The sequence below is a fragment of the Molossus molossus genome, unplaced genomic scaffold (genome assembly GCF_014108415.1).
Source record: "Molossus molossus isolate mMolMol1 unplaced genomic scaffold, mMolMol1.p scaffold_m16_p_8, whole genome shotgun sequence".
In the NCBI taxonomy this organism is placed as follows: Eukaryota; Metazoa; Chordata; class Mammalia; order Chiroptera; family Molossidae; genus Molossus; species Molossus molossus.
In genome coordinates this window covers 106,878,531-107,150,558 of record NW_023425402.1, presented here as the reverse complement: position 1 = coordinate 107,150,558, position 272,028 = coordinate 106,878,531, and the positions used below count along the sequence as shown (strand labels likewise).

The 272,028-nt window shown below is 48.3% G+C and overlaps 3 protein-coding genes and 1 long non-coding RNA gene across 5 annotated transcripts; 2 read left to right on the top strand and 2 right to left on the bottom strand.

Annotated features, from left to right (window-relative positions):
- Nucleotides 1-36,288: 36,288 nt before the first annotated feature.
- On the top strand, nucleotides 36,289-77,602 carry PLG (plasminogen). Its single transcript, XM_036249013.1, has 19 exons — nucleotides 36,289-36,337; nucleotides 41,042-41,177; nucleotides 43,077-43,183; nucleotides 46,542-46,656; nucleotides 48,144-48,283; nucleotides 50,187-50,307; nucleotides 52,389-52,507; nucleotides 54,600-54,762; nucleotides 55,412-55,557; nucleotides 57,513-57,672; nucleotides 60,731-60,912; nucleotides 62,413-62,561; nucleotides 63,381-63,474; nucleotides 66,710-66,830; nucleotides 68,263-68,337; nucleotides 68,788-68,928; nucleotides 70,635-70,741; nucleotides 76,716-76,861; nucleotides 77,441-77,602. Exons 1-19 carry the CDS (start codon nucleotides 36,289-36,291, stop codon nucleotides 77,600-77,602), a joined length of 2,433 nt encoding a protein of 810 aa, XP_036104906.1.
- Nucleotides 77,603-78,670: 1,068 nt separating this feature from the next.
- SLC22A3 (solute carrier family 22 member 3) lies at nucleotides 78,671-174,439 on the bottom strand. The gene is made up of 11 exons (XM_036248564.1): nucleotides 174,020-174,439; nucleotides 129,651-129,754; nucleotides 126,891-127,045; nucleotides 124,126-124,294; nucleotides 123,127-123,244; nucleotides 93,127-93,224; nucleotides 92,796-93,010; nucleotides 87,062-87,170; nucleotides 86,257-86,369; nucleotides 83,864-83,963; nucleotides 78,671-80,003 (listed from the first exon to the last, which is right to left on the bottom strand). The coding sequence occupies exons 1-11, from the start codon at nucleotides 174,422-174,424 to the stop codon at nucleotides 79,943-79,945; spliced, it is 1,647 nt and encodes a 548-aa protein (XP_036104457.1). The 5' UTR covers nucleotides 174,425-174,439; the 3' UTR covers nucleotides 78,671-79,942.
- Nucleotides 174,440-227,057: 52,618 nt separating this feature from the next.
- On the top strand, nucleotides 227,058-258,967 carry SLC22A2 (solute carrier family 22 member 2). Its single transcript, XM_036248815.1, has 11 exons — nucleotides 227,058-227,468; nucleotides 229,279-229,382; nucleotides 235,314-235,468; nucleotides 237,536-237,704; nucleotides 241,562-241,676; nucleotides 242,820-242,926; nucleotides 244,280-244,494; nucleotides 245,316-245,424; nucleotides 246,151-246,263; nucleotides 249,000-249,099; nucleotides 258,901-258,967. The coding sequence occupies exons 1-11, from the start codon at nucleotides 227,058-227,060 to the stop codon at nucleotides 258,965-258,967; spliced, it is 1,665 nt and encodes a 554-aa protein (XP_036104708.1).
- Nucleotides 229,203-231,225, bottom strand: LOC118621503. Of its 2 annotated transcripts, none has more exons than XR_004957708.1 (3): nucleotides 231,141-231,225; nucleotides 230,154-230,239; nucleotides 229,203-229,615 (listed from the first exon to the last, which is right to left on the bottom strand). It is a non-coding gene; the product is annotated as an uncharacterized LOC118621503 (long non-coding RNA). The 2 variants fall into 2 exon arrangements; XR_004957707.1 differs by having other exon boundaries at nucleotides 229,203-229,327.
- Nucleotides 258,968-272,028: the final 13,061 nt, after the last annotated feature.

Here is a 272,028-nt window from a genome sequence, read left to right as displayed (position 1 = left end):
TTTTAAGCAGCAGAGTGTTGCTGCTGTGACCAGCAGAACGCACATTCTGGTTTGCACTGGGGTGTGCACAGCCTGTGTCTTTCAAGCTATAGACCTAGTAATCCAACACAGCGTGCTCTTGTACCTCATCCACTGCGGAAAAGTGACCTTATGAGCATGTGGAACATGGCCTGGTCACAGGCACTAGCTAAGGGAAGGAATGATGAATTAGGATACAAACGTTGCAATTCAGAAAGCTTCGACTTCAAACGTATTCCTGCAAACTGTCGCACAGATCTGGGTCTATTGCAACCGAGGCCTTCTCTGAACCTCTATCACTTTCTCAAGGAGCGTTTTGGGAATGACTACACAAGAGATGAAGTGTCCTGATTTAAGAAAACTGTCATCTGACCGTGTGCTGCAGCTCCCTCCGTCCAGGGACGGCAGCTGTGTTAAAGACGATGCTCCAATCGGCAAACCCAGAGCCCCCACACTGTCACAGGGAACCAGGACATCAGCCTACCGAAGGACTTCGGAAAGAAAGGCTCCTAGCCTTCCCCTGCTGGAGAGCTGCGATTTTCAACCAGTGTGCTGAAAGAATTTTTTTTTTAAATTCCCCACCTGAGGATATTTTTCTACTTATTATCAGATAAAGTGGGAGGGAGGGAGAGAGAGAGACAGGGAGAAACATCGAGCCACGTCAACTGGCTGCCTCCTGCATGACCCGACCAGGGTCGGGGATGAACCACAACCAAGGCAGGTGCCCTTGACCACAGTCAAGCCCGTGACGCGTTGGTCTGCAGGCTGACGCTCTAACCGCTGAGCCAAACCAGCCAGCGCCTGAAAGAATTTTTAAAGCATGCAATACCTGACTATTTGGTCAGGGGCTCTGATCTCTTTTCCCTTAGACTGTCAAATAAAAAAATAACAACAGCCATCACAGCAATAGCCATCCAGTTCGAATGAATCAAAATTGTATCTATTTGGGTGTATTTTTGGGGTCAGATTGGCAGAAAACATATTTTTGGTGTGCTGCAGAATTTTACTAATCAGTTTATATGTGCCATGAGTTGAAAAAGGTTGAAAATTGCTGGTTGATAGCCCAGGCTGAATTCTTTTGGCTTTAAACTGAAATCCACACTTTCCACCCTGTTAAAACCATTCCCCTGCCCAGCGTCAATGCAGAAGGCACCCTCTGTGTCTTAGCACCTGGACAATAATGCATTCTGAGTCACTATGAACTTCCTCCCCTTTCCTCAGGAAGAATGACACCAGCTACCATATTCTTTGCTCATTAGACTATTTTCCAACCCTGTCGTCATCTGTCTCTGTTGAATGAGTTCCGAGTTTCCCCTCTCTCTGCAGGTTGTGTCACCCAAGGAGTGGCAGTCCCAGCCACTCGTAGTGCTGATCACATCAGTCAACTTTATAACTCACCTTCCGAAATGCCACCGTTTTTTTCTCTTGCTCTCTGGGCTGTAGAGGGTGGGGGCTAAAAGGTCAGATTCGCCCTGGCCGGGGAGCGCCGTTGCTTAGAGCATCGTCGCAATAAGCTAAGGTTTCGGGTTCGATCCCCAGTCAAGGCACGTATAAGAAACAACCAATGAATGCACAGATAAGTGGAACAACAAATCAATGTTTCCTCTCCCATTTCCCCTCTCGCTCACTCTCTCTCAAGTCAGTAAATTTAAAAAAACAACAACAATTGAAAGTCCTAAACACTTAAAGAAAGATCGGATTCATTTCCTCTTTCACCCTCCTTCCTACCTCCTATCTAACCATTTAATCTCTGAAACAGTGAGCGTTTTTACAAATGTACTCATACTCAGAACAAGCTGTCATAAGTTTCTTCAAAATACACAACCATTTCAAAAAATTTACAGGGGCTTTTTTACCAACAGGAAATAGCTCATTCTTCAGGTGTTGTGACTCAGTTTACCTCGACACCATCAGGCTCAGGCGAGAGCAGGTGTGAGCCTGAGGGGTCTCGCAGCAGACTCGTCTGTCCCGCTGCGGACTTCCTTCCGAATCTCATCGACTTTTATACGCACTGCTGTGGCTGAGGTTCAGAGAACTACATCTCGTGGAGGGGTTGCACGGCACAGGGAGAGGAGAGGCACCGTTCATTCATGCACGCACACACCTGTTCCCTGAGCTGCTTGCTGCCAACACCCGGCTGACGTGTGAGTGAAACCAAAGGAGGGAAAAGAGAACACAGGTATTTTCATATCGCATACCAGTTACTAAGGGTTTCTGGCATGGTGTAAGAAGAGCCAGGCCACTTACACATTTTTAAACAATTGATACAATAAATTAGGGTGTTAGCTCGTAAGCATTCAATAAATGGCAGCTGCTACAGTTATCATTACATGTCTTCTTCATCAAGATACCGATCAAATTTTCTTTAAAATTGTAGGTAAAGAGATTACGTATTCGGTTAGCAAAAGCCTCTTTAATAAATAATATAAAGTACATAATAATACATTAATATATAACTTTTTATTACTATTTTAGTATTAATTACACATAATGATATATTTTAAAATATGTTAATATATTTATTATTTATTATATATTTATGTGTTGATATTGTAATATATTATAATTATATAATAGCATGTTATGTAATTACAATATTTTATATTAATTTAAAGTATAAATAAATTCCACTTAGAATAGGGAGCGTTAAAAAAAAGTTCAGTGTTGTCCGAGAGAGATGATGCAGGTCACAAAGGTGAGTCAAATATGAAATTCGTAATTTTCTAGGAGCCACACTAAAAAGGTCGAAGTAAACAAATGGCATTCGTTTTAATGATATTACACCTGGGTGGTGGTAGAAATGGTTGACCTTTTTTTTCCAGTTTCAATAAATCGACTAAAAACTAAGAACTCAGAACAGATGTGTAGTCAGAAGCAGAACTTATGAGCTTTTTAGAATAAATGACCCTCGCCCTGGCCATTTTGGCTCAGCGGTTAGAGCGTCCGCCTGCGGTCCGGAGAGACCCGGGTTCGGTTCCCGCTAAGGGCACGTACCTCGGTTGCAGTTTGTCCCCGGCCCTGGTTGGTCGTGCGGGTGGCAGCCACTCGATGTGTCCCTTTCACATCGATGTTTCCCTCTCTCTCTCTTCCTCTCTCTCCCTCCCACTCTGTCTGTACAAAAAATGGAAAAATGTCCTTGAATGAGGATAAAAAAAAAAGAAAAAAAAAAAAAGAATAAATGACCCTTGTTGGGCCCAAGGTCTCAGTCCTCTCAGGCACCGATCCTGACAAATGCAGGTGTCCACGTCTCGAGGTACCTGTCAGGAGTAAACCTCTGCAAACAAAAATAATCTTTTAAATTTAGTCCAAATAACTGAAACAGCATCATTTCAACATATAATCAACATCAAACTTTATTCATGAGAAACTTTACTTTTTTCATGAAGTCTTCAAAGTCCCATGTACCTTACTCTCGTGGCACATGTCAGTCCGAGCCGGCCACGTTTCTGACTCAGGAATAGCCACATGACTACTGGTGACCACACTGGACAGCACGGCTCTAGGCAACTAGTTAGGGCTGATCGTAATAATTATGTAAACTGTTGGGTTTCTTTTTATCGCCCTGGTTGCCAGGAAACCCAAAGCTAAATTTGGTGCACAACTTGGAAATGTTCTCATCTCTACTCATCCTGTGTTCCTCCGAAATTTAATTATCTTCCTTCTCAATAGAGGTGAATATCTTTGTTTTGTCTTTCTAGAGAAGTGATTTATTAACAACCGTAATGGTAATTGCCTTTTGAATAGCAATGACAACAGTGACAATGATTTATCACTCACTCACTGAGTGCTAGGCGGAGTGCCATACGATTCACGGGCGTCACAGCAAGATGATGGTAGAACCAAGACGAGAGCTGAGGGCTGGTTCTAAAGCCCTCGCTCTCAGCCATTTATCACGTAGAATACTGGTCATGATGCACGAGTACCCTGTGCCCGGAACCTCATGCACACTGCACCCTGTGATCCTCAGAAGAAACGTACTGGGCAGTTACTTCATCCCCATTGTACAGGCTGGGACCGAGGTGCAGACCAGGCTCCCATTGGGGTACGGCAAGCAAAACAGCAGAGCCAGAAGATGAACTCTGGTTATAAGACCACGCACCTTCCCAATGTTCTCCTCTTCAATTACATAAAAACAACTTAAAAGGATCAACTCTCTTTGGAGATCACACCTCACAAGGTTACTAAGTCAATAGCTATATTTCCAGCTCGTTTTATGAGCCAGTCACAGTCCCCAGTTCCTCCCCACCACCCACCACGGCTGGGGATTCGCAAGTGGAAAGACAAAAGTCTCTGCCCTGGAAGAGATGCAGAGTCAAGGAAAATGTCACAAATCGTAACAGAAAATTCTAAACTGGATTTTGCATAGCAGGTGCAAAATAAACACTTGTAGCTAAGACTAACTGAATAAAATAAATGAGGGAAAAGAGGTCGGAGCACTTAGAACTCTGAGCGGACCCAAGAATGTGTCAACGTTGACTGCCACCTGCCCGGTTCTCCTAAAATGCCCTACGTGCCCTTTACAGTCATTGCGCGTGTTCCTGAGAGCCACGCAGGAGGCACCGTGCCCGGGAGAGGACCCAGGCCAGTCTCTCTGTCTCAGCACAAACCGACACTCAGCGCCACCAGCTGAACTGCTGTGGTGGCTTCCAGAGTTCACAGGATGAGGACTCACAGCTGCTGTGTTTAGTGTTTGGCAGGGGCTTCTCATTGCGTTTCATCAAGTTTGACACACCCGGGCTGTCAGCAAACATATGGGTCAAGGGTACTCTTGAGCTCGGTGCTGTTATTTTTACTTTCTCCCCAACATCTGGGCTTGACACAGACTTTGATGGCAAATTAACGGATGAGACTCACTGCCGTGTACTCATCATGCATCCCTCAGGCAGCATCTCCGCTGAAGATCACTGATCAGGAATCAGTGTCTGTGGGGGGAGAGGGGATGTGGGGGCGGGGGGGTGTTGGCATTCCAAATCCCTTTTCATTATTCGAGATTACATCTAATTCCATAAATATCACAGTTTTAAGCCTAACCTTTAAATGACATCTCATTTTTCGTGCGACAGTGTCCTTAATTACCCCTCCAAAGCCAGTGATTTTGAAGGTTTGCCTTCCCAGGAGACTGGAATGAGTCAGTCACAGTTTGCACTGGGGTATTACAGGTTTTCTGTGTACCTCGTGGAGACGGTTTTCTGGTCAGGCTGTTTCGCTGGGAGGAGGAGAGCATGATCCAATCAGCTCAGGGAAAGGGGGGGTGTGGCGAGGCCACGGAGAAATGGACGTGGAAGCCACAGAAGGACGTGGAAGCCACCAGTGCACAGCTTCCCGCAGGCGTTGCCTCTCCTTGCCCCCTGCACTTGTCCCCCTGGCCAGCCTCCTCGACTGAGCGTAGCTGTTCTCTCTTCTGCTCTCCAGGTTCACGGCCCCACCCTCCTTCTCAGCATCCTTCCAACTGCTGCCCGGCGCCCAGGATTCACATTCTCAGCAAAGATCACTGTTCTGGTCCAACTTCACTTTTCACACACTATCCACTGGCCACATGTGGATTTGCCTTTTTGTGCCACATGCCCAACTCTGGTGCCATCGGTTCTGGCTTCAGAAGATGGGGTGGGGTGACATGGCCCCGAGCCTGTCTCTTCGGCAGAGACCGGGAGTGGGTGGTTCCCCTGAGAGATGCTTAGATGACATTCAAAGGTTTGCCTTGCCCAGGAGAGACAAGTAGAATGACAGACTTTGCTAATCAACCGAGAAACATCTAGGTATCATGTCTGAAGTGGAAAAAGAAGATGAATAAAGAAAATAAACATTTATTAGATACTTGACGCTAAGTACACAGGTGGGGCAAAAGTAGGTTTACAGTTGTTTGTATGGAAAATAATGCAATAATTAATAAATAATAATACAAGAATAAACTGTGTTTCATGTACTCATAACTATAAACCTACTTTTGTCCAATACTGTATAGACATCTTATATGCATTATTTCATCTAAGCCTTCCAAATATCCTGAAAATAAGTGTCACTACCCATTTTCATTTATAGAAACTGAGTCTTGGGGACATTATCTATGTCTCTATGAGACTCATATTCACAGAGCCAGTAAGAGGTAGAGCCAGGATTTGAACCCATGTATATACTCGACTCCAAAATTCTTTCCACTATAAAACATACAAAGAGGTAACTATTAATATAATTCTCATCTACCTGTTAAAATTATAAAATCCAGCCCTGGCCAGTTTGGCTCAGCGGTTGGAGCGTCAGCCTGCGGTCCGGAGAGACTCGGGTTCGGTTCCCGCTAAGGGCATGTACCTCGGTTGCAGTTTGTCCCCGGCCCTGGTTGGTCGTGCGGGTGGCAGCCACTCGATGTGTCCCTTCACGTCGATGTTTCTCTCTCTCTCTCCCTTCCTCTCTCTCCCTCCCACTCTATCTGTACAAAAATGGAAAAATATCCTCGGGTGAGGATAAAAATAAAATAAAATAAAATAAAATTATAAAATCCAGCTGTCCCTTACAGACCTCGGCTCACGGCTGGACCGTAGCCGGATTCGCATGAATGAACAAAACTCAGACATGACTGGGCAATCTGATAAAATCACGAAAAATAAATCACTGGACTATAACAAGGTGAATACTTATTACTCAGAAAAGGACCAATCCTTAAAATAATTGGTTAGCATCTGCCATTTAAATGACTCCGATCAGCACCAACAAAACTGCACCTGCTAACTGGCCAAGCCAGTCCGCTGCTGGGCTTGCCCCCCTCAGGTCCGCTAAGCTGAGCTTCCGGAGGAGACAGATGGGCCCAGATGCACCTCGTTTCAAAACCATTCTCACAAGCTTCTCTCTGTATTTCTTTATGATGCACATAGCAGTTATTAAATCCTATCAATAGGACACTGTTGAGCTCTGAGAGAAATAAAGTGTTTTGAAGAGCCAATCCTTAAAGATTTCGAACGAGTGGGTCTGCAGTCCAGCGCATGCCCAGGGTCCACCTGAGGCCCTCTCACGGGCATGCGCACCTCTTCCTGGGTAGAGATGGGTGAAGAAGCGCTGCCGTCGGCAACGTTTTTGATCCTGTTACAAACAGCCATTGTCTGATCAGGGTAGAGGTGTATTGCTTTTGACCCAATACCTTTGCAAGATTAACAAAGCAGGAGCGGATACAAAGTGATCTTTAAACTAAACTTCAAAGGTTAAGCAGAAGAAGAGAGAACACTTTGGAGAGGTCCTCATAGTAAGAACCGTCACATCTAATGTCATGTTGTTCCACCTTCACTGTCCAAAGTGTTTTAAGTGTCAGCTTGGAAATGGCTGGGCATGTAACAACAACGAAAGCTCATTCTGACAGATTCAAGTAGAAAAGGAGTGGATTTATTTATTTATTTATCCTCACCCGAGGACATTTTTGCATGTATCTACAGATAGAGCCGGAGGGAGAGAGGGAGGAAGAGAGAGAGAGAAACATCGATGTGAGAGAAACACATCGAGTGGCTGCCACCCACATGACCCCAACCGGGGCCAGGGACAAACTGCAACTGGGACCAGGGACAAACTGCAACCGAGGTACGTGCCCTTAATGGGAACCGAACCCAGGACCGTCTGGTCTGCAGCCCGATGCTCTAACCACTGAGCCAAACCGGCCAGGGCTGGATGGACTTTTCTTTCAATATTGTCCCCAAAGGCTGTGTGCGGGAATGTCCCTGCGTGAGGAGCACTGTTCCTAAGAGCCACGCTGGACTGAAGCCGTGTCCACCGACAGTTGGGTGGACACAGTTCCTCTGTGGGGTGTGCATTCCTCTCGCAGAAGGGCCGAACCACGGTGAGAACAACGACACAGGGCACACAGGCCTCGTACTGCGACACAGGACCCCGGAGATGGAGGAGGCACGATCCGATTCCTCCTTAGAGTTCGAAGGGCGCGGAAAACTGGTGTGCAGCATGGGCAGTCAGGACGTGAGCTTCCTCCGGGGCAGGAGCGACGGACGGCACGAAGGGCCTCGAGGGCTTTGTTTCTTGAAGGGGGTCCTAGGAAGGACTGGTCACTTCATTAAGACATAACTAATGGGTCCCGTAGAAGTCAACTTTTGAGTTGCGTAGTCTCATGTGTGTATATGTTGATAAACAGTTTTATGCAAAGAATACGTGTGGCTTCAGTGTTGCTCGGAGGGCTGGAGAACCGGGTTCGAGCATCACAGCTGGGAAAGAGCCGGTGCAGAACCGCCTGGCCGGGCTGCTGCTGCCCCACTCTGCTGCGGGCAGGCCCTTCCACCAGCCGCGCCGCCCTCTGCGCCCCAGCACAGCACTGCCCCAGATGCAGGAATGGGGGGTGGCGAAAGGAGCGGGGGACACAGACTCCGGGCTGGTGTCAGGAACGTTCAGCTTCTGCAGGGAGAAACCGCACGGAGTCTCCTAAGGCAGGACAAGAGTCAGAGACGGGGCAGGTAACAAGAAGGTAAGTGGCTTCTCCCGCATCTGCACGGGCTCTGCTCGGGGGTACACGCTGATCAGATGGCTCCAGAAACTTCAGACCTGGTGCCACACACGTGGAACAACGTGGCAGGGCAGTCGGTTCTTTTTCAAAGATGTATCGGTTTGTAGTGTGTGCATCATCCACCTCCACTTCATTTATTTGAAATCTGGACCTATCGCTGTGCTACAAAAAATAACTATATGTAGGAGCCACTTCATTACAAAAATTCTGCCAGAATTTCTACATATTGTGAATTTGTATGCAAAAGCTTACTAACTTAGCACTCCTAAATAAATTTGTTTTTGTCCTTGAAACTATGCTCCTTTTATTTTCCTTTTTTTAAGTATGTTTTTGTTTATTTTTTTAGAGAGAGAGAGAGACAGAAACATTGATGTGAGAGAGAAACATCAATCGGTGGCCTCCTGCATGCCCCCTACTAGGGACCGAGCCCGCAACCCGGGCACATGCCCTGACTGAGAATCGAACCAGGATCTCTCAGTCCATGGGACGACGCTCAATCCACTGAGCCACACCTACTGGGCTATGCTCTTTTCTTGAAGTTTATTCAGATTGATTTAAATCATATCATAAGCATATTGTATCTGAGTTTTCTATGCAATGTTCTGAGTGATGAGAACAGACATTTTAAACCTGAGGAGTTCATCCTCAGAGCTGGGCAGACCCAGGGACAGAGTCCAGGGGCCTGAGGCTGGACAGAGGAGTCGGAGTTGGGGAACAGAGAAGCAAGGCTACAATTATTCGATTCTAACCTATAAATCTGAAATTTCAGTCAAGAAAAATTAGCTAAAAACCAAACCCTAGTAAAGATCAAACAATCAGGGGCTGAGCCCCAAATAGCAGATGTGTGGCCAGACTTCCTGCTTTCTGGGCCCCCTGTCGGCCCCTGCGAAGCCCTAAACTTGACTGTGATGCCAGGTGGAACTGATACCCTGTATTTTGGTTAAAAACTTGACTTTCAGCCCTTCAAACCCCTCCCCATTGCAGTTAACCCCACTGAGGCCAGTAGGCGTCCCCCGCGCACAGCAGAACAGTCATGGGTTCTCGGAGTGTCACCAGCACCCTGGAAATGAGAGAATTCTCGGGAAGGATTGAAAAGGTCAATGCAGTCGGCTGGCCTCGCTCCAGTCCTGAGACTGTCAGCGGAACACAGCTGAATTGGGGACAAGCACTCCCTTTCTTCCCCACACAGCCGTTGCTGAGGACTAACCTTTGATATTTCAGACTTGGGTGGGAATTAGGTAATTGCAAGGCCTACTCACATTACTTGGAACAAAAACATGTTTTAGGAGAACGTTTGAAAATACCGTTAGGGTAGCACACAGAACAGTCAGGTTTTTAAGGCGGGTTTGTCATGCACGCAGTGAGTGGCAGCTTGACATGAGTCTGACTTTGCTGGTTTCGAGAGGGGCTCACTGGTGTCCTCACTCTGGAATACAGATTCCTGCATCACGGCGTGGAGGAAGCCAGGGATGATGGAGCTAAGGGTGTTTTGGAAAACAAGCATGTACGTTGAAGGGTACATTTAAGCTGAAGCTTTAACATACTTAAGTGTCCCAATACAAGTCTGAATGTGGACTGACTGTTACAACAAACCATGTCTGTGGGAGAGACAGGGATTTAATGCAGTTGTAGGACCCGCTATCGCAGGGGTGCATGGCTCTCACAGGTACTGTGATCATCAGCTCTATGACCAGCGCTATCACATGCAATGACCAGTTGTCACACAGGTCTGTGAACAGCACCGGAGGCCGGTAAGATGCAGGTATTTCCACTCAGCATGTTCAGTGCGTTCTGGACACAAATAAAGCCTAGGTGAAGGGTGACACACAAGCCCACTTCATACTGCCCCGGAAACCTTCTCAAATGTCAGCATGGCCCATTTTCTTGGCCGGAGAGCAGATCGCACAGGCCCATGGTCACTATCTGCCTCCTCGGGACAATGAGGCACCCTGGGGGGAGGGTGGCAAAGAAGGAAATCTTTGTTTAAAGAATATAAGGCTCATCAAGGCCATTTTTCCCCTCTAGAAAGAGGATGGAGAACAGAGCTGTCCAAGGCCCCTTCCCCTTCCCATTCTGAGTCAGCAGAGGCCAGACTTCCACACCCAAGATCAGGTCAGTGACTCTGTGGACTTTATTTCCCTGTTCATCCTCGCCCGAGGGTATTTTTCCATTGATTTTTTAAAATAGAGTGGAAGGGAGGCAGGGAGAGAGAGAGAAACATTGATGTGAGAGAGACACACTGATTGGTTGCCTCCTCCATGACCCTGACCAGGGCCAGGAATCAATCCTGCAACCCCGGCATGTGCCCTTGAGCAGGAATCAAACCTAAGGCCCCCAGGCCCTCGGACCCATGCTCCAAACCAGCCAGGGCACGAGGCTGTCTACTTTCTCACCCCGAGCGGTTCACCCAGACCCACCAGGAAAACACACAGCAGCAGGATCAGCACCGAAGCACAGACCCTGGATGAGATGGTGCAGCTCGTGTGTTTATCTCATCACGGTTCTAGCACCTTCCGGAACCGATGGCTGGTCATGGCTCTAGGATATGGCTTCTCGAGTCGGTTAGCGCTGTGGCACCGAGTCGATGGAAACAGGGGTGAGCAATCCACTGGGGGGCCTGCCGGGCCTGGCTGGAGCTGCACAGTGTGCTGGCCGGAGGGAGTCATGCAAAGGGGATGTCAGACAAGAAGACAAGCCCACAAGACCGAGAGTGACCGGAACAGAAATAAATAGTATAAACATCTCTGCTTAACTCACAGACATTTGGGGTATGAAAAAGTGACACTAATTAGTGACAATGCAGCCAGAAAAGGGTCACCAGGGGCAAGGGGGTGAGAGACAAAGTCATGGGAAGAATGCTCCAAGGAGGAAGGATGGAAACCAGGTGTGCCAGGCGCAGGGTGCGCGCAGGTGGGTTGGTCGATGTGGGGAGTATAATGTGACGCCAGTGTCACGGGTCAGAGCAGGTGCGAAAGCCTCACGGGGGGCTGGGAGGCCAACCCCAGCCAGTGGCAACATCTGCGGCCCTAGGAGGGCCCGCCCTCAGCCTCCATTGGCTCCCCCGCCTTCCCCAGCCCCCTGCAGCTACCGGGATTACCGCCCACCTCAAACCCCACTTCTCATCATTCAGCAAACTCTGCAGCTGGACCTGCAGGACGCACCCAGAACGGAGCCCGCTCCACATTTCCGCCGCTCTGCTCTGCTCTTGGCTGCCCGCACGCCCGGCCGGGCCTGTTGCAAGACCTGCTCTCCCGACTTCCCTGGTCTCCCTCAGCCCACTCAACAGAGCAGCAGAATAATCACTCCTTTCCTCGAAAACACTCCCAGCTCATGTGCAGTCAAAGTCAGAGTCCTCAGACAGCCTGGAGAGTTAGTGGGGCCCAGGCCTCCACCGCTCTCTGACCATCCCTCCCACACCCCCCACCTGTTCTGTGCTCCAGCCACCCTGGCCTCCTTGTCATGCTTCCAATCACCCAACAGGGTCCTGCCCCAGGGCCTTTGCATTTGCTGTTACCTCTCTTGCAAAACCCTCCAGATGTCTGCAAGGCTTGCTTCAGTCTCTACCCAAATGTGACCTTCTTAGGGAGGCCTTCCCTGAGTCCCTGAGGTCAAATAGCAATGCCCGACACCCTCTGCCGCCTCTGCTTCATTTTCCCGGATATCGGGAATCTCTGCTGGGCATACAGCGTGTTCGCTTGCCACGCGTTCGTTGTCTTTCTTCCCCTCCACTAGAATGTATGCTCCATGAGGACAGAGATGTGGCTGTATTCCCAGTGCCTGGCACAGTGCCTGGCAGAGAATAGCAGCCGAATATCCCCTGCATAAGGAAATGAAGGTGATACACGGTGAAAAGAACACTTAGCCGCAGTGTTTACCTCGTGGCCACAGGGGAAGCTGGGGCAGAGTGGTTACTGCCGTATCTAGTTCACAGGGCGACCATGAGGCAACGCTGTGTGTGCAAGGCCCTGTACAAATGCCGGCGGCATACAGTGGGCGGAGGGATGCGCTGCTCCTCTGGCCAGGGAGGGCGCTGCCCCTGGACTGTCTCTGTTCTTAGGAGCCTGTGGCTGCACAGCTCTGGTGCTGTGTGCAGCTCCTGTCTCCGAAGGAGCCCCCAGGAGGGGTGGGGAAGGGCCTCCATCCTGGAACCAGCTGGCTTGTTTGCTTTCTTCATCGCTGGGACAAATCCTGCGTCACTGGGACAAGCCCTGCGTCACTGGGACAAGTCCTGCGTCACTGGGACAGCTGAGGCTACCTCCAGGACAGCCCCAAAGAATAACATGAAGCTCGTGATCATTCCATCGATGTAGTAATCACCAGTGTGGGTGGGGCACCCTGCACACATCATTTCTAACCCTACAACAACCGCAGGTATCCCTGTGCACTTTTTCCTGAGGCAAAGCCCGACAGCCCCGAATCCAAGCTCCCGTCCTACCCCTTCTCTGCCTCCCCAGGGTGAGGCCATGTCCTCCTCATAACTCTCCCTGCTACAAAGACTGTCCTTGTTAGCTGGTTACAAACAATTGTTTCAAACATGTACATGGACAGACTCTGCCCTTGCCATATAGGTTTCAAGTACATAGAAAAGAAACATTTGACTCCGTTTACATGACAAATGACGAACACCCAGTTAATACTCATTCACTCCTTCAACAAATATTTCATTCATCCCTTCGCTCATTCAGCAGAGCTCTTCCTGTGCGGTAGGCACCAGACACACAGCGGCTCACACAACAAAAAGGTTCTGCCTTCATTTAGCTACATGCTAGTGATGAGGACCATAAACATAATCAATATGCAATAAATAAGTAAGCAAATACGTATGTCAAGAAGGTAGGACACGCTGGGAGTAGATCAGGGGAGGAGGAGGAAGGGTGCAGGGGCGGCTGCACTGGTGGTTTAAATTGAGTGGTCATGGTCAGCCTCACTGAGCAGGTGAGAGCAGAGAAAACTCTCGAAGGAAAGAAGGTCACAGGCACGTGGTATGTAGCAGCAGGTCCCTGATGGGGCAAATGACCAACAGAGACCTGGGGAGGAGTGAACCTGGTATAGTAGAGAAGTGCGTGCAAGTGTAGGGACTTCACAGTCGAAGGATCATCGCAGGGCTGTTGTGATGGGAACAAGAGAACTGAGGGGCCAGTTAGAAAGTCAGAGCTGTAGTCCTGGTGGAGAAGGAGGGGGGCCTTGGGTCAGGGCGGGGTGAAGCAGTTACTCTGATGTAATGTCAGACAGGATTAGCAGTAGGTAAGCGAGGAGACTGCCCTCTACAGGAGACTTTCGCAGTGAAGACGAACCACCTCACCTAGCTGTTTCTGTTCACAGGAACGCCATCCGTGCGCATCACTCCACACGGGTCTGCGCAAAGTGTACCCATAGTTGTCTTAAGAAGGTTATCACCAATCAGTGTAAAACAAATGGATTTCTCAAGCCTGTTTAAAACCAGCAAGAGTAACGCATACTTCCCCTTCCAGTTAAATTTTCAACAGTGAAACGGCCGGCGGACGTCACAATACATGGAACTATGGAAAACTATGCCAAAGGTTCCTGCCTGGGTTAAACTCCTGCACCCTTGAGGAAAGGGGTCACTGTCCGGTGAGCATCCCCCAAGTTCAAGGAATGTGCCTTCCGAGTTTGTTCCGACAAAGACGCCTCTGAGCTCACATTCTTTTCGATGGAGCAGAATGTTGTTTTGCAAGAGGGAACCGGTTAGAAGCAGCGTCAGTGCAGGGCTTCTCAGCGACAGGGAGATGCTGGCCACCCAAGGGAGTGCAGCCCAGCTGCCCTGGGAGGGTGGCGCACGCTGGGCACACGGAACACTGACGTCTCCTTGAACCTGTTTCTTTTCCTGACCACCCACTGCAGCTGCGAGAGCTTAGGGCCATGCCTATGGCCGAGGGAAACACAGCCAGCAGCACCCTGGAGCGGACTGCTCCTTGACTCAGGACGCCCATGTGCGTCAAAAAGTTGGAAAACAAGACAATATGCTCAATTAATATTTGACAAAGGGGGCAAGAGCATACAGTGGGGTAAGGTCAGCCTCTTTAATAAATGGTGTTGGGAAAATTGGACAGCTACATGCAGAAAAATGAAACTAGACCATCAACTTACACCATACACAAGAATAAATTCAAAATGGATAAAAGACTTAAATGTGACTCATGAATCCCTAAAAACCCTAGAAGAAAATGTAGGCAACAAAATTTCAGACATCATACGCAGCAGAGTTTTCATTGGTACATCACCTAAGGCAACGGAAACAAAGGAGAAAATGAACACATGGGACTACATCAAACTCAAAAACTTCTGCACAGCAAAAGAAACAACCACCAAAGTGGAAATGCAACCCACTGTATGGGAGAGCATAACCGCCAATGATACATCAGATAAGGGGTTAATTTCCAAAATATATAGAGTGCTCATACAGCTCAACAAAAGGAAGACAAAGAAGCCAATTAAAAGATGGGCAGAGGAACTAAATAGACACCTCTCCAAAAAGAATATACAAATGGCCAAGAGACATATGAAGAAATGCTCAACATCACTAATCATCAGAGAAATGCAAATTAAAACAACAATGAGGTATCACCTCACACCTGTGAGAATGGCTGCCATCAACAAATCATCAAAGAACAAGTGTTGGCGAGGGTGTGGAGAAAAGGGGACTCTAGTGCACTGGTGGGAATGCAGACTGGTGCAGCCACTGTGGAATACACTGTGGTGTTACCTCAAAAAATTAAAAATTGAACTGCCATTTGACCCAGTGATCCCACTTCTAGTCTAGGAATATACCTTAAGAAGCCTGAAACACCAATCAGAAAGAATATATGTACCCCCATGTTTGTAGCAGCACTATTTACAATAGCTAAGATCTGGAAACAGCCCAAGTGTCCATCAGTAGACGAATGGATAAAAAGCTGTGGTACATATACACAATGGAGTTCTATGCAGCTGTTAGAAAGAAAGATCTCTTATCCTTTGAGATGACATGGAGGGACCTGGAGAGTATTATCCTAAGCGAAACAAGCCAAGCAGAGAAATACAAATATCACATGATCTCACTTATTTGTGGAATATAATGAACATAACAGTCTGAGGAATGGGGTAGTCCCAGAGACGTGGAAGTGGGGTACAGACTGACAATCCCCAGAAGGGGGGGAGATAAACCACAGAACTTATATGCATGTGTGCATGAACAATGGACATGGACAACAAAGCTGGGGACAGGGCGGGGAGGGAGGGAGAAGGGGGTATCAGTGGGGGGAAAAAGGAGAACATCTGTAACAAAAATAAATAAATTAATTAATTAACAAAAATGTAAAGAAACTTCTGGCAAATAAAACATGGGAAATGAAAAAAAAAAAGGTTGGAAAACAGCGGGCAGTTGAATGGCAAGGATACCGGGCGTGTGGACTTCCGTTTTCCTGAGCGCTTCTCTTCTGGCAACAAAGTATGTAATGTGTTACCACTTTTCTTTTTCTGACCAGTCCCATAAAATGCCCCCCTTGTAAATATCAGGGTTGGGCAGGACCTCAGCAATCATACCTGTCCAAATCCCTAATGACATTAGTGCCCAGGAGGGGGTGAGTCCCTTCCTTGCCCAGCATCAGAGATCTTCCACCGGCAGGGCTGAGTCTGGAGCCCAGGTCCACTGGCATGTACAGCTCTCGCTCATTATTAGATAACTTCAATAGGGCTCTCTTAAAAAAAATAACAAGAGAGAAAGACAGACCAACTATAGAAAACTAACTCACAGTGTATGGCTAATGTTTAATTATGATCTGAAAGCTGAACTCATTCCTTGTATACATAAGTGTTGAGGCCCACTATGCCAGGCAGCCTGCTAACTGTGGGAAGGAATAACAAAGAAAGCAAAGCTGACCTCTGTCCCCAAGGAGCTGACAGTCTAGCAAGGAAGACAGACAACCGAACATGCAACTAACATGAAGGCAATGATGCTGCACTATGAGCGCAGGACAGAGATTTAAATTGTGTGCGTGTGTGTGTGTATGTGTGTGTGTGTGTTGGGGTAGCAGATGGATGTGTGTGTGTCTGTGTGTGTGTGTGTGTGTGTTGGGGTGGCAGATGGATGTGTGTGTGTGTGTGTTGGGGTGGCAGATGGATGTGTGTGTGTGTCTATGTGTGCGCGTGTGTGTATTGGGGTGGCAGATGTGTGTGTGTGTGTGTGTCTGTGTGTGCGCGCGTGTGTATTGGGGTGGCAGATGGGTGTGTGTGTGTGTGTTGGGGTGGCAGATGGGTGTGTGCGCGTGTGTGTGTTGGGATGGCAGATGGATGTGTGTGTGTGTGTGTTGGGGTGGCAGATGGATGTGTGTGTGTGTGTGTTGGGGTAGCAGATGGATGTGTGTGTGTCTGTGTGTGTGTGTGTGTGTGTTGGGGTGGCAGATGGATGTGTGTGTGTGTGTGTGTTGGGGTGGCAGATGGATGTGTGTGTGTGTCTATGTGTGCGCGTGTGTGTATGGTGGGTGTGTGTGTGTGTGTGTGGGGGGCAGTGGCGTGTGTGTGTGTGTTGGGGTGGCAGATGGGTGTGTGCGCGTGTGTGTGTTGGGATGGCAGATGGATGTGTGTGTGTGTGTGTTGGGGTGGCAGATGGGGGTGTGTGTGTGTGTGTGTTGGGGTGGCAGATGGGTGTGTGTGTGTGTTGGGGTGGCAGATGGATGTGTGTGTGTGTGTGTGTGTGTGTGTTGGGGTGGCAGATGGGTGTGTGCGCGTGTGTGTGTTGGGATGGCAGATGGATGTGTGTGTGTGTGTGTGTTGGGGTGGCAGATGGGGTGTGTGTGTGTGTGTGTTGGGTGGCAGATGGGTGTGTGTGTGTGTTGGGGTGGCAGATGGATGTGTGTGTGTGTGTTGGGGTGGCAGATGGGGTGTGTGTGTGTGTTGGGTGGCAGATGGGTGTGTGTGTGTGTGTTGGGGTGGCAGATGGGTGTGTGTGTGTTGGGGTGGCAGATGGGTGTGTGTGTGTGTTGGGGTGGCAGATGGGTGTGTGCGCGTGTGTGTGTTGGGGTGGCAGATGGATGTGTGTGTGTGTCTGTGTGTTGGGGTGGCAGATGGATGTGTGTGTGTGTGTTGGGGTGGCAGATGGGTGTGTGTGTGTGTTGGGGTGGCAGATGGATGTGTGTGTGTGTCTGTGTGTGTGTGTTGGGGTGGCAGATGGATGTGTGTGTGTGTGTGTTGGGGTGGCAGATGGATGTGTGTGTGTGTGTTGGGGTGGCAGATGGATGTGTGTGTGTGTGTGTTGGGGTGGCAGATGGGTGTGTGTGTGTGTGTTGGGGTGGCAGATGGGTGTGTGCGCGTGTGTGTGTTGGGGTGGCAGATGGATGTGTGTGTGTGTTGGGGTGGCAGATGGGTGTGTGTGTGTGTTGGGGTGGCGGATGTAGGGAAAGCCTCGCTCATCCATCATCTGCCCTCCAAACAGACCCTACTTTCCTCCCTATCTTGCCGCCATCCAGTCCCTGGACCCAGAGTTCTGGCTGGGAGTCGCCTTGACCTCTCTTGCTCCTTCTCCCCTCATCTCCAACCAACCATCGCGTCCTGGTGATGTGAGGCTTCTCATCCTTGGGGCGGTCTCCCTCCCCATTTCTACTACCACCTCTTAGCTCTTCTCCAGGCTCAGGCTCACCGTCCTCACTTCTGGCCTCTATAAACTGCTCTGCCCCACGCGCAGCTCTGACCGTGTGACTCTCCTGCTTGAACTTCTCCTGCACCCCACTGACTCGGGATAAAGACCAGGTGACTGACGTGGCCCCAAAGCCTCCAGGAGTCAGTTCTGCCTGCTCCTCCAGCTTCCGCCCCTCCTGTCCCTGTCCCTGTCCCCTCGTGCCACACTGCGCACTCTTCCTGGGAGCTCAGGTCCTCCTTCCGCTATCACGGCCACCCTCCCTCACGTGCTTTTCCCTCCACTTGGGTTGACTCGACTCAGGCCCCGCTCTCAGCAGACTGCCCTGGCCTCCCCTCCCCCACACCGAGTTAGCAATGCGTCTGTTCTTGTAATACCCGGCACACACCAAGTTACGTGTCCACCTTGAATTATGATCCTTTGTCTATGGCTCCAATTCTCTCACCAGCTCTCAACTTCGGAGAGGTCGCGGATGGCCTCGCCCACCCCGCACAGCCCTGACCCCAGCAGGGCATCCCTACCTATGCTCACTGAAGACATGATCACTGCAGCTAGCACCTGTGGGTAGTGCGCAGCCCAACAATCGAAAGTGGTTATCACATGTGCAAGTAAGATAACGGGGTTCTGTTTTCCCAGCAGTGGGACAACTTGATTTCAGCTTCCTGCAAGGTACTGACCCGGGCTAGACAGATAATAATAACACCTAAAACGGCCTCGGCGTTCAAAATCCTATGGTTCCCACGGCTTCATTACTGAAGAGATGTAAAACCGATACATGCTCTGGCAAATTACGTTAAGTGCTGAACAACAGCACGGCACCCGTCCTGAGTCCGAGCCCAATTTGTCTTCAGAAGAGCTGGAGATAAAGACACTGGTAAGAGATGGGCCCCTGGCCAGGGTTCAAGGATGACACCCTGCCCGGTGAGGTCACCCTTCAAAATAGCCGATTACCAAAATGACACGCATTTATCTTCAAATATTGTAACAGTAAGCTCCTTTCTCTGAGGAGGTTTGCCTACCTTCAAAATTAGTTACTATTTTGTAAACACTGCTGGGAAATGTAAGGACAGCTTTGCAAGGAGAGAAACCTCAAGACAGGTTTGGATAGAGCACAGAGGCCAACCAGGTTCTAAAACGGTCACCCAGGCACGCAAACTACCTATGGATAACCTACAACATTTATAGATGAATGTTGTAACCACATGCTTCTCTAACCACACGCCAGCGGAACTTCAGATTACAAGCTATATGATCACTGTGTCGAGGGCTGTGAGGTCATTCGGGGCAGGAGGAGGAAAGCGAGCCTTTTGTCATGAAAACGACCCGCCAACCCGTCCAACGCAAACATATAGACCACGTCTCGTAATAGAGCACACGCGCCCCAGCTTCAGCACAGGAGCCTTCAGAAAGGTCTGCACGGTCCTCCAGTCCTGTTTGTTTACAGTGTGGGTGTGGAGTAGAATCCCACATCGAAGCACATTCTATACTTCTACGCCAGCCTTTCCTTTCTGCCCAGAGCTATTTCTACCTTCCTTCGTGACCCCAGATTTTACGAGTGTGTCTTGTCAAATTGTGACAGATTGTGGCCCGAACAGCAGAGCGCTTGCTAACTAGAAGTAGCCTCCGTCTTCTCTAAGTACCTCCTTTATGTAACAGATTGAATCTACACTTTGTGCGTCTGTACCCTTGAGAAAAAAATAGCCGGGAAGGGGGTCGGCGAAATGGTTGGCTCATTCCCAGGAAGGCTCAGACATATTTTAAAAAACATTTGTAAATGAAATATTGCTCTTACATCTAAAAGGTGAAATGGTATAGCCCGCCGCAGGGACTCATCTAAAAATAGGTCTTCAGTGAAAAGGCGTTTTGCTCACAACCCAAAGGCTGCGTGTTTGTGTGTTTGTGCCCACACGTGCCTTCATGTTGCACCACGTGGCTGGAAAATGGTCACTTTGGCTCAAATTTCTTTAAAAACAAATTGAACAAGAAGCCTTTGGGGAACTTCTTCAACAAAAACTAAAAGCTAACTGTGTGTGGAAATGCTTTTCAAAAACTGTACACAGAGTAGATGGTTTTGTTTCCTAAGTGCAAAACTTCAAAATGCATACAATATATAACTAAGCAAAAGGAACCTGACCTTATAAATCTAGAATGAAAGCATTTTAAAATGTTTTGTGGAACCTCAGTCCATTTTAAAGATCTTGGGCTCTGCTGAATCTCTCTCTCTGTTTCTACATCTTCCCTTACTGTTTGTTTCCATCCGACTGAGGATTCACTCCGTGGTGGGTGGTCTTTTTGTTTCAGGGAAAAGGAAGAAAACCCTTATGTATGTCTGTGTTCTAGTAGCGGTGAATGGGTGAATGGTATTTTCATGTACTTTTAGCTTTAATGAGCTTATTCATTCATTATTTTGGCTAAGATCATGAAATTACAAAACTAAATTTTTTATATATGTGTGATCTTTGTTAGCATGTTTCTTTCAAACAAAATACAAAGATAGCTGAAGGGCAAAAAAAACAAATCATCCATGGAGGGCTTATGCACGTGCCACTGTAGGGTTAATGACATCGTAAAGGGAAACTTGATGACATGCCTAATAGAATGAATAGACTGTGATGACCCAGTACTGTGCCTCTCCAGTTCAGTTAGCCCTGTACCTGTGAATCGACATTCTTCCTGAAGTTCAGATGCCACTTGGCGATGATGTAATGAGCCAGAAGACAATCCTCAAAAGCAGCTGTGAAAGTATCTCCGAGGGTTGACCAATCATTTCCCCCACTGGCAAACACACCCAAGTCAACACTGTGCTGTATGTATCCCGTAAACTGCTAGGCAACAACTAATTGGCTCATTACGGTAAAAACCGGATATTCTGAAATTGTACAATATCTCGGAACAATGAAGGTAAATGAACCTTGGGGGTGGATTCAACCTGTGATACTGAGCCCTCTTTCTTTTTGACTAGGAAAAAAATGGGGGGGGGAGTGCAAGAAGTACTTTTATGGAAGATGTAAATGAAAAGTAAAAATATCCTGTTATTTGATCTATGACATTCATGTATTAGAAATACTAATAAACACTTTCCCCTTTTCCGGGATACTGGCACATGGACACAGGTATAAGTAATCTCTGATCTGTAGGGTCGTAGAAGGTAAGACATGGCTGAGCACAGACTAGTCAAATAAAATTCTTCCTTTGCTTTGGGAAATGCATTTGTGAGAAATCTGACACGTTGCATATAGTTTTAATAGTCGCCCAAATGCATACTTAAGGTTGCAGGACATTCTGACCTTCAAAACACACTGATAGTTATAGGGACCTAAACAGGCAAAGAAGACAATAGCAACTACAGCAATTTATGGTAGCAGTACCTTGAACCTCTCTAATCAGTGCTAAGCAAACCTTTCTGACAGAATGAGAACAAGGGAACATGTAACTAACACACCCAGGTGTCAGTTTTCCACGTAGTCCTCAAACGAATGTCAAAATAAATGCATTGAAAATACAAAAACAAAACAATACATATATATATAATTCCCTAGTGGTATTTCCTAAACAGCTTCAGATAGTTTGCTGCCCTTAATTTTCTTATCGAAATAAGAGATTCCAAAATGGTGGCGGAGTGAATGGAAGCTACACAGACCATCTCCCAGGACCAAACTGCAATTACAACTAAAGTAAAGACAAATCATCTGGAAAAAGCAACAGAAAAGCAGCTTGCGAGGACCATATAACCAGGGACACTGACTTGATCCTGGTAGGATTGCAGAGGCGGAGAGGGGGGCTGGGAGCCCACAGACAGCAGGGGCCTTAGCCATGAGCAGTGCCCTCGGGTTACACTCCCAAGTGGCTCCACAGCGCAGAGCTGGGACGGACGCTAAAATGGCCACAGCCACTCACCTTGGGATCCAGCAGAGGGAGGGCAGACTGGACTGGAACTGTGTGGGGACACTGGGGATTTGGAGGGGGCTCAGAGCTTTTGCTGAGTTGCGGCCGCGCAGGACAGTGGTCATCTTACTCCTTCCCAGGGCTCTGGGGAGAGGTGGCGGCCCCTCCCTCAGAGATTCAACCCCACCCAGGTGGGCCACTGAAATGCAGAGTGAGGCCCATTAACAACCAGCATCTGCCCCGCCCTTGGGGAATCCTCTTATGCTGAGCACCTGAGGGAGTTTTTCATTCAACTGAGAACCCAAGGCTCTTCAAGTAACCATGACTAATAGCCTCCAGGCAAAAAGCTAGAGGATAACTGAACCATTCCTGGGCTAGCAACCATAACCAGGAGAGTAAGACTTGACAGTGGTATTTAACGTGGATCCTCCCTCGCTCATCCAAACCTAGTAGAGGGAGCCACAAACAGCAGAACACCAACACCCACAGGGACAATTTGGCAGGCTCCAAAGCTCACTGTGATAGCCAAAATGGTGAATAGACACCTCTCCAAACAGGACATACAAATGACCAAGAGACATATGAAGAAATGCTCAACATCACTAATCATCAGAGAGATGCAAATTAAGACAACAATGAGGTATCACCTCACACCTGTCACAATGGCCACCATCAACAAATCATACAAAAACAAGTGTTGGCAAGGGTGTGAAGAAAAGGGGACTCTAGTACACTGCTGGTGGGAATGCAGACTGGTGCAGCCACTGTGGAAAACAATATGGTGTTACCTCAAAAAACTAAAAATTGAACTGCCATTTGACCCAGTGATCTCACTTCTAGGAATATACCCTGATAAACCTGAAACACCAATCAGAAAGAATATATGTACCCCCATGTTTGTAGCAGCACTATTTACAATAGCTAAGATCTGGAAACAGCCCAAATGTCCATCAGTAGACGAATGGATCAAAAAGCAGTGGTACATAGACACAATGGAGTACTATGCAGCTGTAAGAAAGAAAGATCTCTTATCCTTTGAGACGACATGGAGGGACCTGGAAAGTATTATCCTAAGCAATATAAGCCAAGCAGAAAAAGACAAATACCACATGATTTCACTTATTTGTGGAATATAATGAACATAACAGTCTGAGGAATAGAGTAGACCCAGAGATGTGGAAGTAGGGTACAGACTGACAACCCTCAGAAGAGCCCCAGGGTGGTGGGGGGAGGGAAGAGATAAACCACAGAACTTATATGCATGTATGCCTAACCAATGGACATGGACAACAAAGCCGGGGTTGGGGAGGAGGGTGTCAATGGGGTAAAAAAGAAGAAACATCTGTAACAAAAATAAAATAAAATAAATAAATAAAATGTTAAATCCTTAAAAAAAAAAAAAAGAAAGAAACAGAGAAAGCCAACTTATTGTCGATTACATTTTAAAGATTTTCTTTATTTATTAGAAACACCTCCCCTTTAATATAGGGGAGAAAATGTGTCAAAATAGAGGCAGTAAAAAAAAGTCACCAAAGAAATAGGCGCCTATTTTGAGCAGGCATGGAAAGAAAATCTTGACAGAGACTGTCAAAAGCCACATGGAAAGAAGCATTGTAAGTAACATCTGAACAGGGACTCCACGTGAACAGCTCAAGGTATTTTGATAACAGAAAAAAAAGCAAACAAGCAAAAATGTTCCAGGGGAGTGAGAACAAAGCAATCACTCAGATAATTTTAAAGAAAACAAATGGCGAGATTTTCTAAAGAAGAAACAGGAAGAGGAGTAATAAACTGTTAGAATGTGTTACATCTAATTCTAAGGGGAATTTTCTTGTTATGCTGCCGAGAAGAGGCCTATCAGATGGGGAGGCAGAAGATAAAGAGGAAACAGAGTGGGGCCGGTGTGGCTCAGGGGCTGAGCGTCGACCCACGCACCAAGGGGTCGCCGGTTCGATTCCTGGTCAGGACACAGGCCCGGGTTATGGGCCCGATCCCCAGTGTGGGGCATGCAGGAGGCGACCAATCAATGTTCTCTCTCATCAATGTTTCTATCTCTCTCTCTCGAGTCAATAAAGAAAAAGAGGAGGCTGAGAGAAATAAGTTATAACCGGGAAAAGAAGGAGTTAGTAAGATCTGAGTCAGCTCCTCAGAATTCCTCTTTAAATGGTTAAGGGGCAGAGTGATGGTTACTACACACAATAAAAAAGATAATTTAAAAAACATATTCGATCCAAAATCAAAGAGAAACAAGCAAGAAAAGGGACATGAAAATTGTGGTTCATAGCCACTGACTATTTTTAGGTCTTTTTTTCAATTCTAAGAGCTGGTTATAAAGCAGTTAACTCAATAGTTTCATGGTTGGTCCAATTTGGACGATATAATTTCACAACTTTTCTAATAGAATTGCTACAAAAATGCTGGATGGCAGGCTTCAGACATTCAACCCAAAGTACTCAATCACTTTATCACGTGACCCGTTGCTACCGCTCTGCCGCCACCACCACACAGACCCCCAAGCTCGCTGCACACACACAAAAACCACCGCAACAAAGTGTGTCCCTCAAGAAAGAAAAAATAAACACTTAGAATTATATCAAACTAAAAAGCTTTCTACACAGCAAAACACAAACAAAATCAACAAAACAAAACAAAAAAACAACAGACTGAATAGAAGAAGATATTCACCAATGATACATCTGATAAGGGGTTAGTATCCAAAAAATATAAGAAACTCATATAATTTAACACCATAAAAACAAACAATCTGACTTAAAAAATGGGCAGAGGACCTAAATAGACACTTCTCCAAAGAAGACATACAGATGGCCAACAGACATATGAAAAGATGCTCAATGTCACTAATCATCATTGAAATGCAAATTCAAACCACAGTGAGATATCACCTCACACCTGTCAGAATGGCTATCATCAAGAAAACCATAAACAACCAGTGCTGGCGAGGGTGTGGAGAAAAGGGAACCCTGTGCACTGTTGGTGAGAATGCAGACTGGTACAGCCACTGTGGAAAAGAGTATAAAGCTTCTTTAAAATATTAAAAATAGAACTACAATATGACCCAGCAATTCCACTTCTAGGTATTTATTGGAAGATACTCAGAATAGTACTTCAAAAAGATATATGCACCCCTATGTTCATTGCAGCATTATTTACAATAGCCAAGATAGGGAAGCAAAAGTGTCCATTGACAGATAAATAAATAAAAAAGTGGTGCATATATAAAATGGAATATTACTTGGCCATAAAAAAGAATGAAATCTTGCCATTTGGGACAATATAGATGGACCTAGAGGGCATTATGCTAAGTGGCATAAGTCAGAGAAAAATACCATATAAGTTCACTTATATGTAGAACCTAAAAAACAAAATAAGTGAACAAACAAAATAGAAACAAACTCATAGCTACAGAAACAAATGGATGGTTACCAAATGGGAGGGTGTTGCGGGGCTGTGTGAAGAAGGTGAAGGGATTAAGAAGTACTATTTGGTGGTTACAAAATAGTGATGGGATGTGAAGTACAGCATAGGGAACATAGTCAATAATACTGTAATAACTGTGTATGGTGCCAGGTGGGTATTAGACTTATTGGGGGGATCACCTCATAAGTTATAGAAATGTCTAATCACTATGCTGTATACCGGAAACAAATATGATATTGTATGTCAATTTTAATTAAAAAATTAAAAAATTTACAAAATAAAAGTAATAAATTTTTAAAAAATGGCCCGTAAGGAACTCAGGTGGGGAGTTGCCCTTCTTCTTGGGTGAGCCCCCAGATGTCAGCATAGATGGTTACTTCCAGTATTTTTTATGTTTATGTAACCATAGAAACATGCACTAATCTTGTTCTTATTTATTTCACAGATTACATAATCCATTTTCAAATTAAAAAGGGTCTTAATGATGGGCAATAAAAGTATCAACTCACTACGATGTATACTCTACCTTTTCCTTTTAGAGACATCTATGTATCTGCGTGTGTGCATATACACGTTATCTAAGGTCAAATTACTGGATGGAATAACATTAAAAACTGAAATGCTTCCGTTATTAAGTATCTCTAGTATTAATTTTACTTTACTTATTATATTAATTACTGAAGCTTAACTTCAGAAGAGCGGAGGATAACTATTAACTGATCTAAGAAAGAGTTTCTCCTTTGTTTCTTTTTCTGTAAATAAGGGGGGAGAGATTTAAAAAGAAATTAGGAGGGCCTCCCCCATGTAACTATGAAGCAACCAGCTCACAATTCTCAAAAGCAGTGAAAAGACCCTCTCATCTGTATTTCTATGTAACGTGAAGCAGACAGAGCAGACGGATATCCACATTTGAGAATAGATAAATCCCGTAACCAGGCAGCAGTATTTCCTGTGCTAAGCTATGTTTTGTCTTTTAAATCAGATCCAGTAAACATGGTTTTGCACAGCTTTCTAGGAACATAACTACCACACAACACAAGGTGAGTCTGTGGACACCAGGTGGCAAAGCCAGACTGGGCATGTTGAGAGGGCAAAGTCTGCTATATTGGCGTCCCCGGTGTCTGATTTCGGTGGTAAAACTACAGGTCCTGACACCTGACCATCTCTTCTGGACTGACCCTGTCCCAGTCTGCACACACCTTCCTCAAAAAGGCATTAAAACAGAAGAAGGCAGAGCGCCCCCCTCCTCCAAACAGCTCCTACCCTGGCCAGTCTCTGAGCGCAACGTTCCGTGTCTGGAGAGCCAAGGCCACGCACCAGTGCACGTGGAAAGTGAACACTGCGTTCCCCCCTTGTCACAGATCGCCAACCCAGCACCCGATTGCAGTCAGACACGGAGCCGGCTGTGGGACCAAGTGGAGCTGCCCCTCTGAGGACCAGGCGGGTGGCGCAGAACACCCCAGCCCAGCAGCAAGGTGGAAGGTTCTCCTACCTTCCCTGTGGGCCGCACATCCTTCCCCCAGGACCAGGCTGCTGCCAGGCTGTGGGCAGCCCCCCCCCCCCCGCCCAGCATCTCCCAGAGTAGCTTCCCCTCCCTGCCAGGAGCATAAATTGTCCTCAGGAATTGGCCACGTGCCCACACCAACTCTCATTTTGCCTTTAAATTCTTATTTCCTTTCAGAGCCCCTCCACTTTGCCCCTCCACCCCACAGTCTGCAGCCTCAGAAGGGAATTAACCCATCTGCTGGTGAAGTCATTGCGGATGACTCTGGACAGGTTTGGTGACCTGCAGACTCCCACCCCACGGAGGCTCTGGGGCTCAGGCTCCGCTGCGGGAAAGGGTGGGGTCTGCTGCCCCCTGCCGACTCTTGTCGGTATACCCTGTTGTTGAACAGTTGCTCGGAAGTGTTCCAGAAAGAAGTGCACTTGAAAGATGCGGTGGAGAAAAGAGGTTGTTTGTGCCTCTTTGGCTTGGAGAGAAGTCTTGAATGCATCAGAGCTTTTGCCTGGAGGAGCTGGGGTCGTCCAAGGGGAGGCAGTTTCAGTACAGTCTCTGGAATCTCCAAGCTCTTGCATGAAGCCCGCTTTCCACACGAGGCGTGTAACATAATCTACTTCACCTCCCAGGGTGTACCCATCTCTCCAGAGAAGCAGCCTCTGCAAAATCAGGCCTGCACAGAAATCGTTCTAGGATTCCTTGCCCACTCTGCTGGCTGCGTAGCAGCCTGATGTCCTGAGAGGCATGTGTGGGTACGGCGATCAGGGAAAGAGACGGAAAAGGGGAGGTTTCATTCAGTTGAACAAGTAGTTACTTGAGCGCCAACACCCCTGCGGGTGTGGGACATAGAGTGCAAACAAGCGCAGTGTGTGTCCTCCAGGAGTTTAACGTCTGCTTGGCGGTGTTCATCCTAATAACAAGCAGCGAACAACTCTGCCCACTCCAACGGCAAGCTCAGCACAAGCCACTGGAATGTGCAGAGCCAGGCAGAGTCCCTGGGCAGTGCCCCACGGGTATGCTTCCCTCCCTGGGCTGCTCCAGGCAGCACACCTGAGGCCCTGGACTCCTGTTCGGATTCTGCACTTTCGTCCAGGGCTTGGTGCTGGCTCATTGTGGGGGCTTCCAGGACGATCACAGAGTTCGGCTGAAGCAGCAGGTGCTCAGTAAATGCTGACCTGGGTGCTGCCGCCGATGAGTGTGGCGGTGAACGGAAGCAGGGGTCTCTGCAGCAGTGAGGCACAGGGCTGCAGGGCCTGGTTCTGGTGTTCAGTGCTCCTGGCCCATCTGACCTCACTTGCTGTGACACTGGGCCAGCGACTGAGTCTCTTCTGGCTTCTTTATCAGTAAAATATGAAGGGGAATAGTAATACCTTCTTTTAGGGTGAGAACGAGGAGTAAATGGAATAACGTCTGCAAGGTTCTAGGGGGGCTTCGTACATGCCCTTCGCTCAGTCAAGAGCAGCTGTGGTCCCTGCTGTCACATCCTTCCCAGCAGCAGGTGGCAATGCAGCTGTTAGAAGCCAGCTCTGAGAGCCAGGTCCCTGGGTGGGAACCTGCTCTGCCACTGTCCGTTGGCATAAATTTGGGCAAGTGAATTTCAATGTCCTGATCTATAAAATGGGCATAACCCTAGAGGAAAATCTGGTGATTACAGATGATGTGGGTTATACGGTTCTTCATTCTTTGTGGTGTTGGTGTCATCGGAGTGGACAAGCCATCGATAAATGGTAGCTGGCAATAGAAAGACTTATTTATTTATTTATTTATTTATTTATTTATTTATTTATTTATTTATTTTTATCCTCACCCGAGGACATTTTTCCATTTTTTTTTGTTCAGATAGAGCGGGAGGGAGAGAAAGGAAGAGAGAGAGAGAAACATCGATGTGAAGGGACACATCGAGTGGCTGCCACCCGCACAACCAACCAGGGCCGGGGACAAACTGCAACCGAGGTACGTGCCCTTAGCGGGAACCGAACCCGGGTCTCTCTGGACCGCAGGTCGACGCTCCAACCGCTGAGCCGAACCGGCCAGGGCGAAAGACTTTTTTTTAAAGAGGAGGCTTAGACTAGACACTAGGCTTAATTGTCCCGAGGTAATTGTGTTTTGTCCTGATTCACATTGCCGCTTATTTGCGTATCAGAAGTCTCCTTCTCAGTGAGTAGCCCGTATCTGAACTGTGTGACTGATACCTTCCCTCTGAAGGTCAGTGAGGGCTCAGCACCTTCTTTGCTCCCGGAGGTTTCCACACTCTCCCACTGGCAGAAATTTCTGGAGACGGGCCTCAAGGGCTTTCGGGGCTGGTTACCACTGATTCCGGCCTGGGAGGTGGAAAACTCAGAGAAATCCAATGCAATAACCCTCCGCTCCTATGTTGTTTACGTCTTGGACCTTGGTTTTGTCGAGATAATAGTGAACAATGTTTGCAATAATCCATCATTTCCTGGGTGATGGGAGGTCTCTAGAAAGAACTGAGGTGGAGAACCCCAGCAAGGGCTTACAGTAAGATATCCTGGCTCAGCTCCCCTTTCAAAACAATATCCATCCAACTTAATGAGTTGGAGTGTCAACTTAGCAGATTTCTTTTTCTTTTTGGTTGTCCTCAGGAGACTCAGGAAACTAGATTGGAATGATTCAGAAAAGGGTTTTTTTCAATCCAGGGAAGTATTTTCTGTTACCACGCTGTAAGACTAAGAAAGAACCAGAGAAACTGTTCTCCCATGAAGTCAAATGACCCTAGGAAAGAAAGACCTCTGTTTCTCCGCAAACGGCAACCTGTTCTTTCCCCAGCAGCCCGAGCCCTCCGAGTCTGTGGCACACTCTGCTTCGGTGCGTGCCTTGGCTTTTAGGTTAAAGTCCGAAATATTTAGCGGGCAATCACCCCCCATCCCCATCCCCTGGCCCCAGTCTAAGCCTCCACTCTTGTTCCCCTCCCCGAATTGCTTCCCCTGTTCCAACCAGGGTTGCAAACTCAGATGCCTTCAAGGACCGGGCATGAATTCTTGATGAGAGAGCCAAATATAATTTTTTAAAGCACAATCAATAGCAAACTAAATCCCTGTCCACTCCTCATTGTCACTCCTACCAGCCACACGAAACCGTGTTCGCTGTCACTCTGTCCTTGGGGCACCTCCGCCCTCCCCCCCCCCCCCACACACACACACTCAGCACAGCAGCTCAGGTGCTCCCTCACAGTCAGGTGAGGCCAGCATCCCTCCAACCACCAGTTTCCAACCCCCAGGCAGTTTCCAGCAGGAAGGAGGTGCTGGAGGCCAAACATGGCCTGCTCCGTGGGACAGGCGCCCATGGAGACATGATCAAACTGGGTCACAAGGGGCCCTCCTGAGAGGCTAGAGGGGCTGCCAGGTTCCAGAGCCCAGAGCACATCTCCGGGAAGCCATCCCCTTGTGGCCCTCTCCTGCGCTCTGTGACCCTCCTCCTGGGCTGTTTGAGTATCAGGTCCCGGCTGATAACCGCTGTGACTCTTCATCCCCAGCCTACACCAGGAATTAGCAAACTTTGTTCGAAAACAGTCAGATAGTAAACAGGCTTGCTGACCTGCCACATCCTCTGGGCCCGGCCATTGTTGTGTAAATGCAGCCACAGCCCGTGGTCAGGAGGCTGTGTGACAACATAACTGTTTACAACACAGGAGGCTGCCAGATGGGCCGTCGCTACAGCTGCCTGCCGGCCACACAACTATCCAATCTCATTCTAGACAGTTCCACTCGGATGTGCCCCAGTTCCCAGACATAACATGTCTCTAACACACTGCTTCCCTCCTCTCTGTTGGCACTACCAGATGTCCAACACGGAAAAGTGGGTACCATCCTCAACTCCATTCCCCAAATGCAGTGGGTCCCACAGTCCTCTCTGCCCAGTCCAGCCCCGCTCCTTTCTCCGCTGCCTCCTTCAGACCCCGCTCCTCCGCACCCGTGCCCCCCACACTGCGCAGGAGGGGGGGCACCCTTCCCGTTTAGCACCCTTCAGTGCCCCCGCTCGCTTCGGGTAGAGGACCCCTCGATCCCGGGGGACTTCGCCCTCTGGGACTTGGGACATCGGTTCCTTCTGCTGGCCCGTCCTCTCCTTTCCCAGCCCGCCTGCTGGTCTTCTGGTCTCAGCTGGGATGTCGGCTCCCCGGGAGGCGTGTCCTCAGGGCCGAGCGCGGTGTCCCTCCGCACGCTGCCGCCACCTACCCTGTCCCACTGAGAGCGCGCTGGCCCACGCCCTGAGTGGGAAGTTCCCTGAGGGGAACGAGGGCGGGCTGGCCCTGCCTGCCCAGCGCTCAGCGCGGTGCTCATCAGAGCGCGGACCCTGCAGAGGCGCCGTGGGAAGGAGCTCACAGCCCTGCTCGCTCGCGTGGGAAGCCCTGCCCTCCCCCACTCGTCACTCGCAGCTCTTCGGACGCCTGGACCGGGGCAGGGAGAAGGGAGGAGCCAGTACTTGGGGTCCAGTCGAGATGCGGGGCCTCTGTTTGGCGGGTGTCTATCCGGGTGCAGAGAGGGGGGTCCCCCCTGAGCACCCAGGAGGCCGCACAGGCTGGGGCTCCTCCAGCCTCCCACCACGGGTCACGTGCAGGACCCCATGGGGGCCTCAGTCACTGCCAGCCCTGGGGTGCAGGCGGCGCCGGCCCTCCCTCGCTGCCCACCTTCCGGCTCCTGAACCCAGCGGAGGCTGAGTACCACTCCTGTTTGCAACGGGACAAGTTTCTGTACTTTGGGAGTTCTCTTTAATATTATGGAAACATTTACAGCATCCTGGGTCCTCCTAAATATGTGCACACATATTCAAGTACATAAATACATATCCAAGTGTGTACATATGTATCCATATACAAATATATTCCAGGCCCTGGCCGGTTTGGCTCAGCGGTTGGAGCGTCGGCCTGCGGTGCAGAGACCCGGGTTCGGTTCCCGCTAAGGGCACATACCTCGGTTGCAGTTTGTCCCCGGCCCTGGTTGGTCGTGCGGGTGGCAGCCACTCGATGTGTCCCTTCACGTCGATGTTTCTCTCTCCTCTCTCTTCCTCTCTCTCCCTCCCACTCTATCTGAACAAAAAATGGAAAAATGTCCTCGGGTGAGGATAAAAAAAAACAAAAAAAGAAACAAATATATTCCAGAATATACACACATATTCAAATAAATACATATACATCTAAATATATACCTATAGAGCCAAATATATATACATATCCAAACATATATTTAAAAATATACACACATATCCAAATATATACATATGTAGCCAAATATATACAGGGTGGGACAAAAGCAGGATTACAGTTGTTGGTATGGAAAGCAATGCAACAATTAATAGGTAATGATACGAGAATAAACTCTACTTTGTGTACTCACAGCTGTAAACCTACTTTTGCTTCCCCTGTACACATAGCTAAATATATAAATATATATCCAAATGCATACACATATCCAAATATAAACACATACATGCAAATATATACAGCTATAGACATATTTTTTTTTTTTACTTTTTATTTTGAAATAATTATAAACACAAAAAATAGCACTGAGAAGTCCCCATCACATGGCGAGTGTACCCATGAGCCAGTCACCAGCCTAAGGGAACATCTTAGTTAACTATAAAGTTTATTGTCAACACCAGAAAGTCGCTCTTGGTACCGTGTGCTCAACTAGTGCGCAGACTGCTGAAATTTCACCAGTTTTTACATGCACTCATTATTTTCTCTTAAAATATTTTAATGCTTTCTACATGTCTTGTCACTTCTAAGCACTGTGGGGAAAGATTTCTGTCTTAATTAGCTTAGAGAACAACACATTTAGAGGTGGGAAGGACGATTTGGTTTCTGTCTTTGATTTATGCACAGAGAGCCAGACCTCAGAGCAAAAGGATGCTTGTCCGGATCCTTGGGGAGTCCCAGGGCGGATTCAGGAACTTCACTTCTCTACCAATGTTTTTCTTAGGTTTATGACAAGTCTAATGAGAGATGTTCACTGAACACTGTTTTTCAGGAATGAATGAATATCTTCATGTCCGCAAGCAAAACTCAGTTAAGAAAATGACCACCGTGCTGAACACTGAATGAGTCCGTCGGGTCTCAGGGTGTCCTCCGGACAGGTTACACTTTAACCCCTGTGCTACTGAACACTGAACGTGTCCGTCGGGTCTCAGGGCGCCCTCCGGACAGGTTACACTTTAACCCCCGTGCTAGTTGCGCTAACTGAACACTGAAAGTGTCCGTCGGGTCTCAGGGCGTCCTCCAGACAGGTTACACTTTAACCCCCGTGCTAGCTGAGCGGCCCTGCTGTCTCCACGGGAGCAGAGGCTGATGAGCACTTCACTCCGTGGTCCCAGAGACTGCGGAACAAAGCTTGCAAACAGAAGAAAAAGGTTGAAAGAAGCAACGAAAGCCACTTTCAGAGTCATGAGAACACGTGTCCTGGGTGAGCCGCTCCTACAAGCGAACACAGTGAGAGCAGCCCGCCAATCGGCATCGAGGGCAAAGACACACTTGCCCAGAACCCTTGCAACAATGAAGACGTACTTTGTCTGAGCCCTCAATAGATAACTTTTCGCTATTGTTGTTTTGAAACGCCATGGTCCTGTCAGAGAGATTCAGAAATGTCCGTGGGAGAGAATGCGGGTTTCCGGGTGGCAGAGCCTGGGGCGGGAGGAAGGGGCTGAGTGGGTGGGGAGGGGAGATGGTGGCAGGTGCAAAGGTCAGGTCCGCACCGCAGGGTCCATGCAGTGTGAAAGCATGTCACCTGGAGAGTTGTGACCTGGCTGCAGCTCCCACTTCAGGGTGCAGGACCCTAAAGGGGCACTGTCCCTCACTCTCCTAGAGACGGTCACCTGTCCTCTGATGCCTGCAGGGGAGGGGCTGGTAGTTCTTCCCCTCCTCAGGAAATCTGAGTGGATCTTGGCTGTGGGCCCCATGCTGGGCAGAAGGAAGGGAACTTGGTCGTTCTCCCATCTTATGTTAACGTCCTTGCCTGGCCACAGCGCTGCAGCAGGCTCCACCCATCCTAGGCACAAGATTTCCTGGAGGCAGGAGGGCAGAGACTGTGAATTGTAACTTTTATGTAACCCTAAAACAATGTAGCACAAGGCTGTACCCAGAAGGTTGTCAGTAAATACTTAATGCATTGAACTCGGTATGAATTCGTATCTCAGAATGTATTCAGTCTGCTAACTGTATACAGAGATGTTCTCTCTGTATCTCTTTCTGTAGTTTCTGCCATTCTTTCAAATAGAAAACAACATGTTTTGAATTAATCACCTTTATAGCCTTGGGCAAAACCATGGCCCCACATCCCTGCAGGCGTGCCCATGGTGGGTTCCTATGCACAGTTCAGAGTGGTCCATTGCCCTGTGCCTACGAAGCTAAAGCGGGGAGGGCTGTGCCATAAGGGGAGTCCCCACGCATGCACCCCGCCTCTGCCTGAGCAATGCACCTGTCTTTGCTCCCCTCTCCACACCTGCAGAACTGGGAGGCTCCGTGGCCAAGCTCTGCTCGTGGGTAGCTGGGCTCTCACGACGCTGATCCCCGATGAAGATGATGAAGACTATATAGTGGCCATAGGAGGGCAACCTCATTTACAAAACAAACACTTGTAGAATCAAATGCTTTCTCGAAGCTTCCAGGAGAAAAGGGGGCAAAAGGCATACCACCACCACCCAAATTTTAAAAAAAAAACACAGAAAAGGAAATATTTGTGGATGGAGAGTTCCCACGACGTTGTTCCAGAGGTCCCTTCCCCACGAGGTGTGCTGAAATATCTCAAATGGAAATAAATGCATCGTGGAGTCTGTATGTACCCACAGAGCCTGTTTTCCCCCCAAAATACTTTCTCCAACATACCAATGTGATCCTCCTGAAAGACATTTCTGATATTTAAAAAATTATATTTATTATTGATTTTTTTAGAGAGAGGAAGGGAGAGAGAGATAGAAACATCATCGATCGGCTGCCTCCTGCACGCCCCACTGGGGATTGAGCTCAAAACCCGGGCATGTGCCCCGACCAGGAATCGAACCGGGGACTTCTCAGTCCATGGGACGACGCTCAATCCACTGAGCCACACCGGCCAGGCACATTTCTGATGTTGTAAGAAATAAGACCATTCGGTGCTGACTTCTCAACTCGCTTCCTCCTTGTGGCCCTTGGAAACGGGGCCACTAGGTGAGAGGGAGTTGGCTGAGTTTGAGGAGAGAAGAAAAGCTAGGATGGGATAAAGCAGAAAATCAGGAAACACCATCAGGTCACCCTGCCCCTCACAGTCATGTCACCTCCTTGCTCCTGAGATGTCTGCACAGTAGCTTCAATCCCAGGGACTGTGGGAAGGTCCCACCTGGACGCATCCCTGGTTAATTTACAGAGGGGATTTCATACCTGGAGAAAGGACTTTCTTGTTCTTATTTCACATTTTAAATAGAGTCCATTTAGCTATTCCTAAATATTTGGGGACACTGAAATAGGAGTCTTAAAGCATGTACTTCTTTATCCATTCTAGCCTGAAGCCAGGGAGAAGTACAGAATTCACAATGAGAATGTGTTAAACATGACTTTGCCACTGTAGCTTTACTTCAGGAGGATGAGCACCTAATGCACGCGAATTCCTTCAGAGAAAAGACCAACACTTTTCTAACATCACTTATAATCATGGAAACATGGGAGTCCCTGGGCATAAAGAGCTTTTAATAATAATAATAATAATAATAAAATACCTTACATAGTCATTCCTACACTGATAATGTGTGGATGCTAACGACGGTGCCCAAGCTCACGCCTGTGGTCTGAGGCCTAAATACTTGGTGTCTGTTAGCTTCACCCTTGTGAGCTCGTTCACCTTGGGAAAGTTCATGTCTATTATTAGCCCGATCCAAAGCGGGGGTGATAATAATCCGCTAGTTGGAAGGTTGAATGAAATGATGCGGATGCATCACTTAGCAGCGTGCCCAGCACAGGGGACATTCTCAGCAAACGTTAGCTATGACCGTGATTTCTTTCTTTTTCTTTTCTTTTTTACCCCAGAGAAAGAGAATGGACGACGAGGGAAGGAAGCAAGACTGAGGGGGAGAGCTGATGGGCGGCGGCAAGGAGAGAAAGGAGGGCCAGAGGCGGCCTGGGGCTGCGGGGGGCGGGCGGCTTGCGTCATTTCCCAGCATCTATTGCAGGTGGAAACATGTTGTAAGACCCTCCGCCAAGGTAATGTTTGACCCTCATCGACAGGGGCAACGGCCCGAGATAATGATTAACGCCCGGGGCCACCTCGTCCGCTTCCAGTCACGCCAGTCAGCAGCATCTTGGGACTGGGGCCCGTGGTCTGGCCTCTGCTGGCCAGTCCCAAAATGGAACACAAGAAGGTGCTGCTTCTGCTTCTCTTATTTCTGGAAGCAGGTAAGACGTCCAGGGTGTTGTTGTTGTTGTTGTTGTTCACTTTCATCACTATTTTTTTTTTTCTAGCAATGTATTGAAAACAGATACACTATGGTTTTATGAGCCACTAATTCCGTTTAGCTTTTGATTCCAGAGATTCCCAGTTCAACATCTAAACATAAGATTTGTCCAGAAACAAGTTTCATTTCCCTGGAAATACTGGAGATGAAGGGGCAGAGAAGAGTTAGCGATTTATTTATTTATTTATTTATTTTTTATCCTCACCCGAGGAAATTTTTCCATTTTTTGTTCAGGTAGAGTGGGAGGGAGAGAGAGGAAGAGAGACAGAGAAACATCGACGTGAAAGAGACACCTCAAGTGGCTGCCACCCGCACGACCAACCAGGACAAACTGCAACCGAGGTACATGCCCTTAGTGGGAACCAAACCCAGGTCTCTCTGGACCGCAGGCCAATGCTCTAACCACTGAGCCAAACCGGCCAGGGCAAAAATATTTTTATATATAAAAGATTGAGCTTTCCCTGGCTGGTTTGGCTCAGCGGTTAGAGCGTCGGCCCGCGGACCAGAGAGTCCCTGGTTCGGTTCCCGCTAAGGGCACGTACCTCGGTTGCAGGTTGTCCCTGGCCCCGGTTGGGGTCGTGTGGGTGGCAGCCAGTCGATGTGTCTCTCTCACATTGATGTTTCTCTCTCCCTCTTTCTTCCTCTCTCCTTCCCTCTCTATCTGGAGATAAATGCAAAAATGTCCTCAGGTGAGAATAATAATTTTAAAAAAAGATTAAGCTCAAATAATAGTTATTTTCGTGGGGGAAAAAAATAGCCCATAGAGCTAACAACTCAAAAAGTTGTCAGTCTCTCTCTCTCTCTCTCTCTCTCTCTCTCTCTCTCTCGTTAATCCTCACCCAAGGATATTTTTTCATTAATTCTTAGATAGAGTGGAAGGGGCAGGGGGAGAGAGAACCATCTATTGGAGAGAGACACATTGACCAGGGCCAGGATCGAACCTGCAACCCAGGTCCATGCCCTTGACTGGGAATCAAACCTGAGATCCTTCGGTCCTCGGGCCCACACTCTAACCTCTGAGGCAAACCGCCCAGGGAAGTTGTTAGTCTCTTTGCCTGTTTTCAGTTTGATTCATTTATATCATGTTCCTTAAGATGTCATATTCTCCTCACTTTCAAATGTCAGCAATGAAATGTCTCTGACTACAGCCTTGGGTCAGTCTGCAGTTTCTTTGCTAGTCTCCCATTTGCTGAGGGTTTAGTGAGGCTTTTCATGCGGACACATTTGCTTCTGTGCCTGGAGGAACCACGGGCATCGCTTTGCCAAGTGATGTTCACAGACAGCAGCCGAGTACGCACTCAGTGCTCGAGGGGGGCCAGGCACGTGATTGTACATACACACACGCGTGTGTCCTTTACTAACATCCATACACACGTGTGTGTCCTTTACGAACATCCATATACACGTGTGTGTCCTTTACGAACACCCATACACACGTGTGTCCTTTACGAACATCCATACACACGTGTGTGTCCTTTACTAACATGCACACACACGTGTGTCCTTTACTATTACCAGCTTATTTATCTGGTGCGATAAGTAGGGTGGCATATTCACCCCCATCTTATAGGCGACTTAATCCATACTTAGGAAAATCATGTTATTTGCCTATTGACCAAACTCCCAAGTCCTGCAAGGGGAAGACACCAGATTTAAACCAGGGCTTCCCAAGAAGGAATCTTGGTGCTCTCCTCACATGTTCAGCTTTGTTTAAACTTTCTTTAAAATACCCTAAGCATGTCCTTACAGTTCTTTTTTCCTTGACAGCTTTCTTGTGATGTCATTCACACACTATGCAACTCACCCATTTAAAGCCTACAATCCAGTAGTTTCCACTACATTCGGAGCGGTTACCTGTCGCCACAAAATTAGACCATTTTCATTATCCCCCGAAGCACTCCGTACCCTTAGTTGTTATCCCCTCCCCCACCCCCACCTCCAACTTCATCCACTTCTGGCAACTTTCTGTTTCTGATCTGCCTATTTTGGACATCTCCTATAAAGGGAATGATACAATATGCAAGCAGTTCTTCACAGACACAGTGTATAGGTACTTGAAATTAAAGTTATAAATTGCAAGATGAAATCTTACAAGTTGTACTTTAGAGTCAAATACGTTTGAACTTAGTGGAGCCCGTTGACGAAATAGCGAAGGGCACACAGAGCAGAAGACAGCACCAAGAGGTTTGGGGGGACCGGTTGAGTGGGAGGGTGCAGGTCTGCGCCTTGCTTCCCGCCAGTGGGAGGCAGGGCCTGGGACACCCACAGGGTAAAACAACTTCTCTGCAACAGGGTTAACATAGGTCCTCACCCACCTGGGTCGGGGAGGCTTCCTTACCCTCTGTTTGAAAGGAAGGCATGGTCTCTCTTTCTGAGAATCGTTTCATCTGTTCAATGCACTGAAACCACCCAGGAGAAGAAAATATTATTTTCAGCTGTTCCCAGTGGGAGGTGGGTAAGGAGTTTCATTTCACACACCACTGGGTCTTGTCTTTCAAATGCACAAATCTGGGTGCACACACCCCACAGTGATCGGAAAGCAGACAGGCCCATGTCATCAGTAAAATGCACTTGCCTTGGTAGCAACTGGCCTAGAAACATACTTTTCTTACTGAAAAGATTTGTTTACTATTTTTTGGTCAACAAATAAACTACATTACACCTTGTTGCCATATGAGCCCTAGAGTTGAGTAAAAGAAAATATTTGGGGCGGGGGGGATTTAAAAATTAAATCTCTTTTGGGATATCTCTGGGATGTTTGTTCCTAAGGTGTGTCTCAACCTAACATGATTAAAAGGCAACTTGAGTGAAGGGTGATAGAAATGGAAATGTTCTTGTTTGGACATCGTTTATACCCTGGCCTGCTCCACGTTGTAAGAACTCTTCCAAAGGTTTAGTTTAACGTTTCTAGAATATGCTTTATAGAGTTAATGGGTTTGTTTTCTATAAATCACACCCTGAGCTGTAGCGTTTACTAAAACCCAACTCTTCACGGAAGTAAAAGAAGATGCCGGAAGACAACCTCAATACTGGTCTAAAGTGTCTGTTTGTCCATAATCTTCTCAATGTTATCAAGTGTGTTTTGTGTGTTTTATACCTTTAAATGCACCAGCCACCTCCTTGTGCAGTGTCCCCGTGCCGCTCCAACTGTCCTAACCGGGGAAGGCCAAGGGGGAGGGGTGGTTCTCTCCCTGTCCCGCAGAGAGCTGGCCCCTGTGTTCTCAGGGGCTGGATGGCCTTTCGAAGAAAACTGACTCTTCTTTTAAAAAATATTTTCTCCTTATTGGTTTTAGGGAGAGAGGAAGGGAGAGGGAGAGACAGAGAGAAACATCGATGAGAGAGAACACTGACTGGCCGCCTCCTGCATGCCCCCACTGGGGATCGGGCCCACAACCTGGGCATGTGCCCTGACCGGGAATCGAACCGGCAACCTCTCGGTGCAGGGGTCGATGCTCAACCACTGAGCCACACTGGCCGGGCAAGACTGACTCTTAATAAGCCTTCCTACGAACGATTTTCATCAGCACCAAACATGTGTCCTCTCCACCAGTGTTCGAGACCGCACACGCCCCTCCAGAGTCTCCTTTCCCAGCCCTGCTCCTGCTCCCGGTCGCGCTTCAGCCCCTCCATCTGGCGTTGGTCCCCAGCACTCCCTTCAAAGTGGTCAAGGTTCCATGTTGCCCAATTCCATTTAGGCAAACTTTAGGAAACTTTGCTATCTTTATTTTATTAACCTCCCTGGCCTCTCACCCTGTGTAAATCACTGGTATTCCATTCCCAAAGGATGGAGACTGACATCTCCAGGCCTGGAATCGAGCTCCTAAGGCGAGGTCAGGTGCCCCTGGAGCCTGGGATCAGGGACACCCTGTGGCCTGGCATGGGAGCATGACTCAGGCCCCTCAAACTCAGGAACAAGGGCGCAGCAACCTTCAGACGGAGCCTTTGCCTTAGAGTTTTATCTCACAGAAAGCTCAAGACCAGCATTTGCCTGCTTTTTTTTTTTTTTACAATTTCCTCCAAAATGCCAGAACTTATCATGGAAGAACTTATTTCTCTTTAATTGATTGTGACATGTCCCTGTACTAAGCCCAGCCTAAAAATAACCTCTGCTTTAGGTCCTGTTTATTCTCAATATCATCAACTCACCAAAAGTTTTGTATCTCGAGTTGGAACCATTCAGAGAATGTTTATCACATCAGTTTAAGGGACAGTGTGACAACCCAAGTTTAGACTGTTGGAGATCAAGTAATGGCCCCAAGTTCTTCTGGGACCCAGGGATGAACAAGTCACCGAGTCACCGATACTGGTGACCCAATTGCCACCGGTGGTCTCTGGTGTTCTGTCACCACACAGAATCAACAGCAGACAGACCAAATTAACTCTTACTTAAGGCTTTGCACCCATTAACCTAGCAACACCGATGAAATAGTTCTAATCCACGAATCGATCAATCCAGTTGGTTTTAACAGAGTGCAGCCTGTTAAGGGACCGGTTTTCCAGACTAGCATTCTTCTTTGTGGCCATCATTTCGTCTGCAATAAAGCAGCGTGTTTTCTTCGGTGGGTGCAAAGCAAATAGATTACAGAGTCACCCTAAGCCAAACAACGGTGTGACCAGTTGCCCCACTCTGCCCATCCGCTTGCAGGTCACGGAGACCCTCTGGACAGCTATGTCAGTACGCAGGGGGCGTCGCTGCTAACGCGCACCAAGAAGAGTCTGGAAGCAAGGAGCACAGCCGAGTGCGTGGCAAAATGCGAGGGAGAGACGGACTTTGTCTGCAGGTACTTCTGTTGTTGTTGTGCCCGTGCAGGCACCTTGCTGTTTGAGACGCTGTTATTTCGTCATCAAGAAATGTGCTCAGGGACTTGACAAAGACAGGATCTAAGAGGAAAGAGGAATTTCCTGGGGACAGAGTTTAGAATCTGTGTTTGCTCCCTGTGTCTGAATCCATGCCAACAGTTCCTTGTTCAATGTATTAGTCCTCTTTAGAACAATGCCCCCAAAGGAACTTATTTATTTTTACATGTGACATCGGCAACTATCATTCTGAGTTCTAGTTTTTGACATCATTTCACATCACTCAGCATTTATTGAGGATCACGTGTGTGGAAATGTTCTAGACCCCAGGGAGCGAAGGAACAGAGACCCAGTGGTCCAGTATATGTGATATATAACACTACCCAGGTTAGGTCTCTGTGTAGATACAAGATCCAGACCTTGCCTTTTGTAGGTAATGCTGTGGTGCAGTTACAGAAATGGAATAAAGTGTAAATAAAAAAACAAAAAACAAAAACAGCCAATGTGAGGTATCAGTAAGTGACATAAGCGCTATGTGCTCTATCAAGATTCAGAGGAAAGAACAATTCCTAAGGGTTGATACAGCCAGGAAGACCTCGGGGAGGAGGTGGGAACTGAGCTGGGCTTTTAAAGGTAAGTGGGAGCCTGGTAAATATTGATAAGCTAGAGCCAGTATAGGCAGAGGGTGTGGCATGGCCTCAAGCCTGTGAGAGGGACCAAGAATGGACCGAGGATGGACTGAGGATGGACCGAAGCAGCTAACACGAAGGGTTCATGTAGGAGATGGGGCTGGAAAGGTCGCCGTGGATGGCCTCCAATGCCCGACTGCACATCCACGGCAGGACCACGTGGATCGGCAAGGAGGTGTGAGGTCCAGGGAGAGGGGGTTGGATGTAGAGGTGCAAGTCCAGGGGAAATTATCGAGGTCATGTAGACCATTTTGGAAATCAGGTCAAAGCAATCAGAATTGCTTCTTTCTGACACAGAAGCGAATGTTCTGGAACTTAATTAAGAACATGAATGAAGAAAGAGTAGAGTAGCTGAAAAAGAAAGAGTATATTTGGAGGACCAGAAGGGAGGAGGTAAAGGCGGAAGAAAACAAGAGTAACCACCATGTTAATGTATCGTTTTTGCAGCACCATCTTGATACTGGGCTACATTGAATTGAAAATAACAATTCTGAGCTCCTTGATCCATCAAGAGATACAACTATCTTAAGAGGCTCTTGCTTATCAATAAAAGTTTGTTTCCTTAACAATATGATGTTTCCTCAAAAAATTAAAAATTGAACTGTCATTTGACCCAGTGATCCCACTTCTAGGAATATATCCTAAGAAGCCTGAAACACCCATCAGAAAGAATACATGTCCTCCGATGTTCATAGCAGCACTATTTACAATTGCTAAGATCTGGAAACAGCCCAAGTGCCCATCAATAGATGAGTGAATAAAAAAGCTGTGGTACATTTACACAATGGAATACTATGCAGCTGTAAGAAGAGAAATCTCTTACCCTTTGAGACGACAGAGAGAGAACTGGAGAGTATGATGCTAAGCAAAATAAGCCAGTCAGAGAAAGACAAGTATCACATGGATATAATGAAGAAAATAAGGTGATGAACAAAATAGACCCAGAGACATAGAAGTAGGGTTCAGATTGATAAACTTCAGAGGAGAGGGTGGGTGGAGATGATAAACGAAAGAACTTATGCATATATGTATAATCAATGGACACAGACAGCAACGCTGGGGGAGGATGGTCAGGAGGAGGCTGTCACTGGGGAAAAAGGAGAAACATCTGTAACAAAAACAAATTTTTTTAAAAAGTTTCCTTTCCTTAATTAAAGAAAAACTTTTGTTGCCTCTCCCGATTCTCCTCCGCAGGTCTTTCCAGTTTCACAGTAAGGAGCAACAATGTGTGCTCATGGCTGAGAACAGCAAGTCAACCCCAGTCTTCAGGATGAGAGATGTGGTTCTGTTTGAAAAGAGAAGTGGGTACAATGTGTTCTTTTCCTCCTTCTCCTGTTCATCTACCTCTCCTCCTCCGCCTCCCCCTCCTCACTCCTTCCGCTCCCCCACTTTGTATCTAGTATTTATCAGACCCCAAAATGGAGGTGTCACAGGGCAGCAGAATTGAATTAGGAGTCAGGACAGGATTCGGCCACTAACCCACTATATCAACTTGAGTATATTACTTCACCTTTTATGTTTCATTTTTCTTCATTTAAAAATGAAGGGATCGGCCCTGGCCAGTTTGGCTCACCAGTTAGAGCATTGGCCTGGGACCAAAGAATCTCGGGTTCGATTCTGGTCAAGGACATGGACCTTGGTTGTGGTTCGGTCCCTGGCCCTGGTCGGGGTTGTGCGGGAGGCAACCAGTCGATGTGTCTCTTTTGCACTGATGTCCCCCCCGCCCCAATGTCTGAAAATAAATGGAGTATCCTCGGGTGAAGAGTAAAAAAAAAAAATTTAGGGATCAAATTCACAAAATCACAATTATCTCTATGACTGAAAATAAAATCTTCCACATTTTATTTGATTGTTAAGGAGAGGGGAGAGTCTAGACATTCCTTATGACTGATTTTTGTTCTGCACAGACGCTGTCCTTGGGCCCCAGCTTTGGGACTGAAGTCTGCAGAAACAAACAAAACGAAACACTGAAGTGTTTAAATTCCGCACTAGCACTTGCGTAGAGACAACATGTTAATTTCTACTCTTAAATTGTCTCCTTTTGGGGAGGGGGCCATGGCCTGTACTTCCCAAAGACTCGGAATATTGTCTTTTGAAAATGGGCCAGAGCGTATGTTTTTTTCCCACAGTCTCCTCGAGAACCCTGGGGGTACTCTCCCACGGTTTAGGGTAACAGGCGGCCCACACTCCCTTGGGAATCGCAGGTTGTTTAGACACGAAAACATTTATGAAGATTTCAGCCAATGTATGACGTTTTAAAACGGCCTCAACTCTTGTTGGCTAGGTGTGAAGACCATTTCTAGCAGCCCAGCTCCCCCATGCTCTACGTCACGGGCGTGCAGGGCCACCAGCAATGCCCGGTTCCATGTATCTCGACAATGACTCGTAACGTTCTCCCCAGCTCATTAGGAAACTCTAAATACTATTTCAAAAGTATTTCCTTAGGGAGGGATTCTGTCCCCGCACGAGTCCAGCTTCTCGGGTTTAGTTCGCGGTATGTCTGCTACCCCCCTTCCTTACCCCGTTCTCTCTAATTCCCAAGACGAAAGTGCAGGTTAGATCTAACATTTATCTGGTGAAGTTCTTAGTTTTTACAAATAGTGAGTCAAGGATGAATACATAGTGATATCTACTATCCCCCAGATTAGAGAAACGGGGACCTGGTGGGATTGTCCCTGCAAAATGCTAGCATGTAAATGTTATCTGTAAATTGTTAACCAGAGGGCCCTGGGGGCGACTGGTAGCCTTCGTGTGAGTCGCTGGAGTGGCCTGTTGTCCAGGTGGAAAGGAGCAAAAGGTTATGTAAACTCTGGCAGGTACATGCAAACAAAAGAGATCAAGTCAAAGGTCAGGCATTGGGGTGCTTGTTTCTGTGCTGTGGAATATCAACCTGCTGCTGAATACCTGCCAGCACTCTTCTGGGAACAGTGTCATGCTTACATCTGCCACCTGCCACCCCGCCACTGCCACCCCCTGGGTCTACGCTGCCATCGCCGCTGCAGCGGCTGGTCTCGAACATCCCTGCCTCAAAGGCTTCATGCCCTTGCAGTAAAGCCCAAATGCTCACCGAGGGCTCCAGGCCCCGCGCCATTGCAGCCCACCTCGCTTGCAGGCTCCGGAAGCCTGCACCTGCTCCTGCACCATGCTAGGCACATCCCTGCTGCCTGGGAGCCCCTCTGTTCCCTGGCCGCTTCCTTCTCATCTCCCAGGTCTTAGCTCAAGCCCCAGCTCCCTTTCGTCACTAGAAGTCCAATGCGCTATCCATTGCGCCACAGAGCCTGCTCCAGCTCCCTTTCAAAGTCTCCTTAGACCCGGGTCCTCAAAAGTACACGTTGATACGTGTCCTGTGTCTACTGTAATAATACATCTCAGTGAACAGACACTTGCAATCTTACACCGGGCTGGGTTAAAAGCTCTACTCGCCACAGGTGTGTCAGAAATGCTTCCCCAGAGAAGCCATCAGTTAATTTTAAAACTTGGCCGAAGTGGGGAATCATGAAAGATGATGCAAATACACCTGAAATAGTGTATGTTTTCAGCGCAAACACAAGTTTACACCGGCACATTTGGGGTGGAGGCTTTCTGTCTTTGAACATGGGCCACTCACGAGTTACTGGTGTGCTCCGTGCGTAAATCACTCTGTAAGAGCCTTGCCTACAATCATCAGGTCCTTCTCTTTGAAGTGGGGCAAGGTCTAGAGACATCTGTTCATCAGTCTGACTGTAAAATACCTTTAGATTTTTTATGACCCCCCCCCCCAAACTTATATAGTCAACTGTATGAGCGGATTGCCCTCAGTGGATTGGATAGCAATTTTTGAAAGTATTCAACTCTTTCAGGTCCTTAAAAGCATTTAACGTAGTTAAAAAGAGGCCTATTTTCTCCTTCATTTTTTAGTTTATAATATTATAATAACTACGTATGGTGCCAGGCCAGCTTAGATCATTTTTAATCAAGCAAAGCTGTGTGAAAAGTTTTGACAATAAAACAATGGTACGCCTATAAGCCAGCTGGTGGGACGGGAAGTAGGGGACACACTGAAAGTGGCCTTCGGGCCGCAGGTGCCCCCCTGCAACACGTGGGCCACAGGTGGGCACCTGACGCTGTTTTGAGGACAGGAGGGAGCCCTAACCTGTGAGTAGGTTAAGTGGTGGCTGGTTGAGAGCCTCTACTGTAAACATTTCAAGTAGATCACTATTTGTAACCCCATTTGACACTTTCCATACTTAAAACACTGGGAGCCTCAAAAAAATGAGGTTGCTTGGATCCCCTTTGGCCCCTGAGAAGCCCACCGGCCACCCTGTCTGAAAGCTCTTATTCCCGTCCCTTCACTGGCTCAACAGCTGTTCATTTTCTCTGTCACACGCCACCATGAGGCTGCGTCCTCGATAACTTTCTGTGACAGCCCCCGACTCCCCTGGAATGGAAACTCCATGATGGGGGGCCTCCACCCTTCCACCCTCTGTGCCCCCAGAGCCCAGTGTGACTCCCAGGACACGGAGGGGCGGTGGCTTTGAATACATGATCAAAGCACCAAACACAGGTATACCAGGTGACCTTGGACGGTAGGCCATCCAAGTCCTTTCGCTGTGACGAGCAGGGCTGGGCCTGGACTGTCTTGTTGGGAAGGGACTGACCACTGCGTGGGTTTCTTCTCAGTATATCTTTCAGAGTGCAAGACGGGAAACGGAAGGAGCTACCGGGGGACGGTGTCCAAAACGAAAAACGGGGTTGCCTGTCAAAAATGGAGTGAGAGTTCTCCGCACGTCCCTAAGTAAGGTTTCTCTTTCACCGCTGGCTCACCTGCTATCCTTGGCGCGATTCGTTCCCGCTAACCCGCCCGGAACAGCGACAGACGGGTGCAGAGAGAACGCGGTGACGTCGAGGCCGAGTGGCCCATCATTTAGAGCCTGAGAGGAGAAAACGGTCGTTCTCTCTCACTCCGTGTGCTACTTTTCTGGAAGGACCTAGATCACAGAAGGCTGCGTAGGAGAAAATTACAACAGAACCATGAATTCCAGCCTGAGTCTGAGAGACGATCAAAGATGACCACGCGTAGGCCTAAAGTAGCTGAAATCAAACATACCAAATTAGAACTCTTACCGGGTGTTCGCCTCAACATTGTGGAGCAAAGGGGTAGATAAAATGCAAGCGAAAATTGGATTCACTCTCAATTGGCTTATTTATTTTAATGTCATTCTTACTGTACGTTTCCCAACAGGACCTTAGGTGGCATTTAGTTCTTGGTAACAGGGGTTATCAAGTAGGATTTGCTATTACTCCACCCCCACTCTGACTAATTGCCATTATTGCGTCCCCATGAGATGGGCAGATCTAATATTCTTGGGGTGTTGAAGTTCCTAGGGGTAAAATGATGAAACCAAATGATGAAATCACAGACTGCCAGGGGCCTTAGAGATAATCCAAGCCATCTCTACACCAGCAGATGAGGAAACTAAGGTTCAGTGTACCAAAAACAGGTGCATAGAAGAATCAGAAACAAAACCTGCCTTTTTGGATTCTAAGTCTTGGGCTTTTGATCTAATTTGTTATCTCTACAGGGCAACTCATCTCTAGTGCTGAAAATGTGCTTACCTGCCCCCCGCCCACACTCCCTCTTTAAATCTGGCCGCATTGCAGAGAGAGCACGTGTTTGGAATCAGGCAGATCTGACTTAAATTCTTGAGATGCTACTTATTAGCTGCTCCCACTTAGGCAAGATTTGCTTGGTTTTATGTGGCCGTGTCTCAGTTTTCTCATCTGTAAAATAGGGATAACAACACATCCCTGGTAGGGTTTTCATTATGACTAAACGAGAGAACGTAGAGACAGATTTCAGTGTAACCCTGGAGCATGGCTCACAAGGGCAAAATGCTGTTAGCTGCTACTATTTTTACGGAGATAGGGAACTGTCAAAAGCAGCAGTTTGGAATGAACCAAGAATCTGGCAGGCTTCTGGGGCTTCATTTCCACTGCCTGGGCAGGACACGGTTTGGCTCTCTGCTACTTCTCAGACGTGTTTATAAATATAGTAAAAGTGTCATGTTAGTGACCACACCGAGATAGCCTAGCAACAGAGAAACGGAAACTTGGACAACTCCAAGCCTTCAGCATGAGGATGGCAGAATCTTGAACTTGAGATGGCAAATAGGAAGCACCTTATTCTGTGTTGCTGGTAACATGCTGATGTTTAAAATGTAATCAAAGGGAAAAAATAATACAATACAATGTAACCAAGGGATTCCTTTCCATCCCGCACAGGTTCTCACCCACGAGCCACCCTTCGGAGGGACTGGAGGAGAACTACTGCCGAAACCCCGACGACGACAGGAAGGGGCCCTGGTGCTACACCACCGATCCGAGCACCAGATTCGACTATTGCGACATTCCCGAGTGTGAAGGTGAGGAGCGCTCTGGACACCGTTTTCGTATCTGCCCTTCACCTGTACAGTAATTTGCTGTGAAGCGATTTCCCACAGGGATATTGTGAATAATCATTTAGTGTGGTGTTGGACAAAACTGAGTGATGTATGAGCGTCAAGGAAAAGATCCAAACATGCTGAGGCCGCTCCGGTATCGACCTGAATTGTTTTTATTAAAATGTTCCTTCAACATGTGCAAACTTAAAACTGTAGGTAAACGCTAGATATAAGCTTCCTATGCTTACAACGTGGCACAGTGTAAAGACAAAAACAGGTTTGGAATTAAATAGTTGAAATAAAACCCCAAGATCAATGCAGTTCAAATAAACAATATTAATGTGGGAGGTTTGGTTGTTGCACTAAAGCTAAGCCATGAACCAATTTTTAAATCAGCAATTCGTTATTTTAACGAACCAACCAATTTAACAGCACACCTGAAAAGTCTGTGCTAAAAATTAAAAACATCCTATTGAAAAAGGTGTTCTTCATTTCACATTTCCTGCTCCATTTATCAGTGCAAGGAGGAGGTGGAGGATAGTGGATTTGTGTAGCCAGGTGGGGGCACACACCTGTGACAGCTCAGATCCCATCCCTTTATCTAGTTCAACTCTGGGGACTCCTTATTTGCGTACTATATTGTGAGGTCATCTGTCCCTTAATTGACATGAATGCTTCATTTTTTTTTTATCCTCACCCGAGGACACTTTTCCATTTCTTGTTCAGATAGAGTGGGAGGGAGAGAGAGAGAAAAAAAACATCAACGTGAAAGGGACACATCGAGTGGTTGCCACCCGCATGACCCAACCAGGGTTGGGGACAAACTACAACCAAGGTACACGCCGTCAGCGGGAACTGAACCCGGGTCTCTCTGGTCCGCAGGCCGACACTCTAACCGCTGAGCCAAACCGGCCAGGGCTGAATGCTTCATTTTTGTATCAAATCTGACTCTTCTGTTCCTTATTACTCCACAAAACGTAAAGTCATATGTTATCCTGCTGTGCCATGTTATTAATTCCGAATCAAAGCTTCTGTTCTTAAATAATGTAAGAAAGCGAAGAACACCTAGTCATGCTTCTCAATCATATCAAAAGAGAACGGCTGTCATTTTAGGTGACTGCTGTTCCCCAGTGAGGTTATGAGCATAAACAAAACCCAGCACTTGAGTCCTGGAGGGTACAGCCATCCATACGATCAGATAATTTCATAGAAAAATTTTAAGATCCTTCTTGAAACAACGCCAAATATGTTTAAATCCCAGTCGAGAACTTACAGATGTCTGAGCATGTGTGCACCCTTCTCAACCCTTCCTACCCACCAAGGGTCAGCGCATCCCGGTCTGAGGACAGCACGTTAACGGAATTTCTGGATTTGGTCATGACAATAATAGTCGAGGGGGTCTTGACCAAAATATGCTAATTTTACCTTTTTTTTTTTTTTATCCTCACCCGAGGATATTTTTCCATTTTTTGTACAGATAGAGTGGGAGGGAGAGAGAGGAAGGGAGAGAGAGAGAGAAACATCGATGTGAAGGGACACATTGAGTGGCTGCCACCCGCCTGACCAACCAGGGCCGGGGACAAACTGCAACCGAAGTACGTGCCCTTAGCGGGAACCGAACCCGGGTCTCTCCGGACCGCAGGCCGACGCTCTAACCGCTGAGCCAAGCTGGCCAGGGCCTAATTTTACCATTTGACGGAGAGAGGGACATTTGTGGTTGTATTAGAAATCTGAGTCTTTAGTGCCGATTTTCTTGCCAAGCGATGGTCGGGAAGTACATGTGAACAAGGGTCAGCTGGTGCTGCAGACGTTTCTGGTGGGACTCGAGGGTTCACTCTGCTTTATCCATTTCCGTTCTTCCTTTCCTTCTTGCCCACCTTCCCAGATGAGTGTATGCATTGCAGTGGAGAAAATTACGAGGGCAAAATTTCCAAGACCCAGTCTGGAGTAGAATGCCAGTCATGGGACTCGCAGACCCCGCACGCGCACGGCTACCTTCCCTCCAAGTAAGTCACAGCGGGAGCGAGATCCAGTGTTTCCGACCCTGCAGCTCCATGGGGCTGTTATTGAGACATTTTCGCATTCCTCGCGAAGTGAACATATCCGATGTTTCTGAGTCTCAAAGTTCGCCTCTTCCCACTCGACTGCAAGAGAACTGTGCACTCCAGCTTCTCAAAATGCGGTCCGCGGAGGGGCGATAGCCTCTGAGAGCAGGTGAGACCTGCAGAATCTCAGACCCTCTGGCCCCGACTCTGTGTTCTCACCACGGCTGATTCGTGTGCACAATAAGATTGAAGAAATACTCACTTGTGTATTTTCCCAATGCTTTCCTCTTCTCTATATTCTTTTTTTTTTTTTTTTTTTTTATCCTCACCCGAGGACATTTTTTCATTTTTTGTTCAGATAGAGTGGGAGGGAGAGAGAGAAAGAGAGAGAGAAACATCGACGTGAAAGGGACACATCGAGTGGCTGCCACCCACACGACCAACCAGGGCCGGGACGAACTACAATCAAGGTACGTGCCCTTAGCGGGAACCGAACCTGGGTCTCTCTGTACCACAGGCCAACGCTCCAACCGCTGAGCCAAACCAGCCAGGGTTTCTCTATATTCTTTTTTTTTATCCTCACCCGAGGATATTTTTCCATTTTCCATACAGATAGAGTGGGAGGGAGAGAGAGAGAGAAACATCGATGTGAAGGGACACATCGAGTGGCTGCCACCCGCACGACCAACCAGGGCCGGGGACAAACTGCAACCGAAGTACGTGCCCTTAGCGGAAACCGAACCCGGGTCTCTCTGGACCGCAGGCTGACGCTCTAACCACTGAGCCAAACCGGCCAGGGCTTTCTCTATATTCTTTGTCTTGCCTTTCATACCAGCAAGATTCAAGTCTTCCTAACCTACGATCTGTGGATGGGCTATGGGGGTTTTAGGAATCCCTCAATTATTTGTGTTGACATCAGTGCATTTTTCTGGGGTGAGGGTTCCTAACTTTCACTAGATTCTCAAAGGGGGAATGAGAGCCCCGATGTAGAAACCCCCTCCCCAACTTCATATGGATTATACTGGAAAACACCCCCTTTCTGTAGCTGCTTCTGATCGTTTTCCTCATTCTATGACGGCTGTGGGACCACACTGGCACCTAAGAACACTTACAGGAAATGAGACAAGGCCCAGGTTTCACTGCGGGAAACAGCGCCACGGGATTTCTGCACCTCCCACTCCAGAGAGTTAACTCACAACACAGGGGTTGCCTTTTCTGTTCAGGGGAAATACGGGAAAGGCCTCAAGGCCCTGACTGGGTCCATTCGCTCCCGGGAAATAGGAGCAGGCGGCTATGCCACTGCAGGGCACGTGGTCCAGCCTCACCGAGCAGTTACAGCCTGAGAGAGGGACGTGAACTAACCCAGAGGGCTTGGCCTGGGTCCCCGCTGGCGGGGGCTCACTGGCCTGGGGACCCTTGGGCGAGGTGCTCACAGGAGCACAGCTGGTCCCTCCAGTTTCTAGAAGCTTAAAGGCCAACAAGACCAGGGCCTAGTGTACCATAAGGATCATTTCTTTAAGCTCCGAAGATGGCAACTGGCGAGTACCTTGTGTTTTAAAAATTGCTACTTTTTTTATTGATTTTTCCTAGAGAGAGAGGAATGGGGGAGAGAGATAGAAACATTGATGAGCGAGAACATCAATTAGCTGCCTCCTGCATGCCCCCCACTGGAGATTTGGCCCACAACCTGGGCATGTGTCCTGACCAGGAATCGAACCGATGACCTCTTGGTGCATGGGTCCACGCTCAACCGCTGAGCCACACCGGCCAGGCTAAAAATTGCTATTATTTGCAGTCGAATAGCTAGAGTTTGCTTACATCAGTTTTCCGGACAGCCAGAATGATCAAGTTACTCATCCTGTTCTGTGATTCACAGTTAGGAAAACAGTCCTTAGACTCCTGAGCTAAACTTTGAGGCCAGCCTTCATCCAGTCACCTCCCTGGGTGCTTGACTCTGCCTAGCAGGTGTCTGAATGTGCTTATTTGAAATGATTCTGATCTGGGAATGTTCGGTGCCATGAAAACCCTTCTCGCCCGCTCAGATTTCCAGACAAGAACCTGAAGATGAATTACTGCCGTAACCCTGATGGGGAGCCCCGCCCATGGTGCTTCACCACGGATCCCAACAGACGCTGGGAATTCTGCAATGTCCCACGCTGCAGTGAGTGTGGGCCCTGCCCGTCCTCAGGGACCCTCGCCCTTCCACTCTTGGAATCAAGAAAGAAAAAACAAAACAAAACACGTGTGTCTGTGCCTGAGTATTGTGCCTAACACGTGCCCTAAAATCGCTGTGAGATGTGATGGCTCTTTTGAAACAATCTACTGGTTACTATAGGTGATGGGCAGAGCATCTGTGATCATGGCTTTGTTTTTATTGTTTTCCTGTCTCCACAGTTGGATGTGGGTTCTTTTTTTTTATCCTCTCCCGAGGACATGTTTGCATTTATCTTCAGATAGAGTGGGAAGGAGAAAGGGAGGAAGAGAGAGAGAAACATCGATGTGAGAGAGACACATCGACTGGTTGCCACCCACATGACCCCAACAGGGGCCGAGGACAAACTGCAACCCAGGTACATGCCCCCAGCGGGAACCGAACCCCGGACTCTCTGGTCCTCAGGCTGACGCTCTAACCATTGAGCCAAACTGGCCAGGGCTGGATGTGGGTTCTTGAAAGTAATGCTGATAACCTGCAAAGGGAACTCGGACCCGTGCTTCCCATCCACTGGTTTTATTGCCAACAGAGTTCTGTCTGATTGTCGCTCTGTCGACCGGGGGGTCGCTGACACCCGGTTTCAACTTGTGCGTGAGCAACGGGAGAAGAGAGCTCAGGGAAGGAAGGTGGACCAGCTGACTTAGCAGGAAAGACCGGAAAGAAACAATTTCATAATCTTTTCCTTTGATGAGAATTTGAAGCAAGGGACTAGGCATTTAGACAAGGGCGGTCATCGGAAGTTAGAAAGGGCTCTGCAGGCCTGCGGCCCGGCTCCCTGTGCTTGGGTCTGCCAGCCGCCCTGGGGGCACCCCGGGTCCTCAGGCACCCCGGCTCCTCAGGCACCCTGGCTCCTCAGGCACCCCAGCTCCTCAGGCACCCCAGCTCCTCAGGCACCCTGGCTCCTCAGGCACCCCAGCTCCTCAGGCACCCCAGCTCCTCAGGCACCCCGGCTCCGCAGGCACCCCGGCTCCTCAGGCACCCCAGCCGCCTGGGGGGCACCCCAGCTCCTCAGGTACCCCAGCTCCTCAGGCACCCCAGCTCCTCAGGCACCCCGGCTCCTCAGGCACCCCAGCTCCTCAGGCACCCCGGCTCCTCAGGCACCCCAGCCGCCCTGGGGGCACCCCAGCTCCTCAGGCACCCCAGCTCCTCAGGCACCCCAGCTCCTCAGGTACCCCGGCTCCTCAGGCACCCCAGCTGCCCTGGGGGTACCCCAGATCCTCAGGTACCCCAGCTCCTCAGGCACCCCAGCTCCTCAGGCACCCCGGCTCCTCAGGCACCCCAGCTCCTCAGGCACCCCGGCTCCTCAGGCACCCCAGCCACTCTGGGGGCACCCCAGCTCCTCAGGCACCCCGGCTCCTCAGGCACCCCAGCCGCCCTGGGGGCACCCCAGCTCCTCAGGCACCCCGGCTCCTCAGGCACCCCGGCTCCTCAGGCACCCCAGCCGCCCTGGGGGCACCCCGGCTCCTCAGGCACCCCGGCTCCTCAGGCACCCCGGCTCCTCAGGCACCCCAGCTCCTCCGGTACCCTGGCTCCTCAGGCACTCACCTCCTTTCTGAGCATCACTTCCTCTTTTGTCATCCTTTTTTTTTTTTCTTCTCAAGAATTTCGTGATTTCTGGTTCCTGGAGACATTTCTGGCCTCCTTTCCATGGCTTTATGATGTGCTGGGTGCCATTTAGTTATGTCTACTCTGAATCATTTACTCTCCACAAAGGAAGGTGGATCACTGGCGTATGTGAGGATTCGGGGTGAGGGTGACATGTTTTCTTACCATGTATGACAAACTGAGAAAGAGAACTAGAAAGAAGCATGCACTCCAAAGGTCTTGTCCCTGCAGGAGTTCCTCCAAGATGATCCCGTAGACATAGATTCCACCACGTCACCTTCTTCTAAAAATGATAAACAATTTTCAAGCTCCAAGTTCCAAGAGAAGGTGCACAGAAAGGCAGCCAGGCTGGTGGTCCCTGCCGCCAGCCCATCCCATCCCCCTGTGGATTCTTCCTTTCAAAAATACTCATTGTCATTTCTTATCCCCACTCAAGCAACACCCCCGCCGTCTTCCGGCCCCACGTATCAGTGTCTGAAGGGAAGAGGTGAAAACTACGTTGGCAATGTGGCTGTCACTGTCTCTGGGCAAACTTGTCAGCGCTGGAGCGAACAGACCCCTCACAGGCACAACAAGACCCCGGAAAACTTTCCCTGCAAGTGAGTCCGCCTCTGGGCTCATTCCCTGTTGGTTGAAAAATTTGTGAAATCCCACTGACTTCGCTTTAGTTTGAATCACCGCAGGGAAAGTACCCTGCAGTGAAAACTGGTCAAGTCCCAGGCAAGGCACGTGGAATTCAGCCCTGATCTCCCCGTAATTCTGCTTCTCAGAGTGTTTCTCCAGAACAGCAGCATGGCCAGCAGCAGCAGTTTGGGGCAATGATAGTGCTTGGGGCCTACTCCAGATGTACCAGATCAGAATCTCCCAGGAGTGGGTCCCGGCACAGTATGTTTAGAGAACACTGAGATCCCAGGGCTGTAACACTCCAGTTCCAGGGCTACACTAGATATCGTTTTTGAGGCCGGAACACTGTGGAAAATGCCCACTGTGTGTTGGCATACACAGAGCAGAACTATTCTGCTTGACTATACACAGTCGAGGGACACGTCTTCATCGCTCACCCCAGAGAAGCGTATGTGCCGTAACTGTCTGGGGTCCTAAAGATTCCTGCTCTGCACACGTTTCCACCTATTTTCCAGCTTATGTAGTTCTGGAGAATCAGCCGTCCAGTTCCCCTGTTAACAAGCGTGTGTGCACTTGGTTATTTAGCCTTTTTGGAAAACTGAAGTCACAATCACTTTTTTCCAGAAATTTGGAGGAGAACTACTGTCGTAACCCTGACAAAGAATCAGTTCCGTGGTGCTACACAACCAACAGTGAAGTGAGGTGGGAATACTGCAACATCCCGTCCTGTGAGTCCTCTGCCCCGTCCACAGAGCAGCAGGACGACACAGGTAGGGAAGGGGCCCAGCTCACCGAGGGCCTCTGCTCGGATTTCTTCTCCAGGACAGGCTCGGGATACAGCAGCTCCTCTTAGAGTTGAATTCTGTTCTGGTCAGAGAAGGTGCTGCAATCATTTAACTTTGTGGAGGAGGCGTGTTTTATGGTTCAGGATACGGTCACCGTGGTAAACGTTTTGTGTGCTCTTGAAAAGAACGTGGCTTCCGCTGCTGCTGCGGAGTGTTCTAGAAAGGCCAGCCAGGTCAAGTTGGTTCGTGCTGTTTCGCTCCTTTGAACCCTTACTAACCTTCTATCTTCTGTTCCAGCAATTACTGAGAGACGGATGGTGGCGTCCCCAACTGTACCTGTGCGTTTACTCTTTCGTTTCTCTTTGCTTTATAAATTCTGGAGTTCTCGGTTGGAAAGACACGCTCAGGACGGCTGTGTCCTCGAACAATGGCCCCTGCCGTCTTCTGCCCCGCTCCCCTTCCGAAGTCTGTGCAGATACCGGTGCGGCCACGGCTGCCCGACGTGCACTAGTGTCTGATATATCATGTTTCTCAAACTTCCGTTGAGAGGTTTCGACCATTTGCCTTTAATGTAATTGTGAACATGGTTGGATTCAAACCAACCATCGAGTTAATTATTTCTCCTCGTCCAGTTTGAATTTCGGTCCTTTTTTTTTTTTCTGTCTTTGTTTGCATTAACTGAGTATTCCTTGACTGTCTTTTATTAGCTCTACTGCTTCAACCAGTTTTTTATATTTTTAGTACTTTTTCTAATGTTTACAATGTACAACTTTAATCACATCCCACCTTCAAATAATATTCTTTTACTAGATGTGTAATGTAAGACCCTTATAATGTTGTACTTGTACCTCCTCCCCTCAAATATTATAATTTTGTTCTCAAAGACCTAACTTCTGTTAGGTTATACGTCGCAAAATACATTGATACTAGTTTTGCCCTAAACAGACAGTGATGTTTTATAGTGATTATAAATAAAATATATCTTTTATGTTTACTACACTTATTTATTTATATTTATTATTATTTATTTTTACAATTTCTGGTGCTCTTTATTTCTTTTTGTAGGTTCCAATTACCGCCTGATGTCATATTTCTTCTGTAAAACATTTAACCTTGAACATTTTTGTAGTACAGGTACGCTGCTGGCGAGGTCTTTCAGCTCTTGTATGTCTGACATTGTCGTTATATTGCCTTTGGTTTAAAAAGATAATTTTTGCTGGGTGTAGAACTACAGGTGGGCATTTTCCCCCCCTTTCACCACCTTAAAGATATTATTTTATTATCTTCTTTTTTTTGAAGAGTTTCTGAGTTTCTATATTTAATACTTATTTTTTCTCTGCCTTTAAGATTTTCTCTTCTCTTTGGTTTTCAGCAGTTTGATTATGGTATGTCTAGGTGTGTTTAATTATTTTGCATATAAGTTCTGTGGTTTATCTCTCCCCCACCACCCCCTCTTCTGGGGATTGTCAGTCTGTACCCCACTTCCATGTCTCTGGGACTACCCTATTCCTCAGACTGTTATGTTCATTATATTCCACAAATAAGTGAGATCATATGATACTTGTATTTCTCTGTTTGGCTTGTTTCACTTAGGATGATACTTTCCAGGTCCCTCCATGTCGTCTCAAAGGATAAGAGTTCTTTCTTACAGCTGCATAGTACTCCATGGTGTATATGTACCACAGCTTTTTTATCCATTTGTCAACTGATGGACATTTGGGCTGTTTCCAGATCTTAGCTATTGTAAATAGTGCTGCTGTGAACATGGGGGTACATATATTCTTTCTGATTGGGCTTTCAGGCTTCTTAGGGTATATTCCTAGAAGCGGGATCACTGGGTCAAATGGAAGTTCAATTTTTAATTTTTTTCGTGTCATTTCTTGCTGCGCATATTTCTCTGTGCTAGTCATTATTCGCTGATTTCTTCTATTCCATTTCAGTGCCACCTGAACAAACTCCCGTGGTCCCTGAGTGCTACCAGGGCAATGGACAGAGCTATCGGGGTACATCGTCCACCACAATCACAGGCAGGAAATGTCAATCTTGGTCGTCCATGATACCACACCGGCACTTAAAGACCCCAGAAAAATACCCAAATGCGTACGTCTTTGATTCTTTTTATTTATTTATATATTTTTATTCTCACCCGAGGACATTTTTCCATTTTTTGTTCAGGTAGAGTGGGAGGGAGAGAGAGGAACAGAGAGAGAGAGAGAAACATCGACGTGAAAGGAACACATCGAGTGGCTGCCACCCGCACAACCGACCAAGGCTGGGGACAAACTGCAGCCGAGGTACATGCCCTTAGCGGGAACCGAGCCCGGGTCTCTCCGGACCGCAGGCCGACGCTCTAACCGCTGAGCCAAACCGGCCAGGGCACGTCTTTGATTCTTAACCGCAAGGGGAGCCACAGCTCACTTCCGTTTGTTAGAAGGGCCATGTTGAAGTTAACATCTTAGGACCAAACTTCTCTTGGCTCCAGAGTGTGAGGCAAAGGATCGCAGGTGTCTTGTTTTTGTGCAAAAGTTCTTAAAGAAGAGGAGTTAGAGGCTGGCTGTCTTTCCTGAGTTGTTTTGTGGAAGCCGGGGGGTCGGGATATGTGGAGGTGTCAAGGTCACGCTACCAGAAAGCTCAGGAAGACAAGTAACCAAAAGATTAACGACAGTAGCATTCCACAACTATCCATCAAGGCAGCCTTTCAGCTATGGGATCTGATCATTCCAACCTCGGTCCCCGAAGCGAAGTTTGTTTGTGTCACTGGGTCACAGTGTCTCTAACCGGACCTGTCCAGACACCTCTGAGCCTGAGCACTCGTGGTCTGCAGGGACATGAGTTGCCAGGACATGAAGAGGACAAGCAGGAAGGCAGGCGAGAGCCAGGATGTAGACAGATGCTGACAGGTACGGGCAGGTAGGTGGACACCAGACCAAGTCTGAGCAGACCAGGCTTTTTGCCATCAATGGTCGAGCCTTTAACATGTCCAGTTGCTCAGACCCCCTCTGATGGGCTTCCTCAGACCGTAGGCCCCAGCCTGAGACTCCCCACTCGTCATAGCGTTTACAGATAGTGTTGGGTCCCCACACTCAGTCGTCCCTCACCACTCCGCGCTGCACTCTATCGCGGTTTTGTCGAATAGAGTGTAGTACGTTTAGGAATAAAAAACCTACTTCACAGAAATTCACTTATCACGGCAGAGTCTGGAACTGATTAACCACAATAAACGAGGGCTGACTGTATATAATACGTTTTGGATTTTCTCAGACAGCCACGGGTCATGAGTCTAAGTTGGAAAGGGATTCCAAGGCTGAGAATTCTTCAGGGCTTGGACAGTGTTCTGGGGTGGCCCTGGGGGACCGATTCACCCAGTGTCCCAGGTTCCTCACCTGCTGTTTCTTTTTATTTATTTTTTATCCTCACCCGAGGACATTTTTGCATTCATCTTCAGATAGAGCAGGAGGGAGGAAGAGAGAGAGAGAAACATTGATGTGAAAGAGACACATCGACTGGCTGCCACCCCACACAACCCCAACTGGGGCCAGGGACAAACTGCAACAGAAGTACGTGCCCTTTGCAGGAACCAAACCCAGGACTCTCTGGATGGCGGGGCAACGCTCTAACCACTGAGCAAAACCGGCCAGGGCACTTTTTAAAAACATTTTTATTGATTTTTAGGGAAAGAGGAAGGGAGAGGGAGAAAGAGAAAGAAACATCAATCGCCTACCTCCTGCATGTTCCCAACTGAGGATAGAGCCTGCAACCCTGGCATGTACCTGAGAATCAAACCGGCGATTTTTTAAAGCATGGGACAATGCCCAACCCACTGAGCCATACTTCCCAGGGCCCCAACTTCAAAAACAATTTTGTTTTCTTTATTAATTTTAGCGAGAGAGGAAGGGAGAGGGAGAGAGAGATAAAAACATCGATGAAAGAGAACATCAATTGGCCACCTCCTGCATGGCCGCCACTGGGGATCTGGCCCACAACCTGGGCATGTGCCCTGACCGAAAATCAAACTGGTGACCTCTTGGCGCAGGGGTTGACGCTCCACCACTGAGCCACACCGGCCGGGCCAGGGCCCCAGCTTCTTCTGACTTCTCCACAAACCTCGAGCTCCCCAGGTCCTTAGTCTACCCAGATGTCTCTCTTTGCCACTCTGCCCCCCGTTCTTTAGTCTCACCCCTTCCCCAGTCCCTGAGTGTCTGCAGCAAGGGAGGTGACACAGGTGAGTGGGGGGAGGACATTGCAGGGTTTCTGCGGGCTCCCTCAGGACGCGTCCTAGAGAAACGACATCAGGCCAGAGAGCTAGTTTGCCAGGCCGGCTTCCAGAAGTCTTTCAAGCCCTGAACCCACTAGATCTACCAGAGATGATATTTATAATTACATTATGTTCATTTTTTTTTCATTGTAAATCCACAACATTTAACTACATTATGAGTAAATAGACTAGGAAGCTGACCTGGTGCACCACTATCTCGTATATAATTTCTTCCCTGAAAAAACACATGCTGGTCCAGTGTCCACAGCCCTATGGAGTCATGTACAGAGACAGAGTCCGAGATACAGAAGTATTTGCATGCGCTGAAAAACACCTAAGATATATGCGCCCAAACCCCTATTGTTATCCTCGGGGAATGTAGTCAACATTCCCAGGAAAGGAGACATCCTGATACTTTCTTTACACCTTTACATGTCACCTTAGCTTTTATATGGAGAATATATTAATTTCAATTTGTTAAAGAAAATTATAATCTATTTTAAAAATTGTTTTGACATTGAGGACCTGTGCTTGTGGCCCTGTAATAATAGTTTGCACCTTTGGTGTCCTTAATAAAAATATTTCAGCCACTTAGGACTTTGGTAAGACCCCCCCCCCCCCCGGGCATGCCCAAGACTTCCCTTCTCCCTCTTCTCCTCTTCCTTCCCCTGAGGCTCCTTCCCTTCACCCTAAGCTCCCCTGAGCTCCAAGGGCCCTTCTTTGGCTGTAACTTGTTTCCTGAGCCTATTTCTTCTATGGCTCACTTCTACCTCTGTGACTTTCTAAATAAACTCTCTCTTATTAAAAAAAAACAAAATGACTTTGTTAAAACAAAATTCAGAGGGTGCTGGGGTGCCCCGAGGATTCTCCCGCCACTCACGCGCGCTCTCGTGGAATTCACAGAGGCTTGACCATGAACTACTGCAGGAACCCGGATGCCGACAAAGGCCCTTGGTGTTACACCACCGACCCGCAGGTCCGGTGGGAGTTCTGCAACCTGAAAAAATGCTCAGCAACACAAGTGACTGTCACAAACGCTCCGCCCGAAACCCACGTTGTCACTACAGAGAGCTCTTTGCAATCAGGTGAGATGCTGGCGGCGACACCTGTGCGCGTGGGCGCTGGGAGGAAGGACGGGGAAGCTGATGAAGGCAGAGGCGTCGCTGCTCTGGGGACTTGAATGCACGTGGAAGGGAACCTCTCCTGCCACCTTGGGGCTGGGGGTGGGGCAGACTGCTGTTGCTGGCGGACCTGAACACCAATTGGTGTGACAATGGATGAAATGGTGAGCCTGGGTGGATGGAGAGGTTGATAATGGCAGCATGAGCTGAAACAGGACATGCTAGAAAAGCAAGTCCCTGCCTCCCCCATGGAGGGAGAGGAAGGATGAATTTGCCTTTGGATATACTGCATTCGGCGTGCTAGGCAGGCAGGCCAGTGATGTGTCCGGTGAGCACTTGCGCAGTGGCTGTGTGGCTGGAACAGCTACTGGGCCTGAACGTGAGTGAGGTTGTCATCGGAGGCCGGAGCCGAAAGCAGTCCTCCCTCCTCCTTGCTTCCCTGGCCCTTGGGCTGTCGCCGTGGCGGCGGAACACCGGCCCTGTGGCTGCCAGGTGGCACCCACTCTGTCCCCTCGCAGGTGGGGGACACAGCGTTCGCTCTCCTCCTGCCCCAGCGTGAAAGCCCAGGGGTCCGTGGCCTGTCTGATCGCTTTCGATCATTCAAACTCCCCCGACAGCAGTGGTTAGAATGAGCAGTGGGTGTGAAGCAGACTCCCTGCTTCCCCAGGTTAGCGTGGCTTCTCCACAGCGCTCCTCCTGGGACCCGGGTGAGCCCGCCTCTCCTTCCCCTGAGCCCCACCTGGGTGTCCCTCCTGGATAGGACAGGAGGTGACCCCACGTGGTTCTCCCTGCATTTAGTGCATGGGTAACCCACATACCCTGGTCCCGGCAATTGTCGGGGTGCAGGCTTCCCAGCACAGGGCCCCTTCCTCGGCAGTGAAGCCCCCTGGCCCAGCTTTTGCTTTTTGGGTTTTCCGAGTGGCCATCAGGGCACCGGTACACCCCCCCCCCCACACACACACACGTGATGCACGTCAGATTCCCTGGGGCTCCTGTGGGAGCCCCATTCCCAAGTCTGAGATGAGGGACGAGCTTGGGGAAGGTGTGCCAAGTCATCTCTGCTACCCTTTTCACGCCAGAGGGTGGGGACTCCAAGCACAGCTCTAGCCAAATCGGGTTTTCCAGAAAGCCCGTCCAGGGTGCGCTGTGGACCCGCCTTGGGGACAGCGTGGGGTCTGAGAGCCGCTAAGCTCACGGCAGCTCCGCCTCCCGCAGCCCCTCCGGGTGCGCCGGCTCACCCTCAGCTTGTGGGACATCGACTCTCAGTGTCCTGGCCCACATCCCCATCCCAACGCCTGCTCGACCTGGGACTGCCCAAGCCCATAGCTGTCGGGGGGCTCGTCCAGCAGGCAGCGTGCACAGTGGGCTCGGGAGACCACAGAGCCGGTCCGGGGAAGCCTCCCGCCGCCGCCGCCCCTTCGCGCCCCGTCTCCGCCGCCTGACCGGCCCCTCTCTTGCCCACAGACTGCATGTTTGGCAACGGGAAGGCGTATCGGGGCACCAGGGCCACCACTGTGGCTGGCACCACGTGCCAGGGCTGGGCTGCCCAGGAGCCCCACAGACACAGCATTTTCACTCCCAAGACAAATCCACAAGCCGGTCTGGACAAAAACGTAAGCCGCTTTGAAGGGACTCCGTCTCGCCTTTTGCTGACCAGTCTTTGCAGACGGAATTGGATCTAGGTCCCGGCGAGTCAGCCTGGACCGACCTTTGGTGTGGGTGGAGGAGGGACCAGGAGAGCCCCGGGCACCGGGCCTGCGGCGGGACAGCAGCGGCACCACGAGCACAGGGCCCCGGGCTGCCGCGGGGGAGCTTCCTTGGGGGCTGTTCCTAGTCTCCAGCGATTGCCCTCTCGATCCTGGTGATCAGTGGTGATTCAGGACACTTCAGTCAGACTTTTCAAAAAAGAAAAAAGTGGATGGGCCGTTGGGGTGCCACACAGTAGGACCCCCGTCTCTCACGTTCTGGTTTACTTTGTGGGTGTGTACAGGAAGGACTAGGAGGACATAGCTTTGCCTGGCTTGGGAGGGGGCACAGCCCACGGGAATAAACCTTTCGGAACCGCCAGCAGGCAGGCTGCACGGGGCAGGAGGCTGCTGAATGAGCCAGTTATGTCCCTTGATCCTCTCCCGCTGGGTCTCTCAGGCCTCCCCTGACAGAAGTGTCCCCTTCTATATTCTCTACGTTAAGTCCCCTCAGAGGCCTTACGCTCCCTCGGGGCAGTGGGGGGCGGGAGGGGGAGCTCACGGTAGGAGCTCCTTTTGAACAAGGAGACATGACCAATGGAACAAGTCAGAGCACCCTAAAGTCTCCCCTCCCCCCAAAGAAGGAGCACTTGCTGTCCACCTTCCAAGGACGGCAGGACATGCCTGTGCCTCAGGCCCCTCTCCTGCCCGTGTGCACCGCTCCGTACACACCTGTCCTTTTTTCAGTACTGCCGGAACCCTGACGGGGATGACAACGGTCCCTGGTGCTACACGACGGATCCCAAAAAACTTTATGACTACTGCGATGTCCCTCAGTGTGGTAAGCCATTTTCTTTTTTGCAAGGAACTGACTTCTCATATACGTGCAGCCTCATCTCCTTAATATGGATCTGAGAGAGAAGGGCCTGGGACCCGAGCATTTCAGCTGGGCTGCCCCGCCCCAGCCCCTCTCCATCACGGGCCTCTGGGTCTGTCCTACTGAGGCCCCTCTTGTGAGGGAGCCCCCCCGCCTTAACGTAGATGCACCCCCCCCCAAAGAGCAGGCTTAGGGGCCATCGGACCAGGCGTGTAGTGTGTCCACTGACTTCTCCAATGTCAAGCTTGGGATGCAGGAAAAACAGATGTAAAGTCACCCAGATGGGAAACTTTCCCTCTCAGCCGCTGAGGGGTAAGAAAGACCATGCTAACAGCAGGTGACAGCCGTGCGCATAATGTGCGCTGGAAACCTAGAGCAGCATCCTAAGAATTTAAGGCAAGGCGGCTCAGTCCTCACTCAGCCCCGGCCTCCTTCGTCGCAGGAGGACTCTTCACCCACTGCGCACACCCACGTGACCCAGAGAAAGCTGGCCAGGCCCGTCTCCTTTCCCTGACACTCTATCAGGAGCAGAGGCTTGGTCGACGTTCGTGCTGGAAAGTCTGGGGGAATAAATCCATGGGCAGGTCTGGAGGCCCATGGAAGCCACTTTGGTTTGGACCCGTCTCAGCACAGTCTGTCCTGGTCGCCGGTCAGCCCGGCCTTCCCCTTGGCACAGCATGTTCCCGCTGGCCTGTGCCACCCGGAGGGACCCGGGCTGGCGGGGAGGTCTGGCGGCAGAGCCACCTGAAGACCGGCATTTGAGATATTTAAAAATGGAAGGAGAGCCCTGGCCGGTTTGGCTCAGCGGTTAGAACGCCGGCCTGCGGACCAGAGAGTCCCAGGTTCGATTCTAGTCAAGGGCACAGGCCTTGGTTACAGTTCGTCCCTGGCCCCAGTTGGGGTCGTGTGGGTGGCAACCAATCGATGTGTCTCTCTCACATGGATGTTTCCCTCTGCCTCTCCCTCCCTCCCCCCCCTTCCTCTCCCTCCCTCTCTCTCTGTTTCTCTCTCTCTCTCCCTCCCACTCTGTCTGAAGATAAATGTAAAAAGATCCTTGGGTGAGAATTTAAAAAAAAAAATTTTTTTTAAAGGGAAGGATACCCACCTTAAACATTTTTTATTTAGTTATATTCATTCATTTTAAATTATACATCTATTTGTTGAGTGATTTTTTTTTTTTATCCTCACCCGAGGATATTTTCCATTTTTTTTTTTTTTGTACAGATAGAGTGGGAGGGAGAGAGAGGAAGGGAGAGAGAGAGAGAAACATCGACGTGAAAGGGACACATCGAGTGGCTGCCACCCGCACAACCAACCAGGGCCGGGGACAAACTGCAACCGAAGTACGTGCCCCTAGCGGGAACCGAACCCGGGTCTCTCCAGACCGCAGGCCGACGCTCTAACCGCTGAGCCAAACCGGCCAGGGCTGTTGAGTGATTTTAATAGCGCATTTCAGCTCCACCGACACATTCAGCACAGACAATAAGTGAGTGAAAACGAAGAGAAGGCTGCGGCGCTCTCCGGGCGCGAGGTGCCGGCCCCTCTCGGGGCCAACGCACACGTCTGCTCTGTGCGGACCACAGCGGGCGTTCGGCTCAGCGTCAGAGCGCAGGTTTCATCGCACCGCAGCTTCCTCGGGGAGAAAGGCTTCTCTATATAGAGGCCACGACAAAGGGAAAGATCTTTGGAAGATCCAGGCTCCCGGGTCATGGCGGGTAGAAGCTCTGGGTCGGGCGGAAAGAAATGCACCTGCAGCACCCTTACGAACAATGACTTACACTCACGCGTCTGAAGATCGCAATGGGCGCCAGGCAACAGAGAAGCATTTTCTGAACCTGAACTTCCCTGGGCACGAGTGGGTGCTCCCCAGGATGGCACTGACCTTATTCTCCGGGACCCCCGCAGGCTCCGTGGAGAGGGGAAGCAGGTAGGAGGTGAACAGCACAGGCAGGAGATGTGCTAACTCCGGGACCTTGGGTGACCTTGGGAGGCTCCCCAGAAGAGCGGTCCTGAAGCTGGCGGGGAGCCGGCAGTATTTCAGCCTAGGACAGATGATCTTGTCATATACAGTCACACACCCCCACATGTGTACACATGTGCACACAGAGATTCCCGTTTTAAAATACCCGTCTTGCCTGTGAACGGGGCTGACAGCTGTGGTTTTCTGCCCACCCTCCATGGCCCAGTGGTGGCTGTGGTGGAGAAAGGGCACGCTGCCTGAGATAGGACCAGGTGAACCACGCCCGCCAGGGCCTCGCAGACAAGCTGTCATTGTCGTGCCCACCGCTGCCAGTTTACTTAATCACTTCCCCCCAACGTAATTTAAAAAGTACTTGTCTTTTCTTGAAAGGAGAAGGTTCTGTGTTGTCTACTACTTTGACAACTCAGAAAAAAGTATTCCAAAACATACTTATCTTTTTCTTTTTTAACGTTTCAAATTGTTTAAGAGCCTTCTTTACTTTTCTTTCTTTTTAAAATTGAATTTATTGCCCTGGCTGGTTTGGCTCAGAGGTTAGAGCATCGGCTTGTGGTCCAGAGAGACCCGGGTTCAGTTCCCGCTAAGGGCACGTACCTCGGTTGCAATTTGTCCCCGGCCCTGGTTGGGTCGTGCGGGTGGCAGCCACTCGATGTGTCCCTTTCACATCGATGTTTTTTTCTCTCTCTCTGTTCCTCTCTCTCTCCCTCCCACTCTACCTGAACAAAAAATGGAAAAATGTCCTTGAGTGAGGATAAAAATAAATAAATAAATAAAAAATAATAAAATTGAATTTATTGGGGTGACATTGGTTTGCAAAACCACACAGGTTTCAAGTGTACAACTCAATAACACATCATCTGCACACTGTGTCGTGTGCCCATCGCCCCGAGCGGAGTCTCCTTCTGTCCCCATTTCGCCCTCCTTTGTCCACCTCCACCTGCCCTCACTCCCTTCCCCCCGGCCCTCACACTGTCGTCCGTGTCTGTGTGTCGTGTATACATGTTTTCTGCTCTATCCCTTCACCTTCGTCAATCCGGTTCCCCAAACCCCTCCCCTCTGACAGCTGTCAGTCTGCCCCGTGTGTCCAGGCCTCTATTAGTTGGGGCTTTGAGATGTCAAAAGGTCAGTGCTTTGGCCACGAGCCACTAATTTATCTTGAGTTGTAGGACAGAATCAGTACCTTTCCCTTCTTCCAATGCGTCTCTTTTTCCTGTGCCACAGTGTCCTCGTCATTTGATTGTGGAAAGCCCAAGGTGGAGCCGAAGAAATGTCCTGGAAGGGTCGTAGGTGGGTGTGTGGCCAAAGCACATTCCTGGCCGTGGCAAGTCAGTCTTAGAACAAGGTAACAGCCTTTCTAGAAACGATGTATCCCACCCTTCTGCGTGAGCCCCGCCAAACCTTTCGACATTGGCACCAAATCCCCAGCTCGGGTCTCAGCACCCGCCCCTGCATTCTCTCCTCGGGAGGAAGGAAAACTATAAAAATAAAAAAATTAAATTTTTAGGTTCTCTGCTTTGAAAATAGCCGGAACCAAAATCTTTGTCTTGATCCGGGCAGCTATCATCCATGTGTGCAGATGCCACAATTCAAAAGTCCCAGCACTTCTGGGAAAGTCCTGAGGACACCTGGAGGGTTTATACAGTTACCCGTGGTCTCCTCGCAAAGCGAAGAGAAAGGCAGTTTTAGAAAGATGACACCTGGTGAGCAACGAAGACCTGGTTACCAACAGTCTATCACAGACACGGATTTTATTGAATTTCATTCAGAGGGAGCCCACCCATTCTCCTATGCTTCTGCTTTCGTGTCGGTGGTTCATGCTCACCGTAAACAAGAGCGATCGGTTCTGATCCGACAGAACCCGGGGCGGTTGGGGTTGTCACTAGCGGCATCTGCCTGTCGCGAGCTCAGGTCTCCTGGTGTCTCACGAAAGGCACAGGCGAGGCACAGTGACCTCCTGGTGTGCTCTGCTTCCTCGTCTCATTTCCGCACCAGGACCTGCGCTTGGGTGCCAGCCGGCACCTGCCAGCCTTCCAGGCACCACCGATAAAGTCGAGTCCAGCCTGCCTCGCTCTGCTGCGGCGCCGGCTCCTCCTCTCTGGCCAGCCTTCGGCTTCCACCGCTTTCAAATTCCTCCTTTTCCCGCCTGCGCTGCGGGCTGTCCCTGGCTGGCCACCGACTTGCCCGCTGCCGCGCCCTTACGGCTTGTGCTCGGCTCATTCTGACCTGCTCCGGGGCGGCTCAGCCCACTTGCACGAGCTGCCATGGGCCTAAACATCCTATGAAGTGAGTGATTTAGGAGCCACCTCCCGGAAAGGGATGTTCTCGGGAAAAGCAGCAGACTCGCGCGAACCACAGCTATTCAGGATCCCATCTGACTGCCTGAAGGACCACGCCTCAGGTCCTGCCTAGATCTCGTCCAGAAGAAAGGAAGAAACTGAAAGGGGGTGGGTTTTGCCCGGTCCCTTCTGTTCAGGCCCAGGCCTGACCAGTCAAAGCCATGGGCAGGCTTCATGTCGCGTGACGGGGTTTGCTCTCCCGTGGACGGGCTGTCCCCGAGCCTCCCCCTCCACCCTCACGAGTGCTGTGGATGGAACCTGCTGGAAAATCCCCAACTGAGGCACAGCCCCCCAGCCCCCAGCCCCACCATCCTGGCCACGGGCTCATGGCCTTTCCTTTGGGAATGTCAACATCATCGAAGTTGAGGGAACATCTCTTCCTGGCTTCCTGCAGACAAATCGTCAGATCTGAACTGAACTCTCCACGTTTCCTCCTAGAATGAGGATGCATTTCTGCGGAGGCACCCTGATCGCCCCGGAGTGGGTGCTGACTGCAGCCCACTGCCTGGAGAGGTATGTCCAGGGACTTTCTGCCTGTGTCCTTTCCTGTGCCCCTCCCCGCCCCCCCCCCCGTCCTTTCTCCTACGGCAGTGATGCTAGGGGCCAGGGAGTGGACAAGCCCGAGGCAGAGTTGCCGGGGCCATTGAATGGGAGAGGACTGGAGCATTCTCAGAGGGAAACAAAGAAGAAAGACCCAGCTCAGGGGGGATGGTAGCTGGAGAGAGTCACACCTGGCCATGGGCCTCGGCCCCCGGTCCCCCTGACAAGCGCTGACTTCAGTGCTGGTTTTATTGCCCACAGTGTGCCCGAGGACACTCCCCAATGGCCAGGCTCAGTCCGTCAGGTCCTTCTTTCTTGCACTCAGAGGAGACTGGAGAGCCAGGTGTCTGGGTGGATGGCTCCGAAGGACACCCCATGAAGAGCTGGCCTGTGACTTGCTGCAAATGCCACCATCTTTTCTAGGTCCTCAAGGCCGTCGTCATACAAGGTCATCCTGGGTGCTCACCGAGAAAGGAACCTGGAACCAGATATTCAGGAGATAGAAGTGGCAAAGATACTGCTGGAGCCCACCCGGGAGGATATCGCGCTGCTGAAGCTGAGCAGGTACCCGTGCCCCCGTGCACGCCCCCCGAGTGCCCACTGCGGCTTCTGCCTGGCTTTCACGAGCCCTAACAGCGCTGTGGGGGCTGTCGGGGACCTTTGGGGAAGAGCAGGGATGGCCAGGTGAGAAGCCCCCACCCCGTTCTGCCGCACGCTGGCTGTGGGGTCCTGACAGAAGCACCAGGACTGTTTCCTCAGGTGGGAAAAGAGTGAACGAAAACATGAGGTACACGGTTCCCCCTAAAAGTCTCTCCCTGGACTTCAGTGTCAGCTAACACACATCCCCAATCAGAGAATCACTCAAGCAGCCCGGCTGACAAGCCTCCCCTCCGTGTGACAGTGTTTGGGGCCACGGAGGGAGACTCTGTGTGTCAAAGCCCCCAAAGACCATAAGTCGCAGAGACACATTCTTCTTCCTAGCTCCGCCTTTCCCTGTCCTGCTAAGTGATGCTTTCACGTTGAGCCTGACCAGGGGACACGTGTGCTCCGCCACTAAGTCAGCAGGTGGCCGGAAGCTGGTCCCAGTGTAAACGCTAAGTAAACAGGCAGCTCTTTTGAGAGCAGGCTGGTTTGGGACGGTCACCAACGCACTCCGAGCACATCAGCCACGTCTGATGGGTTCCAGGGGACGGGGCGATGGGCCAGGTCTGGCCTGGTCAGACGACTTCACGGGTGCTCTGCGGCAGTAATGAGGACTGTCTTCGGGGGAATGTTTGGACTCTCTCAGAAGGAACGAAAGGCCTTCTTGGCTTAGCCTAAAAAAGGAGCTCGGTACCCCTCCTTTCCCAGGGTCCCCGAGGGCCATGGGGGGGTGCTGGTAGCTTGAACAGGTGACTTCAGATTTGGGGTTCTGAGAGTGTTCTCTGCTAGACTGGTACGTTTGAGCTTTAGACTGGTATGTTTACCTGCTCCAGGCCTGCGCACCCCAAGAGTCTAAAACACTGGTGTTTCACGAGGGGGGCCTGTAGAGTGACGTCTGTGGGTCACCCCATGTCAGAGGCTGGATCTATTCTGGTGACTCCAAGAGGATGTGTCTGCTGTGAAGTTGGCGGCCGTGATGGTTTTTAGTTGGATGAGGGCATTTCTCTTCTCCAGTCTGTTTTCCTCTTGAACTTGCTAAAACACAACCAGGTCTGAAAACGAGAGTCCTAATGTTTAAGACGCCCTGGGCCTCGATGGCACGCTGATGCAAATCGTTCCCATCCTCTTTCACTTGGTAGCAAGCATTTGATTGGATTCCGATCACCATGGTGTTGAAACAGTCAGATGAGGAAACTGAGGACCCAAAGATGGGCGACCTGCTCACGGTCACAGGACGTATTTGCTGCACGAACGCCTGAGGCAGCCTTTCCGCGGGCTGGGCCACCGCGGTGGACGCCTCGTTACGTCCTTGAGAGCAGCCCTCGTGCGGAGCTGCGGGAGCACATAGGGTGATGGGAAAGCCAGTCTCTTGTCCCTACCGCCACGTCTGGTTTCCCGTCCACAGCGGGCGCCTTTTTAACAAAACGTTCCATTTGTTTAGCTCATAAGATCCCACCAACGAACGTGAGGGTGAAAAGCTGTGTATGTGGTACTGTGCCAGTGTGAGGCAGTGCCAGCTTGAAGGGCTCTGGGCTTTGGAGCGGGTGGCATCTTGTGGTGGGTGCCCGACTGAGGGATGCAGGCGCCTCCTCACAGGCAGTCAGATGTCACGCTTGATGTCCTTGCAGCCCTGCCATCATCACTGACAAGGTCATCCCGGCTTGTCTGCCATCCCCAAATTACGTGGTCGCGGACCGGACCGTGTGCTACATCACTGGCTGGGGCGAAACCCAAGGTGAGACAGATTCTGTGACTCAGTTAATGAATTCGCTTTGACCTACAGCCTACATGAGAAAATGAGCATTTGGAAGGTCCCCTCCCTTCCTGACTTTGTCTGGGCACCTGCTTGTGTCTCACCCAGGACGTGGGCCAGGGGAGGGGAGTTTCTTTGGGTCTCTTTCTCAGCCCACACCTTCTGGGTTGCCATTGCATCCCCAGGTAAGTCGGGTTTGACACAAGCCTATAAATGAAGGATGTTAGATTGTTGTCCATGTGAAGTTATCCATACTGAGCTCCCAAGCAAGGTGTGTGACAACTAGAATTATACTGCAACTCATCTCCCCAAATACCCTACGTGTCTGATGTAGGTGTGGAGAGACTGTCAGGGGTAGGACAGACTGATAATGGGTTGGGGGTAGGACAGACTGACAGTGGGTTGGGGGTCGGACAGACTGACAGTGGGTTGGGGGTAGGACAGGCTGACAGTGGGTTGGGGGTAGGACAGACTGACAGTGGGTTGGGGGTAGGACAGGCTGACAATGGGTTGGGGGTAGGACAGACTGACAGTGGGTTGGGGGTAGGACAGGCTGACAGTGGGTTGGGGGTAGGACAGACTGACAGTGGGTTGGGGGTAGGACAGGCTGACAGTGGGTTGGGGGTAGGACAGACTGACAGTGGGTTGGGGGTAGGACAGGCTGACAATGGGTTGGGGGTAGGACAGACTGACAGTGGGTTGGGGGTAGGACAGGCTGACAGTGGGTTGGGGGTAGGACAGACTGACAGTGGGTTGGGGGTCGGACAGACTGACAGTGGGTTGGGGGTAGGACAGGCTGACAGTGGGTTGGGGGTAGGACAGGCTGACAGTGGGTTGGGGGTAGGACAGACTGACAGTGGGTTGGGGGTAGGACAGGCTGACAGTGGGTTGGGGATAGGACAGACTGACAGTGGGTTGGGGGTAGGACAGACTGAGAATGGGTTGGGGGTAGGGCAGACCGCTGGGAAAAAGAAAAGGTCAAAGTTCCACTAGATATTTGATGTTGGTTGATGGAGTGAGGGTGAGAAGAGAAATGCTTATGTAGGGTCCTGTATTAGCACCTGTCCTACCCTGGGGCCCTGTCTCCTCGCAGTATATGCCCTGATAATGACCACATCCCGCACTGGGGCCTGTGTCCTCGCAGTATATGCCCGGATAATGACCACATCCCACACTGGGGGCCTGTCTCCTCACAGTATATGCCCTGATAATGACCACATCCCACACTGGGGGCTCTGTCTCCTCGCAGTATATGCCCTGATAATGACCACATCCCACACTGGGGGCTCTGTCTCCTCGCAGTATATGCCCTGATAATGACCACATCCCGCACTGGGGCCCTGTGTCCTCGCAGTATATGCCCTGATAATGACCACAGCCTGCACTGGGGCCCTGTCTCCTCGCAGTATATGCCCTGATAATGACCACATCCCGCACTGGGGCCCTGTGTCCTCGCAGTATATGCCCTGATAATGACCACATCCCGCACTGGGGCCCTGTCTCCTCGCCGTATATGCCCTGATAATAATCCCGATCATCAGACTCAGGCCCGGAACAGGTGAGACTCAGGTGTCTGTCTGTTTCTCAGCAGTGTAGATGAGCCAAGAGTCCCGGAATACAGTTCCGGCTCTGCCTCTCGCTGGGCAAACGGACAAGTCCCCTTTCCCCTGTACCACTTGGCATCTAAGCCCTCCTCCGTCAGATGCGTTTCCAAACAGCGTTGTCCCCGTCAGCCTTTTGCACACGCTCGTGTGAAGGAAGGGGACGCAGCTCCAGAACAGGGTGAAAACTCCCGGTCTCGGGCACTTCAAACATGTCCTCCTCTCTGCACTTGCCCTGCCGTCCTCCAACCTCACCTCCTGGGTGACCCTCGGGCCCCCTTTCTGCCCTTGGAGCCTGTGAACATTGAGAAGTAAAGGTAAAGTTGGCCAATGAAATGTCGCTATGGATGTGCCAAGCGGGTCCACACTTTGCATTTAAAAAAAAAAGTAGATGCCACAAATCCCTGTGAGTTCAAATGAAGGCCCCGAGGCTCCAAGGAGGAGCAGGGTGGTTGGATGGTCAATGAGGCAGACAGACCCGAGTCGGGACCCTGGCTCCCACTGGTCAGCTTCACGTACTTAGGAAAGTCACAGACTCTTTTTGAACTTGTTTCCTCAACTGGAAAATGGGCTGCAGGACCCCTGTAGGGGAACCAACGAGCAGGTGCGGATGAAGCACTGGGCACAGCTATGTCTTGCTAATGCCAGGGAGTACAGTCATTCCCACGTGACTCTCTCTAGCAAGAATCAGTAATCCAATGCAAATTGGATTAAGCAAGAAAAAGAAGAAAAAGAACGTTTTAGTGAGCTGCAGAGCCTGCTGGCTGAATAGAGCAGGGACTAAAATCGTGTGGGTCTGAATGTGCGTTCTGGGTCCACCTTCATCCATGTGCTATCAGGAAGTTATTTAATCTCTCTGAGCCTGTGTCCTCAGCGGTACCATCTTATAAAGTCATTGTGAGCATTGGGACAATGCATATGGCGTGCTCAGTGCTTCGGAGATGGTATTCAGCAGCTCCTGTGCTTATACAACCCCCACCATCACCACCGCAACCATCAGCATCACCATCATCACCACCATGACCATCGTCAACATCGCCACCACCATTATCCTGGCATCACCTCCTAGCCCTCCTAGCATCACCTCCTAGCATCACCTCCATCACTACAATCATCAGCATCATCACACTCACCGTCACCAATAACCATTACAGAGCCGTGTGTGGCTGAGCCCTGATGGAACCCAGGCTCACCCGACACCCCAGCCCACTCGCTGTTTGTCTGTCCCACCCAGCACCCACTCTCTTCCACAGACCGTCCTGCCCTGGACTCCCCCGTCTCTCCTGGCCTCCCTCACTGGCAGATCTACTGAGAAAATGATTCTCAGTAGAGTCACTAGACCAGGAGGAGTCACCAAACATGAGTCAGGATGTTGATCAATTTCCTGTATGTCAACAATGACCTCAGACCAATCAGTTGTCTCAGCCTCTTGGTGCGAGGTCAGAATTCTCCCGCTCTCCCCTTCAGTCTCCAGACTTCCTGGGATTTTGATATTCCAGAGCAAGGCAGACCTGTGTTGAGGCCGAGGGGCCTATTCCCATCAGCCCTTCATCAGCAATCACAAAGTGCTCTGAGGGGCCCTGCTTCCCCTCTCCAAGGCCCCACTAGGGCTTCTGCTCCCAGTCACTTCTGGCCCCGAGATGCCATTCTCACTCTGGCCACAGGATGGCAGCATGTCCGCACAGAGCACATCAACTTCCTTCAGCACATCTGCCAGGCTCAGAAAGCAGATGCAGGAGCAGGGCACTTGACTGAATTGATTTTTTTTTTTTTTTAATTTGGGGTCTATTTGTTTTTGTTGTTGTTTGTTTGTTTTTAATTTATTTTTTTAATCCTCACCTGAGGATATTTTTACATTTATCTTCAGACAGAGTGGAAGCGGGAAAGAGAGAGAGAGAGAGAGAGAAACATCGATGTGAGAGATACACATGGATTAGTTGCCTTCCGCACGATCCCAACCAGGGCTGGGGATGAACTGCAACCAAGGTAGGTGCCCTTGGCTGGAATCGAACCCGGGACTCTTTGGTCCGCAGGCTGATGCTCTAACCACTGAGCCAAACCGGCCAAGGCGAGAGAACTGATTTTTGAGAAGGCTGCTCCCTCCACACATCTACTCCATTCAGGTGATCCCCCGCTCATCACTGCTGAGGTCAGGCCCTCCGCTGCAGGGGCCTGGCTGGGACAAGCCTCTGCCCCCCAAGTGGCAGTCATGTTCAGTGCCATCACCTCCAAATCAAGTGCACGTGTGCTGAACTCCAGACAATCACCCAAGTTACTCGAGGTCTTTGGAGAAGAGACAGCGCCTCACCTGTTGGTCGTTCCATGCTTGCAAGGCAACATTCTTGCAGAACGGGCGACAGCTGGGCTGGCGACACGGACACTGGACGATTTGTGGGGCACACCCAGTGAGTCCATTTGGAAAACCCACACTTTTCTCTGGCGATTTGCCAGTGCTCTATTTCCAACATAAGGAAAAAAAAACAGTTTTTCACCAAAAAAGAAATAGAATGAGTAAAATAGGCACACAAGAGAATGTTTCCTCTCCCTGCTTATAAAAGGAATATAAATTAGAAAACGGGCTAAGACAGTTTCCACCTATTAGCAAAGATTTTAAAAATATTAAATACCCATCAGGATGCGGTGCAGTGACATTTTCTTTAGTGATATTTTACAGTCAGGCCCTGTGAGAACATAGTTTGGCCGATGTTTGGGGAGCTATAAATATGTCTGTAATTTCTGGGAATTTGCACTTAAGAACATATTAAGTTCTAGGGATAAAGAAACTCAGTTCTTGCTTTCCAAAAGTTCACAATCTGTGATAGCTGTGATAATGGGCCTTTGAACATGCAAATTTCAGTGAAAAAAATATTTTTTTAATCCTTACCTAAGGATATTTTTCCATTTATCTTTAGATAGAGTAGGAGGGAGAGAGAGGAAGGAAGGAAGGAAGGGAGGGAAGAAGGGAGGGAGGGAGCGAGGGGGGGAGAGAGAGAGAGAGAGAGAGAGACATCAATTGGTTGCCTCCCGCATGACCCCACCCTGGGCCGGGACCAAACCGCCGCTGAGGTACATGCACTTGACTAGAATCAAACCCGTGACTCTTTGGTCTGTCGGTTGACGCTCTAACTGTTAAGCCAAACTGGCTAGGGCTCAGTGAAAATATTTTTAACCATGGTAATAAAAAATTGTTTTATACTACAGCCCAGCCGGTGTGGCTCAGTGGTTGAGTGTCGACCCATGCACCAAGAGGTCACTGGTTCGATTCCCAGTCAGGGCACACACCCAGGTTGTGGGCCTAATTCCCAGTGGGGGGCATGTAGGAGGCAGTCAATCAATGCTCTCTCTCATTGATGTTTCTCTCTCTCTCTTTCTAAACATCAATAAAGAAAAAAAAATTTTTTTAAATTTTTTATACTACAAATGAAAATATTAAGCAACATGAATAAACCATGTGAACATACATGTAGAACATCGGAAAAAACATTGGCCAATGATCATGGTAGTAAAGAATGTGGACGACAATGCCACAAAACCAGGTTCGAATCCCAGCTTCTCTGCTCACTTGCCAGAAGGTCTTGGGCGAACTACACACCCGAAGCCTCCGTTTCCTTAACTGGACAACAGGAGTGACGAGCGGCCACGCCCCTCCTGGAGCACTGCTGGAGGGTCGGACACGATATGTCACCGAGTGCGCCTGGGCCTGAAAAGTTCATTCTCAGGGAATGATAGCTTTCTTTTCTAAATGCTGCGGTAAAACACGTAACATTTACTATTTTAACTATTTTGAAGAGCACACTCCCTGGCTTTTTGCACATTTGCAATGTTGTGCAACCAACACTACTGTTCCCAAAACACTTCCCCCACCCTGGAGAGGAACTCCATACCCATTAAGCACTCACTTCCCCTTAAATTGACAATTATGAAGATTGCAACATTATAGCAAAGTCATTATGATACAATGTGAAAAAATCAGGGTATAAAATTGTGCAATCTAAGTAGCAAAAAAAAAAGTCTGAAAGAGATTACATACAAATAGTAGCAGTTATGTTTCTCAATCTCTCTTTACAAAAAAAAAAAAAAATTAAGTCTTTATAGTGAAAGAGAGAGAGAGAAAACAAATGAAAAATAACACAAACCCCTAAAGAAGACCGGATCACTAAATCCAGGACTTGGGACCATGAAATCTTAAGCAATGTTTATATTCTCCAGCGTCAACAGGAGTTAAGTAGTATCAGGAACCGACTCATCCAGTCTCTGGGGCCAACGGGAACCGTCCTTGCCACCCTGCAGTCTGGATTTTCCTTGTGAGCACGTTTCGGGTTCAGTAACTGCTCCTGTCACCTTTTCCGACACAGGCACCTTCGGTGCTGGCCTCCTCAAGGAGGCGCAGCTGCCGGTGATCGAGAACAAGGTGTGCAATCGCTTCGAGTACCTGAACGGGAGAGTCAAGCCCACCGAGCTCTGCGCCGGGCTCCTGACCGGAGGCGCTGACAGTTGCCAGGTAGGAAGGGACTAGAGATCGTCACTCCCGTGCTGGCCTGTCTTGGCCCCTTACACCCAAAGCAGCAAATTCGGGAAGGATCTGCCAACCCCAGGCCACAGTCTGAGTGTCACCCAGAAACCCTTCAGGTCTGTCCTCAATGCTGATGCCGATCATCTCAAATGACCCTGCGGACCTGGAGTCCTAGATGGGCCGGAAGGGAGTGGTCAGGTGCCGTCCCTGTCACAGCTCGCTTTCCGGGAGTCCTGCTGGATGGGACTTGGGGTGGCCTTCCCAGCAGGACCTCGGGAGGGGGTGCAGCACAGAGGATAGCTACTTCTCCTCAGCGGTTCCTGGGGTGACTCCGCTAAGAGAACCCCGAAGGCAGGAAGGGATGAGGGCACTGTTCACAAGGGATTTGTTGAATACACTTTGCTAAGCACAGCAGATGTTCAAATAAAAGGTTAATGAATTCCTTTCTTCTGGAAAGAGGTGTGCAGATACTGAGAAAACTTACACTCGGGAAACAGAAGGGTGACCTCCCCATAATACAAGGATGGTGCTTTAATCATCACCTGGCTTTTCCCTCCTTCTGTACAGGGTGACAGTGGAGGGCCCCTGGTCTGCTTCGAGAAGGACAAATACATCTTACAAGGAGTCACTTCTTGGGGTCTTGGCTGTGCACGCCCCAATAAGCCTGGTGTCTATGTCCGTGTTTCAAAGTTTGTCTCTTGGATTGAAAGTGCAATGAAAAACAATTAATTGGATGAGAGCTGGAGGGAAGCATCGATGTTTCTCGGTGCTGAACGTGGGTAGGAAGTTGAGCATGCTCAGAAATCATCGACAGTAATCCCACTAAGACACTGTACTCAGCTACCATCTACTGCCAAACCTCAATGTTTTTTAGTATTATTGTGGATAAATTCTTCCTGACCACGGACTGCTGGATTCTGCAAATAATAAGGCAACACAGCAATGGCATTTGTGGAAAATAAACTCTGTACTTACTTTGACTTAATTTGTTTGATTTTCATTGTTTTCATGTTCTTTGCTCATCCTACCAATGTTAGACCGGGTAACTCTTAACAGGCGAGAGAGCTCACTCTTTCTCAGAAGGAACAGTTGCATGTAGGACTAAGAAGCCTGTGAGGTCATCAAGAAGTCCCCATTAAGTCCCCCTCACACTGACCTTGTCAGAGAAGGACAGCTGGGCGCGCATCCTCACCGCCCTTACTTCCGGCGCGGGGATGAAGGTCTTCGAGGCTGCAATGTGTGTGAGTCACAAGACCCAAGTCTGTTATGGGGATGGACTCTGTTACTGGCAGTCTGACTCCAGGCCAGCACTGGGGACCGTGAACAGAGAGTTGTATACTGTGACATAAACCAGCCAGCGGAGAGTCCGAATGTCATTCTGAGTCACATACGGGTTTAGCAATGGTGCCCAGAGCCTGGAAAGGGACAACGAACATAACTGGAGGTGGACCCCGGAATTTCCATCACTGACGGGCTCCCCAGGTGCACAGCATACACCGCCACATGGCAAGAGTTTCACAGGGTCACATGTTCAAAAGGAAGGGAAGGGTCAGCCCTGGCCAGTGCGGCTTGTGTCACCCCATATTCCGAAAGGTGGTGAGTTCAATCCCCGGTCAGGACACAGGTGGAAGGCAACCAATGGATGTTCTCTCTCATCTCGCTCTCTCTCTTCTCTCTCCCTCTTCTCCTCTCTCTAAAATCAATACGCATATCCTCAGGTGAGAACTAAAGTAAATAAATAACTACAATAAAACGAAAAGAAGAGAAGGGGCAAACATTCATTTTTCTTGACGATTTAAAATTTTATTGTTATCAGAACCAAGGTATCAACCCAAATACAATTCAAGGTGATAGTGCCAAGGGACAACAGCCATCCTACAGCAAGGAAATGCCAAGAAAGCACATGGGTGAAGGGAGAACACAGCACCGCAGGCTCAAGGCGCTGGGCTCGTTTCGTCAGGAAACAGGAGCCTCACCCTCCCTTCGGACCAGCTCCAGGGACTGGAGCATGTTCAACCGGCACACACCGTGCGCACAGGTGCTCAGAGAGGTTTCCTTCCTATTGGCCAGGTTTTCCTTTGGTGTCCACACAAAACAATTCATTAAAAGACTCTGCATAAAGTATACAGTGAATCTGAAAATATACCACGTAAGACATGTACAAGATCAGAAAAAGAGAGCCCGTGTTTTATTTAAGCTCCATATTTCAAATGTCTCAGTAACAAAAAAGGAACATCAGATACCTTATTAATGTCTATGAAGTCACTTAAAAAGTTTCTGCTAATTGTTCTAAGCTTGGCTATAGTTGACCTTTCCTTTCAATTAAAATGGAAGCTACTTCCCCAAGCAAGTGAAACGGTCAAGATTGAATGAGAACTCTCCATAATTTTCTCTCTTGACCGGGGGCACCGCCATAGGACTGAATTCACAAGTATAAGATAAATATCCCTTTATGCTTAAAATCTTACGACCCATGAAATCATAGTCCATGGGTTTTGTTCAGTAAAGAGTATGTGCCCTTAGGTGTCCACCACCGAGGACCAGAACCAGCCCAAGTCAGCTCAGCACCCACCCTGACTTTATAAATAGCAGAGCTGATTCCTCAGGTCACACTGCAGATTTGTGCTTATTTGCGAAATGAGGTCTGAACACGTCCACAACCCCGATGCTACCGGGGCTCCCGGAGCTCAAGGCTCAGTCCGTGTGTCGCAGCGTCTTCATTGTAGAACCCCCAAATCTTCGTCCTCCCGGGAGTCTTCAGAACACTTGTCCCAAAGCCTTGGCTCCTCGATCAGAACTGATGACCCCATTTCTGTCCGCTTCTCCCAGATCCCTGGTTTGCTCCTCCTGCACTGCTGATGGAGCCGGCTTCTCTGGTCTCTGTAACTGCTGGGTCAGAGGCCTTCTCCAACGTTATATAAAAATACTCTGGAGAGTTAGAATGTCTTTGCAAAGAATTAAGATCGCTGGAGCCACACAGCGCGGTGCCGCGGGGCAGACCCCGGTCTGCAGGGCGCGGCGGCTCCCGGGGTGGGCCAGCGGCTCCTTCCTGGGGTCTGCGGCGGGGCCTCAGAGGTGAGGGCTGGAAACGGGGGACTTCTTTCTCCTGCAGCATTTATAGGAAAGTGGACTAAGAAAGAAAAGGGAAAAAGAGAAAGTCCTTACTACAGATTCAAGACCAGTTGGGAGCAAGTCTTCTAGCGCCTCACTGAGCATCACAGTTGGTTTTGATCAGTATTCATGCACGACTTCTCCTAAAAACCCAGCTCAGAGGTGACAAAATACCCACCTCCAGGCTGCTTTCTTACCTGCTTCCAGCCCTCGTACAGCATGTACGTCCTTTATGAAGTTCTGCCGAGTCGCAGACGCTTTGGGAAGGGGTTGACGATGTGAACAAGAGAACAGCACAACTGATCTAACGGATAAGTGCAGTTTCAGAAGGAAAATGCTATCAGGGTTCCATAATTTGGGGCAAAGCAGGTTTTTGCCCAGAGTAAACAGCTATGGGATGCAGTTAAAGTGCTTAACTTATGAAACTATAAATCCTACTTTTACCAGATTTTTTTCCCCAAGAGAGAGACTAGGCATAATTAATTTTATCAAAATTTTTATTATGAAAAGTTACAAATAGAAAAAGTTAGCAACAATTTGACTTGAATCTCTGTTGGTCCACTTCTTCCTGTTACGATAGTGTTTGCATGTTAATTCTCCCTGCCCACCAGGGACAGAGATGTCCCTCTCCTCCCCCAAACGCCGCCTCTCCCAAGGGGTTCACTCTAATTTTAATGACTCAGTTGGTAGGCGAGTCCTGACCTTAAATCGCCTGGCATCCTCCATTCCTCCTTGAGGAGTTTGACACTCTGCCCCCTGACTGCTCTGCGGTCATGAATGAGTGTATCACTCTCACTATGTCAACGCGCAGCAGAAAATGGAGCAGAATCAACTAGAAAACTGCTCTGCCCTCAGAACATTGGCACCAAGACGTGATGGGGGAGGAACCCGCACCCAGACTTCGGTGGGAACAGGAGCCCTAACGACATGCAGCTCTGTGCCGCCAGCAGTGACCCCGAATCCCGGCAGGGCTGGGTATCCCGGCCCCGAAACAGGTCCTCGGAGCAAGTTACCGTAACTCTGAAGATGGCATTGGAAGATGTCCGATTTCCGTTCTCACCCTGGCCCCCGCTTCATTTCAGCTTGAACTTTCTCCTTTCTCCTGATTTCCTAGCACTGCTGTGACTGGGGTGCCAGGCTGGACACCCCTTCCCCTGACCTGGCCGCAGCCCCCCGATGGAACCAAGAAATTGTGACAGAATTGCGTTTCTACTTTCTGGATGAAGCAACACCTTACCATGGTGTGTGTGGTGCTCAAGAGGGCTTCACCCCGCTTCAATACCTTTTACAATGTCTTCTCCCAACTTGAGTTTACAAAATGGCAGGGCTTATGGACACTCTCCCACCTCCCCCCAAATTCCCGGTAGCACCGGTCCAGAGTGAACTGTAGGTAGAGCTTTGGGTGAGGAAAGAGCCACCACCTTCACTCGCAGACAGGACAGACGTCCACCTGGCTCGCATTGGCCACTCCTGTTAGGGGTCAGCCACTGGGCTGGGGCTGCGGCTGCGGCTCGGAGTGGGCCTTTCTTAGGGATGTTCTGGGATGATTCCTCAACCTTGTTTCTCAAAACAGCATCAAGAATCAGGACAAGGAAATCACTGCCTACGTTCCGTGGGTCTGGTAAAATACTCACGAGACAGTCAGCTGTGGTTGCTCCCTTGGGGAGGGGGATAGTACCTCATTAAAAGAGGGTATAAAGAGAGACTTGCTGTTTTTAAAAATTCATAATGAAGTAGAATACAGCATGAAATAATAAAACGACAGAAAACGACGGAGGCTCAGCTGAGCACCGGAGAGGATGAACCCCAGTCCTACTACGGAGAAGTTAGGGAACTTTCTGAGCTAGATTTCCTGGTAGAGAAAAGAGTGAGGCTGAGAACTCCTCCTGCCCCAAATCGTGTGTTGAATAAAATGACATATGTGAAACCATCAGTCCCATTGGTATCTAAAAAAGTATGTCTACTCTCTTCCCACATACAAGTGGAGAACAAACTGCAAGTGTTACTAGCATTTCAGACTTTGTATAATATTTTGGATACATTTGTTTAAAATGTAGAGAGTCATACCCCTAATATCCAGGTCATTATTTAGAAGAAGAATGATTTTTATTTTAAAAATAAGCTGCTAAGTTACTTTTAAAAATTACACAAATAATACAAGGCAATGTGTTGCAATTTTTTTTTTTTAATCCACCAGCACAGAAGTCTCTAGAGTAGAATAGGGACACTTTCCCTTCTGCACCCACTTTCCAACCTGTTTCTATGTTTCTATCTCCGGAGGAGATATATATATATATATATATATATATATATATATATATATATGTAATTTTAGATATTTTCCTATATACTCTCATATTCATAACCTCTCTTCCTGACTTTTTATTATGAATGATTTCAAATGGAGAAAATTAGAGTTTGTGCAATGTGAAATTTTGTTAGTATAACACAAATATAGTTCACGTTTATATATGGGTTGGGTAGTAACTATTCCTGTGCACCATTTAGACACACTTCTCCAGAACTAAATCTTTCTCTCTCATTCCCTTACTTGTTTTTTTTTTATCCTCACTTGAGGACATTTTTCCATTTTTTGTACAGATAGAGTGGGAGGGAGAGAGAGGAAGAGAGAGAGAGAGAGAGAAACATCGATGTGAAAGGGACACATCGAGTGGCTGCCACCTGCACGACCAACCAGGGCCGGGGACAAACTGCAACCGAGGTACGTGCCCTTAGCGGGAACCGAACCCGGGTCTCTTGGGACCGCAGGCCGACGCTCTAACCTCTGAGCCAAACCGGCCAGGGCCCCTTACTTGGTTTTTAAAAAATTAATAAAATTATTTTATTTATTTATATTTTAAATCCTCACCCGAGGATATTTTTCCATTTATCTTCAGATAGAGTGGGAGGGAGGGAGAGAGAGCAAAAGAGAGAGAGAGAGAGAGAGAGAGAGAGAGAGAGAGAGAGAGAGATGAGAGAGACACACTGATTGGTTGCCTCCTGCACACCCTGACCAGGGCTAGGAATCGAACTGCAACTGAGGTATATGACCAAAACTGAACCTGCGATTCGTTGGTCCACGGGCTAATGATCCAACCACTAAGCCAGACTGGCCAGGGCTATTTTTTAATTATAGTTTACATTCAATGTTATTATTAATTAGTTTCCGGTATACAGCCTAGTGGTTAGACAATCATATACTGATATTTCTAGTGTTCCCCCTGATTTTTCTAGTACCCTTACTCTATCTATCTATCTATCTATCTATCTATCAATCATCTATCTATCTATCTATCTATCTATCAATCATCTATCTATCTATCTATCTATCTCATCAATCTATCTGCCTATCATCTATCTATCTCATCTATCTTCCCATCTAGCTACAGAGAGAAATTTCTATTGGTTTTATTTTAAAATAAACACTACAACGCATTGTTCACTGCCTTTTTACTTTGTAAAAAGTTTTGAAAATCTTCCCATGTCATTCCATATAGATATGACTTAATTCTTTTAATCTCTGTATAGTAATCCATATCGTGAACATACTATTTTTACAATCGTCTCCTGGTGCACATTTAAGTCATTTCTCCTCTGTCAAATCATCCATCCTGTTCCTTCAGATTGCTTCTGAGTTTCAACACCTGACTTAGAAATGGTCCCCTCTTCAAAACCACCTTTTAAAAATAATACATATTCTCTTACAGCTTTTATTTTTCTTTTACATGAACCTTCAATAGCTACTTTGAGTTTTGCTTAGGATGTGAGGCGGGGGTTATATATTATTTGCCCGCCATAATTCGGTTTTCTCAGCACCATCTGTCCCCAGTAGCTTGGAATGCTGCTGTTATTACGGACGTGCTGAATTTTATACGCTACCTGCCAAGCTTTTCTACATCATCCACTGTCTCCGGCAAGGCGATACCCTTGGTTTCAGGCAAAAGCATCACGAGGCCACCACAGACAGATGCCAGGATACCTGCGGACAGAGAAAGGCGTCACTCACTAGAAACACACGGCCGGCCCCTCACCCCTGCAGCTCACTCAGGAAGCAGCTGTGGTCACCAGCCTCCACTGTGTATCAAGTGCCTACATGTCCAGCACTCAGAGAGAAGACCTCATCTCCTAGTAATGAGCAAATCAAAGCTGCCAGAGAGAAGTCCCGTAAGCATCCCTTTATCTACACTAGAAGGTCACTGTTTCCTCTCCCTCCCTCTCTTCCTTCCGCCATGTACCACCGCAGGCCTCGTCCCTTGGAGTCTCTTGGAGTTGTTTTTAGGCCCCCCACTCTAATGGGTAACCCTCTCTCCAGTACCTTTAGCCTCTTGTTGGCAGCACTGAAACAGACTCAACCCTTTCATCTTTCAGGACCCTTCTATCAACCTCACATTATCCCCATTTGCCATCCTCCCTTTCTCTTCTTCAGAGTCAAAATTCCTGAAACACTACCCTCTCCCATTTTTCTATATATCTTACCCTTATCGTGTGCTGGCAAATGTCTACCAACCAACTCTTCAGAAAAAAAAGCCCTGGTGTATAGTGTCTGCCAATTTCCATGGTGTAAATACTACCCCCACAGACATTTCAAACTACCGATGAGACACCACTGAATTCAGTGCTGGCAAGAGAGGTGCAGTAGTACACTGCTCTGGAGGATTTCCACCACAATGACACAAAAACAAAAAAACCTCAGGAACACAGATAATTGTAAGGATGGGGGTTTGGTGGATAAACAAAATGTAACCTTGTGATATGCATTCTCGTGACCTGGCCAGCCTAGGATCAAAGTGTGTGTGGACAGACAGGTTCGCCTGGAGGGCAGGAAGACTTCCCTGTTTGGAACTGAATGTTTTGTTTACATGTGAATAGATAAGGTTTGCATGACAAAGGGTTGGCGGAGCACCCCGAGAGGATAATGGGCGTGGAAGCCCAGGCGAGAATGGATTTGTTACTATTTTTTTAATCTTTGATGTCTCTTTTCCATAAAAAGTGAGAGACAGGGCTTGGCTGTATGGTGAGCAGAGGCACCATCTCAAGGAAATAATTTACCTAAATCAACATGTAACCTGGGGAACCACTCTGCAAATAAATTAGAATGCATCCAGAGATCTGGAGCATTTTGCTCTCTTGCTGTGCTCCCCCTCACTCCTACCAGCATGTGCTTGTAGTTCACTGTGTTGTGCTGACCGCCAGCAGGTCGAGAGAGATGGCACATAATGGTAAATGCAAATAAATTAGGAACCGCTGAGGTTGGAGGACCTGTTATCTGTTTTTCGTGTATTGTGTACACCTTAATTTTTAGCAGCACCTGGTTTGACAACTGGCTCTCTGTGAAGGCAGGGCCTGCACTCCAGCACCAGCTCACCCAGCAGTCACTGCAGCCCAGACCCCTCTCCTGAATGCAGGGCTCCAAGACCACTCCATCTGGGGTGAACGATGGCACTCTCTTTGCTTTTTCGTGCTGGCTAGACTCAGCACTGAGCTGCATGATCAGATCCCATGAAATCATTTGGAATATTCTTGTACTGATTTCACTGGGGTCAAAGGGTGGGAAGATGACTCAACTGTTCCCAGCACTGTTAGGGCTTTTGCATCACTCAGCAGGTATGTCCTCATGGATTCAATATTTTCACTGCAATTTAAACTGAGTGATGAATGAAAATGGGAGAGATGGAGGAAAGTTAGGTGGGGTTGGAGCCAACTTGTGTCCTTCTTGCTGAGGAGATGAGGGGGCTGTGAGCTCCCAGCAGAAAGGCTGGGATGGACCTTGAGAAGCACTGGATGCATTACTTTGAGGTCCCTGCTGACCTGGGATTCAATCCCTTCATGGGTTCCATGAAGAATGGGGGGAGGAATAAGGGGGTGAATTGGGAGGCACCAAAGAGGCTGTGCTAGATTGTGAGGGGTCTGTGCCCTCTGCTCTTTCAGCATGGTAGCTCAGAGCAAATGAAGATATGATGTTGATAGATACAGAACACTTAATACTATCATTGGTTTCCAGGCTTCTCTGAAACAGACTGAAGGCCTAATTCAGCGTCATGAAAATGACTGGCCTTTAATTATTCCCAATATCATAAAAGAGTTTTGTGGCATTTGATTTTAACTCAGAACCTAAGCAAAGAAACGGTGTCCCATTTCATCGTAATCAGGTCGGCTTCTCAAACCAAGCAATTGTGATAAAAATGCTCAGCGCCTGCCATGAATACAGAACCTAACAGTGCAGAGAACGTGGATGGACGCACTTCAGAGCAGTATGTCAAATGAGTTCTTACCAAAAATGATAAGCGGCAGTTCCAGCCAAACGGCTGCCAGTCGGAAGAGCAGAAACGGGGCTATGATCCCCCCAAAGTCACATAAACCGGAGCAGAGTGAAACTCCAAAGTTTCTGTAGATAAAAAAATCGTTCAGATGTGTAAGTAACAAAGCACTTGTGACCGTATTTTCCAGTTCTGTGTTCTGAGCCTTGAAGCTGACTACTCTCGCGCACATCTGGGCAGGCGCCGAGCGGCCGAGGCTGCAGAGCCTGCTGGGCTGGCGGGAGGCAGTCTTCCATCAGCGGCTCACTCGCCGCCCTGCCAGCTCTGTGACACTTAAGTGCCACCTTGGCACCCTAGCCGGACAGTCAGCTGTGCCACGAACATTCCTCCAGGAAAGGAGGCTAATTTGCACGGGACCTGCGCACCGCTGCTTTGTCCGGCAGTAACTGGCTGCTCACAGCGACCAGCTACGGAACGTGGGGGGCTCAGAGGCTGTAGCCTTTAACCAGGTGACGCAGGCTAGGACGATTAGCCCGCATGGCAGCAGGTGCACTAGCCAGGTGTTCTGATCCCGAGCCCAGTGCCTGTCCAGAAAGCATGGCTGTGTGAGAAGGTACGGATACGGGAACGACTTCTACCCCGAGGCATGGAGGACACCATTGCAGAAGCCGCTGACTCAGAGCAGGTCATCCTGACGGCCGAATCTGGCCCAAGGGAGTATGTCATCAAGCTAAGACAACTATTTCATGGATTTTAAGTCAACCTCAAACACTCGGCCGCAGTTACTTAGGAGAAACCATAACATGGAGGTTGGAATTACCGTAGTGTTGTTGGGTACAATTCTGAATTCACCAAGTAGACAATTTCAAAGGCCATGGTTATCCCCAGTCTTCCCAAGGTAGCAACCGTGCTCCTCAACCATGGAATTCCTGAAACACAGAGAGTTCGGAGGGAAGTGAGGGCCGGGCTAGCAGTTGGGTTTCCCAGAACCGTGAGAGGCGCTGGCTTAGTTCCCTCAGCCCCGAGGCTTTGCTAATTTCCAGCACCAATGATCGGTATCTTCTGATACGGTGGCCAGATTTCAACAGCCACCAGCACCACCAGGATGGTGGCTAATACTCTAGCGTGCTAACTGCATTTCTGAGCAGGACAAGGTCTTAGAAATACGATTCGAGAACCACATGCAGAATGGCCACGGCGCTGAGAACAGCGTTCTGAGCTGTGCCTTCCTAGGAGGGCTTGAGCACAGTGGCCTTTGTCCAGAAGGCGGCCTTCGCCGTCGGGTGCCCATGGGTTCCTTCTGTTCAGACCCCTAGTGATGACCCCCGGAACAGCCTGCACAAAGCTCCTTTGGTTTGTGAAGAACAGCAAGGCTTCGAGGGCTGGGCCTCTGGGAAGGGGCATGATGCCGTGCTTTGCCACCAGGATTGCCACCCACTGTCTTCCTCACCCCCAGTCTTGCCACTTTCCCCAAGAAAAGATCCAGAAGAGCCCGATTCTGAAGTACCAGGCGGCCCATTCATTGACAAATACACTGTTTTAGGGCTCCTCTGGTTGAACGAGGAGCTAGTGAGAAACACCAAAAGTTCTTTATTAAATATTTTCCTTCTCCTGTGTTTTAAAGGAAGGAGTAAACCATTTCTGTGCTAAAATATCCGTGCTCCAGACCTCCCGAGCTGTGCGGTTCCTGGCGCCCTCCAGGGGACCCGCTTGAGGCCACGAGACTGCGGGGCAGGGGCACCCCGTGCTCAGCAAAGCAGAGGGCACGTGGCCTGTCTCCCCCCAGCTTTGGAAATGAAACCCTGCCCTTGACAGTCATACTTTTCATGCTCACTCAGCACTGCTGAGGTTCCTGTCTCCTAGAATGACTGCACTTTCCCGAAGGTATGGTTTTGGTAGGGACATGGGCATGGATGAGGAGGATGACAGAAAAGAACTGAGTTCAGTGGGTCGGTGCATGTTCTCCGAAGAGCAGTCAACAGATACAGAGCCCAGACCCACTGATACAACAGTTGTCTAGGAGGGCGAGCAGCGGAAGACCGTGGGAATCCAGGCCACGCAGGGAGGCTCCGGTGCCCGAGGCGTCCATCGCAGACTGGCCGAGGCGGCCCGGCAGGCTTGATGTTTCCCAGATGAGATCACCTCAGGCTCTCCCAGGAGCACCCCAGAGAGCAGGGAGCCCTGTGGATGCGCGGGGCCCCATCCGCGCTGGCACAGAACAGCTGTAAACATGTGTCTTATTCAGGCTCTGTTTTCCCATGAAAGCCAGGAGGGACTAGGAAATGCATTCCACCCCTTCCTTCGGTGAGCAGGTGGTTCGTTGCCAGGTGCTGGGGAACGGAATGTGGGAGCCGGTGCCCAGATTCCCTGGGCCCCAGCCCGACTGGGCAACCACCCACTGCGCTCAGGCGGAAGAGAAGAATGTAGCCTGCTAACACAAAAAGAACTTGATTATCCAATTAGGTTCTTAAACTACAGATTTTTTCTACTGAATCAAGATTGTTCTATAAGCGAGTCCCACTGATAACTTCAATGACAAATTAAATTTACAACTGAGACTAGAACAGTTTGCTGGAAAGAACCAGACAAAAATCAAATTAAAGTGCACACCCACACACACATGAAACATCTAGTCAATTCAGAAAATCATTCACCAAACGCTATAACGTTGACACGCTTGAGGAGACGTGGTTGATCCTATATGATGACCTTAACCTGAAAGACCCTCATCTCATTCCCAGCTAGGGGCCAAGACTTCACTGCAACCACACAGGCACAGAGATCTTGTTGAAGCCTGCGACAGAGGTCCCACAGGCACTAGCGTGGGAAATGAAACAATGTATCAGAAAGTGCAATGGGTGTGTGAATATTATACAAAATCTCTCGCTCACCCAGGAATGTGCTAAGTCATGGTGGCAGTAGACATCTCTTGATAACAATGACCAAAAAACAAAAAACAAAAAAAACCACCAGACAATTTAAACATCAGTACCGAAGCTGCAACTGTCTTTCATAGTGTCAAGAGAACTTAGAGAAAGAGGTCCCTCTGAATGGGGATTTGGTCAAGCTTCTCAAGATTCCTGGGAATAATACCTCAATGTTTGAAGAAAGAATGCAGGATTTTATTTATTTTATTTTATTTTTTGAGAGAGAGAGGAAGGGAGAGGAAGAGATAGATAGAAACATCGATGAGAGAGAACATCGACTGGCCACCTCCTGCATGACCGGGAATCGAACCGGCTACCTCCTGATGCTCCACCACTGAGCCACACCAGCCGGGCCAGAATGCAGGATTTTAAACAAACACAATTTTGCATCTCCTCTGAATGTATCATCGGTTCTAAGTTTTGAAATAACATTTAGTGAACATCCCTAACAGAGATGTTACTTTTCACTTAAATAGAAATAAAAATAGAAGTCAGACTTGCCCCCACCGCTAGGTCTGCAGCCATCCTGAATCAACTCAGGAGGAAGACGGCAGATGGGGTGGGGGTGGGGGCAGAGGAAGCTCTTTCCCTTCGGACTTCAGAGCTCAGCGCTTCGGTTTAAGGCGGTGTCTTAGGTGAGGACACGTGCCACCAGAAAGACGTCTTCTTCCACGGTCTCATTCTTCAGACCCTGACAAGCCGTGCTCAGTGGAGGGGAAGCCAGTTAAACTTCTCTGAAAGGCTCCCAGCATTCTCCACAGGGCCTGTCACCCTGCCGATGTCCTCCAGAGGGACTGAGGGGCACATTGTTCTAGTGGTCATTGAAAAGCCCAGTAACCAAGTCTAGAAGCTCTTTAAGTGGACGTAAGGACGGCCAACTCTAGGGAGGACCTGTTAGTATCTGGTACGCCCATGGATTTGACGCTTATTCTTGTCAACCAGACCACATGTGACTATGAAAACAGCTGAGTGTGCGGAATATATACATAAAGTGTCCAAAATAGAGCGATCATTCGACACTGCCAAGAACAAGTCTAAGGCTTAGGATGAGCAGTGACATCTACAAACTAAAGCGGGTCAGACTACACAAACAAGACTCTTCTTCGCCTAGAGCTCCCAATAGACGACAGTGCTCTCTACGCATCGGCTTGAAGCCCACCGGCCCCCTTACGTGAAAGTGGTTTGCACATCCGGCCCCATGTGCTTTCTGGGGCCTGCCGAACCCAGCACACGTTAAAACCGTCCCCAGCGCCTAGGGCGGGAGGAGCCCTTGCAGGACAAGTGTGCCTCGCGGGCTGGTGGCCACACCGTCATCCGTCTTTCTCCTCACTTTCCTAACTTCACGCACAGTGATCACTTCATTCCCGTTCCGCGGGCGAGGGGAACAGACGACCTCACCTTAGGGAACTCCATTTTTAAATTACACCCCGAACTATGCAGCGCCAAAGCCAAACGAAGTGAAAAGAGGGGTCCCCAGCATTCCCCACGTGTCCTTCCACTGCCGCTGCACTCCACCCCCGAGGGCAGGCGCTGCTTTCCTGTCCCGGCTCTATGCCCCCTGCTGGTTTAGTGGCGGCTGTGAACACATACTAAATAGACGTGTATTGGCCGACAGCTCTTATAGAGATTCTCCACCTCTTAGAATGAGTGTTGAACAGTGTCCCCCCAAATTCATGTCTGCCCAGAACCTAAGAACCGGACCTTATTTGGAAACAGGGTCTTTGCGGCTGTAATAGTTCAGGGAAGGTGGTGTGAAGGAGGCGGCGGAGACGGTGGATATCAAGCGATGCCAGCAAGCCTCCGGAGCCAGGGGAGAGGTGCGGGCCCGATTCCCCTCGGGACCTCTGGAAGGAACCAGCCCGGCCGGCCAACCCCAGCAGCTGGCAGAGTGGGAGGGCACCTTCACCCAGAGCCGCAGGGAGCCTGGCCCTGCCATACCCTGTTCCAGGCTCCAAGGTGAGAGTCCATTTCAGTGTTCCCCGCCGCCCAGAGGGTGGCGCCTCCTTACTGCACACCCAGGAAATGAATACGCCCCAGAAAAGCAAGAGAAATGTGACCGGTCAGGTCTGTGGTCATCAGCCAGCCCAACAAGACACAGGACTTGACCTCCTTTGCCCCTTCTGTTCTGGAGATGGCAGTTCTGTAATTTACTGACATCGGGTCTACATGAAGCTTGGACGTCAGACGCCCTCCCGTAATTCATAAACTCCTCTGTACATGGCCGCTCAGATGCCACAACGACATCCAGTCTTCCCTGGTCCTCGGAGGATTCGCAGGAAAAGGCGGCCTGTCGCACGCTGGCACAAAGCAGTGCCAGGCAACGGCTCTCCCGTCACCCGCACCCCGCGCCCCAACACAGAAACGATTAGCTCGCTCGCACCCCGTGCCCCTGGGGGGTTGACAGGCTCCCTCTGCCCGGCACCTGCTGTGCCCCGTGCAGAGATGACCTGGGCCATAGGAACTGTGTATCTGGACACAACCTCTGTACCAGTCATCAGTTCCTGGGCGGCTGCGCCCTCAAACGTCTCTGAAATACTCCCCTCCCATCCAGGCCCGGCTGCTGCCACCTTAATCCGTGCTCTCAGCACCTCTCCCTCACGTCGTTGTCCAAACTGCTGCCGCTATGGGAGGCCCCCGCCCCTCCTCCCGCAGCTCACAGGGCCAGAAGCAGGCTCCCCACCCGGCCAGCAGCCATGACAGAGGGCTGGGCTCCTGGGCCCCCCAGGTGATTCCTGCTCCCGGAACCACATCCCCGTTGGAAAAAGTCAAGCCAGCTTCCCTTCTGTCCTGCGTTCCTGTCCCTTCCTCCTCTGGGCCCCGTGCTCACCTTCTGCCGACGCCCCCTCAGATGAATCACTCCTCACACCTACTTATTTTTATTTTCGCGCCAGTTCTGAAGCCCGTGAGGACTTCTGTGAAACCACTCGTCACCGTGAGCTGCGAGAGTATCGCCCTGTCTCCACCCCACTCTAGGCTGGGAACCTTTTGGACTCAAAACCGTGGTTTCGTTCCCCTGGGCCCTCCGCGTCCCGCAGAGGCTGGTGACGCGGCTGATGCTCGGGAAATACCGCAAGTACTGTCCCTGCGGTCACAAGTCAGACAAAGGCGGTCAAAAGGAAACCCCGCCCCACGACCGAGATGTCACTCACTGTCTGTTACCTCCATAAATGAACCTAGAAGAGGAGGAAACAGAAAAGTCTGTAGAACCAATAGCTCCCACTCGGAGTCCTTAGGGCGGTCTGGAAGGAAAGCAAGTGTCGTGATGAAATGTGCCCAGGACCGAGATGTGATGCACGGACAGTGTCCCCACTGTGGGTGAGTCTGACTGAAGATTCGACTTGGAAGCCCTGGCCGTTTGGCTCAGCGGTTAGAACATTGGCCCGCGGTCCAGAGAGTCCCAGTTCAGTTCCCACTAAGGGCACGTACCTCAGTTGCAGTTTGTCCCCGGCCCCGGATGGGGTTGTGTGGGTGGCAGCCAGTCGATGTGTGTCTCTCACATCGATGTTTCTCTCTCTCTCCCCCTCCCTCTCTCCCTCCCTCCCACTCTATCTGAGGACAAATGCAAAACTGTCCCCTCGGGTGAGGATAGAAATAAATAAATAAAGGCCTGACTCGGAAGACGATTACCTTCAGGCAAGAATGCGGTGACCAGGCACGCCACTCCCGCCACGATGTTGCTGGCTGCAAAGGGGAGACGCCGTCCGAAACGCTCGATGGTCAGGAGGATGAGCAGGGCGCCCGGCAGCTCCACGACCCCCGAGATGAAGAAGTCGAGGTACAGGTTGCCGCCTATGAGCCCCAGGCGCATGATGAGCCCTTGGTACACCACCGCGCTGGTGAACCTGCGAGACAGTGGGAGACAGTGGAGAGCCAGGAAGGGGTGGCGCCCGCCTGGCGGAAGACAGGGCGCGGTGCAAATTTGACACAAGCTTTGGAAGCCATCACGAGTCCAACTTACCAAGCAAACATAAGTATAAGTGTGCACTTCCTCATTTGGGGAGTTCTCACCAGATCTAAAAAGGATGGATTACTAACTTCCTCATCTGTAACAGTGATCTACACAAGAGAAGCAGATTTCAGTAGCAATACACAGCAAGGAACACCTGCATATTACAGACTTGTCATTGACCAGGTTCAAAGCTACCGGACCGATGACCTTCCCGGACTGACTCGGCTCTTTCACTAGTACATCTTAACACCTTCAAGGTTTGGTCCTCTAGCCTTTCAACCGGTCAAGTTCACAAAGATGTGGTTGTCGTGCTGAGAACCTCATGCTAAACTATTATTACTGGCAGGAGTGTAAACTGAGCAAACACGGAAAAAAAGGGGTGTTCGAAAGTCAAATACATTTGTGTGTTTATTAAGTTGGAGAAAATCAGCGTAAAAGTGGTCAAAGCAGGTGGGAACCAAAACACGTGTCTCTTAATCTTTTAAAACCTTAAACCTGTTGACAGATGAGAAGGAGGAATGTTAAGGTCAAGAGCAAGCCTGGCAGCAAAGGCATCGCTTTGTTTCTGTCCATCTAGCATCCTTTTGACCCAGAAAAATTCACCTCATCCCTTGTGGGGCCACCCAAGAAGTTGGCCTTTTCTGTAATTCAATTAAATCAAGATTGCTGTTTGCCTCTGGTGTATAATTTGTGATAAAACAAAGCCGAACAGCCAACCCTCCATGACCACAGCTGCTTCCAAAGGAATCACAACCCTATTCCCGAGTGACAATGGTTTCCCGTTTCCATGAGCTAGCACATTCTGCAACCTCTGTTTGGAGGGACAGCCCTCCCCAGTGCCGACTGCCTCTCCACTGGGAGGTCTTGCCTCAACGCAGGCAGAATGAATGACTCCAATCTGTGCTTCTACTCACCAGACCTCTGTCCCTGGACCCACCACCACACACTCTGCAGGTCTACGTACCGCCCCCTCCGTGAGCTCGGGAGCTCTTGGAGGGCAGGGACTGTATCGTAGCACCGAGCAAAGTGCCTGGTGTTCAATCGGCATTCGGGTGATGACTGAATGTTGAAAGAAGAGAACAAGGGCCCTGGCCATGTATGGACCCTGCTGTCTGTTTAATTCAACTCCAGATCTGGCCCAAATTGAGTGCAAATCTGGACACATTTTCCCCAAGCCTTTGAGCCAGAAGTCCCTGTACCAGCAGTCGTAGGAATTTGGCTTTGAGTACATTCACACTGATAGTTAGTGGTCAATGAGCTATTCTGAACCTCATACTCAACAGCCAACCAAAGCCCGCTCTCTCTTGCCTATGCTTGCTTCAGGGAAAGTCCAACGCGTGCAAAAGATGACTGCAAAATGCATGTCTTCAGATCACTTTCTTTCCCTAAGTCTTTCCAACATTGTGTTTCTTCTAGACCGAGACCCATATTTTTCACCTATAAACATCTCTTAAATTAGGACATGTCCTACAACTGAGCTGATGAGAAAACAATGTGTCATCGTTTAAATAGCACAGTTTTCTTATTTAGTGATACATAAAATGATGATGCGTCTTAAAATAAAAAGTGTCTTAGGGTCAATGAAACAATAATAGCTTCCATGACAATGCTCGTGAAAGACTCCTAATTGGTTCCACCATCCATTCTTTTCCCTTTTGAAAACAGGATCCACTGAATTGTAGCTGGCCACATGCTGCCGAGCTGAAGTCACATCTTCTACCTGTCTTTCACCTGTGGGTGGCCCTGTGGCTAAGATCTCAGAGTTGAGGTGGAAGCCAAGGTCTAGGTCCCGTCCTTTAAAAAGGAAGTGGATTGTTTTTCATTCACTGGTGTTCCCTTCCTGAAGGGTGGGAGAAAAAGACACTGGTGAACCAATGCCAACCATGCAACCTATCACAGGTGATGGCGGAGCACAAGACAAATGGAACCCGGTCTTCGAAGGTCTCACTGAGCAGAGCCACCCTCCAGAGCACTGTTCTGAGTAGTTTGATGAAATCTTGCACTGTTCTGCTGTCCCACCTTGGACTTGACTCATCCCATTGTCCAGAGTGTCCACGCTATACATGCTACCAACCCGTCGGTCACCCAGCAGCCAGGCGGATTATCTGATCAACTTTCATGGCATCTCGATGCTCGTGATCAAGTCACCCTTATTTTACTTAACAATGGCCCCCCAGCACAATTAGTCATGGTTCTGAGCTGTTTCCAAGTGATCAAATAACTGAGCATCTCTTGCCTGCATGCTGGCTATGTTAATGCCACTTTTTCCTGATCAGATCTCTAGGCCGGTTAAGTCACTTCATGACCACGAGATTACGATGTGATAGGTTTCAACAAGACTACAGAGGTCTGCTAGTCAAACCCAGAGTTCGGCCAGACAATAAGTACTTTGGGTTTTGTGGGCTATAAGTCTCTGTTGGAACTACAGTTGACCCTTGAAAAATGTGGGAGTTAGGGGTGCAGTCAGAGATCTGTGTATCACTTATGTCCACCTTCTGCATATGTGGGGTCCAGCTGTGGATGGAAAATACGCTCGACTCTTGAACAACTCGCAAACAGTTCCAACCTGCACTGTTCAAGGGCCAACTTACTTAACTTTGCCTTTGTAGTATGAAAGCAGCCACAGATGAATACATAAATGGATGACTGTGGCTGAGTTCCAACAAAACTTTATTTACAAACACAGGCAGCAAGCCAGGTCTGGCCCACAGGCTGCAGATTGCCAATCTCTGAACTAGAGGGTTAGTGCTGGAGGAACTCATGCAGATACTACTCGTATTTCCATTACAGAGAAGACGTTGAGGCACAGGAAAGCTAAGTAGCTTACCCAACGAGGACTGAGACAATAAGTAGATGAACCAGGAGGATGGTACCTAAGTCTGCATTGCTAACCATTATGCTGTACAGTGTTGGCAGTATGCAGAGTTTAATATTTATTTCGTTGTTTATAAGTATCTTTGGAGAACCGAAAAATGGCGGCGGAGTGAACGGAGCTACACAGACCGTCTCCCAGAACCAAACTGGAATTACAACTATAACACAGACAAATCGACGGGAAAAACCAACAGAAAAGCAGCTTGCGAGGACCATACAACGAGGGACACTGACTCCATCCCGGTAGGCTTGCGAAGGCGCGAGACGGGGCTGGGAGCCCACGGTCGGCAGCTCGGCAGCGGCCTCAGCTGGGAGCAGCGCCCTCGGGTCACACTCCCAGGCGGCCCCACAGCGCAGCCGGGACAGAGGCTGCAACAGCCACAGCCACTCACCTTGGGCTCCGGCGGAGGGAGGGCGGACTGCACTGGAGCTGTGTCGGGACACTCGGGGTTTGGAGGGCGCTCAGAGCTTTGGCTGAGTGCAGCCACTCAGGACGGTGGCCACATTGCTCCTTCCCAGGGCTCTGGGGAGAGGCAGCAGCCCCTCCCTCGGAGATCCAACCCCACCCTGTGGCCATTGAAGAGCTAATTGAGGCTCACTAACAACCAGCATCTGCCCCACCCTCCTGAAAGCCCCTTGGCTGAGCACCAGAGGGAGTTTTACAATCAACTGACAACCCAAAATGGATCAATTAACCTAGACTGCTAGCCTCCAGGCAAAAAGCTAGAGGATAACAGTACGTTTCCTGGGCTGGCAACTTTAACCAGGAAAGTAAGACTTGACAGTGGTGTTCAACGTGGGTCCGCCCTCGCTCATCTAAACACAGGAGAGGGAGCCACAAACAGCAGAACACCAACACCCACAGGGAGAACTTGACAGGCTCCAAAGCCCACAGTGATAGCCAAAATGGTGAAACACAGAAACAGAAGCCAAATGAAAGAGCAAGACACCTCCACCGAAGATGAGATCAATGTGGAGCAATTAGGCGTGTTAACAGAGCTAGAATTCAGAGCCATGATCTTGAGGAAGCTGAACAGCATGAGTAAGGACATAGAGACACTGAAAATAAGCCAATTGGAAATTAAAAACCAACAAGAAGAGATAAAAAATGACATATCAGAAATGAAAAACACATTGGAAGGTTTAAAAAGCAGAGTAGGGGAAGCTGAGGACCGGATCAGTGAATTAGAAGACAGGGTCGAAAAAATCAACCAATCAGAAAACAAAAGGAAAAAAACTTAAAAAACAGGAAGACAGCTTAAGAGAACTATGGGACAACTGGAAACATAATAATATTCGCATCATAGGAGTCCCCGAAGAAGAAGAAAATGAGCAAGGGATAGAGAATATATTCAAAAAAATAGTGAGAGAAAACTTCCCTAATTTGGTGAAGGAAGAAGGCATTCAAGTTCAAGAAGCACAGAGAGTCCCAAGTAAGAAGAACCCAAACAGGCCCACACCAAGACACATAGTAATTAAAATGCCACAAATTAAAGACAAGGAGAGAATCCTAAAAGCAGCAAGAGATAAGCAACAGGTTACCTACAAAGGGAACCCCATAAGGCTCTCAGCTGACTTCTCACAAGAAACACTACAGGCCAGAAGGGAATGGCATGAAGTAATCAAAGTCATGAAAAACAAGAATCTGAATCCAAGACTACTCTACCCAGCAAGGCTATCATTCAAAATAGAAGATCAAATAAAGAGCTTCCCAGACAAAAAAAGGCTAAGGGAATACATTAGCACCAAACCAGCACTGCAAGAAATGTTAAAAGGACTGCTGTAATTAGCAGTAGAAATGGGAAGAAAAATAGAACCACACTAAACAAAAATGGCAATAAATAAGTACATATCAATAATCACCTTAAACGTAAATGGATTGAATGCTCCCATAAAGAGACACAGAGTAGCTGATTGGATAAGAAAGCATGACTCATCTATATGTTGTTTACAAGAGACCCACCTCTCAATAAAAGACTCACATAGGTTGAGAGTGAAGTGATGGAAAAAAATTTTCCAAGCAAATGGAAAGCAAAAAAAAGCTGGGGTAGCAATTCTCATATCTGATAAAATAGATTTCAAAATGAAGACCATAACTAGAGACAAAGACGGCCACTACATAATATTGAAAGGATCTATCCAACAGGAAGATATAACCTTGATAAACATATATGCACCCAATATAGGAGCACCAAAATATATTAAAAATCTTCTGGAGGACTTCCAAGGAGAAATCGACAACAATACAATCATAGCAGGGGACTTCAACACCCCGTTGACAGCACTGGATAGATCCTCTAGGCAAAAAATTAGCAAGGAAACAGAGACTCTAAATGAAACACTAGACCAAATGGATTTAATAGATATCTACAGAGAATTACACCCCAAAACTACAGAATACACATTCTTCTCAAGTGCACATGGGACATTCTCAAAGATAGACCACATGATAGGACACAAACTAAATCTCTACAAGTTCAAGAAGATTGAAATCATATCAAGCATCTTCTCAGATCACAATGGCATGAAACTACAAATCAATTGCAACAAGAAAATGCAAAGACATTTCAACACATGGAGGCTAAATAGCATGTTATTAAACGATGAATGGGTCACCGAGGAGATCAAGGAAGAAATTAAAAACTTCCTGGAAACCAATGAAAATGAACACACAACAACACAAAATCTATGGGATGCAGTGAAAGCAGTTCTGAGAGGGAAGTTCATAGCACTACAGGCCTACCTCAAAAAACAAGAAAAATTTCTAATCGACTGTCTAACCTCACAACTTAAAGAATTAGAAAGCAAACAAAAAGAAAACCCCAGAGCAAGTAGAAGGAAGGAAATAGTAAAGATCAGAGCAGAAATAAATGACATAGAGACCAAAAAAACAATTCAAAGGATCAATGAAACAAAGAGCTGGTTTTTCGAAAAGATAAACAAGATTGATGGACCCTTAGCTAGACTCACCAAGAAACAAAGAGAGAGAACCCAAATACACAAAATCAGAAATGAAAGAGGAGAAGTAACAACCAACACCACAGAAATACAAAAGATCGTTAACAACTACTATGAACAACTATATGGCAACAAATTCGACAATCTAAGCGAAATGGACAAATTTCTAGAAACACACAGTCTCCCAAAACTATCCCCGGAAGAGATAGAAAACTTGAACAGACCAATAACAACTAAGGAACTTGAAGAGGTAATCAAGACTCTCCCAGCAAACAAAAGCCCAGGCCCAGATGGTTTCACGGGGGAGTTTTACTGGACATTCAAAAAAGAACTAACACCCATTCTCCTCAAACTATTTCAAAAAATTCAAGAAGAAGGAAGACTTCCAAACACGTTCTATGAAGCCAGCATAATTCTAATTCCAAAACCAGAAAAAGACACTACGAAGAAAGAAAACTACAGGCCAATATCCCTGATGAACATAGACGCCAAAATCCTGAACAAAATATTAGCAAATCGGATCCAGAAATACATCAAAAAAATTATTCACCATGACCAAGTGGGATTCATTCCAGGGATGCAAGGCTGGTACAATATTCGCAAATCAATAAACGTGATACACCACATCAACAAAATGAAGAATAAAAACCACATGATCATATCAATAGATGCTGAAAAAGCATTCGACAAAATCCAGCATCCATTTCTGATAAAAACGCTCAGCAATGTAGGAATAGAGGGATCATATCTCGACATAATAAAGGCCATATATGAAAGACCTACAGCCAACATCATACTTAATGGACAGAAACTAAAAACATTTCCATTAAGAACAGGAACAAGACAGGGATGTCCACTTTCGCCACTCTTATTTAACATTGTACTGGAAGTCTTAGCCACAGCAATCAGACATGAAGAAAAAATAAAAGGGATCCAAATTGGAAAGGAGGAAGTGAAACTGTCATTATTTGCAGATGACATGATATTGTACATAGAACACCCTAAAGACTCCATCAAAATCTATTAGACTTAATAAATGAATTTGGCAAAGTAGCAGGATACAAAATTAACGTCAAGAAATCGACGGCATTCTTGTACATCAATGATGAACTCACAGAAAGAGAAACTGCAAAAACAATCCCATTTACCATCGCTCCAAAAAAATTACGATACCTAGGAATAAACTTAACCAAAGAAGTAAAGGACCTATTTGCAGAAAACTACAGGTCATTGAAAAAAGAAATAGAGGAAGATATAAAAAAGTGGAAGCACATACCCTGTTCATGGATTGGAAGAATTAACATAATTAAAATGTCCATACTACCCAAAGCAATCTATAGATTCAATGCAATCCCCATCAAAATACCAACGACATATTTCATAGAACTAGAACAAATACTTCAAAAGTTCATATGGAACCAAAAAAGACCCCGAATAGCCACAGCAATCTTGAAAAAGAAGAACAAAGTAGGTGGGATCACAATACCAGATATCAGGTTATACTACAAAGCGACTGTAACCAAAACAGCCTGGTACTGGCACAAGAACAGGCTTATAGACCAGTGGAACAGAACTGAAATCCCAGAAATGGCCCCAAGGCAATACGCTCAATTAATATTTGACAAAGGTGGCAAGAGCATACAGTGGAGTAAAGACAGCCTCTTTAATAAATGGTGTTGGGAAAACTGGACAGCTACATGCAAAAAAATGAAACTAGACCATCAACTTACATCATACACAAAAATAAACTCAAAATGGATAAAAGACTTAAATGTGACCCGTGAATCCATAAAAATTCTAGAAGAAAATGTAGGCAACAAAATTTCGGACATCATACGGAGCAGAATTTTCACTGATACATCACCTAAGGCAACAGAAATAAAGGAGAAAATGAACACATGGGACTACATCAAACTAAAAAGCTTCTGCACAGCAAAAGAAACAATCATCAAAATGGAAAGGCAACCCACTGTATGGGAGAACATCATTGCCAATAATGTATCAGATAAGGGGTTAATTTCCAATATATATAGAGTGCTCATACAACTCCACAAAAGGAAGACAAAGAACCCAATTAAAAAATGGGCAGAGGAGCTGAATAGACACCTCTCCAAACAGGACATACAAATGGCCAAGAGACATATGAAGAAATGCTCAACATCACTAATCATCAGAGAGATGCAAATTAAAACAACAATGAGGTATCACCTCACACCTGTCAGAATGGCCGCCATCAACAAATCATCAAACAACAAGTGTTGGCGAGGGTGTGGAGAAAAGGGGACTCTAATACACTGCTGGTGGGAATGCAGACTGGTGCAGCCGCTATGGAAAACAATATGGTGCTACCTCAAAAAATTAAAAATTGAACTTCCATTTGACCCAGTGATCCCACTGCTGGGAATATACCCTAAGAAGCCTGAAACACCAATCAGGAAGAATATATGTACCCCCATGTTCATAGCAGCACTATTTACAATAGCTAAGATCTGGAAACAGCCCAAGTGTCCACCAGTAGACGAATGGATAAAAAAGCTGTGGTACATATACACAATGGAGTACTATGCAGCGGTAAGAACGAAAGACCTCTTATCCTTTGAGACGACATGGAGGGACCTGGAAAGTATTATCCTAGGTGAAAGAAGCCAAGCAGAAAAAGACAAATACCACATGATCTCACTTATATACGGAATAAAATGAACATAACAGTCTGAGGGATACAGTAGACCCAGACACATGGAAGTAGGGCACAGACTGACATCCCTCAGAAGAGGGGATGGGGGGTGGGGGGTGGGAAGAGATAAACCACAGAACTTATATGCATGTATGCATGACCAATGGACATGGACAACTAAACCGGGGACAGGGTGGAGGGGGGGGGGTGGTGCCAATGGGGTAAAAAGGTAAAATATCTGTAACAAAAAAATAAATAAAAATTCATAAAATAAAAAAAAATAAAAAATAAATAAAAAAGAACAAAAAAATAAGTATCTTTGTATCATTTCATTCATGGCTCTCACAGGGCAGGGATCATGGCGTATTTTACTTTCTTCTTTTTGGCTATAAATATTCTTTCCAAATTAAAATGTAAACCTAGATTACTTTTATAACAAGAAAAAGGGTTCATTACCAAAGCCATAGATTTAAATTAGACACTGGTGTATCTTTTTTTTTCTGTTGATTCAATATCATTCTCCTTTTCTCTTTCTTAATAGACCCACACGACACACACACAGACACACACCGCAGTTCATCAGTTCATCTTCGCACAGAAGCTGACCATTCCAGGTGTAGGGAGGCCTGATTATATGAGGGTGAGTCCATGCTCTCTGCCAGGGCTGGGCATGTAACCATTCTGAACCAGTGAGAAATGACATGTGATCCAATCTGAGCCAATGAGAAAGGGACATGGGACCCAATTTGAACCAATGAGAACAGGGCTTCTGGGAAAGTCTTTCACTGCCCTTACATCAGAGATTCCTGAAGAAATCGTCTCTCTCTTCGCTCAGGGAATTCAGGAGGAACTGATGGGCTCCAATACACCTCAGCAGCCACCCTGCGCTGGGAGAGAACCAGTATGAAGACGGAGACACCCCCCTGCACTGGGAGAGAACCAGCATGAAGACGGAGACACCCCCCTGCACTGGGAGAGAACCAGTATGAAGACGAAGCCACCCCCCTGCACTGGGAGAGAACCAGCATGAAGACGGAGCCACCCCCCTGCACTGGGAGAGACCAGCATGAAGACAAAGCCACCCCCCTGCACTGGGAGGGAACCAGTATGAAGACGAAGCCACCCCCCTGCACTGGGAGAGACCAGCATGAAGACGGAGCCACCCCCCTGCACTGGGAGGGAACCAGTATGAAGACGAAGCCACCCCCCTGCACTGGGAGAGACCAGCATGAAGACGGAGCCACCCCCCTGCACTGGGAGAGAACCAGCATGAAGACGGAGCCACCCCCCTGCACTGGGAGAGAACCAGCATGAAGACAGAGCCACCCCCCTGCACTGGGAGAGAACCAGCATGAAGACGGAGCCACCCCCCTGCACTGGGAGAGAACCAGCATGAAGACAAAGCCACCCCCCTGCACTGGGAGAGAACCAGCATGAAGACGGAGACACCCCCCTGCACTGGGAGAGAACCAGCATGAAGACGGAGACACCCCCCTGCACTGGGAGAGAACCAGCATGAAGACGGAGCCACCCCCCTGCACTGGGAGAGAACCAGCATGAAGACGGAGCCACCCCCCTGCACTGGGAGAGAACCAGCATGAAGACAGAGCCACCCCCCTGCACTGGGAGAGAACCAGCATGAAGACGGAGCCACCCCCCTGCACTGGGAGAGAACCAGCATGAAGACAAAGCCACCCCCCTGCACTGGGAGGGAACCAGCATGAAGACGGAGACACCCCCCTGCACTGGGAGAGAACCAGCATGAAGACGGAGACACCCCCCTGCACTGGGAGAGAACCAGCATGAAGACGGAGACACCCCCCTGCACTGGGAGAGAACCAGCATGAAGACGGAGCCACCCCCCCTGCACTGGGAGAGAACCAGCATGAAGACGGAGCCACCCCCCTGCACTGGGAGAGAACCAGCATGAAGACGGAGCCACCCCCCTGCACTGGGAGAGAACCAGCATGAAGACGGAGCCACCCCCCTGCACTGGGAGGGAACAAGTGCTTGAGATTGTCAAGACCTGCGTCTGGCCCACTCAGAACCCTCTGCAACTCGAAAATTCCAGATACAGGAGCCAGGAAGAGTGTTGATCATCCAAGTCTGATTCAGTTGGTTTTCTGTCACTCGTTTCCAGAAACAGAATTATCTGGAGAATTTAGTCCAGACCAATGCTTTTACTTGAGTAACTAAATAAATTAGGCAAACTTTTGTACTGGGTACAATAATTGCTTCAGCGCTCTAGTTCGCTCTGGAGAAACATTTGGTTAACAGTCTTCATTTCAAACTGTTAAGATTTAAAATCCAGCAGTCACATGATCTCAGGTCTTCCAAAGCACACACCGAAGGACCGAGGCATGTCCTCTACCCCAAGAATACGATGCGCCGATAACAAGGGAAGGTCACCGAGACTTTAAAACCAATCGTGCCAGCGAGTGAAAGGGTTAACAGTACGTCCAAGCAACTAAGAGTTGAGGCAATTCCAGAACAATCCCAGCTGGTCTGAGATTCACTAGCACGTTCTCCTCAGTGACGCAGACGTTCTGAAAGACGACCCACTTTCTGGGTGTCCAAAGACCTGGCGAGGCTGGACGCTGTGTCTCGGATGGAGTCCGTCCAGGAGCGGTTTGGAAGCTCCCGGGCAGAGACCGCTGCAGCTGGTAATCTCTTCCAGCTGCTTGCTCTATATTTTGAAATTAAGCTGTGCTTATATTCTACTGCCAAAGGGTTACTACATTTTGCCTAGTCTGAGTCAGAGACAAAAGTGCTGTATCAAGTTACCGATATGTACTTTTAAATTCACCTTATCGAGACACAATGTACGTACGATGGATTCGGCGATTTTAAGCAGGTACTGGAACGAGCTTGGCAAATGTGCAGTTATATAGCCACCAACAGCCTTGTGATAAGGAACATTTCCATAACCCTGAAAGGTTCCCTCCTGTCCCTAGTCCATCCTGTCCCCGCACCCCCGGCCCTCACAATCCCTCATCTGCTTTCTATCATTACAGCTTGGCTTTTCTAGAATTCCATATAAATGCAAGTGTGGTCTTTCTATCTGAGCACGGCACTGCATTCTGTCATACGTTCATGCCACCAGAATGGTGTGTGCCCACTTTGATTTGGAGCCAAAGAGGACAGGAAATGCTCTTGGTCACATCTCTGTGGAGGCCTGTTGCCCAGTAGTGCCTCTCACAGAACATGGCACTGCTCAGGGTCCAAGTGCACATGCCGGGTCCCTTTTATTGATGCACTGAGCTGATTTCTATCTGCTCTGTCCCTCTCTTAACAGTCTTAATCCTGCCAAGACCTTTGTTTTATGTCAACAATGATGTTCCCTATGTTAAAAGACGACTTGATTCATCTTCCCTTGATTAATTCAGCTCTGTTTACAGTTCTTCCCAGTGCCTTTCTGAAACACTGCTCCAAGTTGACCTTTTCATTTAAATTGCCAAGGAAGAGAAAGGCATTATACGTAACAATCTGTTATAAACACGGTGCTCAGAGCTCCCTGATGGGGACCGGTTTCTGGTGACGAGAGACAACCCCCTGAGGTCAGGCCAGGGAGATCAGGCTATTTCACTCAGAACATTTTCTTTTCTTTTTTTTTTAACTTAAAAGTTTTGTAATTGAATTTATTGGGGTGATATTGGCTAATAAAATTGTACTGGTCTCAGGTGTACCCTTCAAAAGCATCATCTGTACATTGTACTGTGTGTTCACCACCCAAAGTCAAGTCTCCTCCTGCCACCGTCTCTCCCTGACCTCCCCCAGCCTCTTCCCTCTAGTAATCCCCACACTGTTGTTTATATCTTTGAGTTTTTTGTTTTTTTAGTTAATCCCTTCACCTTTTTCACCCAGCCTCCACCCCCTCCCCTCTGACAGTCGCCATTCTGTTCTCTTAGCAGTAGCAGAAGGTAGCAACACCCATCTCATTTAATTTTGGAGATTTGTCAGATGACCCTGACTTGAGAGAGCGGATCACAGGGTCTGCGGGGTGCAGGACAGGGCGGGGGGCTGCATGGCCCTCCCTGAAGCCTCATCACAAGAAAAGGTGAAGGGGGAACCTCTCTGCTCTGCAGTCTCACCGGGGCTTCAGTTAGAGGTGTCCTTACGAGCCCCCCAGGCTCTGTTCCCTAGCGGCGCTCTCTCTAAAGGTCTGTGTAAACCAATACCGCTGAGGACGTGGGGCTCACTGACGTGGAGGACCGGGAGCGCCCTCAGAGCTAGGCTGCCCGGGGTCCTCCACACAAGCACGGAGCCGGGAGGCCAGCAGGGCCGCAAGTGCACGGGGACTGCGGTGGTGGCCGTGTCCCCAACCCGCCTCCTCCTGGACGCCCCATCAGTCAGACAAGAGCCGGCACCGACAGGCCCAGGAGTGAGCACCTGTCACCACGGGGCTTCCTTAGGGCGACAGTGCTGCCTGCCGTCCACGGAAGGGAGCTCGCCACATTACCCAAGGTGCTTTGGGAACGTTTACAAATCTTCTACTTTAAAACAAGAGTCGATAAAATAGCCCCGGCCGGTCTGGCTCAGCGGTTAGAGCTTCGGCCTGCGGACCAGAGAGGCCCAGGTTCAGTTCCCGCTGAGGGCGCGTACCTCGGTTGCAGTTTGTCCCCGGCCCTGGTTGGGGTCATGTGGGTGGCAACCACTCGATGTGTCTCTCTCACATCAATGTTTCTCTCTCTCTCTTCCTCCCTCTCTCCGTCCAGCTCTATCTGAAGATGAATGCAAAAATGTCCTCGGGTGAGGGTAAAAAAAACAAGAGTCGATAAAATAGTTACCATGTAAGAGTCCATATGAAAAAGAAGTAGCCATATCAAAATGATCATGAACTTGATGCTTATTAACGTAGTTAAAAATAAGTCCTGTTACCTAGACTAGCGCTGCCCGATACAAATAAAACGGGGTCACTCACAGGTGTTAGCGTCAATTTTCTAGCAGCCACATTCTAAGAAATAGGTTAAAGAGCGGGCTAAGTTGATTTTCACATTTAATCCAACCTGTCCAGAGCGTCACGTCGACGCAGTCCGTGTGGAGTGATGGCTCCGGGGGTTTCTACGCCGCAGGTCACAGCGCACTGGGCGGAGCAGGTGAAGTGGCCTTGTGTCCAGCCTGCTCTTCCGTTAGGGTGGAGACGCTGCAGAGAAGCTGGTCACTTCAGTCCCGAGAGTCTGGCCTGAGAGCGTCCCTCCCCCCACTCCCGCCAGCACCGGGCACGCTGCCTGGATGGCAAAGGTGCCCCATCCAGGGGTCCCAGGAGGGACCCAAAGGGCAGCCTGACTCTTCGCGAAGGTTAAAGGCTTGCAGCTGCGGGTCACGGGGTGTAACGTTTATTTCTTAAAAACAAATCTGAGAGGGTTTTGGGGGGTGGGAGAGGTGTTAACACGGAAGACAGAAAGAAGAAGGAGAAAAATGTACTCTGAGTTCTAAAACTCTCGCCCTACAGACTCGGAACTTGGGAGAAAACACAGAAAAGCGGCACGAGTGGAGTGAATGAAACATGTCATCGAACGCCCCCAGTAGATGGATCGGTGCTGGGTCCCGAGCGAGCGGACGGAGAAGTTCTGCACGTGGAATGGGGGAGGAACCGCGTGTCTGAAACCACAGGGACCTGCTGACCACAGGCTTCGTTCTGAGTGGTCAGGCAGAGGGGTGCAGTCCCTGGTCAGACAGGACTCTGAGGAGGGAGAACACGCTAGAGCAAGGGAATCAAAGCAAATCATCGGATCTATCACATATAAAAATCAAATCCACATGCAGATCAATATCCCTCGCTTTTCCAAAGTTCGCTTTGTGCCACTTGGCTTTTACAAAGACCTACATCAGTCCCTGTCTTTGCTAACAGAAAAAATCTGAAGGGGATTCTCCCTTTCACAAAAACCCTGGAAATGGCGTTCAGTGTGTTCTTCTTGGGCCCGGAGAGGCAGCAGCGCCCGCAGGGAGAGGGGACCCGCCAAGCTCCTGCCGGGGCCACACTGGGCATCTCGGGCTGGTCGGCCACAGCGCCAGCTGAGCTGGGCATCTCGGGCTGGTCGGCCACAGCGCCAGCTGAGCTGGGCATCTCGGGCTGGTCGGCCACAGCGCCAGCTGAGCTGGGCATCTCGGGCTGGTCCGCCACAGCGCCAGCTGAGCTGGGCACCTGTGCTTCCTCTCGATCTGTGCTGCGCATCCCTTAGCACGATGCGTCCGAACCCAACTGCCTCTTCGCTGGACACTGTTTGGGCTCACGAAGGGTTTCACAGGGACGCTCAGTGTTTGGGTCGCGAGGGAAACTGCCCTCCCACCCATCAGTATCCTTATCACCTGTCTTTGTAGTCTTCTGAATGCTTCAGAGGTGGTTTTGGTACGAACACAGTCTTCAACATGATAACGGCAGACTGTGAGCTCCTGCGATGAACTCTCCCCGCTGGCTGGGGTACTCTCCCCAGGTTCGGTTCGCTGCCTTTTCCAGGCATCAGGTGCCCGCAGGGTCCCAGGAGCGACAACTTCGCCCACTTACAGTCCTGGCGTGTTTCTGCCGGGCCCAGGACCACTGGAGCCCTTTCCTAGGACAGCCAGGGCCACACAGATGCCCGGCCACAGTGAGGGCCAGTCCCGGACAGTCTTCTCAGAGCCTGCGCGAGGGGCCAGCTGCCTCCCACATTCCTGCCGGTCCTTTTCTCAGGAATCGGGGACCCGCTTCTCTTTCCCTTCCACAACTCTTAACCCGAGTCCCAGCAAGTGGCTGCGGGTCCCTGCACGGTCCCCGGCACTCCTCGTCAGCTGGGTCCCCAGGCGTCTGTATCTTCAGCGTGTGTCGAACCCCTGCCCTGACTGGCCCCAGCCTGCCGGCCACGCGGAGAGGCCTGGCTCCTTCGGGCCCTCCGCTTCCACCGTGAGCTGTGTCCCCCGGGCCGGCTTCCTCTGCCCCCGGAGGCCTCGAAGGGTGGTCTCTGGCTGGGAAACAGGTCTTCATTTATTTTTCCCTATGAACCTTAAATTGTGTACGCTCTGACCAAAGTATTTTTTTAACCAGGTAGAAAGGCAACACTTCTCCTTCGCAATGGTAACGAATGGGAAAGCGCTTACCCTCCTAGGTCAGTGTTCCTCAAACTAAAACCTGCGTTCTTAATAATTTTTTTTTCTTTAAAAGAGATCGGTTATAGTACTCGTTAATGCTGTTGGCCAAATATTTTTGGTTCCCGACTGCCCTCCACACCCTGTTACTGGGAGTGATAGGGCTGCACTTCTTGTCCCCTGGTGACTGGGTGGGGCCACCTCCCCAAATCTGCCAAGAAGCTGTGAGCATTTAATTGCTGAAGCAAGACCCTCAGAACGCTCCCTGTTCTGCAAGGCCCAGGCAGTGGTGGTGAACAGTCCGGATTAAAGTGAGAAGCCCCACCCCCAACTTATGTGTCATCTCACGCCACCAAGAGTTTGGTACTGATTGTTAGACACATACCCCAGCTTATCTGAACTGATAACTTTAGATTTCTCAGGTGTATTTAGAAATCCCTCTGGTCCATGCCTTTTCCTTAATAGGAATTTATTATGCTAAGTGCTAAGGCTCTCTTTTGAAGTAATTTAACTAAGGCTGTTTGATTTAAATTTGGGGAAATTGCAATTTTTATGATTTTGTCTGTTTCTTAGACTTAATAAATCCTTTGGATAAGATCACACCAGTAAAACTCCTTAAAAAAAAAAAAAAAAAAAGGACCATTTCTACTGCATTTTAAATGAATAGGCACTAATCGGTTTACCACAGAAATGAACCATAAAGAATAACACTGAAGCAGAGGGGGCCCGGGGCAGAACTGCCTTCTAGCTGAAGCTTGGAGCTAAGAGCATATGCCAGGCCCAGGTAACGACAAAAATAACTAATCAAACGTCATCAGCCCCTGCCCTGGCCGGTTTGGCTCAGCGGATAGAGCGTCGGCCTTCGGTCCAGAGAGACCCGGGTTCGGTTCCCGCAAAGGCACGTACCTCGGTTGCAGTTTGTCCCTGGCCCAGGTTGGTCGTGCGGGAGGCGGCCACTCGATGTGTCCCTTTCACGTCGATGTTTCTCTCTCTCTCTCCCTCCCACTCTATCTGACCAAAATATCAAAAAGAAAAATAAATGTCCTCGGGTGAGGATAAAAAGAAAAAAAATCAGGCCCCGCGTGGGATCTACTGAAGGTATGATCTCATCTTACATGCATGAAGTGTGCTCATACCCATTACCTGCACCTGACAGACAAGGAGAGCAACCCCCTTCCCCAGAGAAACACGTGACTGTCTCGGGGGACCTTCACACCCTGCCTGCCTGGCTCTGCTGTTGCTCAGGCCTCGCACAGCCCTTCGTTTGACCAGCGACGAACCGCGAGAGAACCGAGGGCAGGGTCAGGAGGTGTGCTCGAGACCATAAGTATTTGGGGTGCTCACTGACAAAAAGATACTCTCTTCTACGGCCACGAGTGAAGTGACCGCTGAATGGCTGCGCGTGAATCCGAGCGCCGGCTGCTCGGGGCAGTGCGTTCGCCGTCCCGCAGCCGCCTGGCGCTTCACAGCTGAGCCGCCTTCGCTGCTAACACGCGTGACCTGTCCATCCTGGCTACGGCACGGAAGTCCACGTTTCAGTTCTAATTACTGGGTTCCTTAAAAACCGTGGACAGGTTTTAGGTGGTCAACTAATTGAGACTCAGAAACAGGAACTTGATACATGATGAATCTGCTTATTGGAGGGTGCTCAGAAAACCGGCTCGTGTGGAGACATCCCGGTGGGTCCCTACCTCCCACTCAGAGGACTTCATGAATGCAGCTCTGTGCTCAAGGGGAGAGGACAGCAACCCAACCAGTCCTGAATGTGACAGTTAAAGCCATAAGCTAAGGGGAGCATATCTTTGTGGTCTTTGGGTGCAGAGAGTACTTAAAAAGGAAAAAAAAGAACAAAACAATCAATGGGCAAAAATATATACTGTTTTGACCTCAAATCAGTTTAAGGATTTAAGGGTTTGGAGTCAATAAAAAAAAAAAAATTGGCCAAGTTAATGGGTAGTTAAAACACTGGGGGATGATGCTTGCAACATCTCAAACCAGCAAGGGGTATGTCGAATATAAAAGATCCTATACATGGATGGGGACAAAGCTAATCTAATAACTCCAAGTCCAGAAAATCCAACCCACATGGGCGAGGACATGAGAGGAGACCCCTGAGCAAGAACCCACACGGCAAAGCCACACACACGAAGATGTGCTGACTCGCACCAGGAACCGGAGACATCAGGTCTCAGAGACAAGTGTGTAAGCCCGGATGACACCATGTACTGACCAAACCACGAGGGTAAGTGCTTGAATTCTATTGCACTCTGTGCCATAAAAATAACCCTGCTGAGCATTCGTTCAATGAGCCTTCCTCCGTCTTCTGAAAGATCTAAACCCTTAGTGATGTGTTGGCTCTGAAATCTAAGCAGGACAAAAGACGGGGATTCACCTTTGAGAGACTGTAAGGCAACTGTATACCAAGTTGCTCAACTCCTCCTACCTGAAGGTCCTGAAGGTCTGTGAGGAGCAGAATACAATGAACCTGAGTGTATTTCATTGAATCGAACAAGACGAATGAGTCTTGTAAGTTGTTGCCAAGAATTCTGTGTTTGTCAAGACTCTTTGGAGTACCCAGCTCTTCCTGAGAACATCATATAACTTTCACTGAGGGCTCAGGTAACAATTGTTCAATAGATGATTGAGTCTAAGCTTATTTGTGCTTACAAATCAGTGACTCTTATCCTTTTTGAGTATCAGGACTTCTGGTTAATGTCAAAGAATTTAATGGTTGCCCACATGATAGGAATTGTGCTTTCAATTTCTGTTCATTGAGAGCACATGATGACACAAATTTACTATGAATTCAATAACACCTTTCAGTTAGTGATTCGTCATCACAACGGCATCTACCTTCATCTGAGAAATAGTGCATCTTTTGCCCTGGCTAGTGTGGGTCAGTTGGTTGGAGCATCATTCCATACACCAGAAGGTTGTGGATTCAATTCCCAGACAGGGCACATAACCTGAGTTTGGGGTTCTTTCCCCCATCAGATTGATGTTTCTCTCTCACACTGATGTTTCTTTCTCCCTTCCCTTCTCTATAAAATCAATGAACATATCCTCAGCTGAGGATTTAAAAAAAAAAAGTACATATTTATCCAAGACATAGTAATCCATTCTACAGACAAGCCTTTGGTGCAAATGGCTTGTGCACTTTTGCAATAACTCCCTGGTCTCCAAGGACCATTGGGACAGACTGCCACATGATTCTTCTGTCAGCTCTGGGGCTGAGGTTGCAGCTGCTGGACCACAGGAGTATGTTAGCAATAATGTTGCAATCTGCTCCGTAGGTTTCCTCCTGGGTCACCCTCTATGCCCATTGCTAGGGAAGTTGACAAAGTTTTGCTTTTGTATAAAAGCTTCCTCTAGCAGAAGAAATGTCCTTGCTTCAGGACATTCTCCCAAACATTTCCTAACTTCTTCTGGGAATGTTGTGAAGACTTTTCCACTCTTTTTTTTTTTTAATCCTCCCCGAGGACATTTTTTTTTGTTCAGGTAGGGGGGGGGGGAGAGAGAGAGAAACATCAATGTGAAAGGGACACATTGAGTGGCTGCCACCTGCACGACCAACCAGGGCCGGGGACAAACTGCAACCGAGGTATGTGCCCTTAGTGGGACCCGAACCCGGGTCTCTCGGGACCGCAGGCTGATGCTCTAACCGCTGAGCCAAACCGGCCAGGGCGACTTTTCCACTCTTTAAGGTTTAATTTATTCAGCCACTTTAAGAAAGGTGCATTGGGGTCATGTGGGTGGCAACCAGTCGATGTGTCCCTCTCACATCGATGTTTCTCTCTTGCTCTTCCTCCCTCTCTCCTTCTCGCTCTATCTGAAGATAAATGAAAAAAGTCCTCGGGTGAGGATAAAAAAAAAAAACAGGAGAAAGAAAGGTGCATTCATTATTTGGAGAAGAAAGGTCTCCCCTCAGTCAGGTCCCTTTCCTGTATATTAAATTATACTTCCTTCTCTCCAACAGTGCCAGATGCAAAGAAAAGAGAAAACAGTGCAGGTCCATGTTACTTGTTCCAGACCAAGCAATCTATGTACTTCTGGATGGGTCCTGCGGGCCTCGCCCCGATCGTATGTATCTGCACACACGAAGAAGCGTCGCTGTGGAAGCATAACCCGGATGCGCTCATGCAGCCACCTGTTAGATGCATCTTCATTGTTGTGTTTTCTAGGGAAGGGAAGGTTTAGCCCAGACAAATCTATAACCTTTTTTTTCTAATCCTCACCCGAGGGCACTTTTACATCTATCTTCAGATAGAGCGGGAGGGAAAGAGGGAGGAAGACAGAGAGAGAAACGTCGACGTGAGAGAGACACATCGAGTGGTTGCCACCCTCACAACCCCAACCAGGGCCGGGGACAAACCACAGCCGAGGTACATGGCCCCAGGTGGAACCGAACCTGGGACTCTCCGGTCCGCGGGCCGACACTCTAACCACTGAGCCACACCGGCCAGTAGCCCATGCAAATCTAGCATCTGATGCCTTTTATACCATCTTCCTGGACAGGACCTCAAAGAACTGCAACAAGTGGGTCTCGGCATGTTCCTCTCTTATTACTCAGCACCATTGCCTCCTGTTCCGTTTACGCCCAAGAAGCACATACATGTTCACCTGGAGGATGCAAGCGATGTCGCCTGCTGCCCTGGCCACGTCTCGACTCGGGAGGTTATTTCATGAAGAAAGTCCAGTCTCCTACTGGGGGGAGGGGCAGCCGGCAGCGCGTCCTGGTGACAGCAGCCCTGGCACAGGGCGAGAGCCGGGAATTCTGCCAGGGAGCTGGACACACAGGGCTGGGAGGCTGTGCCCCCGCCGCCACAGCAGGGCCACTTCCACAGAGAGCTCGGGTTTTCTCATTCATTCACAGCAGGGAGCCAGGAATTTGGATTGCACAGAGCGGTTTTGTGGAACACATGAGAATGGGAGGGAAGGCACAGGGACAAAACACTCGACGAGGCTGCCCACCGCTCTGCCCCCCCACACAGAGTGAACGGAGGCTCCGCAGAGGGCATTCAGGGGCCGTTCTGGCGGCAAATGCTCAAGGAAGCAAAGGCACTTGCTCTCTGCTCTACGAGAGACCCAGAGTGAAAATGGTGGAATGAAGCATGGTCACAATTCCCACAAGAGAGGGCAACCAGTAGTAACACAATGAGGTGCATTTGTATGGCTTATTCGTTTGTGTTCTATTTTCGCTGCTGTTGTTTGTAATGCCACCAGGACTGGGGCTGGCGGGGGCTACTGTTCTGAAAGGCAAGGGTCAGCCTTTGAGCAGGAAAAAGGGAGGACTCCATGACTCCATGACTCCTAGATTATGTAACTAATTAAAGACTAGATGAAATGACCCCGAATGTCACTGTGTAGAGCTTGGAACTCTGGCGCTCTGGCATAACCCACGGTCTTGCCTGGGAGGCTGGCTGTAAGCTCAGCACCAGGGAGAGCAGACGGGCATGAGCGGAGGGGCTTAGCTCTGTGCCTGCCAAGGCTGTGCCTGTTGCCCTAGGGCAGAGGCCAGCTGGGGGAGGGGACAGCTGGGGTCTTCTCTAGGCTGACACTGCCGTCTGTGGTCTGGGACCACTCTGGAGAAGGGTGTCTCCACAGCAGGTACTGCCAACAGGAAGGAGCCCACACTGTCACCAGAGGGTGCAGCATTGAGCTTTCAGACAATGGATGAGTAAAGGCACCAGCAAGGGGAGCCTACTTTGTGGAGAAAGAAGAGGCGGAAACTAGGCGGGGGGCCAGGCCCCAGTCCAGCAGGGGCCGCAGCCACAGGGAGGACTAAGGAGGAACTGGGGATTGAGCTGCATACATTAAATATGCACCGCTTTTCATAGGCCAATCATTTATCAATACAGTGGTTTTAAAAAAAAAGAAAATACCCCTTCATGTTGGAACTTCAAATAAAGGCTATGAATGTGTAAGAAAGAAAGAAACTAGAAATTGAGGAAGAAAGAGGAAGCTTGGTAGACACCCGGGCTCGGTAGCTTGCATCTGACCCTGGAAAACTCCAGGTCCCACCTGGAGTCACCCCACCATCTTCTCATGGGAGGGGCTGGAAGGGTGAATCCCTGGCATCTTCCTCTGGGCACAGCCAGGCAGGTGACGACGGACCCAGCCACAGAGTGACCAGCTCTTCTCAGTTTGCCCGAGTTCCTTGGGTTTGGCTCTGAAGCTCCCACAGCAAGGAGTCCCCCCAATCCTGGGCAAATGGGGATAGCTGGGCACCCTCCTCGTCGCCACCGGAGTCCTTCAGTTGTGCCGGGTTCCACAGAGCCAATCACCCATCCGGGGCGTGTGCACACACCAGCACTGACGTAGGACCGAGCACAGAGTTTACGAAACAGTAATGCTCAGTGCTTGTCTCTCACAGCGCCGACGGACACTTCCAAACGACTCCAGGTTTCAACAAAGGTCTAGCCCAGTTAGAGGGCTTCTGGGAGGTGAGTCTGAGGGGTGGGCGAGGCTTGTCTCCCCAGGGGTCTTCCCTCAACATGCTGCCCTCGGGCAGGCATCCGAGCTCCGCCTGGCCTGCACCAGGCTGCAACCTCATTCTTTAAGGGACGTGTCACCGGCATTCTAGTTCCATTAAAGCCATCTGATCTCTGGAACACCCTCCTGTCGAAATCTGTGTGAGCTAAACCTGAGTCCAAGAACCTGGAGATCTTAGGCCTCAGCCCTTTGGTGGAAAGAAAGTACTGACCACCCACCTGGGGCAGGAAACTCACTCTGGATTGGACAGTCCATCCGTATTCTTTTCATGGCTTTTATTGCGGCAGAAGAAATTTTCCCTTTTCCTACAATACTCTTTAAAAAAAAATGTTTTTATTGATTTTTTTTTTTTTAGAGGGAGAGGGAAAGAAACATCAATGTGAAAGAGAAACATCCATTGGCCGCCTCCTGCATGCCCCCTACTGGGGATTAAGCCAGCAACCTGAGCATGTGCCTGGGAATCAAACCGGGACCTCTTGGTCCATGGGATAATCCTCAATCCACTGAGCCACACCAGCCAGGCCACACGACTGTCTTCTTTTTAAACAGTTAAAGATCCAAGAACTAATTAGAATAATCCATTTCAATACAGGCCACTTGGGCTATTTCCTAAAACGTATTTAAGCAGAGTACTATTAAATGAGCTCTCAGCGCCGAAGGTCCGTTTTATGGACCACTGTAGAATGTTCTAAGGCCCAGCGAATGTGGCGGCAGGCGCACACACAGTGCCCGTCTCCGTGGGTCACCTTAAGGTTCTGCTGGCAGAGCTGCCGGTGTCCACTGTGCGGCGTCCGAGAGCAGACTGACCTCCGCTCAGGGAGGCTCTGCGTGAGCTCCCAGTGCCCTCCAGTGTTTTCGAGATGAACAGCTCGCCCGCTCTTGACATGGGCACTGCCCTGGAGCCCCCGTTAGGCACTCCTCGGGCCTAAACGACTTTCTCTGGATCTTTTGAAATAGATTCCATGCAGACAGTTTTCAAGCCCCAAGTCGGAGATAACCACTGCACACCACAGCCTGCAGAGACAGCGGTGTATTGTGGGCCTGAAATACCACACAGCCCTCGTGGGGTTCTTGGAAGCCAGGACCACAGTGACGTTCCTTTTTTGAAAGAACAGAAGCTGTGTTTATCAAAACGCCCCTTGGAAAGGAAATGTCAGAAACAGACATTCCCAAAGCTAAAAAAGTCCCTCTCTGGTGTTTGTGTGGCAGTGCGTCCAACTATAGACTCCATGGCCACCATTAAGCTCCGGAAGGCTCTCGGGTAACTAGGCAATCTAAAACTTGGCTTGGCATTTTCTAATGAGGTTTTAATCTTTTCCATCTGGGAAATATATCAGGGAGTGGGATTATTTATATTGATGATGATCCCTTTGGGATCAGACAGTTCAAATGTCAGTTCTTTTTTAAATCCTCAACCGAGGCTATGTTTTTCTTGACGTTTTAGAGAGAGAAGGAGGGAGAGAGCGAGAGAGAGAGAGACAGAGACAGAGAAAAAGACAGAGGTAACATCAATGTGAGAGAGCAACATCAATCAGTTGCCTCCCATATGCACCCTGATTGTACACACCCCGACCGGGTATCAAACCCACAACCTGAGCATGTGTCCTGAGTAGGAATCAAACTCAAAAGCTTTTGGTATAAGGGACAATGTTCCAAACAACTGAGCCACCAGCCAGGGCTCAAATGTCAGTTCTTGCTGTCACCTAAACATGTCGCCATGGGAACTGCCCATAAGCGATTATCAATGTAACATCTGGTATAAATGTTCCTCTACTTAAGACTTTTTGACTTAAGATTTTTTTACTTTATGATGATGCAAAAGTGATACACATAATAAATTATGAGATACTCAATACTTTATTATAAAATAAGCTTTGTGTTAAATGAGTTTGCCCAACTGTAGACCAATGTAAGGGCTCTAGCACATTTAAGGTGGGCTGGGCTAAGCTGTGATTTAGTAGGTTGGGCATATTAAATGCATTTCCGACTTACGATATTTTCAACTTATGATGGGTTTATCAAGACATAACCCTATTGTATGTTGAGCAGCAATCTATACTTACATTATAATAAGCTGTAAATCAGCCATGAACAATGAACTATATAGGAATATCATAAAAATAAGGAAATTACCATCAAGCTTCATCTTTCATGGGGCCATCAGAGCATAACAGTATCACTAATAAATATGGACGTGCTCAGTTCTGTAGTATTAGAGGCTCCTTGTTAGCCAGAATTGTAGCCTATAGTTTTTTACTAGCATATTCCAAAGACAAGAAGGGAGGAATGTAGGGGCGGGAGGAGAGCTTTTCAATAAGAGCCTTTAAAATCCTTCAAAAACAATGAAGACAAAAGTGCTGCTACAGTTACTCCCACAGCTAGTATTGTAGCTGCATAGCCCAGGCCGGTGAGTGACAATTACTGACAAGTAATGCTGCGTAACAACCATCCACCTTAGTCCATACAATAAGAAGCATTCACTCAGCTCCCATGTCTGTGGGTTGGCTGGGAGACCTCGGATGCAGGTGTGGGAGCTTTGCCGGAGCAGCTCTGACCCATCTACCCCTCAGTCTCCTCGGGGCCAGCGAGAGCCTGGGGACACCCTCCCCATGACGACGGCTGACGTGCTGAGGTCAAGCACAAGCAAACAAGCACATCTCAAGACTCCTGCGTCACATCTGATAACCTACCCCTGGCCAAGGCAACCCCCACGACCAAGCCCAAGATCAAAGAGCATGACATGAACTCCGTCCACCAGGAGAACAAAGCAAGTTTCACGGCCCTGCCCAACATCAGAGAAGCCAGGACGTACTTTCACCCAATGGAAATGAGGGGGATGTGAATATTTCGAACAGTAATCTAATCGACCACAATCCAATGTCATCCAGATAACCAAAAATAAGTTGAACCACTCTTCTGGCATTGAGTCCTGTTCAGCTACGAACCTTCCTCCTGCGTTGGGTATCTACTTAATGTTTCACAGTCCGCCCACCCACTTTGATTCTTCGCAGTGTTTCTACATAACTTCCTATGAGCTCAACCCACTGGCCTTTGTTTGCATTGGAAGTGGGGGCTTTTCTTTGCAGTGAGTCACAATTGTGTACTCAGAGAGCCTGATGTTCTGATCACCTGTATCCTACCTTCTGGCCATCTCTTCAAAAAAGTCAGAGGCAACCAGGAACTTTGGCAAATGAAGGCCTAGGGGTCAGTGAGACAGGCAGCCAGAGGCTGTTCACCCAAGAAACTAGTAATGTCCATGTGAAATAGAACCAATACTATTTACAGGACAACCAGCTCCCAGAAGGATCTACCTGGCTGAACATCGGATCAAACCCACTGTACCTATTTCTTCTGTTAACAAGAAAATCAAAAGAAGATCCACCTTGAAAGTTTCTTGAGCAGACAAAACCAGTTTCATCATACAAGCAAAGCTTTATGTAGCTTATTCTGCAAAACTAACTCCACCCGAGTCATTTCTTGCTTAGCATGCCGCTAGAAATGATCAGCAAACTTGAACTGTTTCTTAAGGCTGATACACCATAACCACTGACTGGTTCCCTATCATTTTAGAAAATTTAATGTTCTAACCAATCAATGCAAAGAACACACAGTCACTGACAGCGGCAGAAGTTATCTGAGTCACCTTCTCACTTTGTAAGCTGCTTTATGACAATATACCCTGAGCCTCATTTCATGCTTTGATTTGAGTGCTCCTGTTTGTAGCTGTCTTTCTGGTGTGCGCACAGTAAACTTTTACTAATTACTACTTGTGATTAGTCATTACTAATTACTAAAGTGATCCGTCGACTTTTCTTTGGTTGTTTATGAACTTCCGACATTACCCATGCCTTCCTTTCCGTCACTGAGCCCAGCGGGTTGTAGTCCAGTGTGTAGTGAATTGGGGGTACCTTCTGTAGTATGGAACATCCTTGGGTCACCTGAAGCTATGTCCTTCAGTACCCCTAAAACAGGCCGGGACCTCTGGTGCCAGCGATGGAACAGAGTTAAGTGAGTATCTAGGTGTTTCGATTTGGCGGGTACAATCTGTGGCAGTGCGAGAGGAAATGGCATGCCATCTGGGATAAGCGTCTTCCTCGGGAGGCGGGACAGGGAATGGGGTTAGGAGGTCAGCCCGGCTCTGACAGAGGGCACATGTGGAGCCCGCTAAGCCTGCCTCGCATCCAAGCAGATTCTGATCCATTCCAGCCTTTCCTGCAACCTACGATGTGCACCCTTAGGTGAGGTGGAAACTGGAGAGGTCTTGAAGGAGGAGGTCATTTATAGGGTAACAACTTCTTCCAGAAGTGAGCATTTGCTGAGAGGACATCCTGTGAAAAGTGAGAGCCCTGGGCCATCAGCCTTGGGCCGAGGGCCCCTGAGGTTCTATCCAGACAGCGAGGACGGCAGCCAAGACGATGCAAGGACTTCTGGGAAAGTTTGGAGTGACAGTGTAAACATGGGGTTTCCAGTGAGTCTACTGCTGACATGGGCAGTAGCTCTCTGCGTTGCCAGAACAGAAGTAACGGATATCATCACCCAATAGTGATGATAGAACCCTGCCTCGATGCTGGCGTTGGAGTCCACGTACAATGTCGGCACTATTGGGCTGATTTCTGAGTTTCATACAGTGGTCTTCTGCACATCATCCTGCGTTGTGGGAACACTCGGATCTCTGAAGCAGGAAATTACAGTTTGGCCTACAATGGGACTGAGTTCGGCTGTTAGCAAGGTGTTCTAAACTGAAAGGTGGATTCCTTCTCTTTTTGAAGACAGTACTTTACTTTTCGGCTTATGTTATGCAATTTTAAAAGGTTGGAGATGGATAGGTTTTGTTTGAAGACATTTGTTTAAAGAAGTCAACGCACCCTTTGAGAAGCAGGTGGTTCTAAGTGAGAGACCAAAACGTACAAGATGAGCATGAAAATCTCGTCATGCTGAGGAGCAAGGAAGCATCCAGAAACACTAGGGTGTGGCTGAGGGACCCAGAAACCAACCAAGGTGAGCCTCGGCTGGCCAAAGATGGGCACTTCGACCATCACTAAGGATAATAATGATAACTGCAGAGGATTGAAACATACAGTTTGTTCGAATTCAGTTCACGAGGCTTAGATCCCACAACACACAACACATTGATCATTTTGGGAGGATGCAGGGAGCCAACTCATTACTTTGAAAAGAAAAAATTATGCTTGTACCCTGCCTTTCCTACAAGAACTGTGTGTCAGAGTCACCGAACAGTTGATGGGAGAAGTCCGTCTTTCTGTAAGTACTCAAGTAACAAATGAAGAAATTATGTTAAAATGAGATATTGTCATTTTGCAACCTCTGATGAGTTAATAAACCCAGGCAATGATTATCAGTGGCAGCTAACATCACCAAAAGAGACAGGCAGACACTGGGTATCTCTTCACGGCAAGGTACTGAGTCACTTATGAGGTAGTCTTGCCAAAAACATCAAATCTGAACCTGGTTAAAACTCTAGATCTAACTACCACTTTCAGGGGACAAAAGAGACACATGAAAGGATCCTAAGAGATAAAAGCAAAGCAATGTAGACGGCAGAAAACTACAGCAATAACCCCCACACACCGTGTTCTTCACCCCCAAAGTAACGAGAAAAAGAAAAAAGAGCAGGAACCTATAGATTCAAGGCCAAAGAGGCTTATCAACCAATCCCAATACACAAACGTCCTAATTCAAACAAACAAGCAATAAACATAAGACAGGGAATTGGAAACACTGACTTGATATTGGATATTTAGAAATTATGATTATTTTTTTTTTAAATAGTAATGTTGGAGTTATTTTTATGTTTTATACGTTATCTAGCACTGCCATCCCAGTTTGCTCGTGTGACATTGGCTGTCCGTCCCCACTATGGATCGCACGTGTGATCATCTGCCTTCAGTTGAACATCCTCTGCCGTTCATTGAGCAGTAGCCTGGGGCCATGCACACGCGGTCCCAGAGTTCAGTGAGTATCTAGGTGTTTCGATTTGACGGGTACAATCTGTGGCAGTGCGAGAGGAAACGATATGCCATCTGGGGTAAGCGTCTTCCTCGGGAGGTGGGGACAGGGAATGGAGTTTAAGAAAATGAGGTTGGTGGTGGGCTGGCCGTTGCTGGACCTGGAGGATGTGCATCAAGAGATTCGCGACGTCTTTTTGTCTCTCTGACTATGTTTGCAATTTCCCATCATAAAATTAAAAAAGAAGAAGAAGAAGAAAGTGGAAATTCACTCGAATAACAAAAACAAAACACTCAAGCTTGGCTTTCGTAGCAGAGTGTGACGGTGGTACCTGGAATGCCTCGGGTGACTTCCGGAGGGAAGCGGGGGTCTGGCTTCCAGCCTGGCTTTCAAACAGAGATTATCTGTCAAAACAGAGTGCAGAGTCTTGGAAGCCACTGGGTCCCGAGCTCTGATCTTGTGCAGGCAGCACCATGGAGAGTGTCGGCGGACCTCCCTGTGGAGGGGTCTCCAGGGTGCTCATGAACTGGAGGCGGGTCAGTGTGTCCCAGGGAGTGGTGCTGAAGTGGACACTCTCAGGACATGTAACAGCAGCTGCTCTGGGAACCATCCTCTGGCCTCTTGGGAGTACTCATGAGAACACCGGACATGCCCGATGACTGTGTTTATCTCATAAGCCAGCAGCACACAACTATTTTTTCTACGTTCTTGGAACCTAACCTAGTCTCACCTATGCTTAGCTCTGGAACAGCAAGTGCATTGTCCTCAGGATACTGCTGAACGAATAGCGAGAATATTCATCTGCCCCATAAAACTGAGTACAAATGACCATACCCATGATCCAGCTGTAAAGACCGGTCGCGAACTGATGGGAGACGCTGAGGAGGCAGGGGGGTATTTTCCCCCAAAAGGAATACACAGCTACTGTGCTCAGAGAACACCAAGGGTCAACTAGTCTTAGTGGCTAAAGTGGATTATGTTTTATCTTTACCATGTACTTTATGATCTGTAACCTTCAAGGTCCACCCTTAATCTACTTCCAGCAGGGACAACTGGTCACTGGGACCTGTGCAGACAAAGAGGCCATTGCTTGCAGCTTCCTGGGGGGCTGGAGGGTCACACAAAAACCAGCAAGACCTCGATTTTTCTCAGAACAAGTGGAATGCTTACGGAGAAAACGATGTTAGCAACCTCATACTCTGAAAGGTTTATCTCAAAGACTCACACTTTCCCAAAATTCTTCTCTAGCGCTCCTTCTACAACAACCCTTCCGTGGTTCTGTATTCACCGAAGGCTTTGTGGCTAAAGCCTGGTCACCTGTTCTTACATCTATTCTCTATTGTTCGGGGGTTGCTTCCGATGTATGTGTATGTCTTCAACTGCATGTCAGATCTTCCAAAGGACAAACGATGAGCTTCTAACACCTCCCTGCTCCCAGTTCTCTTACAGCAGTGATACAGAGGCACCGAAAGCCTTTGCTGGAGGCAGGGAAGGAAGGGAGGGAGGGAAGGAGAGAGGGAGGAAAGGAGGGAGGGAGGGAGCAAGGAGGGAGCGGAGGCAGGGCAGCTCGTGTATGTTAGTCCAAAGGCTGAAAATTACATTCTCGTTCAAGCTCTGGTTCAAACACATAGTACTTCCGAGACTAAATTTAAAGACAAATCTTTAGACTAAACTGAATGTCAAGAAAATGTTTGCAGTTTGCTCAATGATGATGAATGGATGATTAGATACAATGGGCCGGAGCAGGCCAAGTATTCCGGGAACCTGGTGCACTACAGACGCGTGGACTGAGTGACCGTGAGCCTCAGCGCCCACGCTGTCACAACTTCACGGCCCTTTCTTCTTCAGTGCCCCCCAGACTCTTCCAAGGCTCCCCTTGTTCACAGCCAAACTAACGTCACTCCGTCAGATGACTGACAACACGGGCCTAAATGACAGTCACCCACTCTAACAATATCTGTTACAGGTGGTAAAGAAAGTACCTCTGAGTAATTGGGCGAGAGATATTTCCCATTGCACTCGGCGATGCTCCTTAGAATTTTTAGTGCTTTATCTCCTTCCTTCCGCGTAATCAGCCAGCGGGGAGACTCGGGGACCACCCTGCCAGGAAGAAAGCATTTTTGAGTTATGAGTGGGAATTTCACCACCTGAACTTTAATGACTTGAGTTTCCCTATCAAAATGGATTTTGTAATTAGACACAAAGTTAGGAGAATCTCCAAGTGTAGAAGAGGCTCTCAAAAACACAGATGGTCTTTGCAAGTTTATTATGGGAGGGAAAACGCTCACTTGATAACTGGAGCGCTGCGCATAATACGAGTAATGAAATATTCCATGGCTCTCGCCAGACCAGGCCATTCTAGAACGCAGAACCCCCAATTACACACATGAAAAGAACGGGTATTTAGTGAGCATTCAGGAAACGGTTAAGGACCCAAATTATGCAAACTGATTCGACCATATATTAAAATCAGAGGAATGGTAAAATACATTCACTGCATTAACAGTCAAATGTACATACCTGTGCCCTTCTGATTGCTTTCCTCATGCTCTTAACATTTTCTTATTCCTCAGAGAATTTCTGAGCAATATTAATTTGCTTAAAGACTACACAGAGAAGTACACCAATTTCATTGGATTTATTTTGTGTTGAAATACTGGCAGATTTGTTTTTGTTTTTTGTTGTTTTTTTTTTTGCCTCGTAGTTTTCATGAAGATATTATGAAATAAACTACAATGAATACTCTATTTAGAATTTTGTTTTGATATTTTATTAGTTTACTTTAATAACAACTGTTAGTCAAATAATCAGTAAATAATCTATAAATTTTCAAATTCCCTGGAACTTCTCAAAGCCCACCACCATTCTGGAGATGGCAGAATAGCTCCTTCACTGTTTTTGTGTCCACGCTGGCCTAGAAGCGTAGCCTCTACATCCTTGAGGAGCAAGAACACATTCGATAATGACGGAAACCACATTACCAGTAATAAAGGAGGAAGAGAAAGTTGGGCAGCGTTATGGCCAGCTGGATTCCCTGCCAGTTGGGGATAAAGTAGGCGATTCCAGGGAGAATTATGATCCCAAGGGTGAAAAACATCTGAATCACGATCCCCACAATCCTCCTTTGCTTCGAACCGACGATTTCTGTCACTGAAGGAAAACAAACACAGACGTCTGGGAACCTCCAGACAGGCTCCGAAATAAACACACAGACATGTTGCACCTGTTCCATCCATCCACGTGGCCAGAGGACCACAGAACTGCCCCGGATCCCAGGCTTCCTCGCGAGCTAGCGTGAGGTGTGCGCCCTAGATAACTGAACACTGTGCTCTACACGCCTCTGCCCGTCACCCACAAGGTTTCCTGCTTCTCCTACACCCCCAGCCTGGCACTCCTCTGGGTATGCAAGGAATGTGGGTGCTCCTTTTAGGTGCCTCAGTGACATCTACTTCGGAAGGTCACAGTAATTATGAAAACATAAATACAATAAACTGGCTAGATTCTACCATTGCTCTCTAATAATAGCATATTATGCCGCATCCTCTTCCAACCATATTGTCTGACAAAGCCCGGATATGGAGAAGAAAGCTTCAAGGATGCATCTTCTAGGAGGAGGACGTGGCATGGGGTGGGATTAATTGGTGTTACGGGAGTTATAATATTGGGAATTATTATTCTACTATATGACTAACCTGGGAATAACAAACAAGATATCTGAAATCATGCCTCTTCAGTTAAATTCTGAAGAAACTCCAGCTTCCTCTGAAACAGTCACCACTGCATGTCCAGACTGTGTTAAAAATTTACTAATTCAATTAGGTAAAAAATTTTCCCCCGGGAGTCCCTAATAAACAATTCATGGATGGATTGTGACAGGTAGAACTAATGGAGGCACCTTATACTCCTGTGCCTCCTCCCCAGATAGGAAGAGTATTTCAAGAGGATAAAAGAAAATTGTATCGACCCCTACCCACTGCTCAAGGGTTTCCTTATATAGCTTATTGGATAATAGGAAAACTATGGTACGCACCTAGAGGGGCTAGAAGTATCCAAAGGATTCCTGACCCTCCCTTACCCTTATAGGAGCATATAATAGAGATAGAATAAGAATAGTTAACAAAGACGGACTCCACGTTCCTTACGCGAGCTTGCTTTCATGGAACGTTTGGCATGCCAAGGTCCCCCTTGGTGTTTACGCACAAGGGAACAGAAGAAATCTCAATCATTGCAATTGAATAGGTTTTATAAGAAATGTTGTCCTGAGTTAGTTAGGGAGGTAAATCAAAAACTAGCTGATCTAAAAACCCAGAACTAGATTTTAAATAAGGGTCAACTATTAACCTCAGACAAAGGGCCTATAGAAAACTCTGTCTCACCTTACAGGTTACTCTACCCCCTTCTTTGAATCTACAAACACAAAAAGTTATAAATTAATTCTGATAAAAAAATGAAACTAACATCCTGGTACTATGGAATGAAACTCCCTGCTTCTTCAACCTCAAATGTTAAACTCATGCCAAAAAAGAAAATATATAAGCACACAGAAACTGGTACTAAATCGGAACAGTGTCACACTTCCCTGTGTAGTCATCCGTCACCCAGCGCCGACGCCTCACCACCTGCGGGCCCCCAGGATTCGGCTGCAGCTGGACTGCAGCAGTATTACAGTCTCTTTAGGAGATTGCTTATGAATAGTAGACTCCACACATTTTTCATCATCACAAGCGAGTTTCTATCAAACGACAGCGCTGGGCTCTTCACGTGTGCGCTGTTTCTTTACACATCACGGGGGAGGTTCATTGCCGGCTCCCTCTCCTCTCCTGCCCTCCCACTAGTCAGTGTCTATCTGTCACTAATGCTGTTCTGATCAGCCTGGGATATGCTACCTTCTTCTTGCCCAAAGGTCACAACTTTTAAAACTCACTAGACTTGGGTCTCCTTTAAAATGCTTCATATTTCAAAGTTATCCCTCCTACCCCAGCCAGCGACAGCCAACCTTCCCAACACTCTCCTTTCTCACCCATGAACAGACCCTCAAAGGGTCTGCAAAGGGTCTGCCTGGGGAGGAATCGCCCAGCACAACAGGAGAGAGTGGGACCCCAAAGACCTGGAGCGATAATCAAAGAGGAGCATGCCAAGGTCCCTGGTCCCAAATCCACCGTGACTCCGAGAGTAGGTGACTGGTCCAGACACCAGTGCAAACAGAGCCAAAGGGAGCAGGCCGGGCTTCCCCAGGGACATCTTTCTTTCTTTCTTTCACACCCAGAAGGTCAAACTGCCTAGTCACGGAGGACAGCAAGTTCCCAAAGCAGCTCCTCACGGTCCGCTCGCGTCTCCGGCGTGGCGAAAGCTCCACTCGGACGGAAGGAACAGAACACCGGAGTGTCAGCTCAGTGATGTCGCAGAAAGACACAGAAAATTCGTTTAAACTGTTTCAAGGAACTATTGAAATTTTAATAAAAATGAATCTCTAATAAAACAGAGCAAAAAAAACCAAAAACAAACAAACAAAAAACATGCGATAACAGTATGGCACTGCTAGAGAGTGGTCACTCCAGAACTTTGTGATGTTCCATACTTGGTCCCCAAAGTAAGGTGGCATTTCAATGACTAAAGAGTCAGAATCTTTGCAGAAAGAGCTGCCACTACAGCCTCAGCCAGCTGGCACCAGGAGGGCTGACCAGCCCACACCGCACCCACCTGCCCCTGGTTCTCAATCAGACGGGGCGGTGCAGCCAGGTCTTACCGATCACGTAGCAAGTCATCCATGTCCCCTTTCCAAACACGCCTTGTAGGAAGCGGAAGACCACAAACACGGGGAAGTTGGGAGCAAGCGCCACCACCACGCCGGTGACGCCCACCCCGAAACAGGATATCAAGTAGATGACGATCCTGCCGTACCTGTGTGGGAAAGGAGAGAGCGGATCCAATGAGATGCTAATGGGAACACTCTTGGTAAAGTCCAAACCTATGTGAGTTGTCCTGAAGTTCTGTACTTTATTTTCACCATTTACATAACACGATTAAATAGTTTAGGGAAAGGGAACGGTATCGTGTGCAAAAAACCCTGCAAATCTGATTTTAAATGGTTCAGTATGGTTGTGCCACATTATTGGCTGGTGAGTTTGTTGTCAGTGACATTTAAAAGATTTGACAACATCTTCCCCTAGAAATTTCCACCAAATTCACATGTACAACATTGTCTTGCTTCAGTCGGCAGAGTGAAGAGAGAAGTATCCTCAGTTTGCTTGGCTAGTGTGGCTCAGTGGTTGAGTGTTGACCCTGCACCGGGAGGTCGCTGGTTCCATTCCCAGACAGGGCACATGCCCAGGTTGTAGGCCAAGTCCCCAGTGGGGGGCATGCAGGAGGCGACCTAGCGATGTTCTCTCTCATCGATGTTTTTATCTCTCCCTCTCCCTTCTTCTCTCTCTAAAATCAATAAAGAAATAAAGATAATTTTTTTTAAAAGTTCATTACTTGGAGAAAACCATCTGCACACAAATTAATATTAAAAAAATAAGTAGCCTCAGTTTTTTAATTCACTCACCCCTCCTCCAGGGCCTTCTCACAGACATGCGGCCCATTATATTGTTTCTTTAAAAAAAATTTTTTTCTTTATTGATTTTAGAGAGAGAGGAAGGGAGAAGGAGAGATAAAAACATCGATGAGAGAGAACATCGACTGGCCGCCTCCTGCATGCCCCCACTGGGGATCGGGTCCACAACCTGGGCATGTGCCCTGACTGGGAATCGAACCTCTTGGTGCATGGGTTGACGCTCAGCCACTGAGCCACAATGGTTGGGCCTATTACATTGTTTCCTATCCTTCCCCTCAAGGATATAAAGAAGAGAAGGAGCTGGAGATGGCTGACATGTCGTGAGGCCGAATTATTCCTGAGTCTGGCTTCTCCCAAGGACCAAGACATCTCTGAGGACAGCCGCCTCTACTCCTAGAACATAGTTGGGAACATTGTATCTTCTTTAGTAATCACTTTAGTCTGAAGACATGTTTATGGATTGTGCAAGAGGAGCATGCAGAAGAAGCAAAAGCTAATGTTTCAACTAAGAAGAGTAACAAGGAAATTAAAGAAACACATCCTAAAAAGATTAACTCAATTCCAAATCATAGCCAGGCAGGAAGGAAGTGCTACGTTGGGGCAATTAAGAAAGAAGAGATGAATTGAAAGGGCTAGTAGTAGAAATGGGAGAAAGACATATAAAATACAGGAAGTGAGCATCGGACACAGATTAAGGAGAAAGTCACATGCAGAAGAAGGTTATGGGGGACAGCAACAGAAACCTAAGAGATGGGCGAAGGGTCAGAAAAAAGACCGAGGGTTTTGCCCATATTGAAGTCCAGGACTGGTCGAGCTCAGATCATCAACTGGCTACGGGATTTGGAGTGGTTTATTGTCTCGAATTAGCCCATTAATTGCTGTCAGCAGGTTTCTAACAGGTACCCTTAGCACCGCCCACTGCCAGCATGGCCACAAGGACCCCCCAAGGCTAGGCAAAGTGACTGAAGCAATGTTAAGCCAGAGTGTCCCAAACTTGTCCTAATGGGTCCAGAGAGAATTATTAAATTATTACAAGTATTTTGAGAGGTAGAATTGAGATAAAGAAATAGCTAAATATGAATACAGCTAACACTAATAACGTCTGAAATGTAAACATCTGAAGAGAAAGCATGATGGACCATCTTAAATATATACACGCAGTGTGCCTGCTGTTAACTGGTATATTTATGAATGTTAAATAGATAAGACCTTTAATAATTTAAAAAAAACAAAAAACTTTTCTGTACCCCACTTCCACGTCTCTGGGACTGCCCCATTACTCAGACTATTATGTTCATTATATTCCACAAATAAGTGAGATCATATGATACTTGTCTTTCTCTGTTTGGCTTGTTTCTCTTAGAATAATATTTTCCAGGTACAGACTGACAATCCCCAGAAACGGGGGTTGTGGGGGAGAGATAAACCACAGAACTTATATGCATGTATGCATGAACAGTGGACATGGACAACAAAGCTGGGGACAGGGTGGGGAGGGATGGGGACGGGGGGGAATCAGTGGAGGAAAGAGGAGAAATATCTGTCACAAAAATAAATTAATTAAAAAAAACTTTTCTTTGTAGAGTTTTAAATCTGTAGAATAAAATGCAAAGGTTTTTAAAAATTAAATGAAACGGGTTTGAAAGGGACTGTCCTGCAACTCAATGAGCCAGTGAGTTCGCCACCGCCCCGCTGGCCTGGGTCTCCCCTGCACACGTCACACCTACCGGGAGCAGCCACCCGTGTGTACGGTTCACGGAGAAAGGGGACACAGTTTAAGAGGGAAAGAATCAGTCCAATCAAACCAGTGTGAATGTCAGGAGTAGAGGCATCAACATTGTTTTTTGCATTTAATAAGAATGTTTTCCTAATAGTTAAATGAAACATTTCACCTCCACACAGACATGCCGTGCCACAGTGATGTCAAGGGGTTGTCACGTGGACGCCTACCTGTCTGCTGCATAGCCCAAGGTGAACGCGCCGGCTAGGAAGCCCAGGTTTAGGATGGCTTGCGTGAGGTCCAGCATCCAAGCATTGACACACACGAGGTCAAACTGGAAAATAAAGAAACACACAGAAGATATGTGGCGACGCTTACCCTCAAAACACCTGCTCTGATCCTTCGTGTAGATCGGTGATCTTCAAACATGTTTGCTCATATACACCCTAAATAACATTTAAAAATCTATCACATGCATCCTTTTACCTTGACTTCAGAAATATTTTCCCTGTCACTTTCAGTGACAGCCAAGAGTATAATTTCTAGTATGCTATAAATACTGTTATGTCATCCCTTCAACTGTTTCCAACAGAGTCAAAATACCACAGCCCTTTGACACCTACATCACCCAGTAAGAGCAAGTTCTTCAATTCTCTAAAATTTACCTTCAAGTCTTTTCCTCTGAATTCTTTTCTTTCTCACATCCTTAAAACTTAATGTTTCGTGTGTTAACAATGGTGAGGTAAATAAATCAACATCATAAATGAACAATGATAATGTTTATTTATTTACCTCACCATACTTTGGGGTATAATAAATTATGTAGATAAACTAACATTTAATTAAAATTTTTTCTATTTAAAAATGTAGCCTCTAAACAGCAAAATGTTTTCTGATTAGGTTATAATTATAGTTACTTTTAGACCATAATTGATTTAAAAACATAAGATACAATAAATGTTTTTAATCCTCACCCGAGGATATGTTTACCGATTTTAGAGAGAGGAGGAGAGAGAGAGAGAGACAACGAAACATCAATGTGAGAGAGAAACATGGATCAGTTGCCTCTCATCTGCGCCTTGACCAGTGTATGGGACGATGCTCCAACCAACTGAGCCACCCGGCCAGGGCAAGATACAATGATTTTGAAAAGAATTATTATATAGGAGTGAAATGTGGTTGGAAATGCACTCTCCATTTTTAGAAGAATGTTGAGCAAGCCTGGCATATCCCCGTTAATTTATGTAACCTGTAGATGAAGATTATTTAGTACTAGAACAGGTTATCAATTCCATTCTTATTTTTCATTTTTTATAAAATTTATGTGCCAAGAAACCTTGTCTGTATAAAACAATGAAGGGGCATGGAGAGAGTTGTTACAGCAATGTTACTCAATCACTCTGCTTCCTTCCGAGATACACATCAGGTTCCCATAATGATCTTATCATCAGAATTAGTGTTCCCTTTCTATTAACCAACACGCCAGGGAAGTCTGCCTACAATCTTGCTGTAAGGAAAGAAAAGGCAACCACCAGACTCACAAAAAGTTGTTTAGTTAAGTCATACGGGTCATTAACTTGCTCACTTTCTTAATATCAACTTGCAGATGATTATTTATCTGAAATAATTTCCCACCGGGATTAAACTAGAATAAAAGTACATAACATCTCAGAAAACAAACAGGCGCTCTCACTGCTAGAGAAAACATTTTGCTGGAGAGAAATACCAGCCAGTGTCAGATATAAATACCCAAAGTGTAGAATGTGCTTCCTCCGGGCTGTATTTCAGATCATTGGGTTGGCTAGGTACACAGGTATGCTTTTCACAGATAACACAGGAAGGCCTAGCAAGAGCTATCACTTTAACGCATTTGTTCAGCTGCTTTTAAGTTGTGTGAATTAAAATGTCCCCAAATATTCTTTGAACCTACAAAATATTCTTTAACATAAAACTGGTTATCTTGCCCTGGCTGGTGTGCTCAGTGGTTAGAGCCTCGGCTCTCAAACTGAAGGGTCATGGGTTTGATTCTCAGTCAAGGATAAGTAGCTGGGTTGCAGGTTCAATCCCCACCCCGACTGATAAGGGGTGTGTGCAGGAGGCAACAAATCAATGTATCTCTCTCACATCAATGTTTCTCTCTCCCTCCCTCCCTTCCTTCCTTCCACTCTCTCTGAAAATCATTGGAAAAAATATCCTTGGGTGAGGGTTAAAAACAACCACAGCCCAGCTGGTGTGGCTCAGTGGATTAAGTGTCATCTCACGGACTTCGAGGTCCTGTTTTGATTCCTGATCAGAGTACATGCCCAGGGTGTGGGCTTGATCCCCAGTAGGGAACATGCAGGAGGCAGCTGACGGATGTTTCTCTCTCATATCGATGTTTCTCTCTCTCACTTCCTTCCCCTCTCTCTCTAAAAAATCAATAAAAACATATTTTAAAAAACCAATTATCTTTTCACTGCCACAAGAGACATTTGTCAAAATGAATTTTTCATACTTCACATTAAAATAAAATTAACAATAAATGTCTAAAAGGTTAAACTGCTATAAGTTAATATTTTCTAAAGCACTATGATGCCACCTGAAGTATTGTGAGGGCCACCTACCCCCTGCCCTCTGTGCTTTGTTCCACGTCCCAGGAGCTGGAGGTATGAAAACTACATTTTCTGCCCTGGTCGGTTTGGCTCAGCGGTTAGAGCGTTGGCCTGCGGTCCGGAGAGACCCGGGTTCGGTTCCCGCTAAGGGCATGTACCTCGGTTGTAGTTTGTCCCCGGCCCTGGTTGAGTCGTGCGGGTGGCAGCCACTCGATGTGTCCCTTTCACATCGATGTTTCTCTCTCTCTCTCTCTTCCTCCCACTCTATCTGAACAAAAAATAAAAAAAATGTCCTCGAGTGAGGATTAAAAAAAAAAAAAAAATTAAAAACTACATTTCCCAGAATCCTTTGCCAGCAGGGTTCTGTTTAGGTTCTGCCAGCAGGGGGAGGGGTGGCTAGTGCCACATCAGAAGGCAAGACGGAGGTCCTGGGGGTTCCTCTTCTGGCTATGGCCACAGCTCCAGCTCCAGCCGTGGCAATGACAACAGTGGTCGGTGGCTGCAGGAGTCAGCCAGTGCTTGTCACCACTCCCACCACCCGGGGGCAAAGGGAGAACAGGCCACAGGCTCTGGAATGCTGTGGAGTGGTCAGGGGCTTCTGCTAGGACTGTCCCTCCAGATCCCTCCCCTCCTTGCTTTCTAGCTCTTCCAAAACAGCTGCAACACAAACCCTTTTATTAAATCCCTTCCTGTTTGAAATACCTAGCCTGGCTTCTAATTTTGTGACTGGGAACCTGCCATCCCTTAAGTATGCAAAATAAACTAATTTAAATTATGTACCTGTAAGGAAATGAGCACACACACACACATGCATACACACACGGTTTCCCTGGGGAACCAACACCGCAGTCACAAAGCTCACAGGCCTGGTTTTGACTCCTGCCTCTGGACCGGTGCTTCCTAACCAGCTCTGAGCTCTCTGCTTGCTGTCACAACAGCTCTGGGTCTGCAATATGTCTTTCTTGTTTAGAGACGTCAGCAGACACCAAGGCCAATGAGCATCCCAGCTGCCTTTTTCCTAAAATAAAGTACTAGAAACTTGTAGTTCCCAGGGAGACTGAAAACGATCTCTTGTCAAATACACCTAAGTCTGAATCAAAGACACACATGTTCATGTCTTTTTCCCAAGGCAATCTCTCTAGAACAAGTAAGACATCATTTCTGAAGGGTACACATGCTAAGATTTTAAGAATTATTTTTAAATGCTTATAAATCCATGCGTATCTATTCTGTTCTTCCTTAATTCCAAAGTCGTTTTTATTATTATTGTTTTTTATCCTCATCCAAGGATATTTTTCCATTTTTTGTTCAGATAGAGTGGGAGGGAGAGAGAGAGAAACATCGATGTGAAAGGGACACATCAAGTGGCTGCCACCCGCACAACCAACCAGGGCCGGGGACAAACTGCAACCAAGCGCGTCCTTAGCGGGAACTGAACCGGGGTTTCTCTGGACCGCAGGCCGACACTCTAACCGCTGAGCCAAACTGGCCAGGGCCCAAAGTCACTTTTATACAAAGAGAATTACTCCTTGGCATGAGCAGAAAGCAAATCTGATAAAAGACTCAAACAATTGGTTTTGTAATGCTGAAAGAATTACATTGCTTCATTTTGCAGAAAGTACAACTCTTGCCTAATTAGATACTTTTGAAGGGTTTCCAACCAAGGGCTTTTCTTAGCTCTTCATGGCTGTTAAAATCCAAATAGACATTACATGATTTTGAGTTGTAATGATAAATGCTGGCAAGTTCCTGTTAGACATGTTTTAAAATTTTGATTTCTAAATTATTCTTAAAACCAGAGCAGCAAAATATCTTCAATATAAAAAGGTCAAAGGTAATAAATAAGGTGAAACTAAGTCTACTTTAGTAATAATAATGCCTTGTCGTTTATTAACTTATGCCCTCCCTGATGTACCTTCAGATCTTAGAAGTTCAAGCCACATTGTTTCTCTGTAATGAAGACATGCAGTTACTCTTCTTACAATGTTTACAGTTTCTCTAAATAACCAAGAATGTCTAAAGACCAGAGGAATTCTGTAAGTGGGAGGAAGATGTGACATGAATGGCAGGTGGCAGAGAGCAGAGGTCCCATCGTTCTGCAAACACTTGCCCTCTGATCACCATGTTCTAAGGTGAGAGTCTGTTTCTTTTTGTTGACTCTCCCCAAAAACACCCTTTCCCCACCCTGCTGTCCTTACCTTTGGATTCAGCTTTTTCTTCCGAGTAACTGAAAGTCAGCTATTGGTCTATATTTACTGATATGTAAAGAAATCCACATTTTAATAGATTTAAAAATTAGGTTATAAAACAAGGCATATGAGTCCACAGATGTAAAAAAAATCTGTATTTAAATATATTCATGTAAATATCAGAAGAAAAGAGCACCCAATTTTGTAGCACTACAGAATATATGCAGGGGTGGGCAAAAGTAGGTATACGAATAAACAGTACAGTGATTAATAAATAATAATACCAGAATTGTGTTTGGTATACTCACAACTGTAAACCTATTTTTGCCCACCACTGTATGCCTCATTCTCAGATACTGTTACCTTGAAAACATGAGAATATTTAAATAAAATCAAAGTATCTTACTTAAATGGTGAAAGAGACATTGTGTATGTTACTTATGATTTGTGATTTTTATTTTATAAAATAAGTTAGGCAATTAAAAAAAAAAAAAAGAAAGAAAAGAGCACCCATTAAGGCAATTTAAAAGTGTCAAGTGATTGGATGACAGGTGATTTTGTTTTCATACTTTTTTAGGGTTTCCTTTGCATGGAGTATGTATTATTTTTATGTGTCTTAGAAAAACGTAGAACTGCACCCACTTTGGAAAAACAAAGACATTCTATACTGAATGTAAAACCATGTATCCAAATGGTGGGAAAGAGATTCACGGAGTGAAGTCAAACGAACGTGGCGAAGAGAAGGAGTCTCCGGATGGAATACACTGTCTATCAAAAGGTGGAACAGGGTGGGTGCGGTGGGTGCGGTGGGTGCTCCTGCTGACAATCATGTTGGAAACCATTGTGGGGGAATCAATAGTGGGGAATCAGAGATGAGCAAGGGTGGGGTGTGGAGATTGGCTTCTTAGAAGTTTTTCAGTGATACTGAGTTTCCCATGAAATGTAGGAAAGAAGTAAAAATGTAAAAACACAAATCAAGCATTCCTCTCTAGGTAGAGGCAAGCCCTCTACTCTCTTATTCCTGGTGAATTCAGTTCTGGTTAGCGAGAGTTCAAGGCAGAATGCAGCTCTCACCTGCTGCCGTCTCCCTGGTTGGAAGCTGACCACACAGGGAGAAGTGGGATTTTGCGTGCCAGACCCCTGAGATTGTCCTTCAGGTCTCTGAGGTGCTGTGTGTCTAAATCTTTTTTCTTTCTCAGGACTGGGTCATTTCTATTGATCTACCTTCAAGTTCACTTATTCTTCCTTCTGCCATTTCCAATCTGCTACTGGGCCCATTTAGTGAATTTGTCATCTGTTTATTGTACTTGTCAGCTCTAGAATATCCATTATTAAGTTTCTATTTCTCAGTTGACATTCTCTATTATTCATTAAGACCATTTTTCCTTTAATTCTTTGAACATGTTTCACTGGTTGAATGCATGCATTTATAGCTGTTTTGAACTCATTGGCTACGAAATCCAACACCTAAAGACCACTAGAGTCAGTCCCTTTGGGCCGCCCGTGCCACTCTGCCCAACACCCACTTCCCCCGGCATGATCACATTTCCTGTTGTTTGTGTGTCTTATTGGCTTGAGATGTCAAAGGACAGGGTTTAAAGCTGGAGATAATAGTCACTTCAGCTCTCTGATTCCTGTTGCGCTCTTCTCATGCTTATAGGCTTTTGTTCTGGCAGGAAGTTAACTTATCTGGACTCAAGCTGCTCAATTTTTTTGGCTTCTTGGCAGGTGCTTTGTATAGCCTGGCCCTTCAGTGGTCACCTCTGGGATTTGGGAAGAAGTTATATTCAGATTCCAGGATTCGTGCTTTCTGGGGTTGCCCTGCTTCTGGGGACTCTCACTCCCTAATTTCCAGGTGGCCTGCCAGTGTGAGGCCGTGCTCCTGATGTCATGAGCAGGAAGGGCTCTGGCTTTCTGTCACCCAAGCTGCACGTACATGGGTGGCGAAATGCAGTCAGTTAATAAGTGAAAAGGTGAATCTGACTTTTTATTTTTTTTCAATACAAATTAAGTCAGATAAAATTGAAATTTAGGCCCTGGCCAGTTTGGCTCAGCAGTTAGAGCATCGGCCCGTGGACCAGAGAGTCCTGGGTTTGGTTCCCGCTAAGGGCATGTACCTTGGTTGCAGTTTGTCCCCGGCCCGGTTGGGGTTGTGTGGTGGCAACCAGTCTATGTGTCCCTTTCACGTCGATGTTTCTCTCTCTCTCTCTCTCTCTCTTCCCCCTTCTCTCCCTCCTGCTCTATCTGAAGACAAATACAAAAGTGTCCTAGGATGAGGATGAAAAAAAATTGGAATTTAGTATACTTTGGTTCTCATAACATAATATCTACATTATAATACTGAACTTTCCACATTTAAAAATCACATAAAATGAGCTTTCAGACTATAAAATAATTCTAAAATGAATGTCTTATTTCATTCAGAAGATTAAATGGCTCCTACTGATATAAATAAGTCCTTCAGAATTTTCTATTTAAAACGATTTTCTCTGTTCACTGATCTCACTGGAAATATAATTGAACCAAGTATTACTGTCATCGTGTGGGAGGCTGGAATCTGAGAGGTAAGGTATTTCTGGTGCTCTCTTTGCCCCTGTCCCCTCCACATCACATTAACTCACTTTTCAGTTCCGCTTTCAAGACTGGCAGAAAACGGTGGCTGAATAGAAACATTACAGTAATCTCTTTGCTGACAAGGGGTCTCTCTCATTACTCTTAACAGCTGTAAAAAATAATAACTTAAGAAAATAAAATAAATTTACACTGAACGATTTCTTTCTTAAGCTTAATTAAATGTATGTGTCAGTTTATGTTAAATCTTGAAGATATTGTAGGATAACTTTTAACTATTAGTGTTTTAGATAATATACGCACCTAAGTTCCCTCTGAAACAGGGTTCATGTAAAGTTACGCACAATATCTGACTCTCATTTGGTCCATTTCCTCAGTCCTAGAGACCCAGGTCAGCCTTGCAGGCTAGAGAGCAGTTGACCTCTGTGGAACCTGTTTTATGATATAAACCCTAACACCTGATACCCCAAATCAAGATTCACAGTGGACATTTCCAAGAATGTGTCTGCTGAGCATCTGTCTTTATGAGACATTACTCAGGTAATAGCCTACCTTAGGATAATAACAGGTCATACATGTGGTATTTGAAAGAATGTCTTTAAAAAAATATTTTTGGCCCTGTAAAATTTCTGACATTTCTCTTAGCAATATTTTTTTCCGCTAGACCTCCTCAGGGAAAAGAAAACAAAATAAAAATAAAAATAAAAATAAAAATAAAAATATGGAACTACATCAAACTAAAAAGTTTTTGCACAGCAAAAAAAAAAAAAAAAAAAAAATCCAAGAAAACAGACTGAATGGAAGAAGATATTCACCAATGTTATATCTGATAAGCGGTTAATATCCAAAATATATCAGAAACTCATACAATTTAACACCAAAAACAAAAAACAAAAAAACAAAACACCAAACAATCTGACTAAAAAATGGGTAAAGAACCTGAATAGGCACTTTTCCAAAGAAGACATGCAGATGTCAGGAGACACATGAAAGGATGCTCAACATCACTAATCATCATGGAAATGCAAATTAAAACCACAGTGAGTAATACCTCACACCTGTCAGAATGGCTATCACCAATATATCCATAGACAAGTGCTGGTGAGGGTGTGGAGAAAATGGAGCCCTCGTGCACTGTTGGCGGGAATGCAGACTGGTGCAGCCACTGTGGAAAACTATATGAGGCTTCCTCAATTAATTAAAAATAGAATTACCATATGACCCAGCAATTCCACTTCTGGGTATTTATCTGAAGAAACTTAAAATAGTACTTTGAAAAGATATATGCACCCCTATGTTCATTGCAGCATTAATTACAACAGCCAAGATATGGAAGCAACCCAAGTGTCCATTGATAGACAAACAAATAAAAAATGTGGTACATACATACAATGGAATATTACTTGGCCATGAAAAAGAATAAAATCTTACCATTTGTGATATAGTATGGATAGACCTAGAGGGTATTACACTAAGTGAAATAAGTCAGAGAAAGACAAATACCATATGATTTTACTTACATGTAGAATCTAAAGAACAATATAAAAAAAAACAGAAAGAGATTCATAGATACGAGAACAGACTGATTGTCAGAGGGGAGAGGGTTGGGAGCTGGGTGAAAAAGGTAAAAGGATTAAGAAGTACAAATTGGTAGTTACAAAATAGTCGTAGGGATGTAAGGTACAGCAAAAGGAATATAGTCAATAACACTGTAATGGCTATGTATGGTGCCAGGTGGGCACTGGGAATATCAGGCGATGACCTGGTAGATTATATGCTGCTGTACGCCCGAAACTAATACAAAATAATATTGAATATAAACTGTAATTGAAAAATAAAAATATTCTTTTGCCTTGAAAATGAAGTTATTCCTCCTTTGATTGAAACCTTCAACAGCTCCCTACTTGTGACAAAATAAACTTCCCGGGCCCTTCCCACAGTGCCCTGACACAACATCACGTGAATCATTTTTACCTTTTCGAGCTGTTCTATTCGACACACCTTTTCCCATCTCTTCTCTGCCTGGGAACATCTTATTCCTTCATTCTTCGGGGCCTAGATAACATGTGTGCACTGGATGGGAGATGCCCTGTCTATCAAAACCCTTTGTTAACTCCAGAAGCTCAACATCACAGTTGTGACCTCATATTCTGAATTTGCCCAAACAGTCTCAATTCCACAACTGTGTTTATCTCCCAAGAAAATTTGTTACTTCAGATGACATGTCTCTGTTTTGTTTGAAAATCTGATTTACTACAACATTATCATTCTGTATCATTCTGTTGAAAAGCTGAAGAAAAATTATTTGTGAAAGATCATTACTCATAATTTTTAAAAATTATGTTTGTTTCAGTAATATGTTGACTGCATACAGATTAGAAGAAAAAATATTGTAATGACCTGAAATTCCACCCTGATATGAATACTCTTCTAGATTTTTACCTATGCATGTATACGTATGAATATATGATATTCTACTATTCTATAGAGTGTGCAAATAATTATGAGTTCATGACTCCCTGTTCTATACTGTCACTATGAATGTCTGTATTTAGGCCATTGCATATGGGACCATAATTATTGAACCAATTATTTATTTTGGACAAAGGATTAGGTAGTTTTAATTTTTCCTACCATTATATAAATATACCCAAGCTTTATCTTTCAAAAGGAATGCTAAATCTGTAAGAGTTTTCAATACAGCCAAGTCATTACAAGCAATATAAATGTATTTGGGGTGAAAGACTATAATTTAAAAAAACACTCTAGTTGTTTTAACCTTCCAATATTCCAACTTATTAGAAAACAAGTTTTAAAAAAAGATTATGTAAAGCAACTTGCTAATTTATGTAGATTATAAAATCTTTTGTAAAACTCTTACACAGACCTCCATATTCCATAGAAATCCATTTTCCCCACAAAATTTTGAACCCCAGCTTTAAAAACATAAAATGTAGGATCTGTCTAGATTAGCCTCAACATTAATTAAAGTGAGCATGGTGTCTTCTTGGAATTTATTTTGTATCCCTTACATGAGAACAATCTTCTGAAATAAGAGATGTAGAGACACTTAAAAGGACATGATAAATATTTTTAAATGACAACATTTTGTCAATGGAAAAAAATAGAACAGGTAGAATGGTCAGTGTGTACATTTCAGATGTATTTTTGAACCTATGATCAGTGTGCACAGGTAATCAATAATGAGATACACGTCAAAAGCAATAACAAGTACACGGGAGGACTCACAGCTCCTTAATTTTTTCGATTCTAAGTACTGTGGTACACGGGGGCTGATCTGTATTTGAAATCACACAACAATTAGCACAAAAAAGCACCAACTCTAAGTACTAAAGGGGAAAATAAAACCACGCAGGATTTATCCTTTGAAACATTATAAGGTTTAAAACTAATCATCAAAAAAGTGTAGCTACCTTTAATCATTCTTTGTTTTGGGAAAAGGAAGGAACCAAATGAACTATCATGAAACAAGACACTTGGGCACTTCACTGGTGCAAAAATTAGTTGACCCCATTTGCTTGGTATTTTGAAAAGAGGACCAGGGGATACTATTCGAATTTTTCTCAGATGTAAAGTGATCATCGTCTGCTTTCTGGGCTGTAAGATCCAGTGGAAAAACAGGAAGAATGCCATCTGATTGTAGGTTGGGTGAAACAAATACAGGAAAACTATTAAAAACAAAATAATTAACAATAATAATAACAATTAATAATAACTCTCGAAGTGAGCTTAACCACCCCTTTTGAGGACAGTAAACACATGACCTTCTCTATCTGTTCTTTGGAAAGAAAGACAGACCCTGCCCCCAGCCCCAGCCGCCCCATGTCCCACGCGAGGGCGTGAGGTGGTGTGCTGTTAACTACGGGGCTCTCTCTCGGGCCATCTCGACCCCAATCCCTGTCAGAAACCTGCCATCTTGAGAGGTCAAGGATTTCCCGACAGGTATTACTGTCCAGGAGGCATCCCTGACGAGGAATTCTGGGAGGAGAAGAATAACCCATTACATCTTACTAGATCTTAGTTTCTGTCTTGCACAATTATTAGTAACACTTTTTCTCCACTTGGAAACCACAGGTTTCCATAATCTAGCCAAAGGTTTTCATAATCTAGTCGGGACATGGAGTACTACCTTCCACACTGCCAAAGCCCGTCTTCTCTCGGAAGAGCACACTCTCATGACAGCCAGCCAAGCCCGTGACACCAGGGACGGTGCTACCTCCAGATCGGCTTCCCCAGGCTGAAAAGTAGCTACAGAATCGAAACTTTTGGCATGTTCCCAGTGGAACACGCCTTTTTTAAACTTCTAAAACATCACGGGTGTGGATAAGATTAAAAAGCCATATTCTCATCTTTTCACCACCTTTCTGATGTCGACACATCATTCTAGAATCTTCTGAGCCTTCCTTTAGTTTGCATGCCGTATTCAGAGACACTGAACAGACCGTCTTAAAGGTCCGTGCTTTCCTGTTGGGATCTTTTCTGATTCTGTGGACGTGGACTGAGTGTTAGAAACACCAGGACACTCTCATCAGGGAAATAATTCTGCCAGGTTAGGAGAGGGTGGACCTACAATGAAAAGTCTTCGAGGGGAAACATAGCAATAAATAAGCAGTAAGAAAAGCAGGAGCTATGGTCAGGACACGTCCACGAATCACCTGAAGGTTAGACATGGTGAACGGATCCAAACAAGCCAATCTTGGCGGCAAACCTAAGCTGCCGGGCAGCCTGTGCGCTGCCCCCTCCTCCGCCCTGCTCCCCTCCCCTCTCTCCTTTCCCCTTGATTGGCAGGTGGGAGCAAGAATAAATGGCCTTTGACAGCACATTTGTTTTTACAAAATGTCTAAGTGATGGGGAGCAGGGCCAGAGGCTTGAGAAAACACTTGATCCTGGGAAAAGCCCGGCCAGGGTGTGTGGTAGGGACTTCCAGGGAGTCCAGGGGTACACGAGTATCGACTACATTCCACCCGGAGATCGAAGCTTCGCGAACGGTTCCCTGCTGTGATTGTGACGTTTATAATTATTTGACCCAGAGTGCAGAGTGCAGAGTGCAGATACAACGCTGTTACCTCTATAACTGAATAGTGTTTCTAGCACACACACACACACACACACACACACACACACACACACACCCTCCCCGCCCAGCACCGCCTTCCCGAGGTCTGCAGGATGCCCCCGTGTGTCCTTGCCCAGGTGTTGAGAGAGTTGGAAGGAAGACGGAAAGGCAGGTCCGACTGGGCGGCACGGGGTCTCCCGGCTCCAGGGCACAAGGACCACATCATCCAGGACCGCCGTCGGGTCAGTCACAGAACCTGAGCCCACGTCACGATTAGACGGGACAAGGCCCCACACAGAAAGTATTTGCTTCTTAATGAACCTCAAAAACAAATTGTTTTCATTATCATTACTGGGAGTTATTGAAACAAAACGTGTGGATGGAGTTCATGAAGACCCCGTTTCAAGGCCTCGTAAGGAAGTCTCACTGAGGGTGGTCCCAAGGACACGCACACTGGGTAAGCAGGACAGCACGGCAGCGGCCTTGAGAATCCGGCCATTTGACTCTACGCACCCAGATGTTCGGGTGAGTAAATACACAGATGACCCCTTACTGCACGTGCTATGGTGGGGTTCGCGCAGGGATCTAGGGACTGAAAGGGATTTTTATTGACACCTAACATGTAGTGGCTTTGTACACACACTCTCATTTCACCAGCAGCCACACCCTGATGTAGACACGAGTATCACCATCATCTTCTACACAAGCAGGCTGAGATCAGAGACACTGTGGTTATGTAACAGTCAGTAGGGGGGGAGGAGGCACAATTGAAATGTCTGACTGCTGAGTCTGTCCACTTCGGCATCCCAGTAGCCCTGGTCTGTGGCTGTCACCAGTGTCCCCCACTGCTAAAACCTCGGGGGGGGAAAATGAAGTTTTAAAAACTTGCTAAAATATACATTGTTGATTTGAGCAAGTGCGTGAGATCATTCTTAAAGTACTTTTACTTGGTTAGAGGCATAAGGCAGCAAATATCCCAGACTTTCTTGTTTTGATATATTTTTTTTTATCCTCACCCGAGGACATTTTTCCATTTTTTGTTCAGATAGAGTGGGAAGGAGAGAGGGAAGGAAAGAGGGAGAGAGAAAGAGAAACATTGATGTGAAAGGAACACATCGAGTGGCTGCCACCCGCACGACCAACCAGGGCTGGGGACAAACTGCAACCGAGGTACGTGCCCTTAGCGGGAACCGAACCCGGGTCTCTCTGGACCGCAGGCCGACGCTCTAACCACTGAGCAAAACCGGCCAGGGCCTGTTTTGATATTTTTAAAACCCTTGTCATTTTCCTTTAAATACATGCACGTTAACAATGACATAGACTTCATGGAACCAGCTCTTTCGGGTAAGTGAGTTGCTTCATCGTTTTCTGCCGCTGAGTCCCGCCCCACGTCCACTTCAATCGTTTCTGCGGTTGGTATAATGCAACAATGTGCGGGGATCACAGCAGTCAGGTTTTCTTTCTCCGGAAGCTTGCTCCCAAGTTCCACCTGGCTCCTGGAACCAGCAGCTTGGGGGAAGGGGGTGCAAACGCTTGAGTGGAAGAAGTAAGCATCTTGGGGTTCCGCTCAAGATGGCAGAGTATATAAATGCAGTACTGGAATTCTCCCCAAACCACCTCAGAATGACAATCAAACTACAGAACAACCATCAGTCAGAACCATCTGAAACCCAGCTGAACAAAAGTCTTACAACTAAGGATTTAAAGAAGAAGCCACATGGAGACTGGTTGGAGGGCCAGAGACATGGAACCGCTGGCCCCACACCCAGGGGTGGTGGGTAAAAATCAGGAGGACCATCTCAGCTGCAGAGGTCCCCCCTGAGGAGCAAGGGGTCCCAGCCCACATCAGCTCCCCCCAGCCCAAGGGTGCAAGGACAAGAAGAGAAGTCCCCATAACTTCTGGCTGTGGAAACCAGAGGGGATTGAGGCTGACGGAGACAGACGCTGCTGGAGTCCCAGGCATTCCTCTTAAAGGGCCCATCACGGACTCACTCAGATGCACTTGCTCTGAGCTCAATGTGAGGCAACAACTCAAAAGGGGACGGGGACACATGGGGAGAACTGAATCGTCTGGCATCAGCGCAAGGGCTGGAGGGGCAGCTTTCTCTCAGACAGAAGTGCAGGCGAGTCCGTCGCTCCTTGGCTGAGCCCTCCCTCTACTGAGCCTGCAGACAGGTACCGTATTTGAGTATCTCCATCAACCTCATAACACTGTTGGCCCTGATTCCCTGAGACCGCCATCCACCAAACATGTGGGCCTACCCAAGCCATTTCCAGTTCCTTTTCTATTTTTTTTTTGGTTTTGGAGTAAGTAGTTTTACTTATTCATTTATTTTCACTTCATTTTGAGAGAGAAGAGGAAAGAGAGAGAGAGAGCGAGCCTGCAGCTTGGACAAGTGCCCTGACTGGAAATTATTCCTGCCACCTTTTGGTGTACAGGACAATGTTCTAACCAAATTAGCCACATCGGCCCAAGACTCCAGCTCCTTTTCTACGCAAATGGCCTGTCTTGGCTCACGCTTCAGTCTTCCTAAAATCTCTTAAACAAGCAGTAGGCACCAGGGCCCCACTGAAGTAAGCTCAGCTCTGTGGGGTCGGCCCCGAACAGCTGGTCCTCCATGCTGATCACAGCCAGGCCCTGCAGCCAGTCAGCCTGGGGGTAAATCCTCCCAGCAGCGAGCAAAGCTTAACTAAAACAGGAAGGTATACACAGCCTCAAGGGGACATCTCAGCTGCAAGGGGGTGCACCTGGATCCCAGCTGGGGTTATCAAGGAGGCTGTGCCACCGGACCCTGCAGGGCACCTACTATATAAGACCACTCTCCCAAGCCCGGGCGGCATAGCGCCTCTATCTGATACTTAGAAACAAACACAGGGAGGCAGCCAAAATGAGGAGACAAAGAAACATGTCCCAAAGTAAAGAATAAAACTCCAGAAAAAAAAAATTAAACAAAATAGAGACAGGCAATCTACCAGATACAGAGTTCAAATCACTGGTACCAAGGATGCTCAATGAACTTAGGGGAAAAGAAGATAAACTTAGTGGGAATGTCAGCAAATAGATAGGAAACATAACAGAACTAGAAAACATAAAAACGAACCAGTCAGAAATGAAGACTACATTAACTGAAATGAAGAATACATTACAGGGAATCAACACTAGAGTCGCTGGAGCAGAGAATCCAATAAGCAGTTTGGAAGATAACAAAGCAGAAATCACTTATCAGAACAGCAAAAAGAAAACAGAAACCAAAAAAACGAGGATAGTATAAGGAGCCTCTGAGACAGCGTCAAGCGTGCCACCATTTGAATCATGGGGGTGCCAGAAGGAGAAGACAGAGAGCTAGGGATTGAAAACCTTTATGAAAAAATAACGAGGGAAAACTTTCCTAATCTGGTAACGGAAACAGACATACAAGTCCGGGAAGCACAGAGAGTCCCAAACAAGGTGAACCCAGAGAGGCCCAATCCATGACACATCATCATTAAATGCCAGAGATCAAAGAAAAAGAGAGAATTTTAAAAGCAGCAAGAGAAAAACAGTTATTTATTTATCTACAAGGAAGCTTCCATAAAATTGTTAACTGATTTCTCAACAGAAACTTTGCAGGCCAGAAGGGATTAGCATGAAATATTCAAAGTGATAAAAAGCAAGGACCTACAACCAAGATTACCCAGCCAAACTATTATTTAGAATGGAAGGACAGATAAAGAGCTTCCCAGACAAGAAAAAGCGAAGGGAGTTCATCACCACCAAACCAGTAATACAAGAAATGTTAAAGAGTCTTCTTTAAGATGAAGGAGAAATAAAAAATATGAATAATAAAATGGCAATACATATCTATCAACAATTACTTTAAATGCAAATGGATTACATGCTCCAATCCAAAGATATATGGAGGCTGAATGGATAACAAAACAAGACCCTTACATACGCTGTCTACAAGAGACTTACTTCAGATTGAAAGACACATAGACTGAAAGCAAAGGGATGGAAAAAGATTTCATGAAAATGGAAACAAACCAAAGCTGGGGTAGTGATACTTATACCAGACGAAATGGATTTTGAAACAAAGGCTATATAACAAGAGACAAAGAACCCAACAATTATCCCAAGAAACCCAAACACTACATTGAAAAGACATAGGCATCCATATGTTCATTGCAGCATTATTTACAATAGCCAAGACATGGAAGCAACCTAAGTGTCCATCAACAGATGAATGGATAAAGAAGACATGGTGCATATATACAATGGAATATGACTCAGCCATAAAAAAGAATGAGGAGCAGGAAGAGGTTTACCAAGGAACTTACATGCATATATGCTTCACCCATGGACACAGACAGTAGGGTGGTGAAGGCCTGGGGTGGGGTGGGAACCAGAGGAAGGGCAACAGGGGGTGAAGGGAGGGGACATCTATAATACTCTCAACAATATTTTTTTTTTTAAAAGAAAAAGGAATGAAATCTTGCCATCTGGATGGACCTGGAGGGTACTGTGCTGGACAAAATGAGTCAGATAGAGAAAGACAAATGCCATATGATTTCACTTATATGTGGAATCTAAAAAACAAAATAAATGAACGAGCAGAACAGAAACAGAGTCATAAACACAGAGAACATTTTGATGACTGCCAGAGGGAAGGGGGATTGTGGGGATGGATGAAAAAGGTGAGGAATTAAGAAGTCCAAATTCGTAGTTACAAAATAGTCATGAGGATATAAAGTAGAGCATAGAAATTATAGTCAATAATATTGTAATAACTATGCATGGTGCCAGATGGGTACTAGATTTACCAAGGTGGTCACTTAGTAAGTTACATAAAGTGTAAGCACTGGATTGTACACTTCAAGCTGATATATTGTATGTCAACTGTAATTGATAAATAAAAAATTATTTAAAGTAAAGAAAAAGAATTATGCCTCTTGGTCTTAAAATTAGGCTTGTTTTGAAAAGGAGAAAAGGTTCTAGAGCAGAGTGTCACCTTGACTGTCTTTTTCTTGGCTCAGATTGGGCTAGACAACAGGAAATAGACTATGGCTACCCCGGCATTAATTATGTTGGAACTGACCAGGCATTTCGGGAAGGAGGGGTGCAGCTTTGTGCATGGAGGTGCATCTGGCTGTTCTTGTTTGTTTTTGTTTTTGTTTTTATCCTCACCCGAGGACACTTTTGCATCTATCTTCAGATAGAGCGGGAGGGAGAGAGGAGGGAAGAGAGAGAGAGAAACATCAATGTGAGGGAGACACATCAACTGGTTGCCACCCACACACGACCCCAACCGGGGCCGGGTACAAACTGCAACCGAGGTACGTGCCCTTAGCGGGAACAGAACCCAGGACTCTCTGGTCCATGGCCAAACCAGCCAGGGCGGATCTGGCTGTTTTTGAGCCTCGATTCATGCCAAAGGTCCAGCGCTGGTCCGATGAGTTCAGGAGAGAGATGCTGCCACCAGGATGTAAGGTGACTCGCGGTCTCTCCTGTGGTCCTGTCCACCCACCAGTTGGGAAAGGGGGGGATTTCGGGCTTCCAAAGCCAGCCGCTCAGCAAACAGTGCACCTCTTCTCTGTCTATGCCTCGTGTGTCTGTTCTGGGGAGCAGAGAGGCTCGAACCCCTGTCACTGCAGAGCATCCAAGCTGAAGGCGGAGACAAGGCATATATCCATTATTTTGATAACTGAATGCTTAAACCAGAGGTTGGCACCCAGCCTAGACAAAGCCTGAAGGGCTCCCCACTGCCAAGTCTTTCTCTTTCTCGGGGCTCTTCCGCATCCACACCTGCCCCACACTGGAAAGCAGAATCCCTCGAGATGGCCATCATGGTGCCAGGACGATGGGAGTCGTGGGACATGCCCCCACCAGAAAGGCCGGTGTCCCCTCCCTGACCCTGTGTGACTTTGGTAAGCCAGGGGAGACTCCTCTGTCCCACCAGGTATTGCCGCATTCAAAGTACATATCGTGTATTCTGCAGCTGAGAGAGCACCACAGGCAGGCAAAGCATGATGAAAAGACCGTTCGTTCATTCATTTGTTCATTCGTTCGTTCGTTCATTCACTCACTAATTCAAGACTGCTGCAGACTGTGAGGCATGCGGGGCTCTGGTTTGCTGGAAGCTTATGTGCAGCGGTATGTGAAACAGACACGGAGCGGAATGTGTTTAAACGTCACGAGAGAGATGTGGTCCCGCGGCAGGCCTGTCTCAGGAAAGGCTTTTGAGGAGGCGGCCGTGTCCGGGCACGGAAGGACAGGCTGGATTTTGAGACACAGAGACGAGGAGGAGGCGCAGGGAGCGGGGTGAGCAGAGAGAAAGGAAGGGAGCGGGATTACCATATATAAAACGCTTACCAAAAAAATGTGGCCATGCGACTCAGCCACCAGGAACCTCTTAACAGCTCTATATAGTTTCCAAAGCGTTGTGTAATCCATTATTTTATTGGATGCATACAAAATATAAACTTAGAAGTCTTAAGATTCTTATCATATTTTACTTTCATGAAACCTCCACAGAGGGAAGAAGTGTAGACTGCTACACTGGATAAGTATGAATTCTTTTTTTTTCTTTTTTTTTTTTATCCTCACCCGAGGACATTTTTCTATTTTTTGTTCAGATAGAGTGGGAGGGAGAGAGAGGAAGAGAGAGAGAGAGAAACATCGACGTGAAAGGGACACATCGAGTGGCTGCCACCCGCATGACCAACCAGGGCCGGGGACAAACTGCAACCGAAGTACGTGCCCTTAGCGGGAACCGAGCCCGGGTCTCTCCGGACCGCAGGCCGATGCTCTAACCGCTGCGCCAAACCGGCCAGGGCTGAATTCTTATTAGTAATGATTAGACTGTTAGAAAGTAGAGGGTAGTACAATTAAATCACAGGCACATACTGCTTCATTAATGCCCCCTGCTCCTTAACCAAACTTGATAAATAATCCTGTAAGAGTGTTAACAGCGCCTGCTCCCAACGTCGATCGCCACGCTATCTGTGGTTAGCTTTCGGAAAGATACAGAAGGCAGTCCCGCAGATGTCCACGTGTGTAGGACAACTGTGAAAAAAATGGACAAGCCCTGGCCGGTTTGGCTCAGTGGTTAGAGTGTCGGTCCAAGAACTGAAGGGTCACGGATTCCATTCCGGCTCAAGGGCGCAAGCCTGGGTTGCAGGTTCGATCCTGGGCCCTGGTTGGGGTGGTGCGGGAGGCAACCAATTGATATGTCTCTCTCACCTCGATGTTTCTCTCCCTCCCTTCCACTCTCTCTAAAAATCAGAGGGAAAATATCCTCCGGTGAGGATTAACAACAACGACAACAAGACGAGAAGCCCACTACAGTGGTGGATGCCCCTAAGGGGGAGATCGGGGTTCCTGGCCTCTCTGAAGATGGCCCGACCAGAGCCTCGCCCCATCAGGAGGGAGAGTCTTACCTCCCTTTCCCTTGAATTCCCAGCAGAGCATGTGACTCGAGACAAGAGAATGCAGTGATGCAGTGTGACCTCCGAGGTGGCCATAAAAGGAGAGGCAGCCTCTGCCCTGTGAGCGACAACACACCTTCGGAGCTCAGAGCCACTCGAGAGAAGTCTGCGGCCGCCACGCCAGGACGCCCAGCCACACGAGGAGGCCGCCTGCAGCTGGCTCAGCTCAGACCCAAACAAGGTCCCTGCTGCCGCCAGATGCGAATGAAGACACCTCCCGATGGTTCCTGCCGCCGGCCACCGGGTCACCTCAGCCTCTGAGCCTTCCCAGCTGAGGCCACACGCTGCAGAGCAGAGACGAGGGTGCCCTGCTGTCCCTGTTCTGAATCCCTGACCCACAGAACCTGTGAGCATGAGAAACCAGTTGTCTGAAGTCACCAAGTTTTAGCCCAATTTGTTACACCCGATAGTGCCTGGAATCTCAGCTTCATCTGTCATGGCTTTTTTCTTTGAAAAAAATCTAAAGTGAATGCAAAAAAATGCTAACGTTTGTTCATTTGGGGTACTGGGTATGTGAATGTTAAGGTTTTCTTTAAAAATAATTTTGTATTTTTTAATTGATTTTTTTTTTAGAGGGAGAGTGAGAGAGAGAGAGAAACATCGATATGAGAATGAAACCTCCATCCGCTGCCTCCTGCACACCCTGCAACCCAGGCAGGTGCCTGACCAGGAGTCAAACCCGCAACCTTTCAGCGCACAAGACGACGCCCAACCAACTGGGCCACACGGGCCACGCAAAAAATGTTGTATATTTTAATTGAAAAGTTTGCATGAAATGTATTTGTATTTCCAACATGAAATATAAATTGTTGAAACGTTCAGTCATTTTCTAAGTGCTAACGTTAAAATAAAATTCCAGAAGATTCCCACACCAGGCTGTTTGCCTTTTATTTTGTTTGATGCAGGACTCAAGGGTGGAGATGAAGATGCTGGGACGTGGCCCACGAGGGACACAGCGTGTCACTGGGATCCCTCGGGCAGCGGCTCCGCATCACAGAGAACCTCGTGTGGTCCCTTCCCTTGCCAATGAGCTAAGATTTCCCTAACAGCCTGGACGTGTCAGCAACCTGCAGCAGCCTTGTTTACATGACTTTCTGAAATGCGAATGAATTCTGGCCTCGTTAAGGAGGTTAAACAAGTAAACGCAGGCACTTGGGATAATGCGTCAACACACTCTGTCAGGCTTGGAGGGCTGTGTTGTTTACAGATGGAGCGTCGCTGAGAAAGTGAAGAACCATGGCTAAGCGGAGTCATCCAGATGAACCCCCCAGCAGGCGCCTGGAAAGAAGGGCGAGTGGACATGATGAAATACACGAGAGTTCACCTAAGTCACGCCAACGTTCTCCGCGCTGGAACAATCTGTGGTCCCCGGGAGCGTGCAGGGCCCGCAGATCTGGCCGCGAGCTCTGCCCGGCTGTGTCCACGTTGCATGGAGCAGGCAGGAGGAACAGGAGGCGGGCTGAGGAGCACAGAATGAGCAGAACAGGGAGGACAGCGGCAGGGTCACTACAGGGCGTGAATCATGCTCCTCCCTGAGCACCGGGGACACTTGGGTGCTGTGCACAAGACCAGGATGAGGGGGTGAGGGAACAGCAACCAGGGGGTCCGGAGACCCTGGTAAGGGCTGAGTCTGTGGAGTGGTGGGAATGGAGGGGGGTCACACGGGGTTGAGGGGAGAGAGGAAGGTGAGCAGTAAGAGGAGACGAGCTTTCGAGAAACGTGCTATGATGGGGAAGTGGGTGTCCTCGGCTGCAGGGACCTGTGGGCATCGGGCAACTGTCCCATGGAGAAGATGCACTTGAGCATGTTTAAATGGGATGGGCAGAGAAGGTCAGTGAAGGGGACAAGGCTGGTGCCTTGCCTCCATGGGGAGGGGCTGTTACGACCTCCCCTGAGACATCGGGAGGGGGAGAAGGGGGCAGAGACGGTCAAGTCTTGTTTCGTGGCAGGACACTGAAACAGCTGGTTCCAAGTCTTTTCAGAGGGATTTGTTAAGAGGGAGGGGAAGTATGAGGGGGGAGGGGCAAGCTGGAGAACCAGAGTGAGGGAGGTGCGGACAGCAGGGATGCCCGGCAGCTGAGGGGTCCCAGAGCCACACCCTGGAGGTGTGTGTCCCCAGGGCTCAGCAGCTCGAAGGTGTACACAATGGCAGCTGAGGAGCCGGATTGGAGGGGAGAGGACAAAGGTCCAGGAGGACTGCAGACGCGCACAGAGGCCCTTGAATGAATGGACTGGCTCACTGCGGGTGACGGCCTGGCCCCCGGGGTGGCTCGGGGTGACTGTGGGTGCAGGTGAGAAGGGCACAGAGCAGCTGGCCTCTTCTGCACAGAGCAGGGGGCAGCTTAACCAGGTCAGAAATCACACGCAGGGACTTGGTATCCACGCCAGACTGAGGTACTTGAAGTTCATTTCACAGGCAAAGGTGAGGCTTGGCTGCTCCCTGGACAGAATCGTGCTATGACCACTGGGGTTTGGATAAGACCCCTCCAGTGCTGTGCACAGCGGACGAGGGGGCACCACGTCAACGAGCAGCGGCTGGACTTTGCAGGAGAACCCAAGTTCATGTGAACTCGCCTTGAAGAGACTCGTCCTCCACTCACACGTAAGGTTAGCTGGTCATCATCACACTGACACGATCATTAGCTAAAGCAACCCTCCTTCTAGACCAGCGGTTCTCCAAGGGCGGTCCCGGAACCCACAGCATCAGATACCCCTGGGAACTTGGAAATGCAAATCCTCAGGCCCAACCCCAGACCAACCGACTCAAACCCTGGGGCGGATCTGTGATGGGAGCTTTCACAAGCCTTCTAGGTGACTCTAGACGCTGAGAGAATGCCCAGAGCTGCTGTTCAGCGGACAGACGGGTAGGGACAGGGCACTGGTTGGGAGTGAAGCTGACCTCAGAAGGAAACCAACTCGTATGTGCTCCTGTCTCGGGCACATCACACCCCCACTCCCAGCCCAGTTCGTCCTTTGCAAGATGAGAGACTAACGACTACTTTCCTTATATGGCTATTTCGATGCTAATGGTGATATATTCAAAGTGCCCGGAACATGTCCAGCTACTACGTTTTTATGACTAAAAATAAATTCAGTTATCAAAATAACCCCCAACAGTACATCATCTCAAACACATAAATAAATGAATGGTTCATGAATCAAGCAAATGTATCTTGACACACAGAAAAAAAAATCACTAATAAAAACAATATGAATTAGATAAAGGCAAAACATAATGTGGTCACTGAGACATTAAAACAGACTCTAGCAATTAACACATGGGTCAGATTTAAATCTTAATTCCTTCCAAATGGAGCAATCATCTTTCTGATTATCCAGATCAAGGGAGGCAATTATAGTTTTCACATGTCCGGTTCAGCCAGCTTTGTCCTCTGATGCTGTGATGGGGGAAGAAACATCCTCTCATCACTTTGTGACAGTTTCCAGACGGGGTTCCTTTCATGCCAGAGGCTTTTAGTCCCCCCAGCAAACTTCTCTGGAAGGGCCCCACTTTTCTGGGAGCCTGTGGAAGCAGGAAATGACTACCACGTGTAAGAGATCATCACTGGTGCCCGGCCGGTTTGGCTCAGCGGTTAGAGCGTCGGCCCACAGACCAGGGAGTCCCAGGTTTGGTTCCAGCTAAGGGCACGTACCTCGGTTACAGTTTGTCCCTGGCCCCAGTTAGAGATGTATGGGTGGCAACCACTTGATGTGCCTCTCGCATGTCAATGTTTCTCTCTCTCTCTTCCTCCCTCTTGCCCTCCCACTCTATCTGAAGATAAATGCAAAAATGTCCTCGGGTGAGGATTAAAAAAAATAAGAGAGAGAGAGATCGTCCGTGGTGTTCTCTCACTAACTAGGGGGTTTCATAATCTCGGTCTAGTGGGTCTGACTGAGGACTGATCTGGTGCCTTCTTTGCTGGAAACCCAATCTTATTTGCGTGCTCTAATTTTTGCTGGTTTGACTTGTTTCTCTGCAATCCCATCACGTTAAACAAAACCACTGTTCAAAATTAACCTTCCAAGGATCGCACGCATCTGACTCCTGGATTGTAAATGGAGCGTGGCCATAGCGTGAACCTGGCTGTGCGTCTTCTGTAGCACGGCCTTGGACAAGAGAGCATCTCAGTTGGTTCGGGAAAGTGTCCGCTGCAGTCACGAAAAGCTCTCTCCACTTCACGGCCTCCATGCAGGCAGTCCCTGCTTTTTTTTAAGTATTCGGTTTTACTGATCTTAGAGAGAGAGGAAGGGAGAGGGAAAGAGAGAGAGAGAGAGAAGCAGCAACATGGATCAGCTGCCTTCTGCACGCCCCCTATTGGGGATCAAGCCTGCAACCCTGGCATGTGCCCTGACTGGGAATCGAACCAGGACCTCTTAGTGCATGGGCCAATGCTCAGCCACTGAGCCTCACCAGCTGGGCAAGCAGTCCCTACTTTTCATCAATCAATTTACCATTCAGAGATTTAAAGAGGTGACTGAAATCATACAATAGGCACACATTGGTACCCCAGCCTTTTAATATTGTATCAACATTTCTACAGTTTTAAATTTTTTAATATGTTTTTATCGATTTATTAGAGAGAGAAGAAGGGAGAGATAGAAACATCGATGTGAGAGAGAAACATCAATCAGCTGCCTCCTGCACGTCCGCCACTGGGGATCAAGCCCACAACCCAGGCATGTGTCCTGACCGGGAATCGAACTGGGACCTCTCAGTCCATGGGGCGACGCTCAGTCCACTGAGCCACACCGGCTGGGTGCTACAATGTTTCATAAACATAGTTTGAGCATGTGCTGTGTTATATCAGATGGGCACTCCATGTTTATTTAGCCATATTCCCCTCTATCACACATCCCAGTTGTTCACAACTTTTCATTATTATACATCTTGTGAGTCATTTTCTCTGCTGGTGGAGCTCTGAGGGTGACCAGCTGCCCCGGTTTGCCTGGGACTCTCCCAGGTTTGGCGCTAGAAGCCCTAAGTCACAGGAAAACCCTCTGTGCCAGGCAAACCTGGCCAGCTGGTCACCACACAGAGCCCCAGGTGCCAGCCCTAGAAGAAAGTGGGGGCTGGCATGCAGAGCACAGTATAATAAGGGGAAACTCTGCAGACAAAGCGGGGGGCCCAAGGCAGCCCTTGGCTACCCGGCAGGGCCACCGCGAGTCGACGTGAAGGTGGATGAGAGATGGCGGCAGGGAATCTGCCTGGGGCCGGCGTTTGGAAACACGGAGCCAAATATTGGTGAGTGCGGCCCTGAGATTTCAAGACAGACGCTGTGCAGGACCCAGTGATCTCTGGTCCCTTCAGGGGACCCTCTCTGCCCCCTCCGATCTTCTAGGCCTCTCCTGCCCCGAGCCAGCCTGCGGGAGCTCAGATCACCTGCTGCAGGCCCCACCCCAGCTCCTGGCCTTCTGCCCACGCCCTGCACCCTGTGCCCCTGGCCTCCTACCTCAGGGCGTCCACCAGATGCCCACTCTGGATGAGCCGAGAAGGTAAGGAGGCTAATGCCTGGGGCGTGGGGGTGGACCCCTGAGAGGCAGGAGCCAGGGGACACATTTTTCCCCTTTCTCCTCCCCACTCTGTTCAGATTTATGGGGGAAAAAAATGTGGTGCTTTTGAAAAACCATGTGATGAAGAAAGCTAATGTTAGAAGGATATTTTAGTTCCTTCCAAAACCCCTTACTCAAAGAGGGGCCGGGGGACAAGCTGTGTGCCTGCCTCTGAGTGACGGCAGACAGTGACCCTCCCATTCCATACAGGCCGTGGGGAGGCGGCAGCTGGTCCAGGCTGCCATCCCAGCAGGCTGGAGAAGCAGCACATTTTACATCGGGCCCGAGGGCTGCAGGGTGTGGCTTGGCTGGAACCTGCTCCTTGAGGTCACAGAACACAGCCGTTCCAACACCCTTCAGCTCAAATTGTCCTAGGACATTGTTAGGAAGAAATTAAAAGCCCACCTACACAGATGAACCCAGTGAATTCTGCCTACAAATGGGCACTGGCTACGCCAGGTAAGAGGCATTGGGCAGAGTAAGTCTAGACCTGGACCGATTAGGCCGCGGAGTCAGAGCAGCGGGAAAAGCTTGGAATTTGGAGAAAACACCTCCATCAAATTTTGGTTCTGTCGGTTACTATCTGTGTGATTTTGAACAAGTCGCACAACGGCTCTTTATAGATGTTTTCCGTGCGGCGTGGACAGCGATGCTCACATATCACAGGACGAGGAAGGAGTCCACGAGCTGTTCCGCAGGCTCATGCCCAGAGCAAGCGCTCAGCACATGCAGGCCGCCGTGATGAAGGCCAGGAGCTACGGAAGCTGGAGGGCTCGCTGCGGGCAGGCTGGGGGGACCTCGGTTACCAGCCGGGCTCCCTCCCTGACCCCCTCGGCAGCTGCAAGGCGCCATGCAGGAAGGGGCAGAGCAGGGTGACACTCGAGGACAATGAACAGACAGCACCAACGTGCAAGCATCGCGGCTGCAGTGTGGGAGCGGGTAGAGGACACACCACAAGTCTGAGTAACACAGCCCTGGCCCCCAGGAGCGTCTGCCCTGCTAGGACAGTGGCCCCCCCACTCCCAACAGCCGCAGCCTCAGTCAGGGAAGCTGGCACTGTTCTGTCCTTCATGCAAAAGTGAGCAAAAGCCTCCGAGATGCTGCCAGCTCCCAGCCCAGGCCCCGCAGCCCCGCAGCCATCCAGCCAGCCCTGCGGCTGCCCTGGTTTGGGAACATCCGGCCCCCATCCCCGCATCTCTCTGCTCCGTCTGCCGTCAGGACACAGCGTGGGGTCTGAGCCGGTCTGGGTCCAGCAACCCCAGACTAGACCAAGCACCTGAGGACTTGGGGGCCACATGTAGTGACAAGGAGCAAGGCGGCGGGAACTGCGTGCACTGGGGATTCTCCCTAGTATATGACGTCAGGTGGCCCGCTGAGCCACCTGGATGGAGGTGTGGTTAATTCTAGGCCCAAGAAATGAAGGCTGGGGAAGTCCTGCCAAAGTGTGTAGCTCTGAGCTCCTGTGCCGGGTCCTTCCTTCGTTTTGGGCACTAAGCCCTGGCTGGCCCAGATCCAGGGGGGGATCTCTGGGACGTGCCTTCCGGCTGGAACTTTGGCGACCCGCCCCTCACAAAAAAGGCTTCCCTTGGGCCTCAGGGTTTACCATCTGTCCCCAATTCCCAGACCCAAGCTGCCTGTTGGAGTTGATTTCCTCTATATCTGTTATCAGCAGCTACAATCATCACAGTCACTCAGCGCTGAGGACATCCGAGGACGGTTCAGACAACATGACAGGCACTCCGCACGCGTGGTGCCCCAAGGCCTCCATCCACTCCGCACAGCAGTCTACCCCCCTTCACAAGCACCCGGCCTCGGGGAAACCTCACACGGAGCCATCTGCCCACATTCACGCCAACTGGTAAGACGTGTTCTTAGCCACGCATCTGCCTTGGAGCGAGGCCACCCTGAACCAGCCCAGATCTAACATCTGATCATTTTTCCACAGAACTATGCAACCATAACGGTCATTATCTAATTATCTGCAGAGCAGATAAGTCCAAAGGCAGTGCTGTTTGGTTTTGTGATGTAATGGGATTTAGTTTAAAATCAGAATTCTTCTACGTGTGCCCTAGACACCCCCCTCACCATCACACTGCTGAGACACAGATCGAGAACCTCTGTGGGGAAGGGTCTGGGGATAATGTCCTGTGCACTACAGAAACTCTAAGATTTATTTCTTATTTGATTTTTTTAAAGTTGATGCCAAATTAATTTTCATTAGTTTGCATTTAATTCTCCCGCCCACCCTGCGTGTTTAGTATTGTCGGCTGTCCATGTGACTTCCCGATGTATGTTTGCTTTGAAACTCACTGGAGAACAATGAAAGGAAACTCATTTCTCTTACATGTCTGCAGAACACTGCTTTTCAGAAACCATCCCCAGCACACGTACACACAGCTTCCTCCACAGTCCCTCATCCCCGACCTCGTGCCAGTCTTCAGAACAGGAGCCTGGCGCCGCGGGCCTCGGAGGCGTCGGCTTACGTCCTGCCCCTGCCCGAGGGGCTCGGGACACACATGCTGTCTTTCATCTTGGGCTGCGGCCACGGGCGCTTCCAGTTGGCAGAGGCCCCGTGAAACCAGAGCCACTCCGTGCGCACGCCGGGCATCAGCAGCCACCAAGAAGGCGTCGGAGACCGAGCCGCAGTCCAGCGGGGCGGCTGCGGAGAGCATTGCGAAGGAGCCGGACCCCTGGGGGCCTCCATCCCGCCGGGCTTCAGGTCAGCACTGTGCAGGGGATGGAGGTTCCGTCTCCTCCCAGGAGGGCGCACAGCCTCTGTCGCTCAGGACTCGTGGGCTCTCACTCCAGACACCCGACAACACGAGCAGCAGACTTCCAAAGCCATCGGACTCCATTAACACGAACTGTCTCGTGGGTCCCCTTGTCCTAAGCATCCGGGCTCACATTCTCTCTCGTTTCCTTTCCTCTGGCCACCACGACCTGACAAGGCCCCAACCCAGTCTAACTCTGACACGGCCTTACTGGGTCTCTCTCGCCATACACTGCAGGGCTGATGGCATTTCATAGAAAACACCATTTTAGCCTGACCGGTGTGGCTCAGTGGACTGAGCGTTGTCCCATGGACTGAGAGGTCCTGGTTCGACTCCTGGTCCGAGCACATGCCCAGATTTTGGGCTCGATTCCCAGTGAGGGGTGTGCAGGAGGCAGCCAATTGATGTTTCTCTTTCCCTTCCTCTTTCTCTAAAAAAATCAATAAAAATGTATGTTAAAAAAATTTAGAGCCCTGGCCGATTTGGCTCAGCAATTAGAGCATCGGCCTTCGGTCTAGAGACCCGGGTTCAGTTCCTGCTAAGGGCACGTATCTTGGTTGCAGTTTGTCCCTGGCCCTGGTTGGTCATGTGGGTGGCAGCCACTCGATGTGTCCCTTTCACATCCATGTTTCTTTCTCTCTCTCTTCCCCTCTCTGCCTCCCACTATATCTGAACAAAAAAATGAAAAAATGTCCTCTAGTGAGGATAAAAAAAAACTTTAGAAAACACCATTTTACCCAATCTGCCTCCATGTTGCGCAAATAGTAATAAAATAGACTTCTTTTTTAAATTAATTAATTTATTTTTGTTACATTCTGCCCTCCAACCCCCCAGCATTGTTGTCTATGTCCACTGGTTACGCACATATGCATATAAGTTTTTTGATTTATCCCTTCCCTCCCCCACAACCCCCTTTTCTGAGGTTTGTCAGTCTGTAACCTCCTCTATGTCTCTGGGTCTATTTTGTTCATCAGTTTGTTTAGTTCATTATATTCCACAAATAAGTGAGATCATATGATACTTGTCTTTCTCTGTTTGGTTTGTTTCACTTAGGATAATACTTTCCAGGTCCCTCCATGTCGTCTCAAAGGATAAGAGATCTTTCTTTCTTACAGCTGCAATGGAGTACTTTTGGAAACAGACTTTTCATTCCATGCAAAATAAAATTGCATTCCATGCTCCGATATACTAACTTATGTCTTATATGTGAAACTCCTATTTCTGCATTAAAAACCAAGAGAAATTACACAATTATATCTCAACATACAGTTGTTGACATAGCTAACACCAACCAAGAAGAAAACCTGTAGCCACCTGCGTGGGGCGTGAGCCCTGCCCTGCCCTGCCTGTCTGCACGGGACCCGCCAGCACCTGTGACGAGGCAGGCACCTGACTTCTTACATCATCTGAAGCCTCCCAATTTTTCCTCTGAGCTAGTTTCTAGGAAACAAGAAGTCCGTTTCCCACACTTATGTCTAGATTTTATTAGAAATAAATACAAGTTAACACTAAAACCCATAACAGACATGCTACGTATCCCCTAAACAGCTGCAATCTCGTCAGAATCACTTTAAAATACTAAATTGCTTTAACATTTCAGTTAAATATGTAGTTTGGGTTAATAAGCATATAATCGAGGTCAAAGGGTGTGGATAATGACAGGCTGCTGAGGCTGTGATTCGTTTTTCCATCTCATTCTCTAAACGTTCTGGTCCCAGTGACTGTTTAAATGGACAGCCAGAAACTCGCCTGTCACTTGGTCATTTCCCCTGTTCCTGTCCTATAACAATCCCACAGGGGGGTCACCTGCCTCAAAAGACAGGGTTTGGCATCAGAACAGTCACTTTGTTTCTGGAGTCAGCCTTGTACCCTGCTTGCTCCCCTCGGTGGCTTCCGTCCTGTGGATGGCCGGCGCCGTGGCCCCTCCTCAGACTCTCCAGAGACCCCCCCGGATCTCGAGCAAACATGGGAGAAGGCAGCATGCTCCCCTGCTCCGAGTGCCAGCGATACCCACCTGTCCATCCCCCTCTCCTGCCCACACTCCCACATTCACAGCGCAGCCTGCCCACCAGAGAGAAAGGTGTACTGGGGAGGATTCCATCCTGAGTTCTGGGCACTAACACCTCCGGGTCTGAAGTTAGGGACCTAGAAGCAAACTCCACTGTAGAATCGACAGAGGCAGAGAACCTTGGAAATCAGCTGACAGTTGGCTGCTTTACTCGGGACGGAAACACTGGTCCGTGGATGCTGCCCGTGGTCCCTAATCACTCAGTGACCGCGTGCCTGGTGGCTCAGCACCTTTTCCACCATCTGCTTCACTGATGACTCAGAGACTGGGAACCAAGCTTTCAGAAGAAATTCACCAATAATCACCGTGTCCATTCCCTAACTTTCAAGTTAAACTGCAAGAACTTTTTAAAAAATTAATTAATTATTTATTTATTTTCAATCCTCACCCAAGGATATTTTTCCACTTATCTTCAGGTAGAATGGGAGGGAGGGAGGGAGGGAGAGAGAGAAACATTGACGTGAGAGGGACACATCCCACACGACCCCAACCAGGCCCTGGAACAAACTGCAACCTGGAACAAACTGACCAGAATTGAACCTGAGACTCTTTGGTCTGTGGGCAGACACTCTTAACTGCTGAGCCAAACCGGCCAGGGCTGCAAGAACTTTTTTAAAATCAGGAAGTTTTGGTCAAGATGGTAAAATAAATGCAGTACTCGCCTCCTCCCACAACTACATCAAAATAACAGCTAAATTACAGAAAAACCATCATCAGAACCACCTGAAATCTAGCGGAATGGCAGTCCTATAACTAAGGATATAAAGAAGCCACCTTGAGACTGGTGGGGGGGCAGAGACGTGGAACAGACTGGTCCCACACCCACATGTGTTGGATAGAAATCAGGAGGGACAGCTCAGCTGTGGAGGTCTCCCCTGAGGAGTGAGGGGTCCCAGCCCCACACCAGGACACCAGCCATGGGTTCCAGTGCTGGGAGGTGAAGTCCCCATCACATCTGGCTGTAAAAACCAGCGGAGACCGAGGCTGGAGGAGATGCAGGGCTGCTGGAGCCCCAGGCCTTCTCTTAAAGGGACTGCACAGGAACTTACCTGCAGATGGACTTGCTCCGAGCTCCAGCACTGCGGCAGCAGGTCAAAAGGCCCCAGGAACATACAAGGAGGAACTGAATTCTCTGGCATCGGGGCAAGAACTGGAGGGCAGCTTTCTCCCAGACAGAAGTGCTACAGAAACCATTGTTCCTGTTTTGGGCCCTCTTCCCGCGGAACTGGCAGGCACACACCATATCTGAGTCTCTGTCAACCTGGCTATCACTGCTCACCCCACCCTAGTGATTCCCTGACACCCCACCTCACCTAACTTGTAGGACCTGACTTGTCTCATGCTTTAAGCTTTCCCGATCTGTCAAACAGGGACCATCCGCCTCAGCATGCCCCATACCTCTCACTGAGTGGCCTCACGCCCATCACTGGCTGCAGCTGGCCTTGGTTCACAGCTTGGCCTTCTCTGGGCACCTCTCAACCCGGCACAAGTACTGGCCATCTGCTTTGCAGCTCATGCCGGGAGGCCCCAGAGTCAGTGCACCCAGTGGACAGCTTCAGACCACAATGAAATACCACCCAACCACCTCCACAAGGGACAAAGTTAAGGGGTGGACTCAGCAGGCACCAGGGCCCCACTGAAGTAAGTCTTGCTGCATGGAGTCGGCCCCGGCACAACTGATCCTCCATGGTGGTTGTAGTGAGTCCTTCCAGCCAACTGGCCTGGGGGTAAATCCCCCTCACTGAGGTGTCAACAGCAATCCAGGCTCAACTACAATAGAAGGGTGTACACAGCCCACATTGGCGGGGGTGGGGCTCACCGGGAGGGCCTAACTCAGGTGACTAGGGAGGCTGCACCACTGGGTCCTACAGGGCACCTACTACTTAAGGCTACTGTCCCAAGCCCAGGAGCCAAGGCAGCTCCATCTAATACATAGAAACAAACACAGGAAGGCAGCCAAAATGAAGAGACAAAGAAGCATGTCCCAAATAAAAGAACAGAAAAAATAATTTCAGGAACTTAGTTAGAACTTTAACAAATTGATAGGAAACATAAAACAGAACTAGAAAACATAAAAGAGCCCTGGCCGGTTTGGCTCAGCGGTTAGAGCGTCGGCCTGCGGTCCGGAGAGACCCAGGTTCGGTTCCCGCTAAGGACATGTACCTCGGTTGCAGTTTGTCCCCGGCCCTGGTTGGTCATGCGGGTGGCAGCCACTTGATGTGTCCCTTTCACATCGATGTTTCTCTCTCTCTCTCTCTCTCTCTCTCTCTCTCTCTCTTCCTCTCTCTCCCTCCCACTCTATCTGTACAAAAAATGGAAAAATGTCCTCAGGTGAGGATGAAGGAAAAAAAGAAAACATAAAAGAGAACCAGTCAGAAATGAAGGATACACCAACTGAAATGAAGAACATGTGACAAGGAATCAACAGGGAGTAGATGAAGCCAAAAATGAAATCAGTGGTTTGGAATATAAAGCAGCAGAAAATCAGCCAATCAGAACAGCAAAAAGAAAACAGAATTTAAAAAATGAGGATAGTGTAAGGAGCTTCTAAGACAACTTCAAGCATACCAACATTAGCATCATGGAGGTGCCAGAAGGAGAAGAGAGAGAGTAAATAATTGAAAACCTATGTGAAAAAACAATGACGAAAAACGTCCCTAACCTGGTGAAGGAGCTAGACATACAAGTCCAGAAAGAGCAGAGATGAGCCCAAAGAGACCCACATCAAGACATGTCATAATTAAAATACCAAAGACAAAAACAAAGAGAGAATCTTGAAAGCAGCAAGAGAAAAGCAGTTTGTTACCTACAAAAAGCTCCCATAAGACTGTCAGCAGATTTCTCAACAGAAACTTTGCATCTGAGAAGGGATTGGCGCTAAATATTCCAAGTGATGAAAAGCAAGAACCTACAAAGTTCATCACCACCAAACCAGTAATACAAAAAATGTTAAAGGATCTTCTTTAAGAAGAAAACAATAAAAAATTTGACTAGTAAAATGGCAATAAATACATATCTATCAACAATTACTTTAAATGTAAATGGATTAAATGTTTCCATCAAAAGACATATGGAGGCTGAATGGATAACAAAACAAGATCTTCCATATACTGCCTACAAGAGAGACACTTTAGGGCAAAAGACACACAGAGACTGAAAGTAAAGGGATGAAAAAAGATATTTTATGAAAATGGAAACAAACAAATAAAAGCTGGGGTAGTAATACTTATACCAGACAAAACAGTTTAAAACAAAGGCTATGTAACACGAGACAAAGAAGGACCCAGCAATTCCGCTTCTGGGTATTTATCCCAAGAAACCCAAAACACTAAATTGAAAAGCCATATACATCCATATATTCATTGCAGCATATTTACAATAGCCAAGATATGGAAGCAACCTAAGAATCCATCAATAGATGAACAGATAAAGAAAACATGGTTCAGACATCAAAGTTACAACTAAACTACAGAACAACCATCATTAAAAGCTGCCTGAAATCAAGCTGAATGGAAGCCCTACAACTACGGAATTAAAGAAGCCGCATCGAGACTGGTAGGGGGGCGGAGGGGACGGGCTGGGCCCACACCCACGTGTGGCGGATAAAAATCAGGAGGACACCTTGGCTGGGAAGGTCCTCCCTGAGGACTGAGGGGTCCCCGAACCACACCAGGTGCCCCGCTCAGGGTTCCGGTGCCAGGAAGAGAAGTTCCCATAACTTCTGGCTGGAAAAACCAGCGGGAACTGAGGCTCAGGGAGGCTGAGGCGGCTGGAGCCCCAGGCAGCTCCCTAAAGGGCCCGCGCACGGACTTACCGGACTCTCTCCCTCTGAGCTTGGAGGGGAGGCAGCTCGAGGGGCGCCAGAGACACACAGGGAAGAACTGAGCTGTTTGGCACTGGAGCGAGGGCTGGAGAGGGGGCTTTCTCCAGGACAAACGTGCTGTCGGAGGCCTTTGTTCCTTTGGTGAGCCCTTCCCGGGGGCGGCAGATAGTCGCCATATCTGGGACTCCAGCAACCTGGCTCACACCGGTAGCCCCGCCCTGGTGACTCCCTGAGGCCCCACCCCACCCAACTTTCAGGCCCACCCAAGCTGTTTGTTGCCAGTTGCTTAACCATAGGATTGGCCTTTCTAGGATCCTGCTTCAGGTTTTCCTAAATTCTTTCAAACAAGCAGCAACTGGTCTCAGCTAGCCCCATACCTCTCGTTAAGTAATCCATAGAAACAAACACAGGGAGGCAGCCAAAATGAGGAGACAAAGACACAGGTCCCAAATGAAAGAACAGAACAAAACTCCAGGAAAAGAATTAAGTGAAATGGAGATAAGCAAACTAACAGATGCTGAGTTCAAAACACTGCTTATAAGGATGCTCAATGAACTTAGTGAGAACCTCAGTGAACTTAGTGAGGGCCTCAAGAGCATAAAAAAGGACCAATCAGAAATGAAGGACGCACTAACTGAAATAAAGAATAATTTACACAGATTCAATAGTAGAGTAGGTAAAGCCAAGAAGCAAACCATCGATTTGGAATATAAGGAAGCAAAAAACACCCAATCAGAACAGCAAAAAGAAAAAAGAATCCAAAAAAATGAGGATAGTGTAAGGAGCCTCTGGGACAACTTCAAGAGTGCCAACATTTGCATCTTGGGGGTGCCAGAAGGAGAAGAGAGAGAACAAGAAATCGAAAACCTATTTGAAACAATAATGGCAGAAAATTTCCCTAACTTGGTGACGGAAACAAACATAGAAGTCCAAGAAGCACAGAGAGTCCCAAACAAGATGAACCCCAAGAGACCCACACCAAGACACATCATCATCAAAATGCAAAAGGTTCAAGATAAAGAGAGAATCTTAAAAGCAGCAAGAGAAAAGCAGTTAGTTACCTACAAGGGAGTTCCCATAAGACTGTCAGCTGATTTCTCAAAAGAAACTTTGCAGGCCAGAAGGGAGTGGCAAGAAATATTCAGAGTGATGAAAAGCAAGAACCTACAACCAAGATTACTCTATCCTACAAAGCTGTAATTTAGAATTGATGGCCATATAAAGAGTTTCCCGCCCTGGCCGGTTTGGCTCAGCGGTTAGAACATCGGCCTGCGGTCCCAAGAGACCCGGGTTCGGTTCCCGCTAAGGGCACGTATCTCGGTTGCAGTTTGTCACTGGCCCTGGTTGGTCGTGCGGGTGGCAGCCACTCGATGTGTCCCTTTCACATCGATGTTTCTCTCTCTCTTCCTCTCTCCCCCTCCCACTCTACCTGAACAAAAAATAGAAAAATGTCCTCAGGTGAGGATAAAAAAAAAAAAAAAGAGTTTCCCAGACAAGGAAAAGTTAAAGGAGTTCATTGCCACCGAACCATTATTATATGAAATGTTGAAGGGTCTTCTTGAAGAAAAAGATAAAAAATATGAACAAACAAAATTGCAATGAATACATATCTATCAACAATTGAATCTACAAACAAAATGAACAAGCAGAACAGAAACATTCTCACAGATACAGAGAACATTTTTTTGGTTGCCAGATGGGAGGGGGTTTGGGGGAATGGGTGAAAAAGGTGAAGGGATTAAGAAGCACAAATTGGTTGCTAGGCTGACAAACCTCAAAGGGAAGGTGGGTTGGTGGTGGAAAGAAATAATTCAAAGAACTTCTATGCATATATGCATAACCAATGGACACAGACAACAGTGTGGGGAAAGGCAGGAGGGGGATGGGAGTGGGGAGAAGGGGGTCCATGGGGGGAAAATGAGGAACATCTGTAATACATTCAATAATAAAGATAAGTTTAAAAAAAAAAAAAAAAAAAAAGAGAAAACATGGTTCATATATACAATGGAATATGACTGATCCATAAAAAAGAATAAAATCTTGCCATCTGCAACCACATGGATGGACTTAGAGGGTATTGTGCTAAGTAAAATAAGTCAGACAGAGAAAGACAAGCGCCATATGATTTTACTTATATGTGGAATCTAAAAAACAAAATGAGCAAGCAGAACAGAAACAGACTCATAGATACTGAGAACGTTTTGATGGTTGACAGATGGGAGGGGGTTGGGGAATGGGTGAAAAGGAGGAAGAGATTAAGAAGTCCAAATTGGTAGCTACAGAATAGTCATGAGGATATAAAATACAGCCTAGGGAATAGAGTCAATAATACTTTAATAACTATGTATGGTGTCAGATAGGTACTAGATTTATTGGGGTGATCACTTAGTAAGCTATATAATCACTGGTTTGTACACCTGAAATTAATATAATATTGTACATCAACTGTAATTGAAAATAAAGAATTATTTAAAGTTAAAAAAAAAGAAGTTTTAAAAATTACGTTTATTGATTCACCTTCTTAGAAGCCCGTACAGTGCGTCCCTCACTGCTCTGCAGGTCACACAAGTACCAGCCCCAGCTGCCTTGTTTCATCCAAGCACAGAGAGAACGGCCAGAGCCCAGATAAACGGCCTCGACCCGCACCGGCCACCCATCATTCGTCCTTCCAAAAAGCCACACCAAGGACCCCAGGGGACTTTGCCTTTCCCCTCGCAGAGTAGAAATAAACATCCTTTTAGTTCTCAAAAGAAAGAACTGAAGACGAATGCCGGGCAGGTGTCACTGTGTTGGAAGGTGGCAGTGCGTGCTGCCCCTCGGAGTCCAGAGGGCGCACGCCGCGTCCCTGGACCGTGGACAGCCTGGCCCCTCGCCGACCCCCGGCCCTGCGCCGTGCCCAGCTGCTCCTGGAACGCCTCTCGGTGACGGCACGGATGTGCCAGAAAGTGCCAGGACAGCTGAGAAAAGCCTCTTCTGCACAGTGGACGTCAGCACATACAAGTGATGGCCCCCGAGTGCCAGTAGGGCTGTTCCTTCCTGTTCTTTCCGGGCTCCAGGTGGCACCCCCAAACTGGAATTCTGAGGACGACAGAACCGCCTGCGGGCAGGGGTTGGGTATCCCTCTGCTGCAGGGGTGGGGCAGTTTGCAGGGCGCGCCCCCCTCCCTCCAGATTCGTCAGACCCCGAGGGTGTCAGGAGGAGGGGGACGCAAGGCTCGGACGCTGTCGTTGAGAAGCAACGCTGCACGCGGCATCGAGAAAACTGCAAGTACCTCGGAAGAAAGCAAGTGGCGCTGCCACAATCTTCACACCGAAAACTGCAGAACATCACTCAGCGAAGCCGCGTAATGCCACCGAAAATGCAGCGCTACCTCACGTTCAAACTACATCAACTACATCCCTTTCAAGACAGCAAAACTTGCAACTGTCCGTTTACTCTGAATTCCGATACAGAACGAATGCCGACGAGAGAGGGGCAGCAGCACCGTTGGGAAGAGGAGCCGATTGTCAGCTACGAAGGTCAGTCTCGCCAAAATTATAAAAGGGGTCAGACCTGTCACTCAGGCCCCTTCTTGTTCACTCGTTAACGTAATCATGATCATTTTTAAACACTAGGTAATTTCATCACAAATACTCATTGAACGCCATGCGATTTCATCACAATCCTCACTGAGCACAGTCTCCGCCCCTGAGAAACCTGCGGTCTGATGAGGAGACGCCGCGCAGTCAGCACATGGGGAGGGCGCCAGGCGGAGGGAGGAAACCAGACACCCCGGGGCGCTGGCAGGTGGTGGGGTGACCACGGAAGGCATTTCTGAAATAAATAACTCTTAGCTGCATCGTTAGGCAGAGAATGGACTGGCCTTGTGAAGAAGGAGGAAAGTGTTTTGAGAAAGGGAAGCAGCACTCTGGGGAGCCAGGGAGGGCTGCCAGGGGTGCCCTGGAGGGGCTGGGGCACCAGGCACCTACAAGGCCAGGGCCCGGTAGGCCTGTACACGCCTGTGGCAGGGTCATGTGGCCTTGTGTGAGGACCCAGGAGAGGGCTGTCTTGTAGGAACGAGCTTGCCCACCATTCTGTCAGCTGCCTGCAGTCTACAGAAACTATACTAAAGTGTTGTATTCGTCAGAGATGGCTCAATGTAAGAGATGCAGCAAACAATCCCAAGTCTCACTGGTTTGACATAAGAAGGCTTCTCGTTAACTTCGTATTCCTATGCAGACGAGTTGGAGGGGAGGCAGATGGGGTTCCGCTTCCTGTCGGCTTGGAGGACTTGGTCTCCTTCCATCGAAGGACTCCACCATCTTCTAGGGCTTTGGGGTGTCTGCCAGCGGGGTGGGGGAGGAGAGGGGAGCTGAGCAGGAAGGCTACTCCGGCAGTTTCACCTGCACTTCTCCCATCTCTGGCCAGACATCTGTCACGTGGCCCCACTAGCTGCAAGGAAGGATGGGAATACAACCTCGCTGCGTGTCCCAGCGGAAAAGCACGGGGTAGTCTCTGACTTAAGGGCAAATTAGTGCCCAAGAGATTTTTAAAATATATTTAAGGCAAATGTATTCATGATTTATTGTGCTAGATCGCAGGTCAGAAAACTCCAGCTTCAGGGTCCAATCTGATCCACTATTTACTACCTCTCCCCCTCCCACACCTCCGCTGGCTCTTTACAGGTTAACAGGACCTGATCTGTTTGAGCATCACGTATAGCCAGGCACAAAGACAGGCCCTTTGCATCTCTGTGTCAGACCAATCAGCAAAGTAGGTGTTATGCCCAACCTAGAGCTAAGGAAAATGGGGTTCCGGTGGATTCTGTGACTTGCCCTCAATGTTGAAACAGAGGAGCTGGGATTCAGGCAAGCATGTACCTTCCACCACTCTCACAGCCTTAGCACAGGAATCTTTAACCCACACAGCAAAAGGTGGAGCTGTACCTGCTGCATGTCCTTCGTTGTGCCTGCCCCTGCCCGAGGCTCCACTGGAAGGTTTGCTAGAGGCCCAGGGAGTGTGATTCAGCTGTGCGTACCCCCGCCCCACTGCTCACGGGAGTTTACTGTCAGCTGACCACCTCTGGAGCCCCAGGCTTTCTGTAAATAAACACAGCATTTTATCAGATAACATCTGGGACTCCAGCCTCGAGGTAAGGCTGATGCTTTGTCCCAAGGTCTGCAGTGTGTCGGGGAACTGTTACTCACTTCCACCACACATACGGCTCTTTCACCCACAATACTCTCGTCACGCTCCTCGTATTGGTTTACTTAGAGAGAAAGGAGAGAGTTAGAAACATCGATGTGAGAGAGAAACACCGATTGGCTGCCTCCTGAACGCCCCCTACTGGGGATCGAGGAGCAACCCAGGCACGTGCCCTGACCAGGAATCCAAGCAGGACCTCTCAGTCCATGGGAAGACGCTCAATCCACTGAGCCACACTGGCCGGCTGGTCATGCTCCTCATAAAGAAACGCCCATCATGTCTCCGTGTGTGGTCCATGGACCACATGTGTGGGCCTTACATGCTTGTGAAAAATGAAGGTTCCTGAGCCCCACCCTGATCTTGTGATTCCAAATCTCTGTGGATGGGTTATAGGAATGCATACCACCCACTGTTTCCGAGGGTCATTAATAAACTGCTACAGATAAAATGATGATGAAGATGGACATCCTTTTCCTCATATATTCCTCTCAGACTCCTCCTTGTCCTCATAGGCTGATGTGAAGGTCAGTTAAAAGAAAGTGGGAGTAGCTATATTAATATCAGACAAAGTAGACATTAAGATAATGTACATCATGGATTTAAATAGGGCCCCTACACAATAAGAAAAGGTTCACTTCACTATGTAGATTAAAAAATTCTAAATTTGTTTATACATGCATCCAATAAAATTGCTTCATGTATATAACTTCTAAAATCTGCTGGAAATATAGGGAGAAACTGACAGGCCCCCCAACATAATGACAAACTTAAATACTCTTTAATTATTCTATATAGACCTAGTGGATGGAAAGTTCATTAAATCTGGAATATTTCAACAACACCATTGACAAGCTTCACATATTAAACATCTATAAAACTCTGTACCAAAAACAGATTGCACATTTATCTCGAACATGTATGAAATGTTTATAAAAACTGACCTCTTAGAAGGCCAGTAAACAGCCCTGGCCAGTTTGGCTCCGCAGTTAGAGCGTTGGCCCGAAGATCAAAGAGTCACCGGTTTGATTCTGGTCAAGGGCATGTACCTCAATTGTGATTGGATCCCTGGCCCTGGTTGGGATCCTGTGGGAGCAACCAACTGATGTGTCTCTCTCACATTGATGTCTCTCTCTCTCCCTCTCTCTCTGTCCTTCACTCTATGTCTAAAGATAAACGGAAAAACATCCTCGGGTGAGGATTTAAAAAAAAATTCAAATAAACAGTATCCTACAGACCACATTTCCTGACCACACCAAAGTTAACAAAGTCAACAATTAAAACATAAAAACAGCCCTGGCCGGTTTGGCTCAGCAGTAGAGTGTCGGCCCATGGACAATTGAGTCGCGGGTTCGATTCCAGCCAAGGGCACATACCTCAGATGCGGTTTGTCCCCGGCCCTGGTCAGGGTCGTGCAGGAGGCAACCAGTCAATGTGTCCCTCTCATGTCGATGTCTCTCTCTCTCTCTCTCTCTCTCTCTCTCTCCCTTTCTCTCCCTCCCACTCTATCTGAAGATAAATGGAAAAATATCCTCGGGTAAGGATTAAAAAAAAAAAACATAAAAACATCAACACACATTTGAAAATTTAAAATAAGCCTCTAAATAAATCATGGGTCAAAGAAGAAATAATAATAGAAATTTAAAATCCTGAGGATGGAATAATAATAAAAATCTGCATTTCAAAAATTGCTGGGTACAGTAAAAAAAAAAAAAAAAGTACATAGAAGCAAATCTATAGCTTTAAATATTGAGACTAGAAAAGAAGAAAGGCTGAGAATCATTGAGCTGAGCATCCAACTGAAGTTGGAACAAGCACACCGAAAGTAAATCCAAAAACTAGAACAAGTAACAAAGAAGAGAAATTAATGAGATAGAAAGTGAATAATGTCACAGTTGGTTCTTTGAAGTAATAACAAAACAGACGTTCTCCTGGTGAGGTTGATTCAGCAAAAACCAGGGAAGGCACAAATAACGTTAGAAATAAAAACAATACAGAAGTTCAGATCTTTCTAAAGTGCCCAGAGCAAACCAGGGATTCAGTCCAGACTAAAACTCGGGCTGAACTCCTTCCTCCAGGACCCACAGCAGAGCACATCCACGCTTCGCAGTGCGAGGACAGAATGCTGGGGCACTGATGTCATGGGCTGGGTGTGAGAGAAGCAAAGCAAAGACACATGAAGCAAGCGGACAGCCCCAGAGATGGCAGCAGCCTCCACTGATTTCAGCGGAGCAACTACTCCCTCAAATGGACTTTCCTTTGATTGTGGGAGAAGCACCCCCCCCACACACACACACACACACACAATCCATGATATACAAGCAAGCATTTAAAAATCCTAACATTAATTCCAAAGACTCACTCCCTAGGCAATGACTTGAAACATCTGGGCGGCGGGGGCTCAGGTTTTCTCTGCATTGCACCACGCTTTATTCTGCCCAGTGCCTGGCCACCAGACAAGGGTGAGGTGCAGAAGGTAGGCCAGTCTGCCTTGAGGAAGTCAGATGTAGATGAATAGCATGGCTCTGCCTTGAGCAGCAGAAACAGTGGGGGAGCTGGACCCAAGTGCCTGGGTACTTGGCACTGACTCCCGGCTTAACTCCTTGGCCCCGTTTTGCTTTGTAGGATGAAAAGAGGGTAGATGAGGTTTAAGTGCCCATTTCGCAATGTTCACATCAAGAATACAGAAAACCATTTCCAGGAAATGAAGGCACAGCCTCCCCATCTGCTGGTCTGGGTGACTGTCTTCCTGACACCATGAAATGAAACGAAAGGGCACATCGGCCAGAGGACCAGGAGAGCAGAAGTAGGAACTTTCAAGGAGAGGTCCTGCAGCCTCTGAAGCGGGAGCGATCTGGGAGCCACACTGCCTGGACTTGTTCCAAGGACTCGGAGCGCCGCCTGGAGGAGAGGGGACCAATTTACAATCAAGACCCCTGGATCTGAACCCAAGTCAGCTCCGGATGGGTCTGGGACTCCCACAGGTCCCATCACATTTCCTGCCTCAGGTACTCCCTCTATAAATCCAAGACAACAGTATCTCCCCCACAAAGGCACGAAGATGAAATATAATAGCAGCTGTATGGAGACGTTCTGGAATCCGGTTGCCTCCCCCATCTTAGAAACTCCCTTTCTGTGATTAATATGTTTGACTTCAAGTCTCAAAGAACTCATTGGGTACATGGTGTTAGCCAAAGATAAAACTGAAGTTCCTTTAGTCATTCTGACAGAATATGAAAGGACAAAAGCGAATTGGATCGTATTCTAAACCAAAGATAGCCAAATATTTTCCATGCAGAACTCTGAGAGAGAATGGGTTGTCCTGGATGGTTGGACTTCCTGAGTAGATGGCGAGGGGTGGGGGTGTGGGGGGGTCCTCTTAAGAATCAAAACATTAAAAACAAACCAGAAGAAGCAAACAACTTGGGATTTTTAAAAGTCTCTCTAATACACTTCAAAAATGTGTGTGTGGCCTCCAGGAGTGCATTCTGAGTATTGTCTTACTTTTCCTTGAAGATTTTTATCATCGTTCTGAGCACCCCGAGCAGCCATCCAATGATAACACAGATGGCATCTGTGGGACTATAATGTGCTCTCCAACCTGTAATTTTACCGATGAGAACCCTAAGCCCTGAGAAGCTGATTGGCCCAAGCCGGCCGGTCTCTGGGGACAGTGCCAGCACCCCGGTCTCTTGACCCTTCACCCTCCACACTGCCTTTGAGGAGCCACTGGCCTTCAAAAGATCACCCGCCCCTCCTTGAAATAACCCCAGAATGCTTGAAACATCCCCAGAACCCCAGAATGTTTCTAAAGTACCTGTCTGGGCACTAACTTACACATTTTGTATTTTCCTTCTCTGATGTTGTTCATAAATCATGTTTGCTCATGGAAACACCACTCAAGTGTGTGTGCATTTTGCTTTTAAGGCTCCTTTTACTTTGAAGTTTAAGTGTCTTCAAAAGTCAGGTGTCGACTCTCCAAGGAGGCCTTCTGCTTGGCCCGGGAAGTAAGCACCAAGCAGCCGCGCTGAAGGAAACAGAAGCGGCCACCTAACAGAGCAGCGGGAAGGACGTAAGGCCGGCTCCTACCCAAGTCCACACCCTGCCCTTTTGATCCATTTCAACTGTGAAATCCCAAGCAAGAGACCCCCGCAGCTGCTAAAGCAGTCCCTCGCAGAACTCCCGGACTTAGCAGACACTGGCCGCGGGCATGCCACACTGCCTTGCTGGGCTGCCCGGGGTTTACCTCTAGAGCCCTTAGCGAAGGACCACACAGAGTGCGGCAACACATCCACACACATGGCATTATAGAACATGCATGTCCTCAGAGATCTACAGTCCCCACCCCCGAGAGATGAGGTCACCAGACCAAAGGACACCATTACCACCCCATTATTCAAGTAGGTGCTTAAAAAATGTTAATGTCAATAAATAATGTCTTTCCTAGTTTGCCTGAGCACATTCGATCATTTTTTAAAAATTAAATTGATCTGTGATTACAGACAAAGTTCAATAAAACTGCTCATCCCTCCACCCAGGCCCAACAGAGGCTGCCCCTAGGTCTGGAACTCAGGAAGGAGAACCTGCCTGGACATACCAAGGGAAACGTGGGGGCTGCCCCTGCCAGGCCCGCAGCCACCGGGGGGCGGGTCCACTTTATAAGGCTGGTAGCCTCTCCTGGTGTGTGCCTGTGATTTATTAGCAGGGGGGGGGGGGGGGGGGGGGGGAATTAAAACTCTATTCAAAACCGCAGCTTTCCCAACTTCTCTCAGATGTTGCTCTTTGCCCCAAAGCAATTTTACCAAAATCATTCCCTGGAGAGCTTCGACCTTTGTCCCTTTGCATTTCAAATAATCATTTTGGCAACTGAAGAAAGTTGCGCTGCCTTCAAAGGTAGGTTTCTCCTTTCCTTTGTCCCCTGGAGGCCATGAGCCAACAGGGACCCGCTCCAAGTCGCTGGCAGGGGAGACTGCAGGTCTCCGCCGCCAGCGAACCCCTAATTCCAGTGAGTGCGCAAACCCATCTCAGCGATCACGGTGCCTCGGCTCCTGGGAAGGTGCGTGCGCAGCATGTCGGGACTGGCCTCTGGAGTTTCTGTCACATCCCAAACCCCAGCTTCTCCCCGTGAGCGCGCTAGCGGAGCAGAGGACGCGGAAGGCATCGCCCGGGCAGTTACAACGGAGCAAGTGTGGGATGACCCGGGTTGGTGCCCGGAGGTAACCAACAGGTCCCAGCCGCACGGACCTTCGCTGGTGGCCGCTGGTCCCAGGGCCGGGGCGTCCCGCCCGCACCCGCCCCGGGCCGCGCGCCCTACCTCGCTGACGACGGTGGAGTGGGCCTGGGCGTAGCGCCAGCCGCCCTGGCAGGGCACGAGCGGCGCCGTGCGGTTGGGGAAGGCGGCGAGCGGGTCGCTGCAGCTGAGCGCGGGGCCCGAGGCGTTGGCGGGGCCCTCGAGCTGGAAGCGCTGGCAGGCGCCGTGGCCCCGGCGCTCGGGCGCCGTGCGGTTCCACTCCTCCTCGGGGCTCCAGCCGCAGCGCTCGGCCAGCGCGGCGGCGCTCGGCCCGCGGCACCAGAAGCGGTCGGGCTGGCTGCCCAGGAAGACCACGGCGACGAAGAGGAAGGCGAAGGTGACGCCCGTCAGGCACAGCAGCAGGAACACGCGCCGCTGGAAGCGCCCGAACTCGCCGGCCCGCTGCAGCGTCTCGTCGAAGGAGGGCATGGTGCGCGCCCGCCCGCCGCCGCCGGCCCGCGAGTGACCCGCGCGCCTCGCGGCCGCCGACTTTACCCGCCGCCTCCCCCGCGCTCCCGCCTCACGCCCCTGGGCGCCGCGCCAGCGGCCGCCGTCCCTCCGGCCCCCGAGGTCCTGGCGCCCGCAGCCCCCGCCTCCCGCCCGCCCGGGGATGCCCGCCACCGCCGGGGCCGCGCTGCCCGCGGGCGCCGCCGCGGGGTCCGGGTGGGCGCGCGGAGGGGCCGGGGCAGACCGCCTGGCTGAGCGCCACCGCGCGCCTGGGACCCGGCCCGGGACTGCGAGTGACAGGCACAGCCTCCGGCCTGGCGCGGAGCTCCATTCGGTCACTGCCAGCAGCCTGCTCTGCAGTCGCACCGGGTCGGGCTCCTGGCGAAGGAAGTGCCAGGGTCAACCAACTACTCCCTGGCTCCTCAGACTTGCGGGCAGCCCAGGGGACCTTCGACGCGCGCTCCGGGTCCAGCGCCTGTGCCCCGGAGACGCCCCTCCTGCCTCCTCCTCGGGGCACAGAGGCCGTTCCACGAACCCCTGGGGCCAGGCAGCCAGTTCCTAGAACAGTGGACCGATTGCACAGCTAGACCACGTGAGATTCGGTTTAGGCGACATCTCAGATGGTCCAACTTTTTCAAAAGGGCAGCTGGTAAACCCAGAGGCTAGGCGTTTTGTTCAGAGGCCCGAAGTGCAAAGTGTGACAGGTGTCCTTAGCGAAGACCTTACTCTTGACCTGCAATTGCCTAGAAATGGGGCTGGTTGGTCTGCAGAGTTGGTTTTAACTCTTTTATTCCTTCTCAAAGAGCCACCGACCTGCCGTTCCTGCCCACACTAACCTGCCTTCCCTGCCCAGGTTGCCCACCACCTCTAGTCTGTAGCCTTCTCATGGTGGTGACAGCCTGCCTGCCCTGGGGGAGCCTCCTACCTCTCCAGGTGTCCTTTGAGAATTTCTCCAGCTCTTCCCTCAGACCCCCACCCCACCCTCAAAAAAAGCCTTCTACCCTTTGCTTGCTTGTCTCCAAGGCTGAGAGGCTAATAGAGCCCAGATTTACTGTTCCCCCTCCACTGGGAGAAAGGACTCTGGGCCGCTAGATCCAAACCAGCTCCACCCCTCACCAGCTTGTGACCTCAGACAATTTAGCCAACCCCTTTTCCTCCTCTGTCAAAGGAGGCTCATACTCTCCTGGGGTCTCTGTGAGGACTGAATGAATTAAAATACATGAAGTATATTCTGCCCTTTTATCAACTGTAGATGTTCTCCTGTGACTTCTTTTAACTTTGTTTCTAGTGTCGTGGTGACTACAAAAAGCTTAAATTCAGATGCAGTAAAATATATAAATGTTCTTTAGAGCTTCTGCTTTTTGCATCTTGCTTAGAAATGTGGCATGAATGTGTTACTGGGCTCTTTCTTCTGTTCTATTTCTCCATTTGTCTGCCTCCATGCCAATATTCCACTAGTAATTATGAGCATTCTACAATAAGTCTTACTATGCGGTAGGCCAAGTCCCACCTCTTTGTCCCTCTCCTTGTTCTTCTCCAGAATTATCTTGGCTATTTGGTGTGGGTTTTTTTCCATATAAACTTTATTTTATTAAGTTTCCTAGAAACTTGGCTGGGATTCTATTGAAAAGTATTTGTGCATTTTATTTCTCCCATTACTTTGAGGGCATTTTGAGCGAAAAGTTAAATCACGTTCATCTTTCTTTTTTTTTTTTTTTTTTTTTTTTATCCTCACCCGAGGATATTTTTCCATTTTTTATACAGATAGAGTGGGAGGGAGAGAGAGAGAGAAACATCGACGTGAAGAGACACATCGAGTGGCTGCCACCCGCACGACCAACCAGGGCCGGGGACAAACTTGCAACCGAAGTACGCGCCCTTAGCGGGATCCGAACCCGGGTCTCTCCGGACCGCAGGCCGACGCTCTAACCGCTGAGCCAAACTGGCCAGGGCAATCACGTTCATCTTTCTATCTTAAAACTTTGATATCTGTTCCATATCTGGGCTGTCCAGTATAGTGGCCATTAGCCATCTGTGGCTACTTCAATGTAAATTAATTAAAATTAAGTAAAATGAAAAATTGTGTTCCCTATGAGCCCTGTTTCAAGTACTCAGGAACCACACGTGGCTAGTGGCTAACGTAACTACTGGACAGTACTCATCTAGACAGACACCAGGAAGAGCTTGTTGAATAGGAACAATAAGAATCTGCTGGCCTACAACCTTTAGCTTTTGTAACACATACTGACTTTAACCCTTCTTGAAAAAGTAATCGTTTGGATTTATTCATCTAAAGTTTTATATAGTTGGTATTTTTATTGCATTTAGAAATAGATATACTAGGTATTGGGGTATATTCACCAAATATTGACTTACCAAAATATGTCAAAATGACATGATGCTGTTTGTAAATAACAAAAAAATTAGTGTGTTTGGACATACTATCATTAATGTTGAGATAAAACTTTTTTTTCAAAGATCAGTTGAAAGAAACAACTTAGGTGCCCATCCATAGATGAATGGATAAAGAAATGTGGACCACAGATACAAAGGAATGTTACTCAGCTGTAAAAAAGAATGAAATCTTGCCACTTGAGACATCATGGATGGACCTAGAGGGTATTATGCTAAGTGACATAAGTCAGACAGAGAAAGGCAAATACCACATGACTTCACTTATATGTGGAATCTACAAAACAGAATAAATGAACAAACAAAACGGAAACAAACTCATAGATACAGAGCATGAACTGATGGTTGCCAGATGGTGGGGGAGTGGGAGGGTGGGCAAAAGAGGTGATGAAATTAAGAAGTACAAACTGCCAGTTATAAAAATTAGTCACGTGGGTGTAAAGTGTAGCACAGGGAATACAGCCAATAATATTGTAATAACCCGTATGGTACAGGTGGGTCCTAGACTTATTGGGGGTATACAAATGTCTAGTCACTATGTTATATACCTGAAACTAACATAATATTATATGTCAACATACAACAATTTTTTAAAAGATCAATTGAAAAAAAAATGGCAAGTGAATTGGTCCATGTGCTCAGGCCTAAGCAGGGGGGATGAAAAAAAAAAAATATATATATATATATATATGGGTGGTTTTTAACAAATGGGTAAGAATGTTTGAAAAATTCTCCTTTTTACCTTATTTGGCATGGAATAGATTTTTTCCCCCTTAGCATGTGAATGTAGTAAAAACTACAGAACACGCCCATTATTACATGGCCTAACACTAGACTCTCACACTGACTTAGATTGCCCAGTATTCACAATATCTTTCTTTGGCACATTCTTTTGCTGGTTGATTACAATTTGGAAAGCTTCTGTTTGTTGAGAAAATATTACAAATACTATTATCCTTTTGAAATAGATGTTCTCTCTCTATACTTGAAGTGTCTAAGATCTTAGATTTAAAGCCATCTTTGGAACAGAACATACAAATGGCTAAGAGACATATGAAGAAATGCTCAACATCACTAATCATCAGAGAGATGCAAATTAAAACAACAATGAGGTATCACCTTACACCTGTCAGAATGGCCGCCATCAACAAATCATCAAACAACAGGTGTTTGCGAGGATGTGGAGAAAAGGGGACTCTAATACACTGCTGGTGGGAATGCAGACTGGTGCAGCCTCTATGGAAAACACTGTGGTGTTACCTCAAAAAATTAAAAATTGAATTGCCATTTGACCCAGTAATCTCACTTCTAGGAATATACCCTAAGAAGCCTGAAACCCCAATCAGAAAGAATATATGTACCCCCATGTTCACAGCAGCACTATTTACAATAGCTAAGGTCTGGAAACAGCCCAAATGTCCATCAGTAGATGAATGGATAAAAAAGCAGTGGTACATAAATACAATGGAGTACTATGCAGCTGTAAGAAAGAAAGATCTCTTATCCTTTGAGATGACATGGAGGGACCTGGAGAGTATTATCTTAAGTGATACAAGCCAAGCAGAGAAAGACAAATATCGCATGATATCACTTATTTGTGGAATATAATGAACATAACAGTCTGAGGAACAGGGTAGTCCCAGAGACGTGGAAGTAGGGTACAGACTGACAACCCTCAGCAGATGGGGTGTGGGGGGGAGATAAACCACAGAACTTATATGCATGTACGCATAACCAATGGACATGGACAACAGAGCTGGGCATGGGGTGGGGGGGTGGGAAGGAGGGTGTCAATGGGGAAAAAGGAGAAACATCTGTAACAAAAATAAATTAATAAAAATAAATAAATAATAAAATAAAGCCATCTTTGGAGAAGATGGTACCCATGAAGAAAAATGCCGAACAGGACTGCAGTAGTCCAGAGCTGAATCCTGACCAGGTAGAAAAGCTCAGTGAAGCCTCAGAGACTTCCAGGGTCACATTTACCCCCCTCACACGTGCAAAAGCAAGTCCCTCCCCACTTTCCTTTCCCACGCGCGTAAGTTTCCTTTTGTTTTGCTATTATCACAAGTGAAGGCGAGGCACCTCTTGGAAACCTTTCATCGTAGATGGTTTAGACCAGGCCTGGTACCTAGGTTTCTTCTTCCGCCCCACTCCTACCGTTAGGCAGGAACTCAACAGAGCGCTGATGAGGATGACCATGAGGCTGATGGAAATAGGCCACAACCGAGTAGGAACGTCAGGCAGAGGAGAGGGGGCGCAGTGGGAGCGCAGGGTCCCGCCTTCCACTGGTCAGGGCGGCCAAACTGCCTCACTGGGTCTCTTAGCATATCTGTGACTTTGGGGATTTGTAAAGGTCTCAGTGAAGGGCCACTGTGCTGTTAACTGCTAAAATATTGCCCAGAGGTTTCTTCTCTTGGACCTCATTATGGATGACATTGTCTTTTCGCGAGGTGTCTTCAATAGCTTGGTAATGGTCCCCCCTGGGAGGAGCATTCAAGAGAGATGGCCATTTCTGAATGCAATGCCAGTGTCCAGATGGGAGAAGGCAGGCTGAGGAACGGCCCAGGCATCGTTAAACCTTGGCTCACACCTCAGTCAATCGGATTTAAAAACTGAACGACACATTCATTGAAAATGGTGCTACAGAGACAGCTATGGAGATGGAACGATGCTCACAACACATGAAAGAAAGAGGCTACAAAGTCTGCACTCGACATCGACGCCCCTTTGTGGCGAAGGAGACACGTTGACTTGTTTGTGTCTGTTTCTCATCGATTGCAGACCAGTATGTGATCTTACAGTTTGCATCTCACAACCAACAACATCGGGGCTGGTCCACACCCTGTCCGAGAAGACCCGTGCAGCGGTCACACATTTGGATGTCTTGGTGACGTCAAATTGGTGTAAAACTTTCTTAATGTTAATCATAGTTTCTGTACTTATCTGATTACAGACAGAGAACAGTTCACAGACCAGCCCTCACAGTGCATTCTGCGCAATTTCTGTGTGTTAACATGCAGATCCTCCATAAAAACTCTTTATTTGACCTGGACACAGGTGGAGGCTGCAATGGCAGGCACTCAGCAAGTACTGGGCATGAGGACCCCTCCCGATCTCGATGTGCATGAAAAGTGGTTGGAGAGAGGAGCTGTGTTAGCAAAGTCACGCGGAAGGGGTTTGAGCGCTTGGCTCCTTTCAGGGGTTAAAGGGTTTCTACTCGTAGATTACTTTCCTTTTGAAATTAATTTTTCTTCCTATTTTTCGAATTACAGATATTTATTTTCCCAGACTATATTGGAGTCAAAGAATAATTTCTAGTTCTGGTTGAGCCAATAATAGTTTTTATTTTTCTTTCTAAAAGTATAAAATTAAGGTCATTAGATCATTTGCTGGCTATAAAATGCAACGAGTTCAGGTTCTAGTTTCCTTTCAGTACGAAGACTAACTGTATAAACTAGAGCAATCCAGGTCCTCTGGTGCGGTGTGCATATGTGTTCACACAGGTTTCCCAGTGCAGGTAGAACAATGCCGGGAGAGGAAATATTCAATTTTGTGAGAGTTAAAACTATGTCTTAAATGTGAAAAGGTGAAAGTTATCTGAAAAATCCAAAACAAAACCCTTTTAAAATGTGGCCCAAAGGAATAGGGTGAGGAGAAAGACCCACCGGGAATTGTGACATAAACAGCAGTGTTACATGCCTACTGGCAGAAGTATGGACAAATATTCCTGTTCCAATTTGTTTCTGTCTCTTGGCAGAGAATAACACGCCTTTGACTTTGTCTCATATATATATGTTTATATTTTTTATCCTCACCCAAGGACACTTTTTTCCATTTTTTGTTCAGATAGAGTGGGGGGGGGGAGAGGAAGAGAGAGAGAGAGAGAGACATCGATGTGAAAGGGACACATCGAGTGGCTGCCACCCGCACGCCCAACCAGGGCCGGGGACAAACTGCAACCGAGGTACGTGCCCTTAGCGGGAACCGAACCCGGGTCTCTCCGGACCACAGGCAAATGCTCTAACCGCTCAGCCAAACCGGTCAGGGCAGCTCCGTCTCGTATTAAAATGTCTTAGACTCTGGAGTTTAGAGTCTGAATTCTAACCCCAGCTCTACAGGGAGATCAAAGGGATCTGGGACACGTTTACTTTTCCTCAATCCCGATTGCAGTCCCTGTGTTAATCACTTCTGCCTCTGCGGATTCAGAGCCAGCTGACACCGAGGGTGTCTCTCCGCCTTCGAAGGGAAGGCCAGTCGTCTTTCCCAGTCGCCGTAGGGTGACAACCACAGCGAAGCCTCGTTCGTGTTCTCCTTGAGGTGTCCTCAGAAAGGAGATGCTGCCCACCGAGCTGACTGCACCCCAAAGGCACTCTTCATTCCAGTCACATCCATCATCTAACTCCGGCCCCTCCGGCTCCTTCCTTCCCAGCCACATCTCCAGTACGTCCTCCGGTCACATCACAGAGCAGACTCCGCCCAGGACAGTCCCCTGTGCTGCACCCACCTCGCTCACAAGATTCTGTCACCCTTTTGAAGACAGGAAACCGAGGCTCAGAGAGGGGGGCATCATCTGTCCAAACGTTACACCGGTTTGTGTGGCTCACAGGAGCTCAGACCTGTCTGCTGTCTCCACCACCTTGTCACCTGGATAGTGATGCTGCCTCCGAGTTTTCTTTTTTTTTTTTTGTACAGATAGAGTGGGAGGGAGAGAGAGGAAGGGAGAGAGAGAGAGAAACATCGACGTGAAGGGACACATCTAGTGGCTGCCACCCGCACGACCAACCAGGGCCGGGGACAAACTGCAACCGAAGTACGTGCCCTTAGCGGGAACCAAACCCGGGTCTCTCCGGACCACAGGCCGACGCTCTAACCGCTGAGCCAAACTGGCCAGGGCCCTCCGAGTTTTCTTAAAAAAATTTTTTCTTTATTGATTTTAGAGAGAGAGGAAAGGAGAGGGAGAGAGAGATAGAAACATCAATGAGAGAGAATGTCGATTAGCCGCCTCCTGCACGCCCCCCACTGGGGATCAGGCCCACAACCTGGGCATGTGTCCTGACCGGAAATCAAACCGGCGACCTCTTGGTGCAGGGTCGATGCTCAACCACTGAGCTACACCAGCCGGACTGCCTCTGTGTTTTCTTTCATACTTTCCCCTGACATTTTTTTCTTTTTGCTTTAGATCTGTTTGTGTTTGTTTTGTTTGTTTTTAATAAAACCATCTTACACTTTCTATAATAATCTCTACATCAAACTTTTGACATGAGAGTATTATAGGGTGTTCTTCAACTGAAGGAAATTTTAGGAGTCATATCGCCTAATTTCCTTATTTTGCACACAAGTAATTAAGGCTCAAAGAGATCAAGGGACTCACGTAAAATGACTTCACTCAGGGATCAAGAAGTACAAATTGGTTGTTACAGAACAGTCACGGGGATGTAAGTACAGCACGGGGAATATAGTCAATAATATTCTAATAACTATTAAGTGTCAGAGGGGTACGAGATTGATCTGGATAATCACTTAGTAAATCATATAAATGTCTAATCCCTGGGTTGTACACCTGAAACTAATATAATATTGTATGTCATTAAACATTTTTAAATGATTAAAAAATAAATAAGTAAAATAAAATGAGCACTCAGGTTATAGCAACAGGTAGGGCTAGGACCCAGACCTGCGCACTATTATAAAATGCTGTCTCCATTAAATTTTTTTTTTTTTTTTTTATCCTCACCCGAGGACACTTTTCCATTTTTTGTTCAGATAGAGCGGGAGGGAGAGAGAGGAAGAGAGAGAGAGAGAGAAACATCGATGTGAAGGGACACATCGAGTGGCTGCCACCCGCACGACCAACCAGGGCCGGGGACACACTGCAACCGAGGTACATGCCCTTAGCGGGAACTGAACCCGGGTCTCTCTGGACCGCAGGCCGACGCTCTAACCGCTGAGCCAAACCGGCCAGGGCTCCATTAAATTTTTTAAGTTGTAGTTTCATAAATTATTTTGGGGGTACAAATATAATATATTCTAGAAATGTAAAAGAAAGTCTTTGCATTTTAATACCAAAAGTAAAGTATTTGCCTAAACAGAAAACCTACTTGGTCTTGACTTAAATAACTATTGTCAGTTAAATTTTATAGAGTCTATAATGGGAGATTATGTTGTTAAAAAAAGTTGGGGTTTTTTGCATTTTTAACACTGGAAAAATAAGTGATCCAATAATTCCAAAGCATTATACTGGTTCAGGAAAAGAAAAGAGTAACTGGTGAATCTGGGTGAGCTCCCTTCCCCAGTTCATCGGATGGGGCCAAGGTCAGCACCCCAGTTTGGACAACACACCAAGATTCTGCAGAGGAGAATATTGAGGAAACCGGGTGAAGGGCACACTGAAACTCTCTGCACTATTTTTGCAACTTCTTGTGGGTCTTAAGCTATTTCAAAATAAAAAGTTATTTTTACAAAAAAGGTAATGACAATCCGTTCTGAGCCACTTGCGCCAAAGAAAAATGACTCTGCCATCAAGTTCTTCCTTTCAAGGACTCGCGGGCTCTGCCTCCAGACCCAGCCCCACCTCCCTGGCTCTGCTCCATCCTCAGGGTCACAGTGGCTCTTGGAATCCCCTTCAGAGCCCAGGGGCTCACATCGAGTGCTACAGGCGGGCCTGAGAGTCCTGGGGAAATGTGTCCGTGGGGAGATGCTACTGTGTTCCAGAGAATCGGTTTACAAATGTACTCTCGGAGCTCCACCCAGCTGTGAACCAGGGGCTCCGTGCCTGCTGTCCTGAGTGTGACCTTGGCTCCAGCATAGAGGACAAGTGAAACTGAAGCCAGGGGCTGCTTCGAGAGAAGATTCATCTTTAGATGGGCAAATAAGAAGTGTTTACTAGTAACAATGACCACTCGTGGTTCCCTAAGCCAAAATCTTAAAAGAAGGCTATGACCAAAAAAAAAAAAAGTGTTTCTTCTACTCTTGTACTGTTTTAGTTATTGGTGTTAATTAGCGATCTTACTGCAAAAGGCTTGCTGTTTTTGCTTGATGAGTACAGTCACACAGGGTGTATAGGATTCTGTGTGCACATGTCATAACACAGCAGAGCAGTCTGTGTTCAGAAGCTGGGCCTCCTGGACATCCAAGCCTCTGCTCACAAGCAAGTCTCAGCCCCCTCCAGCCCCACGGGAATCCTGTCCACACGGGGAACAGGCTTAGCCCTTCTTTTCTACCTCAAGCATCTCTGGAGCCCCCGGGGCTCTCCTGGGCTCTTCTTCATGCGTATTCCTCGGGCAGGGGCAGTCAGGCAGGTCTGCCTTCTCCTCCTGTGCCTTCCAGGAGTCTCAAAGGCAGCGGTGGGCGGGGTCTTCCGTGTCCTATGGAATGGCAGTGTCTGCGTGGGTTGTTCCCAAGTTCAGAGCACATGTTGAAAAGAGTGTATTGGGTCGAGAGAGAACCCAAATACACAAAATCAGAAATGGAAGAGGAGAAGTAACAACTGACACCACAGAAATACAAAAGATCGTTAACAACTGCTATGAACAACTATATGGCAACAAATTCGACAATCTAAGCGAAATGGACAAATTTCTAGAAACACATAGTCTCCCAAAACTGGACCAGGAAGAGATAGAAAACTTGAACAGACCAATAACAACAGAAGAAATTGAAGAGGTAATCAAGACTCTCCCAGCAAACAAAAGCCCAGGTCCGGATGGCTTCATGGGGGAGTTTTACCGAACATTCAAAGAACTAACACCCATTCTCCTCAAACTATTTCAAAAAATTCAAGAAGGAAAACATCCAAACTCGTTTTATGAAGCCAGCATAATTCTAATTCCAAAAGCAGAAAAAGACACAACAAAGAAAGAAAACTACAGGCCAATATCCCTGATGAACATAGACACCAAAATCCTGAACAAAATACTAGCAAATCGGATCCAGCAATACAACAAAAAAATTATTCACCATGACCAAGTGGGATTCATCCCAGGGATGCAAGGCTGGTACAATATTCGCAAATCAATAAACATGACACACCACATAAATAAAATGAAGAATAAAAACCACATGATCATATCAATAGATGCTGAAAAAGCCTTTGACAAAATCCAGCATCCATTTCTGATAAATATGCTCAACAATGTGGTAATAGAGGGATCATATCTCGACATAAAAAGGCCATATATGAAAGACCTACAGCCAACATCACACTCAATGGGTAAAAATTAAAAGCATTTTCCTTAAGAACAGGAACAAGGCAAGGATGCCCACTTTCGCCACTCTTATTTAACATAGTACTGGAAGTCTTAGCCATAGCAATCAGACAGGAAGAAAAAATAAAAGGGATCAAAATTGGAAAGGAGGAAGTGAAATTGTCATTATTTGTAGATGACATGATACTACAGGTAGAAAACCCCCAAAACTCCATCAAAAATTTACTAGACTTAATAAATAAATTTGGAAAAGTATCAGGATACAAAATTACCATCAAGGAATCGATGGCGCCCTGGCTGGTGTGGCTCAGCAGTTAGAGCATCGGCCTTCGGTCCAGAGAGACCCGGGTTCAGTTCCCGCTAAGGGCACGTACCTCGGTTGCAGTTTGTCCCCAGCCCTGGTTGGGTCCTGTGGGTGGAAAACACTCAATCACTCAATGTGTCCCTTTCATGTCGATGTTTCTCTCTCTCTCTCTCTCTCTCTCTCTCTCTCTCTCTCTCTCTTTCTTCCTCCCACTCTATCTGAAAAAAAAATAGAAAAATGTCCTCTGGTGAGGATAAAAAAAGAAAGAAATAAAGAAAGAAAGAAATTGATGGCATTCTTATACACTAATGATGAACTCACAGAAAGAGAAACTAAGAAAACAATCCCATTTACCATTGCGGCAAAAAAAATTAAGATACCTTGGAATGAACTTAACCAAAGAAATAAAGGACCTATTCACAGAAAACTACAGGTCATTGAAAAAAGAAATAGAGGAAGATATAAAAAAGTGGAAGCACATACCCTGTTCATGGATTGGAAGAATTAACATCATTAAAATGTCCATATTACCCAAAGCAATCTATAGATTCAATGCAATCCCCAACAAAATACCAACGGCATACTTCACAGAATTAGAACAAGTACTTTAAAAGTTCATATGGAACCAACAAAGACCTTGAATAGCCACAGCAATCTTGAAAAAGAAAAACAAAGTTGGAAGGGATCACATTACCAGATTTCAGGTTATACTACAAAGTCACTGTAATCAAAACAGCCTGGTACTGGCACAAGAACAGGCATATAGACCAGTGGAACAGAACAGAGAACCCAGAAATGGACCCAAGGCAATATGCTCAATTAATATTTGACAAAGGTGGCAAGAGCACACAGTGGAGTAAGGACAGCCTCTTTAATAAATGGTGTTGGAAAAATTGGACAGCTACATGCAGAAAAATGAAACTAGACCATCAACTTACACCCTACACTAGAATAAACTCAAAATGGATAAAAGACTTAAATGTGACTCATGAATCCATAAAAATCCTAGAAGAAAATGTAGGCAACAAAATTTCAGACATCACACGCAGCAGAATTTTCACTGACACATCACCTAAGGCAATAGAAACAGAAGAGAAAATGAACACATGGGACTACATCAAACTCAAAATCTTCTGCACAGCGAAAGATACAGTCATCAAAACGGAAAGGCTACCCACTGTATGGGAGAGCATAATTGCCAATGATATATCAGATAAGGGGTTAATTTCCAAAATATATAGAGTGCTCATACAACTCCACAAAAGGAAGACAAAGAACCCAATTAAAAAATGGGCAGAGGAACTAAACAGACACCTCTCCAAACAGGACATACAAATGGCTAAGTGACATATGAAGAAATGCTCAACATCACTAATCATCAGAGAGATGCAAATTAAAACAACAATGAGGTATCACCTCACACCTGTCAGAATGGCCACCATCAACAAATCATCAAACAACAAGTGTTGGCGAGGGTGTGGAGAAAAGGGAACTCTAGTACACTGCTGGTGGGAATGCAGACTGGTGTAGCCACTATGGAAAACACTATGATGTTACCTCAAAAAATTAAAAATTGAACTTCCATTTGACCTAGTGATCCCACTTCTAGGAATATACCCTAAGAAACCTGAAACACCAACCAGAAAGAATATATGTACCCCCATGTTTGTAGCAGCACTATTTACAATAGCTAAGATCTGGAAACAGCCCAAGTGTCCATCGGTAGATGAATGGATTAAAAAGCAGTGGTACATATACACAGTGGAGTACTACGCAGCTGTAAGAAAGAAAGATCTCTTATCCTTTGAGACTCCATGGAGGGACCTGGAAAGTATCATCCTAAGTGAACCAAGCCAAACAGAGAAAGACAAGTATCATACGATCTCACTTATTTGTGGAATATAATGAACATTAACAGTCTGAGGGATGGGGTAGTCCCAGAGACGTGGCAGTGGGGTATAGACTGACAATCCCCAGAAGAGGTGGTGGTGGGGGAGAGATAAACCACAGAACTTATATGCATGTGTGCATGAACAATGGACATGGACAACAAAGCTGGGGACAGGGCAGGGAGGGAGAGGGAGGGGGGAATCAGTGGGGGAAAAAGGAGAAACATCTGTAACAAAAATTAATTAATAAAAAAAAAAAGAAAGAAAGAAAAGAGTGTAGGGTCAAGCACCTTGCTGGAAAGCCTTCTCAGAGATCCAAAACTGGAAGAGAGCACAGTTTCTCGGGGCGGGAGGAGATGAAGTGGGTTTTGCCTTACTGGAAACTAGAACAGGACCGGTGATGGGGACCCAGGCAGGCTTGTCCATACCAGGGAAAAGCCGCTCCGTGGCTGCTGGCTCACACTGACTAGGGGCCTCTGTTTGTTGAGAGGGAGTCATGGGGGGCTGGCCAGGGCTTCTCCTCAAGCCTCAGCCCCAGGTGTCCCTTGCTTCTCACTTCCAGTGAATCTCTCAGGGCTGTATGTGTTTGACCCCCAAATACAGTCAGTGTTCAAATTTTTTCCTACAGGGGACTGGGCTACAGTCAAATCAGAGGGCATGCCTGGGCATCTGTTCTTCCATATTCTGTCTGTGTGCCCAGAGTACAGACAGATTACGGTGTTCACCTATTTGGCCAGCCAGTGCACACCTGACCCTCAGCTCCAGACCAGACTCTCGGTCACATGCTCATATTTGCCTTCCCAATGGGGTTTTCCACTCCCATTCATCTGTCATCTAACCCGTCCCAAGGTGGGTCCTCCTTTCCAGCTGGCCAGGTGTCTTCACTGAGGTCTTCCAGCCCGTGCCGGTGCCTACGTTCATCTTTAATCCGCTCATACCTGAAATGCTATCTCTGGCTTCTGCCTACACCACATCTAATATACAGGCACACATTTGTACCCGTATGAATATCTACGCCCATGCCTTTGTAACAACGTGGCTAGAACGTCCCCTCTGTCATGTCCCTGCTGCCTGTCTTAGGAACATCATTCACTCCCACTGAATCTGTTTCCTTGTTAGCAAACTTGGAATAAATAACAGTATTAAACCCATCAGACTGTAGAGAGAAATCAATACAACAGTGTAAATTGGTTGTTTAGCAGAGTAGTGCTAAAAAAAAAAAAAACAGAAGGGTTCCATCAATGGTAATTATTTTTCAAAATTCTTTCCACCTCCACACTGAATTCAGTCCTCCTCCCTCGGGCCTCTTTCCTAAACTCTACTTGTTCCTCTGAACTCCTAAATATTTATGCTCATGTCATATCACTTAGTGCTCAAAGCACGCCACTCAGTAGGAGGTGCTCCACTCTAATGGTGCCGTACACATTTACTGTCTTCTTACTGACAACCAGACCTGCATTAGGCATTTCTCTTGTATGTGTTTCCCAATGTAATCCGGACCCCTCAGGAGATACTCTTCAAAATATCTATCAGCTCTCCGTGTTATTTTAAGGGACACTCATGACTCATTTGGTTAGCCGCTTGCAATGTTTATGTTTCCCGAACCTCTTTTTTTTTAATGCTTTGCTCTAATATCTTCCCCCACATACTAGTGAAGAAAATTAATTAGTTTTCTGTGGTTTCCAGAAACAATTCTTTCCTGTTCCTCTAAGAGCCACAAAGCCATGATCTCACATTATCAAAAGGGGCCCCGATGTCTGACGCAGTTGCTAATTATTGCCCCACTGACGTTTTCTGATGAGCTTCTGTTCTGCCTGTGCTGAGAAGATGATGCCAACACAACCAGTTCACAAAGGAAACTTGGCAGGCGACCAGCGATTCATGCCCTGTGGCCGTCACGGGCATTATACAGGCACAGCGGAAGGTCCTCGCTCTGCGTGTTGACAGGCGTTCCTTCAGCGGACTGCATTTCATGCTCCAGATCCTGTGATCCACAAGCTGATATTTACAGAAATCTTCCCTCTGGGATAGTTTGTGACCAGAATAGTTTTTTCTTTTGCAGATGTGACGTCAGAAGTGATTAGCACAATCCTCGCTCACATGCGAAATGACGCAAATGCCCCAGGCACCATAACTCTGAGGACGAGTCTCCAGGTGGGAAGCCCCTTTCTTCGTGGCATTAATTAATCCAAGTATTTTGGACAGTTGGCTTGGGGGAAAAAATGTGAAGTTGAGCTTTTAAAACCCAGCTCTGCAATCGTTTTTGAAATGGGCATTATCCTTTCAGGGAAGGCCACACTAACAACGTGAGTAATGGAAACTGCTCCAGATGTTACATGAATGAACAGCTGGGCAGCGTGCCCTCCTCCCTGCAGCTCCTCGAGGCCAGTCCAGAGTGTTATGATATTAAAGAAAGATCACGTAACACGAGCTGACCTGTAGAAATCGACCAGACAGATGGACTTCTTAAATGAAAAGTGCCTTTTAACTTTTCATTTTGTTAATTGGTTTTTGTTACAGATGTTTCTCCCTTTGTTCCCCATTAACACCTCCGCCCCATCTCCCCACCCCATCCCCAGCTTTGCTGTCTGTGTCCATCGGTTATGTGCTACATGCATGTAAGCGCTGTACCTTTAACTTTTAAACACGAAGGAAGCGTTTTAGTCTAGGCTGTGTGCCCAGATACACCCAAAGTGTCTGTCTCTGAAGTCTCAAGTTTGAAACGGGAACCATTCGGGCGTGTGAGCCTCACCACCCAGACCGTGTTGGAAATAGCGCGGTCTTTCCCCAGAGCGTGGAAAACCACGCGTGCCTTTCCTCAGGAGCCTGGAGCGCGGCCCCAGCGGAAGCGGCTTTGACCACTGACATTCCAGTGACTACATCGAAACAACGGCTCTTCTATATCTCACTTTATTTAATGCTCAAAAGGGTAGAACAACACGTTTTCTACCAAAAACATGGAAACCTCCTAAGATAAGCGGAACTTTTGAGCTGGGTATAGATTTTCTTAGTTGAAGAAAAATCATTAATTTCTAAAACATGTCACAAAAGCCACCGCATAGGAATTGGTTAGGAACCAAGTGTGATATCTCCCCAGGATAACCCCACTGTGTTGGTAAGTTGAAAGACGGTCACACAGATATTAAAGAGACAGTAAAACTTCAAGGTGTGACTCGAAGGAAAACGGGTTTGAATAAGTTTGGGAAGCTACAGGCAGACAAACTAAACTGTTTTACTGTAAACCTTCTCAGAGCCCTGAGGGTGCATTGCATTTCCTCCAAGAGGGGCATGTGGTAGGCACTGTCACCTTGACCTTGGGCTCCCTCTGTCACAGAACGTCTTAAAGGACTGCTATTTCCTGATGGCATGCTTTGGCGAACGCGGGCAACATTACAAGTGGTTTTATGAGGTCTGTGACAGTATCCGGTGGGTAAACGGGTAAAGTGTGGCCTGGACAGTGGCTTTGATTTGGTGGCTTTGTGGTTGCTTAGAGAACTGAACCCAAAAGCGTGGTGAGGAATAAGGTCCACGCAATTGCATTTAGCCCTGTCTTCTTCACTGTCATGCATTCATTTGCTCACCCATTTGTTCCTGTATTCATTCACTGAGTCCTGCTCTTGGGCCAGGTGCTAGAGATACAGAGATTAATAGAATATTATCTCTGCCTTTCAAGAGCGTCCTCTCCAGGGTGGGAGAGGCAGAGGGACCCATGAAACCAGATCAGAGGTGCCAGGCTGGAGCACTGGAGACATAAAAGAGGGGGTGGCCGGTTCTGCCTGGGAGTCCCACCACCCCTTGCGTGGGGTCTGAGACACAGGGAGGGAGCATTCAGACTGTGGAGGATGGGTGTGCAGAGGCAAAGGCAGGGAAACCACATTTCACGTTTGGGAGGCTGCAAAACTCCTCCTGCAGCTGGGCTTCAGAAAAGACTCGCTATGAAAGATGGGGGTGCTTAGTCGAGAACAGATCCGATACGAGCCTAGAGGCAAGGTGGCCGTTTAGGAGACACTGCCCGTGGTCCAGGGGAGAGCAGGCAGGCAGCTCCACCAGGGTGACATTGGGGGGAGAGACTGCCAGAGGTGGGGTGTTAAGGGGACAGGAAGGCAGCACTGGGTTGGGGGGCAGGGAGAAGGTGGAATCGAGGGCGGCCCACAGGTACCTCCGTGGGGCAACTGTGGGGCTGGATGGGGTGCCAGTCAAGAGGGTGAAAGAAGCAAGAGACTAGGAAGAAAGAGGAAAACCCGTTTTAGGCATGTTGAACTTCAAGCACCCAAGGGACATCCATTGGAGCCACTCAGCTGTCAACTTACTGGTTCTATGAGAAAGCAATCTGGGCAGTGGATCAGAGTTTGGGAAATTGTTTGCCTGTGTCTTCCATTTCCTTTTTTCCTTAGAATTTAAGCATGTTTAGGTGTCCGTACTCGAAGAAGAGAAAAAGGGGAGGCCACAGGGAAGAATAAATGAAAAGACAAAAGAAGGAGGAAGTGCGTGTTCCTACCACATCCTCGTCTGGGCACGTCCACCTGCCCCGGCTGGTACAGTTTAGCTCGTCCTCACCGCTCCACTCAGGCTTGACGGAATCGTTAACGATCACCTCCTTCGGGCTGCATCCAGTCCACGAGGCTTGGTCGTCCTTCAGCTTCCTAGCAGACTTCAATGTGATCACACTCCTCCTCCTCCTCGAAGCACATCGTCCCTTGGCTTCTGGGAAGCCCCAGAGCCCACCGCTCAGACGCGGTGGTGGCTCCTCCTGCACGCCTTCCGCGTGGGCCTTGCACAGGGGTCCGCCCCAATCCCCCTCCCCGCCTTCTGCAAGGGCTCCTTGGCCAGCTCAGCTGCCCCAGGGCTCCGGTCATTAATGTCAGCGTTGCCGCGTCTGCGGTGGCAAAGGTTCCCCGGATGCACGCTGCCCCGGAGCCCACCAAGGCTTGCTTCTGGTCATTCGGGAGCAACGCAGGGCCTCCTCCTGTCCCCGAACTTGCCGTTCTCTTCCCCTGGGCCTTCCCTGCTTCGCCCCTCTCTCCTGCCTCACTGCAGTGGGCGGAATATTTATTCGTTTGCTTCCGCGACCTCAGCTCTCACCTCTGTTGGTGGAGGAGAAACTAGAATGTCCCACACACCTCAGCTCATTTAAATGGTTACGCCTGTTTTTAATGTAAGCAAACAGACAACAAAAGAAAACACCAAGGTCTGCAGAGAGGTAACTCCTGCAAAACATAGCAAAGGCAGAATTCAAGTCGCAGGCTGTCAGACTCCAAAGCCGGATGTGTTCCCACCTGGCTACCCTGCTTTTTCCTCATCAGAGACTGGCACTTAGCCAAGAACACATGAACCAGCAGTTCGAGAAGGGGTTGAGAGGCAGACCTGGGTTCGTAAGCCTCCGCCAGGGTTCTAAGTCCTTTCCATATTTGTCTATTTCGAGCCCACGTCTTTATCAGCTTTAGTGATGAATGTCCCAAGTTCCTGGCTCTCCATTTGCAAATGATGGACATTTGCCCAAGAGAGACCTGGGCAGAGCCCCAAGGAACGCCACGGATCACTGGTGTCCTCCACGCTTCCTTTCGCCTCCCAAGTCTCTCGGAAAAGGCTTTCCTTGTGGCTCCCCGTGATACATGGCTACTGCCTGCATTCTTAAGTCAACATTGTCAAAAACACAGAAAATGTGATTTCCACCCCCAAAACTGATGCGCGGCAGAGAGCCCTTTGCACTTCTGAGCACAGGCTTCTCCCGCTGGAGTGAAAGGGCGCGTTCATTTCAGTCTGAGAGGCACGCGAGCCCCAGTGAATTACACTAACCTCCCCAAGTGTGTTTTGAAAAGAATTCTAGCGGGTGCGAACAGAGTCGGAGAGAAAGTGGATGAAACCGGGTGGTCCTCTATCCTCCACTCTTCTCTAAACAAAGTTAAAAGTCTTCGCTGGCGTCTCACAAGGCCGTGGACGCTGGCAACGTGCCGTGTTGGCTACAGATACCCGTGCTGCCCGTACCGTCTCGAAAGAAGTCAGTAGCCACTGCACATCACCAGGATGGCTATTCCTCTATAAAAAGCATCCCAGCGGGCCTCAGGGTTGCTTTCGTCATCCCCCGCTCTTCCCTGTCCTCACGGATCTGCGAGTCCAGCCCAGGCTTGGCACAGACGCTCCGTGGTGCTGCCAGGGGTGGCTTTCTGAAACGTGGGCCCTCGGGCACAAGCACAGCCAGGGGCTCTGTGCCACCTACGCCTCCCCAGGGCTCTGGGGCCCAGAGCAGGTGCTCCTTTCTGGGGCCAGGCACCCAACACCAGCTCCGCGCTGGCTCCCCTTTTCCTTCCTTCTTCACTCTCCCCAACTTCTACCTCGAAAACACACTTTCCTGTTGGGTTGTTTTATTTCAACACATCTAATTAAAATAATACAGGCACGTGAAAGACATTAAACGCCATAGAAGACAATACGGGGAAACAACATTCTTTTGTATAACTTTCTTGCATCCCTGGGCCCCCTCCCAGAACAGAGCATTTTTTTAAGTTTTGTTTTTGTTTTGTTTTGTTTTTTTATTTATTTATTTTTAAAATTATTTTTTTTGCAACAAATACTTTTTAATTTTATTTTTGTTACAGATGTTTCTTCTTTTTTACCCCATTGACACCCTCCTCTCCATCCCCCACCACCCCGTCCTCGGCTTTGTTGTCCATGTCCATCGGTTATGCATACATGCATGTAAGTTCTGTGGTTTATCTCTTCCGTCCCTCCACCACCCCCTCTTCTGAGGGTTGTCAGTCTGTACCCTACTTCCACGTCTCTGGGTCTACCCTATTCCTCAAACTGTATGTTCATTATATTCCACAAATAAGTGAGATCATGTGGTATTTGTCTTTTTCTGCTTGGCTTGTTTTACTTAGGATAATACTTTCCAGGTCCCTCCATGTTGTCTCAAAGGATAAGAGATCTTTCTTTCTTATAGCTGCATAGTACTCCGTTGTGTATATGTACCACACTTTTTATTTTTATATTCTTACCCGAGGACATTTTTCCATTTTTTTTTTTTCAGATAGAGTGGGAGGGAGAGAGAGGAAGAGAAAGAGAGAAACGTCGATGTGAAAGGGACACATCGAGTGGTTGCCACCCGCACGACCCATCCAGGGCCGGGGACAAACTGCAACCGAGGTACTTGCTCTTAGCAGGAACCGAACCCGGGTCTCTCTGGACCACAGGCTGATGCTCTAACTACTGAGCAAAACCGGCCAGGGCACCACAACTTTTTTATCCATTCGTCTACTGATGGACACTTGGGCTGTTTCCAGATCTTAGTTATTATAAATAGTGCTGCTATGAACATATATTCTTTCTGATTGGTGTTACAGGCTTCTTAGGGTATATTCCCAGAAGTGGGATCACTGGGTCAAATGGCAGTTCAATTTTTAATTTTTTGAGGTAACACCATATTGTTTTCCATAGTGGCTGCACCAGTCTGCTTTCCCACCAGCAGTGTACTAGAGTCCCCTTTTCTCCACACCCTCGCCAACACTTGTTGTTTGATGATTTGCTGATGGCGGCCATTCTGACAGGTGTGAGGTGGTACCTCATTGTTGTTTTAATTTGCATCTCTGATGATTAGTGATGTTGAGCATTTCTTCATATGTCTCTTAGCCATTTGTATGTCCTGTTTGGAGAGGTGTCTGTTTAGTTCCTCTGCCCATTTTTTAACTGGGTTGTTTTCCTTTTGTTGAGTTGTATGAGTACTCTATATATTTTGGAAATTAACCCCTTATCTGATGTATCGTTGGCAATTATGCTCTCCCATACAGTGGGTAGCCTTTCCATTTTGATGACTGTATCTTTTGCTGTGCAAAAGCTTTTGAGTTTGATGTAGTCCCATGTGTTCATTTTCTCCTTTGTTTCTGTTGCCTTAGGTGATGTATCAGTGAAAATTCTGCTGCGTATGATGTCTGAAATTTTGTTGCCTACATTTTCTTCTAGGATTTTTATGGATTCATGAGTCACATTTAAGTCTTTTATCCATTTTGAGTTTATTTTGGTATATGGTGTAAGTTGATGGTCTAGTTTCAATTTTTTGTGTGTAGTTGTCCAATTTTCCCAACACCGTTTATTAAAGAGGCTGTCTTTACTCCATTGTATGCTCTTGCCTCCTTTGTCAAATTTTAATTGAGCATAAATAATGTCTTGGGTCCATTTCTGGGTTCTCTGTTCTGTTCCACTGGTCTATATGCCTGTTCTTGTGCCAATACCAGGCTATTTTGATTACAATGGCTTTGTAGTATAACCTGATATTTGGTATTGTGATCCCACCTACTTTGTCCTTCTTTTTCAAGATTGCTGTGGCTCTTCAGGGTCTTTTTTGGTTCCATATGAACTTTTGAAGTATTTGTTCTAGTTCTGTAAAATATGTCATTGGTATTTTGATGGGGATTGCATTGAATCTATATATTACTTTGGGTAATATGGACATTTTAATGATGTTAATTCTTCTAATCCATGAACAAGGTATGTGCTTCCACTTCTATATATCTTCCTCTATTTCTTTTTTCAATGTCCTGTAGTTTTCTGCAAATAGGTCCTTTACTTCTTTGGTTAAGTTTATTCCTAGGTATCTTAATTTTTTTACCGTGATGGTAAATGGGTTTGTTTTTTTAGTTTCTCTTTCTGTGAGTTCATCATTGGTGTATAAGAATGCCATCGATTTCTTTACGTTAATTTTGTATCCTGCTACTTTGCCAAATTCATTTATTAAGTCTAGTAGATTTTTGATGGAGTCTTTAGGGTTTTTCATGTATAATGTCATGTCATCTGCAAATAATGTCAATTTCACTTCCTCCTTTCCAATTTGGATCTCTTTTATTTTTTCTTCATGTCTGATTGCTGTGGCTAACACTTCCGGTACTATGTTAAATAAGAGTGGCAAAAGTAGGCATCCCTGTCTTGTTCCTGTTCTTAAGGAAAATGCTTTTAGTTTCTGCCCATTGAGTATGATGTTGGCTGTAGGTCTTTCATATATGGCCTTTATTATGTTGAGATATGATCCCTCTATTCCCTCATTGCTGAGTGTTTTTATTAGAAATGGGTGCTGGATTTTGTCAAATGCTTTTTCAGCATCTATTGATATGATCATGTGGTTTTTATTCTTCATTTTATTTATGTGGTGTATCATGTTTATTGATTTGCGAATATTGTACCTGCCTTGCATCCCTGAGATGAATCCCACCTGGTCATGGTGAATAATTTTTTTGTTGTATTGCTGGATTAGATTTGCTAGTATTTTGTTCAGAATTTTGACATCTATGTTCATCAGGGATGTTGGCCTGTAGTTTTCTTTCTTTGTAGTGTCTTTTTCTGGTTTTGGAATTAGAATTATGTAGTCCTCATAAAATTAGTTTGGAAGTCTTCCTTCTTCTTGAATTTTTTGAAATAGTTTGAGGAGAATGGATATTAGTTTTTTTTGAATGTTTGGTAAAACTCCCCCGTGTAGCCATCCGGGCCTGGGCTTTGTTTTGCTGGGAGAGTCTTGATTACCTCTTCAATTTCTTCTGTTGTTATTGGTCTGTTCAAGTTTTCTATCTCTTCCCGGTCCAGTTTTGGGAGACTGTGTGTTTCTAGAAATTTGTCCATTTTGCTTAGATTGTCGAATTTGTTGCTTCTTAGTGAGTCTAGTTAAGGGTCCACCAATCTTGTTTATCTTTTTGAAAAACCAGCTCTGTGTTTCATTGATCCTTTGAACTGTTTTTTTTTTTGTTGTTGTTGTTTTGTTTTGTTTTTTTAGTCTCTGTCATTTATTTCTGCTCTGATCTTTACTATTTCCTTCCTTCTACTTGCTCTGGGGTTTTCTTTTTGTTTGCTTTCTAATTCTTTAAGTTGTGAGGTTAGATAGTCTATTAGAAATTTTTCTTGTTTTTTGAGGTAGGCCTGTAGTGCTATGAACGTCCCTCTTAGAACTGCTTTCACTGCATCCCATAGATTTTTGTGTTGTTTTGTGTTCATTTTCATTGGTTTCCAGGAAGTTTTTAATTTCTTCCTTGATCTCCTCAGTAACCTATTCATTGTTTAATAACATGCTATTTAGCTTCCATGTGTTCAAATGTCTTTGCATGTTTTTGTTGTAATTGATTTCTAGTTTTATGCCATTGTGATCTGAGAAGATGCTTGATATGATTTCAATCTTCTTGAACTTGTAGAGATTTAGTTTGTGTCCTATCATGTGGTCTATCTTTGAGAATGTCCCATGTGCACCTGAGAAGAATGTGAATTCTGTAGTTTTGGGGTGTGATTCTCTGTAGATATCTATTAAATCCATTTGGTCCTTGCTAATTTTTTGCCTAGAGGCTCTATCCAGTGCTGTCAATGGGGTGTTGAAGTCCCCTGCTATGATTGTATTGCTTTCGATTTCTCCTTTGAAGTCCTCCAGAATATTTTTTAATATATTTTGGTGCTCCTATATAGGGTGCATATATGTTTATCAAGGTTATATCTTCCTGTTAGATAGATCCTTTCAATATTATGTAGTGGCCTTCTTTGTCTCTAGTTATGGCCTTCATTTTGAAATCTATTTTATCAGATATGAGTATTGCTCCCCCAGCTTTTTATTCCTTTCCGTTTGCTTGGAAGATTATTTTTTTCCATCCCTTCACTTTCAACCTATGTGAGTCTTTTGTTGTGAGGTGGGTCTCTTATAAACAACATATAGATGAGTCATGCTTTCTTATTCAATCAGCTACTCTGTGTCTTTTTATCGGAGCATTCAGTCCATTTACATTTAAGGTGATTATTGATATGCACTTATTTATTGTCATTTTTGTTTAGTTTGGTTATATTTTTCTTCCTATTTTTTCTACTAATTACAGCAGTCCTTTTTACATTTCTTGCAGTGCTGGTTTGGTGCTAATGTATTCCCTTAGCCTTTTTTTGTCTGGAAAGCTTTTTATTTGACCTTCTATTTTGAATGATAGCCTTGCTGGGAAGAGTAGTCTTGGATTCAGATCCTTGTTTTTCATGACCTTGATTACTTAGTGCCATCTCCTTTCTGGCCAGTAGTGTTTCTGATGAAAAGTCAGCTGAGAGCCTTATGGGGGTTCCTTTGTAAGTAACCTGTCCTTATCTCTTGCTGCTTTTAGAATTCTCTCTTTGTCTTTAATTTTTGGCATTTTAATTACTATGTGTCTTGGTGTGGGCCTATTTGGGTTCTTCTTACTTGGGGTTCTCTGTGCTTCTTGAACTTGAATGCTTTCTTCCTTCACCAAATTAGGGAAGTTTTCTGTCACTATTTCTTCAAATATATTTTCTAAACCTTGCTCACTTTCTTCTTCTTTGGGGACTCCTATGATGTGAATATTATTACATTTCCAGTTGTCCCACAGTTCTCTTAACTGTCTTCCTGTTTTTTAATTGTTTTTTCCTTTTGGTTTTGTGATTGGTTGATTTTTTTCTACCCTGTCTTCTAATTCACTGATCCAGTCCTCAGCTTCCTCTACTCTGCTGTTTAGACCTACCAATGTATTCTTTATTTCTGATATGTCATTCTTGATTTCTTCTTGGTGGTTTTTAATTTCCAATTGGTGGTTCAACATTTCTATGTCTTTGCTCATGGTGTTGATGTCCTTACTCATGCTGTTGAGCTTCCTCAAGATCATGGCTCTGAATTCTAGCTCTGTTAACTTGTTTAACTGCTCCACATTTATCTCATCTTCGGTAGAGGTCTCTTGTTCTTTCATTTGGCTTTTGTTTCTTTGTTTCACCATTTTGGCTATCACAGTGGGCTTTGGAACCTGCCAGATTTTCCCTGTGGGTGTTGGTGTTCTGCTGTTTGTGGTTCCCTCTTCTGGGTTTGGATGAGTAAGGGAGGACCCACATTAAACACCACTGTCAAGTGTTACTTTCCTGGTTAGAGTTGCTAGCCCAAGAATGGCTCAGTTATCCTCTAGCTTTTTGCCTGGAGACTCTCAGTACTGGTTACTAGAAGAGCCTTGGGTTCTCAGTTGAATGAAAAACTCCCTCAGGCGCTCAGGGTAAGGGGATTTCCTGAGGGTGGGCAGATGCTGGTTGTTAATGAGCCTAAATTTGCATTTCAATGGCCCACCTGGGTGGGGTTGAATCTTCAAGGGAGGAGCCACCACCTCTCCCCAGAGCCCTGGGAAGGAGTAAGATGGCCACCGTCCTGCATGGCTGCAACTCAGCAAAAGCTCTGAGCACCCTCCAAATCCCACATGTCCCTACACAGTTCCAGTCCAGTCCACCCTCCCTCTGCCAGAACCCAAGGTGAGTGGCTGTGTCTATTCCAAATCCCACGTGTCCCTACAAAGTTCTAGTCCAGTCCACCCTCCCTCTGCCAGAGCCCAAGATGAGTGGCTGTGTCTATTTTAGCATCTGTCCCGGCTCTGTGCTGTGAAGCTGCCTGGGAGTTTAACCCGTGGGTGCTGCTCACAGCTAAGGCTGCTGCTATCCGTGGGCTCCCAGCCCCCTCTCATGCCTCCGCAATCCTACCAAGATCTAGTCAGTGTCCCTGGTTGTATGATCCTCACAAGCTGCTTTTTGTTGCTTTTTCCCGATGATTTGTCTTTATTTTAGTTGTAATTCCAGTTTGGTCCTGGGAGACGGTCTGTGTAGCTTCCATTCACTCCGCTGCCATTTTGGACTATCCTCAGAGCTGAGCATTTTTTTGTGATTTCCATTTGCAATCCCACAGGGAGTTACCACTGCCACACCAAACCAATGTTTCAGGAAGCCTGTGCTTCTGTTTCTTGTTTAGCAATTCTTTTTCTTTTTTTCTTCACTCCTTACCTGAGGATGTGTTTATTGATTTAAGAGCAAGGAATAAGAGAGAGAGAGAAACATTGATCAGTTGCCTCCCTTATGCGCCCTGACTGGGGATTGAACCCACAACCTAGGTATGTGCTCTGACTGGGAATCAAACTGCACCTTTTTGGTGCACAAGACGACACTCCAACCAACTGAACCACCTGGTCGACACTCCAACCAACTGAACCACCTGGTCAGAGCTTGTTTGGAAACTCTTAATAGTATTCATTGACTCTCTTCTGCAAAAATACACATTCTTTCCCCATAATCCTCTAAGTGTTCTATGAGTACAGACTAATTTTTAGTTCTTCCCTATCTACATAAAGTTATGAATCTCTGTTTCTTGTTCAAGAAACCTTGGGCAGTGTCTCCTGACTCAACCATGGAAGAAGTGGCATCCCTGCACCCCTGCTCGTCCCTCCTGTTCACGTCCCTCTGTTGAGTGGGGAGACCTGCCGTGTGGACTCCGGCATGGAGGGCTCCTCAGTGGGGTGATCAGTCTCACGGCCTCTCGGGTGCCCACTCACAAGTCCGTCGTCAGCCAAGGCTTCCCCTGGGCTGCTGGCAGTCCAAGGGGACGAGGGCTCTCCCCTTCTACCTGCACGTACTGCCTTTCCACTGGCCGCTTCTACCCTGTTTGCTCCACCCGAGGTCACAAATAGAACATCAGAAAGCTTTTCGCCACCTCCTGAACAGAACTAAAGTCAGGGAAAGGCGAGGAGTGGAGGGTGTCAGCTAAATGGGCAGAAGGCCCAGCTCCTACAACTGTGCACTAATTTCCTGCGTCTGCGGCAGGTCCCCACGAGAGGCATGGCGCACCCCACAGAACTATTCTCATGGCTTTGGAGACCAGAAGTCCAGAGTCGAGGTGCTGCTGGGCCAGGCTTCCTCCCGAGGCCCTAGGGGAGAGTCCCTTCTCTACCTCTTCCATGTCCTGGGGCTGCAGGGTCCCCTGGCTGCGGCTGCATCACCGCATTCCCTGCCTCTGTCCTCACCTGGCCCTCTCCTCTCCCTGTCTCTCCTCTGCGTCTCTTATGAGACACCTGACATTGGATGTAGAGCCCACCTGAGTGGTCTGAGTGGTCCAGGCCGATCCCATCATGAGTTCTTTACTTTAATGGCATCTGCAAAGATACTTTTCCCAAATAAGGTCACAGTCACAGCTCCCAGGGTTAGAATACGGCCACATCTTTTGGGGTGGCCGCCGTCCAACTCACCACACGGCTCCTGGAAAAAGACATTTTGATATGAAAATGGAGGAAGAGTACTTTCCCCCTCTTTGTCCTCTAAAAATAGGTCAGGGCAGAACGAAAACATGAGGAGCCTCTTGCCCAAAGCAGGACCGGAAAGTGCACACTCTGTCCCCTTCCAGCCCCTCGAAGATGAACAAATTCTTTTCTCCAGCCTCCTTTCCACTTCCATGTAGGTCTGTAGTCCTCATTTCTCACTGGGAATAGAGCTCCCAAAATAGCCCTGAGGAGGTTGTTTTTGTGGCATTGCCAACCTGCATAGCAGGACGGTTCACTGTGGTTCCATGGCTGGTGATTCCTGGCCCATGGGGTGGACTTCCAGAGAGAAAAGCGGGACACAACCCGAAATCTGTTGGTCACACACTCGGCCCCCTACTGCCCACTAACAGATCTCTCCAGGGGATTGCTGGGCCCTGCGCACTTTCTAGCCATCAGCCCCAGAACCGGCCCCCACGGGCACATTTGCTGTTACAGAGTCAGTGGAAACGCACCTGTCAGCAGCTGAGCGGCACTGGTCTGGGAGTCCACAGCCCCGTGTGTCCCTCCCTGCGCCCATCCGTTGTGACACTTCAGGTAAATCACTTTTTTCCTGAGTTCGTTTCCTGCTCTGGAAAATTCAGATGCCACCTGACCCTCGCTCCCAGCCCCCACACTCCACCGGGCCTTCCTCCTGTCCTTTCTTGATTCCAGCAGCAGCTGACACCTGGCAGGGTGGCCCCGGTGTGAGCTAGCCTGTCTCCTGGACAGCTTCTCCACCCCACCAACTGCATCAGATCTTTGTGGGATCCGATAAGAGGCGGCTGTGACGGTGTTTGCTGTAGTCGTGGAACTTTTCGGGCAGGAGGCTGTTTTTCAAACGTGGCTTTGAAATAAAGGCAGAGCTTCTAGCAGAATATGGGGTGAGCAATGGTACCTGCTTGCGGGGAGCCCTGGCATGATGCCCCTGCACTCCGTTCTGGGGAAAGCCAAGCACTCCACTGCGTGTCTGGCCGGCCCCCCAAGCAGAGGGGCCCTCGAGCGTCCCTGCTCCCTCACGCTGCCCCCTTCACCCTCAGCCTGCCCCTTAGAAAGTGGCACAGCACACGGGTGTTTTGGGATATCAATATGCTAGTTAAACGTTTTCGATGATCCCCCACTTAATGCCTTCCTACAGTAACTTCGTACAGAACAGTTCCAAATGGACATGCCTCCCCACCAGCTGTTCATGTTCATCCCTGTAACGCCTTCCCACAAGCCTGGGGGTCAGTGCCCGGCTCCAGAGTTTCATTACAGGCCGTGTGTCCGGCTCCCCGGTGGATACCAGCTGACTCCACCTCGAGTGTGTCTCCAGGGCTTCAGATGACTCAAGTGGGGACACAGACCAGATCTGTCGTGCCTTCATTATCTCCATAGTTCTACAACTCGGAGGTTCTGGAGCTGACAGTGAACTTCAGGATCTCAAGAAAGGGTCGAGGTCGCCTGCATCCTCCAGTGGTGCCCACAAATAAAAGCAAGAAACATGCTTTTCTCTTCAGAAGTGATTCTACCTCCTAGGGCTCAGTTTCTCAGTCTGTAAAATGGGTTTGTTAGATCACGTGCTGGCCTATGACAGCTTTTGCTGAGTTGTGTTAAAATGGGAAAAGAATATGAGAACGTAATTTTTTTAAAAAATGTATTATAATCTACATGTATTCCATTTCTAAATTCTGAGATTATTTCTACAATTTCTAGTATTTACGTGTTCTTTTTGTAAGTGAGGGTAATAGAAGAAAATGTCTTGTTGCTGTTGTTTTGGTTTGTGGTCTGCCTGTGAGCAGCTTGCTGGCCACCCTACGTCAGTCACCGTAGCTCTGACCTTATTTCCTGGTCCACGAAACACAACCAAGTGGAACCACTAGACCGGTGGATTCCTCATTTGAGGCCACTGTTCTTGTTTCCACCAAGTCTGTGTGCTAGCTATTTCAGCAAATTAATGAAAGCGTTTTTACCATGACCTTCGTCTCTCCCTCTTGCACCCACTCTGCACCCCAGCCCCTGCTCGTCTGAGGCACCAGGGAAACCAGTCACCCTGGGACACCCTCCCATCCCGACTAGGCTCCTGCCTTCCTCTGAACGCAAAGCGAGGTTGGCCTATGTCATAAACCTTCCCGGATGGCTCCACGCTGTCCCAGTCACTGTCATCTAAGCCCCACAGCCTGAGAGCCAATGCAGAGAAATGAGGCCAACTCATGTCAGACAGTGGAAAATGTACTGAAGGTGTTTCTCTTTTCTCATCAGCAGTGCCTTTCTCTGCCTCATATTCTATAACTGCCCCCACACAGTGAATAAAGCAGAGCATTTAGGAGGAGAAGACATCTTGGAGGCTAAGTGACTTGCCCAACGTCACAAAGCTGGTTCAGGGAAGAGCAGGGACTCAGCCACCTGACCCTTCCTGCCAGGGTTGGTAACATTGGCCGCTCCACCCTCTGGACACGATTCTTGGGAGAACCTCCTCTGGTTTTAATGTATCAACCCTGCTGGGTGATTTCAGAATGCAGTCAAGTGCCACCTCTAAGACCCCTCTCCGAGACTGGCCACCACACAGAGCAGTGTCCTTCCAATCACCTCTGCCCAGAACTGAGCAAACCCTCCAAGCCAGCCATTTGCAAGGCAGGTCCTTGGCTGGGGCCTTGAAATCCACCCCTTCCCACTTTGCAGCTGCAAATGGTCTGTCCTGTTTATAGAATCGGTCTCCGATGTCTGATATTTCCAGAAGGCTCCTTCACCCTTTTGAGCAGACCTGCACCCTGACTGCAAACCTCCGTGCCCGCGTGCTCAGCTTTTAGTACACACATCTTATTTCTAGTGTGCTATGACTTCCACCACCAAACACGAATTTCATGTCTAGTCATTTCGATGTGAGATGAAGTGCAACTTTCGTTTAGACTGTAAAATACTGACCAAAGAAAATGGCCTTTAGAGATTAGCTTCAGTGACAAATTTAATAACTCTTTGCTAGGAAAGACCTCAAAATGCCAGAGGGTCCCAGCTGTCCTTCTCCACCACTGGTAGGCGGTGGTCAGTGTCCGGTCAGACAACTGTGAGATGCTGGAAGCTCGGCTCCTCTCCCGGAAGCACAGGGAAGGTTCTGGAACCTGGAGGAGCCCAGCAGCTGGGTGGCTGGAGACTCCTCCCTCCTCCACGCACCAGGTCAGAGCTGTGCTGGCCCCACAGCTGTGTTTATCCGTGCTTCAGATGCGCGTTGAAAGCGCCCGGAGCCCAGGGCTGCGCGAGGTCCGCACCCAGCCCCAGCCCTGGTCACTGTGCACCTGGCTGGGGAAAGAACACAGGCTGGAAACGCCTCTGCTCGCTCCCCAGGTGGTGCTCACCCCCACCCCTGGGAAAGCTGGGCTTAGGACTGCTTTGCAAATAACAGGAGCAGGGGGAGGGGCCTGCTTGTGTGTCCTCGGTCCCAGCAGAGCCCTAGAATGTGTGAGGACCCCCAGGGGTGAGGCCTGTCCCGCGGAAGGACGGCGAGCACAGCTGCAGGAATGGGGGTGCGCAAACCTACACCCCTTGGCCGCCGGGTCGATGCCCGAGGAGCGGGTAGTGATAAGGGCTGCAGGCACCCGATAGCACGCAGCCTGGCGCCGGGTGGCTGTGCCAGAAGCAGGAGATAAGCGTGGCCCGCGCAGCGCGGGCGGTGGGAGCCGGGAGCCGGGTCTCCGAGAAGTGACTTGTCCCAGGGAGAAGGCAGGAGTCATGAGGGTGGACAGAGCCTGCTGCTGCGCGGGTCCGTGAGCAGCCGGGTGCCAGCCGGGCGCCAGCCGGGCACAGGGAGAGAGACAGGGAGGGAGCCGGAGGCCCTGGGCCCCAGTGGCAGATGTGCCCTGAGTTTCTGGCTGGGCCGCACGCCCTCTGCCCTGTCCTCTGTGGGACAAGCTTTGCCTCTCCTTTGCCTGGCTGGCACCTCCCTGACCTTTGAGGACAGGGTTATGTGTCACTCTTCTGGGAAGCCCTTGCTGCCTCCCTGCCCCCACCATGACTGAACTGCCCCTGTCCTGTGTCCCCACAGCTCATGGCACAGACGGTGACAAGGACCGGCTTGCTGGTCTCCCTCCCCCAAGGCAGTGAGCAGTCAGACTGTATCCCTGTGCCCGGGCCTGTGCCCAGCACACAGCCAACAATCAAGTCACAGTCCGAGGAGGAGGAGGAGGAGCCAATAAATTTTGGAAGTTGGGGGACAGGCGTGCATTCTGCCCCAGATGGGGACCTACGAGGATTAGTGGGAAGCCTCTCTGCCTGGGGGGCTGCATATGATCATAGCATCTCCGGGCTCACGCACCTACATTCCCCAAGCCCACCAAGGCTCAGTGGCTACCAAGGAAGTGAGACCCCTCGGAGACTCAGGGGCCCCATGTGAAGAACAAACACCTGGTTTCTCAGAGATGGTCACAGATTTGCCAGGCATTCTTGAAATCTTTACCTTTGACCCAGAACCCTACCCTTGGGGATCTGTCCCATAGAAGTAAAAGTATATTCCAGCACTGCCCGGCTGGTGTGGCTCAGTGGTTGAGCATTGACCCACGCACCAAGAGGTCGCTGGCTCGATTCCCAGTCAGGGCACATGCCCAGGTTGCGGGCTCGATCCCCAGTGGGGGGCATACAGGAGGCGGCGGATTGATGTTTCTCTCTCATTGATGTTTCTATTTCTCTCTCCCTCTCCTTTTCTCTCTCTCTCTAAAAATCAATAAAATATATTTTAGAAAAAGAGGTATGACCCTAGTTGTGAAAGGCGGTGACCTACCCTCACCCCTGCTGCTGTGCAGATCTGTGTATGTCTCTGTGACTACGTGAGTACCCAGAGAAGTATGGTCTCCTTCACGGTAAGTTGTACACGGGTGCCTTGGGTGAGGGCAGGAGCCAGAGAGGAGTCCCGCATGAGGAGAACGAGAAAAGGCTACATTAAAAGTTTTAAATGTGCAAGGAAATAATCATCAGCATGCACGTAACATAAAATAACGTGTATGTATTCGTTTGCTATGGCTGCCAAAGCAAGATACACAGACGGGGTGGCTCACACGACAAAGGTGTGTCCTCACAGTTCTGGAGGCCACACGTCCAAGATCAAGGCCTCCTGGACCTGCAGGGGCCCTTCCCCCTGTGTCCTCCCATGGCCCTCCCTCTGTGCACACGCGTGTCTCTGGTGTCTCTTCATGTGCCCAAATGTCCTCTTCTTGTAAGAACACCAGTCACATTGGCTGGGAGCCCACCCTGACGGCCTTATTTTCAGTCACCTCTTTAAAGACCCTGTCTCTGAATACAGTCACATTCTGAGGCCCTAATCCCTAGAACTTAAACATGAATTTGGAAAGGACATGATCCAGCCCATATCAGTGTGAATGTGTGTGTGTGTGTGTGTACATGTACATGTACATGTGTGTATGCATGTATATATAAAAGTGACTGGTCATCCTGTGTGTTCCCAGTCCTTGCAAACATCCATTGTGACTTCTGGACTTTTTGTTCAAGGGGACTTGGTCACTTTCACTCGTTAAAGAAATACTTTTATGGGAAAAAGAAACATTTTTCTTAATCTCAGTTGAAAATAAGCATTGCTTCATTTTAGGTTGACAGTCTTGATAAACGAGGTGGGTTAGAGTAACCCTCTGATAACAGGGTGTTTATGAGATGGCACATAGAGTCCTCTTCCCTTTAGGGGGTTGAATGGTTCAAGATCACACGCTGGCCACTCTGTGACACGTCCTCTTCTCGTGACATGTATCCTTTACCCGGATCATTTCTTTGTCTTATATGTTGCTCTGTGAACTTTGCAAGACAATATCAGCCCCCCACCCCTTCTCCCTGGTCTCCCCAAGTTCCTCTCCCCTGCCAAAGCCCACACAGCCACGCTGGATGGACAACCCGACGCAACCCAAGGAAGGACGGCGCACCGTCTATAAAGCCTGGCCTAGCGGAAGGACCGTCTGCGCTTTCTTTGGAGCGTCCGTGCACACTGGGGGTGGTGCTGCTCCGTTTCCCTGCCTTATGCTTGCAGAGTGGCAGGAAGTGTGTGTGTGTGTGTGTGTGTGTGTGTTCTAGAAACACCTCGAACCCCCCTCAGACCTCTTTTCCCCCCAATCCCTCCCGATGGACGTGCAGACGAAGTAGCTGGAGAAGCGGCCCTGGCGGCCTCTTAAATAGACCGTCACACCAGGCTAGACTGCGTCATTCCTTAAGCCAGACGCTGCACTGTGAGCGCAGACATTTGCAGGGACCTAGAGGAGCAGGAGCTGATGGACTCCGAACATGTAGCCCCGCATGAAGGACAGAGGGCACTGGCCTGGGTCCCACCCTGCTGAGTCCTCCCTGGGTGACCTCGCAGGCCCTTCTTCTCACCTGTGTCCTGGACAAGGGCACTTCTTTTTTGTCCTTACTGGACGGCCACCTGGGTTCTAGCTCACACTCGAACATGCCCCATAACTGGCAGAGCTGCAAGTGAATGGAAGGGAAGAAGGGTGTTCCTGTCTCAGAGATGAGAGGGCTGGCAGGGAGCCAGGCTGTTTGGCTGGCCCCTCGGTGCCTTCCTCCGAACCTCAGATCACTCCCTGGGAGCCGGCCTCCCAGCTGTCCACGGCACGGTTGTGCCGGCCAGGGGACATTCCGGCAGCACTTTCCCGGGACGCTGTGTTATCCTGTGTTCTGTCTCAGAGAGTAAGAAGACCACCTCCCCGGGAACGCTGCTCTGTGCGGTGGGATCAGGGGCAGAGCTCACAGTGCCTGGGAGGTGTGCATCCTGCTTTCTGAGCCGGGAGAGTCTCCTTGGGTCTCACTCAGCCCCCAGCCCCTCCTCGAGGGTCTTGCTTCTCGGGAGGGGCCCCCTAGTGGCCAGCAGCTGTCCTCCCCGCTTCCTGTCAGGCCCTGGAGGACCCTGCAAGGACCACAAGGTGGAGTCAGCGACTCAGGCTCCCTCAGGGCCGGCGGCTGGGGCTCTGCTATTTCCTGCCACGTGGGAGGGTCTCACTCCAGCACCATCCAGAGAGGGGCCCTGGCAGGGAGCCCGCTCACCCCTCAGCCCAGACCGGGTTTGCAAAGCTCTCTTAAGAGGCAAAGTACTGCTTTCCCCAGCTCACGATGGACCGGAACTGTGTCGTGTATTTCCTCAATATTCTTCTCACGCCAGGGGCTCATTCATGCACCGATTCGCTCATACCTTTATTGAAACCTACGCTATTCCAAGGTCCGAGCGAGAGACTGAGCCCATGCACGGGAGGACACGGCCCCTGGCCTTCGAGCGTCCCTGGTCTGGTGGAAGCTCGCACACAGACGGCGTGGGCACCCAGTAAGTGCTTGACTGGCGTGCAGAGGTGAGCTCGGCGCCCATGGTTTGCTTGCCTGCCCCTGTGCACGCGGAACGTGGACCTATTCCTCGTGACAGCCTGAGCGGCACAGGCTGCAGCTGTGCAATGATCCCGTCTAACGGACCCAGTGAGGAGCCAGTCCTGACCTCGGGCCCTTAACCAGGTCTCTGATAATCCGTCGAAGAAGTCACCACAGTTTACAAATTACAAGCAGGAAGCGCTGAACACTGGCTGTGACTGAAAATCACACTCCGGGTTCTCTGTTTACCTCGGAAAACATTTCTTTCCCTGATCGATGATTGGAGTCAGTGAAGGTGCCATCGGATAGTAAAATAGATCATCACAAGTACATATACCAGTCGCCCATTGTAAATGCCCATTGCTGTGTACCTGTGCATCTTTAAGGGGAAGCTGAGTGCCTAATGCCTGAGGGAGATCCAGCAGCAGAAAGAGGGGCTCATCCTGGAAAGCCCGGGGCTTGCTCTGCTAACCAGAGGGGGAGCAGAAAGCCGCGCTCAGACGCTGTGTCTCAGGGCTCCTCCGAGCTCAGCCCTCCCACCTGAGTGAGAAACACTCCTTCCTGAAGGCCCCCTGAGTCATCCTGCTTACCCAACCCACTTCGGAGCCTCCTGGCCGCATCCATGCCCTGACCGAGGCCCACCATCACAATAGCCACCGCCTTCCCTCCCCGTCAAACCAGGGGTCTGTCTACCTACGTGTGCTCTCTGTGGGGAATTTTTATTTAGCCTGGCAGAATAGGGGTTCCATACACATGCTCTGCGGGCTAGGGAAATACATACATTTAATCATATTCTCATTCTTTTTTTTTTTTATCCTCACCCGAGGACATTTTTTGATATTTTGTTCAGATAGAGTAGGAGGTGAGAGAGAGAGAGAGAGGGAGAGAGAGAGAAACATCGACGTGAAAGGGACACATCGAGTGGTTGCCACCCGCATGACCCAACCAGGGCCGGGGACAAACTGCAACTGAGGTACATGCCCTTAGCAGATACCGAACCCGGGTCTCTCTGGACCGCAGGCCGACTCTCTAACCGCTGAGCCAAACCGGCCAGGGCCATGTTCTCATTCTTTGGTTAGAAAAATCAATGATCGCAAATACTTGTGACTCAAATTGCTCATTATGACTGTCCATTCGTTTCACTATGATGTTAGTCCTGGGAGAGCAAATGTTGGTGAATTTGAATGAAACTATTTCTGCCGGAACCAGCACGCAGACTTTTGTGTGTGGAAGACCGTCTGTTTTCAAGGACCTTGCACGGACGTGTTTTCTCAATGAGCGTCCAAGTAGCCTTGTGACAAGGTACCGCCCCTTCCATTTGCAGATGAGGATGAGCACGGTCAGGGTGTTCGAGACCCCAGAGGTGGTAAGGACAGAGTTCAGCCCTGCTATTCTGCTACACTTCATTTTTCTTTCCCCCTCGCTAACTTCCGCACAGGGTCACCCAAGGGCCAGCGTGCTCATGATAACGCATCCCCTCGACTCCTCTCCAGGTTTGCTTTCCATTATGTTTGTGTCCAGCTCAGCGCTGGACACAGGTGAAAACAACAAAGACTCTAACACTGAACGTGGATGTCTCGCCCTGCTTCCTGCCCACCCTTACGTGGCAATCTCTCCGGTGCCCAAACCAGGGCTTACGTGTCCTTTATAATTCCAAGTCCTGAGCACATAAGTTCACTCTGTACTGGTTCCATAAATCAACGAATGTTTTCAATGACGCTAGAGAATCCGTCCCATCCCCTCCTCTGCCATGCAAATGAGTTGTCCTCAGCCATCTGGGGAGCTCAGCTGCACTGGACCCTGGGGCGTCAAGTTCATTTGTCCCCCTGCAGAACTACTCTCAGAGGGATTTCAAGCTACAACGGGAGCAGAGATGGCTGGGGAGGGGCAAGATTATTCCAGGCTGGTGGCAAATGATGAGAAAGGTCCGAGTTGTCTCTGCTCTCTGGGCTCCCACCAGCCACTTTGGGCTCCCTCCAGGGCACTTGGACAGGCGCCCCGGGTTTGGGGGCAAATAAATGGTATGTGTTTGCAGAGCTCATTAAAGCGTGCTTTGACAGCCCCACAAGTTCCCACCGGGCGGTTCCTGCGGCGTGCCCTAAGGTCCAGGCTCCCCCCAGGCAGAGGGCTGTGGGGCGGTGGGTTTGCGTCCAGGGGCCCGCAGTGTGTTTGTGTTGGCCGGGACAGACCTCCACGTCGGCCAGAGAGCAACAGCACGTCCAGCCGTGCTGCGTGCTTAGCCAGCAGCTGAGAACACGGCCTGGGAGCTGCCGGACCTTCCTCTCCGCCTCCGTTATGAAATAAAGTGGGTCATCTGGGAAGAAAGGGGGCTAGGCTGAGATCGCCTGTGGGGAAAAGTACAGATAACGTGTACAACAGTGCCCCCATATGTAGCATGTCAGAGACCGCTGCATTCACTGGAAATGAGTTACATGTGGCTTTTAAAAACTGTGTTACTCATCTCTAAGGAACTCTATGTTAAATTTTATAGCAGAACACACCACATTGTGGGGTATTTTAGAAGTTCAAAGTTAGTGCTCTTCCCTCTCCAACTCGAGAGTTCATAGAGTCGCCCGGTCTTCAATGAGCAGAATCATAATGAAGGGAATAGTAAGAGTTTTAAGTGACCTATTGATTTAAAAAAAAAAAAAAACATACAAAACCAATTGAAAACTGCAGAAAACATTTAGAGCAGTCTGATGGGAAACAGACATCGTATCTTCCCCATTCACCAGCGAAAATCAGTTGTAAAGCCCAGAGTTCCCAGCCACGACATCAACAACAATAGAAACAATAGCTTGGGGGGGGGAATCTTATTTAAAATGCCCAGGAAATATATGTATGTCAAAATATATGTATGTATAACTACGTTGCATAAATTGAGAGATAAAGTATCTCTTCTCAGTAAAGAGAGTGTCAAGGCAGGAAAGCAAAGGAAGAAAATGGAAGAAAAATATCTGTCTATTTAAAGTTGGAACACCTTTGTAGGTTAAAGCTCTTTAAAATAAAAGGATGGAAAATAATCTGGGGAAACAATCATTGGCATGAATTTCCGGCTTTCTAACACACACCCGCTCTGCCTTGTCCTCTGTTCCTGCAGAGAGCAGGCTCTTTCTCGGGTGGTGTGGCTGCCGTGTTGTCTGTTCGCAAGACCTCTGTCCGTGCACCAGAGGCACAGGAACCCTCGTGTGGAAATCCCATTTACTGAACACCTATGTAAAATATGTCAGTATTTCCACACCTGAGGACCTCATCATGGGAAGTGTATTTTTAAACGTGTATTACTTTAGGCTTAGATTTTTTTAAATGCATTTTTAGTTTTTTTTTGAGTGAGAGAACTGGAGAGACAGAGAGAAACATCAGTGAGAGAGAGATATCCACTGACTGGCTGCCTCCTGCACGCCCCCTACTGGGGATCGAGCCCACAACCCAGGCATGTGTCCTGACTGGGAATCAAACCAGGACCGCTCAGTTCGTGGGACGATGCTCAATCCACTGGGCCACACTGACTGGGCTAGGTTTAGATTTTTTTATTTTTTTATCCTCACCCGAGGACATTTTTGCATTCATCCTCAGATAGAGCAGGGAGGAGGAGAGAGAGGAAGAGAGAGAGAGAAACATCAATGTGAAAGGGACACATCGACTGGTTGCCACCCACACGATCCCAACCAGGGCCGGGGACAAACTGCAACCGAGGTACGTGCCCTCAGTGGGAACCAGACCCGGGACTCTGGTCCGTGGGCCGATGCTCTAACCGCTGAGCCAACCTGGCCAGGGCTAGGCTTAGATTTTTTAAAACTAGATACATGATGTGGTCCCTTTAGGAGAAGTCAGTTTATAAAATTCTTAGGAAGCTAAACTTGGAGTTTTAAAGAGTGAACTAAAGCACATTTTAAGTGGATGCTTGTTGGGAGCGAAGAAGGATTTCACGGAGAAGGGGCTACGATCCCCTTGATAGGACAAGAGGCCCCTACTGTCCACCAGTGACAAGCAGACAAACGAAGGCAGGATTCTCTAACTTGTTCAGTACCTGGCAGGTATGTCTTACCTACAAACAAAACTCAGAAATTCCTCATTGTGCAGTTCCAGTATAAAACCGGGGTCAGGCCCTGGACAGTTTGGCTGAGCGGTTGGAGTGTTGGCCTGCGGACCAGAGAGTCCTGGGTTCGATTCCCGCTAGGGGCATGTACCAAAAAAAAAAAAAAAAAACCCTGGCCGGTTTGGCTCAGCGATTAGAGCGTCGGCCTACGGTCCGGAGAGACCCGGGTTCGGTTCCTGCTAAGGGCACGTACCTCGGTTGCAGTTTGTCCCCGGCCCTGGTTGGTCGTGCGGGTGGCAGCCACTCGATGTGTTCCTTTCACATCGATGTTTCTCTCTCTCTCTGTTCCTCTCTCTCCCTCCCACTCTACCTGAACAAAAAAATGGAAAAATGTCCTCGGGTGAGGATAAAAAAATAAAATAAAATAAAATAAAAATTTAAAAAAACCCGGGATCAGTTTTACTTACAGAAAACATCTATTGAATGTGTGCAGTATAAAACCACAGCCACATGCATATGTGTATGTTAAAAAAATAACTAGTCCATTCGCAACTTCGGCATCTGGTCAGGTTGGAGCAACAGACCAGATTTACATGTCAGCCTGAAACCCTCCTACAAACCAAGGCAAGCACATCAGACAGCAGTTTCCAGGGCACTGGGCATCAGTCAATGCAGGACATGGGAATGAATGAGGTGAGCGCTGTGATCACCCCAGCTTACTGCCGTGGGACTTTCCAGGCAACCCAGGAGGGGCCCCGACACCTGCGTGAGCAGAGCTGAGGGGTGGACGACCACGACCTGGAGTTTGCAGAATGAAGTACCAGAGGGGAGAGAACCCTGAGACCTGTGCAGGGTCCTCTCGAGAACTCAGCAGAGCACTGAGCAGCGTGTGCACGTGAGGAAGCTGAGGCTGGGGAAGAACTAAGAGGGTTCGAGGGAAGGGTGCCCCGGCCCCCAGCAAGACCAGAGCGTATCACAGTCCACGGTCACTGGGTCGGGTACTCGGTCATCTTTCGTCAGGGTTACAAGCTGCTCTGTAACAACTAAATTTTTAAAAGCAAAATCCCAAAAGGTAAAACTTTTTCCAAGTGAGTTAACTGGATCCCAAAACAAAGCTCAAGGCTATTTATAGAGATACAAAAATACTCTGCCCCAAACAAAGTGAAATTCACCAAGCCCGCAAACGAAACAGGAACATACCTATAGTGAGGAGAAAAATCAACCAGTCAAAACCAACCCAGAGCGGATCAAATGTTAGAATTAGCAAACAACGACATAAAACAGTTACAACTGCATAACTGTAGTCTAGATGTTCATGAAGTGACATAGACAAAATCAAGCATCTGGAAATGAAAACTACAAATTACTGGGTGAAAACACCACTGAGGGTCATAGCAGATTGGGCTTTGCATGACGAAAGGTAGTGACTTTGAGAACACGGCAATTAGAAACTACAAAATAAAATACAAAAAGAGAACTTTAAAAAATGACAAGATTATCAGCAAACTGTGGGACAACTTTAAACACCCTAATATATGTATATTTGAGGCCCTGAAGAAGAGTAGAGAGAAACAATAGATGAAAAATTTCTAAATTTGGTAAAAAGTATGGACCTACAGATCCAAGATATTTATTCAACCCTGAGCATAAGAAACATAAAAAAAAAATTACTTCATAACCAAATTTGACAAGCTAATGAGTGAGTTTATCAATGTTGCAAGACACAGGATAAATATGTGAAAAATGTTTATATACCAGCAACAATCAACAATTGAAAGTAAACATTTAAATAGCACTAAAAATGAGAAATACTTAGGAAAAAATTGGCAAAAGACATGCAAGGCCTCTATATTGAAAACGTATAGAACATTGATTAGAGAAATTAAAGACCTAAATATATATAGAGATACACCATTTTCATCCATCAAAAGACTCAATGTTGTTAAAATGTTAGCTCTTGCTGAATCAATTGAATCTGCAGATTCAATATAATTTGTCAGAATCCCAGAAGAGTTTTCTATTGAACTCCACAACCAAATTCTAAAACTCATATGGAAATGCAAAGGACCTAGAATAGGCAAAGAACTTTTAAAAAGAACAAATTTGGAGCATAAACACTACTTGGTTCCAAAATTTATTATAAAGCTGCAGCATAAAGAAAACCAAACAGCTCTGGCCGGTTTGGCTCAGCGGTTGGAGCGTCGGCCTGCGGTCCAGAGAGACCCAGGTTTGGTTCCTGTTAAGGGCATGTACCTCGGTTGCAGTTTGTCCCTGGCCCTGGTTGGTCGTGCGGGTGGCAGCCACTCGATGTGTCCCTTTCACATCGATGTTTCTCTCTCTCTCTCCCTCTCACTCTGTCTGAACAAAAAATGGAAGTATGTCCTCAGGTGAGGATACAAAAAAGAAAAAGAAAACCAAACAGATCAATGGAAGAGTATAGAGTCCAGAAATAGACCCATCGAGGTATGGACCACTGATTTTGACAAAGGTGTAACAGTATTTCAGTGGAGAAAACACAGTCTTTTCAATCAACGGTGTTGGAACACTTGGATATATCCCTATGCCAAGAAATTAACTTTGATATATATCTCACACCAGGTATAAAAACTAACTCAAAATGGCCCTGGCTGGTTTGGCTCGGTGGTTAGAGCATTGATCCACAGACCAGAGAGTCCTGGGTTCAGTTCCCACTAAGGGCATGTACCTCGGTTGCAGTTTCTCCCCAGCCTCAGTTGGGGTCGTGTGGGTGGCAACCACTGGATGTGTCTCTCTCACATCGATGTTTCTCTCTCTCTCTTTCTCCCTCTCTCTCTCTCCTGTTTTATCTAAAGATAAATGAAAAAAAAAAAAAAAAAAAGGTCCTCGGGTGAGGGTTAAAAAAAAACTAACTCAAAATGAATCACAGATTCAATGTATATATAAACATATGTATATATGTGTGTGTGTAAAAATCTTTATGATCTTGGGTTGGGCAAACATTCCTTAACTATGACATCAAAATAACCATCTATAAAAGAACAAATGGACAAATTGGACTTTATCAAAAATTAAAATGTCTATTCTTTGAAACACATTATTAAGAGAGTAATAAGATAAACCACAGAATGAGAGAAAGTATTTGCAAATTGTAGCTGATAAAGGACCTCTATTCAGAATACGCAAAGAACTCTCAAAACTTGACAATAAGAAAGCAAACAATAAAAGGTGGGCAAAATATTGGAACACACCTTGGGAACAAGGGACCCAAATCCCCACCCTTGGAAACCTACACCGTAATGGGGGAGATTGAAACTAAACACGATAGTGATGTAAAATATGCTTTAAAGAATGAATGCTGAAAAGAAGAGCAAGGACTGTGTGTCCACACTGTGCGCTGGGGTGGGGTATGCGGTCACTGCAGATAAAATAGGCAGGCAGGCCTGTCAGCGAGCAGAAGAAGCCGTGGTGGAGGCATGGGACCACTCTGTTTGCTGGGTGGGAAAGAGACTGTCACAGGCCCGGGGAAGCAGGGAGGCCGGGGGAGGGCCCCTTGCAGTGACCCCGTGAGAGGCTGTGGTGGCCGGGCCCAGGGGGTGACAGTGAAGACCGTGAAAAGTGTCCGGTTCTGCATACTTGGCGAAGTTGGGGCTGCCGGGCTGCCTGTGTGTTTGAGAGAAAGAGGTCAGGATTGACTTCAAGGCTTTCGGCCTGAGTGGCTGGAAGGATGGAGTTGCTGGTAACAGAGTTCCGGTGTCTCAGCTTTCACACTCACTCCAAATTCCTTTCAAAAGGTGGAAAAATCTGAGCTGGTTTTTTTAAGCTGTTAATAGAATAATGTCAGACGTACAAATAAAGCTCATTCGCTGCTTGATTCGTTCTCTGCTTGAAAATTGGTAGCCGTCGAATCTAAGAGGAAAATGGCCAGAGAGAACATTTGATATTAAGATGCTCTTTTTGATCATCAACACAGAGCCTGTTTTAGCCGCAGTCTGGACAAAAACCGTGCTTTGCAGAGGGCGCTTTGAGAAGTTCTGCACTTCGTTTGATATTCATTCACTCGTGGCTCCTGTCACTGTGCAAAACATAAAAGCAGAGCTGCAGAGAAAGGGAGCTGCCACTGGGCCCTGACTGGAGCAGCCAAGTCAGGGAGCATGGGGGCAGAAGCAGAGCCTTTGGGGGGGTGCAGGAACTTGACCCCTAAAAGGCAGGAGCTGCTGCTCTCCCGTAGCCAGAGGCTGGAGGGGCTCTCCTGAAGACCCCCAGGAAAACGAGGTGCCACCTGCCCCTCCCTTGCCAAGCATAGAAAACACTGGGCGGCGAGTGACACATGGGAGCCCAAGGGGAGCAGACACTCAGGCTGAAGTATGCACAGTCCAGAGGCCCAGGACCTGGGGTCTGGGTGAAGGGCCTCAGGCTCGCCCCGCAGCCCCAGAGCCCCGGGAGCCCAGGCCAGGCGCTTCCTAAGCACCGTCCCGGGCGCCAGCCGCTAACCACTCCCGGGCGCCAGCCGCTAACCACTCGTGGCTGTGTACTTTACATTTAAATGTACTAAATGAAATCAAATTGAAAACGCACTCCCCACATTTCAGAGCTTCACAGCCACATGCCGTTTGCTACGTGGTGGGCAGCGCACCCACAGAACACGTCCCTCGCTGAGAAAGCTCCACGGGTCAGCCTCTGTGGGCGCCTCTGCCAGCTCTCACGGGCCGTGACATCTGATCAGCTGGTCTCCAAGCCGAGACACGTCGTCACGATGGCCACGCAGGGAGAGCTCCAGAGGATCAAAGAGGTGACCGGCTGGGGCCCCGGTATCCTCCCCCTGCATTCACAGAACCACAGTCACCCGGGCCTGCTGTGCCTGCAGAAAACACGTCATTTTGCCAAAATGTTTACATCTTCTAAGCCTTCGTTCGCCATGAAGCTTTAGAACAAGGTATCGCTGTCTCTGCACTGCCCTTGGCCGTGAGTGGCGTGTGGGTGGCGAGCGAAATGACGCGTGGTCGGCGCGGGAGCGACAGGGCGGCTCTTAGGAAATCGGCGGCGTGACCCTGACCGGCCACCGGGAGTCTGCGATTCAGCTCCTTCCGCTGTGAGGCAGAGCGGCAGATGACCACGTGGGGAACCTGTGACAGTCCGAGCACCCGTGTTCGGAAGCCGAGCGTGACTACTGCCGCCAGATCCCAGGAGGAAGGGTGTGAGTGTGCGCACTGGGCTCAGCGGCGGTGGGAACCCCGGCTCCGGAGAGCGGCGGGCAAATGAGGCCCAGCTGCGGAGCTGCTCGCTGACACTCTTTTTTATTTTAATCCTCACCTGAGGACTTTGTGCATTCATAGAGCAAGAGGGAGGAGGAGAGAGAGAGAGAGAGAGACATCGAATAGTTGCCACCCACACAACCCCAACTGGGGCCGGGGACAAACTGCAACCGAGGTACCTGCCCTTAGCGGGAACTGAACCCGGGTCTCTCCAGACCATGAGCCGATGCTCTAACCGCTGAGCCACACCGGCCGGGGGCTCACCAGAACTCTTAGCAGCTGCAGAGTGGACGGGGCCGATCTTTAGGCCACTTCCATCAGTGCCCGCCCTGCCATCCTACGCGGTGGCCTGGGCATTGCGCTGCACGTGACCAGGGACCAGGAGTCAGGCCTTGCTCCTGCGCGTCCTGGGGCCCCGTGTGGGAGCCACGCAGGAGGAGGAGATGGTGCTCTGACCCTGCGGCGCGCACCTGATCCTTCTGCTGACTGTGGACATGTCCGGGCTCTGCACGAAGCCAGCGCTGAATTCATCATCTGGGCCCTGAGCAGTCTGACGATGTGGGACACAGTTCCCCTTACCCACTGGCAGGGCGGGAGCGTAAACAGGTGGGTGCTGAGCCCCAGATGGCGTCAGCAGCATTCTTGGGCTAGCTTCCTGAGCTCCAGGTCACTGGGACAAAGGGCAGGGAGAAGCACCTGCTGTGGCCGCTGCCAGGAGGCTCTGCCCGTCAGACAGGGGCGGCGGCGCCCAGGGAGCGACGTGAACTGCGTCACCAGCACACAGACACGACTTCGAATGGAGATTAAATGTCGCTGGCGTTTGCTGGCTGGGGGGGGGGGGGGGGGGGGGGGCGGACTTTTCCAACCGCAGATGGCTGGACTGAATGACAAGGGCGCTGCCCTGACAGAACCCAGGCCGGGCCTGCCAAATAACCCCGAGCAGCCTGGAAGGGAGGGAGCCTCCCACCAGCCAGGAGGGGCCGGTTCACGGCGGTACAGTCCCCGAGGAGGAACATTCTGGAGTCTGGTTTCACGCCCCTCTGCCATCTCCTTTACTTACTTGTCAACGTGCTGAATACGAGGCAAAGGACAGGGCCCCAGGGTTTCAAAAATGAGAAGTATCTGGGTTTTTTCTAGGAATCTGAATGTACTGAGCAGGAGAAAAGATCCCAGCTGAAACCAGAGGTTTTCACCGAGCGAACTTCGCATGTTATACCCGAGTACCAAATGAATAAAAGCTGTGTGTGGATCTATTTACTATTTGGCGATCGTAACTGCATGCCACGGAAAATGATCGAATGCACACACCCTCGGGACCGGCCCGGGGGCGTTATTTCACAAGGAAAGGAGGTGGAAGGAGAAACATACTTTCTCAAAAGGAAAATGTGAGCCTGGGAGGGACCTTCTGGTTACTTAGAATCGGCTCGGCGAGGATCACGGATGTTTCACAAGTCTTGGTTCTTAAATTAGTTGGAGACAGCTCAGCACAAGCTGCCAAGTCTGAGTTCTCAGTAGAAGCCACGTTACTTTGGGTCTGAGCCCCAGGCTGCGGTGTCAGCCAGGAGGTTTCTGCGGAAAGAGCCTCGAAGAGGCAGCCGCTGAACAGAAGTGATGTTCCAGGGCCTGCTCTCGCTGGCTGGTGATCGAAGGCTGGCCACGCACCTCTCTGGGCCTTCATTTCTCATCGCTGAGACGACCGGCATGTACCAGTACTTCTCCTCTGGGGAGTCAGCAGTGTCTGGGACACCTTGTCATCACCCAGGGGGCAGAGGTGTCATCGGCATCTGGTGGGCAGAGACCAGGATGCTGCTGGGTTGAGAAAACTGGTTCCAACTAGATTGGACTCGATTTTTGACAAGGTGACAGCCAGCCTAGTACCCTAAGTTCTGTAGGTAGTATGTCAACATCTTTCTTCCCTCCCAGACCCCTTGTTTTTAAACTCTCCCAAGTTCTTTATCTTCAGTATAAATTATATATTTTTTTATCCTCACCCAAGGACATTTTCCCATTTTTTGTTCAGACAGAGTGGGAGGGAGAGAGAGGAAGAGAGAGAGACACACACACATTGATATGAAAGGGACACATTGAGTGGCTGCCACCTGCACAACCAAACCAGACTGGGGACAAACTGCAACAGAGGTACGTGACCTTAGTTGGAACCCACCCCGGGTCTCTCTGGACCATAAGCCGACACTCTAACCACTGAGCAAATCTGGCCAGGGCTAAATAATAACTTTTACATATGACCAAAAACAGGTGGGTAATAAGCACTTTTTAAATGTTTACAACAACAGCCCTGGCCGGTTTGGCTCAGCGGTTAGAGCGCCCGCCTGCGGTCCGGAGAGACCCGGGTTCGGTTCCCGCTGAGGGCATGTACCTTGGTTGCAGTTTGTCCCCGGCCGTGGTTGGTCGTGCGGGTGGCAGCCACTCGATGTGTCCCTTTCACATCGATGTTTCTCTCTCTCTCTCTTCCTCTCTCTCCCTCCCACTCTGTCTGTACAAAAAATGGAAAAATGTCCTCGGGTGAGGATAAAATAAATAAATAAATAAATGTTTACAACAACAGAATAAAGCTACCTAAGTCTTTGGGGACAGTTTCTTAATGAATATTTACAATGGCAGTGGCCACCAATTCAAAGTCTTCCAGGGGATAACATACATCCCAGCAGTAAAATTTGCCTTTTAGGAGCTTCCGTAAAAGAGGTTTGGGTGAGATGTGCCGAATAAATGATTCATCGAATAAGATCGTTGGTGCCAAAAGGAACATGAAGATATGGGGGTCCTGGACTGTGGCAACCAGGTAGGCAAGGACTTCGGTGTGTGACTGTAGTTGCTGGGCCTACACACAGATTTTAGAAATCAAATAAAGCAGCCCTGGTCGGTTTGGCTCAGCAGTTAACAAGTCAGCCCATGGACGAAAGACTCATGGGTTCTATTCCGGTCAAGGGCATGTACCTTGGTTGCAGTTTAGTCCCCGGCCCTGGTCGAGGTCATGCAGGAGGCAGCCAGTTGATGTGTGTCTCTCACATCGATGTTTCTCTCTCTCCCTCCCTCCTTCCCACTCTATCTGAAGATAAGTGGAAAAATTTCCTCAGGTGAGGATTTAAAAAATAAAATAAAATAAAGCAGAAAGTGTTTCCCCCACAAAGTGCCCTTTCAGATTCCTCTTCTCCCACCTTCTCCAACAGAGGCTTTGCTGAGAAAATCCACGTGCTCTTCGCTGAGCCCCTCTCCCAGGACGCGCGAGTCGGATGCCCTCCCTGATACGGCAGCGTTGAACTTCTCTCGTTTCAACTGCTAGTCTCTCCCTACTCTTCCTTCTGCTTGAATCTGTCTTTCATGGGAAAAGGAAGAGTTCTGGAGGAATTAATCATGTCAGGAGTATGCTGAGTGATTTTTTTCCATTAATTAATGAGGGTGGCAATCCAAGGTAATGAAGAGGAGGTAGGTAGCTGTTGACCCAGAAACCGTGCCGCTCACACAGACCAGCTGGACCCCAGCTGGGCCAAGCAGGCCTGATGGTGCTGGAAGCATAGTTGGGTGTGTCTCGGGAGGTGCCCTAATATACACATCGCCCACTCGGTCATCCCTGGTCCCTGTCCTTGCATCTTCGCCTAGAGAGAAATGACACAAGGTGGGCCCGGAGCCAGCCAGGGGGGGCGGAGATTGCATGGGCTCCAGCACCGGAAACAGAGCAAGCGAGACTGGGAGGGTCCAGGAGACTTCTGGGAAGGCCGGTCAGAAAAGAGGTTCCTTCCTAACACCTGAAGTTGACGGGGAACAACCACCGTAGCTTCGTGAGTCCTCCAGGGCTGACATAACGAAGGACCAGTCTGGGTGGCTTACGCCAACAGAAGTGCATTCTCAGCTTTGGCGACCTGAAATCCAGGTGTCCCTGGGGCCATGTTCTCTCTGAGACCTGAGACGACAAGCCCTCCTGGCCTCTTCCGGCTCTGACGACGGCCATCCGTCCTCGGTCTGCAGCACCTCAGTCTCTGCCTCCGTCTCCCCACGGCCTTTTCTCCCCGTGTGTGCTCTTCTTGGAAGGACGCCAGTCATCCTGGGTTCGGGGCTGCCCTGCTCCGGTGTGACCTCATCTTAACTAATCACATTGGCAGCAGCCCGATTTCCAATAAGGTCACATTCTGAGGGGCTGGTGGTTAGGACTTCAGCGTATATTTGGGGGGAAATATATCAGGAACTTCCTGCTGTTTTTTGCTGTGCGGATTAGGCTTCCAACCTTCGAATAGAGACTCCTGAGGGGACAAACGGAGTGAAAGAGATGGCATGTCAGGCTGGAAGCAGAATCGAAGCGACAGAGTAGGTGGTCGAAAGCTCCAAAAAGTAAAGGAAAAGTGGCTACACTAATGAAGGTCTTTCGAAAGTAATAATAATAATAATAATAATAATAGCCACAGAAAGCCGGCCAAGAATGCCGCTAGAACAGAAGGATGCAGTGCCCCAGAAGGGTCTATTGATTCACTGTGTAGCGGCCACCACAACATTGTAGCTTTAATGTTGCTCTTCTTGTTTTCTCCATTTGCTTCTATTTTTCAAAAAGTGTTTTAAACCAAATAGTGGGCAACATTGCATCCATGAATGCTGAGTCTGCTGTCTCCTAATTAATTAGGCCTCTTTTTCTGGCACAACAACAATGCTATGATCACACCAAACAAAAGTAAAATAACTCTTCAATATCACCAAATATCCAGTCCCCGTTCAAATCTCTCTAATCACCTCAGGATTATTTTTACAGTTGGATCTGAATAAAGTCCACTCCTTAGATTTGGTTTCATGTCTCTGAGGTCTCACTGGTTCCTTATAGGTCCCTCTCCCTATAATTTGGGGAGCGGGACCCCCATGATTTGGGGGGGAACCACTTATCAGGAGAATAGCCTGCCTCCTGCGTTTCACTGATTGCTCCCTTATGTTGTCATCACATGTTACTGATCTTGACACTTCCTGTACACTGACAGGTGTACAGGCACGATTGGACTCAGGTTGATGTTTTAGGTTGTGCTGTGTGACTACATTACAACACGTGGCCCACTTTTTGTGATGATAAGATTGGTTCCTGGCTTTAGGTGGTGTCAGCATGACCCCTCCAATTGGAAATTCCGCGTCATCAGTTCACCCAACAAATGTAGTGTCTATCGAAGATCGATGCCTAGATTTATTATTTCATAGGATTAAAAAAATCAGTATGAACTCATAATTTTTAAAATGCACCTCATTGTTTTAATTCATTGCCATTATTATTCTTTTTGATGCCCAATTTTCATATTTTAGGTCAATGGGAGCATCTTCAGGTCTTCCCTTTGCACTTTTGGCATGATCAAAAGTCTTAGCTTTCTTATTTTGTGGCCCAACAGGATGTCCCTTCCAAGGTCGTACCTGTCTCATTCACCCCCACTGCACCCCTGCTCGGAACCGAGGTCACAGAAATATTAAATGTCATGGGCCCTTCTTCCACCAGATTTCTTTGACCTCAAACACTACATTCTAGTGATGAAACTTGCAACTTTGCTTGAATTACAAACTGTTTCTGACATCTGTCTTTTTTTTTTTTAATCCTCGCTCGAGGATATGCTTATTGATTTCAGAGAGAGGGAAAGGGTGAGAGGGAGGGAGGAGGAGAGAGAGAGAGAGAGAGGCCAGAGAACATCTATTGATTGCCTTCTGTACATGCCCTGACCAGGGATTGAACCCACCACCCAGGTACGTGCTCTGACCAGAATTGAACCCCCAACCTTTCAGTATATGGAATGATGCTCCAACCAACTGAGCCACCTGGCCATGGCTGTTTTATTGGGGTTTTTGTTTGTGTGTCTGCTTTTCAGTTTGGGATGAATTGACATTGGCGTGATATAGCCCTTGACCCTGGCCCACACACCTGAGCCGGAATCCCGGCACCGTAAGCCAACGAGAGGATTCCTGTTCTCACGGCTCTGGACAAACAGTCTCAGGAAAGAACAACTTGGCCAAGGAGGCAGTTGGTCATTCATTGAAAGTTTAAAAATTTAGAGGCTGAGAACTATGGAAATCAAAATGTTAAAGAAAAAACTCTTCGGTCCTGGCCGGTTTGGCTCACTGGTTGGAGCGTTGGCCTGCGTCCCGGGTTCGGTTCCCACTAGGGGCACGTACCAGAAAAAAAGAAAAGAAAAAACTCTTTTCATTCCCAGTAGGGCTCCCATAACATTCCTTCTGTCCCGGTTGGGTCCTCGATCCCTTGGAGGAAAGCAGTCCAATCCAGTTGATGCACCCTGGGTTCGGGGGAAGTTAAGTGCCTATGCAAGTTCTCACTGTGCTCAGATACTAATCAGGCGTTTGCTTGGCAGACAAAACGATGCGAAGGTCCGAGCTGCGGGGTCACAGAGCTCTGAGCTGAGGGCAGCTCACATTTGTGAGCCGCACGTCCAACCTGATGTGGAAGCCGAAGGCCAAGCCAAATACTCTGCGCTAAACATTATGTAAGAAATAATACAGTCTTGCCCGGCCAGTGTGGGTCAGTGGATAGATCAATATCCCATGGACTGAGAGATCTCGGTTCGATTCCCTGTCAGGGAACATGCCTGGGTTGTGGGCTCGATCCCCAGTAGGGGGCGTGCAGGAGGCCGCCGATCGAAGTATCTTTCTCACATCAATGTTTCTATTTCTCCCTCCCTTTCTCTCTCTCTCTAAAAAAAAAAAATCAATAAAACCACATAAGTCAGTTAGTCTGAGCACAACGGCCTTCCTGTGAGCTGCCAGGAGATAGCATCCTATGGACAATATTTATTTACATTATGAAGAAACCTGATAAAAGATTGAGAAGTACTCCCCACGTGAATGACAGTGACTCATCCGATTACGTGGATTGAAAGACTGTGCAGCCCTGGATTGGGATCAGCCTCTGCTCATGCTCCTGAACATGCACCCCCCTCCCCCGACTCACCCCCGGAGGGGTGCTCAACGCACAAGAGACCGGATTCACATTGTAAGTCAGCTCCATCGCCAGTTCCCCACCCTCTGCGGGTTCTCTGCCTGGGACGCTTTGCTGTAGATCCAGCTGGTCGCCCAAGGAGGAGGGGCCACGGCAGCCCCGCTGTGGGCTTCGCTCCACTGAGAATTTGTCGATGGAAACGTGCGGAACGACCAGGCAAACCCAGCGCTGTAAGATTGTACTGTCTCTCTTTTCTTACAGGATTTTTATGGTTTTGAGACACATTCAAGTCAGTTATCCATTTTAAGTTTATTGGAATTGAACTTGTTTATAGCCATCACCCTAGGGTGAAATTGGTTTTGTTATATGTCATTTCACTTAAAGTAGCAGAACCTATGGAGGACTTTAAGTGAGGACTTTCTACACAACCAGAAATTTAATCCAGTTCTCATTCATTTTGTTTTGCCCTGTTGAAAAGTTGGTGGGCATAACTGCCTGGCTGACCTTTGGCAACGATAACGTTCGTGCCGGAAATGCTTGCCCAAGTGCGTGGATCTGTATTCTGAGCCCATTCACCCAGATGATGGCAAATTGGTGTAGGCAGAGGCAGGAGGCCTCCCAGCCAGCCCCACCCGGCAGAGCGCCTCCCTGACCCGGGCAAAGGCTCCACGGGCCCTGACAAGTCAGCGGGCAGCCTGCTTCTGCTTTTATAAGAAATCGAGCAGCAGCAGCTCTGGTGGGAAGGACTCCTATGGGCCAGTATTCTTAGACCATCCTGTTAAACCCACGGAAAAGTCAGCAGAAGAGAAGAAGGAGGAAAAGCGAGTCAGCGTCTGGTGTTCTGAGGTGCAGGCCTGTGACAGGCCACCTTCGCGTGGTGGCTCCTGCCACAGTCAGGATCCTCTGTGCACCGGACAGACTAGTCGCCTGTTTCCCTCGCATGTGGGTGCACACAACACCATCCTAAAGCAGCACCCTGACCACAGGCAGAAATATCTAGAACAATAAGACAGCAGAATGAGAACCCTCCTGACTTACACTTGACCTCAGGCGCGGTGCACATTTTTCTTCACAAATGGGTCAAGGGAAGGACACTTCAGGGGTTGAAAAAAGAAAATTGACACTCTTTAAAAAGTAGAATTATAGTCCGGCCGGTGTGGCTCAGTGGCTGAGCGTCGACCCTGCACCAAAAGGTCGCCAGTTCGATTCCCGGTCAGGGCACATGCCCAGGTTGTGGGCCTGATCCCCAGGGGAGGACATGCAGGAGGCGGCCATTCAATGTTGTCTCTCATCGATGTTTCTGTCTCTCTCTCCCTCTCACTTTCTCTCTCTAAAATCAATAAAGGAGCCCTGGCCGGTTTGGCTCAGCGGTTAGAGCGTAGGCCTGCGGTCCGGAGAGACCCGGGTTCGGTTCCCGCTAAGGGCACGTACTTTGGTTGCAGTTTGTCCCCGGCCCTGGATGGTCGTGTGGGTGGCAGCCACTCGATGTGTCCCTTCACGTCGATGTTTCTTTCTCTCTCTCTCCCTTCCTCTCTCTCCCTCCCACTCTATCTGTACAAAAAATGGAAAAATATCCTCGGGTGAGGATAAAAAAAAAAAAAAATTAAAATCAATAAAAGGAAAAAGAATTTCTAAGGGAATTATAAAATCCAGACAAACACCCAAACGAGCAGCCGCAGCAGGGATCTGGTGCTCGGGCTGTTGTTCGTAGCTCGAACCCGTGGTAGAGTCTGCAAACCTCCTCGCGTGCAGACGGGGCTCTGACCCAAGCCCACAATCACGCCGCACCGGGCGAGCCAAGCCCAGTGCGCGTGCGTTCTCTACAGCACCTTGGAGAAGAGGTGTGCTGAGTGTGATTCGAACCTGTTCATTTCCTGGACATTTAGTTGCCTGGACAGGATTAACAGGGCTATGACACGTGAGCACTCAGATTTCCCACCCCATGCCACAGAGGAAGGATTGTTTGTGGTGCTGGTATGAGGTAGTGACAACCTCATGGAGAGCGGTGTTGCAATCAACACAACATCTGGCCCCACTACATGCTCCGGGCACGTCAGGAGGGCACGGACAAGCTCCGCAGGAGGTGTGCACAGCAGGAGGCTAGTGCTCTCTTTCTAAAGTAAACTCACGCTCACACTTTGACTTTGGGTCAAGAGCTGTGCTGAGCTGGCTGCAGCCGCTCAGGAACGTTTGTAGCGGTTCCAGGAAACGCATCGGGACCCCTCCTGCCTGCAGGAATAATGCCCACCGTGGACGACATTCTAGAGCACGTAGGGGAATTTAACTTCTTTCAGAAACAAACATTTTTCCTCTTATCGCTGCTCTCTGCGTCCTTCGCCCCCATCTACGTGGGCATCGTCTTCCTGGGCTTCACCCCGGAGCACCGCTGCCTGAGCCCCGGCGTGGCCGCGCTGAGCCGGCGATGCGGCTGGAGCCTGGCCGAGGAGCTGAACTTCACGGTGCCGGGCCCGGGGCCGCAGGGCGAGGCCTTCCCCCGCCAGTGCCGCAGCTACGAGCTGGACTGGAACCAGAGCGCCCTGGGCTGCGCGGACCCGCTGGCCGGCCTGGCCGCCAACAGGAGCCGCCTGCCGCTGGGCCCCTGTCGGCACGGCTGGGTGTACGACACGCCCGGCTCCTCCATCGTGACCGAGGTGAGTGAGGCAGGACTCCAACCGACAGAGCAAATAGTGCAGCTTTTCTTAAGGAAGATCCAGTGAGGCCAGACATGCTCTTTGGACTCAACGTATCTTAGAAAATCCCAGTTTCTGACAAAATCATGCAGCCTCTTATGTGTCCAGAGTACAAGTGAGTGAGTTAAAACCTGATCAAATTCCACAGTGATTCTCCTTTATGCGACTTTCAGCAGTAAGACACAAGCAAAGGCATATGAGAAGTCCAGAAATAATGCCAGGAAAGGGAAAATTGTCGAGCCGCCTCTTTTTCTGGAAGCCCTACCTCCCCCTCCAGTCTCCCATCACGCAGATGGACATGGAAATCCCTTGAATGGTGCCTTACTGTGGTTCGATGTAATTGCCTCTTAATGACTATTTTTTTTCCTATTTAATTTGCTCAAAGTGCCCACATAAAACTATTTGGGGTTGGAGCTTATGCTATGGTGCTATTATGTTATTAAAAACTAGTCAACATTGCCCTGGCCGGTTTAGGTCAGTGGTTAGAGCATCAGCCTGCAGACCAAAGAGTCTCAGGTTCGATTCCGGTCAAGGGCATGTACCTCAGTTGCAGTTAGATCCCCAAGCCTGGTAAGAGTCGTTTGGGACGCAACCAATCAATGTGTCTCTCTTACATCGATGTCTCTCTCTCTCCCTCCTTCCCTCCCTCCCCCTCTATCTAAAAATCAATGAAAAAAACATCCTCGAGTGAGGAATAAAAATAATAATAAAACTCGTCAACATCTAACTGCAAAACCTCATTTCAATAAATATAAAGAAAACAAAAAAAATAGAGACTTGTTTTTATTAGAGGCAAAGCAAATCGGGGCACAGTTATTCTGAAAGTACAGAGAACGCCAATGCCACGCTTCATTTAGAAAGACCGCCTGGAGAATGGAACTGCTCTGCAGGAACGGCCATGTAGGTGGAGGAGCCTGTCGGAGGACGGAAGCAGTCGAACAGCTGCGTGGAATGCGGCCGAGCACAGCTGCACACCGCACCGCTGTAAGAGGTTTTACAGTGCGGCCACACCCCTCCCTTCACACAGAGACCAGGAAACTGAGGCGCGGAGCAGACGAAAGAGTGGCCCAAGGCCGCGGAGCGAGAGAATTAGCAGTTAGCCCCGGAAACCAGATCTCCTGACTTCCAGGCCAGCACCTGCTCCTCCTTCCACTCTGCCTCTTGTTCCAAATGAGAGCAAATGTAACAGCCTGAGCAGGAAGCTCCCAACCCCCTGGCTGTTAAAGGGACAGCAACCAGATGCTGAGCAACCCATCTTCCTCCAGGCAGCTTTTGTATCCTGTCCACACACCTATTTGCTTTTGTGCATTAAAATTCAAATATCTATTTATTGATATTTTAGAGAGAGAGAAGCATTGATAGGTTGCCCCCTGCGCCCCCCACTAGGGATCGAGCCCACAACCCAGGCATGTGCCCTGACCGGGAACCGAACCGGGACCTCTCAGTCCATGGGATGGTGCTCAATCCACTGAGCCACACCGGCTGGGCTTGTGCATTAAAATTAGATGAAGACATTGTTTTGTGCAAAAATGAAGTAACTACCCAATTTCAGCTGATTTAGACAACAATAGAGTTTAGCCTAATGACATACAGTCAGACCGAATGTAGAGAACATTAATATAACGGCAAGAAAACCGCGAGTCTGTCGCCTTTCGGCCCATCAGTTCAGTGCAAGGGACACTCACCTTACTGAGTTCCCCAGGCTGAAATGATCTAACGGGATTTTGTTCTCTTCCTCTCCTGACTCGGTACCTCTCTCGCCCCCCGGCAGTTTAACCTGGTGTGCGCCAACTCCTGGATGCTGGACCTGTTTCAGTCGGCTGTGAACGTAGGATTTTTGATCGGTTCTGTGAGCATCGGCTACATAGCAGACAGGTGGGTGCCACACATTCCAAAAGCGTTTGAGTTCACCTGTCCCTGCTTGAATATCGTGCTCCCCAAATTACACAGACTACAACTGCCTGGCCTAACATCGGTTGCCTTGACAATCTCAGATTTCTTCTGGTGACAAGATAAACGTGGCGATGTCATTATTCTCCAGCCCTCCGGAGCACAGAGGGAGGTTTCAGGATTAGGTTTCAGGTTTTTCCTTGGGGGCTATGCAGAAGCTGAGGGTTAGAAGGGAGAGTAACAGATGATTCGATCTTTTGTGTGATGCCCAATTCATTCTTTGGCCTTATCGCCATCCACCCGGTCATGAGCCTGCAGGGCACCTGAGTTTGTCCATCCTCTGCTTGCCTGCCCTCTGCCCGCCAGAGGTAATTATGGGTATGGAACCTGGGGTGCAATTCGGTGAAAGGGAAGCGGGTCTGTCTACACCAAGGGCGAGAACTGTCCACGTCAGTAAAGCCAGCGTCGCTGGGGAGAGGTGAGGAGCTGGACTCCGTGTGGGACGTGCAGAGGCCACCCCCGTAGCTTTCATGTATCCATCATGTATCCATCATGTATCCATCATTAGAGACCCCAGGTTCCCCGAGACTCCAGGTTCCCCGTGCTGAGCTTCCTTACACCACGCATCTCTGCTCTGTGGGTGGCCAACTAGGTATATTTAGGAGTCCTCCAAGGAAGAGGAACAGAAACATTCGCTTTCTACTTGATAAGCTCTTTAGATAACGTGGCCATCGGGGCGAATTATTTAATACTCACAATACAGACGGTTTATAGTGTTTTCCGTGTGCAAAGCACTATGCTCAGGATTTTGGACAATATCATTCTCTTTAATCATCAGTTACCTAGTGAGATAGAGAGATATAAATATCTCAACTCTATATTCATATAGTTTTATATAAATACACAATTTTATATAAATATACAATCAAAACATAGTTTTATATAAAGTACAAATATATATTTAATTCTGAAATAAATGGTAAATACACTTTATGCTTGTTGCCCCAACTATGTCTAAGATATAGATAAACCCACACCCGTCATTACTATATTAAATGTAAGTAGAACATTTTTCTGATAACATTATATTGTCAGGCTGGATAAAACTTGGGATGGTTTCATCTATTCCCACCCCCCCCAGGGGATTCTGCGCGTTCACAGCCCTGCCCACTGCGGTAGCAGGAGGGGAGGGTGACAGTCGAGAGGCGGGGTCAGGGGCAGCCCATCCATCACACCGCTTCTGTGAGGTCTGCCCAGCTGCCCTTCAAGGCTCTTCTTGGGACTCTGTGTGGGAGACTTGGGGGAAGAGGAAGGTCATTCGCTTTTATTTTTATTGCCTCAGCACTGAGGTTGGTTGTTTGGAGATGGTCCCTCAAGTCAGGAGAGACACACTGAGGGGGGAGTGGGTCCAAAGTCCCCTGTGCTCCGGTGTGTGGCTCTCTGGCCCAGCTCCCTCTGCACTACCCCCTTCATCGGAAGATGCTAGCATGCACGGGAACAGAAGGGGGCAAATAGGTGACCGAGCCTCCTCACAGCTGGTTAAATAAGTGAGTTAATTATTCTCATCTGGCTCGGAGCAGGAGACCGGTTATAATTTTCTCCTGACAGTGCATTCCTGATGTGTAACCCCATCAATTATCCACCTTCTTAATGACCTCATTATTTTGTTCATATTGTTTAAATCTCCCAGGTAAAGTCAATCACTCATTACCCACCCACCCCCCCCCAAAGCTGTGTACTTACCTCTCTTTTTTTTCTTGTCTGGAGTTTTGCTGGCTTTGCCTCTTCTGTTCTGTGTGTGGGCGGGTACGAGTGTGCGGTGAGGTCACCACCACAGGGTTCGAAACAGGGCAAGTCACATGTTGCACCCTAAATGCCTCGCTCTGGACAATTTTCAGATTTTACACAAGAATCTCATGGAAATTTATTTTATGCTACAGATTAAACCAACATTGAATAAAATAATTTTCTGTGACTAATTTTAAAAATATGACCTGACAGATACTTAACGGTGTCTTTTAAAAGGAAACCAGGAGGAAATTATGAAAAAGTTGTAAATAATAACACGGAGTCTTACACCAAGTCAACTTTCTGAAGGTCACCTTTCAAACAGAAAGTAGGGCCCTGGCCAGTTTGGCTCAGCGGTTAGAGCGTCGGCCTGCGGTCCGGAGAGACCCGGGTTCGGTTCCCGCTAAGGGCGCGTACCTCGGTTGCAGTTTGTCCCCGGCCCTGGTCGGTTGTGCGGTGGCGGCCACTCGATGTGTTCCTTTCACATTGATGTTTTTTTCTCTCTCTCTCTCTGTTCCTCTCTCTCCCTCCCACTCTACCTGAACAAAAAATGGAAAAATGTCCTCGGGTGAGGATTAAAAAAAAACAAAAAAAATCAAACAGAAAGTAGGAAGGAAGGAAGAAGGGAGAGAGCAAGAGAGGGAGGGAGGGAGGGAGGGAGGAAGGAAGGAAGGAAGGAAGGAAGGAAGGAAGGAAGGAAGGAAGGAAGGAAGGAAGGAAGGAAGGGTAGGGAAAGAAGGACCTCGCTTAGAGAATTTGAAAATAAACCTTTTATTAGATGCCTAATTTATTTCATAACTTCCTAAAGAATGATTTTGGGTATCACCTGACCCAAAAAGGAATCTCTCACCAATTCCAGATTTTTTTTGTTCTAATGATCAGTGATTACAAGTGCTACGTGTAGCAGTATTCTATAAATGTTTGGCAGCTGAGGGTAAAGCCCCAATTTGCAGCACTTGCTGATTTCCATGGTGTGAATGCTCCCACGTGGCCCAGTGCTGCCAAGCTGAGACCACTGAACAGAGTCGGCTAGGGACAGGCACCGCCATATGGTATTCCCACTGCACAGACAACGGACAGACGTAAATAACCTCATGAGCGTCTGTAACAGTCAAACAGACATAACTGGGAAGCGCTAAGTTTTACATATTTATTACACTTGTTTTTAAATATAATTTACCTGATTGTAAGTGTATAATTTAACTTGAAAGGCTGTGTTTAACAATTGGCTCACAAAGTACCCGAACATCTAGTAACCAGCTCTCGAGAGCCAGGACCTCACAGGCTGGATTTCCTGATGGAACTAGATCGAAACAGAATCAAAGTCCCAGTGGGTCGCAGTCAAACTTCCCCAACCACGTGGAAGTTTCTAAATCAAGCTCTCACACCTCCTATGTGCCAGTCGCTGTGTTGGGCACCCCCGTGGGCTGTACTTCAGTTAGGATCATGACAGCCTTCAAAAGGAGATTCAAGGCCCTGGCCGGTAGCCCAGTGGGTTAGAGCATTGTCCAGATACACCAAGGTTGCAGGTTCGATCCCCTGCGGGGCACATACAAGAGTCAGCCAGTGAATGCAGAAACAGGTGGAACAACAAATCGATGTTTTTCTCTCTCTCTCTCTAAAAAAAGGAAATTTGATCATCCCCAATTCTGCAGATCAGCAAACTGAGGCTCAGTGAAATGAGAGCAGTGCCTCCCCCACGGGAACGTGCTGTGAACCGACTGGGACCTTGCGAGCCTCTGGTTCGGGTCCAGTGGGTCTGGAGTGGACCTGAGGGTCTGCATTTCCGAACACTCCCAGCAGGTGCCAGAGCCCCGAGCCGCAGTCTTCGTAGCAAGCAGCTCAAGGGCTTAGGAAGCCGGCAGTCTCGGGTCCCACCCGCTCTGTAATTTTCTCTCCTTGTTTTCCTTTCACCACGCAAGGGTCCTGCTGCAGGCGACATGTCTCAAACCCTACTCCAGATCTCCATGATGTCTTTCAGCCGTACCTTACGTTTTTAAATAGCGTTATATTCCTATTTGGAGCACGGCCCCCAGCGAAGTTTCTCTGCATCGCAGATTAGGTTTTCCGAAGGCTCTCGCCCTCGGCTTCCAATGGTGACTGTTCCCCTCTCGTCGGCCACGGGACTTCATCCACCTACAGGGGGGTGACTGGGGTTTTACGACAGGCCCACGTCAACTTTGGAAGTTGACAAATTATCACCAGAGCATAGGTTTATAATGTCTTTGAGGATAAGAGAAGGGGGTGGGTAGGAGAATGTGGGAAGAAGGGCCAGAACATTATGTTCAGATGTGACTGGAAGTCTTCGAAGAGAAGGTCGGGGGGATATATTTACAATAGGGAGCTGTTGACTAAGAACTAATCAAAGAGGTGGTCAAAACAGGGTTTTAAAATTTTGAGTAGTTTGCATTCATTACTAATCAGACTGCTTGATCTTTCCATTTCAGATTTAAATAATTAAAATTCCCAAAGGACTATTAACGACGTTGTGGGTTACTTTAGGTGGCCAGTTAGTACTGAAGTGGTCATTAGGGTACAGTTGTCTAAAAGTAGAGGAGTGATCATAAACTGTCCCTGAAAGTGTGACGCTCAATGACACGAAACACTAACGACTGTTCCGTTCGAAGCCGTCAAACAAAGATGAACTAAAACATTGCTTTCTAAGGAGAATTTTTAAAATATCCACTGGCAGCCGGCGAGGGCGTCTTTTAGAGCCAAACCGGGGGAGCGTGTGAAAAAGCGGACATGAGGGTGCTGAGCCCCGAGTCAGCCTTCTGAGAGCTTAGTAACGGAGCGAGGGGGGAGGAAGGCTCTTGCCACGCTCGTCACGTGTACTATCCCATTTAACCCTCCTGTCAACAGGTCAGACAAGTCTTCTCCCAGTGAAGACACTGAGAGAGGCCGAGTAACGCATCCAACATCGTAGTAGGTGGTAGGGCCAAGGTTCAGCCCAGGTTTCCAAATCTCCCTCTGCTCTGTGCACTGACACACTGTCCAGGCCCCTACACCGCTGAAACCTAAGTCTCTCCAGTAAGATGTGCGGGCTTGCCCAGCCGGCGTGGCTCAGTGGTTGAGTGTTGACCCGTGTACCAAGAGGTCGCCGGTTCGATTCCCAGTCAGAGCACATGCCCAGGTTGTGGGCCAGATCCCCAGGGTGAGGCGGGGGGGACATGCAGGAGGCAGCCAATGAGTGTTCTCTCTCATCCATGTTTCTATCTCTGTCTTCCTCTCACTTCCTCTCTCTCTAAAATCAATAAAAGAAAAAAACATCAAAATGTGTGGGAGCTATCCTTCTAGGGTGCTCATTACAAGGCCTAGGGGATGGCAATATTTGAAGTGACTCGTGGTCAGTGAGACACAAAAGACCATTTCCCTGGAGACATGCAAATAACACCAAGTCCAAAAGCATTGTTAAAAGGTGTGCGGGGCCCTGGCTGGTTTGGCTCAGCGGTTAGAGCGTCAGCTCAGGAACCAAAGAGTCACGTGTTCGATTCCCGGTCAAGGGCACGTACTTCAGTTTCAAGTTTGATCCCCTGCCATGGGTTCGATCCCTGGCCCAATCAGGGTCGTGCAGGAGGCAACCAATCGATGTGTCTCTCTCACATCAATGTTTCTCCCTCTTTCTCTCTCTCCCTCCCTCCCTCCTACTCTATATAAAAATAAAAATAAATCAATGGAAAAGTATCCTTGGGTGAAGATTAAAAATAAGTGTGTGGGGAGTACATTGAACAATACATTTTGTTTCCTCTAAAGCAGAAACTCTTGGGTGGGAAGCTGGTTGGCACTATGTGTGCAAAGGCCCCCAACCCTATGGGGACGGAAGGTCTGCACAGGCCCCTAGGGCATTCAGCACGGTGGCCTGGAAGGGTCGCCTTCGCCCTCAGTACCTCCCACAGTGTGGGACTGAGAAGGTGCTTGATCCTGGGGTGAACGGGCTACTGTGCTAAGGATGCACTGATGACAGGTCTTGAACTGAACTGACGGAAAGGTGGACCCTCCTGGTGGGTCTTAACCTGTCCTTCCCGGATTTCCATGATTCAGAAGGTAGGTTGCCGTAACATGTGAACTTTCCACGACCTTCCTGGGTCTCATCGTATTCTCTTCCCTCTCTCTGTTTTTCCCCTGCAGGTTTGGCCGGAAGCTCTGCCTCTTGGCTACAATCCTCATCAACGCTACATCTGGAGTCCTCATGGCCATTTCCCCAACCTATACGTGGATGTTAATATTCCGCTTCATCCAAGGGCTGGTCAGCAAGGCAGGCTGGTTAATAGGCTACATCCTGAGTAAGAATGCTTGTGATTGCAGCTGGGGGGACGAAGGGTCATTGCTGCCAAAATATCATCGGGTGGGGGGTAGCAGAGAAATGGACTCAGCTGCAAGGCAATGTCCGGAGGTATTTTTTTTTTTTCTGTGTCAAAATAATTTCTAAAACCTTTTCAAGCAACTCATTCTGCATTCCTCCTATAAAGAAAACAATGAAGTCAGAAATGAGGGTCAACATCACACCATCCACATTCTTATATAACTCTAGGACTTTGTGTTTTCTGTATTATGTAGAGGAAATCTAACCTACGAGGCCTATACATAAAGAAAATTCAACGACGAGAGATGTGTTAGATTTATAAGAGATTTAAATACTTGGCGTAAAGCCATTCTAGTGAAACCACAGCTGTCGTCCATTCAGATGCAAGGAGGCCGAGATGCTTGGTCAGTCCTGGTTCCTCAGCCATCTGTGGGGCCAGGAATGTCCTTTACTTCCTACTCATTAGTGGTCAGACTCAGGCTGCATCTCCACGGAGTACAGGAGAGTGTTTGCATTCTAACAGCATAGCATCTTTAAAGCAATATAAGAAAATTACCACCATAATTAGGTCTTGGGGATTGGCCCCACCATTACATCCCCTTCAGCTACATTCATACGGCACCCAGGTACAGGGAGAGGGACCCTGTGAAACTGGAGGACGAATAACACACTCTCATCGCACGCGAGAGAATTAGAATGTGTGAGCTTAACATGTTACCTGGTAGAGTTAATTTGGGGGATTCTGTGAGATAAAGAAAGAATGATGCATGATGCTATTAGGGACCTGTCATGGCAGGAACGTAAGGTATGTTTGGTCAACAAAGGGATTCATGTATGCAGCTATCTGATCGGTGATTTGGTTTCTGGAACACATACCATGTAGAAATACGTAGAATTCAATTGTATGGATTTAAATTTTAGCAACAGTTAGTTTCAACCTTGTCACATTTATTTATTTTTCCATCCCTCTGAACACCCTGGAGGAAGCCCTTACTGCTGGACCACTTCAAAAGACAGACGTTTCTATTTATGAAGCGCTTGCTTTATTTTGTGTAACTCTGTTTTAAAATACTTTTGGATAATTCACAGTAATTTATAGAAATATTTTAGTGTGCATTTCTATCTGGTTTATAAATAGCTGAAGTCTTCGACACAATTACCAAACATTTTAAACAATAACTCTGCGGCTCATGGAATATCTCAAATTTCAACTCTAGTACGTGTGTGATATAAAAAATGACTATTCCCTAAATTCATGTACCACAGACTTTGTAAACCTGCCATGATGTAGTCATGGGATGGGAGACAGCTGGTTATGTTGCCATGTGTGGTGGTGTGTGTGGTGGTGTGTGCAGTGGCATGTGTGGTGGCGTGTGCAGTGGCGTGTGCAGTGGCATGTGCGGTGGTGTGCTGATAAGCTGGCTCATGGAAAAGAGAAACCCTAGCTTATAATGTTTTCTGATTTCTAAGTTATAAATACTCCCACCACGACAGATTTTAAGGTGGCAATAAGTTTAACAACCAGCTTGCAAAATTCCAGAGAATTTAAAAATCGGTTTGCACAAGCCAGCACGCACTGACTCCAGGCAGGCAGCTGCACACATTAACAGGGTTGCCAAGAAAATGTTTAACTTGCGCAAGAGAACAAGTTCTACTGAGGTATTCAGTTACAGAAAAATCATCCACAATCTAAACTCCAAGCTTGGTTCACTTATTTGGTTCTTAAATGATCACTGCCTTTATTACTCTAAACTTCACGTGGATCTGAAATACAACTGCATTTGTCCTTGAAACTGTTCTAGAAATCATTTTGCTCGTGGTGGCGGGCCTTTCGCCCCGTCTAACGTGGGATTCTAAGATTTTACCTTAATTAACACAACAGCAATCATTCTAAGATAGACCCCCAAGCACATTTTAAAATTTCGGAGAGCTGTTCAGAAAGTCTAGCCCTTGGACGACACTGGGAGGTGGGCGTTCTCAATTCCCCATCGTTGGAAGCCAGCTCCCTGTTGCACTGACTCGCTGACCGCGTGGGGTCTCTCTGCAGTGACAGAGTTTGTCGGGCTGAGCTACCGGAGGACAGTGGGCATCCTTTACCAAGTCGCCTTCACCGTGGGGCTCATAGTGCTGGCCGGGGTGGCGTTCGCGCTGCCGCACTGGAGGTGGCTGCAGCTCGCGGTGACTCTGCCCAACTTCTGCTTCCTGCTCTATCATTGGTAAGTCCGTTTGCAGCTAAAAGGAAATACTTGCAATTTTTTTATTTCTGCCTTCCCTAATGCGCACCATCCCTGTGAATTCCAAGATCTTCTTCACTCCTCTGGTTCACAGGAAGCCCGGGTCCCTGTTTCGGGGAGAAACAAACACTTGGGAAATCAAATGTCCCTTTACTTTGGGTGTAAGAGTTTTACGTCTCGGCTATTATTTTTTCACATTATTTACGTGATGTTTAAATTGGCTTCTAGTGTGGCCGGGGTACCCTTTGAGGAGACTGAGAACATGACTCTTCTTACTCTGGCCCTTCTCAGAAAACACTTTAGGACAGAGAAGGCAGAGCATGGACCCGTGTCCCCACTTCCCCACATCCGTGCCCAAAGCAGACATCCCCAGTAAATCACAGTGGTCTCTATTCCGGATAAGGCCGACAGCGGACCCCACACACACCGTAGCAATCGATCGGAGTTCCCTGGGCAAGTGAAATATGTCTGTCTCCCTGCCCAAGGGGAACATGGACAATAGCAGAACCCATCAGCACCCCCACGCTGAGGCGGCCTGAAACAAACAAGGGACGCTGCCTTTCCTACCAACCTCTCTCCCGCGCAACACACCCGTGCATTTCATCCCGGACACATCCACCTGTTCTTTCCACACTTGTCTAAGAATCAACATCTCAACTTTCCCAGGAAGCCTGCTTCTCCTCCCAAATCCAGTAACACTCTAAGTGTGATTCTTAGCTCCCTCCCTGTATCCACTCTACCCCCCCCCCCCCCGACTCCATTTCCATTAGGATATTTTGCCTGGATCGCTACCATCTTTGACTTCACCACACTCTAGTCCATGCTTCACGCCGTATTTAAAAATCTAGTTCTGCCCGGCCAGCGTGGCTCAGTGGATTGAGCACCGTCCCATGGACTGAGAGGTCCCAGTTCGATTCCCGGTCAGGGCACACACCCAGGTTGTGGGCTTGATCCCCAGTAGGGGGCGTGCAGGAGGCGGCTGATTGATGTTTCTCACATCGATGTTTCTCTCTCTCTCCCTTCCTCTCTCTCTAAAAAAATCAATAAAAAATATATTTTTTTTATAAAAAATCTAGTTCCACCTTGTTACTCTCTTGCTTAAAAGGCTTTCAATGAAGTTCCCCTCAGAATAAAGACGCGGTGCTTCAGCGTGACGGGAGGGCCACCTGTGACCAAGTTCTGACCACCTTGAAAACAGTTCTTCTTGCCACTTTCACTCAATAGATCAAATTTAATTTACCTACAACTCGACAAACTCCATGATGGGATGACATTTTCAGAAGACCCCTCAAGATGCAGAGTGGAAAACAGGTGTTTGGGGAAGAATGCAGGCAAGGGGACCACATGCGACACTATTGCCGTAATCCTTGCAAGACAGGACAAGGGCCTGGATAAGACAGAGGGTGGGTGTGAAGAAGGAAAACATGTGAACAGCACTAACAAGGCAGCAACGACAGAGCCGGGCGCGCGGACGCGGAGGTTGGAGGACGAGGGCCGGGTGTCAGCGTGTTGGTGGGTGTCGTTCAGAGAGGCACCCCCGCCAACACAGGAGGAGTGGGTGTGGACGGAAAGAGGATGAGGTGAGCTGTGGACACGCGGAACTTTAGGTCCTGGAAGGACATCAACATGCAGCTACCCAGGGGCAGTGACCCTTAAGGACCAAAAGTTCAAGGAAAGTCATGTCATCGTTGTAGCTGTGAGGACGGATGCGATCATTTAGAGAAAATGAGCGGGGCCCCGAGAGGAAGGGAATGGGGCAGAACAGAAGAAAACACCCATCTTTGAAAACCAAGCGAAGGACGAGGGGCCAGGGCTGAAGGATGGGGTGGCACCATCGGGGAGGAAGGGGGAGCTGCAGGGGCGGCGGGGATGTGGAGGCCACAGGAGGAAGGGCCTTGGGCCAGCCTCCCCTTCCCTGAAGCCATCCCCCGTCAGCCTGCCCAGGGAGGTGGCATGGGCCCACCTCTCGGCACTTCTCGCACCCCACTGCTTGTTGGGGCCCACTGTCCTGGCATTGCGTGTCCCTGTGGGCCATCAGCTCCCGAGGGTAGCAGCATCAGGGGCCATCCTGCCCGGCTTCCTGTGCAGGGCCCTGAATGAATGATGACGCAGCCTCTGCCGGACCCCTCTCGTGGGACCTCTGCCGGACCCCTCTCGTGGGACCTCTGCCGGACCCCTCTCGTGGGACTTTTGCCAGACCCCTCTCGTGGGTAATGTTCACTTCACATCGAGCAAGCCATTGTACTGCGAGACCCAAAGCTCGGGTTCCAGAGACGGTTCACTGAGCCAGTTTCCACTCCGGTCAAGTTGACCCGTGTTCCTAACTCTGCACTCAGCTTCCAAACCACTCACATGTCTACGGGCCGGTCAGCACTCTCCCTGCTTGGACACGCCCCAGCGGGCCGCCGGACGCCACCTGCGGGCTCACGCATCGGGTCCCTCCTCTCTCTGACCCGCTCCGCGAGCCCTCACCGCCCTGGCTCCAGCTCAGACGACGGGTGGCCGACCAGCCCTGCCTCCTGAACTGTGAGGGGCCAGAGCTGAGGGGGAGCCGAGTGTGACCAGAAAACGTTCCCGCGATGGCGCAGCAGGATCTGCTCTGGGAGCCCTGGAGTGACCCCTGGGTTCCTTTCGAGCCCCGCCCCTCAGAGCACCCCTTCTCTCCCTGAGTGATGGCCCCAGCAGCCCCTGCTCCTCCCCTCACCCCGAGCCGGCTGCCCAGAGTCCTCTCCAGACGCAGATCCCCGAGGCTCTGGTCCCGCTCAGGGTGCACATATCAGTGAAAATCCTACTGTATTTGTCTTTCAGTGCCTGACATTTTATTTAGTGTGATGTCCATCAGGTCCACCCATGTTGTCAAAAATGGCAAAATTTCATTCTTTGTGTGGCTGAATAAGAAGCCGTTATATATTCACAGTGTTTTCTTTATCCATTCTTTCCTCAGTGGACACTATGGCTGCCCCATATCGTGGCTGTCGTTAGTGCTGCGGTGACCATGAGGGTTCATATCTCTTTGAATTAGGGTTTTGTTTTCTTCAGAGAACACCCATAAGTGGAATTGCTAGATCACATGGGAGTTCTATTTTTAATTTTTTGAGGAACCTCCATGCTGTTTTCTTTTTAATTTTTAATTTCATTTTTTATTGATTTTAGAGAGAAAGGAAGGGAGGGGGGAGAGAGATAGAAACATCGATGAGAGAGAACACCGACTGGCCGCCTCCTGCATACCCCACACTGGGGATCAGGCCCACAACCTGGGCATGTGCCCTGACCGGGAATCGAACCAGCGACCTCTTGGTGCAGGGTCGACGCTCAACCACTGAGCCACACCAGCGGGGCCCATACTGTTTTTTTTTAGTGGCTGCACCAATTTATATTCCTACCAACAGTGCACATCCCTTTTCTCCACATCCCCACCAACATTTGTTACTTTGTGTCTTTGTCATAACAAGCTTCTCATAGGTGATTCTCACTGTGGTTTTGATTTGCTTTTCCCTGATGATCAGTGATGTTGAGCACCAGCTATATGTCTTCTAAATATCTATTCAGATTCTCTACCCATTTGTAAATTGGACTGTTTGTTTTTTTGCTATTCAGTTGCATGAATTCTTTATATATTTTGGGTATTAACCTGCTACCAGATGCATGATTTGCAAATGTTCTCTTCCATTGAGTAGGCTTCCTTTGCCTTTGTCAGTGGTTTCCGTCGGTGCGGCCCCTGCAGGAGTCTGGAGGTGCTCGCTGTGCAGGGTCCCTCACAGGAATCTGGCCACTGGGGGGCAGGGGCCAGGAAGAGTTCCCTCCACTGACGCACTGTCGATCCTTACACTGTCCCCTAGGTGCCTGCCTGAGTCCCCGAGGTGGCTCATCTCCCAGAACAAAAGTGCTAAAGCCTTGAGGGTCATGAAGCACATCTCACAGAAGAACAGAAAACCTATGCCCGCGTCGCTTCAGGTGAGCCAGCAGCGGCCATGCCAGGTCTGGGGTGCGAGAGGGAGGACGCGGGAAACCACGCCCTATCGCAGAGGGGCCGCCGCGTGCAGCGGAGGCTTCTGTGGTACCAAGATTTGTGTCTCCCTGGTCAGATATTTCTAATAGGTGGAAAACATAAAACTAAAAAGAACCAAAACATCATTTAAAACTCAAGTGAGGAGCTTCTTCTGCCTTGTGCGCCTCAGGCCTGAGCTGGCCCTCCCCCGACCCCTCCCCCCACCCCACCCCCACCCCACCCCACCCCACCCCCACCCGGTGTCTTAGTACTCGTGTCTGGTTTACCTATGTGTGTCCATCAGCATCCCCAGGGGAGGAGGTTTTCCCAGATCAGGAAAACAGATTTCCAAACATGATCATGTCTTAGGATTTGAACTGTTGGATAGAAAGTGTCCCGAGGTGTGCTCAGCAGCCCCTGCCTTCTCGGACAGGCATTTCGGTTTTGCCCTTAGTAGACCTCGCCCCTTTCACTTAGCCCTTTTCACCCGACAGAGACTGGAAATGATGTCGAAATGAGAGCAAATCATTTCTGAGCGAGGAGCTATGGCAGGCGGTCCGTAAGGAGCTGAGATTTTACGTGACATGTAGAATGAGGATTGGGGGCTCGGAGACCTTTCCTCCCCACTTCCTCTCCGGTTTCCAGGTGGCTGGAACACACATTCCTTTCCCCCAGTGACGGCAGACTGGTCCAAGGCACGCGTGGGCCATGGTTCCGCCCGAGGTCACACCTCACATAATGGCGATAAGTCTGGTCGGTGCTGGTCTTACAGGGCGTTTCTTCCCCAAGTTCCTCGGTCGTTCACACCGTCCTACAGGCCTCCGCTTGCCCACCGCACTTTGTGTACATAGTATCACCTTGTATACGTGCGTGGTTGTCTGACTTCCCCGTAGTCCAGCTTCCTCTTCCGTGAAAGGGGGCGGAAAGCGCAGAACCCCGCTTCCAGCGAGTTGTCACGCCGGAAGGAGCGGGCGCGTGTGCAGGGCTCGGTGTGGTCCCGGGCACGCGAGAAGCACTCGGCACGTGTAAGGAACAGTCGTCATTCTCTGCATGACCCGGGGACGCCATCACCAAATACACCAAGTGGTTCTTACTGTTTCTACTCGTAGAGCCTCAGACCTGACGAGGAGGCCGGCGAGACGTTGAATCCCTCATTTCTTGACTTGGTCAGAACTCCTCAGATAAGGAAGCACACTTTGATCTTGATGTACAACTGGTAAGGGATCCTTTTGACTTTAAAATCCTTCCCAATTCTTTTAATCCCAGTCACCCAAGGTGGGCTCCTTTGCTTCAGGTTTTCCTGATATCACATCTCTCAGGCAGATTTGACATTAGCTTCCAGTTCCAAAGCATCAGTCAGCACATTCTCAACCTTGGCTTCACCTTGGAATTGCCTGGGAGATATTTGGAGATGAAGGCCAGACCCCTCCCCACCAAGGAAACTATTTAATTACTTAAGAGAAGGATCCAGGGCCCGGCCTGTGCGGCTCAGTGGTTGAGCATTGACCCTGCACCAAGAGGTCATCGGTTTGATTCCCGGTCAGGGCACATGCCCAGGTTGTGGGCCAGATCCCCAGAGGGGGGCATGCAGGAGGCAGCCAGTCGATGTTCTCTCTCATCGGTGTTTCTCTCTCTCTCTCCCTCTCCCTTCCTCTCTCTCCAAAATCAATAAAGAAAAAAAAATTTTTAAGTAAAATAAACAGCCAAAATTGAGAGCTATTGGTATAGATCAATCGATGATGGGTGTGGACCTCTCAGAAAAGGGCCTTTTTCTTTCCTACCTGGAAAACTAACTTTTGAACAAGAATAAACCACACGAGTCAGCCAGGGGCTCCGCAGCCCAGTGACGTCAGCCTGCCGAGGCCGCTGTCCGCAGGTTGCTCTGAGCGCCTGCGTGGTAGCTCCGCACTCCCCTCCCAGTGTCTACACGGGGATGACACGCCAGCCAGCTGAAGATCCACAGTCACTGGCCAAAGCAAAGCTCGTCAGCAATTAATTAAGCAACCTCCACAATGTCGCATGAAAAAAAAAAAGCATCATTCTTCTTTCCTTTCCTGAATAATTGTGTCTCTTGCAAACGATCCTCACATTTTCCATTACAGACAATGAACACTTTCAGTCGACAAAACTAGAAACATTGTCGAAATGTGATTTGTATCCCGGCAGAAGGTAAATCGTTAGGAAGAGGCTGTGCCCGTTGGCTCCGCTGGTTTCCTAACATTTGAATCAAACCGTCAATCCCTTCACCTCAACTGCATTAGAAAACCAGAGAAACCAGTAACAGCCACTAACAACCTGCACAGTTTTAGTAAATAAATACCTCCACGGAGACATTTCTTCTTGCCTTGGAAACTTGGGATGCTTGCCTGGTTTCCTTTCCTCGCTGGGTCTCGGGTCACGGCCAGCCACCACAGTGGGACAGACAGTGTAAGAGCAGTGGATGGAAGGAACAGTAATAATAAGATGACAAAGAAAGGTGGCCCATGTTCAGCTCTTGTTTTTCCAGAAGCCTGCCCCTTTCGGTGAGGGGCTCTGGCTTGCCCTGACCCGAGCTCTCGTCTTTGCCCAGGTTCACGGGCTCTGTGCTCTACCAGGGCCTCATCATGCATATGGGCCTCGCAGGGGGCAACATCTACCTGGACTTCTTCTACTCTGCCCTGGTCGAATTCCCAGCCGCCTGCACCATCATCCTCACCATTGACCGCATCGGGCGCCGTTATCCGTGGGCCGTGGCAAACATGGTGGCGGGGGCGGCCTGTCTCGCCTCGGTCTTTATCCCTGATGGTAAGTGCCAGGCCAAGCTAGGGTCTTGCTTTCCAAGCTCCCGAGCAGAGGGACATGACAGCCCTCTGATAGGAAGACCACGTCATTTATCATCCAGATCAATTAGGAAAGAATGAACACGGTACCCAGGACCTTCCTGACAAATCACGTGTCTCTAAGAACGAGCGCACCCCGTGGCTGCCTGATGTAGCACAATGACACCCGATTGTTCTCTGATGTCGTCAGGAGGGCCCGTGCTGCAAGCCACCCAGCTGGCCCGGAGCAGACTGCAGGGCTTTGGGGCAAAACGGCCCAGGGTCCATCTCATTCCAGCACAGCCCAGTCACTGTACCATGCAGGCAACCTCCTCGGCCTCCCCACATCATCCTGCAGAATTAGGGAGACTGCCTAGGTGACAGCCATCAGTGAGCAGTGATTCAGTTCCTCTCTTTCCTTCTCAAATACTTTCTCAGTGAAGGGAAGCAAAACCTGTGTAGCAACCTGCTGCTTCGCTTGAATCCTTCGGTTATTAGCAACTACTTAGAATAGATGTTGCCATTTCTCTTGTGTGACCTCTGTAGACTACAGTTGGCCCGCCTTTGGCAACGGGTATAACTCTGTTGTCATTAATGACTGAGGTCTCAAGCTAAAATAGTATTAGAATGGCGGGTGCGGTTAAGCGGGCGCGCAGAATTTGCGGACAGTCTTGAGTCTGGAGAAGAGGCAGTGTTGCTCACTGGTAGCACTCTGGAATGCAGACGTCCCCTTGCAAGTCCCCGCCCCCAGCACTGTGTAAAGACCAGGGTTGTGCGCAGTACCTGTGATGGTGTGTTTCCCCTCAGACCTACAATGGCTAAGAGTGACCGTCGCGTGCTTGGGTCGAATGGGGATTACAATGGCCTACGAAATGGTTTGCCTGGTCAACACGGAGCTGTACCCCACCTTCATCAGGTGAGCACGTGTTCCTCAGCATGAAGCGGGGCGCAGGCGGGGGTGCTTCTTGGCTAGAACTACCACAGGTGGCAGCCGAGGGCGCCTTACTTTCCCAAACACGAGGGACGAGAGGGGGAGACCATGTCCAGGCCAGTCCCGTCTCACACCCACAGACTGGGGTCAGAACCGAAGCTAATGCATCGCCAGAGAGGGTTACCCAACGGCCGCCGGAGACAGGGACCGAGACCACGCCAGCGGGGCCATGCAAACAGGGACGTAGGTGGAGAAAGTGGAAAGTGAAGATAACCCCCCCGTTTAAAATGTTCAAGACAGTCAATATACAACAGAATACAAATGGAATGTGTACCATGCCATTTACGTGTGTTGAAAATAACGTGAACACTTTCCCAGTTCACAAACATCTTCATGGTTTGGGGAATTATTTACCTGAGGGTGGGGTGGGAGAGAACCACTGTACTGTGACAAGGTAAAAGTTAAATCAGGCCTGGCCGGTTTGGTTCAGTGGTTGGAGCGTCGGCCCGCAGACCAAAGTCACAGGTTTGATTCCGGTCAAGGGCACGTAACTCGGTTGCAGTTCGGTCCTGGCCCTGGTTGGGGTCTGTGGGAGGCAGCCAGTCAATGTCTTTCTCTCCCCTCCCCCCCGCTCTTTCTGAAGGAAAAATATCCTCGGGTGAAGATTAAAAAAACATTTTTTTTAAGTTAATTCAGCTTGCTGCATTTCAGGAATCTCGGCGTCCTCGTCTGCTCCTCAATGTGTGACATCGGCGGCATCGTCACGCCGTTCCTGGTGTACCGGCTCACCGACGTCTGGCATGAGCTCCCACTGGTGATTTTTGGTAAGAAATCTTGAGATATGTCTTTGAATCCAAACTTATTTTTCTAGGGACCTCCATTCTTGCACCTCAAAAGAGGCTCCTGTTAGTAACTACTGTGACTAGTAATTGGTGATGCTCTGAATGTCAGCGACACTAGTACTAGTGACAGTGTAAGAGCTGCCGATGCTCACGTGAGGGAACCCACCAGGGCTCCTGCCCGCAGAGGTACAGAGTCCAAGCCAAGACTGGATGAATGGAAAGAAGTCTCCCGGAAGGCCCCCACGCTGTCCCCACTGGTTTCCACCCCCCTTGGGTCTCTTTGTCAAAGAGCCCACTGTTTCCGCGTTCTCTGTAGCCAGATGTAGAAAATAGAAACCTTCACCTCACCACTTGAAGGAAAGGCTGTTAAAATCTGACGCAGGGCAATTTCAAACCCAGGGAAACGAAGACCACGCGTTAGCATGATGTGCTGGTTGGAGCGTCCTCCGTCCTCTGACTCCCGGGGCAGTGAGGTCCAGGAGGGGCACTGCCCTTCAGCGGCAGGAATGCACCAGACCCAGGCCTCCAGGACAGAGAGTGACAGGGACAAACCTAATTATCTGCACTGAACACACAGAGGCCTTTGTTGAACACCAAGTCCGGGCCCCGGGAACCCTGGGCACTTCCATCCACTAGCCTTTGCCCACAGTCAGAGACCCTGGAACGACGCCCTCCGTGTCGCACAGACACGGTTCCGATGCGCACACCACAGTCACCTTCTCACGCCTCCGCTCTCAGTGTCTGAGCCTGTTCTAACCGGGTGCTCTCATCTCGGCAAACGACACCACTTCGCTTGAGGGGAGGAAGGAAGACACCCTCCCCGCGGCACACCAGGGCACCGTCACTCTCTCCTCGCTCCCGCTGGTCACACACAAGTACCTCTGCTCATTCCTCTTCCCAGGGGATTTGGGGGGTGGGGGGCGGGGGATTTTCCACCACGGTAGACCTGCCCGGGAAAGTCGCGAAGCACGGATAGAACTGACCCTCGAAACACTCAGCGGACTCCTCCACATCCCAGCTTCATACAACGTGGCCAACGCTGGTCGAACACAGGCTCATTGTCCTGACTTGGTCACAGAATGGCCGGCACTGCGCATGGGATGCACATGGCCCAGATTTCTTCCTCCTCCAACACTGACCGAGGGACCTGGCCCCAGAGCCCCCTCCCACCCGGGGAAGTGCCATCACACCCTCTGGACGCCTTCTCTCCTGGGAGGACACTGGCGATGCCTCAGTCTCGACCACTCCCTTGGGTGGGCAGCGAGTCATCCGCGGGTCAGCGGGACACTCCTGGGCAGAGAACGGATCCTTCAGGTTCCTCTAAGTTATTTAAGAGAGCACCTGTTGCCGCCCTCCCTCGGAAGGGTAAAGGGCTGTCGTTGCATTTACATCTAAGATAACCTCCGTAACGACCCTCCGTTTTCTTTTTGCTGGTGCTTGCATTTTCTTCCCTCACCAACTTTTAATCTGAGTAGCCCACAGGAAGCAAAACAAATGCTTTAACATTTTAACTTCTTTCCCTTCCTTTCCCACAATAATGATGTGCTAACTGCGGTCTTGAAGTTACCAGAAATAGAAATCTAAACGCCTAAAAGTCAAAAAGCCAACACGTTTAAATGGATGATACTTTGACTCCTCCATGGTGTTATCTTCATAATTCACGCCGTCAGTGAATCCGAGCCAGCGGAACTGTTGGCTATTTGTATGAGAACCAAGGGCATCGTCAAGGTTTGGAGAGATTTGGGAGGTTAGTTATTTGGTTCATACCATGGGGCAGGCACCGTTATAAGCACTTGGCAAATAGGAACTTTTTCCAGCCTCAGAACAAGACTGTGAGTGAATGTAACACCCACTTTATATAGGGGGGTCCAGGGCCTCGGGAGATTGCAGAACTTCCCAGGGCTCTAAGACCAGGCAGCAGGTGTCCTAGCTGGAAGCAAGCACCCCAAACCACGGAGCTCCGGGGCCTCTGTTTCTGCCATTATTTAAGGATGTAGAAGTGGAGTCCAGTGTGCATTTGTCAGAAACTCCAAAACTAGTGAAGTTTTGGAGTTCCCGTTCCTTGTATTCTATTATAGAAAAACATATTAAAATGTAACCTAATATCCCAAAACTTTAATGGGAATTTAAAGAAACAAAACACCACAGGTTTGCTATTACCGCCCCACCCCCAACATATACAAAAAATTAGAGCTGGGGATAAATAAGAAAAAAACAGAAATTTATTAAACACCTGGATTTGAAATCAAAGTCCTGGCTACACTACTTTTTAATGCTGTTACATAGTAACAGTTTTAAAAGTGATGTATTACTTTTATTTACTAGTAATGATCCAAGTTTCTGACTCAATTTCCTTACTAAGTGCTTTATATTGGCAGGGTTTTGTCCTTTCTTTTCTTAGAGCTTATTTTATTTACTTATTTTATTTTCTTAGTTATTTTCTAACTCCAGAGTACCTTAACAGTATAACAAGGTCCTCCAGCCTGGAATAAACTTGACTCCAAATGTGAGGGGACGTACTTCTCTTCCCTACAAGGGATTGGAATCCAGCGCAGTTTTGGGGTTAGCAAAACATTTATGGTGAAGAACAGGCTGTCAGATAGCAAAGCAACTCATAAGTGTAGGAAACCACCCAAAAATCTCTGAAGACATAAGGGGAGCTGTAATCCTAGAGCCGGATGCTTCCCCTCCTGTGACGTCCATCTGCTTGGCTTCCAGCCGTGGTTGGCCTGATCGCCGGGGGGCTGGTGCTGTTGCTGCCAGAGACCCAAGGGAAGACTTTGCCGGAGACTATTGCCGAGGTTGAAAACATGCAGAGGTGAGGAGCCCAAACTCCCAAGTGAACTATTCCGTACACGTTTTCCACCAACTCTGTAGCCCGCTGGAAGGAAAGAGGAGGGCGAATCTATACCCGTACCACACAATGAGATCAGTTCAAACAAAATAAGACGTAAGAGCACACAAAAAGGAACAGTAAAATAGTAGCTACCGTAGAATACCTTTCTCCTGCCATAGTGGGGAGGTCTTTGTGGATAGGGCCCCAAATCCAGGACCCAATAAGAAAAGATCTATAAGTTTGCCTTCCTAAAAATTAAAAATTCTGCACTGAAAAACTGCCATAAGCTTAAATAATATAGCAAACTTAGAGAAAATATTTACTCTTCTACAAAGGGCTCATTTCTTTCATTGCTTTTTTTTTTTTTTAAGAGCACCAACAAATTCATAAAAGCAAACACCCAATAGAAAAAAATGAACAAAGGATTTGAACAGATAATTCAGTGAAAACAAAAACAGGTCTTAGGTATACGGCACTATGCTCAACCTCCGTCCTCACGAGGGCAGTGCAAACGCACACCTCTTCGTCTCTACTTGGATCCTGATGCTCAGACTCTCAGGAGCACACCTGCGGGGCAGGATTGCGGAGGACGTGCCTAGCTTGCCAGGAGGAGCACATGTTGGAAACCTCTGTGATGGGCAACAGGACAACAGTATCAGTGTTCCAAATGTGCATACCCTTAACCTAGCAACTCCAACCTCAGGAATTTACATATACAAAATAACATATGCACAGGCTATTCTTTAAGGAAATTTTTTTTAATCCTCACCTGAGGATATTTTTTCTATTTATCTTCAGATAGAGTAGGAAGGAGGGAGAGGGAGGAAGGGAGAAACATCAACATGAGAGACACATCGACTGGCTGCCTCCCACACGACCCCAACCGGAGCCAGGACGAACTGCAGCCGAGGTGCGTGCCCTTGACTGGAATCAAACCTGAGACTCATTGGTTTGTGGGCCGACACTCTAAATCCTGAGCCAAACCGGTCAGGGCTAAGGCAATATTTGTATGTAACAAAAGACTGGAAACAAACTAAATGCCCATTGATTGGGAGACTTGTGATATAAATTATGGTACATCATTCAATAAAATATCATATAGCCATTCAAAAGAATGAGGCAGCTTTATATACACTGGTAAGGAAAGTTCTCTAAGACATATTATTAATGAAAAAAGCAAAAAGTAGAAAGTGTAAATTCTAACATTTGTGGGGAAAAGTGAAAAAATAAATATGTATTCAATATATATACATATTTACTTATATCTCTGGAAGGATATGCAAGAACCATAACCCTGGCTGTCATAGGACTATGGGTTCTAGGCAGAAGGAGACTTTTCAATGCATACTTTTCTGTGCTTTCTGAATTTTGAACCATACAAACCTATTCAAAAAGGAAACTTTTTAAAAAGATCCAAAGAGCCCGACTGGTGTGGCTCAGTGGTTGAGTATTGACCCAGGCACCAAGAGGTCGCCGGTTCGATTCCCGGTAAGGGCACATGCCCAGGTTGTGAGCCAAACCCCAAGTGGGAGGCATGCAGGAGGCGGCCAATTGATGTTCTCGCTCATCAATGTTTCTATCTCTCTCTCCCTCTCCCTTCTCTCTCTAAAAAAAAATAAAAATAAAAAAAAAGATCCAAGAGAAACGTATATGACATAGTCCCCACAAGTTTGTTTTATGCAATATGCTTAGATATTTTTATTTATTTATCCAGACGCCCTTTTTGACCCACGGGTGCCAAATTCATCCATTCTACAAAGCGTTCACACTGAACATATTCAGTGTTGGGGCAACTGTTACTGCAGAAGAATCCCAGTGGTCTGAGGCTTTTCCTAGAACTTGGAGCTTCGAGTTGGAAGAGGCCTTTGAATTCACCCAGGGGTCACACTGGCAGCCCACAGGACACCGGGGTCTCAAATGCTTAGCTTGGCTGACACGTAGTTTTTAAAGTGGGAAATTCCACATAAACCGAATTTCCAGACTCTGTTAACATAAACAAACCGCCAGGGGATTGGGTAACTCGGAGAAGGCATTTCCTCCTGTTGACAGTTTGCAGGCGCTGAGTGCTGGCTCAGCTCTTTGCAGGGCATGTCCATGGAGCAGGCCCGGATCCCACCGTGCCCTGTTCTCTTGAGCTTGTACATTTGTACTTCCTGCCTGGTGCACGTAGACACGGGAGTTGGAGATCCTCGATCTAGAGGACCAGTCGCCAGTACCCCGACCTCAGCACAGTGGCGCACGCACACAAGCACCTCCCCTTGAGGGCAGACCGCCTCCCCTGTGATGTCCTAGCCTAGGGCTTAGCACAGAGCTGGCGCTCACCATAACTCTGGAATGGCGCTGAGTTCCGTCCGCAGCGTCCCTGACTGAGGTCCCTCCAGACTTTTCCCAGCCAGTCCAGTGTCAGGAAGGGGGGAGCATGGCCAGCAGGCCACATCCTATGCATGTGGTCTCAACTCCTCTAAGCCTCGATTTCTTTTTTTTTAAAGATTGATTGATTGATTGTTGTTGTTAATCCTTATCCAAGGATATTTTTCCATTGATTTTTTTTAGAGAGAGTAGAAAGGAGGGAGGAGGACAGAGAGAGAGAGAGAGAGAGAAACATCAGTGTGAGAGAGACACACTAGTTGCCTTGCACACAACCCCAACCGGGGCCAGGGAGTGAACCTGCTATCCGGATATGTGCACTTGACCAGGAATCGAACCCACGATCCTTCAGTCCAAGGACCGACGCTCTAACCACTGAGCCAAACCAGCCAAGGCTAAGCTTCAATTTCTTCCTCTGTAAATGGGGACAACAGTGCCCGCCCCTCAGAGATTGTACCGACCAGAGGAGCTAATGCATGCACACAGCACACGTCTAATAACCACTGTTACCGTTCACAAACGTGTCCATAGCTGTTCTGCAGACCAGAACATATGTACCAGGATGTTTTATTGGAAATAAAATTTTAAAATATGTTCTGCATGTTTTGAGATAGAAAGTAGAGCTCAGTGATGTACACATACACCTACACTTGCAGGATTTTCCATTTTCCACCAGGTCGGTTTAAGAGAGATTTTAAAGATGAACTCTGTTATTTGACATTCTTCCTATTTATGTGATTACACACACGTCTGTGAAGATGTTCACTTTTCTGTTTCTGCATCACTTTACCCAGCTTACTTTTCAAAGACGGAAGACAGATCGGTGGGGAGCTTGGGGAACGGCAGGAAGAGAATATGAGGGCCAGGGTCGAGCTGGGCAAGGGCCCACCGGCAGGAGGCAGCGGTCTGGGGCCTGGGGGCCGGCTGCCTCACGTGGCATCGGTGGGTCGGGCTTGCAAGGTGCCTCACTCAGGAGAGCTGGCCCAGGTGGTGTCACACACTTGGGAGAGGCAGCAGGAGCAGGACTTGGCTCCTAAGGACACTAAGCCCATCTTAGTTACAAACATGGACTTTTGACTTGTTGATGTATCATTTATTTCATCCCATAAGCCTGTTTCCTTTTCTGTAAAATTGGGAACAACAGATAGTATTTACTAAGTGCTTTCAGCCAGTGCCTTCCAACCCTTCTCCTTCGGTCCTTGCACAACCCCACGGAACAGGCGTTTCTGTGAGCTCCGTCTGACAATTGAGAAAAGCCCAGGTTAAAGGCTTCCCAGAGTCACACGGCAGGGAGGTGACAAGGCCAAGATTCTAGTTCTGGCGGCCAGCATCCAGGCCCATGCCCACGTCTCACCTCAGAGGGCTGGGTTCACAAGTGTGACAATGAAGGTGAGGTTCCTGGTGCAGGGCTGCACTTAGTTACCAGGCAGCCAGCGGGCTGCTGTCGCTGCTGCGGTTGTGCTGCTCTTGTTGAATTCGCTGCTGTGGTTGTTGTTGGCTACTGTTGTTGCTGCTGTTTTTGCCACTGCTGCCATTGTTGTCGTTGCTGCCGTTGTTATTGTTGCCATTGTTGTTGGCACTGCTGTTGTTGTCACTGATGTTGTTGATGCCACTGTTGCCACCGCTGCTGTTGTTGCCACCACTATTGTTGTTGCTGCTGCCATTGTTGCTGCTGCCATTGTTGTTGCTGCTGCCGTTGTTGTTGCTGCCATTGTTGCCACTGTTGCCGTGGTTGCTGCTGCCATGGTTGCCACTGCCATTGTTGCCGCTGCTGTCGTTGTTGTCACTGTGGTCATTGTTACTGCTGCTGTTGTTGCCGCTGCGGTCATTGTTACCACCGCTGTTGTCATTGTTGTTGCTGCTGCTGTTGTTGTCACTGCTGCCATTGTTATTATCACCGCTGTTATTGCCACTGATGTTGTTGATGACACTGTTGTTGTTGCCACTGCTATTGTTGTTGCTATTGCTGTTGTTGCTGCTGACGTTGTTGTTGCTGCCGCTGTTGCTGCTGCCATTGTTGTTGCTGTCATTGTTGCCCCGGTGGTTGTTGTTGCCGCTGCTGTCATTGTTGCCACTGTTGTCACTGCTGCTGTTATTATCACTGCTGCCATTATTGTTGCTGCTGCCATTGTCATTGTTGCTGTTGTTGCCACTGCTGCCGCTATGGTCACTGCTACCGCTGTTATTGTCGCTGCTGCCATTTTTATTGTTGCTGTTGTAGCTGTTGCTGTTGTTGCCTCTGCTGCTGCTGCTGCCGCTGTTGTTGCTGCTGCTATTGCTGCTCCTGCTGCCATCATTGTTGTTGTTGCTGTTGCTGTTGCTACCGCCATTGTTATTATTGCTACCGCCATTGTTATTGTTGCTGCTGCCATTCTTGTTGCTGCCACACTTGTTGCTGCCACACTTGTTGCTGCCACTGTTGCCATTGTTGCCATTGCTGTCGTTGCTGCTGCTGTTGCTGCTCCTGTTGTTTCTGTTGCCACTGTTGCTGCTGCCATTGTTGTTGTTGCTGCCGCTGTTGCTGCTGCCATTGTCGTTGTTGCTGCTGTCATTGTTGCCGCTGCCGTCATTGTTGTCACTGTGGTCATTGTTGCCACTGCTGTTGCCGCTGCTATCATTATTGCTGCTATGGTCACTGCTGCCACTGTTGTCACTGCTGCTATTGTTGCTGCTATTGTTGCTGCTACTGCTGTTGTTGCCACTGCTGTTGTTGCTGCTGCCATTGTTGTTGTTGCTGCCATTGTTGCTGCTATCATTCTTGTTGCTGCCATTCTTGTTGCTACCACTGTTGTCGCTGCTGCTGTTGTTGTTGTTGCCGCTGATGTTGTTGATGATGCTGTTGTTGCCGCTACCGATGTTGCTGCTGTTGCTGTTGTCGCTGCTGCCATTGTTGTTGCTGCTGCTATTGCTGCTGCCGTTGCTGTTGTTGCCACTGTTGTCATTTTTGCCGCTGTTGTCACTGCTGCCATTGTTATTGTTGCTGCTGTTGTTGCCGCTGATGATGTTGTTGATGCCACTGTTGTTGCCACAACTACTGTTGTTGCTGCTATCGTTTTTGTTGTTGCTGCCGTTGTTGCTGCTGCTATCATTGTTGCCATTGTTGCCACTATTGTCATCGTTGCCACCATTGTCATTGCTGCTGCTGTTGTTGTTGCCATTGTTGTTGCTGCCCCTGTTGCCACTGTTGTCGTTGTCACTGCTTCCATTGTTGTCACTACTGCCATTGTCATTGTTGCCACTGTTGTTGCCACTGCTGCTGCTGTTGCCGCCGCTATCATTGTTGCCATTGGTGTTGCTGCTGTTGTTGCTGCCACTGTTGTTGTTGCCGCTGTTGTCATTGTTGTCACTGCTGCCATTGTTGTCGCTGCTGCCATTGTCATGGTTGCCACTGTTGTTGCCGCTGATGTTGTTGATACCACTGTTGTTGTTGCCACTGCTGCTGCTGTTGCCACTGTTGTCATTGTTGCTGCCACTGCTGTTGCCACCGTTATCATTGTTGCCATTGGTGCTGCTGCTGTTGTTGCTGCCCCTGTTGTTGTTGCCACTGTTGTCGTTGTTGTCACTGCTGCCATTGTTGTCGCTGCTGCCATTGTTGTCGCTGCTGCCATTGTCATGGTTGCCACGGTTGTTGCCACTGATGTTGTTGATGCCACTGTTGTTGTTGCCACTGCTGCTGCTGTTGCTGCCGTTATCATTGTTGCCATTGGTGCTGCCGCTGTTGTTGCTGCCCCTGTTGTTGTTGCCGCTTTTGTCGTCGTTGTCGCTGCTGCCATTGTTGTCACTGCTGCCATTGTCATGGTTGCCACTGTTGTTGCCGCTGTTGTTGATGCCACTGTTGTTGCCACTGCCATTGTTGTCACTGCTGCCATTGTCATGGTTGCCACGGTTGTTGCCACAGATGTTGTTGATGCCACTGTTGTTCTTGCCACTGCTGCTGCTGTTGCTGCCGTTATCATTGTTGCCATTGGTGCTGCCGCTGTTGTTGCTGCCCCTGTTGTTGTTGCCGCTTTTGTCGTCGTTGTCGCTGCTGCCATTGTTGTCACTGCTGCCATTGTCATGGTTGCCACTGTTGTTGCCGCTGTTGTTGATGCCACTGTTGTTGCCACTGCCATTGTTGTCACTGCTGCCATTGTCATGGTTGCCACTGTTGTTGATGCCACTGTTGTTGCCACTGCCATTGTTGTCACTGCTGCCATTGTCATGGTTGCCACTGTTGTTGCCGCAGATGTTGTTGATGCCACTGTTGTTGTTGCCACTGCTGCTGCTGTTGCCACTGTTGTCATTGTTGCCACCACTGCTGTTGCCGCCGTTATCATTGTTGCCATTGGTGCTGCCGCTGTTGTTGCTGCCCCTGTTGTTGTTGCCGCTTTTGTCATCGTTGTCGCTGCTGCCATTGTTGTCGCTGCTGCCATTGTCATGGTTGCCACTGTTGTTGCCGCTGATGTTGTTGATACCACTGTTGTTGTTGCCACTGCTGCTGCTGTTGCCACTGTTGTCATTGTTGCCGCCACTGCTGTTGCCGCCGTTATCATTGTTGCCATTGGTGCTGCCGCTGTTGTTGCTGCCCCTATTGTTGTTGCCACTGTTGTCGTTGTTGTCACTGCTGCTGCTGTTGCCGCTGTTATCATTGTTGCCATTGGTGCTGCCGCTGTTGTTGCTGCCCCTGTTGTTGCCGCTTTTGTTGTTATTGTCGCTGCTGCCATTGTTGTCACTGCTGCCATTGTCATGGTTGCCACTGTTGTTGCCGCTGATGTTGTTGATACTGCTGTTGTCATTGTTGCCATTGGTGCCTCCGCTGTTGCTGCTGCCATTGTTGTTGCTGTCATTGTTGCCCTGGTGGTGGTTGTTGCCGCTGCTGTTGTTGTTGCCACTGTTGTCACTGCTGCTGTTATTGTCACTGCTGCCATTATTGTCGCTGCTGCCATTGTCATTGTTGCTGTTGTTGCCACCGTTGTCGTCATTACCGCTGTGGTCACTGCTGCCGCTATGGTCACTGCTACCGCTGTTATTGTCGCTGCTGCCATTCTTATTGTTGCTGTTGTAGCTGTTGCTGTTGTTGCCTCTGCTGCTGCTCCTGCTGCCATAATTGTTGTTGCTGCTGCTGCCATTCTTGTTGCTGCCACACTTGTTGCTGCCACTGTTGTCGTTGTTGCCATTATTAGTGTTGCCGTTGTTGCCATTGCTGTCGTTGCTACTGCTGTTGCTGTTGCTGCTCCTGTTGTTGCTGTTGCCATTGTTGCTGCTGCCGTTGTTATTGTTGCTGCTGTTGTTGTCAGTGATGTTGTTGATGCCACTGTTGTTGTTGCCCCTGCTATTGTTGTTGCTGTTGCTGCTGCTGCCATTGTTTTTGTTGCTGCCATTGTTGTTGCTGCTGCTGCTGTCATTGTTGCCGTTGTTGTTGCCACTGATGTTGTTGATGCCACTGTTGTTGTTGCCACTGCTGCTGCTGTTGCCGCCGTTATCATTGTTGCCATTGGTGCTGCCGCTGCTGTTGTTGCCGCTGTTGTCGTTGTTGTCACTGCTGCCATTGTTGTCGCTGCTGCCATTGTCATGGTTGCCACTGTTGTTGCCGCTGATGTTGTTGATGCCACTGTTGTTGTTGCCACTGCTGCTGCTGTTGCCACTGTTGTCATTGTTGCCACCACTGCTGTTGCCGCCGTTATCATTGTTGCCATTGGTGCTGCCGCTGTTGTTGCTGCCCCTGTTGTTGTTGCCGCTTTTGTCATCGTTGTCGCTGCTGCCATTGTTGTCACTGCTGCCATTGTCATGGTTGCCACTGTTGTTGCCGCTGATGTTGTTGATGCCACTGTTGTTGTTGTCACTGCCATTGTTGCCACTGTTGTCATTGTTGCCGCTGCTGCTGTTGTTGTTGCTGCTACTGTTGCTGCCACTGTTGCCGCTCCTGTTGTTGCCGCTGCTGTTGCTGTTACTGCTGTTGTTGTTGCTGCCACTGTTGCTGCTGCCACTGTCACTCTTGTCACTGTTGCCACTGCTGCTCCTGTTGCCGCTGATGCCGCTGTTGTTGTTGCCACTGCTGCTGCTGTTGCCACTGTTGTCATTGTTGCCACTGCTGCTGTTGCTGCCGTTATTATTGTTGCCGTTGTTGCTGCTGCTGTTGTTTCTGCCACTGTTTTTGCCGCTGCTGCTGTTGCTGCTGCTGCTGTTGCCACTGCTGTCACTGTTGCCACTGTTGTCATTGTTGCTGTTGTTGCCACTGTTGTTGTTGTTGCCACCATTGTCATTGTTTCCATTGTTGTTGCTGCCATTGTTGTTGCTGCCACTGTTGTTACTGCTGCTGTTGCTGCTGTCATTGTTGCCGCTGTTGTCGTTGTTGCTACTGTTGTCACTGCTGCTGCTGTTGTCACTGCTACCATTGTTAGTGTTGTCTTTGTTGCTGTTGCTGTTGTTGCTGCCGTTGTTGCTGCCGCCATCGTCGCTGCTGCCACTGTTGTCATTGCTGCCACTGTTGTTGTTGCTGCCTCCATTGTTGTTACCGCTGCTGTTTCCACCGCCGTTGTTGCCGCCACCGTTGTTGCTGTTGCTGTTGTTGCTGCTGCTGTTGTTGTTTCTCTTGTTCCTATTGTTGCTGCTGTCACCTGTGTTGTTTCTGCTATTGTCCTTCCTGCTGCTGCTGTTGTTGTTGTTATTGTTGGCATAAATGCTCTGGAAACTCAGCAGACTAGCCTGGGCTCTTATACCTGGAGTCTGAGAGGACTCCAGTACTATAGGGTAAGTCACATGAGCTTCTGCTACTCTCCCCATCTCAAACTGGTCCACAAACTGAGGCAAGACTAAGTACCTCCAGGTGGGGGGGACTCTGTGAGGAGCTTGGGGATCCAGTGCCAGCCTCACACCAAATCTCAAGATTACTATCATCAGTCTGGAGCAACAAAATGAATAAAGCAGCAATCTTACACATATTAGCAACATCCTGGTATTCACAAAGACTAGTTGATTGAGAAACTTGAAATTTGAACAAATTTTTGAATTGATTTTTTACTTACCCAACTGTTGAAAAGTAAACGAACTTTGGTAAAACTAATTCTCAAATTCTATTTGGAGAACTGATGGTAACAGTGTCTAGATTTTGCAATCATCATTTTTAACTGACATAAGATTAAATTTAGATATGTCCCACATTCCTTATTACAGAGAAGGGTAGAACCCCTTAAATAATGAACTTATGCTAGTCTCACTCTTACACTAGAGTTTTAGGAACCACTCCAGCCACCTTAGCTATTCAGCAATCTCTCTGTATATTTTCTTATCGAGAATCCCACTCAGAACTCATTGCATGATTAATCCTAAACAAAGCTTATTCCCATTTCTTGTATTTATTTATTGTCCACTTTATTTTGGTTTTCAGCCTCCTCATAATTTTTCTCTCCCCTTTTCCATTCTGTTTTATTATTGCAGACCAAGAAAAAACAAAGAAAAGATGATTTACCTCCAAGTCAAGAAACAAGACATTCCACTGAACTAAGACAGACCTGCCATGGTTTTGCTTTGATAATATATGGCTGGAACCAGAGATTCCTACTGTCATCACAAAGCCCATACAATTTAACCTTACATCTCTTTGAACCCCCTGAACCTAGATCTATGACCAAATGGAGTTTGCTGCATAGTGTATCAAAACCTACCTGTGGGACCATATCCCACAACCTGCCCAGCTTTCCTTGGACAATGGTCATTGGTTTCCTGGGATTTTTATTCTATCTTTGTATTTCTTTATTTTATTCCTTTCTCCACAATCATATAAAATTAAAACACACAGGGGAATTGTGGGCCAGGGAAACATAAAAGATCTAAAAAGCAATAAAACGGGGAGCAGAGAGCCTGTTTGCTTAAAAAAATAAAACATCCAAAGCAATATCATGCTGTCTAGAATGTACGTCAAGAACTTTAGTCTTTTCGGTATCATATGTAAAGAAAAATTAAAATACATTGATTATTGTCTGAATTAGACTTTAAAGGAACCTAAAATACAAGAATCAGGAGTTACAACCTGAGTAATCGCCAAGTCTCTGTATTTAGACTGGACACTCAATGTGTGCTTTCTACCTAAGATCTCAAGAAGAGTGTAATTAAAAGCCGCATTCATGTCCTGGCCAGTTTGGCTCAGCGGTTAGAGCATCAGCCCAAGGACCAAAGAGTTGAGGGTTTGATTTTGGTAATGGGCACATACCTCAGTTGCAGTTCGATTCCTGGCCCTTGTTGGGGTTGTGTGGGAGGCAACCAATCGATGTGTCTGTCTCACATCAATGTGTCTCTGTCTCCCTCCCACTCTATCTGAAGATAAATGGAAAAACATCCCCAGGCAAGGATTTAAAAACATAAAATAAATGTTCATGTTGGCATTTTAAACCATAGGTAATAATATTTCAGTCTGATAAAAATTTCTCTGAATTGGTAGATTCAAAATATTATACGAAGCCCAGCCAGTGTGACTCAGTGGACTGAGTGTCCTCCCACGGACTGAGAGGTCCCGGTTGGATTCCCAGTCAGGGCACATGCCCAGGTTTCAGGCTCGAGGCCCAGTTGGGGGCACACAGAAGGCAGCTGATTGATGTTTCTCTCTCACATTGATGTTTCTATCTCTCTCTCTCCCTTCCTTTCTCTAAAAATCAATAAAAACGTATTTTAAAAAAAGTTATACTAATATCTTACCAAAGTGATATAGTGGATAGATTATTTAAAGCTAATAATACAAGACCTATAATGAAAAACAGAAGCTCCTTACCCTAGTCTACCTCTACCAACTCTTCAAAGATCATTTTCAACTATTGAAGCTGTTTTTCCCCTTAGAGTTATCTCCATACATCTAAATAACTTACTTTATATTGACATTTCTTGTTTGTTTTTTTAGTTTTAAATTTCACCTGTTAACTTTTTAATATAAACAGTGAAGATTTAGCTCTTTCTTCACCTCTCCCCTCACCCCAACCCACAGCTTCTCTCTTCCCTTAAAACTTTGTTTTATCACATTTTTATTCAATCAGGGTCCATCCTTGCGGCTTTGTAACTGTTATGAAAAGCTACACCACATAGTATACGGTGGTTCCACCTGCCCCTCCTCCTGGGAGAGCTGCCCCTGGGCCCTGCAGCCCCCGCCCAGCCTGGCCTGGCTGGTCTCTGGCCTGACGCCCACCGGTGGCCCGTGGCTACCCTTTTCCTACCTTACTGAGTTTTTCCAGTGCCTCTTTCTCCTGCCGACGGCGCTGTCTCCTAAACCCCAAGTTATCCTCATTCTGGGTTCTCTCCCTCATTTTGAAGAAGCGCATCTTCCCATATCATCCCGAGCAAGAGCACACGCTTGTCCTTGCAGGATCTCTTCCGTGACCCCGGGAGTTAAAACCTGCAGGCGGGACTTCTGGCCCAGATGGTGGCGCAGGTGAACGCGGTCTCGCCTCCTCCCACAACCACACCAGAATCACAACTGAACGACACAAAAGCCATCATTCAGAACCACTTGAAAGTTAACTGAACAGAAGTCCTACAACTACTGTAGGACTGAAGAAGCCACATGGAGACTGATAGGAGGGGCGGAGGCACGGACGGGCTGGGCCCACACCCATGTGTGGTGGATAAAAATCAGGAGGCATATCTCAGCTGGAAAGGCCCTCCCTGAGGACTGAGGGGTCCCCGTCCCACACCAGGCACCCAGCTCAGGGTTCCAGTGCCAGGAGAGAAGTCCCCAAACTTCTGGCTGTAAAAACCAGCGGGAACTAAAGTGAAGGAGGCTGAGGCTGCGGGAGCCCCAGGCAGCTCCTTAAAGGGCCCGCGCACAGACTTACTGCGACTCGCTCCCTCCAGGCTCCAGTGCAGGGGCAACCGCTTGAAAGGCAGCAGACACACACAGGGAAGAACTGAATTTCTTGGCATCAGATCGAGAGCTGCAGATGCAGCTTTGTCCCAGACAGACGTGCTGGCGGAGGCTGTGTTCCTTTTCTGAAATTCCCCCCAGAGAACAGCAGACAGGCACCACATCTGAGACCATCGACCTGGCTCACTGTCTGCCCGGCCCTGGTGATTCCCTGAGGTCCTGCCCCACCCTCGAGTCAGTTGAGCAGAGGTTGGTGCCCTGAGCTTCTGCTAAACCCAATGCTAATCCAGGGCTGGGGAACCTTTTCTGCCAAGGGCCACTTGGATATTCATAGCATCATTTGCAAGCCATACAAAAGTATCAGCCTCAGAATTAGCCTGCTGTATTTGCTCAGGCTCATTTGGTGAGACTGTGATGTGAGCTGGTGTTGATTTGGCAGGACGTTCCCCACCCCTGCCCGCCTCAGTGACTAGGACAATGTGTATGAAACCCCACCTGCTGTGACAAGAAGAAAACCCTTCTCCTGTGTGCCAATCTCAGCACAAGATCATGACTGACAAGGACTCTGAAATGAGGAGCCCCGGGGACCTTTATTAAGTCCTGGGATCAACAGTGACTTGGCAAAGACAGGTTTTCTGACTGTGTCATCGGACAAATGGGCCTCTGGCCACCATTTCTTCGAGGCCGGAGGGCGTGGCGCATGGGGCGGACTCGTGCACCCCCTCTCCAGCTGCTGTAATGTTCAGGGTGGGGATGTGAACGTCCAGTTAAAAAGGAAACAAGCCCAGCATGGGGTCACCTGTGCTCAGACCCACGTCAGCACATCAAGGCTTCCCTGCGGCTCCAGCCCCCCGCCCCGGGAATGTGACCTTTAAGCAGCCCATCTGCAATGACCTGTGAGCACTGAGAGGTGACCGGCATGATCCCCCTGTGCTTCCCGTGAGAGGCTGTTCCCAGCGCCTCTGTCCACGGAAGCCTTCCCTGTTGTGCAGCTGCCTGGGCTTCCCTTCCATGTGCTCCACCAGGTGCTGCTCGGCTCCTGGGTCGTTACATAAAGTCAATTAGACCTTCAGACTTAGTGAATTCTGTTTCTTAACACCTCCCTCTACGTCTTCCCCGAGAGTAGAGCAGATGTTGAACTATATGCTTCTCAAGCACGGAGGGCCAAGGACACCACCCGTATCAGTACTCGCCTGACAGAATTGAGGCCTGTGCCTTCGGGGTGTCTTGTCCCTGGGCTGCTCTCCCCACTCCTCAGGCCCCCTGGCTAACCCAGGGCCCTTTGAGGCCAAGGCATCTCCTGCCCCTCACCCCGAGAAAGTGCTCTAAGACCTAGAATCTCAGCAGTCTGCGAGGGAGTCGCCTCTGGGGGCAGAGGGCACTAAGCCTGGAAACCAGTCTGGCTGTGTCCGTGTCACGGGAACGAGAGGTCCCCATCCCCGTGCAAGGGGCCTTCAGGCACCTAAGTGCTTGTGTGCCCAGGGGCGCCTCAAAAGCAATGACTGGAACACCAGGCTTGGGCTCTGATTCTCAAGCCCATGGCTCTAGTCCAGAACTCTCTTCCCAGAGCCGGACATGACCATGGGGACATCCCGAGGGCTTCTTGTGGACAGCACTTCTCCCTGGGATTTTACTGCCAGTGACCAACATGTTTACACTCTGTCGACGTGGGTAAGAATTCTGGAAAACCCCGCGTTTGTATCATGCTTGCACATTTGCTGAACCATCTCTCATCCCAGGAAAACTTGTGGGACATCACAAAGGATCCTCCGACACATGTCAGGGACTGTTTCCACGTCAGGCAGCGGACACCGGGAGGAGCAGGGCCCAGCAGGGGCCAGAGTATGAACACAACAGACTGGCTGCCGGGCCAACAACTGCACTGTGGGCACCTGCCCCGCAACAGCTGAGTGCACCCCGGTGTCGACCGTGTGCGGCGCCTTCGCGACTCCCTCATTACTGGCTATTGAATAATGATGTCGGCTGACACCCGGCCCCGGGATGGAGGGGGCTTTGTTGTCACCGAGGGGAGAGGACATGCGCAGGGCAGAGTGGAAGTGTACCTGGCTCGCGGAGACCGAGCTGGGCCCCGCGGCCGCGTGGGGACACGCTCCCCGGGAGCCGACACAGCTACAGCACGAAGAATCGGCGGGACCTGGCGGCGGAGAGCGGGGCGCGCAGGCCGGGCCCCTGTGCGGCTGGTGGGGTGCGGGGCTGCAGAGGCAGAGAGCGGCTGGGGTGGGTGCGGGGCTGCGGAGGCAGAGCGCAGCTGGGGACCATGGTCCTGACTGTGGGAGGGGAGTCCAGAGAGGCCCGTGGGCAGCAGGAGGCAGGGAGCAGCCACGTGCTGGAGGCCGGGGGGGATGAGAGCGAGATTGATGAATAAAAAAGACGCTGATTAGACATGGAGCCAGAGGTCAAACAAGGAATTTAAGGAAAATCCAGCCATGAAATTATCCCATCACAACCTAACAGAACACAAGCTACACCCGAACGTTCAGCAACCTGGAGACTTTTCACAGAGGAGCAAATACCCTGGGGCAGGCCTGTCGGGTCTGAGGAATCTCAGAGCACATGCAATAACTTTATACAGATAATCAGGAATCATAAAAACAGGTTCGAGCCCATGACAAGCAAGAAGAAAAAAAAAAAAAGACATTTCAGAAACAGTTTCGTCCAAAATGGTTAAGATTGAGACTAGGGGTAAACTCTAATTGTCTTTCTTCATAATTTTGTTATTTCCCCAATTTTCTATAATTTAAATATATATATTCTTTTACACATATCTGATACATACAAAAGTACATATGTGATACGTGGGTCAATAGTAAAGGTTTCTTTACTTAATCCATCCCTGGTCCACCTCCATCACTCCAAAAGCCACAACTATTACAGATTTTGTCTATACATTTCCTTGCTTCTCATGTTTCTCTCTCACACACAGATGTAGGCATCTCTACTTTTTCATCTCTGTTTTATATTTCATTATTTTCTGCCCTCGTCTTTATGTCCCTTTTTCTTACTTTGGGTTTATTCTGTAGCCAGAAGTGGAAGTCTTCCAGTGTGTCGTTTATGGTCAGAAATATATGCCACGCTTAAAGGAAAAGATTTGGTTTTTAATTTAAAGTTTCTATTATTTGCAAAATCTATTTTTCCACTGTGATTCATCACTTGGGGGTTTTAACTCTCTGAAGCACTATTTTTCAGGTTACACACTTTGTAGCTTATATGTAACTGTGTTTATACAAAATCCTGAGTCTTTCTTCACCATATTTGATCCAGTAAGTATAGCAAGTAGCAAAATGTACTTTCCTAACCAAGATAAAATACAGTGTAATCGCTAATCAAGCTAGTTAGCAGCCAAGAAAAGGTCTTACACGTTCCTATTCTATGAATGCAAATAAACTATAGTAACTTAATAAATATTTATCCAAAAAGAAACACACGGGTGTTCTTGAGGTTTCTTCGGTTACTGAAGAATCAAGCTCTTTTGACATGTTAGGAAACAATGTTCATTCAGTTGACCCAATAATCCTTAAAAACCAGAAAGTAATTGGATTAAATGAAGTCTTTGTTTTTATTCATTCAAACCAGATGATGATAATAAAAATTTGGTAATAATTACTGAAAATGGGGCTAAGAATAACATATCTTCTGTTTTTGACATACTTTTAAAAAGCATCAGTTCTAGTACTTCAAGTGGAAAAGACTTCTCACTTGGGTATGTAGCAACCTAACCACGTCAGCGAGATGAAACCGGACAAGAATATTCCTCACTAACATCAGAAGTTATAAAAAGGGAGCACCAGCCAACAAACTCTGAAATGCCCAGCTCTGATGAGCTAACTAATCAGTATTCTGACAGCTGGTCCTGGAGTAAAAGACGCACCATGTGTGCAGGCCTGGTCTGGGACCATGAGAGCCAGCTCTCGTCAGAATGGGACCGGATGGGCAGCTACGAGAGCCAAGTAAAAGAAATGCACAGGGAGGGACACACATTGTGCTTGACCTACAGACCTTTGGTGAACCCCGACTCTGTGGTACCCTTGGAGGACCAAAGTTGATTCAACCTACCTTTGGCAGCAGGGCCAGTGTGTACAAGCATCAGAAACTACTAGAGATGCATGTGGGGATTCTGGCGGGACCAAGCCAAGCGTGGCTGCGTGGGATTTGCCATGAACAATTTTAAGAGCTTCTGATTTTAGAACTGCTACACTCAGTGTTGTGTGTAGGTCTTACTGAAAAGCCTTTGAGGACCACAAGCACAAGACAAGACAGTATTCAGTTATACAGGACAAACGCAAAATAGACGTTCTATTGACATTCACCTAGTGTTTACTTCACCAATACTTAGTGTCTACTATGTGCAAGTTTGTACTGGGCACAGAGATTCAACATGGAGTGAGAAGATGCTACTTCCGAGTCAGGAAATTCATGGAGAAAACACTCAACACGGAGCTCAAGTTCCAGTTGGAAATAATGCCTCGAACACTCATCCCACTCAGTGACTGACACAGAGACCATGCTTACCAGACAACGGCCTGGAAGGAGAGGGAAGTTCACAGGGATCTGGTCTGGTAGCCAAGGAGGACTTCGCTCAGATCTACACAGTGACCACCTTGGAGTCAAATGTGTGAGGATAACTTAACTCGATCAGTCACACGAGACTGTTCTGCCACGTGTAGAAAATCCACCTGACCGCTCTGATGTAGTTACTGAGCACATTTTTAAAAAATATTTTCTCTTTACTAATTTGAGAGAGAGAGGAAGGGAGGGGGAGAGAGAGATAGAAACATCGATGAGAGAGAACACTGCTTAGCTGCCTCCTGCAGGCCCCCCACTGGGGATCAGGCCCACAACCTGGGCATGTGCCCTGACCGGGAATCGAACCAGCAACCTCTTGGTGCAGGGTTGATGTTCAACCACTGAGCCACACCAGCTGGGCGTGAACACATTTCTTTGTAATTGTGACAAATGCACTTAATATTTCCCATCTTCACCACTTGAAAGTTTGACCACATTAAGTACATTCACGCTGTTGTGCAACCATTACCACCAGCCTTCTCCAGAAGTTTCCACCTCCCCAAACCAAAACCCTGGCCCCATTAAACACTAATTCCCTACTCCCCCTCCCCCAGCCCCTGGGAGCCACCATTCTACTTCCTGTCTCTGAATTTGTGAGTGGAGCTACACAGAATTTGTCTTTTTGTGACCAACTTATTTCATTTGGCATAATTTCCTCAAGTTTCATCCATGTTGTCATAAATGTCAGAATTTCCTTCCTTTTTAGGGCTGACTAATATTCTGTTATTAGACATGGTCCATTGTGTGTATGTATGTATGTATATGTCCTATTTTGTTTGTCCATTCATCCATGCACACAGGGGGGGTGGTAAAGGCCAGCGTCCCAGTGAAGCGGAGACTCGGCAGATGTCAAACAGGGCCAGTCGCTGGGCGTGGTGAGGAAGAGAAGGGGAGACAACCGCAAGTTAGGACGGCCTGCGAGCCCGCACGGTCTGCGCTGCTGGCCCCGTGTCTGCAGCCACGCGCGGGTCCTGAGGCCGTGGAGAGGACTGGTCAAGAGCAGGGATGGAGGCGTAGAGGACTTTCTCACTGATAGTTATGTGTGCACATTTTAAGACTTTTGCTACATACATCGAATGTCAGATTGTCCTTTAGATTGTGTTACAAATTAATTCCACCAACACACTACCAATGAGTGTCCAATTTTTTCACATCCTCATTGCCACACATAATCCTCCCTCACACACACACACACACATACACGCACACAGACATATAAACATGCACACTCATACATATATACATGCATTTCATACACACATACACACATACAAATACACACATACACGTGCACGTGCACACATATACACACATGTCTACACATGTACACATACATGTACACACACGCAAACATAAAAGCATACACACACATTAATGCACATGCCCAAGTTTTGCAAAGTTGATTGGAAAAAAATAATATTTCATGGCTCTTTTATCTGCATTTCTTTGAGTAGTGAGATTGAACATGTTTTCATGTTTTTTTGGCTATTTTATTTTATTATGAAGTAACTATTTCTGTCCTTTGCCCCTTTGTCTGTTGGGATTTCCCTCTTTTTCTTATTAATAGGTAAGAGCCTTTTATATAGCAAGACTGTTAATCCTTTGACTGGCATGTAACTCTCAAATTGTTTTTGGTCATTGGCCTTTTAATTTTTCATTTGTTACTTTTCAAATGTAAAAATTATTCTTAAAATTTAAGGGAGCAAATCTATATGTTTTTCTTTATGGTTTCTTAATTGGTATTATGTTTAGAGTGTCTGGCCCAAACCAAAATTACACAAATCTTGATCGATATCATCTTCTAGTATTTCCAATGATTTGATTTTCCACCTTTAAATAGTTCAACCAGAATGATCGGTGTAAACTGTAGGGTAGTGATTGAATCGCCCACCTTCTAGGGGGTGTTCAGGGCTGTCTCCATGCTTGAAGGGTAACTTTGGTGCCATTAGGTTAGGTCTTGGGTCCTGATCAAATATCTCTGATGGCACCAGAATGATTCAGCCCCTTCCTGGCCTCGCGTCCTTCTTCCCACAAACCTGATGCCCCATATCTCTGATGGCACCAGAATGATTCAGCCCCTTCCTGGCCTCGCGTCCTTCTTCCCACAAACCTGATGCCCCAGTTCCATTCCCCAGGCGTCCTCTGCTCTCCCTGGAACTCGGGCGGAACCGCAGCCTGGGGTACAACAAAGGGAAGTCGCGCCCAGTGCCCAGCATGGCCCTTGACGTGGCACATTGCATCGCCTGTGTCTGGTTTTCTTGTCTTTCACCTTTTTAAACGTCAACCTCACTGATGTTCTCTGCATTCTAGACGTTTCTCGAGGTCTCCCTCTAACTCACCACCTTGGTTTTCCGTCATAGGGGTTCCATCTGCTCTTTGCGGCCTCTGTTGCTTTTCTAGACTTTTTTTCTTCTAAAGGTAACATATCCATTAATAATGTTTTTCCTTACTCGTGGCTTTACTGTCTCCAAAAATGCAGAGACCGTGAAGTACAGGTTTTCCTGAGTCGTTTTTTCCTTTGGTCAGGGTGCTCTTTTATTTTTATTTATTATTTTATTCCTCACCCGAGGATATTTTTCTATTTATCATCAGATAGAGTGGGAGGGAGGGAGAGAGAGAGAGACAGAGAGAAACATCACTGTGAGAGGGACACATTGACTGGTTGCCTCCCACACAACCGGACCAGGGCCGGGAACAAACCTTGACCGGAACTGAACCCACGACTCATCGGTCTGTGGGCCGACACTCTAACCGCTGAGCCAGACATGTGCTGTGTTACTTCAAGTTTATCACTTTATCTTGAACTCTTATATCTTTTTAATATTTGGTTGTGTCCTCTGCTCATTTCTGTTTTGCAGATGAAATCTGCATTCCCCCCCCCAGAATTAGTGGATGAGACTGTTTCCTGGAGCGGGTCTCTTGCTTTTACACAGAAAGGCCACCACGAGCCACACAGAGCATGTGTGGGTCACTCGTCAAAGGTTGGATTCACCACCCCCCTCTGGCCAGACTTTGCTCTTTGGCCCACGAGGAGATGCAAGTGTCCCACCATCGAGAGGCTGATGCGGATGACAGGGCTCCACCCCTCGTCTCTCCTGGTTCAAGGCGATGCCCCAGACCCTACCTCAGTGCCGTGTGCATTGCTTTCAGCCTGTGTGGGGACCGGGACATCACAAGACTCGGAGCCGGCCCGGGGCCCCGAGCTGCTGTTCCCATCAGAGGCAGACAGACAGAACAACGTGCCCACTGCGCTCGGCTGGCGTGTGGGGACTTGGGGGTCACTCCACTCCAGCAATGGAAAGTTAAGGAGGCGGAAGTTGTAGTTTGATAAAGAAATTCACTCACAGTCTCTATGGGGGTTCATGTCAATAAACCATAGTGGACGAGAACAGAGCCTTAAAGGAAGATGCAAATCTCTAAACAGACTGAAGGAGGGTGTTGTAACCAGGAGCCAGAAAGGCCCCTAAGAAAAGAATATCAAATAAAAGAATGTACATATATTTTTAACCCCTCCTCAGCAGAAAAAAATGGGATTATACACTCATTTAGGAACCATGGTATAAACGTATTTGTAGTCTCCATTTGAGAAAAAAAATGAAAAATTATCACACAGTTACTTAAATTACCCCCGACTGGGAGGGGGGGAGACACTCAAATCTTCCTGTCTCATCATCCTGGGTGACTTTGTTTCCTTCTGAAATTGCTTCAGTCGTGTTTATGTGTTTTTAGTCTGTCTCCCCCAGCTAAAATTTAAGTTTTAAATGAGCAAGAGATCTTGCCTGTCTTGTTCTCTTACTGGATTCCCAGTACCGAAATCCGTGTCTGGCACATAATAGATGCTCAGTTAGGTCTGCTAAATGGATTAATGTTGGGTGCTTGGATTGATGGACTGAAATCAATGGGTGGAAGCCAGTAAGGGATTTCTTGAGGTGTCGTATCCCTCGATTTTGGCCTTTATGGACCCAAGACAAAATAAAAAGGGGGAGGGGCCTGGTAGTACCGCCTCTAAGTGGGGATTAGTGTCGAAATGGTTCAGTGATATCCGACAATGATTCATTGCCCCGTCTGGAAACCACCGTTCAGTAGTCTCAGACGAGTCATCAGTTCATTCGGTCACGGAAGGTCCTGGGTGTTGATTTACTGTCATTGTCAAGGGCACCGTTTCCTTCAACTCGCCGTTCCCGCGTGTGTCTGCGCCCCGCCACGCTGCGGCCCTCCCAGAAGTGCTGGCAGAGCTATGCCTTCGGGACATTAACCAGGGTCTCTGCGCCTTTTCCCAGGGATGGGCTGGCCCGCGGGTGCTCAGCTGTTCCGTAGGACAGAGCCTGCCGAGAATAAACTCCACATACACCAGCCTTCGGGGGTGGCGGCGGGGGGCGGGGGTCAGTGCCGGTCTCATTTGCCCTGGAAATCTGTCTTCCGCGTCCCCAGAGAGCACCCTTGGTCTGGGCCCAGGGACGCCAGTGAGTTCTGTCTCCAGCGTGGAACAACTGCAACCATGTCAGGAGCAGCCGGTCCCCGGGGGCCACGCTAGGAAAGGGAAAACCTTCCAGAACCTCCACACTCCACGCGATGCTGGGTCTCAAGTGTTATTTCCCAGATCCCAAGACATTTCTCCACGCCTTGGGTTTCGGTTCCACGTTTGTCGCCTTATCTTGGCCCTCGGACACCAGCCACAGAGCCGCCCACAGGCGCAGGGTCAGCGGGGAGAGCCCGTAAGAATTCCAGGAGAGTTCATGGTTCTCTATTGGGGTGTACGTCACCCTCTGAAGGTTTGACCAGAGTTTTGTTAAGAACGTGATCAAGTCGGAAGACACTGTCTTGTGATTTCAAAAGTTTCCAGTGTGAACGTGTATCACTTTGAAATACATTTCTATTTTTTCCTCTTTCAAGGGGATAAACAATTCTGTGACCAATTCTGTCCGAGGCACAGCGCCGTGGCTGGTTGGGCAGCCGCGCCCACGACGGCTGCTCGGTGTTGGCATTGGAGTCGAGGTTGGGGCAAGGCCACGGGCCTCCTCGGCCCTCTGCCGGCCAGCCCTCCACTCCGGGTCATCTATCCCTGCGTGGATCAAATAAATCGACATTCTCTATTCCCAGCGTATGCTCTTCAACTGGGAGTGAGCCCCTAAGAGGTCTGACCTCGGTTTCCAGATAACTTCAGTTCTGGAGGGCCAACTATTTCAATGTACAATGATTAAACCCTGAACATCCTATACTTGAGGCATGCCTTATCCCCCTCTGCATCTGTTTCTTGTCTGGGATTGCTAACCATGCTGCTACTCTAACCTCGACTGGAGAACTCGCGTTAGTTGCCTTGAACACTTAATGGAACACCTGGTAAACTTTATTGCAAACGCGTGCTCCCTCTTCCCTGGCGCGATTCCTACTACTTGCTCCTTTTGAGTATTCCCGTGGACTCTGTCTATAGTCTCAGCTTATTCCAACGGACCACGATTACTGTTTCTGTGATGTTGGGCTCATTCCTGCTGGCTGATGCCAACCCTCCATGTTTAGGCGTCTTTGTGTTCTAAACACCACCTCAGACATCCCTGGCTGGCCTTGCTCTTTGGCACAAACACTGCCCCATGCTTCTTGAATGTTGAGCGTGCCCTGTTCCTAGGCCCCTAGCCATGGCAAGCGGTCTTGAAATCTTAATTTATTCAGTTGACGAAGCCTGAGAGACTCGGGTCCAGGTGCCCGCAGTGCAGAGGAAATGTTCCCACGGGCTTGGCCGCGGGGAGACCAGAGGCAGCTTCAGCCGCTGAAATTAGTTATTTTCAAGACACTGGGCCAAAACCTCAAACCTGGACTGAGACTAGGACCAGGGCACAAAGCCTTGCCTCCCACAGACGAACCGCCACAGGTTTAAAGGCCTTTTTGATGAAGAACAGTTCTGAACTGCATTCATCACACGAACGACGGGACCGGGGTTACCGGAGCAGGTAAGACTGTTCTTCGAACAGTTAGAGCAGTCTGGGCCTGCAGGCTGCACAGCGACCTGCAGGGGGTGGTCTATGACCACCGTGTTTGGGGTTCACACACCATGTTGCCGGTGGCTCCTCACCCCAGCCTGACAGCCCCGGCACATCCTGCCGCTCCCCACCAGGGACAGCCGTTAGCTGCTCCTCACA

Excerpts from the sequence above, each read along its gene's own strand:
- SLC22A3 (XM_036248564.1), bottom strand. The coding sequence starts at position 174,424 with ATGCCCTCCTTCGACGAGACGCTGCAGCGGGCCGGCGAGTTCGGGCGC. Across the intron at positions 129,755-174,019 it reads ACTCCACCGTCGTCAGCGAG|TTTGACCTCGTGTGTGTCAA; the intron begins GTAGGGCGCGCG and ends TTTATTTTCCAG. Across the intron at positions 87,171-92,795 it reads CACCGCATTCTTGCCTGAAG|GAATTCCATGGTTGAGGAGC; the intron begins GTAATCGTCTTC and ends TCTGTGTTTCAG.
- SLC22A2 (XM_036248815.1), top strand. The coding sequence starts at position 227,058 with ATGCCCACCGTGGACGACATTCTAGAGCACGTAGGGGAATTTAACTTC. Across the intron at positions 227,469-229,278 it reads GCTCCTCCATCGTGACCGAG|TTTAACCTGGTGTGCGCCAA; the intron begins GTGAGTGAGGCA and ends GCCCCCCGGCAG. Across the intron at positions 241,677-242,819 it reads CTATGCCCGCGTCGCTTCAG|AGCCTCAGACCTGACGAGGA; the intron begins GTGAGCCAGCAG and ends TTCTACTCGTAG.
- PLG (XM_036249013.1), top strand. The coding sequence starts at position 36,289 with ATGGAACACAAGAAGGTGCTGCTTCTGCTTCTCTTATTTCTGGAAGCA. Across the intron at positions 46,657-48,143 it reads AGTTCTCCGCACGTCCCTAA|GTTCTCACCCACGAGCCACC; the intron begins GTAAGGTTTCTC and ends CATCCCGCACAG. Across the intron at positions 52,508-54,599 it reads CTGCAATGTCCCACGCTGCA|CAACACCCCCGCCGTCTTCC; the intron begins GTGAGTGTGGGC and ends TCCCCACTCAAG.